Raw genomic sequence first — 288,358 nt, 5'->3', positions numbered from 1 at the left:
TGGGTGAGGGGGGGGGGGGGGGAGGATGGTGAAGTCTGAGACAGCTCCCTCCCTGCATTACTAGTGAGAGGCTGGCTTCACAGACAGGGGGGAGCTGCCTGTCCCTCACTCCTGACTTCCCCCATGTCCCAGCTAGTGAATGGTGTGTGGGTGAGGGGGGGGGGGGGTGGATGGTGAAGTCTGAGACAGCTCCCTCCCTGCATTACTAGTGAGAGGCTGGCTTCACAGACAGGGGGGAGCTGCCTGACCCTCACTCCTGACTTCCCCCATGTCCCAGCTAGTGAATGGTGTGTGGGTAAGGGGGGGGGGAGGATGGTGAAGTCTGAGACAGCTCCCTCCCTGCATTACTAGTGAGAGGCTGGCTTCACAGACAGGGGGGAGCTGCCTGACCCTCACTCCTCCGGGGTATTGTGATCTTCCTGCACACAGTGCCCTATCCCTGATACCAGGGGTGTTGTGATCTTCCTGCATGCAGTGCCCTATCCCTATTAATACCAGGAGTGTTGTGATCTTCCTGCATGCAGTGCCCTATCCCTATTAATACCAGGAGTGTTGTGATCTTCCTGCATGCAGTGCCCTATCCCTGATATCGGGATGTGTGCAAGAAGATCACAACACCCCCGGTATCAGGAATAGGGCACTGTGTGCAGGAAGATCACAACACCCCCAGTATCAGGAATAGGGCACTGTGTGCAGGAAGATCACAACACCCCTGGTATTAGGGATAGGGCACTGTGTGCAGGAAGATCACAACACTCCTGGTATTAATAGGGATAGGTCACTGTGTGCAGGAAGATCACAATACCCCTGGTATCAGGGTTAGGGCACAAGTTCTAGTCACATTGACTGATCACATTACTTGTTTTGTCAAGCTACCAACTGTTTCCATTTCCCATCCCCCATATACTGTCAGTAGGAAACTTGGTAACATGAATAAATAAGAGGGCAGCCAATAGGAATACATATTCATTCCTAAACTGACCTTAACTGACCTGAAAAGTGTCAAATTGTATCATTTTCAGTTAGTGCGCACTAACTCCCAGTTAGTGCGCACTAACTCCCGTTAGTGCGCACTAACTCGAGTTAGTGCGCACTAATCGGAAAAAACGATTTTTAACGATTTTTTAACTAAAAAATCGTGCCTAAGACGATTTTCTTGCCCTGCCACACGATTTCTATCGTTAAGACGATATGGAAAACGATTCACATCCCTAGTACAGGATATAATAACGTGGTTGGAATAGAGGAGGCAGAGGGTACAGGATATAATAACGTGGTTGGGATAGTTGGGGCAGAGGTAGAGGATATAAAAACATGGTTGGGTTATAGGAGGCAGAGTTAGAGAATATAATAATGTGGTTGGGATATAGGAGGCAGAGGTAGAGGATTTAATGATGTGGTTGGGATGGAGGAGGCAGAGGGTAGAGGATATAATAATGTGGTTGGCATAGAGGAGGCAGAGGGTACAGGATATAATAACGTGGATGGCATGGAGGAGGCAGAGAGTACAGGATATAATAACCTGGCTGGGATATAGGAGGCAGAGGGTACAGGATATAATAACGTGGTTGGGATGGAGGAGGCAGAGCGTACAGGATATACCGGTAATAACATGGTTGGGATAGAGGAGACAGAGGGTACAGGATATAATAACGTGGTTGGGATAGAGGAGGCAGGGGGTACAGGATATAATAACGTGGTTGGGACAGAGGAGGCAGAGGGTACAGGATATAATAACGTGGTTGGGATAGAGGAGGCAGAGGGTACAGGATATAATAAAGTCGTTGGGCAGAGGAGGCAGAGGGTACAGGATATAATAACATGGTTAGGATAGAGGAGGCAGAGGGTACAGGATATAATAATGTGGTTGGGATAGAGGAGGCAGAGGGTACAGGATATAATAATGTGGTTGTGATAGAGGAGACAGAGGGTACAGGATATAATAATGTGATTGGGATAGAGGAGGCAGAGGGTACAGGACATAATAACATGGTTAGGATAGAGGAGGCAGAGGGTACAGGATATAATAATGTGGTTGGGATAGAGGAGGCAGAGGGTACAGGATATAATAATGTGATTGGGATAGAGGAGGCAGAGGGTACAGGACATAATAACGTGGTTGGGATAGAGGAGACAGAGGGTACAGGATATAATAATGTGATTGGGATAGAGGAGGCAGAGGGTACAGGACATAATAACGTGGTTGGGATAGAGGAGACAGAGGGTACAGGATATAATAATGTGATTGGGATAGAGGAGGCAGAGGGTACAGGACATAATAATGTGGTTGGGATAGAGGAGGCAGAGAGTACAGGATATAATAACATGGTTGGGATAGTTGGGGCAGAGGGTACAGGATATAATAACGTGGATGGCATAGAGGAGGCAGAGGGTACAGGATATAATAATTTCGTTGGGTTAGAGGAGGCAGAGGGTAGAGGATATAATAATGCGCTTGTGATATTGGGAGCTCCAATTAATTATATTCCTGACTTGGTTAAATATATCTTTGTTGAAATTGTTTAAAATTATTATGATTTAGAATGATTTTCTTCTTTTTATTAAACAGCTGAAGTTTACAGAAATAAAAAACAGAGGACTGAAGGAGGAAGTAAGTATAAAATTATGTTTCTTCCACTCACTGTCCCTTAGGACAGTTTCAGTCAGTGCTGGGTTTTACATTTTTATATGTTTCTGTTTAATTTGGGCCCAGGAGGACTTTCAGCTCACTCCTGAACCAGTTTCTATCGGGCCCTGGTGCCATAAACCTTCCTTCTCCAAGAACAAGCAGGATAGTAGCCCTCACATATGGGTAACATCATCAGAAGGAGCCCGGCACTGTAAACTTTTGTGAAATTTTCTAGAAGCTTTGCCTGACACACTGAGCATGCCCAGCGTGCCACTAACCACACGTCCAAGTGGAGTCCCTCTTCAGTCTCTTCCTTTCCGTGAAGCTTTTGCCTCGTGATCGTGAAGCTCGCACTTGTTTATTACTTTTAACAGTTTTTCTATCACCTGCGTCGTGTAGGGTCCCTCGTGCTTCTCGCGTTTTTCCTCTCCCCTTCGATCTGGTAAGTGCCTCGGGTTTTTGTGGTCAATCACCAACTGTATTGCCCCCCCCCGGTGCTGCCGACCATCGACCGTGTGTCACGTTCTTTTTGCGATGGCATCGTCCAGCTTTCGCTGGTGCTCCCAGTGACCCTGCACTATGTCCATCCCGGACTCCCACAAAGTCTGTGTCCTCTGCCTGGTGGCATCCCACAGTGTCCGCGGTTGTGATCTTTGTGCCCAGATGACCCCCAAGTGCCGTCGGGTACGCTTGGACAAAATGGAAAAGTTGTTTCGCCCGAAGCATTCGGAACCATCGTCGGCATCGGGGATCTCCACCCGGCTAGGGAAGGAAGTCCCTTGGGGGTTGCCCCTGCTGCCGCTCCCCGATCCCGAGGTGGGATCGGGCGCGCACTTTGTCATCTCATTCTCGAGTTCTTCTCCTTCTCCCTTGGTTCCAGGCAGGGATTGAGGGGACCATTAGGAAAAATCGTGAAAGTTCAGTGATGACCACCCACTTTCCTAACGAGTGCCCAAGCACCTCGCCTGGGTGCGCGATGCAGTATTTAAATGGGAGGTCATACTGCCAAGAAGGCACTAGGAACAAACGTGCACCCCTAGCGCCTCCTTGGCAGCGGGCGCCCAAGAAAGGAGTCTGTCAGGTGGCTGTCAGCGGTTAGGAAAATGGATGCTCCTTAATTGAGCGTCCGTTTCCCTAACCTGACCGCCGGCACTTTTGATTTTTAATTTTTTTTTTTTTTAACTTTTAAACATTTTGATTCCTCCAATTTAATATCACCATGATGTTAAGTAGGAGGATGTACAGAAAAGCAGTATTTTCTGCTTTTCTGTACACGTTTTTAGGCTGCTCAGAAATTAATACCCGCTCTGGACAGGCGTTAATTTCTGAACGTAAAAATGTCTGGGTCAGGTGTACATTTTTTTAGATCTTGGGTGAATGTGCATCCAAAACGTGCATCCAAACGGTGGTTAAACATTTGCTCTGTTGAGGATAACTAAAACAAGCGTGCGGGCACCGATACACGCATATATGGGTGCGTAAGCGAACACATGCTGGAATTTTAAATTTTGCGTGCAATTGCGTATGATCGTCCAAATTTTAAAAGGTCCACACCTGTAAGTTTTGGGGGTTATGCACGTGGCAGGGCCTTGCGTCCACCATGCACTTTTTCCAAACGGTCTGGCCACGCGCGTAACTCGTGATACGCACCGAATTGCCGGGCCTCAAGAAAGGGGTGGGCCAGGGTGCAGGGTCTGAGAGGAGAGGGGGAGGGCGGGGAAGGGTGGGGAAGGCTGCCGGCGTGCCTAGTCTACTGCCGCTCTGAAGGAACTGTAAGGTAACGAAGAAAAAAAATCTTATAGCTAGGAAGGGGTTGGGGTCTTCCTTGGGACTTTGTTGTCCTTCACACGTGCAGTTAAGTACATTTTAAAACACGCATGCGTGAAGGACATTCCCAGTTTTCCAATTAGTTCACCAGTTTGCCCAAGTCATCTCGAGGTCATCCGGACCCCTCTGTTACTTCCCCCAGTTTACCCAGATCCCTCACCCAGTCAATTTATGCCTAAACATAGATTTATGAAGACTTACTCAGAAATAAAATTATGTGGCTGACAGCCGCGGTGACCGGTTCAAAAATACGGAGTTACACGTGTGACTGTTAGCCCCACCCTGGAACGCCCTCCCTACCCCCAACTATTGCCCCTCTCCCACTGCTTTTTTTTTTTTTGCTAGCATGCGCACATCTACACCAGTAATTTCTAGCTTTTAAAATATGTGTTGCTCACATGCGGCCCAGATACTTGCGTATACGGGCCTTTTCACAGGACCAACGCTTTTAAAACTCGCCCCACACAGTTTCTGAACAAGTAGTGTAAAAACAATAAAATTATAGTCCACCCTAGGGGAGGAGCCAAGATGGCTGACTGGACTGTTTGCTGGTGAGAGCAGTTCCTCTGCATTTTTTCCTGAGATCAGCGAACAAAGCATTGCTAACTATTCCCTCAATTAAGACGGCCAGACTAACTCAAGAAAGGGATAGGGCCCTATCCCTAGCAGGACCCCCAATATAGAACAATATGCCTTTAGAAATCAGATTGCAAAGAAACATCAAAACATTCAGAAAAAGTTTAAAAACATGACTATTTAAGCAAGCATACGACAAAGAGAATTGAGAGGAGAACCAAGGGAAATGTTGGTTGCAGTCAGTCAACCCCCTCCCACACACCTTTTTTCTTAATGCATGTGTTTCTCACTTCTGTATATTCTAAATTTTCTTTTATTTTGAAACAACAAAGAACCAGAGTTAAGTAGTACTTTTATCTTATAGCTGAGACAGAGAAAACTGGATATTACTTATATTACCCACCAAATAATATTTATTATGATACTATGTTACAGTAATTTGATGGCACCTGTTTAATTGTTAGAATTCTAGACACTTTATACAACATATAGTTATGTGCCTTATTGTGAACCGTTGTGATGGCACCCGCTTAATGCCGATATTGAAAAGTTTTAAAATAAATAAATAAAAATAAATAAATGCCGCATTCAGCGCGGATGTGCCGGGCTAGGGAGCGCGAAATACCCACTGTGCCCCAAGCCATTACAATTATTGGGTCGATGTCACTCACCTGACTCGGAGAGGATTGGAATCGGGTGGAGGAGGTCCGCAGCAAGGCCTTCGGGAGGAAGAGGAAACCGGGGCCTTGCAGGAACTATAAACATCGCTGTCCCCGATTATGCGTATAGCTCTGGAGAATCCAGCAGAAGCAAGGCTAGTAGAGCGACTCCAGGAGGAAAATTGAAGAGAACGAAGCGAGACTGCTGATTTGGAAGCAGCCATGCTGAAGTCCACACCGGGAGGAGATGGGATTCCGTCTTTTCTACCAGCCCTGCCCGGAGAGGCAACATGTGACGGAGAAGTTCCCCAAGCAGTGTGGAGCTGTTGGTTATGTTAAGACCTGAATGAATTACCTTGGAAGAAATTTGGGAGGCCATTCAGACTTTAAATAAAAGCTTACAGATGAAAATAAATCCTGTGCAAGAAGCCCAAAAAGTTGTGGACAGGCTGGAAAATTTAATAAGGTGAAAAGATTTGTGGATATTAAATTTCCCTAGAGAACCATTGATATCAGCTAAGGATACTATGAAGAAATATTTGCTTCAAGTTCTTAAGATTTCAGAACAGGTTCTTCCAATAATATCAAAGGTTAGAGATGAGCTTCGTTTTTTTCTACCGGGTCGTTTTTTGAGTCAGACGCTTCGGGGTAAAGTTCGTTTTTCCTCAGTTAGTTTTTTGGAAAAACGAACAAAAACTAAACGGGGAAAAACGAAACTGGCCCAAAAAACGACACGGGAAAACGAAGCTAAAAAAAACCCACCCCAAGCATTAAAATTCACTTTAATACATTAAATACAACCCCCACACCATCCTGATCCCTCCCCAAGACTTACTAACATCCCTGGTGGTCCAGCGGGGTCCCGCGAGGGATTTCTCTCTCCGTGCCGTCTGAGTTTCGGGCCTGCCTCGATCAAAATGGCACCAATAGCCTTTGCCCATACTATGTCACAGGGGCTACTGGTGCCATTGGTCAACCCCTGTCACATGGCCATCGGGCCATCTTGTGCTCCTACCATGTGACAGGGGCTGACCAAAGGCACCGGTAGCCCCTGTGACATAATATGGGCAAAGGCTATTGGCGCCATTTTGATTACTGGCAGCCGAGGCCAGAGTGCAGGACGTCGCTCCCGGATCCCTGCTGGACCACCAGGGACTTTTGGCAAGTCTTGGGGGACCCTCCTGTCCCCCACAAGACTTGCCAAAAGTCCCTGGTGGTCCAGCGGGGGTCTGGGAGCGATCTTGCCGTCGGCTGCCAGTAATCAAAATGGCGCCGATGGCCTTTGCCCATACTATGTTACAGGGGTTACCGGTGCCATTGGTCGACCCCTGTCACATGGTAGGAGCATAAGATGGTGCCGGCCGTCCACTGCTCCTACCATGTGACAGGGACTGACCAATGGCACCGGTAGCCCCTGTGACATATTATGGGAAAAGGCTATCGGCACCATTTTGATTACTGGCAGCCAACGGTCCGAGTGCAGGAGGTTGCTCCCGGACCCCCGCTGGACTTTTGGCAAGTGTTGTGGGGGTCATGAGGGTCCCCCAAGACTTGCCAAAAGTCCCTGGTGGTCCAGCGGGGGTCTGGGAGCGATCTCCTGCACTTGGACCATCGGCTGCCAGTAATCAAAATGGCGCTGATAGCCTTTGCCCATACTATGTCACAGGGGCTACCGGTGCCATTGGTCAGCCCCTGTCACATGGTAGGAGCACAAGATGGCACCGATGACCATGTGACAGGGGCTGACCAATGGCACCGGTAGCCCCTGTGACATAGTATGGGCAAAGGCTATCGGCGCCATTTTGATCAAGGCAGACCCGAAAGTCAGACAGCATGGAAGGAGAAATCCCTCGCGGGACCCCGCTGGACCACCAGGGATGTTAGTAAGTCTTGGGGATGGATCGGGATGGTGGGGGCGAGGTTGTATTACAGTGAATTTTAATGTTTGGGGTGGTTTTTTATTTAAAAAAATAAAATGTGCCCCTCCCCCCCGTACAAACCCGAAAAACTAATTTTCCTCATAGTTTGGGGAAAATCAGTTTTGGGGTTCAGGGCCCCCGACCCACAACAAATTACGCAATTTCGTTGAAATTGCCTAATTCGTGATAAACGAACCACACCTCTAATATTTTATACCACCATTTAAAAAGGGTCCCTTAAATTGACAGGGTTTTCAAGTGCTTACACCAGCCTCCCCACCGATGAATATATCTGGAATACTGGAGTCAACAAACGAGGAATCATTAGTGCCTTCCACAATGGTTGTTACATTCCTCATTGAATCTGACAAAGAATGGTTTATGAGACTATACTTTTGCCACCGACATGAATTGTTTATGGGCTTTAAAATAAGAATATTTCCAGATGTGTCAAGACTTACACAGATGAAGAGAAAAGAATTTTTTAAACTTAAAAGCAGAGTGCTAGAATTAGGAGCATTTTACTTAATAAAATGTCCTTCTAAGTGTATCCTGAAGTATCAGGGGAACACTTACATATTCTTCACTCCAGACCAAGTATTACATTTTCTGGCAAATAAAACATGTGAAGGTGTAAGCTCTGCATAATTGGTGAGAACTCCGTAAGAATGCTTGTTGTAATTTACGTAATTAAGAGACCTCTCTGTATAACTGTCTAGCTAGTCATTTTTTCTTTTGCTAATGAAAATTGTAATGAGGTTGGGAATACCTTCCCCCCTATAATGTGGACTAGGCAGGAGTTTAGGAGATTTAGATTTACGTGTTTAATTAAGGTAGGAATATTTTCTTATACTGTTATTGATAAAACTCTCCTTTTCTGTATATGCATTTGATTCTGAATGTATAATTGATAATTATAAAAAAAAAATAAAAAAAATTATAGTTCCACTCCATTCACAGAGCAGTAATCTGTGTAACCCTCTGATGATTAGAGATTAGCCTTGTAGGCCTGAGGGAAAAAATGTTTCACTTTCTTCCTGAATGATTTTAATGAAGTTAATAGTACGTAATTGTTCTGGAAAGCCGTTCCATAAATGGGAGATGGCTACCGAAAAGGCCCTGTTTCTGGTTATTTCAAGCCTTGCTAGTTTTAAAGCAGGGATTTCAGGAAAGTTTTTATTAGCTGAAGGCAGTTATCTGGCAGGTTCGTAAATGCAGAGGGTGAGCTGAACCAGATTGATTCATTATTTTCTAAGGTCTGTGATCTTAGATAATCCAGGCCTAAACTGGTCAGAATGAGTGACTGAAGAACAGAAGGGAAATCAGCTGCTTCTAACAGAGGTTTTAACCTTCTTAGCAGACACAATTTGAAGAATGAGGATTTTACTACTGAGACAATTTGAGGTTTTATGGCGAGATTTGTGTCAATTGCTCTGCCTACGTTTTTCACCTTTTGAATGATGGATACGTTGTGATTTTGAAATATAAAAAACTTCATTTTCTGTAGCCTTAGGCTCCAGTGAAATAGGGCTATTATGCTTTCTACACATATTCACTAAGTAAAAAATAATTTGTAATTAACTGTATAATTCTTGGATTGCAGATAGCTTGGGAAAGGCACAGAATGTCAGGTAAAAATCACTGATAAAATATAATTGTATTAGTGTTATTGCTCCCTGATTTCTTGCCAAGCATACTTCTTTGAAGTGACTAGGCTACATCAAGGAGGTCTAGTAGCCTGTCTGGCTTTCACTAAGGCCTTTGACCTTTGCCAGAGGATATGGTGACAGTAGTTAGCATAGTTAAGTTTAAAAAGGGATTAGACAAGTGCCTGGAGGAAAAGTCCATAAACCATTATTAACTCTGACTTCAAAAAGCTACTGTTTATCCCAACCCTCTCCTAGAAGCACATCTACCTGTTGAGTTTTCTGGATTGTCACTAGCAAGAAGCCTAAGATAGATTTGCATACCTTGTCTCTCCAATGGTATGCAAATCTATTTCATGCCTGTTCATTAGGAATATCCTGAAAACCAGATTAGTTAGGTATACTTCCAGGAAAGAGTTGGGAAGCACTAACTTAACCAATCAAAAATTATAAACTGAGTCAGAAGTTGGTTAAGACAGTTTCCCAACCCTCTCCTAGAGGCACTCCTAACTAATCTGGTTTTCAGGATATTCCTAATGAATGGGCAGGAAAATGATTTGTGTACATTGGAGACCCAGGGTATGCAAATCTATTTCAGGCATCTTCATAGTGACAATCTAGAAAAGTCAAATGGCTAGATGAGCGTCCAGGAGAGGGTTGGGATAAGTAGTAGCTTTTTGAGGTCTACAGAGCTAATAATTTATTTATTTATTTATTATTTTTATATACCGACATTTGATCTCAATTGAGATATCACACTGGTTTACATTCAGGTACTGGAGGTATTTCTCTATCCCCAGAGGGCTTACAATCTAAGTTTTTGTACCTGAGGCAATGGAGGGTAAAGTGACTTGCCCAAGGTCACAAGGAGCGACAGCAGGACTTGAACCCTGGACTCCTGGTTCATAGTCCACTGCTCTAACCATTAGGCTATTTCTCCTCCCCCTAATGGTTTATTGACTTTTCTCAAGGAACTTGTCTAAACCCTTTTTAAACTCAACTATGCTGACTGCTTTCACCACATCCTCTGGCAACAAATTCTACAATTTAATTGTGCTTGAGAGAAAAATATTTTATCTGATTTGTTTTAAATCTGCTACCTGTTAGATTCAAGGAGTGTCCCTTAGTTTTAGTACCATCTGAAAGAGTAAATAACTCTTCCCCATTTACCCTTTCCACTCCCTCAAGATTTTTAAGACCTCTGTCATTTGTCCTCAGCCGTCTCTTCTCCAAGCTGGATCCTAACCTGTTTAACCTTTGCTCATAGGGGAACTATTAAATTCCTTTTATCATTTTGATCACCTTTCTTTGTATCTTTTCTAGTTGACTGTATATTTTTGAGATAAGGTAATGGCACACAATATTCAAGGTGCAGTTACACCGTAGATCAATATAGAGACATTAGTTTCCATTTCTCCCCTAATAATATTTAACATTGTAGTTGCTTTTTTGGCTCCACTGCACACTAAGGGGGCGGATTTTAAAATCCGCATGTAACCCTTTAAAACCTCTCCTGCGCTCCGCATGTAACCCTTTAAAACCTCTCCTGCGCGCGCTGAGCCTATTTTGCATAGGCTTGGCGACGCGCGCAAGCCCCAGGACGCATGTATGCCCTGGAGCTTGAAAGAATGTGCGGGCTATGGTCAGGGAGGGGCGTGGAATGGGCATGGCCAGAGGCCTCGCCACTGCTACTGGGCCCGGGGATCGCGTGCCGGCACTTGGCCGGCGCGAGCAACCTATGCCTGCCCAGAGGCAGGCGTGAATAATAAAACAAAGGTGGGGGGGGCTTTAGATAAGACTGGGGGGCAGGTTAGATAGGGGAAGGGAGGGGAAGGTGGGGGACGCGGAAGGAAAATTCTCTCCGAGGCCGCTCCGATTTCGGAGCGGCCTCGGAGGGAACGGGGAAAGCCATCGGGGCTCCCCTAGGGCTCGGCGCGTGCAAGGTGCATAAGTGTGCACCCCCTTGCGTGCGCCGACCCCGGATTTTATAACATGCGTGAGGCTGCGCGCCGGGTTGCACACACAAATATACGCCTGTGCATAGGTTACAAAATCTGGCCCTGAGCTAAGGATTTCAAATTATTGTCCACAATGACTCCAAAATCCTTTTCATGGGTGGTGACGAACCCAGCATTGAGTACCTATACTTTGGATTATTCTTCCCTATATGCATCAGCTTGCACTTGCCCACATTAAATTACATCTGCCATTTAGACTCCCAGTTCCCCATCTCTCAATGTCCTCTTGCATTTCCTCACAACTGACTGAAGATCCAACAACCTTGAAGAATTTTGTGCCTTACCTCGCGCCCTTTTCCTGATCATTTATAAATGAATTAAAAAGCACTGGCCCCCGATAGAGATCCATGCAGCACTCCTTTATTTATCTTTCTCCGGTGAGAGAACTGTTATGAAAGTGGACCCTTGTTTCGAGGTAGTAGCTACCGTCGAAGGGCGAGGCCTCTTGGACTGTAGAGACTTGCTAGAATTCTTCACCCTGGAAGCACGCGACCCCCCCCAGGTGGAGCCCGTAGGGGTCCGGCCGCTGGGATTTAGGCGACTCCTCTGAAGACTGTAAGAGGTCTGGATGCAGGCGCCTCCTGCGGGTCGTGGGTTCCAGAAGGCTGGCGCCTCCAGCAGGTCATGACAGTCTGAGAATGGAGTCGAGGAAGAGTCCAAAGCCAGTCCAGAAATCAATATACCAGCGGGATCCGAATCCAGTCCAGGGGCGAAGCAGGAGAAGGGTCCAAAGCCGTACTGGGGTTGAGACAGGAGAAGGGTCCGAAGCCGTACCGGGATCAAGCCAGAGAGGAGTCCAGAGCCGTACCAGGATCAAGCCAGGAGAAGACACGTCCACCAGTCCAGAAATCAGCAGCCAAGAATCAATCCACAGAGCAGGAGAGAAGAGTGGGATGAAGAAGCAAGAACCAGGAGCCAGGAACACACTCAAGGCAGGAACCTTAATACCAAGGCAAGGACTGAATGCTCAGCCCTTGCCTTAAGTACAGGAAGCCGGAGGAGGAGCTTCAGGGGGCGGCCCTAAGAGGCAGAGGGGGAGGAGCAGGATCGCCGCGGACCCACACTGCCGACTCAGCGATGGCAGCGGCCACGGGAGAGAGAGAGGAAGGGCTGCCTGCCCCGGCAGGCATCTTCAAATCAACCCGGCGATCCGGGTGAGTTAATTTTGCTGTGCCTGGTCTTGCCTCAGTTGCGGCCTGCCGCGGCTGACGCTGCTAACAAGAACTAACCATGCAGTCCTTCTCTCTTCCTTATTTAGCCAGTTCTCAAGCCACAATAGAATATTTCCTCCTGTCCCATGACTTTTCCATTTACTCTCATGAGGGACTTTACCCAGTGCTTCTGAAATTGCAGACACACTTTGTCAGCTGCCTCATCCTTCTCCACATGCTTATTAACCCCTTCAAAAAACCTAACAGATTGTAAGGCAAGACTTCCCTTTGCTAAATCCCTGTTGGCTTTGCCCCATTAATCTGTGTCTATCCATATGGCCAGTAATTTTATTCAGGATAGCTTCAGAAAAATTTCTACAATTTTTCCCAGCACCAACATTAGGCTCATGAATCTGCAGTTTCCAGTATCACCTGGAGCCCGTTTTTAAATAGGAGTTAGTTGGCCAGCCTCTTAAGTTCTCTGTTACTGTAGCTGATTTGACAGCTTCTCCCACTAACTTAATTAGATAAATTTTCCAGTCATCACATTGCTAAATATTTGATTTGAAAATGTTTCCTTGCAGAAAGAACTCCTAAAAAAATGTAAGAAAACAACTCCTTAGTAACCCCACTAAATCTTTGGAAAATTGATCTCTAACTTAGGAGCCAAAATGTAGGGGCTCAGCTTGTTTTGAATATTGGTACCTAACTTTCCAGCCATAAAAAAGATAAATATTTTCCTTTTTTTTACAGTGTGCGAAGATCGTCTTCTGAGGTAAATAGACCTATTACATTGTTCAAGGTAATAATTATGTTAGGGACAGGGAGATCCATATTCAAACATTATTTAGACAGATAACATAATAAGTATCCATCTAAATGTCCATCCTGGGAATATTTAGCGCTTATCCAGTTAAATTCTAGCAGGAGCCCTAGAATTTAGAGCCAATAGTGAGGTGCACAAGCTCACCTGTGTCACCTAGGGATGTGCTGGGTCACATGAAACCCAGGACATGTTAATGATGTTTCCTGTGTCATTTGGATTTATAAATGAAATGATAGAAATAAACTAGGATCACAAAGTTTCCCCCGCATGTCTGTAAATTTCTTTTCATGTTGGTTTTATTTGGGGGGGGGGGGGGGGGGAGGACTTATGTGCATTATTGGCCTATAACACAAACTAAAATATTTTAGTGCCCACTTTATACAAATAGCAAGCACTAAGAATTGGCAGCCAACTCTGCCTCCCCAATTAAACCTGTCCCCCTCCCCCCAAACCTTTACAAAAGTATCTCCAGGGTCTTGCTCTCTATCCCCTGATCCCTTCAGGCTCCCTCGTATCGTACCTGTGCCTTGAAGTTCAAAAGGTTCAGGAGCCATTGAAGGCCTGCACCAGTTTGAAGTACAGCACTAGCAGGGCAGGAGGAACTGGGGTTCGCTTTTGCCCCTCTGGAACATGGGACTTGGGCAGCGGTGGCCAACTCCAGTCCACGAGAGCCACAGACAGGCCAGGATTTCAGGATATTCACATTGAATATGCATGAGATAGATTTGCATACTATGGAGGCAGTGCTTGCAAATCTATCTCATGCGTAGTAATTGTGGTTATCTTGAAAAACTGACCTGCTTGTGGCTCTAGAGGACTGGACTTGGCCACCCCTGGACTTGGGTGATATGTAGGGGTGGGCCAGAAGGTGAGCAGGATTAGGGGCAAGCCTGGCGGTGCTTTAATAAGAGCTTGGGGGGCAGGATTATTGGGTGGGGCTGGCAGCACATAGGGTAGAGTTGGGGCTGAGGGAGAAAAAGATGTGCATGGCGCTTTCAGTCTGAAAGCCTCAAGTGTACTTCTGATGCACGTATTTGCATCAGCTTCAGAGCAGGTGGAAATATCTATGGCCAAATGGGAGCACCGTTCCCGCTGCTGTCATTTGGAAATGGATTTGCAGGGATTGTGTCCCCATGGGAATGCAAATCTGCAGCCAGTCTGAAAATTGCCCTTGTACTTATGCCAATCTAATGCTCTGTTCAATGTTTTTTCCCCTAAGGAAAATAGAAGAAAAAGACCAAGAAATAGTTCAACTGAAGAGAAAGGTTGACTATTGCGTGAGTACACTAACAGTAAGATTTTCATGCTTATAGATGTACAAAGAGTTTAATCTTTTTTATTTTCATTTTCTAGGCAGGCAGGTTACATGGCCTCCCTAGACGCGAAATGTAAGTAATAATCTTTTTTTCAAAAAAAACATTTTCATTATTCAAGAGATGTAAAGGTGAATTTTAAATGCTTGGCATGATGCATGAATCGGGGATGCACAAAGAAGTCAGGCTTACGTGCCCCGACCCTATTTTAAAAATTGCCCAGATATGCGTGTAAAACCCGCTGCACGCACATGTGAAAAATTCCCAAAATGGGTTGTGGAGTGGGCGTGGTCTGGGCCGGGCATGGGCGTTTTGGGGCCTGGCCAAGAGACGTGCGCGCAAGTAATTAAGTGCCCCAGTGTGCGCCAACTTCCCCTGCCGCGTAACTTTTCTTCTGCTATGGAGGACGTATTAGTAATAAAACGAAAGGAGCGAGCCATTCCTGAGGGCTGTAAAGGATCTGGGTTAACTGGGGGAGTGTAGGCTATCAAACCAGAGGACTTTGGAGGACCTAGCATTTAACTGGGTGAACTGGTGGATGAACTGGTAAACTGGCAATGGTGTGGATGCATGTCCTTTTTAAAATTCCCCAACTTACATGCTAGAAGTGAGGTTTACGCAGCTAGACGCCTGCTCACTTAAAATGAGGGGCACATGTGCACACAGTCAGGCTGTTTATAACATGCACGCAAATTATAAAATCACGGCGTCCCTGGGTGACTGCAAAGAGGGGCTCTAGAGAGACAGTGTTGGAGCTGAAGATTCCTAAATCTCTCCAACACCAGAACCCCAAATTTCTCCTTTATTTCTTCAAACTCCAACATTTTCCCATCCAAGAATAACTGACCACAACATCATACGCCAAACCTCCTCTATCTGCAAAAATACAGTATTGCATCTATTCATTTATAAGATCCGTCATCACATCTAAAGGCATTAGCAGGGAATATAAAACATGACCTGTTAGTATCAATCTATATCTCTCCCAAAGCTTTATAGTCAAAATCTACACTGAACCTTTTAGGAATTATGGAATATAAGATTTTAAATACATTTTAAATAAATACAATTGTGAAGGGGTTTTTCAATTGTCGTGCCAGCTTAGTAAAACGAGGGTCCCATATGCTAGTATTTAATGATTCTATAGGCAGAGTCTCTTGTTGCAAGAACGCCTACTGCTTGAGAGGTCTCTGCAATATCCAATTACAAAGAGCACTGAGCTGGGCTGCTACATAGTACTGCCAAAAACTGGGTACTGCCAAGCCCCCCTGTGTCTTTTTAAGGAAAAGCACCTTCCTCGCAATACCAGGGGCCGTTTCCTCCTTTTTGCAATATTTGCATAAATTTGTTTGGAATCTCTATAGGTTGTACCTGAAAAAGGTAATTCCATTTTAGCAAAATGCTCATTTTTAGGGAGGCTAAACGTCCCAGCCATGAAAAGTTATAACGTGATCAAACCCCCTTCTCCCAAACTGTATTATTCATCAAGGACACGTAGTTTAACTGAAATAATTGCTGCCAATCAGCCCCTATCTTATACTCATCTGTGCACATTTAAAGGGAAATTTGTCTTGAATTTGTTGTATTTGAACCTAACCTAAGCTTAGATTAAGGACACCCAGCTTCCTCATATTAACTTTAAATCCTGAAACCCTACCAAATAATTCTAGTTCTTTAAGACTGGGAGTGAAAGGAAGGGCCTCATCAAAGTAAAAAGGATGCCAATGACATTTAAAATTTGTTGGGCATGTGCGCATGGCCAGGTTATTTTCTAACGTCGGCGCATATGCGCACGTATGATATAAAATGACAGCCTATCTTGACATACACCAGCACGCGCACTCATATATGTGCCCGAGTGCCAGTTTGAAAGTTATCGCCCCAGTGCACAGATTATGTTAATTTTCAAAGAGAAATTGTTTCTCATTGAGAATTAGTTAACAAAGGGCTTGATTTTCAAAGTGACTTACGGGCATAAAATCCTACTTTGGAGGGAATGTTCAAAGAGGTACACGGATGTTTTGTGCATAAAGATAGTCTAAAGGCTTTTGGCTACTTTCTAACCCCGGAGAGTAGCGTGCCCTTGAGTATTGTTCTTAAATTCAAATGGGATAAAAAGGGGTAGATTACGGGCATTCGAGGCTGAGGTTTAGAAGCAACACTCAGCTTGCTATTTTGTAAGCAATATATGTGCATACATTGCTGAACTTGTCTGTCTGCATTTACACCTGCTGAGAGACTTGCGTAATTGAAATCAGACTTGTCTTTTGTCTGTAGTCTTGGGATTGCAGCTTGGGGTGAACTGGTGGGGGTTGAGGATGAAGCTCTGGAGGGTCTAACTGAACTGGTAGAGGTATCGGTGAACTGGTGGTTCCAAGTACCCCAAAACGGAGTACACGCATACTTAAAAAATACCTGCCTTCGTGATTAATTCTGAGTTGTTGTACATAAAATGTTATAATTATGCAAAAATATATGTGCGTCCTTTTATAAAATGGTTAGAGAAAGTATGTGTGTTCCTGCATTACAAATATGTATGTGTACTTTTGAGCAAAAATATGGAGTATTTTATACACTGCACACAGTGTATAAAATACCAGCATAAATCTCCATGGACCCGCTTATTCCCACAAATGGTGTAACATGGGCAGTTTTAATGTTTAGGCTGTTTATAGTATAAGGGGCATTTTGAAAATCAATCAGGGGCCAGTGCCTGTTCCTCCAGTCAAACCTGCCCAGTTGCATTTCTATTGCACTTCAGGAAGCCTGTCTCTCTGGGCCCCTTAACAGCTAATTGGTTGGACATTGTACTGCTCCTGCCACGCCCTGCAGCCAATAGGCTGCAGGGCGTGGCAGGAGCAGTAACTGGGAGACAGAAGTGCAGTGCCTGTGCTTTCCTGCAGCCAACTGGTCAGACATTCTAGAGCCAGTCAATATGCTGTGGGGGAGGGGAAGAGGCAGTAGCTAGGAGGCATTTCTTCCTTGCCCTCCCCTGAAGCCCATTGGTCAGACATTCCACAGTTGGCCAATGGACTGCAAGAGGAGGTGGGAGCAGTAGTAAGTAGACAGAAGTACTTCCTTACTGCCGTCTCCCACAGCCCTGCAGCATGGAGTTCTCAGCCCCCAAATTACAGGAGTGCAGGAGAGAATATTGGGGGTGCTCAAGCACCCACATCATCCACAGAGCTGGCACCACTTAGAGCTTCCATTTTAAAACTGCATGTCTAATTTCCATGGGTATATGTGCACTTGATTCAAAGCAGCAACAAATGTATGCACTGAGGTTAGGAGCCCCTTACTTCTCCTAACCTCAGGGGTTCCCCTTGAAAATAAGCTTGCAGTTTTGTGGGCTCAACACACACGAGGTAAAGAACATGTGAGGATCTCAAATGAAATCCCTGGGTTTAACTGACTGCTCCTGCTCTAACCCCACCCATGGTGCTGCCCCTATTCCCCACATTGGAGAGGAGCAAACAATTTTCAATTGGGCTTTCTCCATGGACAAGCAGATGTTGTGTTTGAGGCATTTTGGTGGACCCTTGGTCATTGTGGCGATGACTCCTTCCCCAGGGAGGGGCCCCTTGGGGAACCAGAGCGATAGGCTGAACTCTGGAGTAAGTGGACACAGAGGAAAGAAGCTTTATTGTACAGAAACGGTGCTGTCTGAGGAGCGGACAGTGCTTATTGACTCTGAGTACCTCTGGAATGAGTCCCGACCTGACACAGGATGTTCAGGTGTCGTGTAGCTCTCAACCTGGCTGGGAGACATAGGTCCAGTAGTCGTCCGCAGAGCAGGGTAACCCGAGAACCCGGTCCCAGTAGTATGGTTGATGTAGATAGATCCGGTAGTGGTCCACAGGCTGAGTACACCGAGGATCTGGTGGGGTGAAGCAGATAGTCTGAAGAGCTGAGTTACTCACTGGAATGGTAGCTGTAGTCAAGGCTGTACTTCCTCTGTAGTAGATGAGCAAGTAGGCCCTCGAGGAGCGAGTACCTAGGGTTCCTTCCGGCAGGGTTCCTGGAGAAAAGAACAGACAAGACCCCCGAGGAGCAGGTGTCCTGGATAGTTAGAGCGAGACAAACCCTGGAGGGTGGATAGAAGCGGAAGGGCCCCCAAGGAGCGGGTACCCAGAGCTTCCAGGAATCAGTGAGATACCCCGGAGGGTAGGAGGAGGTGTTCCAAGTGGTCAGCTTAGAAGCGGTCAGAATTAGCTGGACTGTAATCCTTGCTAACTCGTAGCACTGTTGGTGAACGGAGGCTAAGTACCCAGAGGTAGTGACATCATGCGGTGGGGCCGCCCCCGAGGTTCCCGCCATGATGCATTCAAAGGAGCGGGTAGCGTGCCCGCGCGCACCCTAGGAGGCCTCAGGAAAATATATGGTGAATGCAATCGCCCATGCCTGTCCGGGGATGCCGGAGAGGTTGGCAAATAGCAGCGGAGGCAGCCATCTTTCCCAGAGGAGAGGAGAGAGGTAGAAAAGAGGTAAGGCAGAGAGGGCGCAGCCGTCTGCGACTGACGGATGCAACAGCAGCATGGTAGTCCTCACATATGGGTGACATTATCAGATGGGGCACAGCACAGAAAACTTGTGTCATAGTTTCCAGAACTTTGACTTGGCATTCTAAGCATATCCAGTATGCCCTACACCACACGTCCAAGTGGAGTCCCTCTTCAGGCTGTTTTTTTACACGGAGCTTTCGCATCATAGTGTGAGTGAACTTTTAAGTTTTTTCTTTAAAACTGTGGAAAACTCCTTTTCTCAGATTTCTTGGGGTCTTTTCTCTCATTCCATTGATGCTGGGTCCTTCTTGGTCCCTCCCATATCCTCCTTAGAAAGGTTCCTCAACATTTTGGATAAGTTTTCTTTTGTTTGGACCTTCCCTACGGTGGTGGTGTCTCAGCGCTGCCGCCATCATTGCTGTTTGCTTTCTTTTTTTGCTTCGAGTCACAGCCATTTCCGGTTTTTGTCGATGACCCCGGAGCCTGAGGGCCATATTTAGCACGGACCGCCATGATATATGTGTCCTCTGCATGGGGGCATTGCATGATGACCTGGGTTGTCGCAAGTGAGCCCAAATGACCCCCAAGGGACATTGTGCCCATATCGACAAGATGGAGATTCTCTTCAGGTTGGGAAGTCCAAATCATCGACTTTGGCATTGGCAGCATCGATAACGATGGACCTTGGAGTCGTTCTGATGGACACCATGCCATCGACATTGGCGGGACTGTCATTTCCACTGATGCTACCAGTGGATAAGGGTGCCATAAACTGACCACGCTCAGTCTCCTCTAGGTTGAGGAAGTCAGGTATTACACATGCCATCCGCGGCAGACCTGTGGCCTGGCCCCCTTACCTTTCTCAGACAAATCCAGTGCCTGGCTCCTCTTCCATGGTGGCATTAGGCCGCCAGCTCTGTCCTCGGGCCACCCCTGGTGCCTCAGCTTCAGCTACAGATTCCTGTGCTCCGCGTCGGGCCTCTCCACGTGACTTGCGGAGAGACGCCACCATCCAGCAACGTGCCCCTCCCTAGGCGCATGCGCACGCATCACTGACTCCTATGAAGGGCCCGCAGTGGGAACTTGGCTATGGCCCCAGATGATGACATCGTCGGAGCTCCGGTACTTAAGGCCGGGCTCCGCTTCCAATGATTGCTTTTGCAACAGTTCTCCACGCTGGTCGTGTACTCGTTGCCTCCTGGTGATTCTCCTATGTTCCTGGTTCCTGATCCTCGCTGATTCCTGTTCCTGGTCTCCTTTGTTCCTGCGTTCCTGATTCCTAACCTACTATTGGATTGCCTTCTCAGACAAGACCTCTGCATTGCCTGACTATGCCATTGACTCTCTCCAAACCCGGGCCACCGCATCGCCTGACTATGCCATTGACTCTCTCCAAGCCCGGATCTCTGCATCGCCTGACTATGCCATTGACTCTCTCCAAGCCCGACCTCTGCATCGCCTGACTACGCCATTGACTCTCTCCAAGCCCGGACGTCTGCATCACCTGACTATGCTACGGACTGTCTCCAAGCCTGGACCTCTGAATTGCCTGACTATGCCAACTGACTCTCTCCAAGCCCGGACCTCTGCATTATCTGACTACGCTACCATCTCACTCCTCATCCAGACATCAGCCTTGTCTTGTCACCGCTTTCTGATTGCCGCTGGCCCTGACTCCAGCTTGCTCTACAACACCTCTTCAGTCTTCATCCTGGACTTGGCCTATTCAGGCTTTGGCCTGTTCTTGCTCGGGCGCCCCCTGTCTGACTTTGGTTCTATTGGTGCCTGGGTCTCTGGGACCTTGCCTAGTCCAGTACAGACTCTTTCATTTCACTGTTGCTGCCTCTGGGCTGACCTCTCTGCCTTCCCATCAACGACGAAATATGGAGGCCCACCTAAGTCCATCTGGCCCCGGCACAAAAAAGGCTCAACCCACGGGGAACGAGGGCTGGTTTTGGTGAAGCGCCAGCTGATCTCCAGCCTTCAGCCCTCTCTGCCTGCTGACGGTGGGGACCCGTAGGATCCCTCCTACGGGTAGAGTCAATCCCACCTCGGCCCAAGGGTCCACCTCTAGTGCAACATCAGGTTCTTGATCTTCATCCTTGGCTCTGGAGAAAGAAAGACTGAGTACTGAGGGAAGCCAAGGAAGCTTCAACACTGGTCACGTTCAAAGCACAGTGCAGGGCATGGGGATGCTTCAGCTCATGCCGTGATACCCCCAAAATGACCCTGTGGCAAGCAGCACCCATCTTCCATCAATGCTGGAGGTCCATAATGGTCTCCACCGGTCCTGGTGCCAGTCGCTGTTCTACCTTGGGGATCCGAGGAAGATCTGGCCACCACTACTTTCTCCAGTCTGTGCTGGCTTCAGCAACTTTTGAGGAGGATCTGGAGCAGCGTGTCCAGCTGGCAGTGGAGAGGACACTGTAGGGTATTGGTCCTATGGCACCGACGGCACCAACACAGCTGCTGGCTGCTTTGGAGCTGCTGCTGGAGCGGGTCAATGTGCTCTTTGGTATGTTACCGGCCCGGCTGGTGCCTATTCCCAGGTGGTCATAGATGGCCGGCAGGGAACCGATGCTTCCCCTGACTGACCAGAGGCTTTTTAAAAGAGCTCAGCAGCAGATAAGTTTTAAGAATACATAATCAATCTTTCTTCTTTTTCCTTGTTCTCTCATTGTTAGGTTGGAAGGGTTGTTCTTGCTGGCAAGCTGTTGTTGTTAGTTTACAAGTTTGTGTTGTACTGTAAGCTGTAGATGTGGTTAATAAAGTTTTACCAAAAAAGAAAAAAAATATCTCTCTCTCTATATATATATTAAAAAGAAGCTTTTATTTAGATAATGTTCTTTCCTTCAGTCTTTTCTTTGGATTACTGTTTGAATTTAGAGTTTGCTGGCTGAGTAAAGAGACATTTGCTTTACATTTTTAAAATAAAAAAAACTGGTTCCATCTAGTTAATTGGGGGAGGGTATACAGCTACCTGTATTGGAGACAGGTTTTCTAAGCACATATTGTCCTGGAATCAAGACTCACCAGAGGCTTTTTAAAAGAGCTCATCAGCAGATAAGTGAGTTATTATTCTTATTTCTAAGTCTGTTATTGAACTGAGGAACTCAGAATGTTGGTTCTACTAGAAATTGGGGGTGCTTTTGAAAGTAATTTGAAACCAAAGCATCCACTGTTTAATTTCCTTCCCACCCCTAGGCTTGTTCTTCAAATATAGTCCACCTGGATAAAGAATTAGAAACAAGATAATTTAGAAATTTAGCAATTCCTGAGGTTCTTCGTCACATAAATTGAACAAAATAAGGACTATCCAATGTAAAAATTGTGGAGCCTTTATTTTGAGATAAACCATCTGGAAACTTAGGGCTTGCCCCATTTGTTCAGAACTCTCTTCCATGAAAGAGGAATTGGCTCACCTTAAAGCTGAATTAGCTGCAATAAAGAAAATATCTGAAACTAATAAGGAATCCACACCCACTCTACAGTATAATTCAGGAACTGTTTCACCATTACCAAGGAGAACTCAAAAACCCATGAAAAAGTGGTTTACAGTGGACACAGGTAGGACAAGACATGTGACCCATAGACATCCTTCACAAGTCTGAAGCCCATATGCCCCCCCCCCCCCCAACACACACACACACTTACAAGTAGTGTACAGCAACCCGGGGACAAATGGATTACTGTGGGCTCTGGTAGAGTAAGACCTACGATGAGGAGACATGCTCTCTGAAGCGACAAAATACCTTCTCTGTATGACATAATGAAAAAGCTAAAGTGTTGGAGATTGAAAAGGCATTTGTCAAGAAGGTAGATACCCAGTACATGAAAAATTCCAAAATACAAACAATAACCATCCAACCAAGCTCATTGTGCTAGGAGACTCAATCTGTTGTGATCAGGATTGTGAACCCTTGGACCGACGGAAGGTTAATATCCCTTAGGAGATGGCTCCTTAGGTTACCCCGTCGGGTGGTGAGGCAGAACAGAAGATGGAACTGCTGGCCGTGAAGAGAGTGAAGGGTCATGACGTCGGAGCAGAACCCACTGGATCTTCGCCACTGGAAGTCCGCGGTCCCCCTGGGAGGAGCCCGTAGGGACCCGGGCCGCTGGGACTTAGGTGGACCTTTGAGAGGTCAAGGAGGCGTGAGGTCGGTGCAAGGGCCAACTGGGTCTTCGCCACTGGAAGCCCGCGGTCCCCCCGGGAGGAGCCCGTAGCGACCCGGGCCACTGGGACAGGTGGGCCCTCGGAGTCGATGGTTCGGAAGAAGTCTGAGGTTGAGTATCAGAGGGTCGTCGCTTACCAGTCCGAGGTCACACGCCGAGGGATCACCACTTGCCAGTCCGAAGTCACACACCGAGGAATCACTGCTTGCCAGTTCGAAGTCACTCACCGAAGAATCGCCAAGAAGAAGCAGGAACCAGGAATCAGGAACTCCAGGAACCAGAAGACTCACCGAAGCAAGCAGACTCGTAACACTGAAGTTGCCAAGTTGAGGAATGGCTGTGGACAGTCTCCTTATATACTTCCCTGTGTCTGGCCCATCAGGCACAGGTGAAGTCAATTGAAGGATGAGGCCCCTTTAAATTCGCACCTATGGCGGCCATCTTGGAACCTGGATGCGGAGGAAAGCAGCCTGATGCCGCGAGAGAGAAGGAGGGACTCTTCCCCTGATGGCAGCCACCGCGGAGGCCCGCGCCGGTGTGAGGGCGAGATGGGCCTGACTCTCCCGGCTTCCTCGATGCTGCCCCGGCGGCTCTGCCGACATGGGTCAGGTAGGGGGTCGCGGCCGCGGAACACAACAGTACCCCAGTGGCGTAGCGAGGGGTGGGCGGCCGCCCCGGGCGCCGGGTCTAAGGGGGCGCCAAAACGCGTGAGGGACACGCTCTAGGAATCACAAAGCTCCTGTTACGCTCTCCGACCAACTTTTTCCATTCCCACGCGCACTGCCTCGTGGCAGCAGTTTACCATAGCTCATCGCGCACAACTGGAAGGAACCCCAATCGTTCCCGTCGCCGGCACGCGCAGACTGTAGCCGAGAAAAACTGGCCGCGAAGCCTCTCCAACCTCGCTCGCGCGTGTCCCCTATTGGCGGCAGTCTCTCATCTGTCTTCGCTGCTGCTGCCCTCTGATTGGCGGAGCCGGCCGGCAGTCAGAGGTGTTTCCCGGGAGACGGCGAGTGGACTTGCTTGGAGTAGACCGCGGCGGGCGGAAGCTCATTCGAGTTTGGTTTCTGTTTTGACTGAGGCGGTGGTGGCGCCTCCTTTCTTTTGGGAGCTTTCCCTGTTAGTCAAACGAGAGGAGTCCAGCAGTATTGTTGCAGAACTGCACTCCTCTTTGTAGCGGCCAAAAGGAAAGGGGGGTGGTACAGGAAGAAGGCGTGTGGCCGTGGAGGGCCCCTGCAGCACCGCGTACTGAGTGCAGGTCAAACACTGAATGTTGTGTGTTAGCCGCCGGCAGTGGGGAAATCAGTATAATCTGTGAACTGAGCTGGACTGGGATCTTGGAGACTTCCACGGTGATCACATGCGCCACTATCTTGTTTCTCTTATCTTTCAGAAGGTCTAATGGGGGCGGGGTGATGCTGCTATCTGACAGGCCAATGTAATAAGACTGCTGATTTTTCTGCGTGGATTTTTTTTGTGCGCATCCTGCAAAAACTTGTGGAAGTACGGGATGTAATAACAGCCATGTATGCTAATTATACACTGTATAAACTCCATGCACACTGAGCATATGTGCTGGGTCTAAGGGGGCGCCAAAACGCCTGGCTCTGCAGAAAAATAGCACCGATTTCAATGCAAATCATTGATGGAGGAAGGGGGCGCTGAAGAAGTCTCTTGCCCCGGGCGCCAAATTGTCTAGCTACGCCACTGCAGTACCCCCCCTTTAGGGCGCCTCCCCGGAGGCCTGGGTTTGGATGGATGGTCCCGATGGAACTGCGCAAGAAGGTCCCGATCTAGAATGTTAGCTAGCGGTTCCCATGTATTTTCTTTGGGGCCAAACCCCTCCCAGGTTAATAGGTACTCCCATCTCTTCCTATGTTTTCAGACGTCCAGTACGTCTCGGACCTGGTAGGTGAGGCTGTCGTCAGAGGCGATGGGTTGAGGTGCTGGAGGTGTGCTGGAAGGCTAGGACAGCACCAGGGGCTTCAGAAGAGAGGCATGGAAGGTGTTATGGATTTTAAGTGACGGTGGTAGTCGAAGCTGATAGGATACCGCACCAATCCGATGGAGGATGGGAAAAGGTCCAATGAACCGCGGGGCCAGTCGTGTGGAAGGTAATTTCTGCCAGATAAATTGTGTACTCAGCCAAACCTTCTGACCGGTTCTCAGCAATGGGAATGGTCTCGGTTTGCCATCTGACTGGCCTTGAGCAGCGCGTGCCGTGTGGAGGTCCAGAGACGATGTAGCTCATCTGCCGAGAGTTGGGCCACCGGAGACGTGGCAATAATGGGAACAGGCAGCGGCGGACGTGGTTGTTTCCCATAGACAAACTGCAAGGGTGAGGATCCGGTGACAGTGGAGGAGTGCGAGTTGAGGGCGAACTCAGCCCATGGAAGTAGTCTTGCTTATCATTTACATAGAGATGAAAGAACTGTTTGAGGGTTTGATTCGTCCTTTCTGCTGGGCCATTGGTTTGTGGGTGGTATGCCGATGTGTAATCCAGGGTGACGTCAAATTTCTGGCAGAGAGCCCTCCAGAATCTTGCGGTGAACTGGGGTCCTCGGTCTGAGAGGATGCTTTTAGGTAATCCATGTAGCCTGAAAATGTGCTGGACGAATAGCTGGGCCAACTGTGGTGCAGACGGCAACCCTGGGAGTGGTACGAAGTGTGCCATTTTGCTGAATCGATCAATAACTACCCAAATGACAGTGTTGCCACCGGATGAAGGCAGATCGACCACGATGTCCATCGAGAAGCTGGAGCAAGCCTGGGGATGAGCCTGGAATTCTCTTATGCCGGGCACACGAGTGGCAGGACTCTATATAAGATTGGACGTCCTTATTAACCTTGGGCCACCAATAGTAGCGGCGGAGGGTCTGCAAGATCCTCTGCTGTCCTGGATGGCCTGAGCAACGAGAGTCATGGGCCCACGCCAAAACTTGTTTCCGCAGGTGCATTGGTACCAAAGTCTTCCCAGGAGGGATAGTCGTGGTAGCGGATGGCAAGACTCGTGATGGCTCAATGATAAATTGAGGAGTTTCTGGGGTATCCGCAGTCTCGAAAACGTGGGACAAGGCGTTGGCCTTAAGGTTCTTGATAGCCGGCCTGTAACGTAGAATAAAATTAAATCGGGTGAAGAATAATGCCCATCATGCCTGTCAGGGGTTGAGTCAATGTGCCCGATGCAGATACTCAAGATTTATGTGGTCTGTGTAGACCGTGAACTGATGCTGAGCTCCCTCCAACCAAGGGCACCATTCCTCCAGGGCCATTTTGATGGCCAGGAGTTCTTTATCGCCAATGGCGTAGTTTCATTCCGCCGGGGAGAACTGCCGAGAGAGAAAGGTGCATGCGTGGGGCTTGGTTTGGTCCGAAGTCTGGCTCAGGACGGTTCCTACGCCTTCGGAGGATGCATCCACCTCAATGATAAATGGCCATTGTGGTTCAGGATGGTGAAGGCATGGCTGGCGAAGGAACGCTTCTTTGAGGCGGAGGAAGGTGGTTACCACTCCAGGAGGCCAGTTCTTGGGGTCAGCGCCTTTTCGAGTTAAGGCCGTCAGGGGTGCGACAATGGACGTGTAATGGGAGATAAATAAGTGGTAGTAATTGGCGAAACCCAAAAACCGTTGGAGTGGTTTCAGTCCAGATGGTTGCGGCCATTCCCGAATGGCTTTTAGTTTCTGGGAGTTCATGCGGAATCCTTCACTGGAGACGATATACCCCAAGAAAGGAAGAGACTCCCGCTCGAAGAGGCATTTTTCGAGCTTGGCATAAAGCTGGTTTTCTCTTAGTCGTTGAAGTACCTGGATGACGTGCTGACGGTGAGCAGCGAGGGAATCAGAGATGTCATCGAGGTACATGACCACACAATGATATAACAGGTCTTGAAAGATTTCATTCATGGTGTTCTGAAACACCGCCGGGGCATTGCAGAGCCCGAATGGCATCACTAGGTACTCGTAATGGCCGTCTCGGGTGTTGAAGGCCGTTTTCCATTCGTCTCCCTCCTTGATGCAGATCAGATTATACACCCCCCGGAGATCCAACTTGGTAAAGATTTTCACGCCTTGCAGACAATCGAAAAGCTCGGAGATTAGGGGCAACGGGTACCGGTCCTTGATGGTTATGGCATTCAGGCCCCGGTAATCAATGCAAGGGCGAAGGGTTTCATCCTTCTTCCCAACGAAGAAGAAACCGGCCCCCGCCGGGGATGTTGACTTGTGGATGAAGCCCCTCTCCAGATTTTCTTTGATGTAATGGGACATGAATTGAGTCTCCAAGGGTGAAAGAGCATAGGTGCGGCCCCGAGGAGGTTCTGTGCCAGGAAGGAGGTTAATGGCACAGTCGAATGGTCGGTGAGGCGGGAGTGTCTTGGCCTTCCACTTAGAAAAGATGTCCGAGTAAGCAACATAGGATGCCGGCAAGCCTTGGAGACTGGCAAGAGCAGTGGAGCATTGACCTGGAACTACCGGTTGGAGGCAATTGTCGTGACAATTCGGCCCCCATTGGGTTAACTGTAATGTTCTCCAGTCGAACTGGGGACAATGTTTTTGGAGCCAGGGAAGTCCCAGGATGACAGGGTGTATGGAGTGTTCCAGGATATGGAAGGACATCTGCTCGAGGTGAAGGAGCTCAACCCTCAGTTGGACGGGTTCTGTGAAGTGTTTCACTCGCCCCGGGAGGGGCTTGCCTTGGATAGACGAGATGACCAATGGAGCCTGGGCGTGGACCTGTGCAATTTTCAAGTGCTCCACTAGGCTCTTCATAATAAAGTTGCCCCCGGCCCCTGAGTCTACCAGGGCTAACGTATGGAACTCGCCATCCGCGGAGGTCAGTGCAACTGGTAGGGTTAGTGGAGGTGCAGGTGATGTTAGGCCCAGGAAGAGACCTCCTTCAGGTCCTAGGCCCGGGGGTTTCCCGGTCGCACCGGACATGCGGCTACTTGGTGGCCCGCCGCGCCGCAGTAGAAGCAAAGTCCTTCTCTAATTCGCCGTCAGTGCTCTTGCGTGGAGAGTTTGCCTTGGCCCAATTGCATGGGTTCTTCGGCAGGTGTCCGGGAGGCTCCCGATTCACCTTTGGGAGAAGGCGAGCGTCGAGGACGTCTCGAAGGATTTGAGGTTTTCGTGGTCATCTGGGCCTCTTGGCGGCGTTCCTGATGGCGCCTATCAATATGCCTGGCCAGGTCAATGAGGGCATTCAATGACCTAGGTAACTCCCAGCCCGTGAGCTCGTCCTTGATTCTGGGACTGAGTCCCTGTAGGAATATGGTTCATAGGCAGTCCGGGCCCCAGCCGAGTTCTGAAGAGAGGGTCCAGAATTCAATGGCAAACTTGGCAAGCGTCCTTGACCCCTGACGCAGTTGGAGAAGTTTGGGCCCGGTGGAAACCTCCTGAGTGGGATCACCGAAACTCATCTCGAAGAGCTCCCAGAACTCTCTCAAATTACTCAGGGCGGGGTCATCCCGTTCCCACAGGGGGGAAGCCCATTCTAGGGTCTTCCCTTCGAGGAGAGAGAGAATGAAGGTGGTCTTGGTAGTGTCATCAGGAAAGAGGGTTGACTGCAGGCGGAAGTGCATATTGCACTGGTTAATGAAACCCCTGCAGGCCCGAGGTTCTCCCGAAAAGCGTGGCGGTGTAGGCAGGCGGATTACTGAGCGGCCCCTGGAAGCCTTGGATGTGGATGGTAAAGTGGGGTTCATGGGCCCTAACGCCTCAAAGCGCTGATTGAGGCCCTCCACTGTGGAGACAAAGGCATCCAGGATTTTTTTGCTGGTCCATCATACATTGGGCCATTCCTGGGATGGCCTGATGGGCAGACACCTCCACCGGGTTCATGGACTTGGCAATCTGTTGTGATCAGGATTGTGAACCCTTGGATCGATGGAAGGTTAATATCCCTTAGGAGATGGCTCCTTAGGTTACCCCGTCAGGTGGCGAGGCAGAACAGAAGATGGAACTGCTGAACATGAAGAGAGCGAAGGGTCGTGATGTTGGAGCAAAACCCACTGGATCTTTGCCACTGGAAGCCCGCGGTCCCTTGGGAGGATCCCGTAGGGACCCAGGCCGCTGGGACTTAGGTGGACCTTTGAGAGGTCAAGGAGGCGTGAGGTCGGTGCAAGGGCCAACTGGGTCTTCGCCACTGGAAGCCCGCGGTCCTCCCGGGAGGAGCTCGTAGGGACCCGGGCTGCTGGGACTTAAGTGGGCCCTTGGAAACGATGGTCCAGAAGAAGTCTGAAGTCGAGTACCAGAGGGTCGCTTACCAGTCCAAGGTCACTCGCCGAGGAAACACCGCTTGCCAGTCTGAAGTCACACACTGAAGAATCACTGCTTGCCAGTCCGAAGTCACTCACCGAAGAATCACCGAGAAGAAGCAGGAACCAGGAATCGGGAACTCGAGGAACCAGAAGACTCACCGAAGCTAGGAGACTTGTAACACTGAAGTTGCCAAGTTAAGGAATGGCTGTGGTCAGTCTCCTTATATACTTCCCTGTGCCTGGCCCATCAGGCACAGCTGAAGTCAATTGAAGGACGAGGCCCCTTTAAATTCTGTAAGGAGGCGCAGCCTCGCGCCTATGGCGGCCATCTTGGATCCTGGACGCGGCGGAAAGTAGCCCGACGCCACGAGGGAGAAGCAGGGACACTTCCTCTGCTGGCAGCCACCGCGGAGGCCCAGTAGGGGGTCACTGCCGCGACCATCCGCGGCCGAAGAACACAACACAATCATCAGAGGCACCAGTTTGGGAATTCTTTTTGAGGGAAACACTAAAGACAAAAGCTTTTCAGGATCTTCGGCCAGAGGAAACGCTATTCAGATAGTCAATGCAATCAAAGAAGAAGGCAATGACTTTGAAGTTGATATTATCATCCATCTGGGAACCAATGAGCTTGTTAGAAACAGCATCCAAGTGGTAGAGAGAAACTACCAGTCTCTGGCGAAGCAGATTATTCACATGGCGAAGACTATTGCCTTTTCAGAAGTCTTACCTGTTCATGGAAAGGGGAAAGAGAGACTAAGCAATATACATAGATTCAATACATGGCTCAAAACCTGGTGCAAGGAACAAAGTTTTGGATATATTGGAGGCTGGGGCAGTTTATGGAATAGAAAAGGTCTCTAAGACCAAGATGGCGTTTGGAAGAGACACATTTTTCAGAAAGGACTCACTGAGAATACCACAGATCGATATCCTCTGAGGAAGAATGGTTTGTTTGAAACGTGGTCACATTGGGACTGTTAACAATATGGGACAGTAAGCGGGGTTGTTTACAACAACGTGAAAAATTGTGGAATAATAAGTTTTAGCCATTCAATTTAAATCACATTATATATTGCACTTTAAGAAAAACATGGAGGTGATTGGAGGCTGATGATTATGCAATAAACAGCTATAGTGCCAGGGGTGAAAAATAATGATATGAAACTTACAACCCCTTCCAAAAAATATTTCTCAAAACATTTTTTTCATTAAGGTGCTTTTAGAAACATTCAAAATAATTGATATAAACGATCCAGATTATCTGGTGGGGAACAGAAATTCTTATAAAGCATTTAGAATATATGTATAGTATATAAGCTGTGATGGGATATTTTTGTCCAGTTTGATTGATTTAAATTGAATATCACAGTTAGTGGGTGGAGTGATTAAGTTACATCTGTCTGTGGCAGGAAAAAGGATACTAAGAGATAAGTTCAAATCCTATGCCATAAGGCATTGAAACTAAACATCAGGGGTGGCAGGAGGAGAGTGGAGCGTCACCCCCGAACAACAAAAACAAATAGAAAAACAAAGGTGAAGGATGAAGGATGAAGGGGATAACAAAGGTCAGCTGAATAAGGCAAACACCAAGCCATCCTAAAAAAAAAGGGGATGGTTCATCCATTTTTACCTGAGTGGTAAGAACAGAAGAACTGGACAGAGAACTGATAAAGGACATACAAAGGTGGGAAGGACGGGAGATATGTTTATTGTTGGAGATTTTAATCTGCCGGACGTGGTCTGGAGAATCTCTTCTGCTGAATATAGAAGCAGAGAGATAGTGGAATCCCTGCAAGGGGCTCTATTCAAACAAATGGTAATGGAACCCACGAGGGAGGTAGTTATACTCGACTTAGTGCTCACTAATGAAGATAATGTCTCTAATGTCTGGGTGGGTGCCCACCTCAGCACCAGTGATCATCAAACGGTATGGTTGGATATCACAAATATGTTACGGAGAAGTCACACAGACCAGAGTTTTGCAGTTCAAAAATGCAGACTTTGCTGAAATGGGAAAATTCCTGGAGGTGGAACTTGAAAACTGGTAGAAAAGGGGAGAGATGGAACAACACTGAGCCAATCTAAAAGGAGCCATTACAAAAGCAACAAATCCAAATGTTAGAAAAGTAAACAAAAGTAAGAGAAATAAGAAACCAATCTGGTTCACAAGGGAGGTGGCTGATGTAATAAAAGCAAAAGAAGCAGCGTTTAAGAAATATAAAGGATCCCAAAAAATGGAACACAGGGAGGATTGGAAACAATTTAGTAGAACTAAGGATCACGATTTGAAACTCCAGGGAGGAAGAACCAATGTCAGAAAATATTTCTTCACGAAGAGGGTGATGGATGCCTGGAATGACCTGGATGAAGTGGTGAAGACTAAAACCGTGAAGGATTTCACAGGGATCACTAAAGGCTAGAGGATGGGAATGAATGAAAAAAGCATGGGGGAAGTGGGCCTGGGGGTTACCTGCACAAAGCGGCAGTTACTACCCTTAAAGAAACACGGGGGTAACCTGCACGGACCGGCAGTTACTACCGTTAACAGAATCATGGGGGTAACCTGCACAGAGCGGCAATTACGACTCTTAACAGACACATGGAACAACCTGCACGGCATGCATTTACTACCATGGGAAGCTTACTGGGCAGAGTGGATGGACCATTTGGTCTTTTTCTGTCATCATTACTATGTTATTATGTTACTGTGTTACTATGATGCAGTGGTCATTCCTGGTTCCTCCAAGGAGGATGCTCCACCTAAGACAGCAGAGACACCGTGGTCTGAAGCTTTCCAGGGGCCTGCACCAGGTTTGCTGGTGACTGCAACTCTGGACGAAGGCTGAACACCCAGGGCCCCATCCCCTGTAGATTACAATGAGGATGAGGATCCTTATGACCCCAGGGGGATGATACTAGGAGCTTTTTTCTGAGGGCTCGGAGGGTCTCCCCTCAGAACCGTCTCCTCCAGAAGAATGAAGGAGGTCCCTGCCGGAAGACTTATCCTTCCCAGGGTTTGTGCAGGTAATGACGGGAGCCATTCTCTTTCAGTTGATGATGGAGGAAGACGCTAGGCACAAGATTCTGGAGATCCTCCAGTTTGTGGAGCCTCCTAAGGAAATCATGGCAGTCCCATTGCATAATATTCTTAAGGAGCTGCTGTTGAGGATTTGGGATCACCCCTTCACAGTGCCTCCCATTAACAGGAAGGCGGATGAGGTCTACCTCATCCAGAACGCTACTGGATTCGATAAGCGTCAGTTCCCCCACCAATCAGTGGTTGACAAATTCACCCTCAAGAGAGCCAAGCATTCTCAAATCCATTCCTCGGTGCCCCAGGGGGAAGGACCATAGGGCATTAGGGAATTGTCACTGCTTATCACTGCACATTAGCAGCATGAGATCTATTTACTCTTTTAGTGTTTGCCAGGTACTTGTGACCTGGATTGGCCACAGTTGGAAACAGGCTTGATGGACCCTCAGTCTAACCCAGTATGGTAATTCTTATGTTCGTATGTACCTATTTTATAAGCATACACTTGTATATTTTAGATGTGTAAAAAAAATATAGCCTGCATGAGTACCCTGATTTATACGTGGTGGCAGATAGTTTATAAAGTATGTGCATGTATTGATTTGAAAATATTATATTTACTTGAGCGCATACTTGAAATCACCAGTTCGCTGATACATCTTCCAGATCACCCAGTCCATCTCCAGTTCACCTACACCCTCTAGCACTCCGATGCTTCTTCTGCTAGTCAATTAGCAGGTGTAAATTATTTGAGTGATAATTTATACACATAAACTCTTAGGAAATAGCAACTTCCACATGTAGTTCTAGATCCCTCCCTCAAACACCCTTAGACCGCCCCTTTTAGTCACAGTAAAATGTACATGCACAACTGAAAATATGCGCGCTCACCTGATGTCTATACAATAGAACATAAGTAATTACATGCTGCTTATGCAAGTAAATCCTATTTTTCTGTGTGGAATCCTTTTGAAAATATACTCAGCAGTGCATATGTGTGTAATTTTTCACATGCATTCTTTGCATAATGTGTGAGAAGGGCCATTTTTTGGATAGTGAAGCACTAGTATTCTTGGAAAAATTCCTTTTAAAAATAACTCCTTTGTGATTTTTAGTCCTTGTGTATGAGCCTTAGACTAGAGCTGATAGTTTATTGTTTGCATCAATAGAAAATATAGTTAGTTTATATGTGCTAACCCTGCTCTATTATTTTTTTACAGATAGCTACATGGAAGAATGGTAATGCATCAGATTTCAACTGATTGGGAAGGGTGGTGAGGTGTGAGGGAGAGGGAGAGGTCACCATAATATATGAGACCAGGGGTAGTTAGAAGTGAGGGAGGGGTCAGTGCCCAGAGTGAGATGAGAAGTGATGGGGATTAAGGGAGGGGTAATTTCTTTGGGTGAGAGGAGGGGTGGTGAGGTGTAAAGGAGGGGTTGTTGTCCTTGGTGAGAGGAGGGGTGGTCAAGGTGAAGGAGGGCTCACTGCCTGAGATTATAGGAATTGTGCTGGGTTGTGAGGGAGAGGTCGCTGCCTTAGGTGAGAGGGGTGATAGGGACTATAGGAAGCATCATTACTCTGGGTAAGAGGAGGGCTGGTGTGGTGTGAGGGAGTAGATGATGTCCTGGGTGAGAAGAGGGGTGATCTCTGAGGACAAACAAGACAGTAGTCCATAAACATGAATGACATCATCAGATGGAGCCTCAATGCGGAAAACTTATTTCAAAGTTTCTAGAACTTTGACTAGGGATACTGAGCATGCTCTATACCACGTGCCCACATGGGGCCCCCTTCAGTCTCTTCATTTCCGCAGAGCTGCAGTCTCGCGGTGTGATTGAGCTCAATTTGGCTGTTTTTTGCCTTGTGGAAAACCTTTTGCTTTTTGTGTTTTTTTGCAGTATTTTCCTTAATTCCTTCGTCGGGTCCCTCTCGGTGCCTTCTTGTATTGTCCCTAATCAGGGTTTTCAGCATTTCGGGTAAGTTTCCTTTTGCAGTGGATCCCCTCCATGGAGGCGGTGCCTCAGTGCCTGCTGGCCATTGACACCTGTCACCAACGCTTTTAACTTTGCTGCCATTTTGTTGCTCCCTGTCATGGCCACGTCTGATTTTCACCGATGCCCCCTGTGCCCAAGGACCATGTCTATCACTGATCATCATGAGGTATGTATCCTCTGCCTGGGGGCATCTCATGACATCTGGGGTTGCTGCTTATTTGCCCAGATGACCCCGAAGGGACGACAGCTTTTTGGGTCAAGGAGGTCAGAGCCATCAGCATTGGCGGCATTGGCATCGAAGGATCTTGGAGCCATACCAGTGGACACTATGCAATTGACATCAATGGGACCATCGGTTCTGTCAATGCCACCGGTGGACAAGGGTGCCAGAGACCGACCATTGTTGATCTCTTCAAAGCCGAAGACACCAGGTTCTTCGTGTACGACCTCGGTACCGGGAAAAGACCAGGCCGAGCATTGAGGATAGCCTAAAAAGCATCGGCACTGGTCCTCATCAATGCACAATGCTGGGCGCAGGAATGCACTGGTTTTTGCTGCGATGGCCCCAAGGTGACCCCACAGCAAGAAGAGCCCATCCTCTATCGATGCCAGGGTCCGCAATGATCTCCACTGGTCCTGGTGCCAGTCGCCATCCCCCTCATGGATCCGAAGATCTGGAGCGCCAAGTCCAGCTGGCGATAGAGCTGGAGTTGCAGGGCTTCGGTCCTGTGGCACCGATGGCACTGGATCCAGTGCCACCTGTCCTCATACTGCTTCTGGAGAAGCTCAATGTGCTCATTGGTGCATTAACAACCCAGCTGGGGTCGGTTCCTGGAACACCATCTGGGTGTTCCAGGAACCGGTGTATTGTTAGGGGGGGGCCTCAGTGCCCCCCCTAACAATACACCGGTTCCAGGTGTATTGTTAGGGGGGGCACTGAGGCCTCCCCCTAACAATACAGTGGTTATTGCAAGTTCTGAGGAGGAGGAAACTCCACCAAGGCCACGAGAGATACCAAGGTCTATAGCCCCCATGTCCAGTTCTAACAGTGCCTGCACCTCTGGACGAAGGCCGAGGAACTAGGGCCCCATCCCCTGTAGCAAACAGTGAGGATGGGTGTCCCTATGACCCCTGGTGAGATGATCTGATGGAATCTTCCTCCGAGCACTCTGATGATCTCCTATCAGACCCTTCTCCTCCAGGTGAATGAAGGAAGTCTCCGCCTGAGAACTTAATATTCGCAGGGTTTGTGAGTGTGATGGGAAAGGCCATCCCTTTTCAACTTTTGACAGAGGAAGATGCCAGGCACAAAATGTTTGAGTTCTTCCAGTTCATGAAGCCTCCTAAGGAGATTGTGGTATTTGCGGTACATGAGATCCTTAAGCATTTGCTGCTGAGGATATGGGAACACCCCCTCATTGTGCCTTCCGTTAGCAAGAAAGTGGACAGGGTCTACCTCATCCAGAAGGCTGCCACATTTAAAAGCATCAGCTGCCTCACTAGTCGATGGTTGTCGAATCCACTCTCAAGAGGTCCAAAAGCCTGTAGCTAGGGATTCACCCATGTGTGACGACTATCATCCTGCTTGTCCTCGGAGAAAGCAGAGCTCCTTACCTGTAACAGGTATTCTCCGAGGACAGCAGGATTTTGGTCCTCATGAAATCAGCCTGCCACCCTGCGGTGTTGGGTTTCTCCTGTTTTTTATTTTTAATCATAATTCTATGTTACAAGACGAAAGAGAAACCCCGCATGGGCGTGTGGGATAGGGCATGCTCAGTGTGCCTTGTCAAAGTTCTAGAAACTTTGACTTACGTTTTCCACATTGGGGCTCCTTCTGATGATGTCACTCATATGTCCTCTGAGAACACCTGTTACAGGTAAGCAACTCTGTTGTGTGGTATAAGTGGAGGCTGCTGTCCTGGGTGAGAAGATGGGTGGGGTGGTGTCAGGGGCTGCTGTCCAGGGTAAAAAGAGGTATTGAGGGATGGTGGGTGAGAGGAAGGGGGAATGAGAAATATCTGAGATGTAGTTTGGACTTTTTATGTATCAGATCTTACATCTAATGACTCCTTTCTTTTTCCTCTCTGCAGGATGAATGAAGCCATTAGCCTTCCTCCTCCCCTTCCCTCTTCTTCTTCCTCTCCCTCCTCTTCTGCTTCTCCTTCCCCCTCTATAACCTCTATTTATATCCGTCCCACCACCCCTCCCATCCCTGCTGTCTCTTCTTCCCCCGTCTGTTCACCCCTCCCCGCTCCTTCCCGCTCTGTTTCCCCTTCCCTTTCATTTTTTCCTAAGCCCTCCCCAGCCTCCTCCCGTGCTCCCTCCCGGGCCCCCTCCCCTGCTCCCTCCCGGGCCCCCTCCAAGGCCTCCTCTCCTGCTCCCTCCTCAGCCTCCTCCAGTCCTCCCTCCCGGGCCCCCTCCCCTGCCTCCTCCCATCCTCCCTCACGGGGCCTCCTCCCCTGCTCCCTCCCAGCCTCCTCCCGTCCTCCCTCACGGGCCTCCTCCCCTGCTCCCTCCCCAGCCTCCTCCCATCCTCCCTCACGGGCCTCCTCCCCTGCTCCCTCCCCAGCCTCCTCCCGTCCTCCCTCACGGGCCCCCTCCCCTGCCTCCTCCCATCCTCCCTCACGGGCCTCCTCCCCTGCTCCCTCCCCAGCCTCCTCCCATCCTCCCTCACGGGCCTATTCCCCTGCTCCCTCCTGGGCCCCCTCCCTTGCTCCCTCCTGGGCCCCCTCCCCTGCTCCCTCCCCCTCCTGTTCATCCGCTTCCAGTTTTATAGAGGAGCAGCAAAGGTAAGTGCATGAGTCTCTACTTCTGGGGAATTCTGAGCCAAAAACTAAAATATTCTCTGCAGGAAAGTTAAAATGTTGCAGGTTATATTTGTTAAAATAATATAATGAAGGTCACTGTCTGTGTCTATTACTTATTGGTTATTAGTCCAAGACCCAGAGTGGCTGATACTGAGCGTCACTTAGATGGATATCTAGGGACTTATCCGACTAAGTGGCAGGGTTTAAATATTTGCCCGGGTGCTGCTAAGAATTTACACCGGTGAGTGGGGGGCGGGAAGGAGGCGCAACGCGAGGAGCTGCTGATCTGGCTAATTCAGTGCCCTTTTTACTAAACATTTTTCCCGTAGCCAAAAACCAGAAGAAAACCTTTAGTGAATAAGCCCCTTAGCCTGATAAGTGCCGATAGTCAGACATCCACAGCTAAGTTAGCCCTGCTGTTCAGTAGGTCTAAAGGTAGCCAGAAAAGTTATCCAGCTAAATTAAAACTTTTCCAGGATTATTCAGTGATGTGGCCATGCTGCTTAATATCCCAGCTAAATTTATCCAGCTAACTTTCTCAGCCAGATGAGAACTGAATATTCAGCCTCTAATTTTTAATTTTATTGGCACAGAATTCCCAGAGATGCACTGTAATTGATATCCTCACCACACATCTCCCAACCCCTGCAACCAGCCTCTCCCACACCAGGCCTTCAAGCCTCTTTCTATCAAGCTCTCATTCGCTGTCTCCCATCCCCTGTCTCTACCAGTCTCTCTCTCGCTCTCTTCTCCCCTTGTATCTCCTGCATCATTAGGAGTCCTGGCTGCCACTGCTGTCCTGTTTCCATCCCGGCCCCATGTGGCCCTTTTGTGCCACTGCCTCTTCCTCTTATTGGTCACCATTTATGCTGCTTTCATCTCCTACTTGGCCAGATTAGCAGATGCCATGGCTACTTGCCCTTCTCTGTCTCCCACCAGCCCAGCTGCAGAATGGTAGCAAGTCAAATTCTGCAGGACAAGGGAGTCCTATGCCAGTTCTGTAATGAGCAGTGGCACTGAATTCCCCCTGGAGTAATATAGCACCTATTACCTAATCTGCAGGGCTGCTGTAGCTCTCACCCATGCCGCCCACATCCTTCATCCTATGTGTTGTCATATTTGGTTAATATTTCTTTAATACTACTTGTTTTCTTTTAGTTCCAGACCCAGAAGATGGAGAAGATGGTAAATAGCTTTCTATTTATTTATACTCCTAGCATAGTTCAGTGGATGCAAGTAGGGAAGAAGTGACACGTGTCAGATGTACTAAGGGTTCTTCTCATTTTGAGTCTGTGGGATAAATGCTTATAACTCTTTTTTCAGGGGTTTACTGTTTCCCCTAGGGCCTTAAAAATATTTATTCTCTGGGGCTGCATTCTCAGGCATATTTCCCCTCACTGCAGATCCCAGGGGGTGGATTCTTTCTATGGGGATGATGGCCCAGGTGATGGTATGCTTTCCCTTAAGGGTGTGTATCTCTCTGAATGTCTGTACTGCTGGGACAAACAGGCTGGACGCAAACTGGGTTCAAATAAAATTTGCTGATTCTCAAAAACTTCCATCAGTGTCCATGAGAGCCTCCACAAATTAAACTGTACAAGGAGAATATTTATACTGTGTTCCTTGATTCAGGGCTATTGTCCTTATCTCAGTTTCTGGAATGAAGCTTATCACGTTTCTCCTCAGTGAATAAACTCTCCCCCTTGTTAGGGAAATCCTATTAGGGGGAATTCCCTACATCCTGGAGAAATCCTACTTTTGTTGAAAGTTAGTCACCTCTATTGCCTCAGATACAAACTGATTGGGAGCCCTCTGGAACAGGGGAATCCCTGCAGTACCTGAATGTAATCCACTTTAAAGTGGCTGGCCAGTCATGAAAGGTGGAATAAAAATCAAAAATGAAAACATCAAGGGCTGGATTTTAAAACCCCTGCGCGCGTAAATCCGGCTGAATTTACGCGCACAGGACACTTGCGCGCAGGTGCACCTATTTTGCATAGGCCGCCGGTGCACGCACAGCCCTGGGATACGCGTAAGTCCCGGGGCTTCGTAAAAGGGGCGGGGAGGGGGCGTGTTCACGGGCGTGCCCGGGGTCAGGGGGCGGTTCGGGGGGGTCCGGGGGCATGACGCCGGCCCGGGGGTGTGGCCGAGGCTTCCGGACCAGCCTCCGGGTTGGGTGATGGCGCGCCAGCAGCCCACTGGTGCGCGCAGATTTACGCCTGCTTCCGACAGGCGTAAATCTGCCAACAAAGGTAGGGGAAGGTTTAGATAGGGCCGGGAGGGTGGGTTAGGTAGGGGAAGGGAGGGGAAGGGAGGGGAGGCGGAAGGAAAGTTCCCTCCGAGGCCGCTCCGATTTCGGAGCGGCCTCGGAGGGAACAGGCAGCGCGTGCCGGGCTCGGCGTGCGCAGGTTGCACAAATGTGCACCCCCTTGCGCGCACCGACCCCGGATTTTATGAGATACGCGCGGCTACGCGCGTGTCTCATAAAATCCAGCGTACTTTTGTTCGCGTCTGGTGCGCGAACAAAAGTACTCGCGCGCGCAATTTTATAAAATCTACCCCTAAGTAGACAGGCAATTTCATTTTGAAAAGTACCACAGATACAAGTGTATGCAGTCACCTGCTTTCTGTGTGGACAGAATTCTGCCTGAAAAATAAGCACAGATGTGAAAATGTAATCTCTGCACTTTCCCTTCCCTGACCTAAATGTGCCCCTGGGACTGCCTCCTGTCAGTGCTGTCGGGGAACAACACATGAGGATGCAGGATTTATGCCAATAAAATGCTTTTTAATAACCACAGTCGCCTTCCCTACCCCAACTAATCAACCAGCAAGATTCCCGTCCAGCTCCAGCGGGTTTTCTCTGCTCCTTTCCCTATGTATTCACCTAACAGGCTGCAGCTGAACTGAGGTCAGAGCTAAAGTAACCTTCACATGTGTCCTTTCCCTCGTAGGCTTCGCTTCCTTTTGTGCTGCAGCAGAAAAAAAATAATCAGGTAAAGCATTTTCAGCAGTGCAGCCAAGCAGGCCTGGGTTTTTTTTATATTTTATTTTTTGATAATGAGATACAGAACAAATAAATTGTGACTCTTAGCTTACATTGCAGAAACAGTTTAATCATGTCAATCAAATAAGATGACAGAAAGAAAAAATCTTGGCAACAGTTGGCAGCTTCACATAAACGGCTAATAAGATCTGAATTGCATTCAGAGACTTTGTTAAAATATATTAAAAATGAAATGATCCCACGAGGATTACAGATCAATTTAGAACCATCTATATATGCTGATAATGAGGAATTTTGGAACAGGTGGATTTTTATTTTAAATGTTCGCTTGACATTGTGCTCTTATTAGTAGAAACGACTAATAAACTGTCAGAGACAGTTCCTCGTGCGATGAAGCAAAATCCTTTTTGCAGCAGACAGAAACTTTGGAAGATTATGATAAGAAATTACATGAGCATAGTCAGATGATTGAAAAATTTAAGATGGATTTAAAACAAAATAAGATTGAAATACAAAAGGGACAAAAAGGATTATTGTTTGGGGTCCATTTACCCATGGCAGAGGCGCCTTAATAATAAACCTAAGAAAGTCGCATTCGCGGGATCAGCACAAGATTCTTCTTCAGGTTCAGATGATGATCATACTAATTCAGGAGGATATAATATTGCATCTGGAGTTATGAATCACGACAAGGTAGCACGAGAACACCTGGTAGATTTCAAGGACGTCGGTTTTTTCGCTATCCGTGACAAGTACAGTGGCCTGACATAGATCAAAACCGCAAACTCGATCACAAAGCCGGAATCCAACATAATAAATTTGCCACATTGGGATCTATCAGTAGATCAAGTAAATGTTTTACAAAAAGGGTTATCATTTGTACCATATTATCATCATGATCCATTCAAGTGTAGAAGAGATCTCTATAGATTTTTTAGGAAACTACAAGTGACTTTATATTTTTCACAAGTTACTACTATTTATGATGGATCTATTGTGCACCCGAAATCCAACTGGCTACCACCTGGTACTCTCGATCAAGACTTTCATTGATCTGATTTTGGAAGATTTAAAATCTCGAACATAGCAATATGAGACCGCAGTATAATTTAACCAAAAGTGAATTTGCAGCTTTGAAAGCGCTCAGAGATAATAATGACATTATTATTAAAAAGGCAGACAAAGGAGGAGCAACAGTAATTTAAGATAGAGATCAATATGTGGGTAAAGTTACGGCCCATCTTGCAGACCATAGGAGTTATAAGATTTTGACAGAGGATCCTGCTCCTGCGTTAAAAAGTTTGATTAATGATTTAGTTGAAGATGGAAGAATTCAAGGTTTTTTAACATCAAAAGAAGCTAGATTTTTGTTGGTTGAGTTTCCAATAACACCAACCATAAATATGGATCCTAAGACTTATAAAAATCTTCTTGATCCCCCAGGGAGACCAATTGTTACCACAACTGGTTCCCTGTTGGAACCTTTGTCTATGTTTGTGGATTATTTTTTACAACCTTATGTCGTACAAGCTAGGTCATATTTGAAAGACACCAAACTCATGCTCACTAAATTACAGACAATTTCACATATAGAACATGCTTTTTTTTAAAATAACAATGAACATTCAAGCTCTGTATACCAATATCCCTCAGCAAGCAGCCCTTGAGATTTTTGAAGATACTTTAAATAAGAGACCACGTCTGCAGCGAATACCTTCGGAATTTGTGAACCATTGTGATGGCACCCGCTTAACGACGGTATAGAAAAGATTTTAAATAAATAAATAAATAAAAATTTATCAACAGGTTTTCTATAATCAAATCCGGGGAATGGCCATGGGAGCTATCATGGCTCCAAGTGTGGCAAACCTATATGTATCAGCATTTGAAGAACTATGGTTATATGATTCTCCTCAGTTCCAATTTGTGTCCTTTTGGACTAGGTATATCAATGATGTATTTTTTCTTTGGCACACAGATGAAAAAAGTTTGCCACAGTTTCAGCATTGGATTAATTCCCTTGATCAACATCTTCAATTCACAATGGAATTTCATTTTGAAATTATTAATTTTTTGGACATTTCTATCAGAAAAGAGGGAGATGCCTTGGTGACAAGTATTTACAGGAAACCTACTGAAAAGAACACGTTATTACATTTTACAAGTTTTCAACCCTGTCATTTATGGAAGAACTTACCGGTAGGGCAATTTCTGTGACTTCATCGGTTGTGTAGAACCAAACAAGAATTTATTTTTCAATCAGATTTCCTGTATTGGAAATTATTAGATTGTGGGTACCCAATGAAATTTATTTAAAAAGCTTACAAAAGGGCTATGAATGCAGAGAGGCAATGGTTACTGTTAGATAAAGAGCAGGCACAATCATCAACTCCATTAGTATGTACATTGATGCATTCCATACAGGCTCCCATTATTGCTAAATTGATTCTACAATATTGGCCAATTTTAAAACTCCATGAAGGTTTCAAAGAATGACCCCTTATAGCATTTAGTCGTGGGATGAATGTAAAAGACTATGTAGTACTCTCATTTTTAAGACCTATTATAGAAAATGTGGGTACAGGAATAGCAGGGCATTGGACCTGTCAAAGGAAATGTGAGTTATGCATGCAGGCATTGATTGGTACTAGTTGGACCGATTTACAGGATAAAGTACAGACAGCTCGTCAATATACAGACTGTGGCTCTAGCAATGTGATTTATATTTTAGTCTGCCCTTGTAATTTGTTTTATGTGGACAGAACAAAAAGACCTATCCCCACGCGTTTAATTGAACATCGGAGTTGCCTGTCAATGGAAAAACTACAAACACCAATTGTCTCGCACTGTTTACAAGCACGACATACATTTCAGGAGTTAAAATGGAGGGTCATTGAATAAATCGTGCAAAATCCATGAGGAGGAAACCCAAAAACCATTTTAAATTATAAAGAAAAACTATGGCTATATAAATCGGGAATGGTACAACCAAAAGGTTTAAATGTAGCAGTAGAATGGTACACGCTCATTTAAGCTTAGAACAACTAGGCATTTAGGGGTTAAAATGGAGGGTTATTGAATAATTCATGTAAAATCTGCAAAGAGAATATCCATTTTATATTAGTAAGAACAACTATGATTCTATAATTGGGAAACGATATAACTAAAAGAATCAAACGTTGCAGCAGAAAAGTACATGTCTATTCAATTTAGTGAGTTGTTTTGATGGCTTTCAGAGGTCTCATAATTAATTGGTTTCCAGCTTTAATAATGCTGTACTTAAGTTTGACAAGAGGGGTATAAATAAACAGGAAGCCTTTGATAATGACCGGAAAAGGAAAGCGCCGCCGCCATGGAGAACGCTGAAATTTAAATGTCACAAGTAAGCATGAAATATTGTATCAAGGTACCCATTAAAAAATTGGTGGAGGTTTCAATACTCCTGTGAAATGTTGCCTGCATTTAAAAGATTCTAAAAAATTTTTTTTTCAAATGTTTACTATCAGACGCTGTTTGGAGCCCTTCTGAAAGGACATACAGTTCGAAACACGGTCCCGTTTCAGATAAGTGAAAAAGTTTTTAAAAAATAAGAAGGAAAATATAGTAGCACATTGGTGATTATTGTACACTTATGTGGATAAAAATTGACCGATGATTATATAGACGGTTGAGTCTAAAAGGTGAATAACTAAACGATGAAGCCGATTATGATGGTGATTTAAAAAACTATAGCGTTTTGATTGTGGATACATTGAAGGACTTTATGGTATTCTAAGTGTTATGGAGAGAGTCAATAGTGGACCCTTGGGCCGGCTGATTATAGACAAAGTCCAACAGTTGTTAATGAGCCGGGAGGCGGACCCTAGCTGGAGCGGACTGGTGAAGTCTTCGCCCTGGAAACCCGAGACCCCCCCCAGGAGAAGCCCGTAGGGGTCCGAGTCGCTGGGACTTAGGAGAATCGTGAAGAAGTCCGAGGGTCATGGCTGGCTGAAGACAAGGAGAATCGTGAAGAAGTCCGAGGGTCGTGGCTGGCTGAAGACAAGGTAAACCTGGAACTGGAGCTGGAGTCAAGACTCGTTCGGAACGAGCAGGAACCAGAGCTGGAAGCAAGGCACGGCTGGAACAAGCAGGAACCAGAGCTGGAAGCAACTAAGCACTGAAAGGAGCGACCTCGTTGCAAAGGCAAGGTAGGAGAGTCAGACGCCGGTTTAAATAGCCAGCCGGCGTCTGACGTCAGGAACGGGGCGGTTCAGCACTTCCGGGTGCTGGACCTTTAAGAGCCGTCTCCTCGCGCGTGCATTCCCAGGCAGGGGGAGGAGTCAGATTCGGCCTTTGGCGGCGTCTCCACGTGGAGGGAGCTGCTGCCACGCGGCCGTGCAGGCCCCAGGAGCAGCGGATCGCGGCGGGCCCGGGGGAGTCGGTGGAGAGGTAAGGACCCGGTCGCTAGCCTAGCGACCGGGACCGCAACAGTACCCCCCCCCCTTTACGCCTCCTTTTCAAAGGATTTGGCCTATCAGGATGGTCCAGATGGTACTGCTGCAGGAGAGTTTTGTCCAAGATATTGCGGGCAGACTCCCACGTATTGTCCTCGTTCCCACAACCCTCCCAGGCCAGCAAGTATTCCCAACGCCTGTTGGCGAATCGAGCATCAAGGACCTCTCGTACCTGAAATGTGGGATCTTCATCTGCGGTGGTGGAACCATCGTCGAGTGGCCTGGGGTGAAATCTGGAAAGAATCACTGGTTTTAAGAGGGAGACGTGGAAGACATCATGGATGCGTAGAGTGGTGGGAAGTCGTAGGCGATAAGAGACCAGACCTACCCTTTCTGCTACGCGGAAGGGACCACAGAACTTGGGTGACAGTTTCTTGGAAGGTTGCCTCAGATGAATGTTTTTTTGTACTAAGCCACACTCGATCGCCTGGGAGAAAAGAGAATGCAGGTCTCCGGTGTTGATCGTAGTAGCGCTTAGCAGTGCATGCGACTTTCTGAAGCCGGTGTTGAGTAGAGGTCCAAAGTTTACTCAGTTGATCAGCGGTTAACTGAGCGGCAGGTGAAGAGGTGGGTACAGGCAGGGGTAATGGTGGCTTAAGCTGTTTACCATACACGATTTGGAAGGGCGACTTTCCTGTTGCCGTATGTATTTGATTATTATAAGCAAATTCTGCCCAAGGAAGAAGCTCCACCCAATTATCTTGTCTGTGGTTGATAAACGCTCGTAGGAATAACTTTAACGAACGATTCATGCGTTCAGTTTGCCCATTACTTTGCGGGTGAAAAGCGGTAGAGAAACTCAACTGGATCTTAAATTTTCTGCATAAGGCCTTCCAATACCTGGCTGTGAACTGAGGACCCCTGTCGGACACAATGTCTTGGGGCAGACCATGAATACGAAACACATGGGGTGTGAACAGAGAAGCCAATTCAGTCGCGGAAGGTAATTTGGGCAGGGGCACGAAGTAGGCCATTTTAGAGAAGCGGTCCACCGTGACCCACACCACAGTCTTGCCTTGAGAAGGCGGAAGGTCTACCACAAAATCTGTGGCAATATGTGTCCAGGGTTCCGTGGGCACCGGTAACGGTTGTAGTAAACCTCTCTGAGGACCATTTAGTGGTTTTTGCAGGGCGCAGGTGGGGCATGAGTTAACGTAGAGCGAAACATCATGTCGAAGTCCGGGCCACCAATAGAAACAATTTATGAGATCCAATGTTCTCTGTCTACCGGCGTGCCCCCCGGTCAAAAAGTCGTGTCCCCAAGACAAAACTTTTCTCCGAAGCCTTATTGGAACTGGAGTTTTACTTGTGGAATCAATTGAGGTGGTAGTTAGTTGAACACATGCAGGGTCCAAGATGGGTTGCGGAGAGTCCTCCTCTTCCTCCAGCTGAGTGGTACGAGATAGGGCATCGGCTCGAACATTCTTCTCTGCAGGTCGATACTTGAGGACGAAATTGAAACGACTGAAGAAGAGTGACCATCTCGCTTGCCGTGGGTTCAGTCGCTGAGCTTGAGCTAAGTACAATAAATTTTTATGCAGTGTATACAGTCACCGGATGGTTAGCCCCCTCTAGCCATTGCCTCCACTCCTCGAAGGCCAACTTGATGGCTAAGAGTTCTTTGTCTCCGATGCCGTAATTACATTCGGCGGGCGAAAATTTCTTTGAAAAGTAGGAACATGGCATCAACTTGCCGGAAGCATCGTGTTGACTGAGGACAGCGCCGACAGCCAGGTTCGAGGCATCGACCTCCAAAGACGAAGGGATGTTGTGGATCCAGGTGACGTAAGCAAGATGCTACTAGAAATGCTTGTTTTAACTCTTCAAAGGCATCGGAGGCGGTAGTGGGCCAATCGTGAGCGTTGACTCCTTTGCGAGTAAGCGCCGTGAGAGGAGCTACCTTCTGGGAGTAATGAGGTATAAAATGCCTGTAAAAGTTGGCAAAACCAAGGAAACGCTGTAGGGCCTTCAGGCCAGACGGACGGGGCCAATTGATAATGGCTGCAACTTTTCCTGGATCCATCTGGAAACCGGATGAGGAAACAATGTATCCTAAGAACGGAAGCGACTCACATTCAAACTGGCATTTTTCAAATTTGGCGTATAAATGATTGTCTCTAAGGGCCTGTAGCACCCGTTTGACGTGTTGACGATGAGAAGAGAGATCTTGGGAATAAATCAAGACGTCGTCGAGGTATACTATGACAAAAGAATGAAGCATCTCCCGGAGTACCTCATTCATAAGATTCTGAAAGACAGCAGGTGCATTACATAAGCCGAAAGGCATTACCAAATACTCGTAATGTCCGTCACGAGTGTTGAATGCTGTCTTCTATTCTTCTCCCGGACGAATACGAACCAGGTTGTATGCCCCACGCAAATCCAGCTTTGTAAAGATCTTGGCCCCCTGAAGTCTATCGAGCAATTCCGGGATCAGCGGCAAGGGATAGCGATCCTTCTTCGTGATGGAGTTCAACCCTCGATAGTCTATGCATGGCCTGAGGGAGCCATCTTTTTTGGCTACGAAAAAGAAGCCTGCTCCTGCAGGGGAGTGTGAAGGGCGAATGAAGCCCTTAGCAAGATTTTCTGTAATGTAGTCCGACATTGCGCGGGTTTCTGGCAATGAAAGAGGGTAGACCCTACCCCGCGGAGGGGTGGAGCCTGGTAGTAGATCAATGGCACAGTCAAAGGGCCGATGGCACGGGAGGAGTTCTGCCTTTTGCTTAGAGAACACGTCAGAGAATTCTTGATAAGGCAGAGGAAGTTCCAGAGCTGAGTGAGCGAGTAGTACTTCGGGCCTTGGGAGGGGATCCAGACAGTTCCGGAAACAATAAGAGCTCCATTGAGCAATTTGGAGTGAGTCCCAATGGATCACAGGAGCGTGTTGCTGCAACCAGGGGAGTCCCAAGACCACAGGATGTACTGATTTCTCAAGTAGCAAAAAAGAGATTGTCTCAGTGTGGAGCGTGCCAGTTCGTAAGGTGAGAGGCATCGTGGTTTCAGAAATGCAGCCAGGTAAAGGGGTTCCCCGGATGGAGGTAACTCGTAACGGAAGTATCCGGCGCTTTGTAGATAATCTCAGTTGGCGTACCAGCTCTTCCAGGATAAAATTCCCACCGGCACCGGAATCAATAAATGCTAGAGTCTGGAAGGAGCCTCCGGGATACTCTAAGGTTATAGGAACCGTACATTGAGGAGCAGCATTAATACAGCCTAGGGGAATCTCCTCACTTCTCCCTAGACTTGACCATTTCCCGGTCTCGCTGGACATTGACCCAAGAAATGACCCTTGGTAACTCAATAAAGACAGAGCCCCTGGGTGCGACGTCGTCTCTTTTCTTCCTCGGTCAGAGGCGCCCGTCCAAGCTGCATGGGTTCTTCCGAGGAGTTACCGGTAGCCGATGGTGTCTTGTGAGGTGCAGTCAGAGATCGGGAGAAGGAGGGTGCCAGCGAAACTGGCCGACGAAGAACTCGGCCCTCCTTGGCTCGTTGTTGTAAACGTCGGTCAATCTTCCCTGCCAAATCTATTACCCCATTCAGGGTGAGAGGAACATCCCGAGCCATCAATTCGTCTTTGATACGCCCTGCGAGTCCTTCCAGGAAAATACCTCGCAAGCAGTCATCCTGCCAGCCGAGTTCCATAGCCAGAGAGTGGAATTCAATGGCGTACTCCGCCAGAGAACGGGGCCCTTGTCTTAGCTGCAGGATCTCAGTGGTAGCGGTAGTCGTACGAGCTGGTTCATCAAAAGTTTGTTTGAAATGAGTCACAAAATCCTGTAAATTGTGAAGCATGGCGTCTTGCTTCTCCCACATGGGTGAGGCCCAAAGCATGGCCTTCCCATCGAGCAGTGACAAAATATATGCCACCTTGACGGCATCAGAAGGGAACTGCCCTGGTAACAAGGTGAAGCGGATGAAGCATTGATTCAGAAATGCCCTGCATGATTTGGCATCCCCGGAGTAACGTGTGGGCGCCGGAAGTTGAGTCTGCACGGGAGTCGGAGGCCCAGGCGGAGGTGGGGGTTGTACCACCTGTGGAGGATTAGCGTCCAACCTGTTGGCTAGACGATCCACTGTAGCTGCCAAGACCTCCAGGCATTGCTGTTGCTGCTGGATTCTTTGGGCCATACCGGGAATGGCCTGCATGGGAGAGGAGTCCACCGAGTCCATGGCCTTTGCAAACTGTTATGGAGAGAGTCAATAGTGGACCCTTGGGCCGGCTGATTATAGACAAAGTCCAACAGTTGTTAATGAGCCGGGAGGCGGACCCTAGCTGGAGCGGACTGGTGAAGTCTTCGCCCTGGAAACCCGAGACCCCCCCCAGGAGAAGCCCGTAGGGGTCCGAGTCGCTGGGACTTAGGAGAATCGTGAAGAAGTCCGAGGGTCGTGGCTGGCTGAAGACAAGGAGAATCGTGAAGAAGTCCGAGGGTCGTGGCTGGCTGAAGACAAGGAGAATCGTGAAGAAGTCCGAGGGTCGTGGCTGGCTGAAGACAAGGTAAACCTGGAACCGGAGCTGGAGTCAAGACTCGTTCGGAACGAGCAGGAACCAGAGCTGGAAGCAAGGCATGGCTGGAACAAGCAGGAACCAGAGCTGGAAGCAAGGCACGGCTGGAACAAGCAGGAACCAGAGCTGGAAGCAACTAAGCACTCAAAGGAGCGACCTTGTTGCAAAGGCAAGGTAGGAGAGTCAGACGCCGGTTTAAATAGCCAGCCGGCGTCTGACGACAGGAACGGGGCGGTTCAGCACTTCCGGGTGCTGGACCTTTAAGAGCCATCTCCTCGCGCGCGTGCGTTCCCAGGCAGGGGGAGGAGTCAGATTCGGCCTTCGGCGGCGTCTCCAAGTGGAGGGAGCCACCGCCATGCGGCTGTGCAGGCCCCAGGAGCAGCGGATCGCGGCGGGCCCGGGGGAGTCGGTGGAGAGGTAAGGACCCGGTCGCTAGCCTAGCGACTGGGACCGCAACACTAAGGTAGTTCATTATTTGCACCTACAGTCCTAATACTTATAAAGTGTGGACAGCGTGGTTGTGAGAAGTGAGAAAGAAAAAGTCTACATCACATTATATTTTATATGGAGAAAAGAACACAGAATAGATGCCTCCACAGCCCACAGTAACAAATCACTCATACAGGCATTCATACACCAGACACACCAGACACACCAATACACAAGAGTACATCATTGCCAACAGTTGCAATAGCCTGTAGCTCTCATCCTTTCTTTAATTAATTGTAGCAACACAGTGTGGAAATTCACCCAGGCTGTAACATAATCCTTAGGTACATTTCATTGGGTAAATTTCATATCTCCAAATGCCCTGATTGCATCCATTCTGCCATCTGGGAAAACCAGAGCATTGAGGGAGGAGAGGAAGGTTGTCTCTAATACTTTAAAATACATCATTTTGCAAGGAAAAGCAAGTTTGCATACTGTAAACGGTGTTTCCGTAGATAGCAGGATGAATTAGCCATGCTGTCATGGGAACTGTCAGTCAGGCCCAGGAGGCAGAGCTTCCTAAGTGATGTCAGAGCTTTGTTCTGAGGCTGCGCGTGGTTTCCCGCGCTGATAACGACTCTCCTCAGTCTGTTTTTCCGCGCACGGAATCGCACGCGGAGCCTCAGACCTCCTCAGCAAAAACCCAAATACTGAAAGAAGAACCGAAGAAATGAAAGAAAAGGACGCCTCCCGGCCTTCCAGATTCAAGCCCTGCCTCTGCGGGAAGGTCATGTCCGTCACAGATGGACATGACCGCTGTTACCGTTGTCCGGGGCCAGACCACATGCTCGAGACGTGCTCCCACTGCGGTCGGATGTCGCCGAGGGCACACCGACAGAGGAAGGAGAAGATGGAGCGTCTCCGGGCCTCAAGGACCGAGTCCTATGCCCTGCTGTCGGAGGCCCACTCTTCCCCAGGGCCTAGTATGTCCGTGCCGGCCCCCCAGCATCGAGCGGCCTCCATGAAACCTCTGATTGGCAAAGCACCGCGCAGGAGGTAAGAGCCTGGCTGCCGGGAGTCGAGATCCCTCCCATGTAGAAAAGCAGCACTGGCTGGAGCCACATGTGTCGGAGCGGGTAGTAACACACGCCCGACAACCAATCCACTCACTGGAACCAAAAATGCACGTCCAATCGACGCAGCGCCGAGTGGACGAGATGCAGGCTACAAAACCTACAGCGCCGGAAGAGCCGACACCTCGACCAGGATCGGCCGAGTCGCCCCGGATGGCGTCGATGACGGCGCAGGTGCGTCAGACGACGCACCCTCTTCCGACGCTGTCATCATCCCGGCACGAAGACACGGCACAGATACGACGCAAGCAATCAACGCAGTTGCGACACGATGATGCGGTGCAGAGACAAAGCGAAATGGCGCCAAAGCGAACCGACGCACACCACGGCACCATCAATACACGTCGTACCGCCCTCGACGCCAACGTCGGACACCAGAAAGAAAACATCAAAAAATCGCCCATGTTCACCAGAAAATCCGGGACCGCGGAAGAAATCTCATTTTGTGCCACTGGCCACTGTATCAAAAAGGTCCAGGGATGCTCTCTTGACCTTAACGCCCTCGTCACCGGCCTCCTCATCCAGGTCCGACAGAGACAAGGCTTATATTAATCTGTCTTTGTTGTCCGGCTCCCCGGCCTCCACGGCCCCTGAGTTCTCAAGCCTATTGTTTTGTCTCACAGAAACTTCCCAAGTTTCCTCATCCAAAGCAGCTAACGTTCCTCCCAATCAGTCTCCAAAACAAAGATCTTTATGTTTGAAGTAATTTATTGTAAAGATAATTTTTATTACTTACAAGTGTTGCTTTCAAACGTCTATGCTTCTGGCAGAGATCCTTGTGGCTGGAGGAAGGCAGGGGAAGGGAGGTGAAGTTTCTTGGGACGCAGGGTAAGAGAACGAGGGGTTGAAGCTTAGTCTTTATGATTAAAACGGTAGGAGGAATGTAAAAAGCTGTTCGTGTAACAGAGGTTACAGGCACGTGAGTCTTCTACTGACCTAGCTGAGACTGACCCACCGTCTTGGAAAGTGAATACAGGAGAAATCTCCTCACGCTGAGGTAAGGGGCGAGATCCAATGGCAGCGAGCCCAGGACCCAAGTAACACAGGAGGGAACATGAAGAGCAGTCCCTTCAGCCAATAAGGCACCTGAAAGGACCCAGGTTAGGTTAAGAAGGCATACAGATCCTTTCCCAATGGGAGAAACAGAAGGGAGGGGGCTTCTGTTAAAGACAAACTCCCTTTAAAGGCAGGGCTCTTAGACTTTTGTCCTGGGTTTCAGAAAGTGTCACAAGTACTAGGAAGGAGGGGCTGTGGTAAACACAGGTGGGCTGCACTTTATACAGACACAAACATGTACCCTTTACTGGGGACAGAACACCTATCATTGGCGTCCAAACGCCACTCCAGGGGTGAAGTTCTACAAGAACCCCTAGCGAAAAAGTGCAAGTTGGAAGAAAGAATGCACACATGCGGACTGGGGAATCAACCAGATACAGACATAGTCCTGGCAGCCATGCCAATGACCAGACCACAGGTACCTACTAAACCACCGATGCCGGCAGCAATGAAGGATGCTTTCGTTAACCTTTCCCTGGCATTGTTGGGATTCTTTGAAGTGATGAAGTCCTCTTACCAGATGGGAACTTCATCGCCCAGTACAGACAAGGATTCTCCACAGGCCTTGTTGGACTCATCCCCGCAAAACATACTGTTGTGGAGCACTAGGAGTGCAGTCCCACTTACTAAGGGGTGTGTTCTTGGGCCACTACTCGACCCCAGAGAAACTCCGAAGAGGTGCTGCGGTAGGCGAGGCATGCCTGAGCATGGGTTGAACAGGAGCGAGGCTGGACTGAAGACTGGAGAGACTGACCCTCCTCCGGACTTGCACGCTTCGGAAGACCAACAATGCAATGATGGTCTTATGAACAGTCCTCTGACCGTTCCAAGCTCTTTCGGACCTGCCGCAGGGTACAGCAAGAAGCAGCAGGTCAGATGGAGGCCAGGGCAGCGAAGACCGGAACATGGAGATACAGACGAGACTTCAGGGACGAGGTGCTTGGAAGCACAGATGAGACTTCAGGGACGACATAGACTCAGGCACAGACGTAGACTTAGGCACAGATATAAACTCAGGAACAAGGTACTTGGCTTTCAGAAGACTCAGGAACAAGGTACAAGGCTTGCATCATGAAGCGCCCTACTCAGCCCGCCCGTGGGGCTGGTTGTGGACCACGACATGGCTTGCCGCGAGGTACCAAGCATACAAAAGACTCAGGAATAAGGTACTTGGCTTTCAGAAGACTCAGGAATAAGGTTCAAGGCTTGCATCATGAAGTGCCCTACTCAGCCCGCCCATGGGGCTGGTTGCGGACCATGACATGGCTTGCTGCGGGTACCAAGCAAACAGAAGACTCAGAAACAAGGTACTTGGCTTTCAGGAGATTCAAGAATGAGGTACAAGGCTTTCAGAAGATTCAGGAACGAGGTACAAGGCAGGCATCATGAAGCGCACTACTCAGACCACCCATGGGGCTGGTCACAGACCACAACATGGATTGCCAGGGTACCAGGCTTTCAGAAGACTCAGGAATGAGGTACTTGGCTTTCAGAAGATTCAGGAACGAGGAACAAGGCCGGCATCATGAAGCGCCCTACTCAGCCCGCCCGTGGGTTGGTCTCGGACCATAACATGGATTGCCAGGGGTTCAGGACAACTGGACAGGATCACGGACATCAGGATAGGAGAGACAACATCTGGACTGGAACACGGACTCTGGATCAGGAGACAGACCTTAGACTTGGAACACGGACAACAGGTGGACATCAGGACTGGAACAGCAGGCAGACATCTGGACAAGACGAGGAATTCCAACGAAGAACAGGAAACACAGGACCTTGAAGAAGTGCTGGAACAAGGACGACTCCTGGAGCGAAGGACAGCAGGATCCCAGGATAGACCAACTCCTTGCGAAGGCTGGAATGGACGCTGAGCCCTTTTGTAGGGCTGAAGAGGACAACACCCAGGGAGGGGTCAGCAGCGGGCCACACCTGGCTGGCCCTTGAAGAACAGGCAAGAGGCGCGCACGCGCCTTAGGAGAGCTGGAGAAGAGAGAAGCAGGATCCACTGGTAGAGTCCTCGGCCACGTGGAGGGCCCAGGAAGCAAGGCAGGCAGCGGAGCAGCCCTGCCATGGAGGTGAATGTAGGCAGGCTGCTGGAGCGGCTCCATGCCATGAAGACTGAAGCTGGAAGAGCTGCAGGAAGCAAGAATAGCTGCAGGCACCAGCAGGGACGGCCTCCCTGCCGGCCAAGGACCCGGGCTGAAGCAGGCACCGTCAGGGACGGCCTTCCTGCCGGCTGAAGACCCCAGCAACGGCTGCAGCATGTTGGAAAAAGGCAGGAGCGGCAGCAGAGGAGCCAGCCGCATGGAGAGCTCCCGGCGGTCCGACCCTGCCGCGCAGGACCAGGGGCAGCCGGGGAGGAGCCCAGCGATGGCGGCAGGCCCACCACGAAGGAGAAGTCATCAGCGGCCCGACTGGCCACGTAAGGTGCGGAGCGCGGGCAGGACCGCAACAGTACCCCCTCCTCAAAGCCCCCCCTCAAGCCTGTTGTCAACAGCTTGGGGAAAAGGCGGTATTCCATATACCATCAGGGGCAATCAAGGATCCAAGGACAAGGCTAGAATTTCTTGCAAGGAACTGTAGCGAGAAGAATACTTGAGCAGAAGACAAGACAGAAGAGGTCAAGGTCCAGGCAAGACGAACACAGAACATGGAATATTGAAGGCGCGGTTCAGGCAGGGTACAAGCTACAGAACTGAAGGATGGCATCTTGGTTCAAGGATCAAAGTGGCAGAGGCAAGGCTCCATCCAAGATTTGGCTTTGAACGGAAGTCCTTAATACTTCTTAAGGCTGAAGCTGTAGTGCAGGATAGAGTAACCAGGCGAAGACTAGACACTGGGTTGACGGTTCCAGGAACTTAGCACTTCAGTGACTCATGGTGGATGCATGGAGTCAAGGTAGCAGTTCGAGCAGTGGCAAGGAGTAGTCTTGGTATCATTAGAGGATGGAAGGCTCTCCCCAGTTGGTTCAAATTGGCTTTGAAGTATGGTGGGACACTCGATGTTGGATACCAACCAATAGTTCAAGGGTCAAAGCTTGGGAGTATTGGTGACCGGATGATGTGGCAGTCTCCAGATGATACGCAGTAGAGCAAGCATGACTTCCTTTTAGGAGTTGGTGCAAGATGGCAGGTGGACTGCTAGTCACTGTTAGCGGTCACAGATGGAAATATGCTTGGCAGAGCACGTAAGCTGAAGTTCTTTGGTTGGTAATTGGCTCCTTAGTGTAAACATACTGCCAAGGTTTCAGGCTAGTTGAACTGGTAATTCAAAGTCACTGGTGGTGAGACTGGAGGTTTAAGCAGAGCAGAGTATTGTAGGCACAAAAGTTTGTAATTCCCATCTTAGGAGTGGGCCCCAAGGCTGGGCAGAATCTTAGTGGTGCTTGGTTGGTTGACACTCCCACTAGAGTGGTCTTAGACCGATGGTAGAAGATGGACATCCTCTGGACTACTTGAGAACACGCTGGAAGTAGATGTTCTTTGAAGGGTGCATTTGGACAGTCACCTTTACTTGGATGGTGCAGCTTGCAGCAGATCCCAGAGAAGAGGTCACTGGTCAAGAGCTCGGGATGGTGAGCAAGGCAAGCATGAGATAACTGGAAGTACTGAAGAAACTGAGTGGGAAGAGCAAAGGAGTTTGCTGGTACAACTTGCAGAAGAGATGACTGATGCTCCAGGCCCCATTGGACAGGTGACAACAGATGGGGTGCAGGCGCCTCATGCAGGTCGTCTGGAGAGAAGTGCCACAGGCTGGCAAGTTGAAGACATCTCTTACAGGATGGTGAACTTGATGGATGAGATGTGCAGGATTCTAGCAGGATAAGCTCTACAGAGCAGGTGAGTCCTGAGAGTAGAACAAGAGTGCTCAGAGGAAAAAATAAAAAATTCTGGACAAGATGATCGGGCCGAACAGAAACCGGATGCTGCAGCTTAAAAGATGATGGTGAACATGGGTGCAGGCGCCTCCTGCAGGTCGTACAGCAAGTGTACCCAGGCCAAAGTCTCAAGAAGGCACTTGATGGAGACAGGTGCTACAGCCTCTAGCGGTGTGGGAAAACAAAAAGTTCAAGCAAGCTGGCGCCTCCAGCACGTTGGTAGTTCACAGCGAAAAAACTGGGATAGAAGTTTTTTCCTTAAAAAAAACAATTCTTGGCAAAGAAACTCCGGTACTTGGCATGAGCCCATCACAAGGACATGAATGCCGAACACATGGCCTTCGCAATCTGTTGTGGAGCGCTAGGAGAGTGGTCCCACAAACCAAGAGGTGTGTTCTTGGGCCACGGCTCAACCCCAGAGGAACTCCGAAGAGGTGCCGCGGTAGGCGAGGCATGCCTGAGCATGGGTTGAACAGGAGCGAGGCTGGACTGAAGACTGGAGATACTGACCCTCCTCCGGACCTGCACGCTTCGGAAGACCAACAACGCAATGATGATCTTATGAACAGTCCTCTGACCATTCCAAGCCCTTTCGGACCTGCCGCAGGGTACGGCAAGAAGCAGCAGGCCGGATGGAGGCCAGGGCAGCGAAGACCGGAACATGGAGATACAGACAAGACTTCAGGGACGAGGTGCTTGGAAGCACAGATGAGACTTCAGGGACGACATAGACTCAGGCACAGATGTAGACTTAGGCACAGACGTAAACTCAGGAACAAGGTACTTGGCTTTCAGAAGACTCAGGAACAAGGTACAAGGCTTGCATCATGAAGCGCCCTACTCAGCCCACCCGTGGGGCTGGTTGTGGACCACGACATGGCTTGCCGCGAGGTACCAAGCGTACAAAAGACTCAGGAACAAGGTACTTGGCTTTCAGAAGACTCAGGAACAAGGTACAAGGCTTGCATCATGAAGTGCCCTACTCAGCCTGCCCGTGGGGCTGGTCGCAAACCATGACATGGCTTGCCGCGGGGTACCAAGACTCAGGAACAAGGTACTTGGCTTTCAGGAGATTCAAGAATGAGGTATAAGGTTTTCGGAAGATTCAGGAACGAGGTACAAGGCCGGCATCATGAAGCGCCATACTCAGCCTGCCCGTGGGGCTGCTCACAGACCACAACATGGATTGCCAGGGTACCAGGCTTAAAGAAGACTCAGGAACAAGGTACTTGGCTTTCAGGAGATTCAAGAATGAGGTACAAGGCTTTCAGAAGATTCAGGAACGAGGTACAAGGCCGGCATCATGAAGCGCCATACTCAGCCTGCCCGTGGGGCTGCTCACAGACCACAACATGGATTGCCAGGGTACCAGGCTTAAAGAAGACTCAGGAACGAGGTACTTGGCTTTCAGAAGATTCAGGAACGAGGTACAAGGCCAGCATCATGAAGCGCCCTACTCAGCCCGCCCGTGGGGCTGGTCACAGACCACAACATGGATTGCCAGGGTACCAGGCTTTCAGAAGACTCAGGAACAAGGTACTTGGCTTTCAGGAGATTCAAGAATGAGGTACAAGGCTTTCAGAAGATTCAGGAACGAGGTACAAGGCCGGCATCATGAAGCGCCCTACTCAGCCTGCTCATGGGGCTGGTCTCGGACCACGACATGGATTGCCAGGGGTTCAGGACAAGTGGACAGGATCACGGACATCAGGATAGGAGAGACAACATCTAGAATGGAACACGGATACTGGATCAGGAGACAGACCTTAGACTTGGAACACGGACAACAGGTGGAAATCAGGACTGGAATAGCAGGCGGACATCTGGACAAGACGAGGAGCTCCAATGAAGAACTGGAAACACAGGACCTTGAAGAAGTGCTGAAAAAAGGACGACTCCTGGAGCGAAGGACAGCAGGATCCCAGGAGTGACCAACTCCTTGCAAAGGCAAAGCTGGAATGAATGCTGAGCCCTTTTGTAGGGCTGAAGAGGACAATGCCCAGGGAGGGGTCAGCAGGGGGCCACACCTGGCTGGCCCTTGAAGAACATGCGAGAGGCGTGCGCCCGTGCCTTAGGAGAGCTGGAGAAGAGAGAAGGAGTATACACTGGTGGCATCCTCAGCCATGTGGAGGGCCCAGGAAGCAAGTCAGGCAGCAGAGCAGCCCTGCCATGGAGGTGAAGGTAGGCAGGCTGCTGGAGCGGCTCCATGCCATGAAGACTGAAGCTGAAAGAGCTGCAGGAAGCAAGAATAGCTGCAGGCACCAGCAGGGACGGCCTCCCTGCCGGCCAAGGACCAGGGCTGAAGCAGGCACCAGCAGGGACGGCCTTCCTGCCGGATGAAGACCCCGGCATCAGCTGCAGCACGTTGGAGGAAGGCAGGAGCGGCAGCAGAGGAGCCGGCCGCATGCAGAGCTCCCGGCGGCCCGACCCTGCCACGCAGGACCAGGGGCAGCCGGGGAAGAGCCCAGCGACGGCAGCAGGCCCGCCTTGAAGGAGAAGTCGTCAGCGGCCCGACTTGCTGCGTAAGGTGAGGAGCCTGCCCGCACTCCTCGCGGGCAAGACCGCAACACATACATCCATCTCCACCGGATGTGCGACCGCCATCTCCACAGGCACTCTCTCCAGCCCCGACACCGGTATCGCAACCTCAAGGTTCCTATACCCCAGGGTCACCGGACTGGCAGCCCACATCACCGGATAGTTCAACCAGATATCCCTCAGAACCGGGGCCAACCCGGCGGAACTATACTCTCCTCCGGAAGACCTTACCTATCGAAATTTTTGGAAAAGATATGTTCGGTCTTCAACCTGAACATCCAGAAGGTGCCAGATCCGAGATTGGTGACTCTAGATCTCTTAAAGATTTTTGATCTACCAGCAGAGCCTACCTCTCTCCTTCCACATGGGATGTTGGACTCAGTACTGGAATGTTCCTGGGAGACCTCTTGTCAACTCCCACCAGTTTCGAGGAAGACCAACCTCAAGTATAAGGTACAAAAATCACCTTACTACTCAACACAACAACTACCCCATGCATTCTTGGTAGTTGAATTGGCGATGGCGAGAGCTCGGAAGTCTAGATTACACTCCACTACCCCTCGGGGCAGGGATCTGCGTTCACTAGATGAATTTGCAAAACGCACATTCCAGGCATCAATACTGTCCGCCTGCATTAACCATCACCAATTCTATATCATCCAATACCTCTACGAATGTGTCCAACAGATGAAAGACAGCTCAGATCCTGTCCATCCCAGTGGGGACACAAATCATGTTGAAGACCTGGAGGAAGGTATTCGCCATTTGTTGTGCACAGTCTATGAACGTTTTGAGACCTCCTCGCATGCCTCATTGCGGCCATTGTGGCACGGCGTATTGCGTGGCTGCGGGCAAGTTGCATTCGAGAAGATGTCCACAAAAACTTGGCTAATTTACTGTGCAAAGGAGACAATTAGTTTGGGACTCATTTCCAGGAAACGGTAGCCTAACTAAAGGAGCAGTCCATGGCAGTGCAATTGTTGGCTACTACACAATCCTACTCCACAACACGCAGATATCCCAGGATACCGTGCAGACAAACTTTCCAACGCCGCACGTATCAGCCATATGCCTCCTACTATCCCCCGCCTTATCAGCCAGTTGCCTGTCCACCGAATCAACAGAACCAGAACCGACGAGGACAACCCCGGGGCCAAACCCCACAAACGCAGCAACCCGCTGCCCCGGCCAAGACTAGTCCATCCTTTTGAGCATGGCCCCGCCACCACCGCAACGGGTACTAGCAGGAGGCATCACGAAACATATCCGGGAATGGGAAAAGATCACAACCGACCAATGGGTTCTAGACATTGTTCGACACGGGTACAGGAGTCACTTCCACTCTCCCCCTCCGCTTCCCCATACAGTATCGAAGGGTTCCAGACCACATCAAAACCGTCTAGCACAAGAGGTAGCAACATTATTACAACAGGCATCCCGCACCGTTCCTCCAACAGAAAATTGCACGGTATTCCAATCTCCCTATTTCCTAATCCCAAAGAAATCTGGGGACGTTCGTCCGATTCTGGACCTCAGAGAACTGAACAAGTTCATTGTCAAGGAATAGTTCAAAATGATATCTCTCAAATCTCTGCTACCCTTGATCCAACCCAGAGCCTGGATGTGCTCCATCGATCTCAAGGATGCATACACCCATATTCCTATGCATCCGTCCTCCTGGCGATACCTGTCTTTCCAAGTCCATGGCCAATCCTTCCAATATAAGGTCCTGCCCTTTGGCCTGTCCACAGCGCCCAGGGTGTTCACCAAATGCATGGCAGTGGTGGTGGTGTTCCTCCGCCAATGGGGGGTCATGATCTTTCCTTATCTCAGTGATTGGCTGTTAGTAGCCGCCAGCCCAGACACGCTTCGACAACATCTCCAAAACACAATTCAGTGCCTGGACAAGTTGGGATTATTCATCAACTATCAGCTTAGACTTGGAACACGGACAACAGATGGACATCAGGACTGAAACAGCAGGCGGACATCTGGACAAGACGAGGAGCTCCAATGAAGAACAGGAAACACAGGACCTTGAAGAAGTGCTGGAAAAAGGACGACTCCTGGAGCGAAGGACAGCAGGATCCCAGGAGTGACCAACTCCTTGCGAAGGCAAAGCTGGAATGGATGCTGAGCCCTTTTGTAGGGCTGAAGAGGACAATGCCCAGGGAGGGGTCAGCAGGGGGCCACACCTGGCTGGCCCTTGAAGAACAGGCGAGAGGCGTGCGCCCGCGCCTTAGGAGAGCTGGAGAAGTGAGAAGGAGGATCCACTGGTGGCGTCCTCGGCCCTGTGGAGGGCCCAGGAAGCAAGGCAGGCAGCAGAGCAGCCCTGCCATGGAGGTGAAGGTAGGCAGGCTGCTGGAGCGGCTCCATGCCATGAAGACTGAAGCTGGAAGAGCTGCAGGAAGCAAGAATAGCTGCAGGCACCAGCAGGGACGGCCTTCCTGCCAGATGAAGCCCCGGCATCAGCTGCAGCACGTTGGAGGAAGGCAGGAGCGGCAGCAGAGGAGCCGGCCGCATGGAGAGCTCCCGGCGGCCCGACCCTGCCGCGCAGGACCAGGGGCAGCCGGGGAAGAGCCCAGCGACGGCAGCAGGCCCGCCTCGAAGGAGAAGTCGTCAGCGGCCCGACTTTCTGCGTAAGGTGAGGAGCCTGCCCGCACTCCTTGCGGGCAGGACCGCAACACATACATCCATCTCCACCGGATGTGCGACCGCCATCTCCACAGGCACTCTCTCCAGCCCCAACACCGGCATCGCAACCTCAAGGTTCCTATACCCCAGGGTCACCGGACTGGCAGTCCACATCACCGGATAGTTCAACCGGATATCCCTCAGAACCGGGGGACGAACCGGCGGAACCATACTCTCCTCTGGAAGACCTTACCTATCTGAAATTTTTAGAAAAGATATGTTCGGTCTTCAACCTGAACATCCAGAAGGTGCCAGATCCGAGATCGGTGACTCTAGATCTCTTAAAGATTTCTGATCTACCAGCAGAGCCTACCTCTCTCCCTCCACATGGGATGTTGGACTCAGTACTGGAATGTTCCTGGGAGACCCCTTGTCAACTCCCACCAGTTTCGAGGAAGACCAACCTCACATATAAGGTACAAAAATCACCTTACTACTCAACCCAACAACTACCCCATGCATTCTTGGTAGTTGAATTGGCGATGGCGAGAGCTCGGAAGTTTAGATTACACTCTGCTACCCCTCAGGGCAGGGTTCTGCGTTCACTAGATGAATTTGTAAAACGCACATTCCAGGCATCAATACTGTCCACCCGCATTAACCATCACCAATTCTATATCATCCAATACCTCTACGAGTGTGTCCAACCGATGAAAGACAGCTCAGATCCTATCCATCCCATTGGGGACACAAATCATGTTCAAGACCTGGAGGAAGGTATTCGCCATTTGTTGTGCATGGACTACGGAAGTTTTGAGACCTCCACGCATGCCTCCATGGCAGCCATTGTGGCACGGCGTATTGCGTGGCTTCGGGCAAGTTGCATTCGAGAAGATGTCCACAAAAACTTGGCTAATTTACCGTGCAAAGGAGACAATTAGTTTGGGACTCATTTCCAGGAAACGGTAGCCTAACTAAAGGAGCAGTCCATGGCAGTGCAATTGTTGGCTACTCCACAATCCTACTCCACATCACGCAGATATCCCACGATACCGCGCAGACAAACTTTCCAACGCCGCACATATCAGCCATATGCCTCCTACTATCCCCCGCCTTATCAGCCAGTTGCCCGTCCACCGAATCAACAGAACCAGAACCGACGAGGACGACCCAGGGGCCAAACCCCACAAACGCAGCAACCCGCTGCCCCGGCCAAGACTAGTCCATCCTTTTGAGCATGGCCCCGCCACCACCGCAATGGGTACTAGCAGGAGGCATCACGAAACACATCCGGGAATGGGAAAAGATCACAACCGACCAATGGGTACTAGACATTGTTCGACACGGGTACAGGAGTCACTTCTACTCTCCCCCCCCCCCCGCTTCCCCATACAGTATCGAAGGATTCCAGACCACATCAAAACCGTCTAGCACAAGAGGTAGCGACATTATTACAACAGGCAACCCACACCGTTCCTCCAAAAGAAAATTGCACGGGATTCCAATCTCCCTATTTCCTAATCCCAAAGAAATCCAGGGACGTTCGTCTGATTCTGGACCTCAGAGAACTGAACAAGTTCATTGTCAAGGAATAGTTCAAAATGATATCTCTCAAATCTCTGCTACCCTTGATCCAACCCAGAGCCTGGATGTGCTCCATCGATCTCAAGGATGCATACACCCATATTCCTATGCATCCGTCCTCCTGGCGATACCTGTCTTTCCAAGTCCATGGCCAATCCTTCCAATACAAGGTCCTGCCCTTTGGCCTGTCCACAGCGCCCAGAGTGTTCACCAAATGCATGGCAGTGGTGGTGGTGTTCCTCCGCCAATGGGGGGTCATGATCTTTCCTTATCTCAACGATGGGCTGTTAGTAGCCGCCAGCCAGGACACGCTTCGACACCATCTCCAAAACACAATTCAGTGCCTGGACAAGTTGGGATTAATCATCAACTATCAGAAGTCCAACTTACATCCTACACAAACAATACAGTTCATAGGAGCTCAGTTGGACACAATCAAATACCGAGTTTTCCTGCCGGCTGACAGGAAACGAACAATGCGACTTCTTTTCTGCAGTCTAAGGTCGACTGTGTCGCCAACGGCACATCAAGTCTTGCGGGTTTTGGGACACATGGCCGCTTCGATCCACACAGTCTCCAACACGAGACCTCGCATGCGAGACCTCCAATGAGGTCTCAAACGACAGTGTAAACAACACTTGCAACTACTACACTGGACAGTGTCCTTGACAAAGACTATGATGACAGACTTGGATTGGTGGTTACGCAAACCAACACTCACCAAGGGAGCTCCTTTCACTCTCCTACCAGACAATGCAGTTCTAACCACAGATGCCTCGACCACCTCCAGATGCAAGGCCTCTAGTCACAACACAAACAATCTCTTCACATCAATCTCTTATAATTGAGGGCCATCCGGTACATTCTACGCACCTTCGTCTCTCACCTTCAAGGCCACAGGGTGATGGTCTACACAGACAATCAGGTGGCCATGTTTTGTATAAACAAACAAGGGGAATCAGGCTCTTGGACTCTATGCCGCGAAGCCCTAATCCTCCTACAATGGTCCTTCCACCACTCCATTCACGTACAAGCAACTTACTTGCCGGGAATCGCAAATACGCAAGCGGACCGGCTGAGCCGAATCTTTCATCCACACAAGTGGTCCCTCAACAACCAGATAGCCGAGTCCATCTTCCAGAGATGGGGTCATCCATCCATAGATCTCTTCGCCACAGAACACAACCGGAAAGTACATCGCTTCTGCTGTGTATGGCCGACTCTGCATAGGGTCGTCCAGGATGCTTTCCTCATTCCATGGACGGAGCCACTGAGGTATGCATTTTCCCCAGGTCCCCTCATCACAAAAACCTTACAAAAGTGCATGATGGACGAAGTGCAGCTGATCCTCGTGGCACCGGCGAGGCCATGACAGCCATGGTATACACACCTTCTACAACTGTCATCGGACGCACCGTTCAGACTCCCCAACCAAGAAAACCTGCTGTCCCAAGACCAAGGTTCTCTCCTCTACTCCTCTCTGCATCTCACAGCTTGGAAGTTGAATGGTGCCTTCTGTCAGAACAAGGCCTCTCCATCACAGTTCAAGAAGTCATCTTAGCAGCTCACAAGCCATCCACGAGAAAAAACTATTACTTCAAATGGTAGCACTACACCACATGGTGTGACACCAAAAAGGTGGACCTGTTTATCTGCACACCAGAAACCTTGCTAGACTACCTATACATTCTGTATAGGGCTGGTCTTGCTACAGCTTCCATCAGAGTCCACCTCAGTGCGATAGCAGCTTTTCACCGATTGCACAACGGCCAACCCATCTCCATCCATCCAATGGTCTCCTAAGTGATGTCAGAGCTTTGCTCTGAGGCTGCACTTGGTTTGCCGCGCTCATAATGACTCTCCTCAGTCTGTGATAAAGCAAACGTGGTCATAGAGTTGATATCGACTGTCAGGGAGGTGGGTGGGTCAGCATGGCTAATTCATCCTGCTATCTACGGAAACACCGTTTACGGTAAGCAAACTTGCTTTTTCCTGTCGATAGCAGGGCTGAATTAGCCATGCTGTCATGGGAGTCCTAAGCTCCCAGCACTCTGACGAGCAGGTCATAGGTATTGTTGAATACAGCGTGATGGTCATTCAGTGACAGTCGACCTCTTGGAGTCTGTGGACAATGACTGCAGCAGGGTTGTACCAAACCTTGCATCATCCGTTGACTGTTCGTCAAGACAGTAATGTGAAGTAAACATGGGAAGAGAGGCCCACTTGGCTGCTTTGCAAATGTCCACCGGTGAAATATGTCGTAGATGGGCGATGGAGGTAGCCACTGCTCGTGTTTGATGCGCCGTGGGTAGAGATGGCAATGTAGAGTTATGCTTCTGGTGGCAGTACTGTATACATTGGGTGATCCAGCTAGAGATGGTGCGTTTGGTTTACCGGAAACCTGGGGCATTCGTGTTAAACGAGACAAAGAGCTGTGATGCCCTGTTGGGCGAATGGGTTCTTTGTTATAGTATGCAGGTGCTCTTTTGCAGTCCAGGGTATGCAATAATCTCTCTCTGTGTGAGGTTTCGTATAAAAAATTGGTAATTCAATTGATTGGTTGAGGTGAAATTGGGAGACAACCTTCGGCAGGAAGGAGGGGTGAGTCCGTAAGAGCACATTATGGTGATAAAACTGAAGGTATGGGCTATAATGTACCAAGGCTTGCAATTCGCTAACACGTCGAGCTGATGTGATTGCGATAAGGAAGATCACCTTCCAGGTGAGGTATTTCAGATGTGCGGATTCTAGTGGTTCGAAGGGTGAGACCATCAGTTGTTCCAGAACTAAGTTTAGATTCCACAGAACTGGTGGTTTTGAGACCGGAGGGTGAAGATGTATGAGCCCTTTTACGAATCGAGAGACCATTGGATGGATGGAGATGGGTTGGCCGTTGTGCAATCGGTGAAAAGCTGCTATCGCACTGAGGTGGACTCTGATGGAAGCTGTAGCAAGACCAGCCCTATACAGAATGTATAGGTAGTCTAGCAAGGTGTCTGGCATGCAGATAAACAGGTCCACCTTTTTGGTGTCACACCATGTGATGTAGTCCTACCATTTGAAGTAATAGTTTTTTCTCGTGGATGGCTTGTGAGCTGCTAAGATGACTTCTTGAACTGTGATGGAGAGGCCTTGTTCTGACAGAAGGCACCATTCAACCTCCAAGCTGTGAGATGCAGAGAGGAGTAGAGGAGAGAACCTTGGTCTTGGGACAGCAGGTTTTCTTGGTTGGGGAGTCTGAACGGTGCTTCCGATGACAGTTGTAGAAGGTGTGCATACCATGGCTGTCGTGGCCTCGCCGGTGCCACGAGGATCAGCTGCACTTCGTGCATCATGCACTTTTGTAAGGTTTTTGTGATGAGGGGACCTGGGGAAAATGCATACCTCAGTGGCTCCGTCCATGGAATGAGGAAAGCATCCTGGACGACCCTATGCAGAGTCGGCCATACACAGCAGAAGCGATGTACTTTCCGGTTGTGTTCTGTGGCGAAGAGATCTATGGATGGATGACCCCATCTCTGGAAGATGGACTCGGCTATCTGGTTGTTGAGAGACCACTTGTGTGGATGAAAGATTCGGCTCAGCCGGTCCGCTTGCGTATTTGCGATTCCCGGCAAGTAAGTTGCTTGTACGTGAATGGAGTGGTGGAAGGACCATTGTAGGAGGATTAGGGCTTCGCGGCATAGAGTCCAAGAGCCTGATTCCCCTTGTTTGTTTATACAAAACATGGCCACCTGATTGTCTGTGTAGACCATCACCCTGTGGCCTTGAAGGTGAGAGACGAAGGTGCGTAGAATGTACCGGATGGCCCTCAATTATAAGAGATTGATGTGAAGAGATTGTTTGCGTTGTGACTAGAGGCCTTGCATCTGGAGGTGGTCGAGGCATCTGTGGTTAGAACTGCATTGTCTGGTAGGAGAGTGAAAGGAGCTCCCTTGGTGAGTGTTGGTTTGCGTAACCACCAATCCAAGTCTGTCATCATAGTCTTTGTCAAGGACACTGTCCAGTGTAGTAGTTGCAAGTGTTGTTTACACTGTCGTTTGAGACCTCATTGGAGGTCTCGCATGCGAGGTCTCGTGTTGGAGACTGTGTGGATCGAAGCGGCCATGTGTCCCAAAACCCGCAAGACTTGATGTGCCGTTGGCGACACAGTCGACCTTAGACTGCAGAAAAGAAGTCGCATTGTTCGTTTCCTGTCAGCCGGCAGGAAAACTCGGTATTTGATTGTGTCCAACTGAGCTCCTATGAACTGTATTGTTTGTGTAGGATGTAAGTTGGACTTCTGATAGTTGATGATTAATCCCAACTTGTCCAGGCACTGAATTGTGTTTTGGAGATGGTGTCGAAGCGTGTCCTGGCTGGCGGCTACTAACAGCCCATCGTTGAGATAAGGAAAGATCATGACCCCCCATTGGCGGAGGAACACCACCACCACTGCCATGCATTTGGTGAACACTCTGGGCGCTGTGGACAGGCCAAAGGGCAGGACCTTGTATTGGAAGGATTGGCCATGGACTTGGAAAGACAGGTATCGCCAGGAGGACGGATGCATAGGAATACGAGTGTATGCATCCTTGAGATCGATGGAGCACATCCAGGCTCTGGGTTGGATCAAGGGTAGCAGAGATTTGAGAGATATCATTTTGAACTATTCCTTGACAATGAACTTGTTCAGTTCTCTGAGGTCCAGAATCAGACGAACGTCCCTGGATTTCTTTGGGATTAGGAAATAGGGAGATTGGAATCCCGTGCAATTTTCTGTTGGAGGAACGGTGTGGGTTGCCTGTTGTAATAATGTCGCTACCTCTTGTGCTAGACGGTTTTGATGTGGTCTGGAATCCTTCGATACTGTATGGGGAAGCGGGGGGAGGGGGGGGGAGAGTGGAAGTGACTCCTGTACCCGTGTCAAACAATGTCTAGTACCCATTGGTCGGTTGTGATCTTTTCCCATTCCCGGATGTGTTTCGTGATGCCTCCTGCTAGTACCCATTGCGGTGGTGGCGGGGCCATGCTCAAAAGGATGGACTAGTCTTGGCCGGGGCAGCGGGTTGCTGCGTTTGTGGGGTTTGGCCCCGGGGTCGTCCTCGTCGGTTCTGGTTCTGTTGATTCGGTGGACGGGCAACTGGCTGATAAGGCGGGGGATAGTAGGAGGCATATGGCTGATATGTGCGGCGTTGGAAAGTTTGTCTGCGCGGTATCGTGGGATATCTGCGTGATGTGGAGTAGGATTGTGGAGTAGCCAACAATTGCACTGCCATGGACTGCTCCTTTAGTTAGGCTACCGTTTCCTGGAAATGAGTCCCAAACTAATTGTCTCCTTTGCACGGTAAATTAGCCAAGTTTTTGTGGACATCTTCTCGAATGCAACTTGCCCGAAGCCACGCAATACGCCGTGCCACAATGGCTGCCATGGAGGCATGCGTGGAGGTCTCAAAACTTTCGTAGTCCGTGCACAACAAATGGCGAATACCTTCCTCCAGGTCTTGAACATGATTTGTGTCCCCAATGGGATGGATAGGATCTGAGCTGTCTTTCATCGGTTGGACACACTCGTAGAGGTATTGGATGATATAGAATTGGTGTGGTTAATGCGGGTGGACAGTATTGATGCCTGGAATGTGCGTTTTGCAAATTCATCTAGTGAACGCAGAACTCTGCCCTGAGGGGTAGCAGAGTGTAATCTAGACTTCCGAGCTCTCGCCATTGCCAATTCAACTACCAAGAATGCATGGGGTAGTTGTTGGGTTGAGTAGTAAGGTGATTTTTGTACCTTATATGTGAGGTTGGTCTTCCTCGAAACTGGTGGGAGTTGACAAGGGGTCTCCCAGGAACATTCCAGTACTGAGTCCAACATCCCATGTGGAGGGAGAGAGGTATGCTCTGCTGGTAGATCAGAAATCTTTAAGAGATCTAGAGTCACCGATCTCGGATCTGGCACCTTCTGGATGTTCAGGTTGAAGACCGAACATATCTTTTCCAAAAATTTCAGATAGGTAAGGTCTTCCGGAGGAGAGTATGGTTCCGCCGGTTCGTCCCCCGGTTCTGAGGGATATCCGGTTGAACTATCCGGTGATGTGGGCTGCCAGTCCGGTGACCCTGGGGTATAGGAACCTTGAGGTTGCGATGCCGGTGTTGGGGCTGGAGAGAGTTCCTGTGGAGATGGCGGTCGCACATCCGGTGGAGATGGATGTATGTGTTGCGGTCCTGCCCGCGAGGAGTGTGGGCAGGCTCCTCACCTTACGCAGAAAGTCGGGCCGCTGACGACTTCTCCTTCGAGGCGGGCCTGCTGCCGTCGCTGGGCTCTTCCCCGGCTGCCCCTGGTCCTGCGCGGCAGGGTCGGGCCGCCGGGAGCTCTCCATGCGGCCGGCTCCTCTGCTGCCGCTCCTGCCTTCCTCCAACATGGCTAATTCATCCTGCTATCTACAGAATCACCGTTTACGGTAAGCAAACTTGCTTTTCCTTGCAAAATGATGTATTTTAAAGTAATAGAGACAACCTTCCTCTCCTCCCTCAATGCTCTGGTTTTCCCAGATGGCAGACTGGATGCAATCAGGGCATTTGGATATGAAATTTACCCAATGAAATGTACCTAAGGATTATGTTACAGCCTGGGTGAATTTCCACACTGTGTTGCTACAATTAATTAAAGAAAGGATGAGAGCTACAGGCTATTGCAACTGTTGGCAATGATGTACTCTTGTGTATTGGTGTGACTGGTGTGTATGGTGTATGAATGCCTGAATGAGTGATTTGTTATTGTGGGCTGTGGAGGCATCTATTCTGTGTTCTTTTCTCCATATAAAATATAATGTGATGTAGACTTTTTCTTTCTCACTTCTCACAACCATGCTGTCCACACTTTATAAGTATTAGGACTGTAGGTGCATATAATGAACTACCTTAGAATACCAAAAAGTCCTTCAATGTATCCACAATCAAAACGCTATAGTTTTTTAAATCACCATCATAATCGGCTTCATCGTTTAGTTATTCACCTTTTAGACTCAACCGTGTATATAATCATCGGTCAATTTTTATCCGCATAAGTGTACAATAATGTCATGTTTATGGTTGCAAACTGATACATAAAAAGACACCCTATTTCTTCGGACTGCTGGGACCTAGCTTATGTAATGTACCATCCAATGTGCAATAGAATCATTCAAGAAGGAGAGTTAACAACTTTCCAAAATGCCGCATTTAGCATATGAATTAATGATTTGAATGGCCATACCTTTGAAAATGTAGGTGGAAACTTTCAAAGGATTTACATGTGTAAATATAACTACTATTGTAGCAATTTTCAAAAGCCACTTACGTGGATAAAGTGCATTTACATGTGTAAAAATGATTTTTAAATGTGTAACTGTTTTTGAGAATCAGGCCCTTAGATCGCTGATAGGTTTTAGAGTCCCAGGGTACACTTGTGTGAAGAATTTCCTAAGTCATGGCTGAGATTGTCCTCCAGAATCTCCTTGCAGACCCACCAAGCATGATAAAATGCACCAATATCTCCGCACTTTCTCTAGCACGAGTCATAGGCATTTCAAGAGATTTTGCGTAGCCTATCAGGAGTGAGATACCAGTTATACAGTAACTTAGAATTCCCTGTATGTACCCGGATCAGTCCAGACTCCTGGGCTTTGCCTCCCATCCAGCAGGTGGAGATAGAGAAGTTTTAACGGACTATGCCTTACATCCTGAGGTGCCACCTAGAGTCTGTCAATATTTCTCTGTCTCCAGCAGATGGTGAAGGTGCAAACCTTTAGTCTGGTTTTAGTGATAGGTGTTAGCCTTCGGATTGATTCTCTCGGGGTTATTACTAAATAAATAAATAAAAACAAGAAAAAAATTGCTAATATGCAAATACCATTTAAGCCTCCCTGGGGGTTGCCAGGTCCTGGTGGGGCCATCCCCCCTGGTAGTAGAGGCTCAGGAGCAGAGGACTGAGAACACTGTGACTGCCCACAGCTGAGGGTGATAGCGGGGAGCCCATTTCACTCACCCTCAGGAGGAACACACACAGAGCCGAACAAAAGGAAAAAAAAATTATTACACCAGGGCAAGCAGGATGAGGATGGTAGTCCTCACATATGGGTGACATCAGCAGATGGAGCCCTAACATGGAAAACTTTCTGTCAAAGTTTCTAAAACTTTTGACTGGCACAGTGAGCCTACTGAGCATGCCCAGCATGCCATTATCCATTGAGTCACAGGGGTCTCCCTTCAGTCTCTTCTTTTCCGCACTAAAGTTTGCCTCGTGGTTAGGAGCTCTGTGTGATTCCTCACACAATTTTCCTCACGGAAAAAATATTAACAATTCCTCAGAAAAATATCCCCTCATAGGGGTCTCCCATTTAAATTCATTTTTCTCCATTTCGGTGAGTAAAATACTTAGTTTTGCGGTCGATACCATTCTCACCATCCCTCAACCTTTTGTCTTCATGGCAACGGAGTTCAGAAAGTGCCCTCGTACTATGTCGATAACTATCCCCCATGACGAGTGCATCTTATGCCTTGGCGCTACACACATCTCCTCTTGTCCTAAATGCGCTGAAATGAAACAGAAAGGTAAGCATCGATGTCTACACAATCTTCACCGGCAGGGGTATCCAAAAAAGTGATAATAAAGACCCACCGGGTACATGGAGGCAGTGGTGACTACCTGTCTCCGACACCATCAAAGTCATCGACAAAACCTCCCTCGGTGCTGGGGAAAGAGCAAGCCGAGCACCGTGAAAAACATCGACACCAGCACCGAAGGGAATCCAGATACCGAAGCAGCTTCGATGGCCATCGAGCCGCTCGCAAGAAAGACAAGTTTAGAGGAGACGATTATGCCCTATACACCTCATCCAAGGCTGCTGGGTACTGAGCCTCCACAGGGACCTGTGGAGGAGCCAGTTCTGCCGAGTCTGCCACCCCCTGTAGCTGCTCTGACCTCATCAGCTATACGGGAGGAACTGCATGGATTTATCCACCAGGAAGTCATTGATGCCCTCTGGGAACTACATTCACCGGTGCCGGCCCCCATACCAGCACCAATGACGGAACCATCGATGTTCGCACCATTACTTACCAAACTCGATTCATTGATTGGTGCCTTACCAACACAACCTGGGCCACCGATGACAATGAAACCGACACAGCCTCCGAAACACCCGATACCTATTTCCGGGTCATTGGATGAAGAAGGCACCAACTGTGATCCACAGTAACCAATGCCTCAACTGATGCCGGGACCATCAGGACTCTCAGGACTGAGACGTCCGCGTTTTTTCTTGGTGCCATCGGTGCCACAACCGTTACCATCGATGCCACTGAAGAATCAACCAAAACCATTGAAGGATCCATCAATGACTTTACATCCTTCAACGCCATTCTTAATTTCTGGTTCAAGTCCTCAACCACACACCTTTTCAGATACATGGGAAGATGTAGATACTGATTCTTCTACCGAAAATATTTTGTCAGAACCCTCTCCACCAGAGGAAAGGAGAAAGTCACCACCTGAAGACCTCTCCTTTTCAAATTTTATAAGGGAAATGTCAGAAACAATCCCTTTTCAACTAGTAACAGAGGAAGATACAAGCATAGGACATTGGAGGTACTCCAATTTGTTGATGCTCCAAAAGAAATAGTAGCTATCCCAGTTCACGAAGTACGGTAGACCTGCAACATCGACTTTGGGAACACCGCTGCACTGTTCCTCCAGATGCTACTTATTTGGTACAGCATATACCCGGTTTCCAAAAACCTCAACTCCCACATCAGTCTGTTGTGCTAGAGTCAGCACAAAAGACATCAAGGAGGCTTCATCCACATTCGTCAACACCTCCTGGCAAACAGCAAAAGTTTCTGGACAATTTAGGACACAAAATGTTTCAGGGCTCCATGCTATTGTCAAAAATTGCCTCATATCAGCTGTACATGATGCAATACCAAAAGAAGTTGTGGAAACAGGTTCAGGAAGTAGAAGAAACTCTTCCACAACAAGATCAGGCCACCCTCAATGCCATCATACATAAGGGCCTTGAGGCTGGGAAGCACCAGGTACGTGCGGCCTATGATTCATTCGAAACAGCCTCCAGAATGGCAGTAACGGGCATTAGTGCCAGGAGATGGGCATGGTTGAAAGCATCAGACCTCAGGCCTGAGGTCCAAGATAGACTGGCTGACTTACCTTGCACTGGTGAAAATTTATTTGGAGATAAAATGCAAGATGCGCAACTTAAAGATCACAATGAAATGCTGCATCAACTGTCCATAATCACTACAGAAGCCCCTTCTTTTGCCAGACGCTCATCTAGAAAAGACATTAAAAAGTCATTCTACCAACCACGCAGGTATTTCCCACCTGCTCCTTGTGGAAGAACAACTAGGCCACCTCAAAGAGGACATCCTAGGCAACCAAAAACATCCAGACTTCAGCCTCCCCCACAAACAGACCAAGCATCTGGATTTTGTAGAACTCCCAGAGAACAGCAGCCTCTCCAGAAATCCAAATCAAAATTTACCAGTAGGAGGCCGGGTTCATCTTTTTCTACTCAATTGGATAAACACCACCACAGATCAATGGGTACTTTCTTATAAAACGCAAGGTTACCGTCTAAAGTTTCTCACGGTACACGGAGCTTCCCCACCCAACTTACTGTGGGTACACAAAGATCACACAACTCTTCTAGAGTCAGAATTATCCACCCTCCTGAGAACCAGGGCCGTGGAACCTGTTCCCCGACATCAGCAGGGCAGAGGATTCTACTCCCAGGGAATCTACTCCCAGGGATGTCCAGCAGGAGGCTTCTGTCTCATGCAGGTAGCACAGGAGGCCACATATGCTTGGTCATCGGTTTTCATAGTAGGCCACCAATAAAAAAATTGGAGCATGGCTAGTGTACGGCATTGCCCGGAGTGGCAGGCCAGAGGGGAGTCATGTGCCCATCTTAATAATTCCTTCCTCATTCCTTGAGGCACCACCATTTTCCCAGCGGGGACTGCTTGAGTGGTCACCAACATCACTCTCTGGACTGATGATGTGGCAAGGTTCGTCGTGTACATCCTCAGGAAAAAGGAGTGCAAAAGGGCATCTGCCCTAATGTTCTTCTCTGCAGGATGGTATTTGAGGAGAAATTCAAATCGGTTGAAAAATAACGATCACCTAGCCTGTCGGTGATTAAGGCGTTGAGCATGTCATAGATATTCCAGGTTTTTATGATTGATACACATCATTATTTGGTGCTGCGCACCTTCCAACCAGGAACACCACTCCTCGAAGGTCAGTTTAATAGCTAACAATTCTTTATCTCCAATTCCATAATTCTTCTCGGCTGAAGAGAAACGCCGTGAGAAGAATGAACAGGGATGGAGGACATTGGTATCGCTGTATTGGCTCAGTACTGCTCCTATGCTGATATCGGAAGTGTCGACCTCTACAATGAATGGGCAACAAGGATCAGGGTGGAGAAGGCAAGATTTTTTTTGGAAGGCCTCTTTGAGAGTTTGAAAGGCTGCTATAGCCTCAGCAGACCATCGAGATGGATTGGACCCTTTTCTGGTCATGGCTGTGAGTGGTGCTGTTAAGGTGGAGTAATGTTTGATGAACGTACAGTAGTAGTTTGTGAAGCCAAGAAAACGGCATAAGGCTTTTAACCCCATAGGCTGAGGCCACTCTTGGATGCTTTTTAACTTTTGGGGAACCATCTGAAAACCATCTTTGGAAACAATGTACCCTAAAAAAGGTACAGATTCCTAATGAAAAGCGCACTTCTCAAGCTTCGCGTAGAGCTGCATAGAGAGAGGAATATCCAGTAAGGAAAGGTAGTCTTCGAAGTACCTTTACCACATCTCCCTGATGCATCTGAAGGTCGTGAGAAAATCAGGATGTCATCTAAACATACCAGCACGTACTGGTACAGTAAGCCTCACAGAATTTCGTTCATCATATTCTGAAACACCGCTGGTGCATTGCACAGGCCGAAGGGCATGACAAATTACTCAAAGTGACCCGTCACGAGTGTTAAAGGCTGTTTTCCACTCATCTCTGTGATGGATTCGGACCAGGTTGTAGGCCCCTTTTAAATCCATCTTGGTAAAGATTTTGGCCCCCTCGAGTCTGTCAAACAACTCAGTTATCAGCAGTAGAGAGTACTGATCCTTGATGGTAATTCCGTTGAGACCTCTGTAATCAATACAAGGGTGAATGGAACCATCCTTCTTTCCAACAAAAAAAAACCCATGCCTGCCGGGGATTTAGAAGATCTGATGAAGCCCTTTTGCAGGTTTTCTTGGATATAGGCCGACATGGCCTCAACCTCTGATAGCGAGAGGGGGTAAACCCTTCCCTTGGAAGGCTCCGATTTAGGCTTGAGATTTATCACACAATCAAAGGTTCTGTGTGGAGGTAGAACATCCGCTGCTTGCTTGGAGAAGACATCCTGAAAAGATGTGTATTGCAGAGGTAGACCAGGTAGCGATGGAGTAGTTGACATACATGGCAAAGGTGTAACTCTTGATAGACATCAGTCGTGGCAGACAGATCCCCATTGTGAAAGCTCCATAGTAGTCCAGTTGAACTGGGGCATGTGTTCTTGCAGCCAAGGCAGGCCGAGCACCACAGGGTGAATGGCTTTCTCAAGGACAAGGAAGGAGAAGGTCTCGGTGTGTGAGACTCCCGTGCGAAGGCATATGGGCTGCGTGATCAGAGAGATTTCTCCAGGTAATGATTCACCATGTATGGATGACAGCAGAAGTGGAGTGGCCTTAGGAGTAGTGGGAATTTGCAGGTGCTCTACTAGTCTTTTTAGAAATAAATTTCCTCCAGCACCTGAATCTACGAGTGTGAGTGTCTGAAACCCGAAACTCCCGGAGATAAGCGAGACAGGGAGAGATAATGGAGGAGAGGGTGTAGTCAGACCTAGGAAGAGTCCTCCAGTGGATCCTAGGTCTGAAAGTTTCCTGGACAGATAGGACAAGTCTTGACAGCGTGGTCAGATTGGCCGCAGTACATGCAGAGGCCCATGCATCTGTGAAAATGTCTCCCCTTAGAGGTTATATGACTGCGGCCTAACTGCATGTGTTCATCCTCTTCACTGGGTGAAGAAGGTTGGGTAGAAGTCAAATGCATGATTCTAGGGCGATTACCTCTCAAGGTGTGTTTCTTGGGGCTCTTGGTCTCCGGAGTCCGATCGCGTATCCGGCGATCAACTCTCCCAGCTAAATCAATGAGAGATTCCAGGGTATCTGGCAAGTCTCGAGCCGCTAGTTCACCTTTTATACGGGAGTTGAGACCCTCTAGGAATATAGCACTTAGTCATCCTAAGTCCTAGTGGAGTTCAGACAAAAGGGTTTTAAATTCAATAACATAGTCCGGTAAAGACTTGCTTATTTGTTGAAGCTTTAAAAGAGTTGACCCTGCAATGGTCTGATGAGCTGGGTCGAGCGGTTTTAAGCGGTGTACCGCAAGGATCGGTCCTGTTCAATATCTTTGTGAGCGACATTGCGGACAGGATAGAAGGTAAGGTTTGTCTTTTTGCAGATGACACTAAGATCTGCAACAGAGTGGACATGCCGGAAGGAGTGGAGAGAATGAGATGGGATTTAAGGAAGCTGGAAGAGTGGTCGAAGATATGGCAGCTGAGATTCAATGCCAAGAAGTGCAGAATCATGCATATGGGGAGTGGAAATCCGAATGAACTGTATTCAATGTGGGGAGAAAGGCTGATGTGCACGGAGCAGGAGAGAGACCTTGGGGTGATAGTGTATAATGATCTGAAGTCGGTGAAACAATGTGACAATGCGATAGCTAAAGCCAGAAGAATTCTGGGCTGCATAGAGAGAGAGATATTGAGTAAGAAAAGGGAAGTGATTATCCCCTTGTACAGGTCCTTGGTGAGGCCTCACCTGGAGTACTCTGTTCAGTTCTGGAGACCGTATCTCCAAAGAGACAGAGACAAGATGGAGGCGGTCCAGAGAAGGGCAACCAAAAAGGTGGAAGGTCTTCATCGAATGACTTATGAGGAGAGATTGAAGAATCTAAATATGTACACCCTGGAGGAAAGGAGGAGCAGAGGTGATATGATACAGACTTTCAGATACTTGAAAGGTTTTAATGATCCAAAGACAATGACAAACCTTTTCCATCGGAAAAAAATCAACAGAACCAGGGGTCACGATTTGAAGCTCCAGGGAGGAAGACTCAGAACCAATGTCAGGAAGTATTTCTTCACGGAGACGGTGGTGAATGCCTGGAATGCCCTTCCGGAGAAAGTGGTGAAGACCAGAACTGTGAAGAACTTCAAAGGGGCGTGGGATAAACACTGTGGATCCATAAAGTCTAGAGGACGTGAATGAAGAGTGGGTGGTCACGGGAATGACGGATACTACCTGGAGATAATACCCTTATTCAATAAACATACACACGGTTAATGCGACTCAAACAATGCTCTAAGCTGCAACGGCAAGAGGAAATGTGGAAAAAAGGATTTGCATTCACAAAAAAGCAAGGAGTAGCTTGCTGTTAAGGCAAACCAAATAAGCCTGATACTTCACTTTCAATGCATATCCAGCATAGCTCTCTGCTTCAACGGCAGGAGAAAGACTCATACTTCACACATATCCAGCATAGCTCTCTGCTTCAACGGCAGGGGAGAAAGTCTGATACTTCACGCATATCCAGCATAGCTCTCTGCTTCAACAGCAGGGGAGAAAGTCTGATACTTCACTTTCAATGCATATCCAGCTTAACTCTCTGCTTCAACGGCAGGACAGAATGAAGAAAAGTGGATCTATATACAGACAACAACCAACAAGGACTGAATTACATAGTCTGGGTAAACAAATAAGCTTGGGTGTAGCTTGCTTATTGCGGCGGTTACTACCCCTAACTAATTAAGCTAGATATTTCACTTAGATGCAGCTCCAACACTGCTCTCTACATTAATGGTGGGATTGGAAGAGAAATAGAACCAAAAGGTTACTAAGAGCCAAGAGTAACAGATAAGTATGAAAAAAAAAAGTGCGAAGCTTGCTGGGCAGACTGGATGGGCCGTTTGGTCTTCTTCTGCCGTCATTTCTATGTTTCTATGTCAAATACAGACTTGAATAGGTTTAGGAAACCAGGAAGGTCACTTAGAGCAGGGTCGTTGGGTTCCCAGAGAGGTGAAGCCCAGGCCAGGGTTCTTCCATCGAGTAGTGATAGGATGTAGGTAGTCTTGGAAACAGCATTGGGAAAATAGTTCGGTTGCAACGAGAAGTGCATACAGCACTGATTAATAAAGCCCCTATAACATCAAGGCATCACCAGAGAAGCATATAGGAGCCGGAAGTGGTACAATGGTACGAACAGCAACCACTTGTGGAGAGGGTTCTTCTCCGAAGCCGTTGGCATGTTCAGTCGGGCATTCAACTGGTTGAACCAAAAGGTTACAAAGAGTCAAGACTAACAGAAGTATGAAAAAAAATAAATAAATAAATAAAAAGTGCAAAGCTTACTGGGCAGACTGGATGGGCTGTTTGGTCTTCTTCTGCCGTCATTTCTATGTTTCTATGTTTCTATATGTGTTGTGGGACCGGGCCGTGCCCCGGTCCCTCCACCTACCTTGGGGCCAGCCCGGCCCGCACGAGTCCATCTCCGGCCTCACAGGTTTTGGTATCGACATCTGACTCTTGGCTTCTGACCTGGCTCCGTTCCATGACTTCGTCTTCGGCTTCTCTTCCTGGCTTGGTATTGACTTCTGACTTTCTGGCTTCCAACCCGGCTCCGTCCACAACTCCATCCTCTGCTTCGCCCCTAGCTTTGGTGTGGATCTCTGACTCCTGGCTCCCGACCCAGCTTAGCTCCTGGACTCCGACTTCGGCTTCTTCCTCTCCTCTCATGTCCGGAACTTGCTGGCCCAGAGGATTCTCCTAAGTCCCAGCAGCTCGGGCTCTCATGGGCTCCTCCCGGGGGAGCCGCGGGCTTCTGAGGGTGAAGACTCTTCATCTAACTGGGTCCAGTCCTCGTCCATCTCTTCAATCGCTGCCTGGGTCCTTGGTTGCATAGGACTCCACCTAAGTCCAAGAGGTCCGGGTTCCTACGGGCTCCTCCTGGGGGGACCTCAGACTTCCAGTGGTGAAGCATCCTCTGAGTCTCTTCCGAGTCGCCTCCCGGCTGGCACGCTAGATGTGGTCTTCCATAGCATACCATCTACTGTCGCAACCGGCCCAAGGATCCACGACCATAACAGTTTGCAAGGCCATGGACCCAGCGGACCTTGCCGGCCTGAAAGCCATTCTGGGTATTGCCCAGAGGCTGCAACAGCAGACCTGCCTCGACGCTCTGATGGCGACTGTACAGGGGTTAGTCGACCGTGTCGGCGGAGCCACGGCTGCCAGCTCCACTGTACCAGGAACCGGGGCCACTTCCGCAGCTACAGCCCCCATCCAGATGCCAGTACCTTCGCGGTATTCAGGGGACACAAAACTGTGCCGAGGGTTCCTGAACCAGTGCTACATTTGCTTCAACCTGCTTCTGCTTCAGTTTCCGACTGACCAGGTCAACAAGTTTCATTATTTCTCTGTTGGACGTGAGACATCTGGCATGGGCCTCCAACCTTTTGGAGCATCAAGATCCTCGCCTGGGCAACCTGGTGCACTTCGTCTCTGCCTTTAGGCGAGTCTTTGACGAAGCCTCCCGCAAGTCTACTGCTGCCTCAGAGTTACTCCAGTTACGCCAGGGGAACCGGCCTCTGGCAGAACATGCCATGGAGTTTGAGACTCTCGCCGCCAAACTAAACTGGGGGAGCGACAGCCTGCATGGCATTTTTCTGGAGAGTCTCTCCCCAAAGCTGCAAGATGAATTGGCAGCCTGAGACATCCCTGATGACCTAGACACTCTGATTGATCTCGCAGGCTGTGTGGACCACTGCATTCAGTGCCGGTTTCGAGAAAAGAAGCCAACTCATAGGCCGGGCCCTTTGGATCAGCTCCTTCCCGCAGCGGGAGTTCTCCGCCTGTTTCTTCAGGGGCACAAGACATCGAGCCCATGCAGGTGGGTCGGGGACACATCTCCCAAGAAGAAAGAAGGAGACGCCGGTCGCTGGGCCTATGCCTTACTGTGGTGGCAAGGGCCATTTCCTTGCCCGTTGTAATGAACGTCCGGGAAACGCTCAGACCTAGGGGCAGTCGGGGAGCTAACCCTAGGTCACACCGCTTCTAACTCCCCGTGCTTTGTGCCGGTGACCTTACTTCTCCCGGAGGAAGAGTTCGAGACGCAAGCCTTGATCGACTCTGGAGCGGGGGGTAACTTCATACTTCAAGATCTGGTTCAGCAACTCCAGATCGGAGTCCAACCTCAACGACCCCCTCTCCGCGTGTCCGCCATTCAGGGGAGAATCCTTCCTGGCGCCATCACCACCCGTACCAAGCCTCTCATTCTACGCACGGGCGTTCTGCATCAGGAGGAGGTCTCCTTCTTCATTTTAGAGAAGTCCATGCACCCGGTCATCCTGGGCCTACTTTGGCTTCGGAAGCACTCTCCCGTAATTGCGTGGGATTCCCTTCAAGTGGCATCCTGGGGACCTGCGTGCTTTGATTCCTGCCTAGCCATGGTTACTCGGCCACCGATTCCTCTCTTGACATCGACTCTGGGTCTGCCACCTCACTATCAGGATTATCTCGATGTGTTCTCCAAAGAAAAGGCTGAGATCCTCCCGGAGCACCGCCCCTTTGACTGCGCAATCAACCTGCTCCCAGGTACCACACCGCCACGAGGACGGGTCTACCCGTTGTCCCTCCCGGAGACTCAAGCCATGTCGGTATACATCTGGGAGAACCTGGATCGTGGGTTCATCCGACCATCTACTTCTCCAGCCGGGGCAGGTTTCTTCTTCGTAGCAAAGAAAGTCGGGTCCCTCCGACCCTGCATAGATTACTGTGGCTTGAACAGCATTACCCAGCGGGATCGGTATCCTCTGCCCTTGATCCCAGAACTCTTGGGGGCCAGGGTATTTACCAAGTTAGACCTTCGCGGAGCATATAACCTACTGAGAATTCGGCCGGGAGACGAGTGGAAGACCGCATTTAATACAAGGGACACTATGAATACCAGGTCATGCCCTTCGGTCTCTGCAATGCCCCAGCAGTGTTTCAGAACCTCATGAATGAGGTTCTACGAGAGATGTTACACACCTCAGTATTGTTTATCTAGATGACGTGCTCATTTACTCCAAGGATCTACAGACACACCGCCAGGATGTTCGTCTGGTGTTACAGAAATTACGTGATAATCGGCTTTACGCAAAGTTTGAGAAATGTTTATTCGAACAGGAATCATTACCCTTCCTGGGGTACATCGTGTCCTCTACGGGGTTCCATATGGACCCAGAGAAGTTCGCTGCCATCAAAGATTGGCCTCAGCCATTGGGGGTCAAGGCGCTGCAGAGGTTCCTCGGGTTCGCCAACTTCTACCGGTAGTTTATCCCACATTACTCCCAGATGGTGGCACCCTTGACAGCCCTTACCAAGAAGGGATCAGATGCAAAGAACTGATCAGTGGCAGCCATACAGGCCTTCCAGAAACTGAAGGAGGCATTTCTCCTGGACACATGCCTGCGGCACCCCGATCCCCAATGACAGTTCGTCGTGGAAGTAGACATCTCCGACATTGCTGTCGGGGCCTTTCTAAGTCAATTATCTCCAGGGGGGAAGCTCCTGCCCTGCTCCTACTTCTCACGGAAATTCTCGCCGGCAGAAAAGAACTATGGAATAGAGGATAAAGAATTACTAGCCATCAAATGGCATTCGAAGAGTGGCGCCAATGGTTGGAGGGGGCCCAACAGCCGGTGGTTGTATACACAGACCATAAAAACCTGGAGTACTTATGCCATGCCCAGCATCTTAATCCCCGGCAGGCTTGGTGGTCTCTCTTTTTCAGCCGCTTTGATTTTCTCCTCCGCTACCGGCCGGCCGATAAGAATGTTCGGGTGGACGCTCTCTCCCCTACAGCTGAAATGGAGGATATTCCAGATCCACCTCAGTACATTCTTGATCCAGCCAAGGTGCTCCTCACAGTCTCCAACATGGTCCCAATGGGGAGGACTGTGGTACCCCTCCGACTGCGGAAGAAGGTTCTTTCCTGGGCACACGATTCTCTAACGGCCGGCCATCCGGGAGTAACCAGGACCCAGGAATTACTCTTGGAGTATTACTGGTGGCCCCAGTTTAAGAGGGATGTTCGCCTCTACATTAACTCTTGCCCGACCTGCGCCCAACAGAAGACTCCCATCGGACGCCCCTGGGGTCTTTTTCAGCCTCTGCCGGCCCCCACGGAACCATGGACTCACTTATCTATGGACTTTATTGTACACCTGCCTGCTTCAGATGGGAAGACTGTGATTTGGGTTGTCATAGATAGATTCTCTAAGATGGCCCACTTTGTGCCTCTCCCCAAACTGCCCTCAGCGCCTGAACTGGCGAACTTGTTTACGCGACATATCTTTTGCCTTCATGGGCTCCCCCTACACATCGCCTCGGATAGAGGTTTTCGGTTTACGGTGAAGTATTGGCGAGCACTGTATGAGAAGTTCGGGGTCCAACTTGACTTCACCACCGCCTTCCATCCCCAAGCCAACGGTCAAGTAGAACGGGTAAACCGGACCTTGAAGACGTTTCTCCGTTCCTTCGTGGGAGACCTGCAAGATGACTGGGTGGCTCTGCTCCCGTGGGCAGTGTTCTCTTATAATCATCACAAGCACTCTTCCACCGGCAAGTCCCCCTTCTACACGGCAGACGCTTGTGGCCCCCTTTACCATTGCCAGTAGATGTGCCGTCTCCAACCGTACAAACCACCACCCGACTGTTACGCCAGATCTTGCAATCCACCCGGGAGAGACTCCAGTGCGCGGCGGTTATTATGAAGAAAGTGGCTGATCATTTGCGACGGCCAGCCCCAGTGTTCCTTCCCGGAGAGAAGGTGTGGATGAGTACTAAATGCCTCCGCTTATGGCTTCCTTCGATGCGGTTGGCTCCTAAGTACATTGGCCCTTTTGTGGTTAAGGACAGGATTGGGGCTGTCTCCTATCGCCTTCATCTTCCACACACACTCAGGATCCACAACGTCTTCCACGTTTCCTTATTGAAATCCTTGGTCCTCTCTTCTTATCACAAGCAGTCGCCCACACCCACCATGCCTGAGGCGCAGGAGGACGCCATCTATCAGGTTAAAGATGTGCTTGATGTACGGTTTCATCACAGGCGTTGGGAGTACCTTCTCTCTTGGGAGGGTTATGGTCCCGAAGAGAATTCCTGGGAGCCCGCCGTCAACATCCTGGACAAAGGCCTTCTCCGTCAGTTCCATCTGGATTACCCAGGAAAACCCAGGCCCCCAGGGAGGGGGCGTAGGAGGGGGTACTGTTGCGGGACTGGGCCGGGCCCCGGTCCCTCCACCTACCTTGGGGCTGTCCCAGCCAGCGCGAGTCCGTCTCTGGCCTCCCAGGCCTGTTCTGCAGCCTGCCACGGCATCCCCACTGCGAGGGAGACGTCGCCGACTCCCCGTCGCTGGCCCTGCCCCCTAGGCGCGCGAGCGTGCAGGGGCTCCAGTCTTAAAGGGGCCAGCACGGGAAACCAAGGACAGCTCCTAGGATGACGTCAGAAGCTGCAGGGTATATTACCCTGCAGCTGGGATGGGATCCTCGCCTTGCAGCGAGGTTCCTCAGGTTTTCCTGACTGCTAGTTGCTGTGACTCTTGGATTGCTTCTGTCTTTGACCCGGCTTGCTTCCTGAACTTGTCTCCTGCTTCCGCCCCTTGGTTTTGGTATCGACGTCTGACTCTTGGCTTCTGACCTGGCTCCGTTCCACGACTTCGTCTTCGGCTTCTGTTCCTGGCTTGGTATTGACTTCTGAACTTCTGGCTTCCAACCCGGCTCCGTCCACAACTCCATCCTCTGCTTCGCCCCTGGCTTTGGTGTAGATCTCTGACTCCTGGCTCCCGACCCAGATTAGCTCCTGGACTCCAACTTCTTCCTCTCCTCTCATATCTGGTACTTGCTGGCCCAGAGGATTCTCCTAAGTCCCAGCGGCTTGGGCTCTCACAGGCTCCTCCCTGGGGAGCCGCGAGTTTCCGAGGGAGAAGACTCTTCATCTACCTGGGTCCAGTCCTCGACCATCTCTTTAATCACTGCCTGGGTCCTTGGTCGCATAGGACTCCACTTAAGTCCAAGAGGTCCGGGTTCCTACGGGCTCCTTCTGGGGGGACCTCGGACTTCCAGTGGTGAAGCCTCCTCTGAGTCTCTTCCGAGCCACCTCCCGGCTGGGACACTTGCTGTGGTCTTCCATAGCATACCATCTACTGTCCCAACTGGCCCAAGGGTCCACGACTGTAACAATATGAAGGTGATGGCTAGTGTCTCCACAGATTTCAGTTGCTCAGTGATCTGCTGGGCCAAGCCACGAATGGCCTGTAAGGCTGAGAGCTGAGCCGGGTCCATGGAGTTAGGAATCTGTAGTGTTTTGGACATGGAGTCGTGGGCCCCTGGTCGCTGCAAGAGATAGTACCTGCCAAAGGGCAGAGACCTGTGGGGACTTGAAATGATAGGCTAGTTCTTAGCAGTATGGAACACAGCGGAATGCATGTCTTTATTATACAGCAATATAGTTGGTAACCCAAGTAATGGGCAGTGATCCTAGCCAGAAAAGGAGGGTCTTTGATGGTGTTGTCTCGTCTGTACACTGCAGCGTAGGAACTGCAGATATAGAGTCTCACCAGGTCTTGAAATGGAGATGGGTCCAGAAAGTCCGCAGAGCGGGGTAGGCCAAGAACCCAGACACAGATGATATGTCAGTGAGGGTAGATCCAGTAGTGGTTCGCGATGAGAGGTAGGCCGGGAATCTACTTCAGAAGAGATGAGAAAAGGCAGAGACAGATCAAGAGCAGTAGTACTCACTCTGAAGCTGGAAACAGCTGTAGGGAGGAACCCGCAAGAAGTGAGGGTTCAGGACGGAGCAAGGCCCCCAAGGAGTGGGTACCTAGGCATCCTTGCAGGAAGCTGGTAACCCTGAAGGGTAGGTAGGAGCGAGGCAAGGCCCCTGAGGAGCGGGTACCTTAAGAGTCCTTGTTGGAGGTTGTTAACCCTGAAGGGTAGGTAGGAGCGAGGCAAGGCCCCCGAGGAGCGGGTACCTTAGTCATTCCGGAGCGAGGGTACACAGAGCGAAGCCATCTGGTAGCAGGCAGAGATCAGCAGGAAGGATTCCTTGCTAACTCATAGCTAGTATAGCGAAGGCAGTTTAAATATCCGGAGTTCGTGACATCATGCGGAGGAGACGCCCCCGAGGTTCCCACCATGATGCACGTAAAGGAAGGGGTTGTGCACGTGCGCATGCACTAGGTGATCCCAGGAGGAAAATGGCGAACGCAATCACCCATGCTGGTCTGGGGACGCCGGAGCGGTCGGCGTGTGGAAGCGGAGGCAGCCATCTTACTTAATGGAACTGAACCAGGCAAGAGAAAGGTGAGCAATGGAAGGCACAGCCATCTGCGACCGACAGGCGCAACAGTAATGCACTTTTTGAGCCATTGAAGCAAGCTACCCTGAAGGATCTTACATTGAAGCTCGTTTTCCTCATGGCTATCTCCTCTGCAAGGCGGGTTTCAGAACTGCAGGCCTTATCTTGCAGGGAGCCCTTCTTACGTATTTCAGAAGCCGGGGTTCCCTTGCAGACGGTTCCCTCCTTTCTCCCGAAGGTGGTGTCCTCTTTCCATTTGGATCAGTTGGTGGAGCTCCCTTCCTTTGCAGACTTAGATTCTTCTAATGCAGAGTCTAGGGATCTAAAGAAGTTGGACATGAAACGGGTGTTGTTGCATTATTTGGAGGTCACGAACATTTTCCATCACTCATACCATCTATTCGTCTTGTGGAATGGTCTCAGGAGAGGTCAGAAAGCTCCAATGGCCACTATTGCACACTGGCTGAAGGAAGCTATTGTTTCTGCATACCTTGTTCAGGGCCGTGCGATCCCGGTGGATCTTAGAGTTCATTCTACTCGATTGCAAGCAGCTTCATGGATGGAATGTCAACAGGTGTTGCCACAGGAAATTTATAGGGCAGCTACGTGGAAATCTATGCATAATTTTGCCAGACATTATCGCCTTGATGCCCAGGCACCATAGCCCGGTTCCTTCAGGGCTAGTGTACTCTGAGCAGGAATCTCTCAGTCCCACCCTGGTTAGGGAAGCTTTGGTACATCCCAGGAGTCTGGACTGATCTGGGTATGTACAGGGAAAGGAAAATTGGTTCTTACCTGCTAATTTTCATTCCTGTAGTGCCACGGATCAGTCCAGAGTCCCTCCCATGGGAAAATGGAGAGTCAGTTCGTCTGGCAGTTTCTTTCATATTCTGAACATCTATCAGCTGTTTTTTATACTATATGCCCTCCTTTACAGGTCAAGAATATGGGCGTAGTTTCGTTAATTCTGTTACTTGTTTTTCATTCCCTCTGCTCTTAGGCTGGGGAGTTTGATTATGGAAAAGTTTGGTTAAAGTGAAAGTTCTGGTTTAACCTTTTTGCTTGGGTACAGTTTAATACTGGCAGACTCTAGGTGGCACCTCATGGTATAAGGCGGAGTCTATTAAAACATCTCTGTCTCCATCTGCTGGAGGGGAGACAAAACCCAGGAGCCTGAACTGATCCGTGGTACTACAGGAATGAAAATTAGCAGGTAAGAACCAATTTTCCTTTGGCTTCTACAATAGTCATGGACATTGAACTCTTAGCTACAGACAAAATACCTTCATCAATAATTCCCCTACATCTTTTCTGATTTTTGTACATGCTTAAGTTTATCAATTTGTAAAGAATAAAGCATTGCATATATTTTAGATAGCAACCCTTTTTTAGGACTTCTTAAAACAGAGCCTCATAAGGAGAAAAAGTATGACCTGATTTAAAGACAGTGCTGGAGTTGAGGATACCTAAATCTCTCCAACTCCAGATAGTCCAAAAAGCAACATTTTGTGTAAAAACAAAATGCCCTAATTCACCCCAACCCTTCCCATTTATTAAAATATTAAGCCTTCCCAAACAGATAATCGCCTGCTTTTCAGTTGTTACATGCTTAAAATTCCAATGGCCACTGCTGTGTTTTACTGACCGTTTGTTATTCCTGTCATGCCTTACTTTTTTCCACCTCAAATGTTTGTTGGTACAGCCAAGTTTTAAATTTTTTTTTTGAACTGTGCCACATTTGTTTCCAATCTTAATTCAGTTGGAAGATTGTTCCATATTTTGGGCCCAGCTAATGACAATGCTCTTTCTCTTTCAGATATTTTTTTTTTTTTGGATACCAAAGATTGAATTGAAGGCCATCCTTTATTGGCAGATCTCAAGTTTCTCTGCGGCGTATGTAAAATGTTTAGCGCTTTATATTAAATTTTCTGTTCTATCGGCAACCAGTGCAGTTCCATCAAGACAGGAGTGATATGTTCTTTTCTACCTGTTCCAGTTAGTATCCTTGCGGCTGAATTTTGTAGTATTTGCAGTGGGCGTAGAGTGGAGTAGGGCAGGCAATATTGCATTGCAATAATCCGTGGAAGAAAATATTAGTGCCTGTAACACGGTTCTAAAGTCTTTTATATCTAATAATGGCTTTGGTCTCCTAAGTATAAGTAGTTTATGATAGCCCTCTTTTGTTTTATTTGCAATATGTCTTTTGAAACTTAGTTCAGGGTCTAAAAGGACCCCGAGATCTCTAATCTTTGAGCATTGCCCTCTACGACATACAGGGTAAAATCAAAGTCTCTAAACTCGGATCTTTAGCTCCCCTGTAATAGAATTGTCAGCAGAATACAATTCCTGATACAACTGTACAAACCTAACTCTGATCCAGTCATTTTCATATTAAAAAACCCACCCCTTTGATCTTTTATTTTTAAATTTTGATTTTGTGCCTACTGGGGTGTTTTATTTGCCAAGCTAGCAACTTATTAGCCTTATTTCCCCATTCAAAATGTTCCTGATGCCTTCTATCATATATATATTGAATCTCTTCATATAAAACAGTAGATAATCCCCATCTAAGTTCATCTAATTCTCTGAGAATTTGGGGATTGCCATCTCTTATGTTGCAGCTCCAATTGTTTAATCATCTCTTTTAATTCTAATTTTTTCTTCTGTCTCTTTTTCTTGTAGATTGCAGCTTTGAAGATAATGATTTCCCAAGGCAATCCTGTATATATTTTGATTATCATCTGTATATATCCCTGTATATAATTGTACATATGTGAATTATTCAATTAAGTTTTATTTAATCTTGAAAACTGCTATCCTGACTCTTTTTGTAATACTAAAAAGGCATTCAATATGGGGGTGTGATCAGGCCACGTAACAGAACCAATATTAATCATCTTACATGCTGCATAACAACACTGACTCATTATTAACTTGTCAATTCTAGAGATTAGAATATAATGTAAAATCACATAAGGTAGGATTTTGCTATCTTCATGCATCCAAAAGTCCCAAAGATAACAAGAGAAGTTTTAATTTAGTTCTATGGCATTTTAATGAACCTGAACTGACAAGGGAGTCAATAGTAAGATTAAAACCACTTAGGATCACATAACCCTCTATCATACCACTCAAGTGCTCTCATAACTCAATGAAAAAAGATCCTTGTCCCATATTCAGAGAATATATATTTGTGTGACTACTGTATTGCCTAACTTTATTTTCATTGCCAAGTAGAGATGTGAATCGGAACCGGAATCGGTTCGGATTCCGGTTCAGATTCACATGTGGGTTTTTTCCCATCGGGCCCCATCGCGTTTTGTTTATCAGCTGCCCAGCCGATAAACAAAAAACCCACCCCGACCCTTTAAAAGTAACCCCTTAGCTTCCCCCACCCTCCCGACTCCCCCAAAACCTTTTTACAGGTACCTGGTGGTCCAGTGGGGGTCCTGGGAGCGATCTCCCACTCCAAGCCGTCCTCCGGCTACCGGGCCATCCTTTGCCCTTACCTTGTGACAGGGTATCCGTGCCATTGGCCGGATCCTGTCACATGGTAGGAGCACTGGATGGCCGGCGCCATCTTGTGCTCCTACCATGTGACAGGGGCTGACCAATGGCACCGGTAGCCCCTGTGACATAGTAAGGGCAAGGCTATCGGCGCCATTTTGGTTCCTGGCACCCGACGGCACGAGTGCAGGAGATCGCTCCCGGACCCCCGCTGGACCCCCAGGGACTTTTGGCCAGCTTGGGGGGCCTCCTGACCCCCGCAAGACTTGCCAAAAGTCCAGCGGGGGTCCGGGAGCGACCTCCTGCACTCGGGCCGTATTGCCAGTATTCAAAATGGGGGGGCAAAGGCTAGCGCCGGCACCATTTTGAATACTGGTAATACAGCCCGAGTGCAGGAGGTTGCTCCCGGACCCCCGATGGACTTTTGGCAAGTCTTGTGGGGGTCAGGAGGCCCCCCCAAGCTGGCCAAAAGTCCCTGGGGGTCCAGCAAGGGTCCGGGAGCGATCTCCTGCACTCATGCCGTCGGGTGCCAGGAACCAAAATGGCGCCGATGGCCTTGCCCTTACTATGTCACAGGGGCTACTGGTGCCATTGGTCAGCCCCTGTCACATGGTAGGCACACAAGATGGCGCCGGCCATCCAGTGCTCCTACCATGTGCAGGATCCGGCCAATGGCACGGATACCCTGTCACAAAGTAACGGCAAAGGACAGCCCGGTAGCCGGAGGACGGCCCGGAGCGGGAGATCGCTCTCAGGACCCCCACTGGATCACCAGGTACCTGTAAAAAGGTTTTGGGGGGGTCGGGAGGATGGGGGAAGCTAAGGGGTTACTTTTAAAGGGTCGGGGTGGGTTTAGGGGTTATTTTTGTGTGCCGATTTTCCCACCCTCCCCCAAAAAGATAAGGGAAGCCCCACGATCAATATCGTGGGGTTTTCCTATTGTTTTGGGAGAGCCCCCGATTTCTGACGATTTTGAAAATATCGACGATATTTTCAATCGTCCGAAGTCCGATTCACATCCCTATTGCCAAGTATCTACTTGCTTTATTCCTTTTACATTCAGTGTCTCAAAGTATATGCTATTTGAAAACATAATCCCCGTCCCATCATGTTTTTGATGAATTTAATTAGACGCAAGAAAGATATTGGGAAATATTTGATTCTCAATAACTACTCAACCTTTTTCTTCAAATGGGTTTTCTGTAGGGAAAAAAAGGATTCAAAAGAAGAGTGAGCTTCTCCAATTAACAGCTGCCTCTTCCTTGAAGAATATAAGCCTTTCAAGTTTAAAGAAAAAATTGTAACATCTGCCATTCAATATCCAAAATTTAATATTTATACCTTTATACCAGCCTCTCTCCCACTGAAACGCAAATTTCCCTTCCCAATCTTCCCCTTTCCCTAGTTCCCCCTCCCTTCCCATCCATTGCCCCATTCCCTTCCCAAGGAAATGATCCATATTCAGGAACATCTGTCTGCAACCTGTGATGCACACTACCCCTAGAGAAATATACGCATCCATAAAGTAGCCCCCCAGCAGCTTGAGACTTATCAAAACTATTATCAATCTTATGCACACAATTTAAGAAGTGACAATTAAACATAGATAACATATTGGGTCCACAATTGTAACCAGACTCGGCAACATAACCAGAAAAAGATTGTTGAGGATATATTACCACTTCTACTACCACTTAACATTTTGATAATTCTACACGAAACGCAGCACTGTACAAGCATACAAAAAGACAGCCCGTCCTCAATAGAGCTTACAGTCTAATAAGACAAACATATAGGACAAGAGAATTAATAAAATAAATAATAACTTAAATAAAGAAATAAAGAAAATATATAAATAAATTGACAAATACATAAATTAAAAATTCGATTTGATGAATTAATTAATTAATTGAAGAAAATGTGTCCAACACATGCAAAAGTCTATTGACTATTCTGACAATATACAGCACACATCTGACGAAATTAAGAGATTACTTGTTTTCTGTAGTGGGCTCAAAGCTATGGAATTCTCTGCCTGAGAAGTTACATATTTTACCTGACAGAAGGAGAATTAAATGCAAGCTAAAAACATGGCTATTCAAAAACACGTATGAATTAACCTAATACACCTGAAAATAAAGGATCACAAATACAAAAGATATAATCAAAACATGAAAATAAAGCCAACGAGAGAAGATATTAATAGAAGTGTGCATTGTTTAGTTTTTTCGGTTCAGGCTTCGTTTTGAGTCCCCGTGGGAAATTTTGTTTTTCCCGCGGTTTGATTTTTTTTTTTTTGTGGGACCCAATTCTTGTGTTAGTGCACGTTTTTTGGTTCCCCCCAACCATGTTGAATTAGACAATTTAATTGAAATTGTCTAATTCGTGAAAAACGAATGCACATCTCTAGTTATTAATATGTAATAGAAAATTAACAAGATATTAATACATATATAGGAACACTACCTCTGTAACCAATCATTGTTTGTTGAGACATAACTATGAATGTCACTTTGTAAACCGTTGTGATCTATATATGGAATGTCGATATATAAAATTTCTAAAAATAAATAAATAAATAAAGTGGAGTATTTCATAAAGCAAGAATGAAAAGAAAGTTAGGATTCAGACAGGCATAAGATTTAAAAGTGATTTGAAAAATGTGGGTTTTTAGATGGGATTTAAACACAGCAAGAGAGTAAGCATGTTGCACCAGTCCAGGGTGGATTTCTTCATGGTATATTAGGTCAGATTAGCTTGAATCTTTTAGTACATGCAGAACACCATTGTGGTGTCTTTCATGGATTTTTAATACATATTTGTGCTTGAAAGGTTTATCACATTGCAAACATTTATAAGGATCCTACCCAATGTAGTTTCTTTCATGGTTTTTAATTGAGATTTATAGTTGAAGCTTTTCTCACAATCAGAACACTGAAAATGTTTCTCTCTGGTAAGGATTATTTCATAAAGTTTTATTTTAGATTTACACCTGAAGATATTCTTACATTCTGAATATTGAAATGGTTTCACATTTCTTGAATTTAGTTTAGATTTATAGTTGGATCATTTATCACACTAAGAACTGAGAAACTTTTTATCTGCTGTATGGGCCTTTTTCATGATTTTCTAGTGCCTAGTTCTGTTGGAAAGATTTATCACATAGGAGATGTTTAAATGGTTTCTCCCCAGGGTGAATTCTTTCATGGCATTTTAGTTCAGATTTATACTTGAATGTTTTAGCTCATACAGAACACTGTAAAGGTTTATCTCTGGTGTGGATTCTTTCATGGATTTTTAATTTAGATTTACAGCTGTAGTTTTTCTCACATTCACAATATTTAAATTATTTCTCTCTAGGATGAATTCTTTTAAGGCGGTGTAGTTCAGATTTACACTTGAAGCTTTTAGCATAAGCATAACACTGAAATAACTTCATTCCAGGGCGGATTTTTTAAATGGATTTTTAATTCAGTTACACTTGAAGCTTTATTCAAATACAGAGCAATTAAATGGTTTCTCTACAATGTGGATTGTTTCATGGATTTTTAGTACATATTTGCAGTGGAAAGATTCAACACATTCAGAATATTGAAAAGGTTTCTCTACAGTAAGGATTAATGTATGGGCTTCTAGTTCAGATTTGTGACAGAAACATTTATCACATTTTGCACATTTCAATTTTTTCTTTTATTTCTGGAATTTTTGATGAATTGTAAGTCATGATCTATATGAAAATCATTTTACACAGTCAGTACATTTAAGCGTCATGACTCATCTGTGAATTTTTTTTATACCCTGTCAGGTGTCACATCTCAATAATTCTTTTCTCACAGTCAGTACATGGAAATGGTCCTCCATTTGAGTAATTTTTCATACTGAGCACATTATAATGGTTTCTTTTGCATGTGACCATTCCTGTGTGCTATGTGTTTTGTTTCCTTACAGGTAATTTTCTCTCCTTCTATGATATTGTTGAATACATGGGTGATATGAGCTCTCTGTGAACTTGTTCCCACATTTAGTCTTTTCCTGCTACTCAGCAGAATGTGAGTTTGTGGCAAAGTCTTCCCAGGTGTCTGCACTTTTAAATGCTTCTCTCTTTCATCAAGTCTCTAAGTTTGTATAAGATCTGGAGAGAGGTTGAATTTTCTCCCTTGTTCAGGAAATGCATTTAGTCTTTTTCCTTTCACCCTGGCTGATGTTACTCTATTGATATTATGCCCATACTATGAAACTCCAGCCATAGCTTGATAAATTATGCCTATGGAAACTGCTAGCTATCTGGTCCATTTTGCATGCTCGGGTCTCAAGCAGGGAGATCACCATCCAAATTGCTTCTCAGTCTTTCCCCAGCCTCCAGCCCACCCACCCCCAGCTCAGTCCCAACACCTTTTATGCACCAGCAGGGTAAGAACATCCCAGCAGGTTATATAGAAGTAGACCTAAAACCTAAACAATCCATAACTTGAGCTAATATGTCCTGGTTGAGAGTAGCAAGAGGACAGACAGTAGCAGATAATACGAGTCCAAACACAGAAATTAGCAGTTCCCTCAATACCCAACACTTCCAACAGACATAGGAGACCCAAACCTTCTCAAATTTGGACATTGTGTGAGTACGAATGGACGCTACTATCTGGGATCTCCATTTTAAAGCAATTTCACCACTTGCCATTAGAAATATTTGATGAAGTAATAATTGCTCAATACTATCACCCTCTGAAAAAGGAAAGTTCAATAAAACAGATTTCACACACGGTGTCAAATGCAGCCCTGTTAATTTTTCCACAAAAAACATAAATATCCTGCCAAAAAGTCAAAGTAGATGGGCAGTTCCACAAAATATGATAGAGAGACCCAGACCCCCCACATAGCCCCCAACAACTAGAACCAGTCTGGGGATACATGCGGTGTAGTCTCTCCTGGGTCAGACACCACGTGTACAATAATTTATAAGAATTTTCCAAAATACCCACCACAATGGAACTCCTAGCTGTGCAAAGAAAAAACATATCCCAATCGTCCTTGTCAATAGGAGCTATGTCCCTTTCCCAGGCCAGAATGTGAGACTGCTTTTCTGCCAATTCTTTGTTTAGCAAGCTATATGGTTTGGAGATGGCTCGTTTTAGTTTGTTGGCCATTAAACAGTATCCCTTCAAAAGAGTTCGACCCTGAACAAGATCACATTTAGCTAGTGGAGAATGTTAAAAATGGCATAAAATTTAAGAAGGTTTCCCATGGTAAGATACAATTACTCTCCCAAACCTGCTCAAGAGAGAGAACACCTCTAGCTACCCAGTTCCTGTAGTGAGAATCTTCCAAACCTGGGATAAAATCAAGATTATTGTAAACAGAGGTACTATAGATATAATTCCTTTGAACTACAAGGGTCCCTCTCCATTGCGACCAAACCCGCAAGGTGTTAGATGTACTGATAGGCATCATCCTTCTGGGTCTGCATGTCCTACCAGGCTGCCAGATCATTGCAGATAAGGGCATCTCTCCCACCATGCTCTGTTCAATGGTTACCCACTGCTTCTGATCACGCCGCCTATGCCAGTCAACCATTGCTCATAATTAAGCAGACACATAGTACCACCTAAACCACCCCTAAGTTTAGGTTGAAAGAGTACCTTCTTGAACACCCGGAGGGGCCGCCATTTCCAAATGAAGGAAAACAGACATTTCTGCCATTGTTTCAAAAATTTGGTGGAAATCAGATTTGGCAAGTTTTAGAATAAATAAAGAAAATGAGGAAGTACATTCATTTTTATAGTTGCCAACCTTCTGAACCATGAAAGTCCAAATCTCTCACAATGCTCCTCATCTCTGAAGATGTTATTCACCAGGGGGACATAATTAAATGCTAATAGTGTTGTCCACATTCTGGCACAAATAAATTCTTAAGTATTTAAGATGCTGGGGAGCCCATTTGAAAGGAAAAGTCCTTCATAGGGCTGAGAGAGCATTCAAAGGGACCAAGATGTTCAAAATTTCAGATTTCTCAAAACTGATTTTAAATCTAGAGACTCTGCTAAAACTATGGATTTCAAACATAACTTCCCTAAGGGACTCCTGTGGTTTAGATAAACTAACATAATATTTTGGGGAACAGGGAGAACTTGTATATCCCCTCTCCAATCCTTAACCCTTGTATAGCTTCATTACCCCTAATCCTTGTCACTAACGACACTAAGAATAAGACAAACAATAGGGGCGATGGGGACACCCTTGCTGAGTATCCACCGTTTACTTTCACAGAGGCTTGCGTACTATCATACAGTTTTTGAATCCAAACCATAAAATGATGGCCAGAGTGCATTTTTTTCCAAGACCTTAAATAAAAAATCCTAATGCACCATATCAAATGCTTTCTCAGCATCGATGGATAGCAGGATGGTTGGAATATCAACCCTAGAAGAGAACCACAATATATCAATAATTTTGTGAACATTGTTTGTGGCCATGCGATGAAGAATAAAGCCTGCTTGCTCTGTATGAATCAGACTACAAATAAATGCATTCATCCAATTCATGAGGATTTTGGTCATTATTTTTAGGTCTGCATTCAAAAGAGAAATTGGTCTGTATGATCCACAAAGTGAAAGGTCCCTCCGAGGTTTGGCTAGAACAGTAATCCCTGCTACATTGGTGCTGACAGGAAGAGAAAACCCCACTATGGAGAGCGTTAAACATGTTGGTCAAAGGTACCACAATATAGGGTGCAAAGATTTTATAACATTTAGGAGCAAAGCGATCGAGGCCACTGGGTTTAATAACTTTTAGGTCCCTGACGACCTGCAAGACTTCTGCCATTTGAATCTCACTATTTAATCTAAGTTAATGCTCTGAGGATAGACTGGGAAATTTTATTCCCCGTAGAAAGTCATCAATCTCATCCACCTGAATGCTAGAATCACAACTATACAATTCGCTGTAGAATTGAGCGAACCTGTACCTAATATCTATGGGCGAGGTTAATAATTGATCCCGAGTCCTTTACCTTTGTAATTTGATTCATACATTCCCAGGACTTCAACTTGCAGGTTAGCACTTTCCCAGCTTTGTCACCCCATTCAAAATGTATCTGACTCGTCAAATTTAGCTGGTGTTTAATTGGATTTACGTCCAGGGCATGCAGTTCCTCTTTAAATGATTGGAATTGAATATAAACTGAATTCGCTGGATTTTGTTTTTGTAAATGCTCAAGACAGAAATTTTAGAAAGCAACAAATTCCTCAATCGGGCTTTCTCTTTATTCTGGAAAGACGCCTGAGAAATTAAACGCCCCCTCAAAACAGCTTTGAGACAATCCCAGAGAACAACAGGGGACATAACACCCACATTACTGAATAAAAGATATTCCTTTATCATGCCTTGTAAAGAAAGGCAAAATGGTTCATCAGATAATAAGGACTCGTTAAGTCTCCAAAACTGACCCTCCCCATCTAAATTTGTAAATGAAAGGATCAACTAGACTGGGGCATGGTCAGACCATGTTAGGGCCCAAATATCCGTAGCAGTTACATGAGACGACAATAGCTTGTCCATCCATAGATGGTCGATACGGGAGTAAACATTATGAGCTTTGGAGAAAAAGGTATAATTCCTTAATTTAGGATTACGGTGTCTCCCAATGACCACCATATGCCATCTGTTCATTATGAGGCAGATTTTAAAGGCCCTACGTGCGGTGGGCCTATTTTCAAACAGCCCGGCAGCGCGCGTAAAGCCCCGGGACGCATGTAAGTCCCGGGGCATGGCGGGGCATGCCCGGAGCCACCAGGCACAGCGGCCATTTACCGTTGTGCCAGGGATCGCGTAACTTGTAGTTAATTTTTTTTAGGGGTGTTTAGCTTAGGGCTGGGGGGGTGGGAGAGTTTGAGGAAGGGAAGGTGGTGTGGGGGATAGGGAAGTTCCCTCCGTGGCCGCTCCGATTTTGGAGCGGCCTGGGTGGGAACGGAGGAAGGCAGCGCAGCTCGGCACACGCAAGGTGCACAATTGTGCACCCCCTTGCATGCGCTGACCATGGACTTTATAACAGGCGTGCGCCTGCAAGCACAAGTTATAAAATCGGGCATACATTTGTGCGCACCGGATAGCACGCACAATTGTAGGCTTCGTGCACTTCTTTTAAAATCTACCCCTGTCTGTTTAAATTTGTACCTGTGACCCTTTGGTGTTTGACTTTAGACATATTAAAATCATCGCCAATAATCAGTTTACCTTCAAACCATTTAGCCAGAGTGAAAGCTAAATTCTCAGAAAAGGGGGCTTGGTCAATATTGGGTGCATACATATTAATCAGAGCTATGCTTTCTCCCCCCCACACACACACTTCAATGCTAAGGAGAACATTCCTTCCTAAAGGGTCACTATAACTCTTCTTAATTTGACAGACCAACTGTGCAGAGAAGAAAATTCCCTCTCCCATGCATTTATGACCTTGAGAAGCAGCCAAAAATATCTCTGCAGATAGGAGGAGGAGTCCATAAGATACTCATGCCACTTCTTCAGTTGTGTCTCTTGAATAAAGGCTATAGAAACTCTCTGATCCACCAAGGCTGCATACAATAATTTCCTCTTCCTATAATTTAAAATATTTTCCTTGAATGTGAAAGGTCTAATCGTAGCCATCATGCTAACACCAAGGTAGTAACAGTGTGGACACATAACAGATCCCCTCCCACTGCCGGCAAAAGGAATGAGATCATATATAGAAGCTGCCCCCACCATTATCCTCCCTGGGCCGAGGCAAAATGCTCACCAGAACTGGGACTGCCTTACCACTATACCCTGAAAGTACTATCAGTAATGAAACCCCAATCCCAAACTCCCCTCTCCCCCTGCACCACCCCCTCCCTCCTTGAAAAGGACCGCTCATACTCTGAGCAGACGTGAAAGAAGGGGAAAACCGTTAGGCCCTGAGACAACCCCTCCCCCCTCTCAGAAGCCATATCAAAATAGAAACCTGAATGAAAATGCAGCAATGCAGCGCTCTTATACACAATGCATCAGATTAGATGAGCTCGAAAAGCCCTAAATAAAGGACTGAACTAGCACCAACACAAAGAACAAAGAAAGGAACAGTAATAAAGTCAAGACAGTGAGTCCTGTTTAGATGTGAGCCTTCCTAATTGCCAGTGAATTGCCACCTGCTGCCAAGAAGGTGATCTTCCTGGCAGGCTATTTTTGCGGACGTCAACATGTTAGAGGTAGGGATCGCAAAGCCCACTTCTGCCAGAATGGCCTCTGCTTCTCCCGCCATTTTAACTTTGTGAGTAGACCCTTGCACTGTAAATGCCAGTCTTAAGGGATAAAGCAATCAATACCGGCAGTTCTCTTTGCGCAACAGCGAGGTTGCATTTCTCATCTCGAAGCGCTTAAACAATGTGACGAAAGGGAAGTCCGCAAAAACAGAGACTTGGTGCAAGTTCCAGGACCAAAATTTATTTTTCTTTCCAATATTAAAAACTTGATCCTTCACCGCAATAGAATGGAAAGAAACAATTATATCTTGCAGGCGGTCACCAACTCGCTAGCCCAAGGCATGGAGAGCCCGTACTATGGAAATATCAGAAAGATGAGGAGAGGCCAAAGCCTCTTCTGAGTCTTGCAGAAAGACACAAAATTGTACAATCATGGCCTTGCAGTCGGTATTTTCCAGGCGTTATGCAATACCCCAAAATTGAAGGTTACATTGCCGGGACTGGTTTTCAATGTCCTCAAGTTTTTCAGCGAGAGCTGCATTTTCATCTCTCAATGTTGAGTATTTCTTTTACAAATCTTCAAGCTGAAGAGCATGGGCATCCATGTTCATGCCGTGCTTATCTGTGCAATGTCCAATACCCAACAAATCTTCTCTCAGTTCAGACATCATGGCGATCATCTATGATTTATTATTTTTTATCTTAGCGGAGATCGCAAAACCATTCGCGAAATTCAGCAAGAATAGGTAACTCGGGTTCTGCATGCGAATGCAGTGATGTTGCTGATTTCAATTCTGTCGTTAATTTGGCCTCACTTGTAGGCCCCAAGTCTCCATTGCCGCTGCAAAAAACTTCCCTGGCCTTCAAGAAAGAAAACTGTTTTAAATCCACAGCTTTCTTCTTGGCAGTCATGCCTGCTCTCTTAGTGTCACTCCAAGCTAGGTGGCGGTGCAAAAGCTCCACTGAGTGCTGCAATATAGCTTCAAAAAGGCTCTCTGGAGACTGGAGAACTGTCTCAGGTGGCCTTTTAGGTTGGTGACATCATCAAACCCCCCCAGCCATGAGCTTTCTTAGCTCAGTTACCAGCTCCCAACTCCTCTTAAAGAAACAGTAGGAGCCATTTGAACCAGTACATAAACACACATTAAAACAGTTTAAACACTGCTACATTTTAATAGAGATGTGCTTTGTTTAAAGTTTTCAGGTTGGGCTTCAGTTTGGGCGCTCCGCGAAAAATTTCGTTTTCCTACGGTTTGGGGGGTTTTTCGGCATTTTTCGCTGAACTGCGTTAGTACGCACTAATGGGCCTTACTGTACACTAACAAGAAGTTAGTACGCACTATATCCCCATTAGTGCGCAGTACACTGGACAAGACAGTGTGCACTACCTAGATGTTAATGCGCATTAAGGCCCGTTAGTGTGCACGAACAGGTTAGTTAATGCTCCCTAATAGAACTTACAGCACACTACTTATCTAGTGTTGTGCTGTAACTAAGGTTAGTGCACACTAACAAAAAGTGCTACTTAAAAATTAAAACGTATCAATTCATGAGGAGTTCGTTAGCTAGAGGTATGGTTCTGCATTCCCATTGGTTCTCTCCACCTTGCAGACAGCCAATGGGAATGTAGAGCCATAACTAACTGCCCATCCGGAGGTAGCGCGCACTAATCCTTAGTTAGTGCGTACTAGGTAAGACTTAGTGCGCACTAATCAGAGCATGCTCTGTGGTATCCCCAGGGACATTTTGCTTCTTTGATGTGCACAGTAATGTTTTGCTTCTTTGAGACAGTGCACACGCCACACAGACAGGCAGGAGGCAGTGCAGCACTGTTCCTTTTCCAAGAGAAGAGTGAATAATAACCACCAGAGCATAACCATTGTAAGTATATAAGGTTTTGTTTTAGTTTTTCTATATATAGAGTTAACTGTGACCACAGTTAAAAAAAAATTTCACTAAATTTCATTTTTTTTTCTCTAAAGTTGCATAAAATATAAAAATAATATTAAATGAAGTACTTTATTTCATTTTAACTTAAGTAAGTTACATTAGGGTCCATCAAGCCCAGCATCCTGTTTCCAACAGAGGCCAAAACCAGGCCACAAGAACCTGGCAAGTACCCAAACACTAAGAAGAATCCATGCTACTGATGCAATAGCAGTGACTATTCCCCAAGTATAATTGATTAATAGCCATTAATGGCTTCTCCTCCAAGAACTTATCCAAACCTTTTTTGAACCTAGCTACACTAACTGCACTAACCACATCCTCTGGCAAAAAGTACTTCATTTTATTTTATGCTAGTTTAGTGAAAAAAAAAAGTTTAAAACAGAGACTGACAACCTGGCCACAGTTTTCTTACCAGTTTTGTCAGCTGTCCTTCAGATATAGGGAACTGCCTGGCCCGTCACACTCTCCCCTCCCCCATATACCAGCCAGTGAATGGTGTGTGGGGGGGGGGGGAGGATTATGACAGGTGAGACAGCTGTCTGCATTTAAGAGTGAGTTTCTGAACAGACAGCTGTCCATCAGAGACAGGGGAACTGCCTGGCCCGTCACCCCCTCCCCTCCTCCATATACCAGCCAGTGAATGGTGTGTGTGTGGGGAGCAGAGGATTGTGAAGGTTGAGACAGCTCTCTGCATTAAGGTGTGAGCTTCTGAACAGACAGCTGTCCTTCAGAGACAGGGGAACTGCCTGGCCCGTCACCCCCTCCCCTCCACCATATACCAGCCAGTGAATGGTGTGTGGGTGTGGGGGGAGTGTTGTGACAGGTGAGTCAGCTCTCTGCATTAAGGTGTGAGCTTCTGAACAGACAGCTGTCCTAAAGCACATACTTTTATTTATCTTTTTATTTTCTCATGGTAGGATGGAACGTGACAGAGAGTCGCCCCCACCATCTTCCTCCAAGGTGGCAGCTGCAAAGATGAGAAGAAGGTCCAGGAAGCCCTGCTTTACCGAGGCCGATGTGGACCTCCTGGCCCGGCTCATCCTCCTGGATGGGGGGAGCCTTTACACCCCCCAGGCTGCCGGCCGAACCTGGAAATGGATTCTGCAGCATGGGCCTCTCTCCAGAAGGTTTTGCTGGTAAGCCTCTAACCCTCCTGAAATTGAAGATCTAAAAAAAAAAAAGGTGAGAGATAAGAATGTTGTGTATATTATTAATTATTATTTATATTTTGTATTTGAAAATTGAATAGAGTAGTAGTAGTAGCATAGACTGCGTTATATATAGTTATAAGTACAGTAATAATTTAAAATTTTTAGAAGAACAAAAGTAGTAGTAGTACTCACCCTATACTAGTATTAATTCTAATTATACTACAAAAGAAACAAAGTTATCTGAGGTATTAATATTTATATTTATGATTTTCAAATGTGGTATTTGGAATTTTGAATGCCACATTGAAAGATAACTGTATAAAATAGTATTTTATTATTACTAACTTTTCTCTGTTGCATAAAAAATAACCTAATAGATCAAGGCAAAACTTGGGCATGTTGTAATTAATCAATGTTATTCTTTTTACTTTATCCCTCTAATTCTCAGGTCATCACCTGCAACTTCACGAGGGTAGGGGGCTTGAGGAGATCCGCAGGACTCTCTCCTGTCCCTTGCCTGGTAGGTTGTTTTCAGAATTCTACACAAGTACACAAATATTCTTTCAATAAATGTGTTACTGCTGCTGTACTAAATTTTAATTGTAATGAAATGTAATTGTAATGGAATTTAATTTGTGTTTAATTATGTTTATTTATTATAACAGTGAATGAATGCTTGTGGCTGATCTCATTCCTGTTTTTAAAATTTTAACTCTTGTTCTCTAAATTTTGATATGTCTTGTACAGAACCACACACCTGCAGGGATGAGGCGGGGCTTCCTGGGCCTAGCAGGAGCTGCCACCAGAGGAGGACAGAGGCACCAGCAGCTAGTGGACCAGGTAATATATCTGGGCCAGTAGTATATCTGTCTGAGGCTGCAAAATAAAATCATTTTTTGAAATCAGTCAGTTACAGTGGCTGGGATAGATGTATGTATGTAATTGTATATATTATAATGACACCGAGTGACTACGTGTTGTGTTTGAGGCATGTTTATGGACCCTTGGTCGTTGTGGTGATGACTCCTCCCATGGGGAGGGGCCCTATGGGGAACCACAGCAATAGGCTGAACTCTGAAGTAAGCAGACACAGAGGAAAGAAGCTTTATTGTACAATAACGGTGCTGTCCGAGGAGCGGACAGCGCTTGTTGACTCTGAGTACCTCTGGAATGAGTCCCGACCTGACACAGGATATTCAGGTGTCATGTAGCTCTCACTCTGGCTGGGAGACCTAGGTCCGGTAGTGGTCTGCAGAGTGGGGTAACACGAGAACCCGGTCCCAGTAGTATGGCTGATGTAGAAAGATCCGGTAGTGGTCCGCAAGCAGAGTATGCCGAGGATCTGGTGGGGTGAAGCAGATAGAGAGTCTCAAGAGCTGAGGTACTCACTGGAATAGTAGCTGTAGTCAAGACTGTACTTCCTCTGTAGTAGATGAGCAAAGTAGAGGACCCGAGGTCCGTGGTGCAGGATACCCGAAGAGATAGGAGCAAGTAGGTCCTCGAGGAGCGAGTACCTAGGGTTCCTTCTGGCAGGGTTCCTGGAGAAAAGAACAGACAAGGCCCCCGAGGAGCGGATGTCCTGGATAGTTAGAGCGAGGCAAACCCAGGAGGATGGATAGAAGCGGAAGGGCCCCTGTGAAGCGGGGACCCAGACCTTCCAGGAATCAGCAAGATATCCCGGAGGGTAGGAGGAGGTGTTCCAAGCGGGCAGCTTAGAAGCGGTCAGAATTAGCTGGACCATAATCCTTGCTAACTTGTAGCACTGTTGGTGAATGGACATTAAGTACCCGTAGATAGTGATGTCATGCGGTGGGGCCGCCCACGAGGTTCCCGCCATGACGAATTCTGCCCACTGTAGTAGTTCTTCCCAGTCACTTTGTCTTATATTCACATAAGATCGCAGGAACTGTTTAAGCGTTCTGTTCATCCTTTCAGTTTGCCAATTAGACTGTGGGTGATAAGTAGAGGTTAAGTCCAAGGAGATGTCAAATTTTTGACAAAGAGCTCTCCAGAATTTTGCGGTGATTGCACAGCTCTGTTGGACAAGATGTGTTTAGGCATCCCATGGAGGCGGAAAATATGCTTGACAAAAAGATTCGCTAGTTCAGCAGCCGATGGTAGGCCTTGCAAAGCCACAAAGTGTGCAATTTTAGAGAAGCGATCAACAGTGACCCAAATTGTATTATTTCCATTGGAGAGTGGTAGGTCTATCCCAAAATCGGTCGCTATATGTGTCCAGGGCTTATCTGGAACCGGCAGAGGTTGTAAGAGGCCCCAGGGACGGACAGCAGGAGGTTTTTGTTTTGCACAAGTAGCGCAGGAAGCCACATAGGCTTGCACATCCTCTTTCATTGTTGGCCACCAATAATATCATTGGAGCATGGCAAGTTTCCGGTTCTGTCCAGGCTGGCTGGCCAAGCGGGAAACGTGTGCCCATTTCAACAGCTTCTATCTTAGGCTTTGGGCCACAACCATCCTCCCAGGAGGTATAGCATGAGTGGCTGCAAGAACCACCCTCTCAGGATTGATGATGTGACGGGGTTCATCAGGCACGTCCTCAGGGGAGAAGGATCGTGAAAGCGCGTCAGCTCGGTCGTTTTTGTCTCCCGGATGATATTTGAGTAGAAAATCAAATCTGTTAAAAAAACAGTGACCATCTAACCTGTTGGTGATTGAACCACTGTGCATGTCGGAGATACTCCAAGTTTTTGTGATCGGTGTATACTAGAATTTGATGTTGAGCACCCTCCAGCCAGGGACGCTACTCCTCACAGGCCAGTTTTATAGAGAGAAGTTCTTTGTCTCCGGTTCCATAATTTTTTTCAGCAGGAGAGAATCGCCTTGAGAAGAAGGAACAAGGATGGAGCACATTGGAGTTGCTGAACTGACTTAAGACAGCTCCCACGCCGATGTCTGAAGCGTTGACCTCGACGATGAATGGGTGATGCGGAACTGGATGGCAGAGACAAGGCTTTTTTTATAAGGCTTCTTTAAGAGTCTGAAAAGTCACCACTGCCTCAGGAGACCAGTTGGCGGAATTAGCCCCCTTCTTGGTCATGGCCATGAGTGGAACCGTCAAGGAGGAGTAGTTCTTATTGAAAGAACGGTAGTAGTTTGTGAAGCCCAGGAAGTGCCATAATGCCTTCAGGCCTGTGGGTTGAGGACAGTCTCAGATGCTCTCTAATTTTTGGGGGTCCACCTGGAAGCCTTTCTTGGAAACGATGTAACCTAGGAATGATACAGATTCCTTATGAATTCACACTTTTCAAGTTGCTCATACAGATGATTCTCACGTAACTGTTTCAGTACCCTCTTTACGTCCTCCTGGTGTGTTTGCAGATCTTGAGAGAAGATCAGGATGTCGTCAAGATAAACCACTACACATTGATACAGAAGGTCATGCAGGATGTCATTCATCATATTTTGAAATACTGCTTGTGCAATGCTCAATCCGAAGGGCATGATGAGATACTCAAGTGTCCATCGCGGTGTTAAAGGCTGATTTCCACTCGTCTCCGGACCAGATATGCACCAGGTTGTAAGCCCCCTTGAGATCCAATTTAGAGAATATCTTGGCTCCCTGAAGCCTGTCAAATAATTCCAGTATTAGAGGTAAGGGATAGCGGTCTTTGATAGTAATCTCATTCAGACTTCTGTAATCGATACAAGGGCGAAGGGTACCATCTTTTTTCCCCAACGAAGAAAGATCCTGCGCCAGCCGGGGATTTTGAAGGTCTGATGAATCCATTTTGGAGGTTCTCTTGTATATAGGCTGACATAGCCTTAGTATCTGCTGCCGAAAGAGGGTAGACTCTTCACTTGGGAGGCTCCGAATTTGGCTTCAGGTTAATAGCAGTGAGGTGGTAGTACATCTGCTCCCTGTTTCAAGAACACGTCCAGAACTGAGGCATATTGAGGAGGTAGGCCAGGTAAAGATGATATAGTAGGCATACAGGATACTGGAGAGACTTCTGAAAGGCATCTGCCATGACAGCCAGGTCTCCATCGTGATAGTTCCAGCATTGCCCAGTTGAACTGAGGCATATGGTCCTGCAGCCAGGGCAGTCCGAGAACCACAGGGTGCATGGTCTTCTCCAATACGAGGAAAGAGATGGTCTCCAAATGTAGAGCTCTGGTGAGTAGGCCTGTGGCCTGCGTAGTCAGCAAAAACTCTCCAGGAAGTGGTTCTCCATGTATAGATGCTAGTAGCAATGGTGTGGCCATGGGCATAGGAATTAGCAGATGTTCCACCAAGCATTTTAAAATAAAATTTCCTCCTGCCCCGGAGTCCACGAGGGCAAGGGTTTGGAATTCAAGACTACCACAGATAAGTGAGACTGGAAGAGATAGTGGAGGAGTGGGTGTAGTTAGACCTAGGAAGAATCCTCCTGTGGATCCTAGGTCTGCATGTCCCGGACAGATGGGACAAGTCTGGACAGCACATGCATAACCCCATGCATAACCCCATGCATTTGTGAAAATGTTTCTCCTTTGAAGTTAAATGGCTACGGCCTAGTTGCATAGGCTCGTCCTCTTCAGTATGTCTAGATGGTGGGTTAGGAGCTGTATGCATGAGTTTAGGACGGTTACCTCCTGGGACATGCTTCCGGGGACTCTTAGCCTCCTGAGTCCGGTCTCGAATGCAGCGGTCAATTCTCCCAACCAATTCCATGAGAGACTCTAGGGTATCAGGCAAATCATGAGCCACCAATTCATCCTTCAATCGGGAGTTGAGACCTTCCATGAAAATAGCACGTAGACAGCCTAAGTCCAAATGTAGGTCGGATGCTAAAGTCTTGAATTCAATCACATAGTCTGGTAAAGGCTTGTTACCATGCTGGAGATGTAGCAGGGTAGATCCCGCAATGGTTTGACGAGCTGGGTCATCAAATACAGACTTGAAGAGCTACAAGAAGCCGGTCAAGTCATTCAATACTGGGTCACCGTGTTCCCATAGCGGTGAAGCCCAGGCCAGGGCTCTTCCATCAAGTAATGATAGGATATAGGTGGTCTTGGTGGTAGCTTTGGGGAAGTAGTTAGGTTGCAAAGAGAAATGTATACTACATTTTTTAATAAAACCTCTGCACATCCATGCTTCCCCAATGAAGCGTTTAGGAGTAGATAGAGGTACAGTAATCTTGACAGTCACTACTGGAGGTATCAGTTCTTTAACTGGAACTGTCAGGGTATTCAGCTGTGCATGTAACTGATTGAAGGCGGCAGCCAGATTTTTCAAAGACTTTTGTTGCTCGATGATCTGTTGGGCCAGAGCAAGAATGGCCTGTAGGGCTGTGAGCTGAGCCGAGTCCATGGAGTTAGCAATCTGTTGTGTTTAGGGCATGTTTGTGGACCCTTGGTCGTTGTGGCAATGATTCCTCCCATGGAGAGGGGCCCCGTGGTGAACCACAGTGATAGACTGAACTCTGGAGTAAGCGGACACAGAGGAAAGAAGCTTTATTGTACAGCAACAGTACTGTCCAAGGAGCGGACAGTGCTTGTTGACTCTGAATACCTCTGGAATGAGTCATGACCTGACACAGGATATTCAGGTGTCGTTTATCTCTCTCCCTGGCTGGGAGATGTAGGTACGGTAGTGGTCCGCAGAGCGGGGTAACCCGAGAACCTGGTCCCAGTAGTATGACTGATGTAGATAGATCCGGTAGTAGTCCACAAGCGGAGTACGCCAAGGATCTGGTGGGGTGAAGCAGATAGAGAGTCTGAAGAGCTGAGGTACTCACTGGAATGGTATCTGTAGTCAAGGCTGCAGTTCCTCTGTAGTAGATGAGCAAAGTAGAGGACCCGAGGTCCATGGTGCTGGATACCCGAAGAGATAGAAGCAAGTAGGTCCTCGAGCAGCGAGTACCTAGGGTTCCTTCCGGCAGGTTTCCTGGAGAAAAGAACAGACAAGATCCCCGAGGAGCAGGTGTCCTGGATAGTTAGAGCGAGGCAAACCCCGGAGGGTGGATAGAAGCAGAAGGGCTCCCGAGGAGCGGGTACCCAGAGCTTCCAGGAATCAGCGAGATCAGCTTAGAAGCAGTCAGAATTAGCTGGATCGTAATCCTTGCTAACTCATAGCACTGTTGGTGAATGGAGGCTAAGTACCGGGAGGTAGTGATGTCATGCGGTGGGGCCGCCCCCAAGGTTTCTGCCTTGACACATTCAAAGGAGCAGGTGGCGTGCACACCCTAGGAGGCCTCAGGAAAAAATATGGCGAACGCAATCACCCATGCCGGTCCGGGGACACCGGAGAGGTTGGCAAATAACAGCGGAGGCAGCCATCTTAACCAGAGGAGAGGACAGAGCTAGAAAAGAGGTAAGGCAGAGATGGTGCAGCCGTCTGCGACTGATGGATGCAACACTTTGAGAGTAAACTAAGGAATGGAAGGAGAAAGAAGAGAATTTTAGTGTACCATCATATTTTGTCTAACTTGAGAGTGATTCCTTTATTTTTCCTTCCAATCCTTCAAATTATGTACTATCTCTAAACTATCTAGAGTGATATCCCTCCGATCTCCCTCTCCCCTGTTATGGACTCCTCATTTTCCTAAAACCCTCTAAGTTAGTAAATTAAGGGGTAGATTTTATAAACTTGCGTGCATATTTGCTTATTTATTTGCCATATATGTATTGTTCTATGTCTCATGTTGAATTTTTTTTTTTACGTTTCTTTACAGGGTAAGAAGAGGAAGTGGCGGCGGCAGCAGGAGAAACAGCAACAGTAGCCCGGCCCAGCACCAGCACCAGTTCTCCCGTACTTCCTCCAGGATCTCCTCCTAGCTGTGCATGCCCTGCACAGTTTGCCAAGCTGGAGGAGATCCTGCAGGAAGTGCAGCAGTTCAGGGTGAAATATGATGCCGACTTCATGATATTGCAGCAGAATGTGGAGAGGAGGTTGTCAGCCCTGGAGGAGGCCTCTCAGGAGCAGAGGGCAATGGCATCTTGTGAGGAGGAGATGCCAGAGCAGGATCCTCCCAGGTCGCCACCCTCTTCTCCACATGACCTTGCTGCAACATCATGAAGAGAAGGCATCATATTTCACCCTGACCGGGGCGACTCCACTCATCTTTTTTTTAATTTATATAATAATATATATTTTTTTATTTTGTGATAATTGTTTAAAAGAAGGATATCATAAACTCCTAATCCTAAGGTGGATAAAACCCTTTCTAAATTCAAGATTTCAGAACAGTTTTACAACTAATAATTTTCTCAACCATTGACTACTGTAATTCCCTCATGATTGGTCTTCCATATATTAACATCAAGCCTCTACAGATTCTTCAGAATTCAGCAGCCAGAATTTTAACTGAAAAAAAGAAAAGAATGATCACATCACCCCAATATTAACTTCACTACATTGGCTACATTTATTAGGAATTAAATCCCGAATTGAATATAAGATTTTGACCATTATACACAAATTAATACATTCCGATCACCATAAACTGACAAACTTGAAAATCTCTCCACAGAATAACAAAAGGAATCTTCGATCAAATAACCCTTCTCATCTAATAATTCCTCCAATCAGAGATGCTCATCTAGCAACAAAAAATAGAGCTTTCTCCATTGCCTGTCCTAAAAAATGGAACTCCCTACCACCTTATTTGAGAACTCAAACTAATATCAAAACGTTCAAGAAGGATCTTAAGACTTTCCTTTTTCACAAAGTCTACAATAATGATTTAATTCAACAATCTAACTTCAATCAACACTACCAACCAGACCCATGCAAGAGAGATACTGAAGTAGCATCTGGCATCAACCATTGTAACAGTAATATGAACTTATAATTAACAACGCTAGAAGTCCATCCCAAAGATGAATACATACCAAGACCATTACCATCCTCCTTTTCCCTTTATTTCCTTGTCCTCTTTCACCACCAGCCTCACCTCCTTCCCTTCATTTCTCCCACTGTTAATTTATGCAAATATGTTTTAATTTTATATTCTCTGTTTGATTTTTATAAACCGGTATATAAAACTGAACAAATAAATAAATAGATAAATAAATAAAATGTCTGAATAAAATGTTTTTGTTCAAAAAAATGTGTTTATTTTTGTAATTTTAGAAATATTAGTGGACTGAGAATTCTTCTAATGTGACAAACTATCCAGTGTGTTTGATTACGTTCATAGATATTTTTCTGTATTTATTTATTACTATACTAATAAAAAAAGTTATTTAACTTATTAGTAATAATTATTCCTAAATTAAATAGTATGGTACTAAATTACAGAGAACAGACATGTACATATTATAATCCAACAAATTTCAGTGTTTTTACTAGTATGGCACTCAGTCATACACTTTCATAAAACATTCAGTCTGGTTGAATTAGCACAAGTTGTATATTTGTGAGCAGTAGCGCCAAAGTCATGGCTTCAACCATGGCTACTGACCATTCACACATCTTTCAACCTGGCCAATGCAATATTGTGTGCACTGCACTGCACTCAGGTACTGCAATGAGTATAACTTTGATGCCAAAAATTGCTGCATGACCAAGGCAGTCATTTGAAGCGACAAATGTAATCCTTCTGATACTAAAGCAGGAGTAAGAAAGCAGAATCATGAAAAAAAAAGCCTTCAGAAATGTACAACTGCTGGGTGCTCAGTTTTTCTTTTTTTATTTTTATTTCTGAAGGTCTTTGGTTTGTTTTGCATGATTTTGCTTTCTTAGTCCTGGTACTTAGTAGTTACTAGTTAGTACTTTACTAGTTGTATTGCAATGAACAACAATACTGGGACTGGCAGAATTACAGTAAGTATTACAAGCATTAATGCATTCTCTGCTTTAAATGGGCTCCAAGGATACATGGCAATTTTTGGCATCGAAGAGTTTCTGCACACACATTAACCCACACTCCAGGGTGTGTATATTTTTATTTTAATCAATGTATTGTTACAGTAGTGGGATATAACAGGCATAGCTAGCCTTTAGTAGCCAGCAACCTCTCTGCGCACCTTAAGTGCACTTTATTGCATTGGCCTGAAAATCTTTCATACTTCATTCACACAATTATTTTGTTTTGTAAATCAGACTGAGACTCATGCCTCGGAGGTGGACACTGGGGGAAAGGAGGCAGAGGAACCCAATGGGGAACTGCCTGCCTCAGAGGTGGACGCTGGGAGAAAGGAGGCAGAGGAGCGCAGCGGGGACCTGCCTGCCTCGCAGGAGGACACAGGGGGAAAGGAGGCAGAGGAACCCAGCAGGGACCTGCCTGCCTTGGAGATGGATGCAGGGGGAAAAGAGGCAGAGGAAGCCAGTGGGGACCTGCCTGCCTCGGAGGTGGACGCTGAGGCAGAGGAACCCAGCAGGGACCTGCCTGCCTCAGAGGTGGACACTGGGGGAAAGGAAGCAGAGGCCTGGGAGTGAGTGAGAAGCCTGTGTGTGCATGTTGTGCCTGTGGAAGACAGAGCCTGGGAGTGAGAAGCCTGTGTGTGCGTTTTGTGTCTGTGGGAGAGAGAGCCTGGGAGTGAGAAGCCTGTGTGTGCGTTTTGTGTCTGTGGGAGAGAGAGCCTGGGAGTGAGAAGCCTGTGTGTGCGTGTTGCGCCTATGGGAGAGAGAGCCTGGGAGTGAGAAGCCTGTGTGTGCGTGTTGTGCCAATGGGAGAGAGAGCCTGGGAGTGAGAAGCTTGTGTGTGCGTGTTGTCTCTGTGGACGAGAGAGCCTGGGAGTGAGAAGCCTGTGTACACATCGTGTCTGTGGGAGAGAGAGCTGGCAGGCTGTAGTGCGCCCCAACGGTTGGTGTCGGGGATGCAGCAGGAAAGAAAGAGCGTTCATGTGTTGTGACTCACGGACTGGCTTCTTCTGGGGGCCACAAGAGGCAGCAGCGGCAGTGTGGTGGTAGCGGTAGTGCCGGGTGCCCAGCGGGCGGTGCGGGGAGCATAGCTGCATAGAGGAAAGCCTCTCTTCCAGCCCTCGATCTTGCATCTCAGGCCTGGACAGGAGGCAGGAACTAGCAGCGCTCACTGCTGGCAGGCTGTAGTGCACCCCAACGGGTGGTGTCGGGGACACAGCAGGACAAAGCTTCATGAAGAAGCCAGTCCAGGAATCACAAGATATGAATGCTCCATCCTGCTGCGTCTCCAACCGACCTTGCATCCCGGGCCTAGTCAAGAGGCTCAGTCCTCATCCCAGTCACAAGGAACATCCGGATATACAAGCAGTGGAAAGTTCATTTTGATGAAAACCAATTGCTCTACATGCGGCTGCACGTGCATGTTATAAAATCGGGCGTATATTTTAAAATCTGCCCCTTTTTGCGCAGTTTAGTTTTCTAGACATACCGCACATTAAGTCCTGTTAGTACGTGGTAATGGCTGAAGCATTGCGCACTAAAGGACATTACTGCGCATAATGCACTTATGAAATAATGGGCACTAATCGGTGTTACTGCGCACAAAGAGATATGCAGTGCGCAGTAACTCTGTTAGTGCTCATTAACACGAAATACGAATTTTGTTGAAAATTCGGCAAAATACACTTAGTTTTTCGGGGCTGCCGAACAATAACGAATTAGACAATATCGTTGACATTGTCTAATTCATGAAAAACAAATGCACATCCCTACATTTTAACCCCTGATTACACTTACATACTTCCCCCAGACAAGGGCTGCACAAAAGCCTTTCCAGATGCTGTGGCCCCAGTCAGAGTATCAGAAACCACTGCATCTCATAGTTTAGGAAGCCTTTGCTGCTCCAGTCACAGAAATGTTTCAAGGTCAAAGAGCCTACACCAGAACCATCACAGAGTTCCTTCCCTCAGAAGCCAGAAGCAAGCAGATAGGATAGATTTGATGTGGTTCAGAAGACAGTGCATGGAATTAGGTAACAGTTTTGATTCCACCTGCTATGATCTCTATGCCACATTCTATGCCTTGGGGTTTTGATGCCAGTGTGCTGTATACTTGTCACTGGTAGCCTTGGGATGTTCATAGTGTTTTTGCTACTGGTTCACCCTTCTTACTATGCCTGGAGGTGTTCATCCTACTGTTGCTGCTGCTTTGCCCTTCTCACTTGGTTTTGGTCTGTCCCTACCACTGAATTGTTGTTGCTGCCTTTTTGTCTTTAGGTGCCTTGTGGTAGTTCATGCCATTATTGTTGGTGCTTTTTGCATTACTTTAAATGCCTTGTAGTGTTCATGCCACTCTTGGTGGTGACCTTTACTCCTCTGAAGATTACCTGGAGTGTTCATGACTCTCTTTGGCCTATGTTGGCCCCTACACAGAGCACTGGGATGTAGATGCCACTCTTCTTGCTGCATTGCTCTGCAGCTATAGTTTGTGATTTTCAACATATCAGAAATTGAATTCTGCTATAATATAGAACTCAGTATCGCAGACAAGACCCTCATACTGAGATGCCATCGTGCACTGCCACAAGTGCTATATATTGAATAATGTTAGAAACCTTTGTTTTCAGATGGATTTTATTTTTCCTGAAAATGTCAATGTTATAACAAAAAAACATCAGTGGCAAAATGACTTCCCTGTACATACCTGGATCAGTCCAGACCCTGGGTTATGTCACCAATCCAGCAGAGGGAGGCAGAGAAACATTCTACTGACTCTGACGTATACCCTGGGGTGCCACCTGAAGTCCGTCAGAATTTCTCTGTCTACCAGCAGAGGTGGACGTGCTAACCCTGCAGTCTGTGGTACTTTTTTTCTTCTTAGGTTGTTTAGGAATTATTTTCAGTAAGGTTGCTAGGTCTTTTGTTTACATGAGACTATTACTTTAAGATTTAAAAAAAAAAAAAAAAAGAAAGAAAGTAAGTTCAGCGGTCTAGCTCTCGTTAGCAGCCACCTGCCTCCCAGGAGGTCAGGAGGTCCTGAAGGGACTATCCCTCCTGGTTCTAAGGTCGCCAGAGTTGGGGAGCCGGAGTTGGGGAGCCCTGACCAGCAAACATTCCTGGTCAGGGTGATACTGGGAGGCCCGGCTCACTCACCCTATTTGGAGCAGCTCCCAGGGTCCGCAGCATTTTGTCAGGTAAAAAAAATAAATAAATAAAATATACTATTTATTTTCTGCTTTCTGCCAGCAGCTTTTTTTGTGGTTTATTTCACTCATTCAGTGTTCGGCGGCGCAGTAGGTTTTACTTTTCGTGTCAGGGTTTATTTAATTCTTTTCTTTTTCTTCGTGCCGTTTTTTTCAATTTTTCTCTTGATGCCGTGTGGCATGGCCTGCCGTGCTTGTGGAGATGCATGTGTGCGGCTCTCAAGGGAGAGTTTCTGCTCTGCTTGCCTCCCCGATGGGGAAGGTCCGTCTATTTTGACCGCGAAGTATGTCAGTCGGCCAGCTCGCGCGGCCCCGAAGCCTCAGCACGCTGCTCCCCTACTCCGGACCCGTTTCGCTACAGTGCACGTACAGAAGCTTTACTAAGTACCATGCTAGCGGCGACACAGCAGGCCATGCAGGGAGTATCGGATCCGCCTCCCTTGTCACTGCAGTCGGCAGTTCCTGGTGGGGACAAGCCGCGCGAAGATGCGACAGACTTAGACAAGGAGAGCCTCCAGGAGGCCTCAAATTCCTCTTCCTCCTTTTCAGGGGATTTTATCAGGTTTCTTCATAAGACCTAAAAGTCCACGAAGGATTGAAGACAGTACAGAGAGAGCTCATCTGTGCTCCAAAGCGTCCTCTTCCCTCAGAGCTGCCTCATTCCACTATTTCTACTTCGGATGACTCCGAACAGGAGGCTTTGGTTATCCGGGACAAGTCCCTGCCGGATGTGGATCTTGGAGGGGATCCTAGTCAGGGCAATAGTTCTGCCCCTCACATAGCGGACGGGGATGATCCCAAAGTGGTTCGACTTTTTAGGAGGGAGGAACCTAGTCCTTTGATTCCGGCAATTTTACTGGAATTGGGTCTTGATGCTCCGAAGGATTCTCGGATGAGTGATATCGATCCAGTGTTGCTGGGCCTTAGGGGTCCGATGACGTCTTTTCCTTTCCATCTTTCACTGACCTCTTGTACCGGGAGTGGGACACTCCTGAATTAGGTCTTAAGGTAGGACGGGCCATGGACAAGCTAAATCCATTACCGGAGGAGGCCTTGAAGGTTTTGAAGCTTCCCAAGGTAGATGCCGCAGTGTCAGCGGTCACTAAAAGGACAACTATCCCAGTGACGGGAGCTATGGCCCTTAAAGATCTACATGATCGTAAACTTGAGCTACAGCTCAAATGAAATTTTGAGGTTTCTGCACTAGGTGTACGGGCGGCTATCTGTAGTAGCTTGGCTTTGCGAGCAGGGCTGCGTTGGGTACAGTTGTTGCAAAACAATTCTTCCCTCTCCTACGAGGAGGTAGCACAAGCTGGTCGATTGGAGGCTACTATTGCCTACAGCGCAGATGCTTTATATGATCTTCTCAGGACTTCGGCTCGCTCTATGTTGTCATCAGTGTCGACTCGCAGGCTCCTCTGGTTGAGGAATTGGTCGGCGGACGCATCCTCAAATGCTCAGTTGGGAGCTTTGCCCTTTAAGGGAAAATTGCTCTTTGGGAAGGACTTGGAAGATATGATACTGTTCTTAGGAGAGAATAAGATTCAAAAATTACCGGAGGATCGTCCTAGAGCTCGAAGTTCCTTCTCATCCTGCTCTTGTTTTCGGTCTGGTCGAAGATTCCGTTCTTCTCGTCCATCGGCTCCACCTGCAAAGCAGTCTTTGGGTAGGCAACAGAATTGGCCTCAGTCCTTTCGTGGCTGCCATTTCGGAAGACCAGGAAATTCCCAAGCTGCAGGTGGAGCAAAATCTGCCCAATGAGATAGGGCCGGTCCATTTCCCAGTTCCGGTTATAGGAGGCAGGCTGTCTCTGTTTTATGGAGAATGGACCAGATGGACGTCAGATCAGTGGGTTCTCATGGTGATAAGTCAAGGTTACGCTTTAGATTTTGTTGGCGGCTTCGCAACCGGTTTCTGGTTTCACCATGTTTTTACCTGGAAAAACGTCGGGCAGTAAAGGACTCTCTGCAGCATTTGAGCAATCTCGGAGCTATCATTCCAGTTCCTCGACCAGAACAACGGAGAGGTCATTACTCAATTTACTTCATCATTCCAAAAATGGAGGGAGCTTTTCATCCCATTCTTGACCTCAAAAGAGTCAACCGTTGTCTATGGATTCCCAAGTTTTGAATGGAAACTCTCAGGTCAGTCATAGCCTCGGTACACAAGGGAGAGTTTCTAGCATCTCTGGACCTCACCGAGGCTTATCTTCACATTGGCATTTGCTCCGATCATCAGACGTTTCTCAGATTTTGCATTCTAGGACAGCATTATAAATTCAGAGCTCTCCCGTTCGGGTTAGCCACAGCTCCCAGAACATTTACCAAGGTAATGGTTGTGGTGGCAGCACAACTAAGGAAGGAGGGTCTTTTGGTCCATCTGTACCTGGACGACTGGTTAAATTGGGCAAAGTCAGAATCTCTTTGTCGCTCAACAGTCAGCAGAGTCATCGACCTCTTGCAATCCCTAGGCTGGATGATCAACGAGGACAAGAGTCACCTAGTTCCTTCGCAGTCGCTGGAATTTCTGGGCGCACTATTCGATACTCTTCACGGGAGAGCGTTCTTTCAAGAACATCGCCTTCTCAAGCTGCAAGCGCAAATCCGAGACTTATTGTCCATTCCTATACCATGTGTACGGGATTATTTGAGAGTCCTCGGTTCAATGACATCCACTCTGGAGTTGGTTCCCTGGGCCTTTGCGCATATGAGGCCACTACAGTCTGCATTGCTTTCCCGCTGGAATCTGGTTTCGGAACAATACTGCCTTCCCTTTCCCCTTACAGAGAAGGCTCGATCCAGTCTGGATTAGTGGTTACAGATAGTCAATCTATGGCAGGGAGTTCCTCTAGAAATTCCGGAGTGGACTGTTGTCACCACGGACGCCAGTCTGTCAGGCTCGGGAGTGGTATGTCAGAAAACATCTGTTCAGGGACAGTGGTCCAGCAAAGAAGCACGGTGGTCGATCAATCAGTTAGAGACCAGAGCGGTACGTTTGGCGTTGCAGGCTCCTCAACCTCTCCTTTGCGGGAAGTCGGTGCGGATTCTCTCCGACAATGTGTACCACGGTAGCGTACATCAACCACCAGGGAGGAACTCGAAGCCATCTGGTGGTGCGGGAAGCCCAACAGCTCATCACCTGGGCGGAACAACATCTGCTCAGCATAGCAGCTTCTCACATCGTCGGAGTAGACAATATCTAAGCCAACTTCCTCAGTTGTCATCATCTCGACCCGGGGAAGTGGGAACTGTGCGAAGAAGCCTTTCAGATGATAGGCAACAGGTGGTCCAGACCGGCAATGGATCTCATGGCAACATTCCAGAATTCCAAAGCCCTTCGGTTCTTCAGCCGCAGGAGGGAAAGAGGAGCGGAAGGAGTAGACGCTCTAGTCATTCTTTGGCCACAAGATGTTCTTCTTTATGTGTTTCCACCCTGGCCTCTGATCAGCAAGGTCCTGCATCGGACAGAGATTCAACAAGTTGACATTGTTTTAGTGGCTCCAGAGTGGCCACGCCATCCGTGGTTCGCGGATTTGATCAGTCTGGCGCGGGATGATCCCCTACAATTTCGGGACCTTCCGTGCCTCTTGTCTCAGGGTCCCGTTTGTTTGGAAGAGGTCGAACGCTTCTGCTAGGGGCATGGCTTTTGAGAGGCGGCGGTTAAAGAACAAAGGTTATTCCGATGTTGTGGTGGCTACTTTGTTGCATTCTTGTAAGCCTTCTACATCATTGGCGTATGTGAGAGTGTGGAGAGTTTTTGAAACTTGGTGTGTGGAGCACCAATTAGATCCGGTGCAGGCTTCCATATCGGATATTTTGTCTTTTTTACAAGCTGGCTTAGTGAAAGGTTTGTCCTGCAGTTCCTTACGAGTCCAAGTTGCAGCTCTTGGATGCTTTCGGGGTAAGGTACGTGGATTATCTTTGGCAGCGCATCAGGATGTGGCGAGTTTTCTCCGAGGCACAAAGCATCTACATCCTCCGTTCCGGAACCCTTGTCCTGCATGGAGTATGAATTTGGTTCTCAGGGCTCTCTGTACGGCACCTTTTGAACCCCTCAAACATACGACTTTGAAAGATCTTAGGTTGAAGGTGGTTTTTCTTGTGGCCATTTCCTCAGCTCGTAGAATTTCGGAGTTACAGGCCTTGTCCTGCAGAGAGCACTTTCTTAGAATTTCCGATACGGGAGTTTCTTTACATACTGTGTTTTTTTTTTTTACCCAAAGTTGTTTCTTCTTTTCATTTAAATCAGTCGGTAGAGCTTCCAGATTTTCCGTGTTTAGATCGTACGGAACCTTCCTCTAAGGATCTCAAGAAACTGGATGTGCGACGTGTGCTGTTGCGTTATCTTGAAGTTACCAACAGTTTTCGAATGTCAGATCATTTGTTTGTTCTGTGGAATGGTCCTCGTAAGGGTCATAAAGTTTCCAGGGCTACGATTGCTCGCTGGTTAAAGGAGACCATACGGTCAGCTTATCTTCTGGCTCACCGAGATCTTCAGGAAGGTTTGAGGGCTCATTCCACTAGGTCGCAAGCTACGTCATGGGCGGAATGTCAACAGATTTCTCCTCAGGAGATTTGTAAGGCAGCGACTTGGAAGTCGCTGCACACTTTTGCTCGTCATTACCATTTAAATGTCCAGCTCCGAGTTCGGCAGCCTTCGGAGAGAGTGTTCTCTGAGTGGGACTCTCTGGGTCCCACCCCAAGTAAAACAGCTCTGGTACATCCCAGGGTCTGGACTGATCCAGGTATGTACAGGGAAAGGAAAATTGGTTCTTACTTGCTAATTTTCGTTCCTGTAGTACCATGGATCAGTCCAGAGGCCCGCCCTTTATGTCTGTGTATAGCAATTATTTTTTCGGAGAGTCCACTCGTTCACTGTTTTGGTGTATAAACCGCATTTCATGCTTTCTACTTTTTCAATGTTTGCTTGTCTATTTCCATGGTTCCGTGGGACTCTGCTTCCACTTAGGATTTGTGAGTAGGAAGTATGTTATAGAGTTTAGTTAGCCAGTTAGTTTTATTGGTTAGATTTCTGCTTTGATATTGTTCCGTACTGATGGACTGCAGGTGGCACCCCAGGGTATACGTCAGAGTCAGTAGAATCTTTCTCTGCCTCCCTCTGCTGGATTGGTGACATAACCCAGGGTCTGGACTGAATCATGGTACTACAGAAATGAAAATTAGCAGGTTAAGAACCAATTTTCCTTTTTCCTCTAATTTGTCACCTCTGTGTTTTAACAAACTAATTTTTCTACAGCTGTTTTTTGTTATAACATTGAAATTCCCAGCAAAAATGTAAAAAAACTGAAAAGAAACGTCCCTACATACTGTGTATAATAACCAATCTTAAAAATATCTGTGAAAATTATTATGATTGATTTCTTTATGTGTTAAAAAGTTCCCTAAAAATTTGTGTTACTTATCTTTTCCTAGAAACAGGATTATCAACACCATCCGCTAGAAAGGACGTGAAAACCTGACACTCGCTCAGTGTTTCTAAACTCCACTGTTCATTAGAGCGCCACTGTTCATTGAGCTTCAATGCTGCTCATAATAGCTCATCCTATAGAAACGGAAAACATCATCATTTTATAAATGTTGAGAGAAACTGAAAATTAACCAAACACAATACAGAATTCAAAAAATATATGCAGATACATATATACAAAATATCTGCAGACGACATACAGTTTTTCAGCCTTACTCACACTAAAAGGCAAGATACAACAGAACCTCAGAAGATTTGCCTCGCAACCATAAGCCAATGGCTATACCTCAACCAGCTGATTCTGAACATGTTGAATTTGGACTTTCTTTTGATTCAGAGAACACCTTCCAAAATCTATCTATTACCCAACTACAACTAAGTACATAACTGTACAATTAATAAAATTCATGATAAAATTTGCAAGTTGAAAATGAGAACAAACCATTATGTAGCTGACTACTGTATAGGATAGAACAGTGGTCCCCAAACCTGTCCTGGAGGGCCACCAGCCAGTCGGGTTTTTGGGATATCCACAATGAATATGCATGAGAGAAAATTTGCATGCACTCCATAACATGCAAATTTTCTCTCATGCATATTCATTGTGGATATCCCAAAAACTCGACTGCTGGTGGCCCTCCAGGAGAGGTTTGGGGACTACTGGGATAGAATAAAATTCAATAAAAAGCTTATCTGAATAAGGCGGTCTTTAACCAACTCCTCAATGTCTTAGGACAACTTTCTAATCAATATCTTGGGTCAATGTGTTCCACAATCGGGGTGCCGTTACTGAAAATGCTTGCTCCCTTGTAATACACAAACGAGCATGTTTGACAGATGGCACTTCCAAAAGGCCACAATTCTTAGATCGTAGGAGCCAATTTGGTTTATAAATTGTCAGTAGTGTCTTCATCCAAGGACAAGCATTCATTGACAACAATTTGTGCACACTTGTTAAGATCGTTCTCTCATACTGCAACACAAGCTCAGTCTCGTGGCTGCATTCTGCAATAATTGTAAGGTTTTGATTACTGTCTTGGGTTGGCCCAAATATATGGAATTGCAGTAGTCCACAGTAGGGAGTACAAATGTTTAGATTACTATACGAAAATATCCGGATCCAATAATTATTTCAAATTTTAATAAAGTAAAGTAAAAGTAAAATGTTTGTATTTTGATTTATTATTATTTTTGTGTATTGTAACCCACTTAGCATGACTGGCGTGTTATAAGCAGGAAATAAATGTAATAATTAAATAAATAAAACATTTAAGGTAAGGATGTATGGGTTTGTTTTCCTAGATGGTCAACGTCCCCCTGATGAAGCTGAACTCAGAGAAACAAGGGCCTCTTGTCGGGATTCATACCGTGTGATAAATGAAGCACTGTCTTTCCATATTGATGAAACAAAGCATATAGTGAAGAACACCATGAAGAGATCTTTAAGGGTTCAAGTATTTGGATATATAGAAGCTACATGTATTTGGCGTAGTCATTTACATATATAATGTGGTAATTAAGATTAACAGTTTAAGCACTTAGAGAAGGCACAGGGGTCTTTAGAGTTGTAAGTGGCTTTATATAACCACAGGAAGCATAAATACATGTCTTCAGTTGTATTTTGAATATCTTTTTTACTTCTAAGTCATACATTAGGTATTCTGGTTTGTTCTTTTACTATGCTTCAATTTGTGATTTTAAATGAGTGAATGTGTGAGTGTATGAGTGCATTTTATGACACACTTGTTTGGTAATTAAAATATTTTTGTGATAATAAAAATTTGCTCTCTCTTTCAATATATGTATTGTTTACAGTTGTGTTGAGGGAGTGGTAAAATTCACCCATTCAGAGTACCTTAAATGGTATCTGAGTCATATCAGCTTGTAACTGTGACAATATTACAAACACTGAGATAAAATAATTCATTTTATCATTTGTATATACATTCGATATGATTAATAAATAGACTTATTTTTAAAAAACATTTAAGAACTCAGTTGTAATAAACCATGGTTCAAATAAGTATATACCACTCTATTTCTTTCTTGAGACCTTGCGGTAAAACACTCCCAAGTGTGTAGATCCAAAACGGTTCCCATTTAATAGGGAAGCTAAGGAAAGGTGGAATGCAGTCAATTGTAAACTACTTCAACAGATGAAACCCAAGCCCCTTCCATATATAACGCTCTACCACTGGAACTTGCCTTCTGCTAGTGTTCAAACAGCTTTTATGCTTTGTCCATTGCAGCTTGCATGGTCTATCCTATGTAAATCATGGGGCAATCACACTGAATCACATATATAGCATATAGGGAAGAATTGTACAATCTGATATCTTGTAGCTGGATGCACCCATTCTATTCCTGATTTAGTAACATCATAGAAATTGCACATCCCATAGGGAAAATGACCTGCAGATTTGAAATCCTCTTGAGTTTAAATCACAACCTTGTCTTTGATGTTATATCCTCTCATAAAAGAGAAGAATGATGCGTCCTCTTCATCCAGTCCTACCAGACCAAGCCAGACAAGTGTAACCAAACAAGAAGGCTGAAACAAGCAAAGTTACATAAAACAAGGGCATTGAACTTGGGGGCTAAAGTAGCCAGGAAGAAAGGTAGAGTGGAATTAGCAACAAATAAATAATATAAAACAGGTTATGAGATTAGTAATTATCTCATTCCTTGGGCTGAGTCTGCAGATATAAAAGGTTAAGTTGTGCTGCTCTGTGGCTGAAGACCACAGCAGCAGAAGCCTGACCACTTTTTCTTCCAGAGTTCACAGTCAGAGTGAGCCTGAGTAAGTAGCCAAGGAAAGTTATTTTTTCCCTTTGCTGGGGGTTGCGATCTCTGCAGGGAGCATGATGATGACACTAGCAGTGCATGGGATATCGCTGTGATCTGCTCTGCAGGCAATTTAGAGAAGATTCCAGCTGGGGGAGGTATGAGGTACTGGCTTGGATGCATCAAGGCCTGGGGAGACTTCCAGAACACAGAATTTGTATCTGTGATGGAGGACCCTGTGACTGATGACACTTTTCCTGCCGGTGCCCTGGTGTCAGCGGCCATTTTAAAACCACAGAGCAGCCCTGCAAAACTTGTTTGGGGGCCTGTTGTGAGTTGCTAGGTCTTTGTTGCAGTGGCTTGGTCAGTAGAGGTTCTCCTGAAGGAGTTGCAGTCACAATCACAACTCCAGTCTGACATATTGCTGCTGCTTCTTTGTTGGCCAGTTCCTGCATGGCAGACAAGGGCACGGCTACCATTTTTAGCTCATGGAAGTCTGTGGGAGAGCTAAGGCCACCTCCTCACAGGGCAGGTTTTTTTTTCTTTAAATTCCTCTGAAGTTAAAGAAAAAAATGCTGCAAGCAGGAGGATTGACTTTTACCACTTGTCTCACAAGGCTCGAGGAGCAGTGCAGTGGTGTGGAGCAGGGTATCCAGAGGGGCCTACAGTTGTGGTCACACCTCAGAGTCGGCTGTTTTTTTCTTTTAATGGGGCAGGCGGCCGTGTTGCTGGAGCAAGACACTGGGGGTAGTTTAAGGCCTCCCTTTCTTCACTGCTGCTGCTCATGGTCAGGCAGGAATACTTTGTATTTTATTTAACCTTCTCTCCTATGTCCTGGCAAATGCCTTCACTTTCCCTGGGCCTCTGTTTTTTATATGTTAGCAGCAGTTTTACTTAGAGACAATGTTCTCATGTCACACAGGCTACTCCTCTGGAGACCAGAAAGATGTTTTCATTTTCTAAGGGACAGGATTCTGCCTAGGGTGTCTCCAGTGAAGCTTTCTTGGGCCCTCTCCGACAGGGCTCAAACCATGGAGTTTTCTCCCTGGAGCATCTCCAGCATTCCCAGCTTCTGTGGAGCCTTCCAGTGGCCTCTCCAGTGAGGCACTACCCACAGAGTGTTGTCAGCACTCCCAGCTACAATGTCAGCAGAGGAGCCGGGCGTGGCTAATTTAGCAGATGTGAGTTATGATTCTGTCTGCTCCTCTGCCAGGGAGTAGCATCCACTACAGCTGTTCAGAGACTCCTCTGAATGTGCAGCTGGTCAGCAGATTCTCTCTTCAAGACTAACTTGACTAAGTTGCGCTTTAATGGTCACTATTGCCCAGTGGTTCCAGCACTGTTACTTCTTGCACCAAATCCTGCGACTGTAAGAACGAGGTCTAAAATATTTTTCCCTCTTGTTGGTTCTTGTACCAGCTGCTCCATAAGCAATTGTAGCACCCCATCAAGTATTATACTGCCAAGGGAGAGGGGCTGCATAAGAATAACCCCCGCCTGCACCCATGGGTATGAGTATCAGAGTGGGAGGTTGTGGGTTACGTTAGCGCCTCTGGGATAGATAATCGAAATGACCCAAACCTCTCTTTTATGGGTCCCTGTTGTTCCCATCCCACCCCAGGGAACAGGGTACAATGCAGAAAATCACTACTCTACTGTAAACATTCAATTCTTTTACTATTAACAGGTAAGTAGGACGATGCATACAGAAATGATAAAGCAAAAGAAGGGAAAATAATTATTACTAGCAGGAGCCAATAAGCATAACAGTCATGAAATGGCCCAATATTACTTGCTATTAAATCTACAACCTGCAAAGTCAGCCATGACAAGGATCAACTTGAATTTTCCATAGCAGTCTGTTGATTTGCCTGCTTAGACTGCACTCTGGAAAACTTTTGTTTACCCACAACTCTAAGGGTAATTCTCACACCAGTGTATCAGAATGTGTTCTACTGATCCTCTCATAGTCCCCAGTCCAAGAAGTGGATACCCCCCTAAAGCATAATCAATGAAGGCTGTATGAGTTGAAACGTAGTGGCACTCTCTGGGGAAGCTCCAGTCTTAGAGAGGCTCCAAAGAAGGAGAAACACAGAGGTTCCCTGCCCTGATGCAGGGAGTGAAAATTCAGGGCAGGTCTCTACTCAGTTAGTAGCTAAAAGCAGTGTTTATCTGGCAGCTCACTGATGCAACAGTCTGATGTCAATATTGCAAGGCAGGTACAAAGAACGAAAGCATAACCCGTTGTACTGCTGCTGCTGAACAATTTAGTGGGGAGGACGTAAACTCCCAGCATCCTGTAGTTGCAGCTCCTGGACTCTCCTTCTGCTGTGTACTCTGTCTCCTGGTAGCTGTAGTCAAAGTGGGGAGGGGAGGGATCCTCTCCCAAGCACAGCTCTGTGATCTCTCTCTCCAACACTGATATCTCTCCTCTATGTTATCTAGGTCCCTTAAGGTCTAGCTCAGCTTGGTAGCGAGGCTCCTTACCCCAACACTCCCAGCACTCATTCCTCCTGCCTTAGGCTTTGGTTTTTTTCTCTTTTCTGATTGGTCTGAAGTTCTCATCCTCTCTCGGGTAATGAGCTGGCTCCCCATTGGCTCATGATAGTAACTGAACTTCCTGTGCCTGCTGTAATCAGATACCCGCTGGTTTTCTCAACAGCACAAGTCTCTGGCTGGATTTAAAGTGAAACAGTTGTCACCAGTCCCGTTGTTTTTTTCTCTGGTTTACACCATACATCCTTGTGCCAGGTAAGGTCAGGAGGGCAGGGACCCAAATCAGGCAGTCCGGCCACACAGTCATTTGTGTCATCCAGGAAACTTTACTTCTCTAGAATGTGCTGATGTAACATTCACCCGGTCAATACTGGGCTAATTAAAATCACCCATTATTACTGGGCTGCTGATTTTGTTAGCTTCCCTAATTTCTTTTAGTATTTCATTGTTATTTCACACTGGCCAGGTGGATGGTAAAACACCCCCCACTTCTATTTTATTCCCTTTTTTACCTGGAATTTCTATCCATAAAGATTCAACATTGCAATTTGTTTCCTGCAGAACTTTTATCCTGTTTTAACTCAATGCCCTCTTTAACATATAGCACTACCCCTCCACCAATTTGATCCATCCTATCATTTCAATATAATTTGTACCCTGGTATCACAGTGTCCCATTGGTTATCCTCCTTCCAGCAGGGCTGTGAGATGCCAATTATATCTACCTCTTCATCCCGTGCTATAATCCAAGGTCATCCCCCTCAATCAGGGTGTCCCACAAGGTTCTTCTCTTTCCTCAACCCTTTTCAATATTTACATCCTACCCCTCTGTCACCTCCTATCTAGTCTAAATCTCCCTCATTATGTTTATGCTGACGACGTTCAGTTGCTCATACCAATCACTGATTCACTACCGAAAGCCAAGGACATCTGGAATGACACTCTCCTATCTATAAACACTCTCCTATCTTCCATCCATTTAGCACTAAACACCACTAAAACTGAAATCATGTTCATCTCACCCCAAAATCATCCTAACACCCCCCCCCCCCCCCCCTTTCTCATACTCATACCCCATTTTCCCAACAAGACCGAGATCTGGGAGTCATCCTTGATGGTCATTTCACTCTGAAGAAATTCATCAGTAATATACTAAAAGACGGCTTCTTTAAACTGCACACCCTAAAAAAACTGAAACCCTTACTACATCCTCCTGACTTCCGTACGGTACTACAAACCACCATTTTCGCCAAAACTGACTACTGTAATTCTCTCCTTCTCGGCTTACCGAACAACTCCATCCATCCTATACAAATCTTGCAAAACACAACAGCCCGGATCTTGACCAACTCACTCAGAAATGAACATATCAGACCCGTATTAAAAGAATTACACTGGCTCCCAATTGCATCCCGCATCCAATATAAGGCTCTCTTTCTCATTCACAAGGCCTTATACAATCCTGAAATGAACTGGTTTAATGATTCCTTCCGCCTCCACCAATCCAACAAGCCTACCAGACACCAACATCTCGTCACCATGCCTACCCCCTCTCCCAAACTCTACAAACTAACTTCTACTAGAGCCCGTGCGCTTTCAATCGCCGGGCCGACTCTCTAGAACACAATGCCAGTCGAGCTACGGCAAGAAGAATGTCTAAAAACCTTCAAATGGAAGCTTAAGACCTGGCTTTTCACTAAAGCATACACCTAAGCCCTCCATGCTCTATCCAATGCTCCACCCTCCTCTCCTTTCCCCCCCCCCCATCTCATATCAAATACTGCTCAATATATCTTGTAATCTGCTCATAATGTATATATTTGTATATATTGTTCTTAACGTTCAGTTCTATATTCAAATCTCCCCTTATAATCCCCTTATAATTCCCGGCTCATAATGTATATATTTGTATATATTGTTCATAACGTTCAATTCTATACTCAAATCTCCCCTTATATTTCCCCTTCCCTCAATTACTCTCTTGTTGCCGTGTTATAACTGAATTCTGTTCGATGTAAAAACGCTACCCCAGGTGTCTGTTCGTGTTACACTGTGAACCGATGTGATATCTTTGATGAATGTCGGTATATAAAAACTCTAAATAAATACTCTATAACTCTCCCATCTTATTTTTTAGACTTCCAGTATTTGTATACAGACATTTCAAAGTATGTTTTTTGTTTGTATTAAGAACCTGCTCATCAGTGGATGGGGTAATTTGGAATCTTTCTGCACTTTACTTAAAGACACCTGGTCCACTTTGGCATTTATTGCAATTTGTCTACTGGGATGCCCTATTTTCCCTATTCTCTTAGTAAACTTCAAAGATACATCATTCAGAACCATATGATTGTAAGCTACTTTTGTCTTTCCCCCATCAACTAGTTAAAAATCTGCTTTATCTCCTTTTTAAATGTTAGTACCAGCAGCAAGGATCCACTCAATTCCTAACAAACCTAAAACCCTCTCTCCAGCACCATCATCTCATCCATGCATTGAGACGCTTGAGCTCTGCCAGAATCTGGGGTCCTGAACGTGGAATGGGGAGCATTTCTGAGAATGCTACTCTGAAGGTTCAGGATTTCAGTTTTCTACCTTAAACCCTAAATTTGGTTTACAGGACCTCCCTCCTGCACTTTCCTATGTCATTGGTACTGTGCTGATCCCAGCATTTCGACAGGTTGAAATGAAATCATAATGGTCCCCAGCACAGCTGATGCTTTAGTAAAATGGTTCTCCTCAGCAGGGTTCTTCAGTGTAGTGAGGTAAACTCCAAACAGAGACCATGCTTTAGCACAGTGGTTCTCAACCGGTGTGTCGCGACACACCAGTGTGTCGCCAAGAACACGCAGGTGTGTCGCCACACTTCCCGATCCCCCGCTGACCCAGCTGCTCCCCGGTTCTCCTCCGCCCGGGCTTAAAATGCTGTCAGCCCGAGCAGAATGCGGAAGAACAGGTGGAGTCAGCAGCATCGGCATGGTCTCTTCTCCCCCCCCCCCCCCCCCCCCCCCACGGCCGGGAAGAGGAAGTAGTGAGCAGCGGGTGCGTGCACGGGAAGAAGAGACCATGCTAGTGTGGTCAGCGTCGGCCCGAAGAACAGAAGAGAGATGCGGCCTCAAGAATGAGCAGCGCGACGCGCAGAAAAATGAAGAAGAACGTCAACCCCCCCGCGGCCGATGGGACTTCTTGCTCCGCCAGGGCTGAAAATGAAGGAGGATAGGGTTGGGAGGAGGCTGCTGCTGCTGCTAGTTCCGGGGAGGGAGGGAGGGAGAGCGAGTGAATGAGCAAGCAAGCAAGCAAGCATGTGTGTTTGGGATCCTGTGTGTGTATGTGTGTGAGTGAGATAGCATTTATGTGAATGATTGAGAGCCTGTATATGTGAAAGAGAGTATGTCTGTGATTGAGAGCCTGCCTGTGAGAGAGAGAGCATGAATTCAAGTTTACGACTGGGAACCTGTATGTGTAAGTTTGTGATTGAAAACCTGTTTGTGTGAAAGAGTCTGTGTGTATCATTGAGATCCTTTGTGTGTGACAGAGATCATGTGTATGTATGATTAAGAGCCTGTGTGTATAAGTAAGAGAGAGAGCATGTGTGTCTGTGTCTGATTGAAAGCTGGTTTAGGTGAGGGTGCATCTGAGTATTTGATTGACAGCCTGTGTGTAAATGAGAGAAAGAGAGAGCATGTGTGTCTGTGTGTGATTGAAAGCTGGTTTAGGTGAGGGAACATCTGAGTATGTGATTGAGAGCCTGTGTGAAAGTGAGAGAATGAGAGACCATGTGTGTCTGTGTGTGACTGAGAACTGGTTTAGGTGAGGGAGCATGTGAGTATGTGATTGAGAGCCTGTGTGTAAATGAGAGCAAGAGAGAAAGCATGTTTGTAAGCATGTGAATGAGAGTCTATGTGTGAGAGAAAAAGACAACATGTATGTGTGTGATTGAAAGCCTGTGTGTGTAAGCGTGAAAAGATAGACAGCATGTGTGTAAATGTGTAATTAAGAGCCTATATAAGTGAGAGAAAAGCATGTGTATATGTGAGTGACTGAGAGCATGTGTGTATAGGTGTGTAATTGAGAGTCAGTGTGAGAGAGCGCGCTGGTGTATGACTGAGAGAGAGGAGAAAGTTCCAAGCAAACCACCCTGCTAATTCAGAACAATCTCAGGAGACCTGGATATCAAACGTTCCCAGGTATGCAGAGGAAAACAATTTTTGTATCCTTATTTTACATTATTTGATCTTTGTGTCTGCTATTTTGAAATATTATTAATTATTGGATATTCCACTCAGCTGTTTTGAAATAATCTGTTCTTTTTTTTAGTATGGTTTTACTGCTACTGATTTTATATTTCTTGATTTGTTTTATAAGGATGGGTGATGTTTCCTTTTTTCCTTTGTTGCACTGCATACAGAGACTCTGGCTTGTTACAGTTTCCAATTCAGTTTTTTCTGCATGCTTCTAGTTATGCGTTTTGATCTCTTTATTCTTTGTTAGGCGAGGGTCAGCACATGTGACTGAGGTGAGGTATTCTGCTGGCGTGTAGTTTCTGTGTAGGGCTCTTTAGCAGCCTGACTTGGTCTGTTTTCCTAATAGGAGATGTATTTATTGGTGTCTTAAGGCCTGGTGTAATATTTTCAGTGTTGCCTTTTCTTAGGTAAGGTGGTTACTGTTTAAGTGCTGGAAATTGGTGCTGTTTTGGTGTGGGATGTTTACTATTTATGCAGTTTCTGTTCAGACAGAATACGTATCTTTTCCTTGTCATTTTATACAATAAAAATAATTACCGGACCTTTACTTTTTATTTCCACCTTGAATTGTGTCACACATGTGAGCGTGGCCTGTCAGGTGTGTCACGATGGGAAAAAGGTTGAGAACCACTGCTTTAGCAGATGGTTTATCCTTGCAGGAAGCTCAAAGTCAGGGAGTAAAGCACTTCCATCTACTTCCTGGAAGGACTTATCAAATAGGTCCAGCCTTCTTGGTACCGATTAATTTGCAGTTTGCAGAGAGAACTGCATATTTGTCAGTCTCCTCATTGGTGTATGTCTTTTGGTGCCACCCTTTTTGTGGCCTTTTATAGCATAATCTCTACCTGTCCTTCACTGATACAGTCTCTTGCTTCTGCCATAGAGCAGTACTGAGAAGAGAGGATCATCTTGCTGGTGTTGAGAGGAATCAGTAAATTCTGCTTGGGAATTCTTTTAAAAGGTTTGGGGAGAAGTATACTATTGGAGTATATTATTTAGTGTATTTGTGTTTTAAGAATGGCCGAGTGGGCTAAGGCACAAGACTCAAGTCTTCCTGATTCCCTGTGCTGGGTGTTCTGGTCTCCTGATGGAGGTGTGGGTTCCAATCCCACTTCTGATTTCTTATCCTTTAGTTTGAACCCACAATCCAGTGGGAGCACTGGGAGGAGAAATCACCTTGCTGGTGGCTAAAAGGAATCAGTAAGTTTTTGCTTGGGAGATTTTCTTTTTTAAAAGTATTGAGGCGAGGCTAACAATTTGGGAATATTATTTAGTGTGTTTGTGCTTTTAATAGTCAATAAGGCAGCAAATAAACAGAAGTTAGACTGTATTTTTAAATAGTCAGTAAGGCAGCTAATAAGCAGTAGTTAGTGTGTTTATTTTTAATAGTCTGTAAGGCAGCTAATAAGCAGAAGTTAGAGTATTTGTATATTAAAAACAAAACAAAAAGTAGCCAGAAGCTATAAATAAGCTATGAGCAGTATATACCTAAGTAAAAAAGTTGAAAAGTTCAGTTGAGTTACTCACCTTGGAAAGGTGTTGAGGTAGTGTGATTTGTTTTGATTAGGTACTGACATTTGTTAATCAAGTGAGCAGTGAGTCACTCTGGCTGAAAAACTGAAGTTAGACTGTTTGTATTTCCCAACCCACCCACCCCTAGCTCATCCTTTAATTTATCTTTTTTTTTTACAAAAAAAAACAACTTATTGAGAGTTTGATCATTCCCTTGTAGGCCACTACCTGACATATAGTGAATTCACTAATACGTTTAAAGGATGTTAATTAGACACATTCCTACTCCCATAGCAACCTAAAACTTAAGTAGGAACTGAACAAATTTGAGATGAAGGCAGCAGTCCAGCAGCAAGAGAGGGGCTTCCCAATCTTTTGCATCGAGTGTCACATGTATGATTTTTTACCCGCCGGTGAGAAGTTGTACATGTGCATGCGATGCAACGAGCTCCAGGCTCTCAGAGAGCGAGTCCTATCTCTGGAGGCTAGAGTGGTAGACCTGGAGGAGCTGAGGCAGACAGAGAGGTATATAGATGACACCTTCAGGGACTTAGTAGCTAATTCCCAACTTCAGACTGGCAGGCCTGGTGCTGCCTTGGAGGAAGAAGGTTTTATGATTGGAGAGCATCAACCTGGTGCAGCAGGAAAGGATCCTGCAGCAAGGACCTGCTCTCCAGATGGTGCATTGTCCTTTCGCCCTGAAGATGTCTCCCCAAGGGATACTGCCCAGGAGGGAAGGGTTAGGTTGACCGTCATAGTTGGAGGTTTGAGTATTAGGAATGTAGACAGCCGGGTGGCTGGCGGGCATGACGATCGCCTGGTAACATGCCTACCTGGGGCGAAGGTGGAGAACCTCACGCGTCACCTAGATAGGATTTTAGACAGTGCTGGGGAGCAGCCGGCTGTCATGGTACATGTGGGCACCAACGACATAGGAAAATGTGGGAGGGAAGTTCTGGAAGCCAAATTTAGGTTCTTAGGTAGAAAGCTTAAATCCAGAACCTCAAGGTTAGCATTCTCTGAAATGTTCCCTGTTCCACACGCAGGTACCCAGACACAGGCAGAGCTCCAGAGTCTCAATGCATGGATAAGACGATGGTGCAAGGAAGAGGGATTCAGTTTGTAAGGAACTGGGGAACCTTTTGGGGAAGGGGGAGTCTCTTCCGAAGGGATGGGCTCCACCTTAACCAGGGTGGATCCAGACTGCTGGCGCTAACCTTTAAAAAGGAGATAGAGCAGCTTTTATATTAGAACAAAAGGGAACGCCAACAGGCGCTCAGTAGCGCATGGTTCCGAGGGAAGTATCTTCAAAGGATACTCTTGATGTATTAGACTTAGGGCATCCCAACAGTGAGGTTCCAATAATAAGAAAAGTAGTCCAAGTGCCTGTAACTAAAAACTCACCTGAGCTAAAAAAAAAATTCTAACTTATCCCTATCAATTAAAAAGCAGAATGAAAATACAAACAAAGAACAAACTTTGAAATGTTTGTATGCTAATGCCAGTAGTCTAAGAAGTAAGATCGGAGAATTAGACTCTATAGCAGTGATTGATGACATAGACTTAATTAACATCTTAGAGACATGGTGGCAGGAAGACAACCAATGGGACAGTGCTATACCGGGGTACAAATTATATTGCAATGACAGAGAGGAGCACCCGAGAGGCGGTGTAGCGCTTTATGTCCGGGATGGCATAGAGTCCAACAGGATAAACATCCTGCATGAGACTAAATGCACAATCGAATATTTGTGAGTAGTAATCCCTTGTGTGTTGGGGAAGACTATAGTAATAGGAGTATAGTACCGTCCACCTGGTCAAGATGGTGAGACTGACAGTGAAATGCTAAGAGAAATTAGGGAAGCTAACCATATTGGTAGTGCCGTAATAATGGGAGATTTCAATTACCCCAATATTAACTGGGTAAATGTAACATCAGGACATGCTGGAGAGATAAAGTTCCTGGATGGAATAATTGACAGTTTTATGGAGCAATTGGTTCAGGAACTGAAAAGAGAGGGAGCAATTTTAGATCTAATTCTCAGTGGAGGCAATAGTGATCATAACATGATCAAATTTGAATTAATGACTGGAAGGGGAACAGTAAGCAAATCCATGGCTCTCATGCTAAACCTTCAGAAGGGAATCTTTGATAAAATGAGAAAAATATTTAGAAAAAAACTGAAAGGAGCAGCGACAAAGGTAAAAAGTATTTTAGCCAAAAGTTCTTCATTAAAAAATTGGAAGAAGGATCCAACAGAAGGAAATAGGATAATGCATAAGCGTTGGCATGTTAAATGTAAGATATTGATAAGACAGGCTAAGAGAAAATTTGAAAAGAAGCTGGCCGTAAAGGCAAAAACTCACAGTAAAAACTTTTAAAAATATATCCGAAGCAGAAAGCCTTTGAGGGAGTCAGTTGGACCGTTAGATGATTGAGGGGTTAAAGGGGCACTTAGAGAAGATAAGGCCATCGCAGAAAGATTAAATGATTTCTTTCCTTTGATGTTTACTGAAGAGGATGTTGGGGAGCTACCCATACCGGAGAAGGTTTTCATGGGTAATGATTCAGAGGGACTGAACCAAATCATGGTGAACCGAGAAGATGTGGTAGGCCTGATTGACAAAATGAAAAGGAGTAAATCACCTAGACCAGATTGTATATACCCCAGGGTTCTGAAGGAACTAAAAAATGAAATTGCAGACCTATTAGTAAACATTTGTAACCTATCATTAAAATCATCCATTGGACCTAAAGACTGGAGGGTGGCTAATGTAACCCCAATATTTAAAAAGGGCTCCAGGGGTGATCCAGGAAACTACAGGCCAGTTAGCCTGACCTCAGTGCCAAGAAAAATAGTGGAAAGTGTTCTAAATATCAAAATCACAGAACATATAAAAAGACATGGTTTAATGGAGCAAAGTCAGCATAGCTTTACTGAAGGCAAGTCTTGCCTCACAAATCTGCTTCACTTTTTTGAAGGGGTTAATACATATGAAAAAGTTGAACCGGTAGATGTAGTGTATTTGGATTTTCAGAAGGCATTTGACAAAGTCCATTAATGGCTATTAATCAATTATACTTAGGGAATAGCTACTGCTATTAATTGCATAAGTAGCATGGGTTCTTCTTAGTGTTTGTGTAATTGCCAGGTTCTTGTGGCCTGGTTATGGGCTCTGTTGGAAACAGGATGCTGGGCTTGATGGACCCTTGGTCTGACCCAGCATGGCAATTTCTTATGTTCTTATGTTCTCATGAGAGGCTTCTAGGAAAAGTAAAAACTCATGGGATAAGTGACGATGTCCTTTCGTGGTTTACAAACTGGCTAAAAGACAGGAAACAGAGAGTAGGATTAAATGGACAATTTTCTCAGTGGAAGGGAGTGGGCAGTGGTGTGCCTTAGGGATCTGAATTGGGACACACACTTTTCAATATATTTCTAAATGATCTGGAAAGAAATACGACGAGTGAGGTAATCAAATTTGCAGATGATACAAAATTGTTCAGAGTAGTTAAATCACAAGCAGATTGTGATAAATTGCAGGAAGCCCTTGTGAGACTGGAAAATTGGGCATCGAAATGGCAGATAATATTTAATGTGGATAAGTGCATGTTGATGCATGTAGGGAAAAATAACCCATGCTATAGTTACACAATGTTAGGTTCCATATTAGGAGCTACCACCTAAGAAAGAGATCTAAGTATCTTAGTGGATATCACATTGAAATTATCAGTTCAGTGTGCTGCGGCAGTCAAAAAAGCAAACAGAATGTTGGGAATTATTAGAAAGGGAATGGTGAATAAAATGGAAAATGTCATAATGCCTCTGTATTGCTCCATGGTGAGACCTCATCTTGAATACTGTGTACAATTCTGGTTACTGCATCTCAAAAAAGATATAGTTGCGATGGAGAAGGTACAGAGAAGGGTGACCAAAATGATAAAGAGAATGGAACAGCTCCCTTGTGAGGAAAAACTAAAGAGGTTAGGACTTTTCAGCTTGGAGAAGAGATGACTGAGGGGGGATATGATAGAGGTGTTTAAATTCATGAGAGTTCAGAATGTGAATCGGTTATTTACTCTTTCAGATAATAGAAAGACTAGGGGGAACTCCATGAAGTTAGCATGTGGCACATTTAAAATTATTTGGAGAAAATTATTTTTCACTGAATGCACAATTAAACTCTGGAATTTGTTGCCAGAGGATATGATTAGTGCAGTTAGTGTAGCTGTGTTTAAGAAAGGATTGGATAAGTTCTTGGAGGAGAAGTCCATTACCTGCTATTAATTAAGTTGACTTGGAAAATAGCCATTGCTATTACTAGCAACAGTAACATGGAATAGACTTAGTTTTTTGGAACTTGCCAGGTTCTTATCGCCTGGATTGGCTACTGTTGGAAACAGGATGCTGGGCTTGATGGACCCTTGGGCTGACCCAGTATGGAATGTTCTTATGTTCTTAAATAGTCAGTAATTCAGCTACTAAATAGAAGTTAGTGTGTTTATGTTTTAAATAGTCATTAAGGCAGCTAATAATCAGAAGTTAGTGTGTTTTTGTTTCCCAACCCTCTACCACCCACCCCTAGCTCATCCTTTAATTTATAGGCAGGTGCCACCTTCTCACTAAAAAAAAAAGAAAAAATCAGTCTTTTAACTGCACTTCACAAATTCCCCACACCTTATTGAAAGTTTGATAATTCCCCTTGTAGGCCACTACCAGATATATAGTGAATACACTAATACATTTAAAGGACCCTAATTGGACACATTCTTACTAATAGCATAGCAACCTAAAACTTAACTAGGAACTTAACAAATTTGAGATGACGGCAGCAGTCCAGCAGCAAGAGGAGGCCTCCCAGTCTTTTGCATCAATTGTCACATGTATGATATTTTACCCGCCAGTGAGAAGTTATACGTGTCCATCTGATGCAAAGAGCTCCTATCTCTCAGAGAATGAGTCCAATCTCTGGAGGCTAGAGTGGCAGACATGGAGGAGCTGAGGCAGACAGAGAGGTATATAGGTGAGACCTTCAGGGACATAGTAGCCAAGTCCCAACTTCAGACTGGTAGCCCTGGTACTGCCGTGGAGGAAGAAGGTCTCATGAACGGAGACCATCAACCTGATGCAGCAGGAAAGGATCCTGTAGCAAGGACCTGCTCTCCAGGTGGTGCATTCTCCACTCGCACTGAGGATGTATCTCCCAGGGCTACTGCCCAGGAGGGAAGGGTTAGGTCGGCCATCATAGTTGGTGATCTGATTATTAGGAATGTAGACATCTGGGTAGCTGGTGGGCCTGAGGATCACCTGGCAACAGGACTACCTGGTGCAAAGGTGGCAGAACTCACGCATTATCTAGATAGGATTTTAGACAGTGCTGTGGAAGAGCCGGCTGTCATGGTACATGTGGTCACCAGTAACAGGAAAATATGGGAGGGAGGTTCTGGAAGCCAAATTTAGGCTCTTAGGTAGAAAGCTGAAATCCAGAACCTCCAGTGTAGCATTTTCTGAAATGCTCCGTGTTCCATGTGCAAGTCCCCAGGGGCAGGCAGAGCTCTGGAAGCTCAATGCGTTGATGAGACGATGGTACAAGGAAGAACGATTCAGTTTTGTAAGCAATTGAGGAACCTTTTAGGGAAGGGGGAGTCTTTTCCGAAGGGATGGGCACCACCTTAACCATGGTGGAACCTGGCTGCAGAGATAGGGCAACATTTAAATTAGAACAAATGGGAAAGTTGACGGTCGCTCTGCAGCACATGGTTCAGAGGGATGTATCTTCAAAGGATAGTAATAATGCATTTGAATTAGGGCAACCTAACAGTGAGGTTCCAATAATAATAATTATAGTCCAGTGCCTATAATTAAAAACTTATCTAAGCTAAAAGATTCCAATTTATCCCTCTCAATTAAAAAGCAGAATGAAAATACAAACAAAAAACACACTATGATGACATAGACTTAATTGGCATCTCAGAGACATGGTGGAAGGAGGATAACCAATGAGAAAGTGCTATTCCGGGGTACAAATTATATTGCAAAGACATAGAGGAGTATCTGGGAGGCGGGGTGGCACTTCATGTCCGGGATGGCATAGAGTCCAACATGATAAAGATCCTGCATGAGACTAAATGCACAATTGAATCTATATTGGTAGAAATCCCTTGTGGGTTGGGGAAGAGAATAATGATAGGGGTTTAGTACCGTCCACCTGGCCAAAATGGTGAGGCGGACAGTGAAATGCTAAGAGAAATTAGGGAAGCTAACCAAATTGGTAGTGCAGTAATAATGGGAGATTTCAATTACCCCAATATTAAATGGGTAAATGTAACATCAGGACATGCTGGAGAGATAAAGTTCCTGGATGGAATAAATGTATGGAGCAATTGGTTCAGGAACTGACGAGAGAAGGAGCAATTTTAGATCTAATTCTCAGTGGATTTGGTGAGAGAGGTAACAGTGGTGGGGCAGCTTGGCAATAGTGATTATAATATGATCAAATTTGAATTAATGACTGGAAGGGGGACAGTAAGTAAATGCAGGGCTCTAACAGAAAACTTTCAAAAGGGAAACTTTGATAAAATGAGAAAAGTAATTTAAAAAATCTGAAAGGTGCAGCTACAAAGGTTAAAAGTATGCAACAAACACACTTAGAAGCATAGCCCAGATGTATTCCACGCATTAGGAGAGGTGGAAAGAAGGCAAAACGACTGCTGGGATGGTTAAAAGGTGAGGTGAAAGAGGCTATTTTAGCCAAAAGATCTTCCTTCAAAAATTGCAATAAGGATCCATCTGAAGAAAATAGGAAAAAACATAAGCATTGGCAAGTTAAATGTAAAACAATGATAAGACAGGCGAAGAGAGAATTTGAAAAGAAGTTGGCCATAGAGACAAAATCTCATAATAAAAACCTTTACAAATATATCCAAAGCAGGAAGCCTGCGAGGGAGTCAGCTGGACCATTAGATGATCGAGGGGTTAAAGGGGCACTTAAGGAAGATAAGGCCATTGCAGAAAGACTAAATTAATTCTTTGCTTCAGTGCTTATGGATGAGGATGCTGGAGAGATACCCGTTCTGGTGACAGTTTTCAAAGGTGACGATTCAGTTGAACTGAACAATATCATTGTGACCCTGGAAGATGTAGTAGGTCAGATTGAAAAACTAAAGAGTAATAAATCACTGAACCAGATGGTATAAACCCCAGGGTTCTGAAAGAAATAAAAAAATAAAATTTCAGACCCATTACAAGTAATTTGTAACCTATCATTAAAACTATCCATTGTGCCTAAAGACTGGAAGGGGCCAATGTAACCCCAATATTTAAAAAGGGCTCCAGATGTAATCTGGAAAACTATAGACCAGTGAGACTGACGTCAGTGCTGGGAAAAATCGTGGAAACTATTATAAAGAATAAAGTCACAGAACATATAGATAGACATTATTTAATGGGACCCAGCCAGCATGAATTACGCAAGGGAAGTCTTGTCTCACAAATCTGCTACATTTATTTGAATAAATATGTGGATAAAGGTGAGCCAGTAGATTCGGTGTATTTGGATTTTCATAAGGTGTTGACAAAGTCCCTCATGAAAGGCTTCTAAGAAAACTAAAAAGTCAAGAGATAGGAAGCAATGTCCTTTTGTGAATTGCAAACTGATTACAGAAAGAAAATAGAGTAGAATTAAATGGTTTGTTTTGACAGTGGAAAAAGGTAAACAGTAGAGTGTCTCAGGGATCTTTATTTGGATAGGTGCATTTTAATATATTTATAAATGATCTGGAAAGGTGATCATATCTGCAGATGACACAAAATTATTCAGAGTAGTTAAATTACAAGCAGATTGTGATAAATTGCAGGAGGACCTTGCAAGACTGGAAGATTGGGCATCAAAATAGAAGATGAAATTTAACATGGAGAAGTGCAAAGTGATGCATATAGGGAAAAATAACCCATGCTGTAGTTACATGATGTTAGTTTCCATTTTATGAGTTACCACCCAGGAAAAAGATCTAAGCATCATAATGAATAATACATAGAAATTGTCGGCGAGTGTGCTGTGGCAGTCAAAAAAGCAAACAGAATGTTAGAATTATTAGGAAGGGAATTGCAAATAAAGCTATGGATGTCTTAATGCCTCTGCATCGCTCCATGGTGAGACCGCACCTTGAATACTGTGCAATTATGGTCGCCGCATCTCAAAAAAGATATAGTTGCATGGAGAAAATACAAAGAAGGGCAAGTAAATGATTTTTGATTATATTAAACTAAATAAATTTGAGATCTTATTGACCGCCAAGCAAACTCACTCCTCTATCAGGCACACTATGGTGTACCACAAAATTCTGCCCAAAACATATTCAGAATTTTTAATAGCAAACCAGCTATACCATAACAGCACCAACACCCAAGACTCACACAGCAACAACGTCACTGTAGAGCCTGCGGCTCCAATTACCAAAAACCCTTTACCCATCAGGCTCTTCTCCCCACACAGCTGGCTGACCCAAGCACTCAGGCTCTCACTAGATTTCTCTGTTTGCCACACATCTAACATGTCTTGTCATCCATACGCTTCTCCTTCTCAGCTGCTTAGTTTTCAACTCAATCTCTTTTTTCCCTTTTATGAATGAGATCAGCACTTACCACACGTTGGAGGACTCCACTTTTGTAGACACCCTGAGATTCAGTGTACATTGGGTGAGGGGGCACCCATAAACTTTCTCTCTTCCGTTCTCCCATACTCTTACAAACATACATGCTATCTCCCCCCCCCCCCCCCCCAGAAGTGACCCCAGCACTCACCCCTCTGTCCCCATGCCATACTCCACCACGCTCCCCTTCCCTACCATAGGCACACAAGGACTGCACAAGGAAACTTACCCTTCTTCAGTCCTCCTGCTCCAGCTCCTCCCCTCCAGGCAGCCTGCAGGAAGGAAGGGATGGGTAAGGCAGAGGCTGGAGCAGATATACAAAAGAAAATAGCTATTCTTCTCCCTAATCCAGAGACAGGATGGGAAGGGGAGATATTGGAGTGAACTTAGAGAAACAGACCAAAGAAGAGCTACTCTGCTCCCTAATCTAGCCCCCTCCCTTCCTGCTGTTTTCCCCATCTGGGCTACAGAAGCAGGTCACCTTTCTGGCAGTGGCACCTATGGGCCAGGCTAGCTAAGGCTGTGGTGTTGGTACAGCTCAACACACCATGACATCACAATAAATCTCATACTTCTATAACAGAGGATGTTTCAGGAAGAACCACAATAATACAGAATAAATATCTTTATTTGAGTTTACAGCTGCTGAAGAGCGCTGCCAGTTCATTTTCATTGGTGTTTTCACAGCATGTTTTGAGATCGCTGCTGAGTTGCCATAGCTACGACAGAATCTCTAGCATCACTGAATGGCAGAGCCCAGAGGGAGCAAGCAGTGGTGATGTCAAAATATATTTTGACATCACAATACATTGTGACATCACCGCTGACCTGTCATAACTGTGTGTTTTCCCGTCGATAGCAGGGCTGAATTAGCCATGCTGTCATGGGATCTGTCCATCAGGTCCGGGAGGCGGAGCTTGATAAAGCAGAGGTTAAGACTTTTGTCCCTCTGCGGCTGCGCGTGGGTTCCCGCGCAGGAAGTACAGATTCTCCTCAGTCTGTTCTTTCCGCGCGCGGGAACGCACGCGGAGCTTCTCTTCTCTTAAAAAAAAAAAAAAAAAATGTCTAAATCCGGATTTAAGCGATGTTGCTGTGGCAGGGTAATGTCTATGACAGACGGTCACGACCGTTGTTACCGCTGCCTCGGCGTTCAACACGATGTTAAAAACTGCGAATTCTGCACTCGGATGTCCCCTAGAGCGCAACGACAGCGGGCCTATCGACTCCAAGAACTGGTCAGTACTTCGGACCCCTCCGAAGCGCACTCTTCCCCGGGACCGGCGAAGAAAGGCCCGCACCCTCAAAAGCGACCTACTTCCTGCGGCGACTTCCGTAAAAAAGGTCAGGGCTCTGACTCTTTCGATCGGGACAGTTTGTCTATGCGAGCGCCGCAGCCTCCAAAACATACTGAGGCGGCCGTTCATCCTTCAAAACGGCTCCATGTTGACTCCAGACACGGCGCAGAGAGACTCTCTCGCCCAAGCAAAAAGTCGGCGCACATACATCCGCGCCGTCCTATGGCGCATGACCTCGCAGCGCCGCCCTCCACGGTGCGGGACAAGACTAAACATGTCTCCACCCACACGGCCCCAGGCCGAACATCGGCGCAGATGGCGCCGCGACCTTCAACCAAACATACGGCGCCACTGGTTGAACTGCCGCATACGGCGCCGCAATCCGCTTCGGCGCAGTCGGCGCCGCACACATCGGCGCAGTCAACGGCGCTCACATCAGCGCAGTCGGCGCCACGCACATCGGCGCCACTTACATCGGCGCACTCGACGCCACAGAAAACGGGTTCGGCGCCGGGATCGGCGCTGGTATCCGTGGAAAACGATCCAGAGGCAATCGACACTCGTCCGAAGCCACGATCTAAACATCATCTACCTGCGGTGTCCACTTCGACTATAAATAAACATTCCAGTTCAAAGGAACGTCCTCAGGATCCTTCCTCATCGGTGATTCACCAGACGGAGGACATGCCCCTTAAAATACAGGTTTCAGAACATTCTCAACGCAAGCGTGAATGGTACTCTCTATCGGGGAAGTCTACCCGGGAGGACACAGGACAAGGTATTTCTTTGCTTCGGTGTTTACTGAAGAGGATGTTGGGGAGGTACCCGTAATGGAGAAGGTTTTCATGGGTAATGATTCAGATGGACTGAATCAAATCACGGTGAATCTAGAAGATGTGGTAGGCCTGATTGACAAACTGAAGAGCAGTAAATCACCTGGACTGGATGGTATACACCCCAGAGTTCTGAAGGAACTAAAAAATGAAATTTCAGACCTATTAGTAAAAATTTGTAACTTATCATTAAAATCATCCATTGTACCTGAAGACTGGAGGATAGCAAATGTAACCCCAATATTTAAAAAGGGCTCCAGGGGCGATCCGGGAAACTACAGACCGGTTAGCCTGACTTCAGTGCCAGGAAAAATAGTGGAAAGTGTTCTAAACATCAAAATCACAGAACATTTAGAAAGACATGGTTTAATGGAACAAAGTCAGCATGGCTTTACCCAGGGCAAGTCTTGCCTCACAAATCTGCTTCACTTTTTTGAAGGAGTTAATAAACATGTGGATAAAGGTGAACCGGTAGATATAGTATACTTGGATTTTCAGAAGGAGTTTGACAAAGTTCCTCATGAGAGGCTTCTAGGAAAAGTAAAAAGTCATGGGATAGGTGGCGATGTCCTTTCGTGGATTGCAAACTGGCTAAAAGACAGGAAACAGAGAGTAGGATTGAATGGGCAATTTTCTCAGTGGAAGGGAGTGGACAGTGGAGTGCCTCAGGGATCTGTATTGGGACCCTTACTGTTCAATATATTTATAAATGATCTGGAAAGAAATACGACGAGTGAGATAATCAAATTTGCAGATGACACAAAATTGTTCAGAGTAGTTAAATCACAAGCAGATTGTGATAAATTGCAGGAAGACCTTGTGAGACTGGAAAATTGGGCATCCAAATGGCAGATGAAATTTAATGTGGATAAGTGCAAGGTGATGCATATAGGGAAAAATAACCCATGCTATAATTACACAATGTTGGGTTCCATATTAGGTGCTACAACCCAAGAAAGAGATCTAGGTGTCATAGTGGATAACACATTGAAATCGTCGGTGCAGTGTGCTGCGGCAGTCAAAAAAGCAAACAGAATGTTGGGAATTATTAGAAAAGGAATGATGAATAATACGGAAAATGTCATAATGCCTCTGTATCGCTCCATGGTGAGACCGCACCTTGAATACTGTGTACAATTCTGGTCGCCGCATCTCAAAAAAGATATAATTGCGATGGAGAAGGTACAGAGAAGGGCTACCAAAATGATAAGGGGAATGGAACAACTCCCCTATGAGGAAAGACTAAAGAGGTTAGGACTTTTTAGCTTGGAGAAGAGACAACTGAGGGGGGATATGATAGAGGTGTTTAAAATCATGAGAGGTCTAGAATGGGTAGATGTGAATCGGTTATTTACTCTTTCGGATAGTAGAAGACTAGGGGGCACTCCATGAAGTTAGCATGGGGCACATTTAAAACTAATCGGAGAAAGTTCTTTTTTACTCAACGCACAATTAAACTCTGGAATTTGTTGCCAGAGAATGTGGTTCGTGCAGTTAGTATAGCTGTGTTTAAAAAAGGATTGGATAAGTTCTTGGAGGAAAAGTCCATTTTAAGTTCACTTAGAGAATAGCCACTGCCATTAGCAATGGTAACATGGAATAGACTTAGTTTTTGGGTACTTGCCAGGTTCTTATGGCCTGGATTGGCCACTGTTGGAAACAGGATGCTGGGCTTGATGGACCCGTGGTCTGACCCAGTATGGCATTTTCTTATGTTCTTATGTTCTTAACTGGATCAAATGCTCAGAGCTTTTGACAAGACTGCAGCATATGGACCCTTGCCCAAGCAAGTTTGCTAATTTTTCATGGAGCTGGGAAACCCTAAATTATCTGGGTGTTCATCTCTCCACAGAGGAGACTGTGGCCTCAGTTAACTGGCTGCAGCTGGAGAAGCAATCCCGACCACACTCACCTGAGGCTGTGGTCGGGATTGCTGTGGTTGGTGTCATAACTTGGGAGACTCTTAGTGGAAAATCAGCTGGTGTCTAACATGCTCTGGTATTAGCTGGCTACCCTGAGCTCTCATGTAGACTTTCTTGCTCATATCCAGAGAAAGCTACTGGGCTGGGAGGAAACACTGGGTTTCTGCTGGTGTCTTGTCCCTTACTTTGGATGAAGGCAGACAGGGTCTTGAATGCCTGACAAGTCAGGTACACATCTTCTGCAAAGATTTATGTATGCAGACCCTTCTCCTCTGTGGTGCCCCCTAGCCATTTTTTTTCTTTCACCAGGTGAGTTGCAGTATGGTTGTTAGCTCTGTACTCAAGTGAGAGGGTATGCTTGTGACTTCTTGACGCTGCCATCTTTCTATCGAGAGCATTTTTTAAGTCTTGGTGAGTGATCTCCATGTTAAGGATTCCAGCTGTCTTCTTGGAGAACTACTGGGAAGACCCTTTTCTCCACAACCTGCTCTGGGCATGAGGAGGCTGGAGTCCCCTGGGGTATGTAGTTGATTGGGCTTGGCTGGAACCACAAATGTCTGTCATCCCAGTTTGGGTGACCAATACACATGGGTGCTGTCAGTCAAATTGGCATGGCAGAGGGGAGCGAGACATCTCCTACCATCCACCATAGTTCTACATCAACTAGGCTAGGGCACCCAAGTGCGGGTCCACTCTTTGGGGAGGGGCAGTCTGCACACCGGAGATTCCTGCTAGATTTCCATTCCCCCTTCTCCAGATCTGAGAATAGGTCCTGTTATCAGAGACCCCTCCTCTCTGTTCAACTGCCTCACCAAGGCACCTCAGCAGGCTTCAGGATATATGTGCAGCAAATTTTGAGGCCATGCCAAAGAGAGCTATTCCCTCCTCTTTTTGTATACTGTTCATTACATCACCCTCTTCTCCTGGAGGCGCATCATCGGAAGAGAGCAGGGTCCCGGATGGAAGGCTTTTTACAGAACACATATCTCTAAGCACAACAGTTAATTAAGCTAGCATGTAGCGCATGGGGTCATTTGGATGGGACACACACTAAAAGTGATCTCATGCTCTCCACCACTATGTCCTCACTTCAAGCCCATGAGTCAGTTACCCACGTTTATTGATTTTGCCCTGCATTCCAGAGATACTTATGTTAGATGTACTTCTCCCCTCACCTTTTAATTTACTAGTGCACCATACCAAGGCCTCAGCAGCACACAACCAAGTCTGCTTCGTCAACTATCTCCTGGCCAAAGCTAAAGTCATCATCAGTAGGTTCAGGTCTTTGGTGCGTTGACGTTTGTGGGCGGAGCACTTACATGTGATTTTCACCAATGTACTGAAAAGTTTATGGTCAACTGGGCTGTACCCAGTGTGCTCTGCTCACCCCCCGCCCTCCTAGGTTCACCCTGCTGTTATACATTTAGGTTTTTTCATTTAGGATTTTAATTGGGACAGTTGGTGGGCATGACTGTGAGACATTCCACCCTAGTTCCATGAGTTTGGAGTCACACCTTGAGGAAATGAGAGTCAACCTGACCCCCCTCCTACACTTTCCAGGTTTAACCCCCCCACCTCTCCGGAGTGTTTTCATAGTGACCTTCCCGCTGCTGTGGCAGTGGCAGCAAAGGAATAGTACTGGGGTTTCAGGTGGTTTCAGAGGAGTCACAAATTGAAATTGCCCAGAGGGGGAAAGGATAGAAAAGGCATTCTCCTTCTTATTTGGTCTCCCAATATTAGGAATAGGGGTCCAGAACCCACCCAGCAAATCTCCTAGGGGAAGAGAGAGAAGGCAGAACCCAAAAGAAAAACAACTGGAATGTAAGCAGATAAATTGTTTACAAATTCTGAGCTATGACTCACATTTATTATCACAAGTTTAAACAGTGAGAAACAAGTAATGAAAATATTATAAATGTCCTGTAAGTCAATAGTTAACACAACTTGGTTTTCTTTCAATTCCTAGTTAACAAATATTTTAAATGAAGAGAACCATAAAAATATCAGATAAGTATGGTTTGAGTATTAACTACTATACTTTCTATATCAAGAATTTAGTAATTAATGCTACTATGAAGAGCATAAGAACATAAGAAATTGCCATGTTGGGTCAGACCAAGGGTCCATCAAGCCCAGCATCCTGTTTCCAACAGAGGCCAAACTAGGCCACAAGAACCTGGCAAGTACCCAAACACCAAGAAGATCCCATTCTACTGATGCCAGTAATAGCAGAGGCGATTCCCTATGTCAACTTGAGTAATAGCAGTTAATGGACTTCTCCTCCAAGAACTTATCCAAACCTTTTTTGAACCCAGCTATACTAACGCACTAACCACATCCTCTGGCAGCAAATTCCAGTGCTTAATTGTACGTTGAGTGAAAAATAATTTTTTCTGATTAGTCTTAAATTTGCTACTTGCTATCTTCATGGAGTGCCCCCTAGTCCTTCTATTATCCAAAAGTGTAAATAACCAATTCACATCTACTCGTTCAAGCCCTCTCATGATTTTAAAGACCTCTATCATATCCCCCCTTCAGCCATCTCTTCTCCAAGCTGAACAGCCCTAACCTCTTCAGCCTTTCCTCATAGGGGAGCTGCTCCCTCCCCTTTATTTATTTATTTATTTATTTATTTATTTACTATTTTTCTATACCGGCTTTCAAGACAGGGGTCACATCAAACCGGTTTACATTTAACAGGATTTGCATTATACAGAGAACTCGAGCAACTATAACTGGTGCAGGAATTGCAGTTACAATAAAACAGGGAAGTACACAACTGGGAGCAGAGGAAGAAGAAGAAAAGAGAGATTAATTGACAGCAAATTATTTACAACGATTATTTACAGAGATGCAAAATTAATTCCAATGTGGAAGAAATGAAGTCGTGAATGAGGTTGATGACAGAGTGTTGGTGTTTAAACCCATTTATAACAATGTGTTTGTGATGACGGCAGCAGGGATCAGTCTGTGTCTGGATTGGCTTTTTTAAAAAGCCAGGTTTTTAGCCTTTTCCTGAAAGTTGGTAGGCACGGTTCCTGACGCAGTTCAGCTGGGATGGAGTTCCATAAAAGTGGTCCTGCTGTTGATAGCGCTCTGTCTTTGAGGGATTTGTGTTGAAAGGTTTTTGCGTGTGGAACATGTAGTGATTCTTTATAACACTCCCTAATGGGTCTGACGGAGGTGTGTTTTTTGAAAGGAATTTGTAAATTTAGCGGGACGTGTTGATGGATGACTTTGTAAATGGTGGTGATGGACTTGTACATAATTCTGTAGTGAATAGGTAGCCAATGAAGGGCTTTCAGGATTGGGGTGATGTGGTCGAATCTCTTGGAGTTAGTCAGAATTCTGGCAGCTGTATTCTGTACCATCTGTAGAGGTTTGGTATGGGAAGCAGGGAGACCTAGTAGAATAGAATTACAATAATCTAACTTGGAAAAGATTATTGCTTGTAAAATTGTTCTGAAGTCCTGGGAGTGGAAGAGTGGCCTAATTCTTTTAAGGATATGTAACTTGTGAAAGCAATCCTTGGTCGTTTGGTTGATGAATGGTTTTAGGTTGAGACGGTTGTTGATGATAACTTCTAGGTCTCTTACGTGAGAGGTTTGCAGGTTGGCTGGTGGGTTTGAGGAGATCTTATTGTTTTCCGGGGCTATAATGAGAAATTCAGTTTTTGAAGCATTGAGAATCAAGTTCAGACTGTTGAGGTGTTTGATCTCAATTAGGCAGCTGTCCCAGAATTCTAATGTTTTTGTAATGGATTCTTTTACAGGGATTACGATATTCTGAACATCGTCTGAGAATAGGAAGTGTTTCAGGTTTAGTTTTATTAGGAGTTGGCAGAGTGGGAGCAGGTAAACATTAAAAAGGGTGGGTGAAAGGGAAGAGCCCTGTGGAACCCCTAGCGAGGATGGATGGTAGTGAGATTCTTTGGTATGAATTTTGACCTTGTATCCTCTGTTCTCCAGAAAGGTTTTAAACCAGGTCAGTGCTGTGCCTGTAACTCCGATGTTTGCCAGCTGGTTTAGTAGGATGTGATGGTTGACCGTATCGAATGCCGCCAAAAAGTCAAGAAGGATTAGAAGGTAAGAGTGACCTTTATCGATGCCGGCTAGGAGGAAGTCTGTAAGAGAGAGTAGTAGCGTTTCCGTGCTTAATGCTTTGCGAAATCCAAATTGATTAGGGGATAGAATTTGGTGATCCTCAATGTAATTAGATAATTGTGGGTTTACTAGTTTTTCCATGGCTTTTGCTATAAACGGGAGGTTGGAAATGGGACGGAAATTGTTGGGATCACTGGTGTTTAGGTTTGGTTTTTTAAGGAGTGGTTTGATTGATGCCGTTTTAAGGTCATCTGGGTAGATACCCTGGGATAGGGAACAATTTATAAGGTCGGCTAGAGTTTATCATTTTGGTTGCCCATCTCTGTACCTTTTCCATCACAACTATATCTTTTTTGAGATGCATCAACCAGGATTTTACACAGTATTCAAGGTGCGGTCTCACCATGGAGTGATACAGAGGCAATATGACATTTTTTGTTTTATTAACCTTTCCCTTACTAATAATTCCTAACAATCTGTTTGCTTTTTTGACTGCTGCAGCACAATGAGCTGACAATTTCAAAGTATTATCCACTATGATGCCTAGATCTTTTTCCTAATAAGAACCTAAAATCGTGTAACTACAGCAAGGGATATTTTTCCATATATGCAACACCTTGCACTTGTCCACATTAAATTTCATCTGCCATTTGGATGCCCAATCTTCCAGTCTTGCATGGTCCTCCTGTAATGTATCACAATCCGCTTGTGATTTAACTACTCTGAATAATTTTGTATCATCCACAACCTCACTTGTATTCCTTTCCAGATCATTTATAAATATATTGAAAAGCACCAGTCCAAGTACAGATCCCTGAGGCACTCCACTGTTTACCCTTTTCCACTGAGAATATTGACCATTTAATCCTATTGTTTCCTGTCTTTTAACCAGTTGTAATCCACGAAAGGACATTGCCTCCTGTCCCATGACTTTTTACCTTCATCCACATGTTTATTAACCCCTTCAAAAAAATGAAGCAGATTTGTTAGGCAAGACTTCCCTTGGGTAAATCCATGTTGACTGTGTTCCATTAATCCATGTCTTTCTATATGCTCTACAATTTTGATCTTTAGAATAGTTTCCACTATTTTTCCCAGCACTGAACTCAGACTAACTAGTCTATAGATTCCCGGATCACCCCGGAGCCCTTTTTAAAAATTGGGGTTACATTGGCCACCTCCAGTCTTCAGGTACAATGGATGATTTTAATGATAGGTTACAAATTTTAACTAATAGATCAGAAATTTCATTTTTGAGTTCCTTCAGTACCTAGGATGCATACCATCTGGTCCAGGTGATTTGCTACTTTTTAGTTTGGCAATCTGGCCTACTACATCTTCCCAGGTTCACAGTGATTTGGTTCAGTTCTTCTGACCCATCACTCTTAAAAACCATCTCCAGAACTGGTATCTCCCCAACATCCTCATTAGTAAACACGGAAGCAAAGTATTCATTTAGTCTTTCTGCAATGGCTTTATCTTCCCTAAGAGCCCCTTTAACCCCTCAGTGATCTAATGGTCCAACTGACTCCCTAACAGGTTTCTTGCTTCGGATATATTTTAAAAAGTTGTTATTATGAGTTTTTGCCTCTACGCTCAACTTCATTTTCAAATTCTCTCTTTGCCTGTCTTATCAATGTTTTACACTTAATTTGACAATGCTTACGCTTTATCCTATTTTTTTCAGATGGATCCTTCCTCCAATTTTTGAAGGATTTTTTTTTGGCTAAAATAGCCTCTTTCACCTTACCTTTTAACCATGCCGGTAATCGTTTTGCCTTCCTTCCACCTTTCTTAATGCATGAAATACATCTGGACTGCGCGTCTAGGATTGTATTATTAAACAATGTCCATGCCTGTTGAACACTTTTAACCTTTGCAGCTGTACCTTTCAGTTTTTTTCTATTTTCCTCATTTTATCAAAGTTTCCCTTTTGAAAATCTAGTGTTAGAGCTTTAGATTTACTTATTGTCCCCCTTCCAGTTATTAGTTTAAATTTGATCATGTTATGATCACAATTGCCAAGTGGCCCCACCACTGTTACCTCTCTCACCAAATCCTGCGTTCCACTAAAAATAAAATCTAAAATAGCTCCCTCTCTCATTAGTTCCTGAACCAATTGCTCCATGAAGCAGTCATTTATTACATCCAGCAAGTTCTGATTTTACATTTACCCAGTCAATATTGGGGTAATTGAAATCTCCATTACTACACTGCCAAATTGGTTAGCTTCCCTGATTTCTCTTAGCATTTCATCATCTATCTGACCATTTTGTCCAGGTGGACGGTATTATACTCCTATCACTATACTCTTACCCAACACACATGGATTTCTACCCATATAGATTCTACTGAGCATTTAGTCTCTTGTATGATCTTTATCCTGTTTGACTCTCTACCCTCCCGAACATAAAGTGCCACACCCACCAAGCTGATCCTCCCTATCATCGCGATATAATTTGTACCCTGACATAGCACTGAACCATTGGTTATCCTCCTTCTACCAGGTCTCTGTGATGCCAATTATGTCACTCTCATCATTTACTGCTATATACTCTAACTCTCCCATCTTACTTCTTAGACTTCTAGCATTGGCATACAGACATTTCAAAATCTGTTTTTTTGTTTGTATTAACAACCTGCTTTTTAGTTGTTAGGGATAATTTGGAAATCTTTAGCTCAGGTGATTTTTTACATATAGGCACATGGACTATGTTTACTTTTATTGGAACCTCTCAGTTGGGGTGCCCTAACTCTCCTGTTTCATTAGTATCCTTCAAGGATACATTCCTCTGAACCATGCACTGCTGAGTGACTATCGGCTTTCCCCCTTGTCCTAGTTTAAAAACTGCTCTATCTCCTTTTAAAAGTTGGTGCCAGCAGCTTGGTTCTACTCTGGTTAAGGTGGAACCCATCCTTTTGGAAAAGTCTCCCCCTTCCCCAAAAGTTTCCCCAGGTCCTTACAAAACTGAATCCCTCTTCCCTGCACCATTGTCTCATCCACACATTAAAACTCTGGAGCTCTGCCTGTCTCTGGGGACCTGCACGTGGAACAGGAAGCATTTCAGAGAATGCCACCCTGGAAGTTCTGGATTTCAGCTTTCTATCCAAAATCTTTGTGTCCCAATTCTGTCTTGCAGGTGCAGCAGGACAAAATCAACCTTCCAATTGCAGGTAAATGGATAACAAGTGTTTCACTTTCAGATAATAGAAGGACTAGGGGGCATTCCATGAAGTTAGCAAGTAGCACATTTAAGACTAATCAGAGAAAATTCTTTTTCACTCAATGCACAATTAAGCTCTGGAATTTGTTGCCAGATGTGATTAGTGCAGTTAGTGTAGCTGAGTTCAAAAAAGGTTTGGATAGGTTCCTGGAGGAGAAGTCCATTAACTGCTATTAATCAAGTTTACTTAGAGAATAGCCACTGCTATTAATTGTGTCAGTAGCATGGGATCTTCTTGGTGTTTGGATAATTGCCAGGTTCTCGTGGCCTGGTTTGGCCTCTTTTGGAAACAGGATGCTGGGCTTGATGGACCCTTGGTCTGACCCAGCATGGCAATTTCTTTTGTTCTTATGTTGTGTTGTTTCCTTGCTGTGTTGTTTGACTCTGTATATTTATTTAACCCTTATTTTCTTTCTCTGTCTCTTTCCAGTGAACTCTGCAGTCCCTGTGATTTTGAGGCTTTTGTACTGCATGTCCTTCACTTATGTCTCTGGCACAATTATTTGTGACAGCTGCTGCAGTGATTCTGTACTCTCTTTATGATGTGGGAAAAAACAGTTTCAGTCTAGCTAGACTTTGTGACAAATATACACTTAGTTGATTTTATTTAGGATGAATCTTCATACTCTCTGCCGCTGATAGGGTGCATGGCTTGCTATAGCGCTGCTGATGAGTGTGGCTTGAGTGCCAGATGTCGCTCTTTGACTGTGATCCTCATGCTGTATTGGGTACTTTGTTTCTGGAGCAGTCAAAAACCTATCTATACTTTTTAAATAATAAAATAGGGTGTTCTTCCACTACACTAACCGCATTTATCTTCCAAAGTATACTAGGAGTGCTCCCTCAGTGTTTATTAGTGGCAACTAACAGGAACTGGGCTAGCTGATTGTGGAAAACAAAAGTAAATTAAATATCCTTTTTCTAACTAGCACAGAGGAATTAAATTCAGATGCTCGCTCATGTATGGTGAGGATTATTTTCACACTTTCTTTCACTCTCCTCTCATACCGCACTGAGTACAGGTTCAGGTGCTCATCAACAAGTAGTCACAGCCAGTGGCTGTATATTTACATATGTAATCTGAGAAGATGCCACCAAGTAGTTTCATATTGGGGATGTTATAACTATTAAAGCACTATTATCTGTACTTCTGTGTACTCTGCCTATATTTTCAACCTGGTGCACAGTGATGGAGCCTTTTTCCACCTAAGATAAATAACAAAATGGTTCCTCTCACTTTAGAAGCAGCTCTGCTGTTTGTCACGCCTTTCTTTTCTTTTAGCTTTCTCAGTGGGTTCTAAGATTTGCTATAAGCAAGCTTACAGTTTCATGTATCCAGTCTGTCTCTCACTGCAGCACACCACTACAGTAAAGTAGACCTTCTCCAGTGACAGACTCTGGTTCTCCTAGATCAATTGGAGAGATCATACCTCTTTAGAAGATATGTGTATTTTCCTATATTATGAGAGCTATAGCCCTCTCCTTGTTAGAGAAAGCCAAGATCACTTATTATTATATATTTCTTCAAAGCAAGCATATACAAAGCAAGCAAACAGTGGCACATACAGCCATATGTAGGTATAGTGATTGTAAAATCACTCACTTTATCCACACTACATTTGCCAAATTTCCAGTCAACTCTTATAATGCTTTCAATGGCTGATGAAAATTCACCACAATACAGCCAGGATCATTTAATATTAACAACTAAACTGCCTACTCTGAACTTTACCTGGAATTTACCTTATTTTTAAAGCAAATATCACACTAACACAGTCACACATGCTTCAAACAACCATACTGGAGATGTGTGCCTTCCTCTCTGTGCTCCACTGTTGTGTATTTCTGGGACTTCAGAGCAGTCTCTGAAGAGAACTAGCAGGTACCGTCTGCTCTCTCACTTAGTCAAACCCAGACTGACTGAAATCTCTAACCGACACACCCAGGAAGATCAGTGCTCCTGACCTCAGCAAAAAAATAGATCTAAGAGGCATTTAGGACCAGGTTTAATATACTTTTCATCTATGGACAAACCCCTTCTTTGTATGAAGTTGTAGAAAATAAAATGTGGGAATTTTGAGACATAACTTGAGGCTGAGATGGAATCTGAATGTCTTTATCAGTGAGAAACTTATATGTATCAGTCCACTAGCCCCTTCACATAATTTTCCCTCCAACACTGGCTCACAAAATGGTGTCACCAGCTCATTTGCATAGACACTTTCCTCAGGATTCCAGTGAAAAATGAAGTTTGATTTGTTTTCACTGAGAACATTTGTTTGGAATCCAAATCTTTCTCTTCCCAATAATTTGGAAGAGATATTGAAGTGATTCACAGCATTTTCCAGGTTTCAGATTCACTCTTTACCATAAAAACTACTTCCTATAATACCATAATATATTTAAAAATTTCCACTCACACTTTGCTGGCATTTTAGTCCCAGACTTTTCACTCTTTTATACTGTTTTGGGTCCCCTTTCTCCATTTCTGCTCATCTCCAGAGCATAGCCTCTGAAACCTCACAAAACCCCTCCAAAAGAACAGGATGTATTTAGTTAGGCATCTCTGATGTGGCCAATATGGATCTGCAAGTCCACTTTGGGCATTCTGGTGTATTTTTTACACATTCTGAGACCCCAGACCACCTTTAGCCGCTGGGAGAAGCCCCTCCAACTTGTCCATATGCATAATTTGTCTCAATTTTAACTTTAAAAAGAGCTCTGGGACCCCACCAAAATTGATTTTAAGGTGGGAGGTCAGGCAGGCTTTCCCTCTAGAATCTGCTTTTTTTTTTTAAAAATGTTCGTTGCTCAGATCCATTTTTTATAAACTTTTAAAAGTTCTTCTGATCTCTGTAAAACCAGGAAGTACCTCCTCCAGGTCACGTCCAGGTTGATGATTTGCATGTCAATTCTCCTGCAACTTTATTGCACATACACTGCAGTCATCAGATTCTCAAGAGCATAGGGAGGGAAGCAGGAGCTCTTACAGCTGCCTGCACATTTTCCCCATGCAGTAGCACACTCAGTGGGAGAATTGTGGGGAAAAAAAATATGCCACATCCCAGCAATGTTTTCTTAGAGCCCAGATTTCAGATCAGTTAAAAAAAAAAAAAACCCTCTACCCCCTTATTTCTATATTTTAACCTCTGGTTACACAGGGATACAACTTCCCCTTCCTCTTTCCCTTTGTTATAAGTTTTTGTTTTGGACCTTTTTGTTTATTTATACTGAAGACCAAGTTACCACTTAACCTCGTACTACCACCATAAAGGACTGCAAAGTGTCCATTGACAACATTGCGTATACAGTTTTAATGTTCGGACATGATTCCCTTTTCCTGCGTGGCACCCCCATGGAATGTGAGGCCACAGCACTATCTGATCCACACTCTTTTTGCTGAGGCAAGCCACCTTTGGAGACTCTGCCCCAGCGTCCACTGTTAAAATATATCTGGTCTGTGTGGGCCACAGAGGCTGCTTCACTAGCAGTAGAAGCAGCAGGCTGCCCGGAGTTTTCAAGTGTTGGTCTGGAGACTCAGAAATTCTGTTAGACTTCCAGTCTCCAGGTCAAATCCGGAGAGTTCCCAAGTACGCCCAGTATATGTTAGAGGAGCAGAGGCAGGCACATAGCACCTGTGAGCTAGGGCTCACTAAATGTTGCTATTACAGATGGTAAATACAATATAGAAGTAGAATTATATTCCTTTATTATATTAAAGATGTTTAGAGATTTCTAGCTGTAGCAGGCCGAGTTGCTATAGCCTAACCAGCCCCCCCTTCTCTTCCCCCCCCTTCCCCCTCCTTGCTGAGAAACACAGCCTAGCCTGCACAGCAAATTACTTTGTGCCAAGGCCGGCACAAGGAAAGGAATGTGTAAGGATGAATCTCCCCCCACATTCCTCCTAACTGATTTTTAACAAAAAGATTCTCCTAGCTAAACTAAACTAACCAGAGAAATAAGACTTTCTCATAGCATTGAAAAATAACAAGAAAAATAGCCATTTAGGAACAGCACGTAAGCAGATATGAAAAAGACACAGAAACAATAGGTTAACTCTGAAAGTTGAAACCTGGCATTAGAATACGTTGGTAAAGCAAAATAAGAGAAACAGAACGTTTTAAGATGCATGAGAAAATGCCTGAGAAAAGAGGTAACGCTGAAATGAAGGCTGAGTATCCAGAGATGGGGAGGAGTAGAAAGATAAGCGAATGTACAATAGTAAGTTGTTTTTGCTTTGTGGGCGTGCCTGCTTATGCCACCCGACCTTGCAAGTTCGTAAAATAAAGAACAAAAATTGTTTCACCAATTCTTTGTGTTCACTATATCATTTTCTAAAGCGGTGCAGTACCGCTTCTAACAGCACCCCACTTATGCTGGTTCCTGTTTCATTTTTATTTTCCAAGTGCTGGCTACACCATTACTTTATGTCCAGATTTGTGGCCTGATAATTACAAATGCGACAAAGGCTTTCCTGAGTCCCTATCGCCTATGCAAATCCTTAATTCAATTTAAATTTTTCTTTTCTTTATTTTCCTGCCATAGTGACACCATGCCCAAATATTTTCCAGGTCTGTGATGTCATGCTGGCATCACCCCTGGGCCTGGCCGCATTATCTATACAGCAGCAAGGGCTTCCCTAAGGCTCAGCCTGCATTCTCCAATCTGTCCAGAGCCAGTGCAAATTCACCCTGCATGTCCCTGGCTGACCCAGTCCACTTGCTGCAGAGGAGGCAGTGATTGCCTTCCCTCCTAATGGTTGCTGGTTTCCCTGGATTGGGAAGCAATATATAGCCCTCCTGATTTGATCTCCTCCCTGTCACAGGCCCTATAGGCCCCAGGCCTTGGCTAAAACAAAATAAAAACAGGGGGGCCCTGAGAGGCAGCCCTACTACTCTTGTCATAATTTTCAATTGGAGCAATAACAGCTTTGGATGTGCAGCACTAAAAGTTTCATTTTGGTTTTTTTGTTGTTGTTTTGGGAGTTTATTTTTGTTAATGTTCAATTGGTTTAATTTTTTTTCAGTTCGGTTTGTTTGCCAAACAGAAAAAAATTATAAAATAAACTCCACACCCAAAAAATAAAACCCTTCCCCAAAAATGGGTTTCCCAGGTCTTGGGGTTGAGGTCTGATCAGAGGCCTAAGACAGGTTCTTGGGCCTGACCCGAGACCTGGTCCTGTCACTGAGGCCTAGGCTTAGACCTATACCTGGCACTGAAGCCTGGTCTGGAGACTGAGGTCCAGCACCAAGGCCTGTCCAGGCAGCCTAGGGCCAGGCCTCTCGATGTCATCTTTCTTCTTCAGTATTCAAAAAATGACACAATCCACTTGAAGGCCACACTGCAATGATGGGACTGTGGTGCCTTCCTCTTGAGCGGACATCACCATACTGATGTATAGCCTTGGTGATAAGACTAGGCCTCAGTGTAGGCCCTAGCACCAGGCCTCAGTGTGGGCCCTAGCACCAGGCCTCAGCGTGGGCCCTAGCACCAGGCCTCAGCCATGGTAATGGGACCAGAACTTAGGCCAGGCCTCGATATTGGGGCTCAGTCTTAGTGCTGGGATTATGCCTTGGGCCAGGCCCCAGTACCAGGCCTAGGCCTTCGTGTTGAAAGCAGGTCTGAGCAAAGCCTTGGCAAGGTGATCAGGCCTTAAACCAGGCCCTGATGCCAGGAGCAGGCTTTGGCTCTGGGTCCTGGCCTTGTGCAAGGCACACACTTCACTCTCGTTTTCCCTTTTAGCTCACAGCTGCTGACTTTAATCAATAAGTGATGTATTGAAGCTTGTTCATTTAATTTTACTTTTTTTTTCTCTAACCATTCTGGGAGATCTCTTCATTTGTTAAGACAGATGCAAAGAAAAGGGAGATTAAAAAAAATAAACAGAACTGGTATCATTCATGAAATGAACTTGAACTGCAGACCTGCTTTTATTAAAAGCAAGTTTGCTTACCGTATATGGTGTTTTCGTGGATAACAGGGTGAATTAGCCATGTTGTCTGGGAACGTTCCTCCGGTCATCTAGGTTGTGGAGCTGCTCAAAACACACAGAGCTCTGCTCTGTGTGCCTGCCTGTGTGTCTTCCCCTCTGGTTCCCAGCCTGCCTCAGTCTGTTATCCAAGCTTGTGCAATATTGATTGAGACTGTCCGGGGAGGTGGATGGGTTAGCATGGCTAATTCACCCTGCTATCCATGGAAAACACCATTTATGGTAAGCAAACTTGCTTTTTTCCCATGGATAAGCAGGTTGAATTAGCCATGTTGTCTGGGGAATCCCAAGCTGAACAGTTGAGCGCCCTACTGGATCTCTGGTGCCATGCGCAGTCCCTTCTGGTAGGCCGAGGGGCATCTCAGTTAAGACTGTGGTTGTGGGCAGTCTCTTTGGTTGTTCCTGCCGTGAGTATAGTCCTCCCCACCACTGCATATGAGGCTGTCTGCTGATTAAGGCAGTAGCACAAGGTAAAAGTGTGCAGGGACGCCTATGTGTCGGCCTTACATATGTCCTGAATTGGTACATCATGCAGATGGGCGATGGATGCTGCCATCGCTCTTACTTGATGGGCTCTTGGCAATGTAGCTAGAGTCTCTGATTTTCTGTTATAGCAGAACAGGATGCATTATGAGATCCATGATGAGAGGGTCCTTTTTGATACCGGGAGCCCAGGGGCATTTGGATTAAAGGAGACGAAGAGTTGAGAGGCTCTTGACTCTGAGTGGGTACGGTGCTTGTAGTAGGCCAAAGCACACTTGCAATCCAAGGTGTGCAGCCGTCTCTCGGCATCCGACTTGTGCGGCTTCAGAAAGAAGATCAGCAAGTCAGTGGTCTGGTTGAGGTGGAAGGCTGAAACCACTTTTGGGAGGAAGGAGGGATGTGTACGTATTGTCACTTTATCATAGTGGAACCATAGGTACGGTGAGTAATGCACTAGGGTCTGCAGTTCGCTTACCCTCCTGGCCGAGGTGAGGGCAACTAGGAACAGGACCTTCCAGGAAAGATACCTCAGATGGCAACTGTCCATGGGCTCAAAGGGTGGGAGCATCAGTTGTTCCAGAACCAGGTTAAGGTCCCATGGAACCGGAGGTTTTTGGACCGGCGGGTGCAGATGCAGTATGCCCTTCATGAACTTTGAGACTAATGGGTGGCAGGACACTACGGTGCCCCCATGAGGAAGATGATACATGCAATTGTGCAAACATTGACCTCTCCAACGCAGACTCTGCCATGACCTCTTGGCATAATATCACCAACTCCGTAGCTAATAAAATATGTCCCATGTCATTGAAAGAAATTAACCCTGCCCGACAAAATAAAAAACCTTGGTTCTCACTAGAACTTAAAAACCTCAAACAAGAGCTACGCCACAAAGAACAACGATGGCGCAAGGACCCCACCCCTGCTTCACATTCAGCCTACAAAGCCTCCATGAACCACTACAGGAACACCATACTACGCACTAAAAAAGATTTCTACGCCTATAAAATCCGCAACTTTCTCTACGACGCAAAGGCCTTGTTTTCATATGTCTCAGTACTTACAAAACCCACTCCCCCAACCATCCCTGACGATGAAGCTCAAAATAAATCCATCGAACTAGCAACATTCTTCGAGAAGAAAATCTCGAACTTACTGGCCCCTTTGATCTCCTTGAATAATCAACCCCCGCCCCTTTACAACCCTCCCCCCAATTACTTACAATCCTACTCTCAACTCCTTCAAACTCACTTCATCCCTAGAAATCGAATCCATCCTCAAGAACATGAAGCCTTCCTCTCACCCATCCGACCACATACCGACTAAACTCCTACTTACCATCCCCAACACCATCTCCAAACCTCTGGTGGATATTATAAACTGCTCCCTTTCCCAAGGATCTATCCCTGACCTCCTGAAACTCGCCATGCTCAAATCTCTACTAAAGAAACCCAACTTGGATCCAGCTAACCCTGCTAACTTTTGCCCCATTGCCAATCTTCCTTTCATCACTAAGCTAATGGAAAAATTGGTTAACAACCAACTTTCAGAATACCTAGACGCTCACAAGATTCTCTACCCTCCCAGTTCGGATTCCGTAAATTACTAAACATGAAATCCCTCCTGATTTCCCTCACAGACAACATCTTAATGGGCCTAGACAAAGGTCAATCCTACCTACTGGCTTTACTCGATATCTCAGCAGCTTTTGACACCGTGAATCATCCCATCCTCATCAACCGACTTGCAGACATCGGCATCTCCAGTACTGCCCTCAGTTGGTTTAAATCCTTCCTCAGCAACAGAAAATACAAGGTTAGAATGAACAATAAGGAATATGTTCATCGCATGGAGTACCTCAGGGATCATCCCTCTCACCAACGCTGTTTAACATATATCTGCTACCCCTCTGCCAGCTCCTCTCAAGTCTAAACTTAACTCATTTCATTTACGCCGATGACGTACAGATCTTGATACCCATAACAGATCCCATCTCCAAAACCCTCAATTTCTGGAACAGCTGCCTCCATTCCATCAACCTACTTCTCTCCAGCCTTAACCTAGTCCTCAATACTTCTAAAATGGAACTCCTCTTCATCTCTCCCAATGACAGTGACCCCCTCTCTAGCAATCTCAACATTCCATCAGTGACCCAAGTGAGAGATCTTGGTGCCATACTAGACACTCGAATGAATTTTAAAAATTTCATAAATAACACCACAAAAGAATGCTTCCATAAGCTACATGTTCTAAAATGGCTCAGACCCCTCCTTCACTTTCACGACTACCGCACAGTCCTCCAAGCCATCCTGTTCTCAAAAATTGACTACAGTAACTCATTACTCCTAGGCCTTCCCGCTTCCACTACTAAACCTTTACAAATGCTCCAGAACTCCACCGCAAGGATCCTCACCAATGCCAGATGAAGAGACCACATCACACCCATCCTAAAAAATCTACATTGGCTCCCCATCAACTTCAGAATCTTGTATAAATCTCTGACCATCATACATAAAACCATCCACTATAATTACACACTCCAGCTCAAAATCCTGTTGAACCTTCACTCCTCCACGAGACCGATCAGAACTGCCTATAAATGATCCCTTCATACACCCCACGCCAAATCCACACTTCACCCCTCCACATGGAAACGTGCATTCTTCACAGCCGGACCCGCTCAATGGAATTCACTCCCACCAGAGCTTCGCCAGGAACAATGTCTATTCACCTTTAGAAAGAAACTGAAGACTTGGCTATTCGAACAAGCCTACCCATAATCGGTCAAGCCTCAAATAACACCAAGCCACTAATACTGACCCTTAATGCAGTCATCTATTGAGATCCTCAAGATTTGTTTGTTGTTGTTTCCATTTCCATGTCCCGTATTCTCGATAAGTTACTTGATGTCTATCATTTTTAACGCTAAATTTATTTCCATTTAAGTTATTCTCACTCTTATTCTAGCCCTATGTTAAAATAAGTTTACATTTCCGATTTGTTCCGAGTTCTTCGCCCCATGTTATATGTAACTTTTTCTCCGTATGTTTATCTGGTTTTCCCTTGTTTGATGTAAACCGGTACGATAAGACATTGTCTTGAATATCGGTATAGTAAAAAATTAGTAAGTAAGTAAATAAATAATTGTCCTCTGACTGATGCAGTTGCTAATCCTGCTTGGTATAGAGAGTGAAGGTACTCCAATAGCTGTTCTGGCGGGCAGGAGAAGGGATTCACATTGTGCTCTTTTCACCAGTTTGAGTATCTGGCCCATTTGGCCTGATAGCTTTTCCTTGTGGGCAACTTCCTGGAGCACACCAATACCTCCTGGATTAGTGGTGGTAGATTCAAATACAACAGTACTGTCCTTTCAACCTCCACGCCGTGAGGTGAAGCGGTGGGCGCGTGGGATGGATGAGGGATTCTCCCTTCCTGTGATAGTAAATTCTCAGCCTGCCCCAGGGGCAGTGGTTTTCTGATGGAGGGCCGCACCAGGTACACGTGTACCACAGCTGCTGGGCCCATGCCAGCGCTATGAGGATGAGGATGGCTCTGTCCATGATGCACTTTTGCAGAACTCTCGCTATCAGACGGATGGGCGAAAAAGCATACAGCAGTCCTTGCTTCCACGAGATGAGGAAGTCGTCCTGCTCTATGTGATGCTTGCTGAACAAAAACGCTCGCACTTTCCTGTTGCTTTCTGTTACAAAAAGGACTATGGTTGGTCCACCTCATTCTTGGAAGATTCAGTCGGCTACCCCCTCGTCGAGCTCCCTCTCGTGGGGCCAGAACATCCTGTTCAACTTGTCCACTCTGGCGTTCCCAACGCCTGGGAGATAGGTTGCCTGGAGAGAGATCCTGTCTGTCTCCACCCATGCCCAGACGGTTACCGCTTCTTGGCAAAGTTTCTGAGAACCGGACCCTCCTTGTTTGTTTATGTAAAACATCTCTATCTGATTGTTGATATGGACCACAATTGATTTCCCTCGTAGCATGTCGCTGAATGTGCACATAGTGAAACGCACCACTTGCAGCTCCAGCAGACTGATCCACTGCACCCTCTCTTGCTGGGATCATTGCTCCTGGGTCTACCTCTGGCCTATGTAGGCTCCCCAGCTCCGTAGGGAGGCATCCGTGGTTAAGAAGACTTGGTGCTGAGGCTGCCGGAAGGCTCAGTCAGTGCTCTGGACTGCAGCCACCACTGAAGATCCTTTCTCATGCTTGCATTGACTAGCACTCGTCGTGACAAGGGATGCAGATATTGTATCCACTGTGCTTTCAGACTCCACTGTAGTCTGCCCATATGCAAGCGTGCATTCAGCACCACCTGAATTGCCGCTGCCACGTGGCCTAAGAGGATCAACTCTCGCTTGGCCAGCGCATGTCTGGTCACTAGCAGTTGCGCTGCCAGGGCCCTTATAGTGTGTGCCCTGGACTCTAGTAAGTAAGCCCTGCCAACTCTCGAATTGATAACTGCTCCAATGAACTGCAGATCCTGAGTTGGCTGCAAGTACGACTTCTCGTAGTTGATCAGTAGGACCAAGTCCCCCATGCAGTCGGTAGTGGTCTGCAGGCTGCGCTGCAGGGCAGACTGGCTCGGGGCTACTACAACCAGCTATCGAGGTAGGGAAACAGCTGTACTCCCTGCCTCCTGAGGTGGGCAGCCACCACTGCCAAGCATATGGTGAAAACCCTGAGGGAGGATGATAGTCCAAAGGGGAGCACCTTGCATTGGAAATGATGTTCCCTGACTTGGAAGCAGAGGTACTGCCAACAGGCACGGTGGATAGGAACATGCGCATACGCATCTTTCAGATCTAGTGCACTAATCTAGCGCTCTCAACCCCCAAAAAATTGAACTGCTCATCATTTCTAACAAACATCCTTCTCCACCTATTCCACTCACTCACTCCTCCACTTCTTTCCCTTCACACACCCGCAACCTGGGTGTTCTCATTGATAACCAACTAACTTTTAAATCCTTTATTAACTCTATCATAAAAGACTGCTATTTCAAGCTACAAACGATTAAAAAGCTCAAACCTTTACTTCACCTCTCTGATTTTCGTACAGTTCTTCAGTCTATTATTTTTTTCTAACATAGACTACTGTAACGCCCTCCTCCTTGGTCTCCCTTCAACGTATACTAAACCTTTACAACTCTTACAAAACGCCACTGCACGTACTCTCTCATGCTCCAAAAAAAGAGACCACATCACACCAACACTCATTGAACTTCACTGGCTTCCAATACAATCACGAATACTGTACAAAGCACTTTCCCTCATCCATAAAAGCCTTACAAATGAAAACCTCCACTGGATCAACCCTCCTCTCCTTCCTCGCTCGACAACAAGACCCACTCACCCTGCCCTACAAGGAAATCTCTGCACACCCTCAATCAAACACATCAAACTTATCTCTACTCTGAACAGGGCCTTTTCCCTTGCTGGCCCTACTCTATGGAATTCCCTACCTCCTGATTTACGCACAGAGACCTCTACTCCTAAATTTAAAAAAAAATTAAAAACATGGTTGTTCCTTCAGGCCTATCCTGCACTATCTTCCCTCTCCACTAAAAATACTTAACTGCTGGCTATTCAATTATATGTATTCTCGCAAATGCCTCTCCCTCCCTCCAACTTTATGCTTCCTCACCCTCCCTTTTTCCTTTCAGTCACCTCAGGAGCCATATATGCTCGATTACCTTTCCCACCCTATTGTGCTTGTTATTACCCCTTGTGTTTCTCCTAGATCCTCTCCACATAATTTCTGATGTAACCAGCATCTTACAATTTCCACTCCTAAACCTTACGTAAGCAGCATTTCAGCTCAGTCATTCTATGTTAGGCTCATTGCAAATGACCACTAGCCCTGAATTGGAATATCCATCACTCTATGTACATTGTAATATAGTCTCTTGTATTTTGTAACATAGTTATCTTACTTTTCCTTTTATCTGCCTAAGATACCCAGTTTATCTGCCTAAGATACCCAGTTGTCACAGTCCCCCCTTCTCAACTTCTTGATGTTCTATATTGTTTCTTTCTCTTATGCAATTAATTGTTCTATGTAAGGGCCATGCCCAAAAGTTCTGCCTTGTCTGTAAACCAATACGATGTGCAAACGGCTATCGGTATAGAAGAAACTCTAAATAAATAAATAAATAATCCAGTTGCTGGGCTGTAAGAAAGGGAGGATGGTCTTGAGGGTGGTCATCTTGAATTTTTCTCTGCAGATGAACTTGTTTAGCGCCCTCAGGTCCAGGATGGGATAGAAGCTCCCCGATATCTTGGGGATAAGGAAGTAAGGGGAGTAGAATCCTTGCTGCCTCTGGGTGGCCAGGACATAGCGGATGCAGTTCTGTTGAAGCAGTCTGGCCACCTCCTCCTCCAGGGCCCTCTCGTTGCGCATCCCAATTACTCTCGGTCGTAGGGGCCGTGGAAGTGTTGGTGTATTGCTGAAATTCAAAGTGTATCCTTCCTTGACAATTCGGAGCACCCAGCAGTCGGTAGTAATCCTCTCTGAAGCATGGTAGAAATGGGATATTCTGCCCCCTACTGCTAGCGGCTGGGGTAAGTGGGGCATAATTAAAACCCTGACTGCTTCTTCTGATTGTTTTGGTCCGCGGGTCCCCACAGAGGGTGCGTGCTGCACTGTAGATTCTGGTTCGGTGGCTACTGCGGCTGTGCTCCCCTTGGGGGCTGGTACACAGGCTGATGAAAGGTGGGGTATGTGTGCGACCTCCCGGAGGTATGGTAGTATCTCCTTGACATCTCTCTATCTCTCGGGGATGTCAGGGACTGGATTGTCATGCTTTGCTCTTTCAGTTGCACCACTGTCTCTTTCAGCTTGTCTCCGAATAGATTGTCCGGGAAGCAGGGAAGATCAGTGAGCTTTTCATGGACATCTTCCCGGATTGAGCTCGCTCATAACCAAGCAAGCTGCTTTGCCGCAATGGCTCCTGTGGTGATCCTGGCTGAGGTATTATTAGGAAGGGAATGGTTAATAAAACGAAAAATGTCAAAATGCCTCTATATCGCTCCATGGTGAGACCGCACCTTGAATACTGTGTACAATTCTGGTCGCCGCATCTCAAAAAAGATATAATTGCGATGGAGAAGGTACAGAGAAGGGCTACCAAAATGATAAGGGGAATGGAACAGCTCCCCTATGAGGAAAGACTAAAGAGGTTAGGACTTTTCAGCTTGGAGAAGAGACGGCTGAGGGGGGATATGATAGAGGTATTTAAAATCACGAGAGGTCTAGAACGGGTAGATGTGAATTGGTTATTTACTCTTTCAGATAATAGAAAGACTAGGGGGCACTCCATGAAGTTAGCATGTGGCACATTTAAAACTAATCGGAGAAAGTTCTTTTTTACTCAACGCACAATTAAACTCTGGAATTTGTTGCCAGAGGATGTGGTTAGTGCAGTTAGTATAGCTGTGTTTAAGAAAGGATTGGATAAGTTCTTGGAGGAGAAGTCCATTACCTGCTATTAATTAAGTTGACTTAGAAAATAGCCATTGCTATTACTAGCAACGGTAACATGGAATAGACTTAGTTTTTGGGTACTTGCCAGGTTCTTATAGCCTGGATTGGCCACTGTTGGAAACAGGATGCTGGGCTTGATGGACCCTTGGTCTGACACAGTATGGCATGTTCTTATGTTCTTATGACCAGAGGAACGTCTCCAGACAACATGGCTAATTCAACCTGCTTATCTATGGGGGAAAAACGTATTCAGACTTACTGTAGCAGCATATTATGTTGTTTTGCTAAGTGCTATACAAATATTAATATTTACTATAAGCATATTTGGCATAAGAAACTGTCCCACAATGCTGAATAACTTAATCTAGACAAAAAAATGCCAATATTTCAATTCTGCCCAGAACCTCTATTATTGCTAAATTCTTGTTACATGATTTTATTTTCCCATTTCTAATTTTTGGTCTTCTTCCCTTCATGCTACAGTTTTATGGACATTGTGTTTTGGTGCTGTAGTGTTGCACTACATCTTCTGTAACAGTTTCATCCTCTCCAATATCCTTCATGATCTTCTTGCCCACAAGGTCATAGATTTCATCAGGGGGGAATCCTTTTGGTTCTGCCACTTTTACTGCCAGCATGTTGAGAGTTAGCACAGTGCCTGCAGGGATCTTCACTTTTGCCACCACCGACTTGCCCAGCTATAGAAAACAGAGCATAAAGCATATGATTTGTTAGCATATGAGATGGGGGTCTATGCAATAAACTTTAGCAGGCACCTCAAGGCCCTCATCTGCTAAAAACAATAACAAATCAAAATCTAATATATGTGTATGTACATATGTGTATATAAAACCTGAGGAATAAGACCCAGATGCAGTTCAAAGTCTCAGGAAATAACCTATATGCAAAGCCTTTGATTCTAATTGTTTTTTACAGTACCTTTGATTTTAGCCTTTACTATTTTCTATCATTTCCTATACATGGGTCTAAGGCCTTTTAACCCCAATCATATCAAGAGATTCTATATATATGCTAAATGACTTGTAAATACCAAAACACTGAGGTGACGTGTGCTCAGGGCTCAGGAATGTTAAAGATACCAGAGAAACTGCGAAAAGTAATACCAAATAAGGGCAAAGGGGAAATGGGCATGACAGAGATAAGAATGGTATAAAGTTTAGGTTAGAACAAAGAAACATTGGACTGGCATCTTTTCTTTGCTACTTTACAGGCAGCTGGTGGAGATCTGATTCCAGTACCTCAGAAAATGACTATGTAGAGTTTTTAAAATTACTTTTCTGAGTTTCTTTTCCTTTACTCCTCTCGATAATAACATTCTTTAATTGTAAGAAGACTGCCAAAGATGTTATTTAAGAAAAACCGGATTAACAAACCTCACAAACTGTGCTATTTTATTTGTGAGGTTTTATATACATATATATACATACACATTTATTTGATTTGAATTTGTATTTATATTTTCAAGCCCTTGAATAAGAGTGTGCTTTTTACACCCTGGGTTTTAACTTGAATAAACTTTGTTTTCACTGGTTCTGTTCAGCCTCCTGAAATGGGTATTTCGCAACTGCGAAAAATTTTTAGAATTGCATTTTGTGCTGGGAAGAGAGAGAAAGAGAGAACCTCTGGCCTTTTGTACTATGCTATCTCGCCCTAGCATGATGGTACCTTCTTATACAGTCCATCAAGCTAGGGTGAGAACATAGTAGAAATGGCATCTTTGTGAGACTTTTTTCACTCCAAATGATGTCAAATCTTCACCAAGGTGTACTGTGCTGTTCGTACATCTCACTCTACATCAGAAACTAGGGATGTGCATCATTTTTATGATGAATTAAAATATCGTATGATATTTCATAATTCATCATGTATCGAGGGTCCCTGAAAATGATAGGTAAACCTCACGAAATTTCATGTGGTTTTCTTATTGTTTTTTTGGGGGGGAAGGGCACACAGGAAAAATAAAATCCCCAAACCCACCCCAACCCTTCATATCTAATTATTTACAATCCCCCACCCTCCCGACCACCCCCCCCCCCCCCAAAACTTGCCTAAGTCCATGGTGGTCCAGTGGGGGTCCCGGGAGCGATCTCCCATTCTCAGGCCATCGGCTGCCAGTAAACAAAATGGCGCCAGTGGCCCTTTGCCTTTACCATGTGACAGGGGCTATCGGTGCCAATGGCTGGCCCCTGTCACATGGTAGGAGCAATGGATGGCATGCTAAACCGAAAACGATTCTATATGAAAAAAAAAATGCTGATCCGTGGGAATACGAACTTTTCCCGCGGCTACACGTAACCGAAAGCGGAAACGATCAGGCACCCGAATGCACATCTCTATCAGAAACAGGCTCCTAAACACTAAACCATCACCAGCACCTCACCTCAAGCTATTAGATGGCACCTCCTATTGAGATATAAATACTTGATTAATAGGAGGGCCTTATAGATAGTCTATATGTCTCTCTCTCTCTCATGCAAAAACAGGAATTATAGCAGGGTGTGATAAGTTTACCACATGATGTGATAATTCTAAAATTCCCCTAAAAACACCCCTTTATGTTATCAATGCATTAGTAACACATTTTGATGAATCTAGTGGTTAGTGAGGGCAAGCTAAATAGTGTGAGCATGCTTCTGAGAAGGCTTAGCTAATTGCAAAAAGGGGGCCTGCAAACTGAAGACCATGGGCAGGAAAGGACCCACAAGCCCTCAGGGATGAACACATTTGATTATACTTCCCTTTGCCAAGACAAAACCCAGCTAACACACATTTTACACAAGTTCTTCCACACAAAAACATATTCGTACCACAAACAGGTCTTCTCAAATAAAGCTGTCACACATCTCAGAGAGACTTTCAGCATTGCTCCACACCTCAAAATGCACAAGGCAGAGAGGTTTCATACTGGCGAGGAAATGGACAGGCTCCAATGACAGGACAGCCAAGTCTCCGGCATTGAACTGGAGACTCTCGCTTTAGCAGGCCATCTCTTGCATGCCCATTGAGGCAGTCTAAACTCCCACCCAGAGCCCACCCACATTTCCTCCTCTTTCTGCACATGCCTTTGCAGCTTTGCTTATAAGTGCCTGAGACCGGGGGGGGGGGCCCAATCCACATTGCTTATATTATGTTTCTAAGTCATATTGTTTATTACATGCAGAGCTATTCGCTGAAGAATTTGTTGACCTATTTTTCTGCTAAGTACACACACTACAGGAAAAATTACCTTGTCTTTACAGGAAATTTCACAGGGCAGGAGCCGTTTGATTGAAGATCCCCTAGCTTTCTCCACTGTGCGGATTGATCTCACTAGTTCAGCCAACTCATTTGGTTCCAGAGAAGCCTCATGATCACTTCCTTTCCAGGTTTTATTCAAAGTAACATGACGCTCCAAGACCTTTGCACCCATAGCTACAGCAGCTATTGAAACAGAGATTCCAGTTTCATGACCAGAGTATCCAATCGGAATATCAGGAAATGCAGACTGATATGCCTTCAAAAAAATACATACCAAGTAAGATAGTAACATATACCTATGTGGGCTTGATAGACATCATTGAAAAACATTTCTATTGGATTTTTTTTAGGGTAAAATTAAAATGACATTTCACCTAAAAAAATATCACTTTTGCAAAATATTTGGCATACTTCAAATTAGATTGATTGCCCTATTTCAAATCCTTTTGTGAGCTAGGATAGGAAGAGGGAGTAGAGAAGGGGTGCACCATTTTGGAGCAGCTCCTCCACTGAGGTTGCTGGAATGGCTAGCCCCTGCAGCATGGCAAGGTGTGGCTTGTTGAATTAGAGAGCGGATATAGGTAGGAGTGTTTACTTCAGTTAGAGTTTGTTCCCCTGCTTTTGGTGCTAGGCCTCAAGGCCAGAATGCCTTCAGGAGTAGGAAGGGGACCAGTATCTTCTGAGTGCTGCTTCCATAAGTTTGGTTGCTGATTTTTTTACTTATTCATTTGAGGTTTCCTTCCTGTGAAAGCCCTGGTACCTTGGTTGGAGGATTTGGGGGAATGTAATATCTAAGTTAGATTAGAGGAAGGGAAGATTTTACTTCTCTACACCCCACAAACTGTGGGTTGGATCAGGGGTGACTCACTGCAGGAAGATTTCACATTTTCCCATTTTTGTGAAGACTTTAACCTTGAATTATTGGCGAGGAAGTTTGCTGCCATCCTTCCTACCCTGAAGAGGGGACCTTGTAGAGAGATGCTGTGTTCCCTGTTATCTGGACCTTTCCTAATAAAGATCTTGTTTTGTCATCTGAAGAGGGGACTGCGAGTAAAACGTTTTTGATACATATGAGGACCCCCATCTAGAGTCCGCACCCTGGTAGAGAGGTACCTTTGGGAGATTGTGCAAAGGAGGAGACATTTTTTATTTGCCAGTATTTTACAGGGGGATTTTTTTTTCCACCCATCTAGGATACCCTTGTCCACCAGGGAAGCTTTACTTGTCCAGTGCCTGGTAAGTGAGAGTTTTCCCTGGCCCAGATACTGAGAGACTCTTGCACAGATAGAAAAAAGAGTGGAGACCTATGATTTTTATCTGTTGTACCAAAAATGGATATAAACTGTGCCACTTTGCCATTTAAGAACTTTTTGCAGTAAAGAATTATTTTGGACCCTCAACTGAGCCTCCAGAGTATTATGTTGGTGCTCATATCCCTTAATAGTGAAAGTGGACAGATATGCTCACATCCCCTGATACTTTGCACCTTGGTAGATTGATCCCCTCCACTGCAAAAGAACCTGGTCCCAGGATCCTACAGACTGTACGAGAGGGAGAGAGAACTGGAAAGTAGCCCTGAGAACCCCCCCCACACACACACACACCTTGAACCCCTGTACTCTAAGTCAACCACCAAGCAAGGGTTACACATCTATAAAGGACATACTTATGAGATAGATTGACCACAACCCTTCTCATGCTCCTATCACTCAATGTTCCCAGCCCAGATAGGTTCTGAACTGCTGCATCCTTCCTTAATTGAAAAAAAATCCAGAGGCAAATAGCTGTTTAGGGCATGTTTCATTAAGACATTTTCCCATAGACACATGCAACCCTCCTTCTGGGCACTTCTTAGAACAGGGGACAGTACTCAATACCAAACTGAGGCCTGACTCAATCTCTCAGTCTTAGTGGGGTGGAGGATTATATTCAGCGCCCAATTAATTAGATTTAACTTCTAAACTCCAATGAAGAGTCTTCATACAGTGTTCTAAAACAAAATGATTTACTGCAAAACATCTTCAATACAAACAATCTAGCACATGGTGTATTTTCTCATTGCATCCATAAGATACAATTTCACAAATAAGGTTTCTGATCCGTATCTGCTACTTTCCTGGGTTGTCCTCACTTCCCTGCTGGAACTTAGGTCATCTTTCGACTGGTGACACCCTATTGTGTCTTTAGTTCCAATACCTGATCATTGTTGCACTCTACTTTCTCCTCAGATGAGAACCAGAGGGGTACCTCGCTCTCTTATCTCCCTTCCAGATCCTGGCAACAGATTGGTACCTTTGGGATTTCAGCTGGGCTAGCTGACAATCCATTCCTTTACCTTCTTCAGAACACACCATAAAAAGTCACTTCTATCAGCTTGGGCTCCCAGGTATGCCCCCATAGGGGACGTCAGGTATCTGCTGCCAAATGCTGCTAGGATACAGGACACAGGCTTCTTCTCTCTCCGGCTACTAGAACCAGCTGCCACTATTCACATCTTCTCCAGGAAAGCAGGAGAAAGCAGGATGATCACAGCGGTGAGAAAATTTCCCACTACTGCCACATCCTCTGTCAATGGCCTGACAGAGAAAGAGGGGAGGAGAGCTGCACTAAAAAAGTGAATAGAATGACTGCGAGGAAGAAAGAAAGAAATGGGACTGGGGTTGACAGAATGAGAGGAAAGACAGAGGGGAGAAAAAAATGAAACAGGAATGAAGGAAGAAATGGATACAGAATCCATGATTGACTTGGTTAAGGGAAGTAAGAGTAAATGGCAGCCTATCAGGGGAGAGAGAAACCTCAGAGAATTTGCAAACAAAGGAGGAGATTTACTATGCCATGGTATTTTACCTTGGCAGGGGAAAAATGTCACAGACCATAGAAAAACCCCATGGGGGTGTTCCTGCTGTGTTTTTCCTCAGCATAGTAAAATAGCGCAGCATCTTCCTGCAGTATTTTTTCTTGTGAAAAAAAATCCATGGGAAAAGAACACCATGGGAAAAGGGGGGGGAAAAATCACGAGATGGTGGCCCGTTTTGCCTAGAGCTGCCATCTTGTTAAAGGGCCATGACGGTCCTAATGACCCAGACCCAATGTTTAAAATTTCTCCCCAAGAATATGGCTAGTTCCTCACTGCCTGTAGAGGTTACTCAACAAGGATGCAAAAATAGAATTGTCTGTGGTGAAGTGATGCCCTGCTACCCTTCCCAATCCCCTTTCCCTTTCAAAAAGAGTAACCCCTCCGATTCAAATCATTCCAAAAGCGCCTCCTCCCAACACCCTAACTCACCTTGGTGCACCCCATCTCAGCCATACCTGGTGATCCAGGTTATCCCTGGTAGCCTAGCAGGGCCCCTGGTAGTTTAGTAGGGCCTGGAGTGCCCCATAGGCTCCTGGCCAGCTGATGCCATTTTCCAAAATGTTACCATCCAGTCTTTATCCCTATCATGTATTAAGTTTTTAGGAAAATATTTTTGCTATATTAACGTTGGAGAATTTCATTTTAGAGATCTATATAAAAATGGGGGCTACTGAGTAAATTCATAACTTACAATTTTTAATTACCATATATAATTGCTAGTGCTGCTTAATATTGTTATTGTTTATTATTATTTGCTTGAATTTATTTTGCATATTTTTTGTTCTCAAGATCAAAATCGTAGAGCATATAGAAAGACATGGTTTAATGGAACACAGTCAACATGGATTTACCCAAGGGAAGTCTTGCCTAACAAACCTGCTTCATTTTTTTGAAGGGGTTAATAAACGTGGATAAAGGTGAACCGGTAGATGTAGTGTATTTGGATTTTCAGAAGGCGTTTGACAAAGTCCCTCATGAGAGGCTTCTATGAAAACTAAAAAGTCATGGGATAGGAGGCGATGTCCTTTCGTGGATTACAAACTGGTTAAAAGACAGGAAACAGAGAGTAGGATTAAATGGTCAATTTTCTCAGTGGAAAAGGGTAAACAGTGGAGTGCCCCAGGCATCTGTACTTGGACTGGTGCTTTTCAATATATATATAAATGATCTGGAAAGGAATACGACGAGTGAGGTTATCAAATTTGCTGATGATACAAAATTATTCAGAATAATTAAATCACAAGCAGACTGTGATACATTGCAGGAGGACCTTGCAAGACTGGAAGATTGGGCATCCAAATGGCAGATGAAATTTAATGTGGACAAGTGCATATAGGGAAAAATAACCCTTGCTGTAGTTACATGATGTTAGGTTCCATATTAGGAGCTACCACCCAGGAAAAAGATCTAGGCATCATAGTGGATAATACTTTAAAACCGTCAGCTCAGTGTGCTGCAGCAATCAAAAAAGCAAACAGAATGTTAGGAATTATTAAGAAGGGAATGGTTAATAAAACGAAAAATGGCAAAATGCCTCTATATCGCTCCATGGTGAGACCACACCTTGAATACTGTGTACAATTCTGGTTGCCGCATCTCAAAAAAGATATAGTTGCGATGGAGAAGGTACAGAGAAGAGCAACCAAAATGATAAAGGGGATGGAACAGCTCCCCTATGAGGAAAGGCTGAAGAGGTTAGGGCTGTTCAGCTTGGAGAAGAGACGGCTGAGGGGGGATATGATAGAGGTCTTTAAGATCATGAGAGGTCTTGAATGAGTAAATGTGACTCGGTTATTTACACTTTCGAATAATAGAAGGACTAGGGGGCATTCCATGAAGTTAGCATGTGGCACATTTAAAACTAATCGGAGAAAGTTCTTTTTCACTCAGTACACAATTAAACTCTGGAATTTGTTGCCAGAGGATGTGGTTAGTGCAGTTAGAATAGCTGTGTTTAAAAAAGGATTGGATAAGTTCTTGGACGAGAAGTCCATTACCTGCTATTAATTAAGTTGACTTATATAATAACTACCTCTATTATTAGCAACGGTAACATGGGATAGACTTAGTTTTTGGGTACTTGCCAGGTTCTTATGGCCTGGATTGGCCACTGTTGGAAACAGGATGCTGGGCTTGATGGACCCTTGGTCTGACCCAGTATGGCATATTCTTATGTTCTTATGTTCTTAATAACCCATGCTATAGTTACACAATGTTAGGTTCATTAATAGGTGCTACAACCCAAGAAAGAGATCTAGGCGTCATAGTGGATAACACATTGAAATCATCGGTTCAGTGTGCTGCGGCAGTCAAAAAAGCAAACAGAATGTTAGGAATTATTAGGAAGGGAATGGTGAATAAATAAAACAGAAAATGTCATAATGCCTCTGTATCGCTCCATGGTGAGACCGCACCTTGAATACGGAATAGACTTAGTTTTGGACACTTGCCAGGTTCTTATGGCCTGGATTGGCCACTGTTGGAATCAGGATGCTGGGCTTGCTGGATCCTTGGTCTGACCCAATATGGCAATTTCTTATGTTCTTATGTTGTCTGATAACTGAAATATGCAGAGAAGAAGTAGCAGTAGGAAAAGTTTATATGGAACCAATTTCTTTTTCCAATTGGAATTATAGCAATATGATACAGCAGCGACAAGAGCAGTTGCTGCAACTTGCTGGATTACTCCAAGGCTGGCTGCATGTGAAGACCTGCTCCACAACCAAGCCCACAGTCTGTCCCTTTGGTATTGGCCTCACCTGCGCCAGCACCTATGCCAGCCTCTATTCTCCATATGATGCCCTGTGTGGGTATTATGGAAATCCCAAGACCTGCTGTCAGTTTATTGACCAGTGCTTCACGCATTTTGAGTTTCAAGCAACAAGCTTTCCATCTGACTAGTCCAATGTAACATTTATGCGATCCTTGCTTGCTGGTCTGGCCCTAGCCTGGGCATCTCCTCTTTGGGAGTGAAATGAACCCCTCATGGGGAACTTGGAAGAGTTTCTCAAGCAGTTCCACCGAATCTTTGATAAGCCTGGATGCTCTTCCTCTGAGGTCACAGAATTTCTTCATCTAAAGCAGGGAACCGTCGGCAGCTATGTCATCCAGTTTAGAACATTGGCCACCGAACTCAGATGAAATGAGGAGAGCTTAGTGGCCATCTTTTGGCAAGGCCTGACTGACCACATGGGAAAAGAGTTACCAACAAGCGTGGATGACCTCATCACTCGCGGTGTTGAGACTGATATCTGCATCCAAGAGTGAGAGAGAGAACGAGACTCCAATTGTCAACACTTGCAAATGGCTCCCCAACTCCAGTGCTTACCAATGCCTCCTGACAAGGAACTTGCAACCACTTCTACTGCTGAGGAAGCCATGCAGCTCTGGAGAGCTAGGCTGACAACTGAAGAGAAACAGAGGCTCCAATGTCTCAATTGTGCCTGTATTGTACCAACCAAGGGCACTACACCATACAGTGTCCCAAGAAGTTGGGACTCATGAATCTAGGTTTGGTCAGAGAGGCCACCCTTGGTCACTCTCCCTCCTCTCTACAATTGCTAGGTCCACTCCGCCTCAGCTCTGACACATGAGAATGTATCACGGAAGCTTTCTTGGATTCTAGATCTGCAGGCAGTTTCATTGAAGAAGCTTGGGGCGTCAGTATAACCTGCCTGTAGTTCCATTTATATCTCCTGTGAGGATATCATCTATATATGGGAAATCTCTCCCAGATCATATGGCAATGGCCCCTCTGTCCTTTCAAATAGGAGCATCACATCAGGAGAAGATTATATTTTTTTGTCCTTCCCAGGCAGTAAACCCAATTATTTTGGGCTTACCCTGGTGTATGATGCATAACACTGTCATAACACTCAGATGGCAACAGGAATACCTCCTCACAGCTGTGCCACCACTGAACATGGCTTGGACACCCATCCCAGTGCCTCAAGGATGCCCACCCGAAGGCATCGCCTTCACTACCATTATCTGTAAAAGCCATGTTGAGACCATACCGCCTCATAGGTCATAGAATTGCACCACTAACTTCTTATTGGGAAGGTCTTGGGAAGGTCGTGTATGAATTTCCAGGGCATTACCGCCATCACTTGTAAGAACTGGCATTCCCAGACAGTTTGCTCTGGGAAAAGCCCAGTCCAGATAGTACACTCCAGCAGGAGCCTGGTCTAGCCAGTAATATCAGAGGAATCCTTGTCCAGCTATTTGGGAAGAGCTCAGCCCAGCCTTGCTGCTCCGGGAGAAGCCCAGCCCAGCTGGGTTTAAATGTTTTAGAATCTTAGAAAGTGAACAAGTAGTGGATTTTACTTAATTATGATGTGGCTTCTCAAGAAAACACCAAATATGAAGAACAAGCCAAACCTAAGGGGCTGGGGAAGAGGCTTAAGAAGGGGAGTACTGTATTGCTCCTCACCTTTGATCTGAACCAACTCTGGCATAGCCTCCAGCAACATGCTGCTCCATGGACTCTGGCTAAACCTTCTGTAGCTCTAGACTTCAAATATCGGTCCTCCAGCCTCCTTGTTTCTGTACCTGCCTTGCTTGTCTCCTTCCTTGCCTGTTGTCTTCCTTGCTTTGCCTTGCCTCTGGTTCTTGTCTTGCCTCCCCATGGCTTGTCCTGCCTAACCCTGTTGGATCCTGCCTTGCCTTGGACCACTGTGCCTTGTCTTGTTGTGTCCATCTGTCTCTGCCTGAGTCCTGGTTCTGAATGCTGCCTCAGATACCAACTTCTCCTTTGGACTTCCAGACCGTGACCTAAACCCAGATATTGATTGCTTGCTGCCAACCCTGACCTCTTCCCGTGTCTTGAATTTGTCTAACCACTTCTTGCTGGACTCCCGCCTAAGGCCTGCCAGCCCCTGGAATCCAAAGGCTCAACTTGTGGTTAATAAGGCTGATATAGGTAAAACCCCAACTCCAGTCCTAGCAAGAGCGAGTCCACCAGTTATTGGTGTGGGTCTAGTAGGTATGCTTGCTAGGCTGCGTTAACCACACCATAGCACAAGGGCTCACATCCATGGCAACACAATTTAGATGTAGACCACCTCCAAGATGAGGGTCCAATATTTTTGTCCCATATGATGAAGTGAAGTTTCATCACTGTGTCACACAACAAAGAACTTAGAAAGGTCTCTGAATGTCAGAAGCTAGGAACAGTTTGGGAATGTAGTAATTCATGCCGGTCTGAAAGGGTTGAAAATCAATATAACCCAAAGGTGCAGCTGAAAAACAGAATACTTCAAATTGTGAAAATTTCAGCTGAAAAAGAACTCATAAATGGATCTATCTAGCAACCGTCATAAAGTAGCCTCAAAGGATGTGTGGCTTATTGACGGTCTGAAAGGGTTAACAGCAATTGACGGTCTGAAAGGGTTAACAGCAATTATAAGTGAAAAATCACTGAAATTACAATTCAGAGATGGAATCCAGGCTAAATTATACTGAAAGGCCAAAAATCTTAAGCAAAGTGTAAACGATGCATGTTACTTGTTGAATGGTACTAAAATGTCTCTGGTCACTGTGACATATTCTTCTTAATTCCTAAAAATGTTCCAAGCTCAGGATTTTTTTGTTCATGTATGTTCCATAAACATAGTTGCTAAGGTTTGAGTGTACAGTATTTGCCATTTTATTGTAGATGGATATATCATTGAGACACGAGATAGAAGAATAAGCTGTTATTATCTTAACTCATGGGCATGAGGGTGTGTGTGGCCCACCTAAGACCAGCCGGCCCCACGCACCCAAAGGCTCAACCCACGGGGAACAGGGCTGGTATTGGTAAAGCCCTTGCCCTTGCTTCAGTCAGCCTCAGCTTCCGACGGTGGGGATCTGTGCGGGTTCGCCCCCGCAGGTAGCACCAACTCCCCCTTGGGCAAGGGGTCCACACTCTCCTCTGGCTACATAACAGATTGCCAAGTCCATGGACCCGGCAGAGGCTTCGGCACTCCAAGCCATTCCAGGCATTGCTCAAAAGATCCGGGAGCATCAGAAGGTCCTGGATTCTCTTGCCTCAGCGGTTGATAATCCGAATCAACGGTTGGAATCCGCCGGTCCCATGAATCCCATCAACACGGAGAAGAAGAACAAGAAACCTTGGTACACTACTGACCTCAGAAATATGAAACGTGAGATTCGTAAAATGGAAAAAAATGGATCAAAAACCAAGACTCAACTCAGCAGCAAAAATACAGATCACTACTCCACAAGTACCGTAAATCAACCGACGAAGCTAAGAAAAACTTTTACTCAACAAAAATTCATCAATACCAGTTTAATCCACGTGCCCTCTTCCAATACGTTTCTAATCTAATCTCCCCCACAACTAACATCTACACTGAATATGAAGGCGAAAATAAATGTGAGAAATTAGCCTCCTATTTCCAGGACAAGATATCAAATATCATGGTTCGTTTTACACATCCACATCAGCCAACAACCCCGGCACTTACAAACTCCCAAAATGATTCACCCACAATCTCAAACTTTAAAACGTCTACTGCTTCGGATATTGAAGCAATACTAAAATTGGGCATCCAAATGGCAGATGACATTTAATGTGGATAAGTGCAAGGTGATGCATATAGGGAAAAATAACCCATGCTATAATTACACAATGTTGGGTTCCATATTAGGTGCTACAACCCAAGAAAGAGATCTAGGTGTCATAGTGGATAACACATTGAAATCGTCAGTGCAGTGTGCTGCGGCAGTCAAAAAAGCAAACAGAATGTTGGGAATTATTAGAAAAGGAATGATGAATAAAACGGAAAATGTCATAATGCCTCTGTATCGCTCCATGGTGAGACCGCACCTTGAATACTGTGTACAATTTTGGTCGCCGCATCTCAAAAAAGATATAATTGCGATGGAGAAGGTACAGAGAAGGGCTACCAAAATGATAAGGGGAATGGAACAACTCCCCTATGAGGAAAGACTAAAGAGGTTAGGACTTTTTAGCTTGGAGAAGAGACGACTGAGGGGGGATATGATAGAGGTGTTTAAAATCATGAGAGGTCTAGAACGGGTAGATGTGAATCGGTTATTTACTCTTTCGGATAGTAGAAAGACTAGGGGGCACTCCATGAAGTTAGCATGGGGCACATTTAAAACTAATCGGAGAAAGTTCTTTTTTACTCAACGCACAATTAAACTCTGGAATTTGTTGCCAGAGAATGTGGTTCATGCAGTTAGTATAGCTGTGTTTAAAAAAGGATTGGATAAGTTCTTGGAGAAGAAGTCCATTAGCTGCTATTAAGTTCACTTAGAGAATAGCCACTGCCATTAGCAATGGTTACATGGAATAGACTTAGTTTTTGGGTACTTGCCAGGTTCTTATGGCCTGGATTGGCCACTGTTGGAAACAGGATGCTGGGCTTGATGGACCCTTGGTCTGACCCAGTATGGCATTTTCTTATGTTCTTATGTTCTTAATCCCTCTGTCAGAAATTCGATATGACCCTGGACTTTACATCTGCCTACCATCCATAAACCAACGGCCAAACGGAAAGAACCAACCGAATCCTCAAGCAGTTTTTGCGGGCTTACGTGAATATCCCACAGGACAATTGGGTGGATCTACTACCTTGGGCTGAGTTCGCCCTCAACTCCCACCCATCTGCCGCCACCGGCTCTTTGCCCTTTCAGCTAGTATACGGCAAGCAACCCCTCCCACCGCTACCCGTCCCTGTGACCATTCCCTTCACCGGCCATCCAGCTGTCTGCCGAGGAAGTACACCGACTCTGGATGGTCACCCAGCAAACCCTGCACAAAGCCAGCGAAGCGGCCAAAACGTTTGCGGACCTACATCGAAGACCAATCCATCTCTCCGACCCGGCCAGAAGATCTAGTTGAGTATGTGGTTTATCCGCCTGAAACTACCATCGATGCGTCTCGCTCCCCGCTTCATCGGTCCCTTCTCGATACTACACTGCATAGGCTCCGTGTCCTATCAACTTCAACTTTCGTCCTCACTCCAGATCCACAACACCTTCCATGTGTCGCTCTTAAAACTGGTGGTGTTGACATGGCCAGCTTGGATTCCACCTGAGCTGCAACCTCTTTCCTCTGAAGATGACTCCACCTATCAAGTCCGGGAGGTTCTGGATGTCAGGAAACGCAAGACGAAGTGGGAGTATCTTCTGGTTTGGGAAGGTTTCAGAACTGAGGAAAATTCTTGGGAACCAATCGCCAAAATCCTGGACAAAGGTCTCCTCACTCAGTTCCACCGGACCCATCCATCCAAACCAAAACCCCCGTCGAGGCACCCTAAATGGGTGGGTACGGCTCCCCCTACCTCCTTCGGCGTTTGAAGTTCGGGCGGCCTCCGCAGCAGGGAGATCTACCCCTGGCCATCTCTTCGCGGCACTAGGCTGCAGGACGAGGCCTCCGACAATCCTCTCTGGGAAGGGCCCTCCTTAGGCGCATGGCCACGCCTACAGCATTCTTTTAAAGGGCCAGCTGCACCAAAATTAGTCCAGCCCTCCAGATGACATCTAAAGCATGGGACTACTTAAGGGAACTTCCTCCTCCAGTTCCTTCACTTGGCAACGAGTCTGCTCACCTTAGGTGAGGTCTTCTGTGCTTCTTGGTGCTCTGAGTCCTGTTCCTGCCTTCCGAGTCCTGTTTCTGCTTCCAAGCCTTGTTCCTGGTCCTGCTCCTTCCCTTGGTTTCACGGACGGATCTTGTGGCTTCTGACTTGGATTGGATATCGGTGACTCTCTGGCTTCTGACTTGGATTGGCTATCGGCGATTCTCTAGCTTCTGACTCTGGACTGGCTATCGGCAACTCTCTGGCTTCTGACCTCGGCTATCACATCATCTTCACAAGTGCCCACCTAAGACCAGCCGGCCCCACGCACCCAAAAGCTCAACCTGCAGGGAATGGGGCTGGTATTGGTGAAGCCGGCCCTTGCTTTAGTCAGCCTTGCCTCCCGACGGTGGGGACCTGTGGGGGTTCGCCCCCGCAGGTAGTACCAACTCCCCCTCAGGCAAGAGGTCCACACTCTCCTCTGGCTACATAACACATACATGCTGTACCTAGATGTCACAAACATGAAAAATGTGCAAACTTTAATTATCAGAGGAAACAGCAGGTGCAATGTGCAGTTTTTGCTCCAGAGCTAAACTGATATCAAGATTTAATAAATAAACTCATTCTAGTCAGTCATTCTTAGACTGCTGAGACCGACCACCTATTGCTAAACTAAAAGCTGCATTTACATTATGAGTATCAGTGCTGAATAGGAAGGGTAGAAGAATGAGGAAGTGCATATGTGAATGCATAAGCACCAAGGGTAGAGCACTGATCTGATCCAGAATCTTTTCAAATCAACAAGTCTTGCATTCTTCACAAGCATCCAAAAACTCAGCTCCATGATTTCAAAGTGATGTAAGGGAACATAACTCTTGAAAGCAAATAAAAAATGCATTATGTTAATTCAATGAATAGGTACCACCTAACTTGTTTGTTGAATCTTATTTCTAAATTGAAGTGGAGGAAGCTGTAGAGGGAAGTAAAGAGAAGAAAGGGATATAAAATGATGTATTTCTTGATCTCACCGCATGCCTGATTTACTGACCTTTATCACATGGAGGTTGACATCCTCTTGTGGAAGAGGATAGGCACTGGTGCACTGGAGAATACAGAAGTTTGGATTAGCAGCTTTAATCATCTGATAAACCCGACACATGGTGTCCATTGACTGCATGCCACTAGAAATCACCATTGGGCGCCCTAAGATAAAGCATACAAGATGCTAGAATAAAAATTTTTAATCTCAAGCTTCACAATTTTTATTAAAATACTTCATCTCATAGATCATGAAATTCAATTACAAAACTTCTCTAATATGTTTTGGCTGTTTCCATTGAGACAAAAAAGTCTTTCCAATTCTTATAAATCATTAAATATTTGTAAATGTAAATTTAATGTTAAGCTTTTTAAGTATAGATGAGCTTGAAGGTGTTTAATATCTCCATTTGGGCATACATTTGCTCCACTTGAATTAGAGATGGGCACAAACCTCAAGGCTTTACTTTTTATTTCTAAAGAAGCAATATTTTTCAGCTACTGTTTTCCCAAGCCACAATGTTGTGCTTATGCATCATAGATGAACACATCTCAGAAATTAATTCTGAACCAATATTCAGGATTGGGACAATTTATAGTAATTGGTTTTCCTGCACTGCTTTGTGGGAGAATAAAGACTACAGTGATAAAATGCTTATCGAGTCCATAAACTACTATTAATAGGGAACAGCCACTACTTGTTGCCGGCATTAGTAGCATTGAATCTATTTAATGTTTGGGTACTTGCCAGTTACTTGTGACTTGGATTGGCCACTGTTGGAGATAGGATACTGGGCTTGATGGACCCTTGGCCTAACCCAGTTTGGCATTTCTTATATATTGTCAAAAAGGGAAAACTCAAGCAGAGGGGAAGGTGACACTGTGTTGTGGCCGCCGCCGACCGCAATCCTCCGCAGCCAGTTCCGCGTCCCATCTGCCGCCACAGGACTCACTCAGCGCGGGCTTCTCCCCAATGGCTCCAGGACTTGCCTTTATGGCAGGGAGCCTCCGCCACTGTGCCTGATGCCGCTGCCACCGTCCTCCCTGCTGGGCTCTCTAGGCGCACGTGTGCGTGCCTTCCCCCAGCTTAAAGGACCAGCGCCTGGGAGGCTGATGGTATCCCCGTATGATGACGTGGGCTAAGGACCATATTTAAGTCCAACCTTACCACTCATTTCCTGCCTCAGCAATAGGTCCCACTCTGCTCAGAGCTGCTGGATGCTCCTGCTCTGTGTTTTCCTGATCTGGCTCCTGATACTGCTCCATGAGTTCCTGCTCCTGCTCCATGTGTTCCTGATCCTGCTTCATGTTCCTGATCCTGCTTTGTGTGTTCCTGCTCCTGCTCCATGTGCTCCTGTCCCTGTTCTGACTCCTCATCCCCTCAGCTTCCTCTTCTGGTTTTGACTCAGCTCGTCCCTGGATTCTGCGTTGTCTGCCGCCTGCCCGACCACTTGCCTGCTCAACGTCGCTTCTGTTTGCCGCCTGCCCTGACCTCTGGTACGTCCAACCTCACTTCCACCTTCTGCTTTCAGGATCGTCTTCATCCGGAGACACGCTCCTACGTCCTGCCGGCCCTGGCACCCAAGGGTTCAACCTGTGGGGAATGAGAGCTGGTATAGGTGAAGGGTCTCTACCACTTGTGTCCACCGCCCAACGACAAGAACCTATAGGATCCCTTCTTCTATAGGTGGCACCAACCTCGTCTCGGCCCAGGGGACCACCACTCTGCATAACGGTTTGCTGAGGCCATGGATCCAGTGAACCTTCCTGGATTACAAGCCATTCCGGGCCTAGCTCAAAAAATACAGCAGCAATGCTTGGAGATGTTGGCCAGTACCGTGGAACGCTTAGCAGCCTGATTGGATGCCTCAACTTCCATGGCCTCTGCTGGTTCAGCTTCCCCGGTTCCACTTGCGCCATCGCCCACAACCACAACTCTCTGTTTTCTGGCTCCACCTCGCTAAGCCGGGGATCCAAAGCAGTGTAGAGGCTTCCTCAATCAATGCTTTATGCATTTCTCCCTCCAGCCAGCTCAGTTTCCCAGTGAAGTGGTCAAGACCATGTTTATCCTCTCCCTGCTGGCTGGGAAGGCCTTGGCTTGGGCATCCCTCCTGTGGGAATGAGGAGACCCCTTGCTGCAGGACTTACAACGCTTCATACAAGTCTTCAAGCAGGTATTTGATGACCCAGATCACCTTACCACTGCAGGCTCTGACTTACTTCACCTTCGCCAGGGCTTGAGGACCTTAGCAGAATATGCTATTGAATTCCGCACCTTCGCAACCGAACTGGGCTGGCGGGAGGACAGCCTCTGAAGCAATTTTCTGGAGGGCCTCTCCCCGAGAATCAAGGATGAGTTGGCAGCACGGGAGCTCCCCGAAGGTTTGGATGCCTTGATCGACCTCGCAGGCAGGATTGATCACCGCCTGCAACAACGGCTTTGGGTACCTCGCCGACCAGTAGCCCTTGCACCTTCCTTCTGACGTCCCTTGACCCCTAGCCCTCCGATGGAGACTGATCCCTTTTGACCCGAAGAACCCATACAATTGGGATGAGTCAGGCTTACGCCCGAGGAGATACAGCAGAGACGCACGTTAGGCCTTTGCCTTTACTGTGCCAGGAAGGGCCACCTATTGGCGCAATGCCCAGAGAGGAAGGGAAACTACCCAGCCTAGGAGTCAGTGGGGAGAATACTCTAGGCTGTGCCGCCTCAGCTCCCCAATGCACAGTTCCTGTATCCATTATCCTGCCCCACCACATCTTCACCACATTGGTATTCATAGACTCCAGCACCAGAGGAAATTTCATCCTAAAAGATCTGGTCACGCAGCTAGCACTGCCTACATCACCTTGGATCCCTCCTCTTGTCATCTCCTCCATCCACGGGGATCTGCTGTTGTGCCGGATCACTCACATCACTACACCATTGTGCCTACAGACCAGCATCTTGCATCAGGAGCTCATCAGCTTCCATGTTATAGAAAGGTCTGTGTACCCTATCGTGTTGGGGCTGCTGTGGCTCCAACTACATTCCCCCACTATCAATTGGGGAACGTTGCAGATCACCTCGTGGGGGTCCCATTGCCAATCCACCTGTATCCTCCCAGTCCAACAGCCAGCGATCCCCCTGGCAACCGCCTCCTTGGGCCTCCTGCCCCAGTATGCTGACTTCAAGGATATCTTGTTGAAGAAAAGAGCGGAGACCCTTCTGGAGCACCGACCATTTGACTGCGCTATCAACCTCTTACCAGGCACCACGCCTTCCCGGGGCTGGGTATGCCCGCTGTCTCTCCTGGAAACCAAGGCCATGTCACATTATAGGGAGTTAAAGTCTTTACTAAGTTCGACCTGTAGGGGGGCATACAACCTGGTTCGAATCCGACCCGGGGATGAGTGGAAGACCGCGTTTAACACCAGAGATGACCATTATGAATATCTGGTCATGCCCTTTGGCCTCTGCAATGCCTCTGCAGTGTTCCAACACATGATGAACAAGGTCTTCCGGGATTTATTGCATACAAGCGTGGTCGTGTACCTCAACAATGTTCTTATCTAGTCCAAGGATCTTCCCACTCATCGGCAGGACGTCAGGTGAGTACTCCAACGACTACTAAAACATAAATTATACACCAAACTTGAGAAATGCCTTTTTGAGAGCGAATCACTCCCCTTCCTGGGGCATATTATCTCCTATTTAGGATTCCACTTGGACCCGGAGAAGGTTTCATGCATTCAAAAGTGGCCCAACCATCTGGTCTATGGGCCCTGCAACACTTCCTGGGATTTGCGAACTTTTAAAGACACTTCATTCCACACTACTCTTGTCTGGTTGTTCCTCTTACTGCCCTCACTAAGAAAGCGGCCAATCCCAAGAAATGGCCCCCTGAAGTGGTAACAGCATTTAATGATCTTATGCAGGCCTTTCTACAAGACACTTTCCTGCGCCATCCAGATCCATCACGGCCATTTATCCTGGAGGTAGACACCTCTGCTATAGCAGTAGGGGTGGTACTGAGCCAATATTCTGACAAAGGAACCCTACGGCACCTGTTCCTTCTTCTCCCGGAGGTTCTTCCCGGCTGAGGGGAACTATGGCATTGGGGACAAAGACCTACTGGCAATCAAGCTGGTGTTTCAGGAGTGGCGACAATGGTTGGAGGGTGCCCAGCATACCATTACAAAGTACACCGATCACCAAATACCTTCATTACGCTCAACATCTAAACGCTCACCAGGCCCACTGGTCTTTATTTTTCAGCCACTTCGATTTCATCCTTCGCTACCACCCTGCTTCCAAGAACGCCAAAGAGGATGCACTTTCTTGGGCCTTTTGAAAAAACCATAGTCCCTTTGTGGCAACGCCAGAAAGTTCTGGAATGGGCCCAAGATTCACATATTGCAGGTCACCCAGGAAGAGCTAGGACTTTAGAATTACTGCAACGATACTACTGGTGGCCACAGGTAGAAAAGGATGTGAAGGTCTATGTGGACTCATGCCCGGTCTGTGCCCAGCAAAAGCCAATGACCGGACGACCTTGGGGGCTCTAAAAGCCGCTGCTGGCCCCCAAGGAACCTTGGACCAACCTGTCCACTGATTTTGTGGTGGAGCTCCTTCTCTCAAGCGGCTGTCATGTCATTTGGGTCATTGTTAACCGCTTTTCGAAAATGGCCCACTTCACTGCTCTTCTCAGCCTCCCTTCAGGCCCCGAACTAGCCAACCTCTTCACCAATCACATATTCTGGCTGCAAAGTCTTCTCCAACATATGACCTTGGATCGAGGAATGCAATTCACTGCTCATTATGCCGTAAGGTTAACATTCAGCTGAATTTCACTACTGCATACCACCCTCAGGCAAATAGCCAAGTGGAGCAAACTAATCGCATCGTAAAAACATTCCTCCGTTCCTTTGTTAATAATCGTCTGGATGACTGGGCCTCCCTCCTCCCCTGGGCCGAGTTTTCACATAATTCTCATCTCATCTCAGCCACAGGGTCCTTGCCCTTGTTCATAGTGTATGGGGAAAAAACCCCACTCCTCCACTACTGATACCACTTGCAGTGCCTTCCACCACAGCTCAGCTAACCGCCCAGGCCCTCCAGGAGCTTTGGGTACGAACCCAGGAAATAATCCAGGAAGCAGCTCGCAAGGCAAAAGAAATGATAGACAGACACTGACGGGAAGCGATCCTATTCAACTCGGGAGACAGAGGGTGGCTCAGCACCCACCACATCAGACTCAGGGTGCTGTCCATGAGATTAGCTGCCCACTATATCAGGTCTTTCACAATCATGAGGCACATCGAACCCGTTACCTACCAGCTGCGACTACCTTTATCATTGAAGATTCATAACAGCTTTCATGTCTCCTTGCTTAAGCCTCTGGTCCTGTCATAGCTTCGCCGGAAGCCCCCAAAAACTATTGTCTGACGAAGATCAGATCTATCAGGTAAAGGAAATCCTAGATGTCAGATGACATCACAAGAAATGGGAATACTTGATTTCCTGGCAGGACTTTGGCCCCGAGGAGAACACCTGGGAACCTGCTTCCAATATTCTAGATAAGTATCTGCTCAAACATTGCCACAGTGTGCATTCCAGGAAACCCAAGTCTTCTAGAAGGGGATGTAGAGGAGGGATACTGTTACCGCCGCTGACCACAAACCTCCGCGGCCAGTTCCCTGTCCCATCTGCCGCCACGGGACTCACTCAGTGCGGGCTTCTCCTCCCCGACAGCTCCGGGACTTGCCTTTGCGGCAGGGAGCCGCCGCTACTGCGTCCAATGCTGCCACACCGTTCTCTCTGCTGGGCCCACTAGGCATGCACGCGCCTTCCCCCATCTTAAAGGGCTAGCGCTTGGGAGGCTGCCAACATCCCCTTCTGATGACGTGGGCTAAGGACCCTATTTAAGGCCAATCCTACTGCTCCTTCCCTGCCTCAGCAACAGGTCCCACTCTGCTCAGAGCTGCTGGTTGCTCTGGCTCCATGTGTTTCCGATCCTGCTCCATGTGTTCCTGCTTTATGTGCTCCTGTCCCTGTTCCAGCTCCTCGTCCCCTCGGCTTACTCTTCTGGTTCTTGACTTGGCTAGGCCCTGGATTCTGCGTTGTCTGCTGCCTGCCCTAATCACTTGCCTGTTCACCATCTCTTCTGCTAGCCACCTGCCCTGACCTCTGGCCCATTCCTGGATTCTCCTGCTTGCTGTTGGCCCCAACCTCTGGTACATCCAACCTCGCTTCCACCTTCTGCCTTCAGGATCATCTTCATCCGGAGACCCGCTACTAAGTCCTGCCGGCCCCAACTCCCAAGGGCTCAACCTGCAGGGAACGAGGGCTGGTATAGGTGGTCTGGTTGGGTCTCTATCACCTGCGCCTGCCTCCCAATGATGAGGACCTCTAGGATCCCCTCTTCTACAGGTGGCACCAACCTCGTCTCAGCACAGGGGTCCACTACTCCATGTAACACACTGTACCACAAGGTGACAGCTAGATCCAGATTATTACAGTCACTAGAACCTATGCCTGACTCAAATTTCCCTCAAGCTGAAGAACTGGTATGCAATCCTAGAAGTGGAAGGGAAGAAACTATCCCAGGATGAAGAGGATGAGGAGGAATCATAACTTGCACATCCCAAAGCTACAGGCTCAACAACCACTGCACCTAGGAGGCAGAGGATAGTGGTGGTTGGTGACTCACTTCTGAGGGGTATGGTTAAATCGATCTGCTGACCAGATATGTTCCGGGAGGTGTGCTGTCTGCTGGGTGCCAAAACACAAGATATTATGGTGAGATTGCCAAAATCTCAAGCCTACTGCCTACTATCTGATGTTGCTCATCCATGTTGGCATGAATGATATTGTATCAAAAGTGACTTCAGGGCTTTGGGACATAGGATAAATGAGATAGGTACACAGGTGGTATTCTTCACAGTCAAGGATAAACGCCCAGGCAAGGAAACTGACATTCTGCAGATGAATGAATGGCTGTACAGATGGTGTTGATGAGAGTGCTTTGGCTTCCTGGACCATGGGATAATATTTCAAGGATTGCTGAGAAGAGATGGAAGAAGTGACACAGTGTATTATGGAGCAGACTAGCAAAACTGATGAGGAGGGCTCTAAACTAGGATCACTGGGGATGGATGAACAAAGTCCTCAGGTAAGTAAACATTAAATAGTACACTTGAATAGATATTGGGGAAAAGGCTATGTCTGGAAAGTTATATACACTAATCCCTATAGTATGGGAAATAAAGTTTTGTATCAAGAGGCAATGAAGGAAGAGGCTGATAGGATATAGTGTCCATCACAGAGATATAGTGTATGGAAAAACAGGCCTGGGATGCAGTTTTACCGGGCTACAGAAAGGGAGAAGTAGTGGCACTATAAACAAGAATATTAACGCAACAGAACTGTTGTGATCCTGCCCACGACAGAGCGGGCAGTACCTCCTCAAACGTGACAGTCCGATGCCGTCCTCCGCGGCCTGGAGGCCATGGCCATCTCCTGCTCTGCGCGGCAGGACTGAGCCACCCAATGTTCCTCCTCGTAGCTGGAGCCGCTGCTGGGGTCCTTGAATGGCAGGGAAGCCATCTCTGCCGCTGCCTGCCTCTTCTTCTGTCTTTGTGGCAGGGAGCTGCTTCTCCTCGGGCCTCCGACATGGTAGGGATGCCACTGATGTGTCTGCTCTCTCCCAGTTCACCATAGGCGCAGGCACATGTCTTTCTCCTGCTCTTAAAGGGCAGCGGTGGGAAAATCCCCACGGCCCTTATCGATGATGTCATCAACCAGTTCCTGGATCAGCCCTATAAAAGGGCCTTGCTGCAGTTCCTCAGTGCCTTCGGATCCAGTCTTCACAGCGTCTGTGGTTTTCTGTGGATCCAGGTCTTCCTGTGCCTTGATGGATCTTTGTTCCATGTTCTTCATGTTCCTGAACTTCTTCTCCTTGATGTTTCTAATCTCATCCCTCGTTGGAGCTCCCTCATCGCCTGTCTTCTCTTCCTGATGTTCTGTGTCCAGATGTCCCGTGTCCTGCAGTGCCATGTTCCTTGTTCCTGCTGTCCGATGTTCCTGTTTTGACTTCATCCGTCTCATCTTCAGCTCTTTGTCCAGTTCCCAGGTCCCTTGTCTGTTCACCTCTCTTGGCATGCCATGTCGTGGTCCATGACCAGCCCCGAGGAGGCTGTGTAAGGTGCTTCGTGGTACAAGGCCTTCTTCTCGCCTGCAGCACAAGCCTCTGGGAGACTTCTGTTTTTAATGCCTTGCTTCTGAGTATCCTGAGTCTTGAATCTTGTCCCGGTCTACGGAGTTCCCTTGTACCTGCTTCTGTCCATGCTTAAGACTCTGCTAGAACCTGCTCCGCTTCTGCGTGGTCTGCGACCAGCCACAGGCGGCTCTGTAGGGCACACCCCGATGCAGGCCTCTACTGAATCTTTAAAAAAACACACCAGAAACCGGTCCAATATTGCGGCAGCAACCAAGAAAAAAAGAACCGGTAAACACCACGGATTCTTAATTCTTTATTTAGTATCTGGATAGCCCGACTCTGGCCGAGTTTCGCTCAAAAGAGCTGCATCAGGAGCTAATAAAAACACATGTAAAACATGTATAAACATATAAATACATTTAAAAACATTTAAGACATTTATTTTTAATATATTTAATATCTTCACAGGTTTTCAATTTTCATATCATTTTTATTTTTTGGGATGTCATATACAATCATCTGTATTCCCCATAGGTTTTTGTGGTGCCGATTCAAGTTATCAGTCTCTTTCTTTCTCAACCATCAGCCTCTTTTTGATTTTTGGCGCCAAAAACGCCATTTAAATAGCAAGGAAGAAGTCGTGCGATTCGTTTCCTGTTTACTTGTCGCTACGGCGGTCACTGTTCTGCATGAGTCGGCTGCTCTCGGAGACTCGCTTTGATTTGTGCTACGGCGTTCATTATGCTGGTTGCTCGTTGTATTTATCTATTCAAAAGTGGTTTGAGCACGGGTAAGTTCCTCATACATTGAATTTTAAGATTTTTATGTGCTGTCATCTCTTAGTTTTATGTTCTGCTTGTCGCCCTGAGCATCTATTTGTCAAGGTTATGAGTGTAGTTCTATATCGTTTGTGTGCTGTTTTCTGCCACCATTGCGTGCAATTTTAGGTTTGTTTTTTGCTAGCATTTATTTTACAGTCCCTTATACACTGTATCTTAAGATTTTTATATGCTGTCACCATCTAGCTTTTTGGTATGCTTGCTGCCTTTAGCACTTATTTGCTTAATGTTATGAGTGCAGTTTGTTTAATGTAATGAGTACAGTTTGTCTAATTTTATGAGTGCAGTTTGTTACCATTTACTTAATTAGTCCCTCATGTTGTTTGTGTGCTGTCACCGGCCAGGATTACAATTGCATGCATGTTTTGCTTTTTTATTAACATTTATTTAACTAAGATTTTAATAGTTGATGGGAGAGACCTACATTTGTGTAATACAGTAGAGCATATTTTCAATATAATCAGTTTTTGGAGATGATTTAGGATGTTATATCACTTATTCTAACCTTAAGTTAGTTTTTTGTTTTTCGTTGGCTTTTACCCGATTTATATTTTAGAAAATCTGGCTGTGCGGTTCCGTTCGCCCCGGCATATTTGAATGTCATGTTTGTTGTTTAAGTGATGGTAAGTGAGCATTCTGCCACTTACGTATTTTTTAGATAATTTAAATAAATAGTCATCGTTGGCAAGGCATAAGTGAGCCATAATCACACTAGTGGACTTTTATTAAAAATACATATTCATTATTCTGTTTAATTTTGATTTTTAGTGCACACAGTGAAGTCCATCCCTTGGATGCGGTATCTGGGCATCCAATGCCATAGGTATTCACATTTTTTTTATACTCTTGGGTTATTTTGACTGTTTAATCACATTTTTTATAGATTGAATTCATATAAGTAATTTATTGTTTAATTTTTTTCTGTGTTTTTAAGCATATGGCTACATTACAGTATGTCTTTATTATTTTTTAATTTAGTATTTATTATTTCAGTTCTTGGTATATATGGCTTCAAATGTCTTAAATGTTTTTAAATGTTTTTATATGTATTTATATGTTTATACATGTTTTACATGTGTTTTTATTAGCCCCTGATGCAGCTCTTTTGAGCGAAACTTGGCCAGAGTCGGGCTAGCCAGATAATAAATAAAGAATTAAGAATCCGTGGTGTTTACCGGTTCTTTTTTTCTTGGTTGCTGCCGCTCTACTGAATCTTTGTCATGTTCCAGTCTCAAGTTCCATTACCTCATCTGGAGTCTGCTTTGCTTACAGCGTGGTCCGCAACCAGCCATGGGTGGCTGTGTAGGGTGTGCTGCGATGCAGTTCTCACCCAGTACATTCGCCTGATTCCTGAATCCTTGACTGAAACTTCCAAGCAACCTGAATCCTTGTCTGAGTCTCCCAAGTATCCAAGTCTACGTCTGAGTCTCCCGAGTATCCAAGTCTATGTCTGAATCCTCCGAGAATCCTGAGTCTTCATTTGAGTCTTCATGTTCCTGCCCTCAGCCTCTGTCTGGCCTCACGCACTCGTCGTTCCCAAGCGGCGGGTACAGAAGCACTATCGAGTGGGCGGAGGGCTACTCTCAAAACCAGCATTGCATTTCCGGGTCTCATTGGTGCGTGTAGGTCCCGTGAAGGTCTGAGCCTGCCTAGTTCCTGTTCCGGATAATCCTCTCCTTGTCTTCAGTCCAGCCTTGCTCCTGCTCCTCCCATGCTCGAACCAGCTCACCTCTCATGGTGTGTCTTGGGGCTCCTCCCTGAGTCATGCCGTGACCCAAGGGCTCACATCCTACCTTAGATGGGACCGTGCCTCCGCGCTCTTAACAGGACCCGAGGGCTCGCTTTGTAACAAGAACTGCTGGTAAGGTGAGGCACTGTGGATTAATTTGGAAAGAGGGGATGGAACACCTAATTTATTGATGTCATATACAGACATCCATTACAGACAGAAGAAATGGGTAGAAATTTTATGGTGGATATTGTCAAAATTGCTATGAAAGGGGAAGGTGCTAATGCTAGGGGATTTCAATCTGCCGGATGTTGATTGGGACATCTTGGCTACAGTGTCTTCTAGAAGCAGGGGGATTCTGGATATTCTGCAGGGAGAACTGGTCCTTCAACTGGTAATGGAACCCTTATGGGATGGGGTGATACTGGACCTAGAGCTTACCACTGGGGTAGTATTTTTGATGTTGTAGTAGACATCACGAGATCATGCACTTTCTCAGTTGCTGGCCCCCAAAACTCAAGACACCTTGACATTGCGAAAGAGTTTAAAAAGAATCTAAAAACATTTCTTTTTAAATTTATTTATGTATTTATTTATTTAACATTTTTATATACCGCAATTCATGTAGCAAAGTTACATATCATTTCGGTTTACATTAAAACAATAATAAGCATATAAGAATGCAATTACATTACAACAAGGGAGTGAACTAGAATAAGAGGGGAAAAAGTCTGATGGATGTTAGTGAGGAAACTAGTAGTTGTTTGGCTTTAATCAAATGCTTGTTCGAATAGCCAGGTTTTTAGTCTCTTTTTGAAAGTGTTTGGGCATTGTTCTTGTCTTAGTTCTGGTGGTATGGAGTTCCACTCTTTTGGGCCTTCTGTAGATAAAACTCTTTTGTTTAGAGAGGATTTGATAGGTGGAGCGAAGAGAGAGTTTCTATATGCTGTTCTTACCGGTCTGGATGGTATGTGCAGTTGAAAAGGTATATTGAGGTCCAGAGGAATGAGGTTGTGTATGGATTTGTGTATGATAGTTAACACTTTGTAGGTGATTCTATATTTAAATGTGCTTTTAACACTGAAGACACTACTTAACCGTTCTTTACATCCAATTTGACTTGTTTTCCCTCCAAGCATTCCCCCTTTCCCTTTAATTTATTTCCCCGTTTTCTTTATGTTGTGTATTGCTCTTGTTTATTTTATTATTACTGATTTATTTTATTCTGTTTTATGTATGTGATATTTTACTATGTAAGTTTTATTGTAAACTGTTTTGATTACATTTTTGTACAAAAAATGGTATATAAATCATTTTAAATAAATAAATCTGAGATCCAGTGATCATCAGATAGTGTGGCTCAATATTAAAGAATAGGAATAAAGATGCATTCCAAGGTGAAGGTCCTAGGTTTCAGGAAAACTAAATTTGTTAATATGGAGGAGTACCTCAAGAATCATTAGCTGGATGGGAATATCTAGGGGAATAGAAGAGCAGTGGGCAAAAGTAGAAACATAGAAACATAGAAATCATGGCAAAAAAAGACTAATCGGCGCATCCAGCCTGCCCAGCAAGCTCCCACATTTACTTTCCCATACTTATCTGTTTCACCAACCACCAAGTTCAGGGCCCTTGTTGGTAACTGTTTGATTCAAATTTCCGGCCATCCCCTGCCATTGATGCAGAGAGTAATGTTGGAGTTGCATCTAAGGTGAGCATAAGGCTTAATGGTTAAGGGTAGTAACCGCCGCATCAAGCAAGTTACCCCGATGCTTGTTTATCCAGACTGCACAGATCAATGCCTTGTTGGATGTTGTCTGAATGTAAACCCTCTTTTTCACATTTATCCCTGCTGTTTAAGCAGAGAGCAATGCTGTATATGCATTCAAAGTGATGTATCAGGCTTAATTGGTTTAGGGTAGTAGCTGCTGTAATAAGCAAGCTACCCCCACGCTTATTTGTTTGCCCAGATTGTGAAGTTCAGTCCTTGTTGGTTGTTGTCTGAATGCAATTCCTCTTTTCCCACATTTCCCCCTGCCTTTGAAGCAGAGAGCAACGCTGTATATACATTCAAAGTGATGTATCAGGCTTAACTGGTTTAGGGTAGTAACCGCCGTAATAAGCTACCCCCATGCTTATTTGTTTACCTAGATTGTGAAGTTCAGTCCTTGTTGGTTGTTAAGTAAAATTAAATATTGTAAGACAACTAACCTTTTTGTTTGGAAAATAAATAAATGCTTAATATCAGAAAGACAGAAGTCATGATTCTGCAGCATTCTGAAAGGCTAATGGTGCCCCCTTCATTTGTTTTTCAGAAGTGCATTATCTCTATAGTATCTCAGGTGAAGAGCCTTAAGGTAACTCTTGACTCTAACTTAATAGGGTACTTAGCATTCCTCAATTTTGCTATTTGGAATTGTATTTATTATTAGAGGATCTTCGGGGGGGGGGGGTGTTTGGTGAATGTAGATAATTCTAATTTATGGATGCCTGCTCAAATTGGAGCAAATGTGCCTGCTGGCTATTTCAAACTTTGGTGGGACCACTGAAATCATTATTGAATAGACACAACTTTAATAGTGCAAGCTCTGTTATTTCTGACTTGGATTACTGACTGTAACGTTTTGCTGACTATAACTCATTTGTGAGCATTACAGGCATTGCAGAACGCTATTGCTCGCCTAATTTCTGGATCAGGGAAGCACAGGCACATTTCTCCCACGTTGAAGGGTCTGCATTGACTCGCGATTAGTGAGAGGATTCAATATAAGACCACAATGCTGATCCACAGTTTGTTGAAAATTGACTCTCCCATGGGCCAATCCAATGCTGCGTGTCTATAATCCTCTGAGATTACTTGATATTCCCTCCTTGCAACATGTCCATCTTGTTTTGACACACACGAGCAGACATTTTCAGTCACTGGTCCAGCTTTGTGGAAAACTCTGCCTGTGGAGCTTTGTGTGCTCAAATATTCCAAAACTTTTAAAAAGTTACTAAAGTCCTATCTCCTCATGCAGGCATTTAGAAATTAAATTATAGGCAATGTCTTGTCAAATGTTTGCTGTAGTACATTGGTGATAGTGTATATTTTGTATGAAGCATTTTAGTCTTTTGACTTTTTTTTTTTTTATTATGTGTGTGCTATTGTAAGCTGTTGAGCGCCCTGGGCTGGCGGCATATAAATTCTCTGAAATAAATACATTATTAAAGAGGAAAAAGAGGCTGCTATGGCTTTCTAAAGATTTAGCTGAAAGGATGGGGAATGAAGGTAGTGTTCATAAATTACAAGAGACTGCAGGAAGAGGAAGACAGGTGGCAATATCTGGCAAATCTAAGAGAAGATAGAAAAGCAGTCAGGAATGCAAAGTTGGAAATGGAAAAAAATAGCAAATACAGTAAAATAGGAAGACATGACTATTTTAAATTTGATTTTTGATTTATATTCTGTTATTTTGTAACTACGTGCATGTTAATGAGCTGCTTTGCATGCCTAAGCTTTGCAAAGTCATGCAAAGCAGATCACTAATACCTAATTTTATGTAAATAAAGAAGATTGCCTCAAAAAACGCAAGCTATCTTATGACAGAGATATTTAAATATCGCAAAGATTTCTATGCACAGGTGGTGAGCCTTTTTCAATGGAAAGGAAGCTCTAGAGCAAGGTGTCAAGGGATGAGGGTGAAAGGAGGTAAGCTCAGAAACAATCTTAGGAAATATTTCTTTACAGAGAGGGTGGTGGATGCATGGAACAGTTGAGGTGGAGGAGTCAAAAAGGGGATCTGAATGCAGGAAAGCATGGGATAAATGCAGGGAATCTCTGAGGGAGTGATGGGAATTGTAAGGGCTAGAGAAATTAGACAGATGGGCAGACTACCTAGATGGACCATATGGTCTTTGTCTGCTGCCATATTTCTATGTTTCTATTTTCTGGAAAAGTTAGCAACAACTCAGGAATTCTAATTAACTTTCCCCCGGAGCATTGGGACGCTAATGTGCACCCCAATGCCTTCCCCAAGTGTACAAAATGCCACTGGAGGTCTTATGAAACAGGGAGGGCGTCAGCACCAGCAGGAATGAAGAGTTGAGATTAAGCAGCTGGCAGTATGTGATGAAGGAAGGTTAAAGCGGGGAGGGGGACAAGCTCATACTTTAGCTGTCAATCTTACTCAGCCATCAAGGAATGCCAGCAGTTAATTAAGAGTCAACATGTGAAACCGGAAATAGTGGAAAGCAGGCTATCCAGTTAGGAAGAGCCAAACTGCAGATATAATCATTTGGTGCCTAATGCAAGAAAACATTTGCTGTTCTAGTTTACAGATTTTTAAGCCTCGCCCGGGAAGGGGGGGGGGGGGGGGGGGAGGCTAAGAAGTTACTGCTGAAGAACAAGTTAGAAAAATGGTTAAAATAAATGAAAACAAAAAGAAAGAAATAAACAAAAAAATACATAGACAAGATGGGCCGCATGTTTTAAAGGTTTTTTCCATGTTAAGCCTACAGGAGAAAATTGCTTTCTGCATAGATCCAGCCAGGCAGACCGGGTATGCCAATGATTACATCAGTGTTGGCACTTTAGCAGGTGGTTACAGGTCAAAATTATTTGGTAGGAATATAATACAAAGCAAGGGAGCCTAGGAATAGCCTAGTGGTTAGAGCAGTGGACTAGGAACCAGGAGACCAAGGTTCGAGTCCCACTGTTGCTCCTTGTGACCTTGGGCAAGTCACTTTACCCTACATTGCCTCAGGTACAAAAACTTAGATTGTAAGCCCTCTGGGGATAGAGAAATACCTACAGTACCTGAATGTAAACCGGTGTGATATCTCAATTGAGATGAATGTCGGTATATAAAAATAATAAATAAATAAATAAATATTTAATTAGCCACACCCTCCCAAAAGACCTGCTGGAATTAGTAAGCACGATAAGGAGTGCAACTAAATGGTGGTACTTAGGTGAATAAGAGAGGTGTTTGAACAATAGCTGAAAGAAAAGCAGGGTGATAGAAAGTGGTTACATAAATATAAATGCAGATTATACAGGCAAACTCATTTGAAAATAAAGAGAAAATAAAATGAAAACAGAAAGAAAGAAAGGTTCAGGGGTGCTGGGTTGAAGTGAATATGTAGATAGAGCAGGTGTAGGCAGGCAGTGACACAAAGGAGCTAAGAAAGGTCACAACCAGGAAAGGCAGATGCTCATCCTTCACCTAAAAGTCGCTGGTAAAATCAGGACAGGCTTTTCAAAGGGAATAAAAAGGACCATCACTTCCTGATTAGACCAAACATTCAAGAGTGAGACAAAGGTTTGGTTGGACTTTCCATCCAGCTTTAATGAAAGGACAAAGTGGAGGGATATTCAGGTATTCAGCACTGAATTGCAGCCAAGGAGATAAATCTTACGTGTTTATGTAATATTCCAGTTAGCATGGGAAAAACATGGGCATAAACCTGCACATACGTCCATGCTAATGCCATGCAAAGCAGGCGATTAACTATTCAAGGGCAATGCAGAGAGCTACGCTGGCATTAGTGCAGGTTTTTTTAAGCTGGTATTTTAGTGCCTGGGTCAGGACAGGAGTTAAGTTTAAGTGCCTTTCTGAAGATTGAAAAATTAGGCAGCAGAAGCCAGAAGAGAGGTTGGAGAGGGAACAGGCACATGTCAGAAATACTCAATGCTTTTGTAGCCCCTTCCAAATCTCTGCTACATTTCCCCCGCTTAACGGCATCCGCCATTATCGCTTCCACATGGTCGGTGATGGATCATGAAGGGGTTACAAATTGCTCTACCCAACATCAGTCCCAGTCCTGAACCACTAACCCACTACTGTCTTATGAAAGGGGAAGGCTTTTAAATGAGAATCAATCACGGGGCGCCACATTAATGCAGGTTTATGTGCGGTTTATTACATAGGGACTTTAGCACGTGGCTATTTTTTTGGCGGATTTTCTGCACGTATGCATGCAGTACCCTTACTACATCCTATGAAGATGCCTGCTTTTGCCAGGCATGCTTTAAAAAATATGCATTGAAAAATAAAGCCTCTTTCACCACAATTCTTATTATATCGGCCCCCTAGATTGCAATCCCTCTGGGAACAGGGAAATACCTACAGTACCTGAACGTAATCTGCTTTGAAGTACCTGAAAAGTAGAATATAAATAAATATTTTCAATGGCCTTATTTCAGTTCCCGATGCCAGAGATTGACAGACAAGGTGCTGTTGCGCGCCCCGTCCGCACCCGGCCCGCACACGGGCCTGTTCACCTCGCTAGCTCCTCTGCAGGTCACAGGTCGGCCTCCCCAGTAGCAGCTGTGAGCTCCTCCAGGCCTCTGCATCCTGCGGTAGCGGTCGCCGGGCCTTCCACTGTGCACCAGGCCTCAAGCCGGAGTTTGGAGTCCCCAATGGCGTTTTCCACGCCCCTACATGCGTGCGCGTGGACCGCCCGGCCTCTTGTAGGGCTAGGGGTGGGTCCTAGCTCCGCGGCGCGCCCTGATTGAACGTACAATACAGTGGCGTAGCCAGAATTGATTTTTTGGGTGGGCACAAAGTTAACATGGGTGGGCACAAGGCATGCAGGTCTACTAGTTGTTTTCTTACTGATAAATAATGCCATATACTGCACCCTAGAATGGCTTTCTAAGTAGTTTGCAACAGCCATTATGTGTCATGTATGAAACTTTAAAATAATTTACTTCAATTATTTCAAGTATAGAAAACAATCAAATCCAATCATATAATAAAACAAAAATTAATGTATTCTTTCATGAACCATCTTTGCAGAAACCCAGAAATCTTCATAAATACAGTAAAATATAATTAATCATCAGAACAGGTGCAGCACAGAGCTAGGGCAATTCACATTACAAGTAACATGAAAAAAAAAATTCAAATTCTGGTGTAATCTCAGCAAAAAATAACCCTCCACTGCTATTTTGTGAAGTAACAAACTCTTGCAAAGAAAGAGGCATCTGGAACCTTGCCAAACAATCACAGCACTGACTCTCAGGATTCAAACAGCAACCTTATGAAAAAGCAGCAATGCAAATACTACACCAGGCCCTAGAACATTAATACATCACCTACGGGAATAACAGAACAGGCTGGACTACTACTACAGAGAAACTATATGCTAGAAATACTCATTTCTGTCACAAACAGGCAAAACTGAGACCGACCCTTACCTAATATAGAAATAAGAGACTATAAATTAGAAACAGAAACATGTAGATAAAGCCAAAATAGAAAGCCTGAGAAACTAAAATGTCTGAACAGTGGAATACTTAAGAAAGAGCAAAATACAAAAATATAAGAATGCACATTCCAAAGATGACATATTTAAATTGCTAACATCTCTCTCTCTCTCTCTCTCTCTCTATATATATATATATTTTTTTTTTTACCTTTGTTGTCTGATCTTTGTATTTTTCTAATCAGTTGGTCCTGGTCTCTCTTTCCCATTTTTTCCCTTGTCGCTCATTTCCTAATTCTTCTTCAGTGTCTTTTCTACTACTGTCTTCTTCCCTTCCACACACACACACATATATACATAAATGCTTTCTCTCACAGTCTCCCTCACACACTCAGGCTCTCACTCTCATATGCTCTCCCCCCCCCCCCCCAAGCTCACATTCTCTGCAGACACACATACAAGCTCTCACTTTCTCACCCCTCCCCAGGCTTATATTCTTATGCACACACAGACGCACATCCAGGCACCCATTCTCATCCACACACACACACAAACCCATTCTCCCATTCTCACCCACACATACACACATTTAAGGTCCCATTCTCACCCACACATACACACTTTCAAGCACCCATTCTTACCCACATATTCAAGCTTCCATTCTCACCTACACACACAAACCCAGGCTCCCATTCTCACCCATATATATACACATTCAAGCTTCCATCCTCACCCACATATTCAAGCTTCCATTCTCACCCACATATTCAAGCTTCCATTCTCACCCACACACACAAACCCAGGCTCCCATTCTCACCCATATATACACACATTCAAGCTTCCATCCTCACCCATATATACACACATTCAAGCTTCCAACCTCACCCACATATTCAAGCTTCCAACCTCACCCACATATTCAAGCTTCCATTATCACCCACACACATTCAAGACTCCATTCTCACTCCCATACACACCCAGGGTCCGATTTTCACCCACACACACACACAAGGCTCCCATTCTCATCCTCACATACACATTCAAGCCTGTGCACAGTTTCCGCTTCCTCCCCCCAGAGCAGGAAGATCAGCTGGCCTCTCCTGCTGCCACTAGCCTCCTGCTATCTTCGGGCCGTATGGCCGACCGATCTTCCTGCTGGGGGGGGGGGGGGCGGGGAGGAGAGCGGAAGCGCCGCGCACAGGTTCCGCTTCCTCTCCCCGGAGCAGGAAGATCAGCTGGCCTCTCCTGCTGCCACTGGCCTCCTGCTATCTTCAAGCCATACGGCCGACCGATCTTCCTGCTGGGGGGGGGGGGGGGGGAGCGGAAGCTGTGCGCGGCGCTTCCGCTCTTCTCCCCCCAACAGGAAGATCAGTCGGCCATATGGCTTGAAGATAGCAGAAGGCCAGTGGCAGCAGGAGAGGCCAGCTGATCTTCCTGCTCTGGGGGGAGGAAGCGGAACCTGTGCGTGGTGCTTCCGCTCCCCCCCTCCCCCCGCAAACAGGAAGATCGGTCGGCCATATGGTTGTAGGACCGCTTCCCCACGTGCGCCGTGATGGCGCGCCAAGCATGGGTTCTCCTCTTCACTGTCACGGGGATGGGATCCCGCGACAGCCTTGCAGTTCTGGTGTCAGTTGGGTGGGCCTGGGTCTAAATTGGGTGGGCAGCTGCCCACCCAGGCCCACCCGTGGCTACGCCACTGGTACAATATAAGGAAGTCCCTGCCTGCACTTCCTTGCCTTGGCAATCAGGTCGGCACTGTAAGTGTACTAGTTTCCCTCCGCGTTCACAGTCTTGTTGCAGTCTTGCTCCAGTCTTGCTTCAGCCTTGTTCCAGCATCCTACTGTTCCAGCATCCTATTGTTCCAGCGTTCTACTGTTCCAGCCTTGTCCAGCATCCTTCTTTCCCAGTGTCCTTTTGTTCCAGCATCTGTCTGTCCTGTCTCCCCAGGTAGAATCCTCGGACTGTCTCTCTGGTACTGACCTTGGCTTGCTCCTTGACCATTCTGTTCGCTGCCTGGATCCTGACCTCTGCCTGCCTTGTGACCTCGTCTGACCTCTGGAACATGACCCCTGCTTTGTTGACTACTCCTTGGACTGATCCTCGGATTCTGACCCCGTCTGCCATTGACCACGTCTCCTGATTCTGGCTTTGTCCCTTGCCTTGTCATCGCCTCCGCTGTACTGGCGTTCCTTGCTCCTCCTGACCAACAGCCTAGAGTCCGACCACGCTCCCTTGCTGTTTGTGGGCACGCCTCTGTACTACCTCTCCAGGAGACCCTGCGAGGCCCACCTAAGTCCAAGCGGCCCGGGTCCCTATGGGCTCCACCCGGGGGGACCACGGGCTTCCAGTGGTGAAGCTCATCGTAGCCTCTGTCTCCTCCTGTGCCCTACCAGGTTTGGCCGCCACAGTCCAAGAACATCGCAGGGCTTTGAAATCGTTAGCCTCTTCGGTGGAAGAGCTTCATTCCCAGCTGCGAGATACAGCTCTGGCCAATCCCGTGGGCCTGTTGGCCTCTATGCTACCCAAAGCATCATTGGTGCTCCCTGCACCTCCTCGATACAATGGGGACCCATGCTCCTGTCGTAGTTTCCTCAATCAGTGCTTCGTGCAATTTGCACTGCAACCCTCCTTGTTCCTGAAGGAAACCACTAAAGTGACTTTCATCCTTTCCCGCCTGGAAGGGAAGGGTCTTGTATGGGCCTCTTCATTATGGGAATGCTCTGATCCCATGCTTTCCAAGCCATCCGAGTTGGTTGCTCTCTTGAAGCAGACCTTCGGAGACCCAGGCCACCAAGCTGTAGCCAGCCAGAATCTACTCCACCTCTGTCAAGGGTCACGGACCCTATCTGAGTATACGGTGGAGTTCAGAACCCTGGATACTGATCTCAGGTGGCAAGAAGATTGTCTGCAAGCCATCTTCCCAAATGGACTCTCCAGCACTCTCAAAGATGAACTCTCCATCCATGAGACTCCCACATCTCTAGAGGACCTGATTTCCCTCACTGGGAAGATCGACCATCGTCTCTGGCAAAGGCGCCCAGAAGCAAAGGCTTCCAGCTCTCCTAAACCACGTACCATGCGTGTCCAGAGTCCTCCAGCCAAGACTCCATCACCACCACCTCCTCCCGTGGTAGAACCTATGGAGGTGAACCGTGGGCGATTGTCTCCGACCGAACGTCTCTGTCGGAGGAAGGAGGGTCTTTGCCTTTACTGTGGTGCTTCCAGACATCTTTGGCAGTCCTGTCCGGTCTGTCCGGAAAACTGCAATGCCTGAGCCCGGCAGGGGTCCCAAGCTTAGGCTCTACTGACACCGGCCCCCAACTCTTGCTTCCAGTCTCTCTGGGCATCGAGGCCCATTCCTTCACCACCACTGCTCATCGATACAGGAGCAAGTGGCAGCTTCATCATGGATGACATTGTCAAACTTCTGAACATTCCTCTCCAGCCATTAGATGTGAACCTCCGCATCACTTCCATTCAAGGAAAACCACTTCCTGGGCTCATCATCCATTGAACAGTGGCTTTCGGTCTTACCGTGGGCACTCTCCATGAGGAGGAGAAGTCCTTCTATGTGTTAAAACATTCTACACATCCAGTCATCCTGGGGCTGCCCTGGCTCCAGGTCCACAAACTCCAGTTCGATTGGCATTCCCTGCAGTTGGTGCAATGTGGTTCCAAATGCCAGAAGACATGTCTACATCAAGTATCTCCAGCAGTCTCTGTCTTGAAGTCTACCACCCTATCTGGTTTGCCTACCCAGTATATTGAGTTTGAAGACGTCTTCTTGAAGCAGAAGGCAGATACCTTGCCTCTGATATGCAAGTTCAATTGCTCCATAGAACTTATGCCGGGCATGAAGCCTCCCAAGGGCAGAACTTATCCTTTGTCTCATCCAGAAACCCTAGCCATGTCTGAGTATATCAAAAAGGGTTAATTCGTCCCTCTGATTCTACTGCTAGAGTGGGCTTTTCTTCGTCAAGAAAAGGGATGGCAGTTTACGCCCTTGTATTTTTATTTTTATTTATTTATTTATTTGAGTTTTTCTATACCGGCATTCACGGAGATTCGTATCATGTCGGTTTACATAAAACAGGGGTGATCAATACATTATAAACGTGCATAAATATAACATGAGTATACATTTTATACATTTACAAATTATAACAAGTTATAAAAGTGCGCAGAAAAATCAGTTACAATAAAACAAGGATGGTTCTAACTGGGAGAAGAAGATGATAGAAATTTAACAAGAATAAGAATGTGCAGTGTTTGGTATGTCAGTATCAGTTTAGTGGGAGATAGTCCGTCATTCTGTATTTGGTGGAAGAGCATCAGTCAGAGTCCGGAAAGGCTTTCTTGAACAGCCATGTCTTAAGTCTCTTTCTGAAGGTTGGAAGACATGGTTCCTGTCTTAATTCTAAGGGGATTGAGTTCCAAAGTGGAGGGCCTGCTGTAGAGAAGGCCCTGTCTCTCAGGGTTATATGTTGGGTGGTATTGGCGTGTGGTACCTGTAGAAGTTCTCTGTACACTTCTCTAGTGGGTCTGTTGGAGGAGTATTTTTTGAGTGCTATTTGTAGATGGTAGGGATTTATGGATTATCCTGTAGTGGATTGGCAGCCAGTGAAGGTCTTTAAGGACTGGCGTGATGTGATCTCTTCTTTTCTTGTTAGTTAGGATTCTTGCTGCCGTGTTTTGAATCATTTGGAGAGGTTTGGTATAGGATGATGGGAGGCCTAGTAGTATAGCGTTGCAATAATCTATTTTCGCAAAGATGACTACAGAGGGCAAATCTATTTTCGCAAAGATGACTACAGAGAGAAAATCTATTTTCGCAAAGTATTGACTACAGAGGGCTCAATACCGGTACCCCCTGCCCCTTATCAGTGAGCTGTTTGACCACATTCACGGGGCATGGATCTTCACCAAATTGGATCTGAGGGGTACGTACAATCTGGTACGCATCCAACCTGAAGATATCTGGAAAACCGCATTCAGCATGAGGGATGGTCACTATGAATATACCGTGATGCCCTTTGGGCTATGCAATGCCCCAGCGGTCTTTCAACGTCTTATGAACGAAATCCTCTGAGGTGCTTCCTGGTCCCTACCAGGGAGCCGTTCTCCACGACTCCAGGACAAGGGTCCACCTCCAAGCGCAACAGGTGCCTACATTGGCTTGAGGAATTGGGGTCCCAGGGGCACAAGCCCTACCGAGAACATCTTTGGCTGAAGGCCCATGGTGGGGAAAAATACCAAGGATGCTGTCAAGCTTCTGGAAGAATGTTATGACTTCATTTAACAGAAAGAAAATAGCTTCTTTACTAAACTGTGTGGAAATAAATGCATCATCATTTATTTATGACTCACCTTTCCAGTTTGAGAGTTCAAGGCATGTTACAGATAATGCAATCAGTACAGCACCCGAGAAAATATGGGATAACATGCTTGTGAGAGTGCAACCCTAGTGGTACCCTATGAGTCTGTGCAGGACCAGGCTAGATGCCTAGTCCCCTTAAATCCCCTAAAGGGAGAATGCTCCATGGGCAGTATCCGGCAGGACAGAAGGAGCTCAGAGGGCATGGCCGGCTTGAGGGGAATAAGAGCTGGGACCCAGTTGGGGATAGACAAAGCCTTGTAACATCTCCAGGAGAAGGCAGCTCCTGCAATATTGCCGACCTAACCCAAGGTATTGTAAGAAACACAAAGATACTGTAAGAGGTACACAGTCTGGTGTATACCTTGTTTAGTGTTGTAAATAAAGTGTCATTGCATGAAGAAGGCTGGAGTCGGCGTATTTCCTGACTCCAGGAAGTGACGTTTTGCTCAGCCATCCTCACAATTCTGTATAACAATCTGGCCGATGCAATACAGAGCACTCAGCCGAGCACACTGGTTAACCCGTGATTGAATGCGAGTTTTAGATTTGTGTCCATAACCCCTTATGCTATAAGGGGATTAGCACGTCCAAAACGCGCATCCAACCCCTGCGAAGCTAATAGCGCTCATCACATGCAAATTCATGTTGATGAGGCTATTAGTTATTCTCCTCTGATGCAAAACAAAAAAAATATGCTCCCAAAACACACATTTTTACCTTCAGAAATTAACACCTGTTCGGAGCAGTCATTAATTTTTGAGCAGCCCAAAAAATTGTACAGAAAAGCAGAAACTAATGCCTTTCTTACTTCCTCTGACTTAATATCATGGTGATATTAAGTGGGAGGAACAAAACTGAAGAGAACCTTTAAAAAATATATATTCTTTTAAAAGTGTGCCGGCTGTCAGGTTAGGAAAAGGGATGCTCAATTAACAAGTTAATACAGTTGTAAGACAGAGGATGCAATGATTATGTAATAGGTATAAGAGGATATTGTGAATATCTGGCTATCTTAGGGAAGTAAACAACTAGATAATTCAGTATAGCAGGGCATCAAAAGTCTAGGGATTATTACAAATTATTACTGGGTTTAAGTCCACATGTCTTTAGTTTAACAAAGACCAGGCATAAAGTGATGCAGTTTATGGTCATATATAGTGCGGTGACTCTGTTGTCAATTAATGTCCATCACTGATTCAAAACAATCTCCTGAAGGATAGAGATCTGGGGCCTGTCTGATGTGGGATGGCATGGAGTTCCACAATGTAGGGATACTTGTGAAGGTCTTCTCACTGGTGCTGGGGAATTGCATAATTTTGGGTGAAGGTACCAACAAATGAATCTGTGTTTGCGAATGCAAGACATGGGCAAGTGCATAGGAAGTAGGAGACCTTCCTGCAAGCCGATACAGTACAGTGCGCTCCAGTGGAGCGCACTATTACCCCGCGTTTGGAGACGCATTTTCGACTCACTAGCTCTACCCCTTATTCAGTAAGGGGTAATGGCGTGTCGAAAACGCGTGTCCAACCCCCCCCCCCCCCAAACTAATAGTGCCTGCAACATGCAAATGCATGTTGATGGCCCTATTAGTTATTCCCGCAAGATTCAGTAAGTAAAATGTGCAGCCAAGCCGCACATTTTACTTTCAGAAATTAGCGCCTACCCAAAGGTAGGCGTTAATTTCTGCCGGCGCCGGGGAAGTGTACAGAAAAGCAGTAAAAACTGCTTTTCTGTACACCCTCCGACTTAATATCATGTGATATTAAGTCGGAGGCCCCAAAAGTTTAAAAAAGTTTAAAAAAAAAAATGTAAAATGGGCCCGCGGCTCACGGGTTGAAAACCGGACGCTCAATTTTGCCGGCGTACGGTTTCCAAACCGAAGCCGGCAAAATTGAGCGTCTGCTGTCAAACTCGCTGACAGCTGCCGCTTCCGTCAAAAAAGAGGCACTAGGGATGCGCTAGTGTCCCTAGTGCCTCTTTTTACCACGGGCCCTAATTTGCATGTTTGTCCCCCCTGAATCGCACGCACAGGAGCGTGGCCTGTGTGCGTGCCGGGAGAGCGGGCGCTTGCCCGCTCTCCCGCGACCTTTACTGTATTGGCCTGTAAGATAGGCTAGTTCCATGTCTTTGTGTGAACTATAAACCAGCGTTAAAAGTTTAAATTAAGTTTAGCAGAAATGAGCTTCTTTGCTAAACTTTGGGGAAATAAATATATTCCAAAGTAAGCGAATATAGGAGGGCTAGTATAAACAGGAAACCCTTAAGATCCATGACAGAAAGACCGTTATGCCCATGGCTTTTTTAGCAGTGATACAAGCATTACTGTCGGGCGTATGCTAAAGTCATATTGGGAAGATTCATTTTCTTTAAAGTTTACAGTCTGAGGTTAAATTATGAAGGGGACAGTTGCAGGGGGAGCAAATATATTTGATTGTCTAGAAAGGGAATGCAGTGGAATAAGCTTATACTCACAATTGTACTGCAAGCTTGAAAGCTGCCAAGGCCACTGCTGTGGCAATAAAATGTTGATTAGCAGGGTCATGGACCAGTTGTGCCTATCTTTAGCAAAGATGAATATGTTACACAGATCAGAGTAGGGGTAATCTGGGGAAGGCCACAATAAGGGACCATGCTATGTAAAATATGAATACTCAGATCATGGTTGGGTGATCTGGGAAGGCTATAAAAGGTTTCCATGCTAACTTAAAGCGGTTTACTCAGACCATAGTACGATGTAAGCTGGACAAGGCTATTGTGATTGGACCCCCAAATTGAGTCCATGTGCCTGAGTAAGGACTGGAGGAGACTTTGGGTGGGGGAGCTCTAATGTTGACTCTGGGAAATTTTGGAAGGATAAAATGTTATACTTGCAATACCAGCACATGGCCACCAGAGGGCAAGGTAACTGGTAACTGAATAGGTTGGATATGAGAATGTTCTGGATGTTTGTAGCTTATGGTTCCTTTAAGAGGGTGATAAGAGTATCCTCTAGGGAGTGCTTCAAGAGGGTATATATATTTTCTTGATTCTGAGGATACCTCAGAAGAGGAAGAGAATGAAGAGGAGCTGCCAAGGGACCCCTCCAGTGTAGAATGGCCCTGCAGGGATTTTCTCACTTAAAAGGAGAGACCTGAGGTTGAAGAATGACCCTAAGGATTGTCCCTCCCCTGGGAATTCAGTCTTGGGTTTCCCACAGGAGAAGAGACCAGAAGGGGTTCACCATTTCCTAGCAGGAAAGAAGAGGAAGGAGAGGAAGAAGATGCTCATAAGAGAGAGCAAGTCAAGGATGCTGGGGAATTTCCGGAACACTGCCAGGGAACAGAAGTACCTGACCAGCGAAAATAAATTACTCTGGCCCATATGTGAGAGCTGGCTGTATTCTGGTAGCAAAGGTGAATATATATGAAGGGGTGCAAAATATCCTACTGAAGGTGGGGCGAGATATAGTTCACCATGTAGCTGTGGAATCTAGTGGTAAGGTGAGTTATCTGTTTCTGAGTAAGCTTGGAGGAGGATTGAGGAAAAGTGATGGGAAGGAATTGGGAAACTTCTCTAACATTTATTACAACCTATTGCTAATTGTTTGGAGTTGGCAATATATTATCTTAGCTGTGAAGCCTGTGATTAATTCACCCTCTTTTAAATCTTGGTAAATAGTTGCTTTACTGGTATCACAGAAACAAAAGTTTAAAATGTTTGGGAAAAATTCCTGGTATGCAGTTTGATTTGAGAGTGGTTGCTAGCTTGACTGCTAGCAAACACTAGCTAAAAGAGAGAGGTATTGGGGTTCACAGAGAGGAGTCCTGGGTGAGTCAAGCTCAAGGGAAAAGAACATCCTGTCTTCCTCTATCCCGAGTCCACCACATCTCTTTGACCCAGCACTGGAGAACCCTGAAACCCGCGAGTCTGACACTTACTCCCTAAATGATGTCAGAGCATTTTATGTGCCCATTAAAGAGTTACACTATGAAAAGGGACCGGCTTTATCAAAAGATGTTTATTCAGATCACAGCAGGGAAGGCTGCACACAGTACAGGGTGGCCACTGTCACATGCCTGGGCTAGCAGCATTCAGAGTGGAATATTAAGGTGGAATATTAAGGTCTTACTAATGTTACAATAAAAGGCTTAGTCTTATTAAGTTAATCCCATCAGGGATTTGGATTAGTCAAATCACACACAAATAACAGGATTATATGGAGAGAGGTGAGAAGAGTAAAGAGTTTGTATAAAATCAGAAAAAGGCTTAACATGGAAGTAGGCATATTGCTTAAAGCATTGAGGGTCGCACAAAATTACCTTGAAGTGCAAAGGCCAGGCCAGACAGCATTCACCTTTCAGAGTTTAGCAGGCACACACATATTTTACCACTGCAAATGGCCATAGAAACACTGACAGAGACAGCTATTCCATTAGTGGGGGAGCCAGGACCAAGTAAGCAGTTTCTGGCCCTTCACTGGCACAAAAAGGAGAGGCACTTATTCAGGCTCTTAAGTGCCATTGGATAGGGGGGCACCTGGACTGGTAGTGGCCATATTTATCAAAATAATGCATTACTCAGTCCATGGCAGAGGTGTCTGGGAAGGCTGCAAAAGAGTAGCCATGTTAAAATGAGGCAGAGGCATACAGCATGGTGCGGCAGTTGCCACATGTCCTTAGCAAGTAGAACAGATGCAATGAAACAGAAATTACAATGTACTGATTGCTAAAATGGATTAGCTGTAATATGTTATATGTATGAGCTAGCAGAATAATTTGTATTGGAGCATTTCACTCTATGGGGTAGATTTTAAAAGGTGCGCGCAGGCGTACATGTACGGCCTGTGAAGGAACTTCCCTTCCCCCTCGCCTGACCTTCCCACCCCTTCCCCTAACCTTTCCCCCTTCCCCCAGCCCTACTCTAACTCCCCACTGACCTTTGTCTTACCTTTTGCGCCTGCCTCTGGGCAGGTGCAAGTTGCGTGCGCCAGCAGCCTGCCGGCATGCGGTCCTCCGACACAGCGGCAATGGCCGCTCTGTAAGAGGCCTCTGGCCCTGCCCCCCTCCCCCGCCCCCGGACCGCCCCTTTAGTAAAGCCCCGGGACTTACACGTGTCCCAGGGCTTTACGCGTGTCGCTGGCCTTTTTAAAATAGGCCCGGCGCGCGTAACCCCCCTACTCGAGTAAATCCTCTGGATTTACGTGCCTAGGGCTTTTAAAATTCGGCCCTATATGTGTTAATTCTGTCCGAAAATTATGAATGTTATTTTGTAAACGGTTGTGATCCTGATATGATAAAATGTCTAAATAAATAAATAAATAGCAGCCACCTCGCTAGTTAGTTTTAGTTGCTCTGTATTATGCCTTTCTTGAGCCAGGGAGGGTGGTGGGAGTGGTAAAACTGTTATGTGTTAAGTGCTGTAACAAGTAAAGGCGATTCAGTAACAAGTGCATGGGTACATGTTATTCAAAGCACAAAGGTGTAGGGGCAAACGGGGCAGGGGGAAGATGCGAAGAAATAAAAGATTTAGGGGCCAATGCAATAAAGTCGCATAGAAAGCGGGCGCTGAACAGTCAGCACCCGCTCTCTTAACGTGCGCAAGGCACCCCAAAGGGGGGGCACCATGCAATATTAAAATTAGGGGGTCGCGTAAGCAAGGATGCGCTAGGGTCGCGACCCTAGTGCATCCTTGCTAACGCGTACCCAAACAGTTTTCGTGACCGCTGTATGGCAGTAAGGGAAACCGATGCCGATGCCGATAAACACCTCAAGGAGTTCAGTAGCCCTGAAGCTCGGGAAGGTTTTTGTACAGGTCCAGCAACTCTTCGTTTGAGAAAGCGCTGCACTGATGCACGTCCTTTCCTTTCAGTTTTCGTGGCTGTGCGCTGGTAACGAAAACCGATGCCATTAAACTTGGTGTCGGTTTTTGTGATGGAGCAGATCGTCAATTTTTTTTTTTTATTTCTTTTCTATGTATTCTTTTTTCAATGCGATTGTCTGTTAATGCCTGCTCCTGGCAGGCGTTAATAGATGACAGTTAAATGTGCGTCAGAGACGCACATTTTTCTTTTTGCATCGGGAGTGAATGCCTAATAGCCTCATTCACATGCATTTGCATGTGAAGAGCGGTATTACATTCATTCCGAGTTTGATGCGGGTTGAATAGACGCTAATCCCCTTATTGCATTAGTGGATTGAGTAACGCCTATTCTACCCCTTGTCCAACTGCACGTTAAGAGTGCGCTCGGCTCAGCGCACCATATTGCATCGGCCCCTTAACATGCCTCAGTTAAGTGAGTAACAGCTTTTGAGATTTGTGGACTGTCTAAGATGCTTTTCTGCTCTCTGTACTTTGGACTGTTTGCTTATTTTCTTTCTACCTTTGCTTGAAGTTGATTATTTGGACATTAAATACATTCTTTTTTCTTTTTTCGAATGCAAACTTTTCGAGTGGACTGTTTTTGCTTAGTGATTCCCTGGGCTTCACAGATGACTCCTACTCCCCATAGCACTGATCCGTGCTTTTACCAGACACTGTACTTAGCAGTCTGCGAAGGTGACTCGCAATGAAGGGGGAAGTGGGTACAGAGAGGGAACATGGAAGGTGGGTGGGAGGGATCGTTTTATGAGGATCAGGAGAGGGGAGGGAAAACCAAACCTAGGATCTGGGGCAAGGAGGGGGGAGAGAGGATCCAAGATGGGGAGAGAGAGAGAGAGAAATAAGACCTTTGTCTATGACCTGCAGAACAACTTTGAAGAAACTGAAGAAGAGGCAAAGAAAATAAGTCATGAAATGGAAATTTCATATTCAGGTGGAAAAGGTTACTGCACGCTAAGTGGCAGAGACAAGTTCATGGTGGAAATATACTACAGATGGAATTGAAGACATGCTCCTGTGCTTACATAGAAGTTGCAAATTTATTTGGGTTCTGAAATTAGGGTCAACAAAGTTGTAGGTGATACTTTTATTATTGGATTAACTTAATGCATCCAAGACTAACTCCCTTAACAACCTCACAATCAGAGTACTTGGAGTGGAGGAATATCCTAGTGGTACTGTAGCAGGCTGTGATCCAGGAAACCCAGCATTCAAATCCCACTTCTCCCACTGATGTTGCTTATAACCTTGGCTAAGTCACTTTACCCTCCATTACCTCATGTACAAACTGAGATTGTAAACGTTCTGGGGACAGGGAAATACCTACAGCACTGAATGTAATCCGCTCTGAAGTGCTTGAAAGGTAGAATATAAATAAATAGAGAATTTCAGAAGAACACAAAACATTTGAAACTAGGACTTAATAAGGACATTTTCTTTCTCACCTACTGTCAGATAGAGGCCCTTTGAACTGTTGGTTTCGCTATCACAGTCACCTCTATCAAAACCTCTTCCCCCCTCTCTCATTTCTCTTTACTGGAAATGTAATGATATATTATTATCAATATTATTATTATGTTACCTGATTGTTAAAAAAATTACATGGATTACCAATTTCTCAATGGATAAGATTTGAGGTATTGTCTTGTTTTCAAAATCGTTAATGGGGCGGACCAGAATATTTATCGAGTTTGATTAAATCTTATGTCCCCTCTCATGGATTACATTCTGTGGAAAGGCAGCTGTTAACTATTCCTTCAATCAAGCAGGCCCACTCACGAGAGACTCATAGTTGAGTTTTTTTCAGTTGTAGGGTCCATAATGCGGAATGCTTTTCATAGTGAACTCCAAGTGATGATAGATTATGTACAGTTTCATAAGAAACTGAAAGCTTTATTGTTTTCCGAAAAGTGCTCTAATCATTATTGCCATGTCATGGAAGAGACAATAATGATAGTGAATTTAGACTGTTTTTAAATGGTCCCTGGCTCCGGGGGAAACTTCATTTTGCAGGACCTGGTCAACCAGCTGCAAATACCCACTGTAGAGGACTCCTCCACTTCTAATATCCTCAGTTTATCAGGATCCACTCCCGGGACAAGTTACCTAGACCACTGTGCATCTAACCTTACGCACCACACTCTTGCACTCTGAGAATATCAGCTTCCATGTTATCCTCAGAACCGTTAACCTCACCATACTAGGCCTGCCATGGCTCCAACAATATCAGCCTCACTTTGATTGGTCCACTTGGAGCTCACCCTCTGGGGGCGTGGATGTACAGACTCTTGCTTGGTATCCTTAGGACCTCCTCATCCGGTGACTGTGGCTTCCTTACTTCCAGGACTCAATATGCGGATTATAAAGATGTTTTTTCTAAGAAGAGTGTCGAGATCCTGCAACATCATCGCACATCTGACTAAGTTATTGAGCTCAGTCCTGGAGCAATGTCCCTGTGGGGCTGGGTTTAACCACTATCTCTGCCCGAAACCCAGGCTATATTGACCTTCATTCAAGAAAATGTGGCCCCTGGATTCATCTAGCACTCCTCTTCCCCGGCAGAAACTGGTTTTTTTTTTCGCCAAGAAGGAAGACTACTGTGGCCTGAATGCTATTACTAAGAATAGTGGATACACCATGCCTTTAATAATCAAGCTCTTTGATCACCTACAAGGCACAAAGATATTCATGAAACTAGATCTCTGGGGGTGCATACAACCTCATTCACATCAAGGCTGGAGATGAATAGAAGACTGCTTTCAATACCTGCAATGAGCCCTGTGAGTATTTGGTGGTGCCCTTTGGCCTTTGCAATGCTCCTGTGGTCCTTCAGAAAATGGTCAATGAGATTTTTCATATCCTTCTATATACCTGCATGGCCATATACCTGTATGACATACTGATTTTGTTTCCCATACCTTGGGCTCCCATTGTAGAGATGTCTGAGGCGTTCTTCAGCACCTTAGAGAAAATAACCTCTATGCCAAACTGGAGAAATGTCTCTTCAAGCAAGAGGAACTCCCTTTTCTTTGGTATTTGGTCTCATAAAACAGATTTCAGATGGACCTAGCCAAGGTAAAAGCCATCTTGGAGTGGCCTTGCCTGGTGGGGCTCCAAGCCTTACAAAGGCTTCTAGGGTTTGCTAACTATTATTGTCAGTTTATCCCTAGTTACTAATCCTTGGCAGCCCCTTTACTACCCTTATCCACAAGGGTGACAACACAATGGATTGGCCGCCAGAGGCTACTGAGGCTTTTCAAAAACTAAAGGTTGCCTTTGCTTAGGGACCTTGCTTACACCACCTGGATCTCATACAGTCCTTCATTCTGGAGGTAGATGCCTCTACCCTCAGGGTAGGGTCTGTCCTCAGCCAACACAGCTCTGAAGGTGTGCTTCATCCATGTTCCTTCTTCTCCAAGAAATTTGCTTTGGCTGAGTGCAATTATAGTATTGGAGATTGGGAGCTCTTGGCAGTTAAGATTGTCCTAGAGAAATGGCACCATCTTCTTAAGGGTGTCAACATCGCATCACTATATATGCGGACCACAAGAATTTTGAACATCTACATCAAGCTCAGCAGCTCAACTCTAGACAGGCCTGCTGGTCCTTGTTTTTTGCCCAATTTGATTTTGAGTTGTGATTATGCCCTGTGCTCAAGAATCAGTGAGCAGATACCCTGCCCCATTCTTTTCAGACCAAGGATGTCCTGGAACCTCCAAAGCATATCATCAATCCCACTAAGATGCTCTTGGCCACAACCGTCCCCCTAGGGAAGACAGTAGTACCTTCTATATTGTGTGAGAAAGTGTTAAAAGGTGCACTTGACTTCTGTGTAGCAGGATACCCTGGATGGGCACAAACTCTTGAACTGCTTCAACGGCACTACTGGTGGCCTCAAATGAAGCAGAATGTTAAAGCCTATGTCAACTTGCATCCCATCTGCTCCCAGCAAAAATGTCTTGCATGGCTGACCCTGGGAGTTGTTACAACCATTGCCAGCCCCCAAGTAACCCTGGACATACTTGTCCACGCACTTTATTGTGGACCTCTCTATCTTTAATGGCGCCACCGTAATATGGGTGGTAATTGACTATTTCTCCAAGAAAGCAAACTTTGTCCCATTGCCCGGTCTTCCGTCCGCCCCAGAATTGGCATACCTTTTACCCTTCATATCTTCTGTTTACATGGCTTTCCGAAACACATCCTATTAGCTAGAAGAGTTCAGGTCACCACTTGGTACTGGTGCTTCCTCTGCAAGAAGTTTGGTATCATGATTGACTACATGACGGCCTCTCACTCGCAGGGCAACGGGCAAACGGAGTGCACTAATCAAACTCTTAAAACATTCCTCCGCTCTTATGTCAATGAGCGCCAGGACGACTGGGCCACCCTTCTGCTTTGGGTTAAATTCTCTCACATTAACGCAGTCATTGGTTCTTCCCCTTTCCAACTTGTTTATGGGAAGCAGCCCCTGCTTCCATTGCCAGTACCTGTAACAGTTCCTTCGCCCACAGCACAACTCTCTGCACAAGAACTACATGACTTGTGGGAACAAACCAATCACTTAACTGAAAAGGTCACTACACAAGCCAAGAACACTGCAGATGCCCAAAGGAGGCCAGCCCTCCAGTTCAAGATAGCTTGAGGCTCTCTCGCAGCGCAGCACTTGCCTGGTGCTGAGCTGCTTGTCTGGGGCTGCCACGGCAATACTAGAAGGCCCCTCCACCCCAGGGAGGTAACTTGAGCAGAGTCCCGGTGCAGCATGGCTCGAGAACCGCTCACCACATGGTGAGCACCGGCTCCCATGAGGCATAAATTAGAAGCGGCGAGCTCCACCAAAAGCGCCGAGAGAAACGAGAGGGGAAATCTCAACAAGTAGAAAAAACTTGCCGCTCTTAGCATGATCTCTCGTGCGGGCAGGACCCCCCCCCCCCCCCACACACACACACACACACCTTTGCATAGCCTCTCCTGCTCCGCTCCCTGCAATGAGTCAAGAGGAGCCTGGTAACTAGACTTTCGGGTTTTTTGGGGGGTTTTTAAACTAACTCGAAGACCGGCAGGGAAAGAAGGTAAAAGATACATCCCTGAGACTTGGCAGAGGCTACAGGCTGAAAAGGGGGAAGGAGCTGGTCCCTCAGCTATTACCCCCAGCGAATGAAGAAGCAAATCAGTGGGGCTTCCAACCCCTGCTCGTTCCTTGCCTACAACCAGGGGGGACAGTTCCACCAGGACCTCACAAACTCCAGGGAGACTTCTTTTCCTGTCTCTTTTTTTCTTTTGTCAGGCTTGGGTTCAGAACCGCAGATTTTGCACCACCTCCATCTGCTGGAGACAGAGGACTACTGAAGAGTAGCAGGTGGCACACGAGGTTATAAAGCAGTAGCTGTGAAACTTTCTCTGTCTCCATCTGCTGAAAGGGAGGCAAACTCCAGGAGTCTGGACTGATCTGGGTATATACAGAGAACAATTTATTTGCCACTGTTTAGCTTCCTGACACTGATCTCAATTTCAGAATCCTGTTTTCACAGTCTTTCTGAGCTTCCTGAGCAGCTATCATCTACCATGGTCTCCATTTCTACCTCTAAATGGGTAGCTTGAGCCTGAAGTGACAAAAGTGCCTTTTCATGCAGGGACTTGATAAATGTTTATCCTTTCTTAATTTTTTTTTTAAATAAAAGGACAATTCAGATATGACACCGCATATCTAACCCAGGTAAAGATAGACTTACCACCGAGGGTCAAGGTGATGCAGGATCAGTCAGATGACTCTTATCTGAACCCTGCTGTTTCAAATGACTAACTACTTTGTTCAGGTTAGACATAAGTGGTAAACATGATGTTTGGGAAATAAATATCTTACATTTGCTCTCTCTGAAACTCAGAAAGCCATAGAAATACACTGTGAATCATTTGAAACAAGAGATGTTAGGAATGTAATAGCATTGTTACTCGTTCAGCACTTCTTCATGGATATCCTTTTCTCTATATAATATTTAAATCCTTCACAACCTGAAACATGGTATTAGATGTAATAGGAATAGTGCTAGATGCCATAAACTCTACAATCACCACAGTCTTCACAGAAACTTGACAATGGTGAACCCATAAGGTCTATTGAAGCTGATTATCCTCTGTACCTAGCACTTATGATTCCAACCCCTCAGGTCATTTTATTCCACAGGTCATTGTGCAAAATTTTCTATCAGCTTTTCAGCATTAGACTTCCAGTATTAGCAGACAGGGCAGATAGGGATGTCCCTTACTCCTGAGTTGACTTGTTGAGCAGTTAGTATTTTAATTGCATGGGCTTGGATACTCATAATAAAAGCACATCTGATTCTGGATAACTTGCTGCACGCAGTCTTAGGGCTACCTTATTTTAAAATCAACCTCTAACACATTTTTCAGCTAATCACGACAGAGCTTGATAAATTGACTTCTATTCAAAAGCAAAGGATGTCAGCAGCTTTTCACTTTAACAGCAAGGAATTGGCACAGCCTATGTGTACAGCCAGCAACTGCCCTCAAAAACCAAGATCCCCCGTAAGCAGACAGGCCTTAATTTATAAACAGATTGTGACCCACTTCGCATTATAAAGCACCCAAATCTATTAAAAGAAAGTCCTTTACTGCACATGATAAAATCAAATCACCCAATTAGCTTCTATTAAATATATATATCATGGTAGAGTTGACATAGCAGTATACATAAGAGAGGACTAGTCTTCTGGTTAGAGCAGCTGTCAGCAAACTCGGGAAGCAAGAGCTCAAATCCTGCTTCTCCTACTGTCATTACTTATGAGTTTGGATAAATCACTTCTCTCTTCACTGCCATAGGGTACAAATTTAGGAGGAGATTTACTAAGCCTTGGTATATTCTCCAAAGGGAAAATACCATGGGATTCAATAGCATGAGGTACCAAGTAACACAGGTTAGTTAGTCCCATAATAAGAACATAAGAAAATGCCATACTGGGTCAGACCAAGGGTCCATCAAGCTCAGCATCCTGTTTCCAACAGTGGCCAATCCAGGCCATAAGAACCTGGCAAGTATCCAAAAACTAAGTCTATTCCATGTAACCATTGCTAATGGCAGTGGCTATTCTCTAAGTGGTAGATTTTTAAAAAATGCGCGTTCACGTACTTTTGTTGGCGCACCAGTCGCAAACAAAAGTACGCTGGATTTTATAAGATACGCGCGTAGCCGCGCGTATCTTATAAAATCCTGGATCGGCGCGCGCAAGGCTGCCGATTTTGGGCAGCCGGCACGCGCCGAGCCGCGCAGCCTGCCTCCGTTCCCTCCGAGGCCGCTCCAAAATCAGAGCGGCCTCGGAGGGAACTCTCATTCGCCCTCCCCTCACCTTCCCCTCCCTTCCTCTACCTAACCCACCCCCCCCCCCGGCCCTATCTAAACCCCCCCCCTACCTTTGTCCACGGATTTACGCCTCCCGGAGGGAGACGTAAATCCACACGCGGCAGCAGGCCGCTGGCGTGCCGAGATGCAACCCGGGGTCGGTTCCGGAGGGCGGAGACACGCCCCCGGGCCCGCCCCCGAAACGCCGCATCCTGCCCCCAAAACGCCGCGTCGATCGGCCCCGCCCCCGACAAAAAACCCTGGGACTTACGCGAGTCCCGGGGCTCTGCGCACGCCAGCAGGCCTATGGAAAATAGGCGCGCCGGCGCGCAAGGCCCTGCTCGCGTAAATCCGGGCGGATTTACGCGAGCAGGGCTTTTAAAATCCGCCCCTAAGTGAACTTAATAGCAGGTAATGGACTTCTCCTCCAAGAACCTATCCAATCCTTTTTTAAACACAGCTATACTAACTGCACTAACCACATCCTCTGGCAACAAATTCCAGAGTTTAATTGTGGGTTGAGGAAAAAAGAACTTTCTCCGATTAGTTTTAAATGTGGCCCATGCTAACTTCATGGAGTGCCCCCTAGTCTTTCTACTATCTGAAAGAGTAAATAACCGATTCACATCTACCCATTCTAGACCTCTCATGATTTTAAACATCTCTATCATATCTCCCCTCAGTCGTCTCTTCTCCAAGCTGAAAAGTCCTAACCTCTTTAGTCTTTCCTCATAGGGGAGTTGTTCCATTCCCCTTATCATTTTGGTAGCCCTTCTCTGTACCTTCTCCATCGCAATTATATCTTTTTTTAGATGCGGCGACCAGAATTATACACAGTATTCAAGGTGCGGTCTCACCATGGAGCGATACAGAGGCATTATGACATTTTCCGTTTTATTCACCATTCCCTTTCTAATAATTCCCAACATTCTGTTTGCTTTTTTGACTGCCGCAGCACACTGAACCGACAATTTCAATGTGTTATCCACTATGACACCTAGATCTCTTTCTTGAGTTGTAGCACCTAATAAGGAACCCAACATTGTGTAATTATAGTATGGGTTATTTTTCCCTATATGCATCACCTTGCACTTATCCACATTAAATTTCACCTGCCATTTGGATGCCCAATTTTCCAGTCTCACAAGGTCTTCCTGCAATTTATCACAATCTGCTTGTGATTTAACTACTCTGAACAATTTTGTGTCATCTGCAAATTTGATTATCTCACTCGTCATATTTCTTTCCAGATCATTTATAAATATATTGAAAAGTAAGGGTCCCAATACAGATCCCTGAGGCACTCCACAGTCCACTCCCTTCCACTGACAAAATTGTTCATTTAAGCCTACTCTCTGTTTCCTGTCTTTTAGCCAGTTTGCAATCCATGAAAGGACATCGCCATCTATCCCATGACTTTTTACTTTTCCTAGAAGCCTCTCATGAGGAACTTTGTCAAACGCCTTCTGAAAATCCAAGTATACTATATCTACCGGTTCATCTTTATCCACATGTTTATTAACTCCTTCAAAAAAGTGAAGCAGATTTGTGAGGCAAGACTTGCCCTGGGTAAAGCCATGCTGAGTTTGTTCCATTAAACCATGTCTTTCTATATGTTCTGTGATTTTGATGTTTAGAACACTTTCCACTATTTTTCCTGGCACTGAAGTCAGGCTAACCGGTCTGTAGTTTCCCAGATCGCCCCTGGAGCCCTTTCTAAATATTGGGGTTACATTTGCTATCCTCCAGTCTTCAGGTAAAATGGATGATTTTAATGATAAGTTACAAATTTTTACTAATAGATCTGAAATTTCATTTTTTAGTTCCTTCAGAACTCTGGGGTGTATACCATCTGCTCCAGGTGATTTACTACTCTTCAGTTTGTCAATCAGGCCTACCACATCTTCTAGGTTCACCGTGATTTGATTCAGTCCATCTGAATCATTACCCATGAAAACCTTCTCCATTACGGGTACCTCCCCAACATCCTCTTCAGTAAACACCAAAGCAAAGAAATCATTTAATCTTTCCACGATGGCCTTATCTTCTCTAAGTGCCCCTTTAACCCCTCGATCATCTAACGGTCCTTCCCTGTACGTACCAGGATCAGTCCAGACTGCTGGGTTATGCCTCCCGTCCAGCAGATGGAGTCAGAGAGAAACTGAAAAGGCACCACTGATATACCCTGGTGCGCCCCCTGCGATCCTTCAGAATATCTCTGACTCCAGCAGATGAGAGAGCATAACCTTGCGGTCCTGATCTCCTGTAAATTGAATTGTAAAGGGGTTTCCCTATCAGGTTTGATTAGTATATAGGAGAAATCCTGTGACTGGATCAAGGTAATATTTTGTACCTAATGAGGTACTGCTAATTTGGTACTGCTAATAGGAGCCGTAGCAGGCAAGGCAGGGCACTGCCCTACAGCCTTTTCCCGGGGTTTCTTTCAGGCCTACCCAGTGAGAGGAGGGGAGAATTAATCGGTGGGCCGGTCACTCTCCCTCTCCGACTCCTGAGAAGTTTAATTCCTCGGAGAAAAAGTTTAGCCGGGTGCACTACACCCCCTACCGGCTCCACAAATAAATTGTTTGTGAGGTAGTTTTCTTAGCTGCCGGTGGCAGCGCTCTTAATAAAAAAAAAACAAAACGAGGTAATTTGGTCCCAGCCTGCTTTACTCACTGTGGTCTCCGGAAGGGGTGGCTTGTCACCCAGCCCTTGTTTGCGCCGTTTTTCACGCCGTTTTTCGCGCCGTTTTTGGATTTTCTTAAAAAAAAAAAAATGCCCCGAGGAACTGTTTGTGCGGCGTGTGGGGATCACGGCCGCCGGCTCTCCCGCGAGGGCCTTTGCTCCCGGTGTCTTCCCGGGGGTGAGGGCTCCTCGCGGGGGCCAGCCGCGGCCGGGGGCTCCCCTTCCCCTTGGCCTGGTGCACGGGCAGCGTCGGGCAGATCTCGGCAGTCCTCGCTGCCGATTCCGGGGGCGGCGGCCATTTTGGAAAATTCGGCGGCCATTTTAAATGAGCTCGATGGCGACGCGATTTCCTCCGAAGAAGGGGAGGACCTCCCCCCTCTGTCCCCGCCGGACCTTAGCCCCCGTGGGCCAGATTTGCCACCTGGGGGAGCAAAAGGAGGTTCCTTGAAAAGACCTCATCCCTTTACCTCACAATTTGTTCTTTTGCTCCATAAGGCGTATATGGAAGCCGAAACGGAATGGGATCAGGGTAATCCTGGCCCAGCTAAACAGGGAAGAGTTTCTACAGGTCTCTTTGGCTTGGGGGATCCAGCTCCGGCTCCTCCTAAACCTCCGCAGCAGGCTTCTCCGGCTCCCCCTCCAAAACCACAGCCTGCAGCTCCGGTTCCCCTTTCACAGGCTCCGTCCCCTCCGGATCCTGATACGGACGTGGGGGGTACGGACCCTGTTGACCCGGTTGAGGGAGATGATCCTCAGATTCTCCGGTTATTTCATAAGGAGGAATTGGATCCTTTGATTACTCATGTCCTTAGGGAACTAAAGATTCCAATACCTCAGATAGACTCAAATGCCCAGCCAGGGGATTTTGAATTGGATGGGCTCCGCACTCCCGCGCATGCTTTTCCTTTTCACAATAAACTGTTTCAGCTTGTGTCCCGGGAATGGGATAATCCGGAGGCAACTCTTAGAGTCAGCTGGGCTATGGATAAGCTTTACCCTCTCCCTACTGAATCCTTGGAGCTCCTTAGGGTGCCAAGGGTGGATTCGGCGGTCACTGCCATGGCAAAACATACCACCATTCCCGTAACAGGGGGTACGGCCCTTAGGGATCTTCAAGATCGGAAGTTGGAGACGTTGCTTAAACGCATCTTTGAGGTGTCAGCCTTGGGAGTACGGGCGGCAGTTTGCAGTTGCATGGTACAAAGGGCTACCCTTCGCTGGGTACAACAGATGTTGACATCTCAGGATCTGCCTCCGGATGAAGCAGAGCAGGCAAACCGCATAGAATCTGCGGTGGCTTACGCCGCAGATGCCTTCTATGACCTCCTCCGCACTTCGGCCCGGTCTATGTCTTCGGCAGTGTCGGCTCGGAGGTTACTCTGGCTGCGTCACTGGGCAGCAGATTCTTCCTCCAAGGCCCAACTCGGTTCCTTTCCCTTTCAGGGAAAACTGTTATTTGGCACCGAGTTAGAAGACCTTATCCGGTCTTTGGGGGAGAATAAGGTGTTCAAGTTACCAGAGGAGAGGCCTAGATTTTTTCGCCCTTCGGGTACTTTTCGCGGACGATTTCGCGGGCAGCGACGTTTTCGATCGGGGAGGGGCTCCTCCTTTGCTACAAGGCAGCCATCTACGCGCTCCCAGTCATGGATTCCTTCATTTCGTGGTAGAAGGCCGGCACGCGCAGGGGCGTCTCATACCTTCACCACCTCTAAAGCGGCTCAATGAAGGGACGCCGGTCCATTCCTCCGTCCCGGAGGTCGGAGGATGACTCTCTTACTTTCGGGAGGAATGGGCCACAATTACCACGGACCAATGGGTCCTCGACATTATCTCTCACGGATACGCCTTAGATTTTGCAAAACCCCTGCGCGATTTGTTTCTAATCTCTCCCAGCGGTTCTCTGGTAAAGCAACAACGAATTGCTCAGACCCTGGAGCGGTTACAGGAGCTGGGAGCAATAGTGCCAGTGCCGCCCGCCGAACAGCGCACAGGCCGTTATTCCATCTATTTCATCGTTCCCAAAAAGGAGGGCACGTTCCGGCCGATTCTGGATCTCAAGCGGGTCAACAGGGCTTTGCGCATACCGCGGTTTCGGATGGAGACCCTGCGCTCGGTCATCGCCGCGGTACACAAAGGCGAGTATTTGGCTTCCTTAGATCTCACGGAGGCTTACTTGCACATAGGAATCCAAGAGTTCCATCAAAGATTTCTGCGCTTTATGGTCCTGGGATCTCATTTCCAGTTCTGCGCTCTTCCGTTCGGTCTGGCGACAGCTCCGAGAGTGTTCACCAAGGTAATGGTGGTCGTGGCGGCGAGTCTTCGGAGAGACGGAGTGTTGGTACACCCTTATTTGGACGACTGGCTCATTCGGGCGAAATCGCGCCATCTCTGCGAAGACGCAATTCAGGCGGTTCTCCATCGGCTCCACTCCTTGGGGTGGGTAGTCAATTACCCCAAGAGCCATCTGATTCCCTCCCAGAATTTGGAACTTCTGGGCGCCTTGTTCGATACCGAAGTGGGGAAGGTTTTCCTGCCACTGGCAAGGATGGAGCGGCTGATGGCGCACGTTCGCCGTCTCCTCGCCCTTTCCTTGCCAGTGGTATGGGATTACTTACAGGTCCTTGGATATATGGCGTCCACTCTGGATTTGGTTCCGTGGTCTTTTGCGCATATGCGGCCGCTACAGAGGGCCCTTCTGTCTCGTTGGGACCCCAAATCGGAAGAGTTTCAGATACCTTTGCCACTCTTACCCCCAGCACGGACCAGTCTGCAGTGGTGGTTGGATCCGGTCCACTTGCTCCAAGGTACCGATTTGGAGCCACCCCAATGGATTATTGTCACGACCGATGCCAGTCTGACGGGCTGGGGAGCAGTCTGTCAGTCTCAGTCCGCTCAGGGACGTTGGACGCCTTCTCAAACCAAGTGGTCTATCAATTGTTTGGAAACAAGGGCGGTTCGCCTAGCGCTACAACATTTTCTGCCTTTGATTCGGGACAGAGCAGTTCGGGTTTTGTCCGACAACGCAACCACGGTAGCGTATATAAATCGGCAAGGCGGTACACGGAGTCTACCGGTGGCAACCGAAGCCAGCCAATTGATGGTGTGGGCAGAGCAGCACCTGTCTCGGATTGCGGCGTCTCACATCGCAGGAGTCGACAACGTTCAAGCAGACTATCTCAGCCGGCAACGACTAGATCCGGGAGAGTGGGAACTATCTCCCGAGGCACTCAGACTCATCTGCCGCCGGTGGGGAACTCCACGGTTGGACCTCATGGCAACTCGTTTGAATGCCAAGGCAGCTCGCTTCTTCAGTCGCAGAAGGGAACATGGGTCGGAGGGCGTGGACGCGCTAGTTCTTCCCTGGCCCACGCACGTTCTTCTGTATGTGTTTCCACCGTGGCCGTTGGTGGGGAAAATATTGCGGCGAATAGAATCCCACACGGGACCCGTCGTTCTCGTAGCCCCGGAGTGGCCAAGGAGGCCGTGGTTCGCCGACCTCATCAATCTAGCGGTGGACGGCCCCTTGCGTCTCGGGCATCTGCCTCGGCTCTTTCGGCAGGGTCCAGTATTTTTCGACCAGGCCGATCGCTTTTGTCTAGCGGCTTGGCTTATGAGAGGCGGCAATTGAGAAAGAAAGGATATCCGGAGTCGGTCATTACTACTCTTCTGCAGGCTCGTAAACCCTCTACCTCGGTTGCTTATGTCAGGGTATGAAGAGTTTTTGACTCCTGGTGTCAGGGTCTGGAGGTGCCGTCGCGGAAGGCTACGGTGTCTCATATTCTGACTTTTTTGCAAGAGGGTCTAAAGAAGGGTTTATCTTATAATTCTCTGCGTGGGCAGGTGGCAGCCTTAGGCTGTTACCGCGGTAAACTTGACGGAATTTCCATTGCCATGCATCCGGACGTTGCATGATTTTTAAAAGGAGTTAAGCATTTGCGACCCCCGGTACGACCTATCTGTCCTTCTTGGAGTTTAAATTTGGTTCTCCGGGGTCTTTGTACTTCTCCGTTTGAACCCCTACGAAGGGCTACTCTCAAGGATCTCACTCTCAAAACTGTTTTTCTCGTCGCTATTTGTTCGGCTCGCCGAATCTCGGAACTTCAGGCGTTGTCTTGTAGGGAACCTTTTCTCCGTATTTCTAATTCGGGGGTTTCTCTACGTACCGTTCCCTCGTTTTTGCCTAAGGTAGTTTCCGCCTTTCACGTCAACCAGACGGTGGACCTACCGGCCTTTGCGGTTGACGGAGCTGAGGCGTCGCGGCAAACGGAACTTCGCAAGTTGGATGTTCGAAGGACGCTCTTGCGGTACCTGGACGTTACCAACCCTTTTCGGTTGTCTGATCATCTGTTTGTCTTGTGGGGTGGTCCAAAGAAAGGGAATAAACCTTCGAAAGCTACGATAGCACGCTGGTTGAAAGAGGCGATTGTTTCTACTTACATTTCCCAAGGTCGCGCCGTTCCGGAGGGTCTTAAGGCTCATTCTCTGCGCTCCCAGGCGGCATCTTGGGCAGAAAGTGGTTTTATTTCCTCACAGGAAATTTGCCGAGCGGCTACTTGGAAGACGTTGCACACCTTTGCAAGACATTACCGTTTGGATGTGCGCGCTCCGACGGTGGACTCCTTTGGCAGTGGTGTGCTTCGTGCGGGACTGTCAGGGTCCCACCCCGTTTAGGGCAGCTTGGGTACTTCCCAGCAGTCTGGACTGATCCTGGTACGTACAGGGAAAGGAAAATTAGGACTTACCTGATAATTTTCATTCCTGTAGTACCAAGGATCAGTCCAGACGCCCGCCCATATCAGTGAAGAGTATAAAGTCCCGCAACTGTTGTTCTTTTTTCGGGTTCCGTTTTTACGGGTACTTGTTCTTTTTTGTATGGTTGACTGCATGGTTTCCTCGTTTTCCACATGTTCATACTTTTCATCTTTATCTTGATCTAGTCACAGAGTTTGCCATAGTTTTCTAATTTTCATACTGCTTTGTTATGGATTATACTGAAGGATCGCAGGGGGGCGCACCAGGGTATATCAGTGGTGCCTTTTCAGTTTTCTCTCTGACTCCATCTGCTGGACGGGAGGCATAACCCAGCAGTCTGGACTGATCCTTGGTACTACAGGAATGAAAATTATCAGGTAAGTCCTAATTTTCCTATCTGACTCCCTCACAGGCTTTCTGCTTTGGATATATTTTTAAAAGTTTTTACTGTGAGTTTTTGCCTCTACAGCCAACTTCTTTTCAAATTCTCTCTTAGCCTGTCTTATCAATGTCTTACATTTAACTTGCCAACGTTTATGCTTTATCCTATTTTCTTCTGTTGGATCCTTCTTCCAATTTTTGAATGAAGATCTTTTGGCTAAAATAGCTTCTTTCACCTCCCCTTATAACCATGCCGGTAATCGTTTTGCCTTCTTTCCACCTTTCTTAATGTGTGGAATACATCTGGACTGTGCTTCTAGAATGCTATTTTTTAACAATGACCACGCCTCTTGGACATTTTTTACTTTTGTAGCTGCTCCTTTCAGTTTTTTTCTAACAATTTTTCTCATTTTATTAGTTTCCCTTTTGAAAGTTTAGCACGAGAGCCTTGGATTTGCACACTGTTCCTCTTCCAGTCATTAAATCAAATTTGATCATATTATGATCACTATTGCCAAGCAGCCCCCACCACCGTTACCTCTCTCACCAAGTCCTGTGCTCCACTGAGAATTAGATCTAAAATTGCTCCCTCTCTCGTCGGTTCCTGAACCAATTGCTCCATAAAGCTATCATTTATTCCATCCAGGAACGTTATCTCTCTAGTGTGACCCGATGATACATTTACCCAGTCAATATTGGGGTAATTGAAGTTTCCCATTATTACTGCACTACCAGTTTTGGTTAGCTTCCCTAATTTCTCTTAGCATTTCACTGTCCGTCTCACCATCTTGAGCAGGTGGACGGTAGTATACCCCTATCACTATAGTCTTCCCCGACACACAAGGGATTTCTGCCCATAAAGATTCAATTTTGTATTTAGTCTCATGCAGGATGTTATCCTTTTGGACTCTATGCCATCCCGGACATAAAGCGCCACACCTCCTCCCGAGTGCTCCTCTCTGTCATTGCGATATAATTTTGTACCCCGGTATAGCACTGTCCCATTAGTTATCCTCTTTCCACCATGTCTCTGAGATGCCAATTAAGTCTATGTCATCATTCACTGCTATACATTCTAATTCTCCCATCTTACTTCTTAGACTTCTGGCATTAGCATACAAACATTTCAAAGTTTGTTTTTTGTTTGTATTTTCATTCTGGTTTTTAATTGATAGGGATAAGTTAGAATTTTTTAGCTCAGGTGAGTTTTTAGTTACAGGCACTTGGACTACTTTTCTAATTATTGGAACCTCACTGTCAGGATGCCCTAATTCTAATGCATCATTAGTATCCTTTAAAGATACCTCTCTCCGAACCATGTGCTGCTGAGCTTACTGCTGGGAAAATGCCACAAGGAAAAATAGCGCAACAGCAGCCCCACATCCCAGGGCCGCTCTCTTTTAGTTCATATTGTTTTATTAAATATCAGAAAGAATCATGACCTGGGGTGCAGATTCCTTATGCAACCCCAAGTAACTGCATATAGTAACAAACAGACAATTGTTTAAAATGTTTCTTATCCCCTCCCCCTCACCCCCCAAAAAGGTCCTTATGCATATGCAGTGCTGTGCCCACAGTCATTCAAAAACTATTCACATAGGCCTGTAGGTCAGTCATTTAAAACCAAACTCCTGGAGCGATGTGGCAATGCTTGAAAGTAGGAGTCCCACGTGACATCATATTGTCCATCTGCATCATACGATGTAAATGACTACGCCAAACCCCAAAGGTGGGAGCGACTTTCCCTTTCAAAAACAAAAGAATCACTTTTTTTCCCCATGGTGCACTCTTTCTTTAAGAACAAATGAGGCCCGAAGCCCCGAATCAGCAGTGGGGGAAAGCAGTCAAATAACAAAACCTTCTGAGAAAGGGAGACTTGAACATCTAAAAGATCACCAACATAGCCCACAACTCGTCTCCAGAATTTCTTAACAAAGGGGCATTCCCAAAAAGAATGGGGTAAAGTGCCAGTTGATGTACCACAACGCTCACACAGGGCTGAGGATGTGAGCTTAGAATGATATGCAACTTGGGGGGACACAAAGGCTCTCTGAAGGAATTTGTACTGCATTTCCCTATAGTACATATTAACAGAGGTTGCTGAGTTATGCTATAAACAGGCATAAAGAACAGATACGATAATCATAAATGCCCCATCATTGTTCCATCTCTCATTTAAGGTGGAACAAGTGTCTATCTTAACAAGCTTGTGTAAACTCTTGTAGTAAATGGACAAGGATATGGGATGTGACTTTTCAAACAGAAAAAGGGCATCTAAAAAGTGAAAGACTGCGGGCTGCCTGGAAGTCACTGGTAGGGTATGGACATAGTGTTGTATTTGTAAATATGCAAAGAGATGTACATCACTCAACCCATATAAGCTTTTCAAACCTGGGAAAGTGAAGATTCTACCCTCATCATCCAACAAATGGCCTAGTTGTGTAATTCCCCGAGACCCCCAAGTGCGAAAGCTAGCAGATTGAGAGCCAGGGGTGAACTCAAGGTTGCCTAGAATAGGGAGCAAATAAGAGCAAACCTTTGGCAATCCCATCCGCTTTGTTAAGTACATCCAAGCCTTCCTTATAAGTGAGATCAGTATATTTATTAACTATTTTTTTTTTTTATATACCGACATTCAATCCGAGATATCACATCGGTTGACAGAAAACAATTAGATCAAATAAGGCATAGGCATCTTATTTCTTACAGAATAACTTATATTGTGCGATAAAGAAAGTGGGAGTCGGGCAGAAGGTGCCTGCAGGACATATCACAGGTCTAGGGGGGCCACCATTGTCTTTTCAGCCAAAATATTAACAAAGTGAGAGTCCCCCAAAAGCCATTCACGAACAATATGTAGGTTGGCCACTAAGTTGTAATTGGCAAGATCAGGAACTCCCAAACCTCCCAACCCCCATCTTGTTTTCAACCAAACTAGGGGGATGCATGATTTTTTGCCTCACCCTATAAAAAGGCATAAGGCTCTATCAAGACGTAACAGGTCTTGATGTTTGACATGAAGCGGCAAGTTCTGCAAAACATGAAGCCATGTGGGAAGAACGACCATTTTAAATAGGTTAATTCGGCCCCCTAGGGAAAGCAGCAAATTCTGCCATGCTTGCAACTTGTCCTGGTTAAGCTTTAACAGACCCGGTATATTGAGACCATAGATTGTAGTGAGATCAGTAGAAAGACAGACACCAAGATATCGGATAGAGTCTCCAGTCCACTGCAAGGGAAAGGATTCCCCTCATCGCTCTTTAAGGGCCTCTGGGAAGGCCAATGCCTCTGATTTATCCTGATTCAGGCGCAATCCAGAAAAGACTCCAAATGAATTAAAAAGTGATAACAAAGAATTCAGCGACTGTTTGGGGTCCATAAAAAAGACTAATATATCATCAGCAAAGGCTACATATTTAAATAACTCGAATTGCTTCCCAGAGTCCAACTGTATTCCCCCGACCTCCTCAGTCATCTGGATAGACAATAACAGTGGTTCGAGATTCAAGAGAAAGAGAAGAGGGGAGAGAGGGCAACCTAGTCGAATACCTCTAGTGACACGAAAAATGTCCAAGTGAGAACCATTTATCAAAATAGAGGCCCTCAGGTCCTGATAGAGTAGTCGGATTCCATTGTAATAAAACCCTCACATCTCCATACACTGTAAAATGTGGAACAAATACCCCCATTCTACTCTATCAAATGCTTTTTCAGCATCAAAACTAACTACTAAGTAGGGGTCTTCCATTTGACTAGAGTGCCATAGCAGTTATCACCATCCTCATGTTGGTAAAACAAATCCTACTTTGCCCACTCCTATAAGGGATGGTAAGATGTCTGCCAGGCGCTCTGTCAAAATTTTGGCCAATAAATTTTGGTCAAAATTCAACAAGGTTGATAAGAGGCAGGAAGGAGAGGACCACTCTCTTTTAAAGGGGCCATGCAGCTCCCAGACTCCCTTCCCCAGGCCAGAGTGCTCAAATCTCTGAGGCCTAGCAAGATTCCTTCTCTTTCTGCACCCTGAAAAACATAAAAATAAATTTTGCCTTCTGTTGGTCCCAGCCCCAACCCCAGTCCCAAACACTGCCCTCATTGTGTCAAAAAAGTGAGTCCCCAATCCCTGGATCTTCTTTTCCCCAACCTCCCCTCTGACCCCAACCACCTTTTGACCACTTACTTAAAATCTCTGATGGTCCAGCAGTGTCAGGCATGATCCCTAGATCTCCCAGTCTGGTGAAGGAATGCTGGCCTCAGATGCCCCTTTGTCCATCACTCAATGGGGCAAAAGAATGCCTGAGGCTAGCATTACTGCTGCTTAGTAAATGAGTCACTCCCCTTATAGATTGTAATCCCTCTGGAACAGGGAAATACCCAGTGGCATAGCCACAGATGGGCTCAGGGTCCTGTGCCTGCTCAGTTTTGAAGCTGCAGCTCTACGACTTGTCAGAGATACCTGATGCTCGGCAACAGACAAATGAAATTGTGGCAAAGTGAATAGTGTTGTCATGTCATGCAAGAGTTCGCTGATCCTTTACTACAAAGAAAGTATCCCGTTCTCCACAATCATATCCAGGAACTTTTGAGTTGTGGTCACCCTGAGATTCAGTGCTGATTAGCGGGGGGGGGGGGGGTGTGATGCATGCCAGCTTTCTTCCTCTGTCCCTGCCCCTGTCACATGCATACACTGGTGGGAAAGGGGAGGGGGGAGAGAAAGAGAATGGGGAGGGAAAGGGGAAGAAGAAAGAGGATGGAGAGAAAAGGGTGTGAAAAAGAGAGGGGATATGGAGGGAATGGAGAGAGAGGATGGGGGAAAGAGAGGGAGAGATGAACAAGGATGGGGTGGGGGAAAACAAGAGGTCCAAGATTTGGAGGTATGAGAGATTGGATGATGAGGCCACATGAGAGGAAAAGCAGTAAGTGGGAGGGAGAACTGAGAGACTAAAAGGGGGAAAACTACAGGAGGGATCACATGGGATAGAGGGGAGAAGAGAATCTGGGAAGAAGAGAGAAAAGAATATTAGAAGGGTGGAGGAAGGCAAAAAAAGGCACTTTTAGGAGGTAAAAAGACCGGCTATAGTGACAGATGGTATGGGAGGAGAAGAAAAGCAGAAGAAAATGGGAAAAGAAAGCAATGAGAAGTTAAAAAAAATGAAGGTGAAAACTGAAATGGATTAAAGAATGTAAGAGAAGCAAAAAAGAATAAAAGTAATTATCCAGATACACCAAAAAGGTTGGAAAGCATATTGTAATAATGTAAAATAGTTTTACATATTGAATGATGTTAATTTTATGCTAATTCAGGTAACTCTGCCACAGAATTTCAAAATTGTTACAAAAGAATTTCTGAATGTAGCCCTGAGCTTTCACAGGAAACTACTCACCTTTCCTTGCTGTCTTTTCTAAGAATGGAAAATTGTTAGCATCTGCAGAGGCAACTTTAATAAATGGAACATCCAGTTCATGTAGGAAGTCTACAGATGCCTGTAAAAAAAACAAATAAGGTTAAAAAAGGACATCTTTAAACAGAAAGGCCTCAGGGACCCAAGAGTCCAGGCGTTGGGTGATACACTGGTGTTGGTGGCTGTTTGGAGTATTGTGGTGCCTTGTGCTTGGAAATGGGTGGGAAAGAAGAATACCAGGTATAAACTGAAAAGGAGGATCTTGCATGCTCAGCAACACAGGAGGATGGAGTGTAATGGAAGATGACGACACAAACTGTCAAGGATCGGGAATAATATTCCACAGGTGTTCATGCTGTATCCATGGCAATGAGGATAAGAATAATGGGCAGACTGGAAGGGTCAGTTGGTCCTTTTCTACCATCTTCCCAATTACAATTTACTCTGAATTTAGAGAAGTCTACACACCAGCTCTTAAATCCTAAAGGTCAATTAAAGGATTGCTTTTCTATGCACATTTTTGGTTGCAATTGTATATATTAAATTGTGGAGGCAATATGTTCTGACCTAACCACACATCCTTCCCTTCCCTTCTCACTGCTTAATAAACACAACGATCTCTTTAGTAACCTAGTAACATAGTAAATGATGACAGATAAAGACCCAAATGGTCCATCCAGTCTGCCCAGCAAGTTTTTTTTAGGGTAATAACTGCCGCTACATGTAGGTTACCCCCAAGCTTTCTGTTAATGATAGTAACTGCCTTTCTGTGCAGGTTACTCACAAACAGAAATATAAACTTTAGGTGTAACAGAGGTTACCTCGTTTCTTCAATTTCCATTCTTTAGCCAGCAGGGATTCGCTGTGTTTGTTCCTTCGGCCTTTTGAATTCCATTACCATTCTTGTCATCACCACATCTTCCGGGAGGCCATTTCAGGTGTCCACCACCCTTTCCATGAAGAAATATTTCCTGACATCATTCCTATCACCTTGAAGTTTCATATTGTGATCTCTAATTCTACAACTTCCTTTCCAGCAGAAAAGATTTTACTTTTGTGCACCATTAATTCCTTTCAGGTGTTTCAAAGTCTGTATCGTAGCCCTCTGTCTCTCCTCTCCTCCAGGATATACATAGTTAAATATGATTTTTACTTATTCCTCACATAATAAAATAAAACTTCTCTCTAAGTATAAATGACTATATCTTAAATCTGAGTGACAATAATCTACAAAATGTTAGACAAATCTTTCATTGTGATTTGAAGTTATGTAGGCAATTTTTCACATTTTCCACAGATAAATGTGTTTATCCTTGGAAAAACACCTGAAAATTGTTCTCCTCTCCTCCCATATGCAGGGGAAAATGTGTGCGCTGTTCACAGCATGCATGCATCTCCCCATTGGTAAAAAAAAAGGGCAGCCCCAGAAGTAGGGTTAGGGTACAGTGCCTAAAGAATGCAAGGGTATTTCATTTTTTGTGTGGTTTACTCCATGCACTTTAAACTTGCAAAGTACCTAGGGTAAAGAATCCCCATAGCACTGGCTGTGGCCAGCTGCTAGATCTTCAAAGAGAAACTCTGCATGATATTTCCCTTTGAAAACTGTCTGGCAGGCCCATGGGCACAAAGTATTCTATTATATGCAGATGATTTATTTTTGGCTATAGAAGATTTGAAATACTTTTCTCAAAAGAAATTCTAACTTTGGAGCAGCATCAGCTTATAAAGTGAACGGATCAGGTCAGAATTCTTATTATTAATTAAGAAGTGGGAGAGAAGTGGTTTTCGGAGCTTGAGTATGGCCGAAATAATTAGGAATTATTTTCTCCAGGGGGCTTCAGAGTATGCAAGAGGTTAATATTGATCAATCAGTCTTAAAGACTGGGGATAATTTTGAAAAGTGGATGAATCTTCCATTATTGTTACAAGGTATGATCAATATGATTATGATAGTACCGCAGGTATTCATTTAGTTTCTCTATTTCCTTGGCCTCTCTGAGCATCCCTTTTACCTCTCAGTCATCTGGTAGCCAAACTGACTTTCTCATAGACTTTTTACTTCAAATATACTTGAAAAAGTTCTATTATTAGTTTTTGCCACACTGGTAAGCTTCATCTAAAATTCTATCTTTGCCTGTCTTACTACTGTTTTATATCTAACTTACCAGTGCTTATGCTCCATCCTATTGTCATTATTTGAATCTGCTTTCTGCTTTTAAATAATGCCCTTTTAACTTTAACTACTTCATTTACTTCACCATTAAACTGTGCTGGCAGTTATTTGGTCTTATTTTGACCTTTTTAATGCATGAAAATCATTTTATCTGGGCTTCCAAAATGAATTTTGAAACCATGTCTACACCTCATGCAAACTTTTAATTTTTTCAACACTTCTTTTACTGGGTTTTTTTCTAATTTCTTCATTCTATTATAGTCTCCCTTTTTAAAATTAGATGCCAGAGCAATAGTTTACTTAATATCCTCCCTCCAGTGATTATGTCAAATTTGATTGCATTATGATCGCTATTGCTTAGCAACCTAAACACAGTAATCCCTTGCACTAGGTCGTGCGTTCCACTGGAAAGTAAATCTAAAGTAGCTGCCCCTCTCATTGTTTCTAGGACTAACTGTTCCATGAAGCATTCATTTATGTCATCTAGAAACTTAACCTCTCTAGCACTGACTCAGTCAATACTGGGATAATTGAAGTCTCCCATTATTACTGGGTTGCCAAGATACTTCACAAAGAATTATCAGACAAACTGAATGAGTTGTTTTTCTTTGTATTTAATAAGGAGGATGTTGGGGACAATCCCACACCGAAAACTTCCTTTGATAGTGATGATTCTGAGGAACTAAAGCAAATCAGTGTGAAACTGGAAGATGTAATTGATCAAACTGACAAACTCAAGGTTAACAAATTTACCGGGATCAGATGGTATTCACCCCAGAGGTCTGAAAGAACTCAAACATGAATTTGCAAATCTGTTGCTGGTAATCTGTAACCTATCATTTAAAACAGCAACAGAAATCTGATAACTGGAGGGTGGCTGGCCAATGTAACACCGATTTTTAAAAGGGACTCTAGAGTGATCTGGGAAACTATTAGACTGACACTGGTGCTGGAAAAAACAGTAGAAGCTAATCTTACAAAAAAAATATCACTGTCCATATAGATAGCAATGGTTTAATGGGGAAGAGTTAACATGGTTGTAGAAAAGGGAAGTCTTGCCTTACTACTCTATTAGATTTTTTTTTTAAGTGTAAATATACATGTGGATACAGGTAAACCAAATAATATAGTGTACTTGGATTTTTAGAAGGCATTTAACTTAGGGTGCTCATATGTCCTCCTTTCTCCTTTCTCTGCTCCTCTCCAAGCGCCTGGTACCCCTGCCCTCCTGCCTGGTCAAAAAAAAAGAAAAATCATACTTAAGAGCAGACAGACTAGCAGTGTTTGAGAAGGGCCAGGAGTCAGCAGGGCTTTGTGGGACCCTGTAACCAATGGGAAAGCAATCCTGACCTGAAGATGAAAGTGAGCTTAATTTCAAGAATGGAGAATGAATCAGAAAACGTCTGAACCTAGGACTGTTACAGAGGGGGAGGAGTAGTCATTATCCTTAAGACAATTTACAAGGTGCGGATAGAGTTGCCAACTTTTCCATAGACCAGGACAGGACACTTGAGGACCAGGGGTGGGGTGGGGGGAATGGTACCCCCTCATTTGCATAAATTTTAAATCCTGCCAGTGATCTACCTAAACAGTGTATCTATGTAACTGCAGAACCACTGGGAGCTGAGGGCTGTGCTGTGCACCATCTCCTCTCCCTATGCTGTCCAATCACAGCCTGGGAAAGGAGGCAGGGATACAGCTCCGACCTGCCTTTCTCTTCCTTTAACTAAGAGGCTATGGGAAAAAGGAGGATCCACCTGCAAAACCGGACATTTAGTGTCTGGTCAGTACTTCTGATTGGACACTGTACAGAATACTTGAAAACCTGGCTGTCCAGTCCAAAACTGGACAATTGGCAAACCTAGCTGTGAATGTCTGCTGGGGGCGATGGTGGAAGCACTTGCTGATTGAGTACATAAGCAACAGCACAACAGATGAAGAGTGTGTGTCAGAGAGGGAAATAGACCTGATGGGTAAAGAATGAAACAAGGGGAAAGGGGATCTGCTGTTAGGCAGGAGGAAAGGAGAGACAGGTGGAAGAGTGAGGCATGCTTCTGGGGAGCAGGGACCTATGCCTGCTGCTAGCCAGGGAGATGGATCTGCTGCAGACATGGGGAGAGGTAGAGGGTTGTGGGACCTGATACTGGGCAGGGGAGAGAAAGAGTGGTTTGGAAGGGGGAAAAGAGAGAAGGGAAATATAAAGGGAAAGACAGAAAGGAGCAGGATACCTCTAGAGATATTAAGAAGTTTGTGAGGGTAGGGAGCTAGAGCAAGAGATGGAGCAAAAAACACACATACATGGTAAGCTCTTTCAGGCGGGGAATTATCATACCTGAATTCTACATATGCTGGCCACTCGTGAAACACCTGACTCGCTGGATGAACTAGTGGCTTTGGCTACTAGGATCGACCACCGGCTTCGTGATAAGGTAAAAGAACTCTGGCCTAATAGAGGACCAGGTCAGAAGGAGGCTAGTGCTAAACCTGCACCTCGGATGGTTCCAGTAATTCCTGCTGCCAGTGGAGATGAACCGATGCAACTTGGTCACAGTCATTTGACTTCCAAAGAGAGAAGACTTCAGAAGAGGCATGGTCTGTGTATGTACTGTGTACAGGCTGGTCACGATGTCCCAACATGCCCAATTCATCTGGGAAACGGACGGGCCTAAGTCCTGTAGGAGGACTGTTCTTAGGCCTTTCGACACCCTCTCCTCCGCTCTCTCCCCCAGTCTCCTTGATCTGCGGACTGTCTGAGTTTCAAACTCTTGCTCTGGTGGATTCAGGGGCAGGAGGCAACTTTATTCTTCAACGCCTAGTGGAACATTTGAGGATCCCCCTCGTCACTTTGAAGGTTCCACTTCTCATATCTTCCATCCATGGGAAGCCCTTACTGGGTGATGTGACTTGCCAAACTGCACCGGAGCTCTCCATACTGAGTCAATTTCCTTCTTTGTGTTAGAGAAGGCCATGCACCCTATCGTCCTGGGGTTACCCTGGTTGCAGTCGCACCAACCCCAATTTGACTGGGCATCCTTGGAACTCTCCCACTGGGGCCCAGGTTGTCATGGAAAGTGCATTAAGGAGATTGCTCCTGTCATCTGCATGCCTACAACTCCAGTGATGCCGGGACTGCCGCCCCAATACGCATATTTTAATGATGTGTTTACCAAAGAAGCTGCTGACTTTCTTCCTCTGCATAGGTTCCTATGACTGTGCCATAAGACTGAAACCCTCCTAAAGGACATGTCTATCCACTCTCAGTGATTGAGAACAAGGCAATGTCCGAATACATCGAGGAGAATTTACAGAAGGGGTTTATTAGACCATCGAAGTCTCCAGCCGGCGCAGGCTTCTTCTTTGTAGGGAAGAAGGACGGTACCTTACGTCCTTGTATCGCTTACTGAGGTCTTAACGAGATCACAATTAAAGACTGCTACCCCCTGCCTTTAATCTCAGAGCTGTTTGACTGGCTTCAGGGGGCCAAATATTCTCAAAACTTGACCTGAAGGGGGCCTACAACTTAGTTCGCATTCGCAGTGGCGACAAATGGAAAACAGCCTTCAACACTTGAGATGGCCATTTTGAGTACTTAGTAATGCCCTTCGGCCTGTGCAATGCACCCTTTATATTTAAGAACATGATGAACGACATCTTGCGGGACCTGCTGTACAAGAGTGTCGTGGTATATCTTGATGATATCCTGATATTTTCTCAGGATTTGCCTACTCATCTAGAGGATGTCAAGCAAGTACTACGCCGACTCCGTGAACACAGGCTCTATGCCAAACTATCCAAGTGCGAATTTCATAAAGACTCCGTGCCTTTTCTTGGCTATATTGTGTCTAAAGATGGCTTCCAGATGGACCCTCAAAAGCTGGATAGTATCAAAAATTGGTCCCAACCTACCAGCCTGAAGCCCTTGAGACAATTTTTGGGGTTTACCAACTATTATAGAAGCTTTATAAAGAACTACTCTTCTTTAACAGTACCCTTGACTGCAATGACCCGAAAGGGTTCCAACGCTTCAAAATAGTCTGTGGAGGCCATTTACGCTTTTGAGAAATTAAAGACTGCCTTTTCCATGGAACCATGCTTGCGGCATCCTGACCCCAACACCCATTTATTGGTGAAGTTGACGCTTCAGATCTCGGCGTGGGGGCTGTATTGAACCAAACTGGAGACTCTAAATCCTTACGTCCATGCTCTTTCTTCTCACGACGTTTCTCCCTGGCAGAGAAGAACTATGGGATCAGAGATAAAGAGCTCTTGGCTATTAAGCTAGCATTTGAGGAATGGCGGCCTTGGCTCGAAGGCGCTCAACATCAAATAACTGTATTCAAGGACCATAAAAATCTAGAGTATCTCTGCCATGCACAACGTCTTAACTACAGACAAGCTAGATGGTCCTTATTCTTCAATTGTTTTGACTTTGTGCTTAAATATTGCCCCGGAGACAGAAATACCAGAGCTGATGCCTTGTCACGCTCCTTATTTTCGGAGGATGTACCTGAAGAACCTCAGCACATAATTGACCTGAAGAAAGTCATCTTGGCAACTACACATTCTGTGCCACGATGGTAAGACCATCGTGCCTAAACATCTCAGGAAGAAAGTGCTCTTTTGGGCACACGATTCCAAGCTGGCTGGCCATCCTGGTCAACGCTGCACCCTCCTTAAGATCCGGAGGTTCTATTGGTGGCCTATCCTACGTGGCATCTTGTACCAACTGTGCCAAACACAAACCTGCTTCTGGCCAACCGTGGGGATTGCTGCAGCCACTGCCAATTCCGGAACAGCCCTGGTCACACATTGCTACTGACTTTGTAGTCGATTTACCCCTTTCTGGAGGAATGAATACCATCTGGGTAACAGTTGATCACTTCAGCAAGATGGCCCATTTTGTGGCGCTGCCTGGCTTACCTTCAGCCTTGGAGCTTGCGAAGCTCTTCATATCGCACATTTTTCGCCTTCACAGCCTACCAAGACATATTGTTTCAGACCGAGGATCTCAATTCATGGCAAGATTCTGGAGGGCCTTGTGCAAGTTATTCGACATCTCTCTGGACTGCACTTCAGCCTATCATCCACAATGAAATGGCCAAACAGAATGGATGAATAGAACCTTAAAACAGTTCATTCGAGCCTATGTGTGTTGCCGTCAGAATAACTGGGCTGAACTGTTACCTTGGGATGAATTTGCCATCAATTCTCATCCAGCAACATCAACTAGATCAACACCTTTTGAAGTGGTATATAGATGCTCGCCAACACCGCCACTTCCACTGAAGCTCTCAGTGACATCCCCAGCAGCTCAATCTACTGCTGATGCAATTCATAACCTGTGGACTCAGACGAAAGACATGCTAGTTAAAGCGAGTGACCATGCTAAGAAGTTTTGTGACGCTCACCATTCTCAAGCACCTGTCTTCAAACCCGGTGACAAAGTCTGGTTATCTACCAAACATCTCAGACTGAAGTTACCCTCCACTCATTTTGCTCCTTGCTACATTTCCAATCCTCCGACGTCTTGGCAACATCACTTACAGTCTGAAGCTACCACCCGGACTAAACATCCCCAGCGCTTTTCACATTTCACTCTTGAAACCTCTCATACTCAGTGAATTCTCTTCCAAGACTCAGGAACCACCTGCCATCAATGCAGAAGATGACCTAGAATTTAAGGTCGAAGAGATTCTTGATGTCCGAAGACAAGGCAAAACACTTGAATACCTTCTTTCTTGGGAAGGTTTCGGCCCCGAAGAAAATTCTTGGGAGCCTCAGGCTAACATCCTTGATAAAGAGATGCTCTATCAATTTCATCTCGCGCATCCTTTGAAGCCTAAACCTGGTACCCACAGAGGAGACCGCCCTTTGAAGGGGAGTACTGTTGCAACTGTCGCTGCCCAACGTCTCCACTCCGCCCTCCTTACCTCTTTGGTGACTCCTCCTGTGGTTGATGGACGTCTGGCTGCCATCCTCTCCGGCATCCACAGTCCGGCTTGGGCGCTTCATCCCGCCATGTTGTTCAGCTACCATAGGGCTCGCGCACCGCATGGCCCTGCTTATTTCTTCTTTGACGTGAACCTCAGAGGCATCCCCCTCTGATGACATCACGTATCCCGGATACAAAAGCCTACTCTGTTTGCTAGCTAATCGAGTTAGTAAGGTGAAGGGACTCATTACAGATGGGATTCGCTCTCCATACCTAGCTACTCTGCCTCTCCTTAATTGGACTTACTCTATCGGGGTACCCGCTCCTCGGGGGCCTCTCTCTTTTCTTTCAGGTCACTGTCTGGAACTGGTACTCGCTCCTCGAGGGCCCATGTTCCCGGACTCGCTGCCTGAGCTCACTTCTGCTTGGAAGAAACCGCTGCCTACACCATCAGTGAGTTACCATCTATATTCTCTCAGAGCTGTTCCCTGGAACCAGGTACTCGCTCCTCGATGGCCTGCCTCTATTCCAGCTTCTGTGTTACCTTCCGGGAGAGACCACTGTGTGAATAATCAACCAACGAGGCTCCATACCAGAATCCTGTGTATGCTCCACTGTACTCACTATCTCAGTTTCTCTCCACTACAGCACATCTATTGAGGGATCGCTGTTTCAGTGTCATGAGGGACTACAAGCCCAGCCGGGCTTCATCTTTACTCACTACTGCCACCTCTGGTGGCTTCTCAACTCTGTTTAATAAAAGATAATTCTGTGTTGTGTGTCCTAAAGCTGAGCCTGACCTGTGGCCCCTCACAGGTCTTCCCCCCCCCGTGGGCATGGTCATCTGTCACAGTGTCCAAGGGTCCACCCAAAACATTACAAACAATAACAGAAACCTCCTCCACGTCGCTACACTTTGTAGGCTTGTGCTCTACTGTAGAGGCCAACCCATTCCAGGTAGCCCTTTCCTGTGCAAAGGAAAGGGACCTCTCCCTGGGTTTAGCCAGCCTATCTCTTAACACCCGCCAACCCATGTTGATCCACTGTTCACATGGAAACCTCCTCCACCTCGGCCTTCAAAATTCTCGTTTGTATATCTGTTATGTCCACCAGATTTTAAAAGACCAGCGAGAGCTCATTAGATGCCAACGGAACCACCCCACTCTAGGGGCGAACCCATTCTATGGAGCCCTTTCCTGCACAAAAGAAAGGGAACTCTCCCTGGTGCCAGCCTGTCTTGCCCCTATCAAAACCACAGGGACATGATTACCTCAGCTCTGCCAGTCTGACTTGCCCCTATCAAAACCACAGGGACCAGACTACCTCCCCTCTGCCAGCCTGTCTTGCCCCTATCAACTTTCTGCCACTCTGCCTTGCTGCCATACACCAGATGACTCACTCTACTCCTTGTGGTGTTCTTGCCACTATCATGGTTCCTCAGTGAGTTGGTGATAGTCTTTCTGCCGCTTTGTCCCTTTATCGGCGCCTTGTGGTTTTTTTCTGACACTCTTTCTGCTTGCTATGTTCCCTCTTCATTGTGCTTAGGATGTTGATGCCACTTGTCTTGCCACTTTGCCTGTCATGCTGCCTTCGAGGGTTCATGCAACTGTTATTGGTGCTCTCTTTTGAAGCTGTGGTGTGTTTTTGACACTCTCGCTTCTGCTTTGCAACTCTGTTAAAGCACTCTTGCCACTCCTGGTACCCCTTTGCCCCTTTCCATTGCCTGAGGCTATTCATGCCACTTTGGTGCCACTTTGCCACAGTATAAGTACCTTGGAGCTCTTTTCTCATTCTGATGATTGTTCCCCAGAAGTTTCATCAGAATTGATAAGAAAACCCCAATTCTGCAGCCAAAAATAGGCTGCAAATACTTCCCCCATTGACTTTAATGGGAAGCGAAAAATGAATAAAACTAATAAACAAATTGGTTTTCCCCACTATGAAACTAATGAAATGCATTTGGGTCCTGGTGAAACGAAAAACGAATCGAAACAAATTTTTCCCTTCTGCACATCCCTATGCTGCATAAGTTTACTTCTGCTATGGAGGAAATGTTTGTTTAGCCACATCTGAGGGATTTTAAGGGTCTGAGCTAACTGGTGGGGAGTGAAGGCTATTAAACTAGGGGGATTTGGAAGACCTAGCTCTTAACTGGGTAAACTGGTGAAACTGGCAATGGCGTCAGCACGCACCTCTTTTAAAATCTCCCGATTTATGTGGTAGAAGCAGGATTTGTGCACCCACTCAAAATTAGGTGCACATGTGCACATGGCCAGACTATTAAAAAACATGCACACATATGCATGCACAAGTTATAAATGGTCACGTCCCTGGGCGCGTACCGAAATACGTACCAATGTGTGCCTGTGCGCCAGTTTGAAAGTTACCGTCTAAATGAGGAAGTCTGGATTTTTGCAAAATAGTCTAAGGGAAGCAACAGCCATAGAAAAGTAGGTCTCAAGGGGGAACTCTGCTGAAGGAATGGCATCTAAACGACATGTGATTCTTAGGGAGAGTTACAAGAGAGGGCTTCCCAAACTTTTTAGTCAATATGACCCCATTTTAGCACTTGAAAATTCACATGATCCCAGAGAACAACCAAAACAAATTAACAGGGGTATAGTCCCCGTCCAAAATCACTCCTTTCCAACCATCCCCCTACTCTCCAACTGATCTCCTCACTAACCTCCACTCTCTCCAGTTAATCCTCTCTTATCCTTCTCCCCTCCATTAGACACCTCTTACATCCCCCAGCTCCTCATACCTCCCCCCTGCCCATTCCCTATCATCACCTCAAGTGCTTTATGCTCCCCACAGCTGATCTTTTCTCACTCCCAAGCCCTTTTTATAACCCCCAACTGATCCTCTGTCATCAACGCCCTCTCACCCCAACCCCCATTCCCTCCTCACTCTCATCTCCCATTCTCTCAGTCTCTCACCTCCCAGCTTCACATCTTCCCCTTCTAACTCTTCCTTCACATCCCCTAGCTGATCTCCTCTCACCCTCTGCTTCTCTCTTGTATCATCCATTTGATTTTCAGTTATCCTCCCACTCACCATCCACAGCCAATCCCTTCCCACATGATCCAACCCTCAGTCATCTCCTGCATCTGATCCCTCCCATCAAATATCCCCTCCTGCATCTGATCCCTCCCATCAATATCCCCTCTTCCAAAGCTCCCCCTAGCCAGGGTCCTGAGCCAAAGAAGGATGACAACTGGTGAGAAGATTAGGCAGGCTGATGACAGGAGCATCATTTTTCTCAGGTAGGTTAAATGGTGGAGGAGAGAGGGGCAGTAGCAATCTCCACAACCTATGCATACTCAGCCCTCCTCTACCCTAATGGCTGGTCCCAAAAGCCTGACAGTGATAATCAAGCAGCAGCTGCATAATGAAAGTCAGCATGAAGCCTCTGTGCCTGTGCAAACTCACAGGCCCTGTAATGGCCTTGATCCCTCCTTGTGCAGGGCTTCCTGTTACCATACAAACTCATATGAGGGCAGTGCTGCTGCAGGGCCTATGAGTGTGTGTAAGCTCAAAGGCCCCTTGCTGATGTCTACATTAATGGAGCTACTGCTGGTGCCTGAACAGCGCTCCTGAGGCACCCATAATCCCAACTGAAGATTTTTTTAAACCTATTTAGGGTTTCGACCCATGGTTTGGGAAGTCCTGGTTTAGAGAAACTGGAATTAACATGGGAAAGGCATTTGGAAAAATCTATAGGAAAAGAAAATTATGCTAAAAGAATTGATGGATTGGATGGCTTATTTGCAATTGTTCTGAAGGGATACGTTATTTAGAATTGAATCCTGAGCCAGGGCATCCTGACAGGTAACAGAGGTGCTGGGTTTGTGGTTTTAATGAGTGAAAAATGGTGTTGAGGGTCCATTCTGGTGAATTATTCCAGAGCCCCGTTCTTTAGTCATTTCTGAATGGAAGTGGGAGGTCAGCTTAGTCACTGACTCTTGTAAACTGAAGGATTTATTTATATGTATTTACTTATTTATAAGGTTTTATACACCAACATTCGTAAGAAACATTCACGCTGGTTTACAATTAACTATTAAAGCTGGAAAATTACAATGAACAGGGTGGGGGGAAAGGGGAGAAGGCTAGAAAGAGAAGGAGGGAGAGGCAGAGGGAGGATAGAGAACTAGCGAAGGAAAATTGAAAGGAACAATTATATGGAGAGGGGTGGAGCATAACCTTATTATGAGACTACAATAACATCATAGGAAATGTACATATAAAACAAGAGTAACAGTATACAATCTTACAGAGTAAAAATGCTGAGTTCTGAAAGGAGGGAGGGGGCGGGGGGCTGTACAGTGGGATGCGGGAAAGGCAAAAGGGAATTAATAGCAGGCATAAAGGTATAAAAGTTGGGTGTTAGGTTAGGTTTGGTTTGAATCGGGGTAGGCCTGTTTGAAAAGCCATGTCTTGATTCCTTTTTTGAAGTTATGTAAGGAAGGCTCTAGGCGGAGATTGGAAGGTAGGGAGTTCCTGAGGGATGGGCCAGCAATGGAGGAAGCTCTATGTCTGGTGAGGGCATGGTGAGTGGTTTTGAGTGATGGGGAAAGAAGGGTACCTGTCAGGGTGGTTCTGGAAGGGTGGTTGGGTGTGCGGAAACGTGGCATTTCCTCGAGCCAGGAGTGGTTGTGTTTATACAGCGTGTTGTGTAGGATGGTGAGAGTTTTGTATTGAATATGGAAAGGAATGGGCAGCCAGTACAGGTCCTTTAGAATGGGGGTGATGTGGTCCCTTTTACGTGTATTAGTTATGATCCTGGCCATGGCGTTCTGCAGGATTTGTAGGGGTTTGATGATGGAAAAGGGAAGGCCCAGGAGTAGGGAGTTGCAGTAGTCTAGTTTAGATAGAATGGTCGTCTGAAGTACTAAATGGAAATCCTGAGCGTGTAGGAGGGGTTTGAGCTTTTTAAGGATGTTGAGTTTAAAGAAACCCCCTTTTAGAAGAGTATTGATGTGGGGTTTGAAATTTAAATGTTGGTCTAGTGAGACACCTAAGTCTCTAACGGAGTGCAGGGGGGCGTGGGTAAGAGAAGTGTTGAGAGAAGTGGATTGAGATATAAGGTCAGGTTGATTTGAGATTATGAGGATTTCTGTTTTTGATGCATTTAGCGCGAGATGGAGGTTGGATAGTAAGGAGTTGATAGATGCAAGACAAGATTCCCAGAATTGCAGGGATTCGTTGAGGAATTTTTGAATGGGGATGAGAATTTGCACGTCATCTGCATATAGGAAAAACTGTAGGCCTAGGTCAGAGAGGAGGCGGCAGAGTGGCAAAAGATAAATATTGAATAGGGTGGAGGATAGTGAGGATCCTTGGGGGACACCTTGAGTAAGGGGAATATGTGAGGATTCACAGTTATCAATTTTTACTATGTACTCTCTGTGGTTGAGATAGGAGGCAAACCATAACAGGGCTGTGTCAGAGATACCTATCTTTGCTAAGCGGGAAATTAGAATTTCGTGGTTGACAGTATCAAAGGCTGCCGAGATGTCTAAGAGGGCGAGTAGATACGATTTATTATAGTCCATGCCTTTGAGGATGGTGTCAGTGATAGCTAGTAGGAAATTTTCGGTGTTATGAGCTTTACGGAATCCAAATTGTGATGGGTGTAGGATACTATGGTCTTCTAGAAAGTCAGTAAGTTTTGTGTTAACTATCTTTTCCAATATTTCGGATATGAAGGGCAGGTTGGAGATTGGTCGGTAATTTGCTGGGTCAGTGGGGTCAAGAGTGGATTTTTTAAGGAGGGGTTTGACGACAGCAAGTTTGAGGGGGTCTGGGACTTTTCCGAATGTGAGTGAGCAGTTAATTAAGTTGGTTAGCGGTTTGGCGATGGCAGCAGGGATAGTCAGAAATGCTTTCGTAGGTATAGTGTCAGAGATGTGTGTAGCTAGTTTAATCTTTTTTAAAATGGATTCAATCTCCTTGGTAGTCGTAAGGTCGAAGGACCCGAGGGTGACCTTGTTGTCATTAGTGAGTGGGGTATGGGGGTAAGCTTGGTGGGGAAGCGTAGTAGGATATTGGCAATTTTGTTTTTGAAATACAAAGCTAATTCTTCGCATTTACCACTGGCATTTTCTTCAGTGTTAGTGTGGTGAGTGGAGTTTGTAAGCTCTGCGACATACGAGAATAGGGCATTACCATTGAATTGATAGTCATGAATTCTGGAAGAGTAGAAGTCTCGTTTAGATTGGTGGGTGATTTGTCTGTAAGCGTGCAAAGTATTTTTGTAAGCTGCTTTGTGAGTAAGGGATGGTTGTTTACGCCATGTACGTTCTTTGGATCTAAGGTCTTTTTTTACCCTTTTTAGTTCAGCAGTGTACCATGGTTTTCTTACAGTTTGCGTGAGGGGTATCTCTTTGTGAAACATGGGGCAGTTTTCATTGGCTACAATGGATGTAAGATTGTTCCATGAGAGTAGCACAGATTCTGGGTTAGTGAGGTCGAGGTTCTTAACTACTTTGTCAAATGCTAAAGTAAGGTCCTCTGATGAGCATGGTTTACGGAAAGAGATTGTCTTAGAATGCGTATGAGATGCTGGAGGGGGGATGTTTGTGGTGAGGAGGACATTAATGAGGGAGTGGTCGGACCATGGGACTGGGGTAGCTACAGGTGTGTTAGACGACGTTATGTGGGAGTTAATGAAGATGAGGTCAAAGGTGTGACCCGCTTTGTATGTTGACGCAGAGATGAGTTGTCTATAGCCCAAGGCCTGGAGGGTGTCAAGTAAGATCTCGCAGGCAGGTGTGGCAGGGCGGACATCCACATGGAGATTAAAATCTCCTAGTATAACTGCAGAGGGGTCAGATTTGATGTTATCAGAAATGTATTCAATGATGGGGGAGGGGTCATATTTGAGTAGGCCTGGGGGGGGGGCATAGATGAGGCAGACCTGTAGGGTATTAGATTTAAACAGCCCTACTTCAAGTCTGGATGGGGTGTGGGTTGTTTGGAGTTTTAAATGGAGGTGTTTTTTTGCAGCCAGAAGTAGTCTTTCACCTCTTTTTTTCGGTCTTGGGATGGAGAAAATATTGTAGGTCTGCAGAGGGAGCTGGTTAATGAATACCTGGTCTGTGTTCTTTAGCCAGGACTCAGTGATGGCACAAATGTCGGGATTGGAGTCCGTGAGCAGGTCATGGAGGATGGGGGCTTTTTTTTTAGGATGGATTGTGCATTGAATAGGGAGATGGCAAGCGTAGTTAGGCGCAGAAATTGAGTGAGGGGTGAAATCAAAATGGGCACTAGAGATTTGCACTGGTTGGAGGGGTGTGGGTGTACTGGGAGAGTCTTTCGCATGGTGGGACGGTGTAAACAGGAAATACTAAAGAGGAACATTTCAGTTGAAAGGAGGCTGATAAAGGACTGTAGAGGGGGAGGGGGAGAGAGGATATAACTGCTATGTTGGCAACGCTAGAAAGGGGGGCACTGAGAGGGGAAACCATTTGAGAGAAGCTTCTTCGTCGGGAATTGGGCTCCGACAGTGGGAACTGTGGACGGCACTCTCAGTATGTCGGTGTGCAGGCTCTTCTTGTTGTAATAAAGCCGGAATTGCCAGTTGTGAGCAAAGAGGCAGGCAGGCAGGACCCCGGAGGGTCAGCTCGGTATGCGTTTAGGCCGAGAGAGGGGCAAGGGCAGAAGGTCAAGCCTGAGCACCGAAGTAGATTGCTAGTTCTGAGGCAGGAGGTTTGTTCAGCGAAAGGACGCACGAAGGGGCGCACTAAGGGGCAGGCCCCTTAGGTTGCGCTCCATCATGTGTGCGACGCCCGGCGTGTGGCGCCACTGGAGAGAGCCCTGATTTAAAGGGCTTTTAGGCCTGTCTCCCAGGCGCTGACATCTGCGTTGCTCCCACCTGCTGATTGGTGGATCTGGGAGCTCAGGGAGGGTTTGTGAGCAGCACAGGGCGTCTGCAGCAGCGTGGTCCTTTTTCTTTTGGTGGCAGCGGCGACCCAGATATAAAAGCAAGGTGAAGCATACCTGGGGCAAGAATCCTACAGCAAGGCTATAAGTACAGGGACCCTCATAAGCTAAAGGGGGGTTATGAATAACTAAATAGACATAGGGGGTCATTTTCAAAGGAGTTACTGCAGAATCTTTAATTCAGGGGGCAGAGTTTATGGAGAGAGAGAGAGAGAGAGAGAGAGAGAGAGAGAGAGAGAGAGAGAGAGAGAGAGAGAGAGAGAGAGACTTGCTATAGTGTCTGTTCCCTAGATAGGTATTTGTATCCCTATGAGAGGCCCACCTAGTAACTCGAGGTGGGGATTAGGTATTAGTGTAGGGGGTTGGGGGCCACTTTCACATTCAACATGAGACGTACGAACAGAACAGTGGTCTCTTGTGAAGATTTGATGGCCTTCGGAGTGAGGAAACTCACTCCAAGATGAGATTTGGGCAATGTTCTCTCCACCTAGCTGGAGGCTGTCCGGAAACATCGTGATATATATTTGCGCTAAGAGTGTGTTGCATATCGCAATTTGTGATACAAATGCTTATTAGCATAAGGTAACACCCCTTTTTGGTATTGTGTGCGATATTGGAAAATGAGGCCCATAAAGACTTACATCATCCCAGGCAGAAGCTGTAAAGAAAATTCCTATCTCCTTGGCGTATCTCTGCAACTCCTTGTACTGACTGTGGCTGAACTCCAGGTGGCGCTTGTGCTCTCCATATGTCTTTCCCCAGGAGTGTTTGGATGTGTATGGTCTCTCCAATGCTTTTTTGTTGAATCGATGCTCCAGTTCACTCTTCTGGAACTTGGCACAGTCAGCTCCACACTCCTGAAAACAAAAAAATTTCCATCTACACAAACATCTAACCATGACAATTCATGTCCATAGTTCATAAATACAATGCAGAGAGGGTCTGTTAGTCACGTCTCTGCATAGATTTGCAGATCCACATGGGTAAATTATCCACATACATTGCGAACAATGCTGATACTTTTAGCCTTTGAAAATTTGCTTTATATCGATAGAGGCAATCTACCCCCATAAGTGCTTGCATTACGTGAGTAGATGGCAATTACAGCTTTGAAAATTTACCTCACATTTTTTCTATAGTGTATTGAACATCAGATGTCTATTTCATTTGTTATGAAGCAAGCAGTAATAAATTAACTCATGAGAACTAAAAGGAACAAATCTATTTTAATATAAATGTATTTGGTGAACTTTGAAACTTTGAATTATATATTGTAGGAATACTTTCTAACAATCATTAAATGTAATAACTGAGATGTGGCACTGCATTACTCTTGTTAGTTCTGTCTCTCATACTAGGGATGTGAATCGTTTTTCAACGATTAAAATTATCGTCCGATAATGTTTATATCGTCTTAAATCGTTATAGAACACGATACAGTAGAAATTCTAACGATTTATCGTTAAAAATCGTTAAATCGTGTTAGTGCGCACTAACTCGAGTTAGTGCGCACTAACTCGATTTAGTGCGCACTAACTGAAAATGATACAAATAAACACTTTCCAGGTCACTGAAGGTCAGTTAGGAATGAATATGTGTTCCTATTGGCTGGCTGCCCTCTTATCTATTGATGTTACCAAGGTTACCACTGAGGTGATGGTTGGGGGGATGGGAAATGGAACTGGAAACTAACGAACACCAACAGAAAATGAAACAAAGTGTTCACACTTCCCAGGTCAGTAAAGGTCACTTAGGAATGAATATGTATGTATGTATTCCTATTGGCTGGCTGTGCTCTTATCTATTGATGTTACCAAGGCTAATACTGAGGTAATGGTTGGGGGGATGTGAAATGGAAACAGTTGGAAGCTTGACAAAAAAAGTAATGTAATGATCAGCACTCACGTGACTAGAACTTGTTTGTTTATTATTTTTGTTAGCAGGCACCTGAAATGCTAGTGCATGTTGAATTTGCCAATCACTGTGCATTTTAGAAAGGTGGTCCTGGCTGGAACTGTACACAGTTCAAATATATGTAATTGATTGTTAGTAAGTGTATTTTTTAAGTAGCCACACTGGCACAAGTATGTTTACTTTTCCTCCTACTTAACTCACTAGCTCAGCTTTGTAAGAAGGGCTTCTCTGCTTGTGTGTTGTTTTTGTTTGGTGTGAGGAGAGCAGAAACATCAGATCTTTATTCAATCTACTACAGTCATCTCTTACAGTGCCCTATCCCTATTAATACCAGGAGTGTTGTGATCTTCCTGCACACAGTGCCCTAACCCTGATACCAGTCTGAGACAGCTCCCTCCCTGCATTACTAGTGAGAGGCTGGCTTCACAGACAGGGGGGAGCTGCCTGACCCTCACTCCTGACTTCCCCCATGTCCCAGCTAGTGAATGGTGTGTGGGTGAGGGGGGGGGGGAGGATGGTGAAGTCTGAGACAGCTCCCTCCCTGCATTACTAGTGAGAGGCTGGCTTCACAGACAGGGGGGAGCTGCCTGACCCTCACTCCTGACTTCCCCCATGTCCCAGCTAGTGAATGGTGTGTGGGTGAGGGGGGGGGGAGGATGGTGAAGTCTGAGACAGCTCCCTCCCTGCATTACTAGTGAGAGGCTGGCTTCACAGACAGGGGGGAGCTGCCTGACCCTCACTCCTGACTTCCCCCATGTCCCAGCTAGTGAATGGTGTGTGGGTGAGGGGGGGTGAGGATGGTGAAGTCTGAGACAGCTCCCTCCCTGCATTACTAGTGAGAGGCTGGCTTCACAGACAGGGGGGAGCTGCCTGACCCTCACTCCTCCGGGGTATTGTGACCTTCCTGCACACAGTGCCCTATCCCTGATACCAGGGGTGTTGTGATCTTCCTGCATGCAGTGCCCCTGCCCTATCCCTATTAATACCAGGAGTGTTGTGATCTTCCTGCATGCAGTGCCCTATCCCTATTAATACCAAGAGTGTTGTGATCTTCCTGCATGCAGTGCCCTATCCCTGATATCGGGATGTGTGCAAGAAGATCACAACACCCCCGGTATCAGGAATAGGGCACTGTGTGCAGGAAGATCACAACACCCCCAGTATCAGGAATAGGGCACTGTGTGCAGGAAGATCACAACACCCCCAGTATCAGGAATAGGGCACTGTGTGCAGGAAGATCACAACACCCCTGGTATTAGGGATAGGGCACTGTGTGCAGGAAGATCACAACACTCCTGGTATTAATAGGGATAGGGCACTGTGTGCAGGAAGATCACAATACCCCTGGTATCAGGGTTAGGGCACAAGTTCTAGTCACATTGACTGATCACATTACTTGTTTTGTCAAGCTACCAACTGTTTCCATTTCCCATCCCCCATATACTGTCAGTAGGAAACTTGGTAACATGAATAAATAAGAGGGCAGCCAATAGGAATACATATTCATTCCTAAACTGACCTTAACTGACCTGAAAAGTGTCAAATTGTATCATTTTCAGTTAGTGCGCACTAACTCCCAGTTAGTGCGCACTAATCGGAAAAAACGATTTTTAACGATTTTTTAACTAAAAAATCGTGCCTAAGACGATTTTCTTGCCCTGCCACACGATTTCTATCGTTAAGACGATATGGAAAACGATTCACATCCCTATCTCATACTATATAGTATTGGCATTTTATGGAGAGGTAGGAGAAGACTGCCTGTCATAGAGCTTTTGCTTCTCTCCCTCTTCCTTCCAGTTTCCCTTAAGTAAACCATCCACACATGGACTATCTGAAGGTTGAAGCAAGCAAGGAAAGCCAAAGAAAAGGAAAATAAAAAAAACAGCTATGGAGGTTTCTCACTGCAGTGAGAAGCTCCTCCCACAGTCAGTGACCATATAAAATGTGCCTTCTTGGTAATAGTGCACTTTTACAGAAATAGACTTAGGTGACAAATAAGGCATGACATTTCTGGGGAATTAATTCTTTCATTTTATTAGCTGCTGGGAGATAAATGCATAATTATTGCAAATGCAACCAAAAATACTTTCAACTAAAGTCTATATAGCACAAAACCTGAATTCATTTTCTGGAAACAGGAGTCTCTGAGCTAAAGGAAATATTCTGAATCTTTTCTGAAAAGCTTGGCTCCCAGTAAAGAAGAATTGAGTAGCTTACTGTGGGCTGTGGCTGCAGCTACACTGTGAGTATTTCTCTAATATAATTCATGCCAAAATTGTGGTTTCCTGTATATTTTAGCAAGTAGAAAGATAACGAGATCTTAGTAATGCCAAAAGTTAGATCTTGAAATTTTTTTAGCTGTATAAAAGTATTATATCCACCCATCTCCTATGTTGATTATATTCAACTGATTGTATTATAGCTCGACCAAAAGCATAAATGATGTTGAATTTTTATGCACCATTTTATGTTTGAAATTGTACTTTGCTCAGCATGATTTATAAGTGAAAATAAATGTTTTAAATAACTAAATAAAATATTTCTTTTCTACTTTCTAAAATAGACATTTTGCATCTGAGATAATTATGCAGCTGCTGATACACAGAATTTACTAATATTACAAATATTTACAGGAATTTTTCTCAGTCCAAACTCATCATCCTGAATGATTTTTCTTGATGCTTGGAAAACTCTGCCTGGCTTGGGTGCAAGCAGTATAGATTTTAGCTGAGCATTTTGCTAGAAAGCTCACTGTTTTTCATTTTTATTTATTTATAACATTTTTATAATATATCAAGAAATAAATCTTATGTGAAATCAACAATGAAATACAATAATATGCAAACAATAAATAAGGAAAAACTGAATCATTATGCACACCTGTCCAGTAAGAAGACATCGTATCTGGATGATGCAACTCAGTATCTGAAGGTTAAGCTTGTTACTTAAAACACTAGTTGTTATATGATGCTGGTTTATTTTCTTTTAATATTCTGAAGAATCATATTAGTTTAAATGTATAATAATCAAATGTGCCTAAGTATATTTGATTGAGATAGAAATAATGAGAATGAGAATTTGGTGCTGTTACAGATTTATATCTGTAAAATATCCATTCAAAAAATCAGCTCTGTGCAGGAGATCAGTGTCAGAAAAAGAGTCTGAGTTGGGCTGCTAAAGCTCTCAGTTCAGATAAATTGTGTTATCTGTATTTTATTTCTCTGTATTTGTACTGTAAAGTGAAATGTACATTCTGTGAAGCTCTGTAGTTCAGAATTTCTCATGTATTCTCTTCAGTCATTGACTTATGAATGATTAGTGAGGCTTTTTCCAAATGCAAATAAAACAAATATGAAATTGACTGAATAGCGTATTTATCTGACATTCACATTAAGAAAGCCTTGCAAAAAGAGCAGCATAGACAGATAAGTCTAAGTATTCTGAATCTTTTTGAAGGCTGTCACCACAACCTCTGGTGTTTTACCAGTCAGCCAGGATCCTTATTTGTGCCTTTGTGCCTGTGCCATGGTTGTATGACTGTGCCTCTTTTATCAAAACCTTTCCATATTATATCTGAGATACAAATAAATACCTCTTTGGGTGTCTCTGGCTTAGGCATTGTGCGTGTCTGTAAAACTGATCACAGAGGGCATAAAGAAATACCGATCTAATTGTTTGTTTTTCACAAAGACCTCCAACTTATTTATTAGAGATGTGAATCGTTTTCCATATCGTCTTAACGATAGAAATCGTGTGGCAGGAGAAGAAAATCGTGTTTGGCACGATTATTTCGTTGAAAAATCGTTAAAATTCGTTTTTTCCGATTAGTGCGCACTAACTCGAGTTAGTGCGCACTAACTCCCCGTTAGTGCGCACTAACTTGAGTTAGTGTGCACTAACTCAAAATGATACAAATAGACACTTTCCAGGTCACTGAAGGTCAGTTAGGAATGAATATGTGTTCCTATTGGCTGGCAGCCCTCTTATCTATTGATGTTACCAAGGTTACCACTGAGGTGATGGTTGGGGGGATGGGAAATGGAACTGGAAACTCATGAACACCAACAGAAAATGAAACAAAGTGTTCACACTTCCCAGGTCAGTAAAGGTCACTTAGGAATGAATATGTATTCCTATTGGCTGGCTGTGCTCTTATCTATTGATGTTACCAAGGTTACCACTGAGGTAATGGTTGGGGGGATGTGAAATGGAAACAGTTGGAAGCTTGACATGTGATGATCAGCACTCACGTGACTAGAACTTCTTTGTTTATTATTTTTGTTAGCAGACACCTGAAATGCTAGTGCATGTTGAATTTGCCAATCACTGTGCATTTTAGAAAGGTGGTCCTGGCTGGAACTGTACACAGTTCAAATATATGTAATTGATTGTTCGTAAGTGTATTTTTTAAGTAGCCACACTGGCACCAGTATGTTTACTTTTCCTCCTACTTAACTCACTAGCTCAGCTTTGTAAGAAGGGCTTCTCTGCTTGTGTGAGGGTCAGGCAGCTCCCCCCTGTCTGTGAAGCCAGCCTCTCACTAGTAATGCAGGGAGGGAGCTGTCTCAGACTTCACCATCCTCCCCCCCCCCCCTCACCCACACACCATTCACTAGCTGGGACATGGGGGAAGTCAGGAGTGAGGGTCAGGCAGCTCCCCCCTGTCTGTGAAGCCAGCCTCTCACTAGTAATGCAGGGAGGGAGCTGTCTCAGACTTCACCATCCTCCCCCCCCCCCCCTCACCCACACACCATTCACTAGCTGGGACATGGGGGAAGTCAGGAGTGAGGGTCAGGCAGCTCCCCCCTGTCTGTGAAGCTAGCCTCTCACTAGTAATGCAGGGAGGGAGCTGTCTCAGACTTCACCATCCTCCCCCCCCCCCCGCACCCACACACCATTCACTAGCTGGGACATGGGGGAAGTCAGGAGTGAGGGTCAGGCAGCTCCCCCCTGTCTGTGAAGCCAGCCTCTCACTAGTAATGCAGGGAGGGAGCTGTCTCAGACTGGTATCAGGGTTAGGGCACTGTGTGCAGGAAGATCACAACACTCCTGGTATTAATAGGGATAGGGTAGGGATGTGCAGAGCAAAATTTTATGTTCATATTTTTTATGTCCGAAAGGGGGTCCCACTTGCGGCCAATATGGACATAAAAAAAATCCAATGAGTTGGGTATATGTACATATGTGCAAAAAAAAATTTTAAACCCCCTCACCCTCCTTAATCCCCCCCCAGACTTACCACAACTCCCTGGTGATCAAGCGAGGAGTGAGGACGTCATTTCTGCAATCCTTGGCGAGAAGCATGTGACGTCGGTGGCACGTCGAGTGACGCGGCGTCACGTGATTCCCGGCGAGTTCGCGCCGGACAGCTCGTTCGGCCCAAAAAGAACTTTTGGCCAGCTTGGGGGGGCCTCCTGACCCCTCCATCACCAGGGAGTTGTGGTAAGTCGGGGGGGGGGGGATTAAGGAGGGTGAGGGGGTTTATATTTTTATTTTGGCTCAACAATCGCGATTTCCCACATATCGAACATATCTATGTTCGATATGTGGGAAATCCGATCGTTTATGTCGAATCAATTTTTTAAGTAAAAAAAAAAAAAGAGTTGCGTTTCACTAATGCGGTCAATCCGAATGCACACCCCTAGGATAGGGCACTGTAAGAGATGACTGTAGTAGATTGAATAAAGATCTGATGTTTCTGCTCTCCTCACACCAAACAAAAACAACACACAAGCAGAGAAGCCCTTCTTACAAAGCTGAGCTAGTGAGTTAAGTAGGAGGAAAAGTAAACATACTGGTGCCAGTGTGGCTACTTAAAAAATACACTTACCAACAATCAATTACATATATTTGAACTGTGTACAGTTCCAGCCAGGACCACCTTTCTAAAATGCACAGTGATTGGCAAATTCAACATGCACTAGCATTTCAGGTGCCTGCTAACAAAAATAATAAACAAACAAGTTCTAGTCACGTGAGTGCTGATCATTACATTACTTTTTTTGTCAAGCTTCCAACTGTTTCCATTTCACATCCCCCCAACCATTACCTCAGTGTTAGCCTTGGTAACATCAATAGATAAGAGCACAGCCAGCCAATAGGAATACATACATACATATTCATTCCTAAGTGACCTTTACTGACCTGGGAAGTGTGAACACTTTGTTTCATTTTCTGTTGGTGTTCGTTAGTTTCCAGTTCCATTTCCCATCCCCCCAACCATCACCTCAGTGGTAACCTTGGTAACATCAATAGATAAGAGGGCAGCCAGCCAATAGGAACACATATTCATTCCTAACTGACCTTCAGTGACCTGGAAAGTGTTTATTTGTATCATTTTCAGTTAGTGCGCACTAAATCGAGTTAGTGCGCACTAACGGGGAGTTAGTGCGCACTAACTCGATTTAGTGCGCACTAACACGATTTAACGATTTTTAACGATAAATCGTTAGAATTTCTATTGTATCGTGTTCTATAACGATTTAAGACGATATTAACATTATCGGACGATAATTTTAATCGTTGAAAAACGATTCACATCCCTATTATTTATAAGCCTAACCAACTCACTTATGTCAGATTTCCAATTCTTTCTTTCTGCATACATTTATCAAGACTTTCTCTTCCAGATTTTTTATAGAGACATTTTTTTCTGGTTTTCCAAAATGTGAACCCTTCTCATTTCAATTAGTGTTTCCAGGAGCCCCCTTTCCTCCTGATGCCACCCCTCTTCTCCTCCTGGTCTTCCCCAAAATGTGTTACACTCTGGCTGTCCCCAGGGCACTGCAGGGACCACATTTCTTGTGTCCTAGCCATGGAAAGATTACCATTAGTGCTGAACCTGAAAGGGGGAAATGGTTATTACACCCCAGATTAAACTGTTTCAAGAACAAGGTGTGCAGCAAAATTTGCAGAATCACACGAATCTCACAGGGGACCCCATGGAGCTGGCTAGATCCCCTCTCTGGGAGTGGAAGTAGATTTTATTCAGGCCTGACGTGCAATCCCATAATCATCTCCCACACCTCCTAACCCCCTCCTTTTTGGAACTTTAAGGATTTAATACCCTTTTCCATTGAATTTTTTTTACCATCGGCATATTAGGAATTTGATCTAATCTACCTTCATGATTTTCAGGAGAGGTGCAGCAGAAACAGGCCAATACTGTAAGGTCGTGCAGAAAACGTGATGAATGCTATTACTTTCGGGGGGGGTTGGATGTGCATTAAACAGTGCACTCAGCTGAGCTTTACAGTATCACCCTGAAACATTATTATTATTAGGGATGTGAATCGTTTTAGGACGATTAAAATTATCGTCCGATAATTTTAATATCGTCTTAAACCGTTATGGAACACAATACAATACAGATTCTAACGATTTATCGTTATAAATCGTTAGAATCGTGAGCCGGCACACTAAAACCCCCTAAAACCCACCCCCGACCCTTTAAATTAAATCCCCCACCCTCCCGAACCCCCCCCCCAAATAACTTAAATAACCTGCGGGTCCAGCGGCGGTCCGGAACGGCAGCGGTCCGGAATGGGCTCCTGCTCCTGCATCTTGTCGTCTTCGGCCGGCGCCATTTTCCAAAATGGCGCCGAAAAATGGCGGCGGCCATAGACGAAAAAGATTGGACGGCAGGAGGTCCTTCCGGACCCCCGCTGGACTTTTGGCAAGTCTCGTGGGGGTCAGGAGGCCCCCCACAAGCTGGCCAAAAGTTCCTGGAGGTCCAGCGGGGGTCAGGGAGCGATTTCCCGCCGCGAATCGTTTTCGTACGGAAAATGGCGCCGGCAGGAGATCGACTGCAGGAGGTCGTTCAGCGAGGCGCCGGAACCCTCGCTGAACGACCTCCTGCAGTCGATCTCCTGCCGGCGCCATTTTCCGTACGAAAACGATTTGCGGCGGGAAAATCGCTCCCTGACCCCCGCTGGACCTCCAGGAACTTTTGGCCAGCTTGTGGGGGGCCTCCTGACCCCCACGAGACTTGCCAAAAGTCCAGCGGGGGTCCGGAAGGACCTCCTGCCGTCCAATCTTTTTCGTCTATGGGCGCCGCCATTTTTCGGCGCCATTTTGGAAAATGGCGCCGGCCGAAGACGACAAGATGCAGGAGCAGGAGCCCGTTCCGGACCGCTGCCGTTCCGGACCGCCGCTGGACCCGCAGGTTATTTAAGTTATTTGGGGGTGGGGGATTTAATTTAAAGGGTCGGGGGTGGGTTTTAGGGGGTTTTAATGTGCCGGTTTTTCGATTTTTTCGATTTTTCGATTTTTTAACGATTTTCACGATTTTTCACGATATTTTACCCCCCCAAACGGCAACAATACGATTCCCTCCCCCTCCCAGCCGAAATCGATCGTTAAGACGATCGAGGACACGATTCACATCCCTAATTATTATTATTATTTGCAGTGCAGGCATATGCAGAGCTTGTACAGAGATACCTAAGCTCCTTAATGCTTACAATCTTGTCAAGACCAACAGAAAAGGCACATAGGAAAAAAAAAACAGATAAGAGGGCCATGATTAGGAAGAATTAAACCTGGTGGGCTATTGGTAGGAATAACTGAGGAAAGGATAGCTTTGAGTGTAGCTGCAAAGAATTCTGTCCTCTCTACTCAGAATGCAGAATGGCCACTGAAATACAGATACGTATAACTTCTGGGAGCTACGTGGTGCCTGGTTTAATAGTTTTCTGAGTTTTGGGTGGTTCCTAAACTTATTTTTAATTTTTAAACATTTTCTCTGACCTTTGACAGTAAAGGAAGTTTGTGTGCTGTGCTTGCGTTGGAATCTAAGGGACTTTTAAAGAGCTGATTCAATCTAGCTAAGGTTCCTCTCTCCAGACTCTTCACACAGTCACGCCATCCAGTTTTTCTTTTATAAACTGTTTGTGGATCAGAATCCTGTTTTGTTTGTTTGCTTGTTTGTTTTTTTGCAGCTTTACCCAATTAGATTAATTTGTCCCTGTATTAAAGTGAACCCCAGCTAATCATTCTGTTTCCTCAGTGGAATTCTTTTTTAAGTTGCAGGGAACTACATTAAGCTGTTTGGAAATGCTGATGAGTCTGGGTGTGAACATCCTGTATCTCAACCGTTTTGGCTAGGACCTGAAGTCCCAGCCCCATAATAAACTGGATATAAGAGTAAACAATGTCAGTGTGATCTGAGATGTCTAAGAAACAAAACCAACATTTGGGAATAAGGACTGGAGGATATGAGTGGCAAAAAAATGACAAAATTGCTATGCAACTTTAACTGACATGGAGGAATCAGAAATGTATGGAGGACTAAATTATGCATGGTTTTTTTATAATGTGTATTTTTTTTTTTACTGTAACCAGGTCTGCTGCTAGGGTAATTGGTGTCCCAGATGGATGGTTGAGGGTCAGGGAGGAAGAGGTTGCAGCTGGATGGGGGGCATGGAGGTGGTGGAAGGATTCCCCTTCCATTGGTGCCACTGCAAGGAAGGGGCAGTGCAGGAGCTTCTGTTTAGAGCTGTGGCATGGCACCCCAGGTAATTGCCCATCTTGCTGAGCTCTTCAGATGGCTCTGTCTGTATATGTTTCGTAGTTTTTTATTTTAGCCCATTGCAAGCACTAATCTGGAAAGGCAGGTTATATATTTTAGAATAAAATGCTACCCATTTCATATCCGGCCACCGTAATTTACGCTTATCATGACCTTTGAAATCACTTCTGGATCAGCATGAATTTCACTCAGAGATGCAGGCCATGATACTTCCATTCTGAATTACTGTAATGTTTATTGGTTTACCTGCATTCATACTGCATAGTCTCCACATATAGCAGAACTCGGCTGCGTGTTTTATTATCTAGGCTCAACAGGAGAGCTCTTATCAACCCTGTCTTGATGGGTTTGCACTGGCTGCCAGTTAGCAGGTGGGTTCAATTCCCGATAATCTTGCTTACACACACAATGTTTGGTTCTGATGCCTTGCCTTGGATGAACTTGATGCTTTCTGTCTACAACCCTGGAAGAGTTTTGTGGTCATCACAAAGAAGGCTGTTAGATGTCCCTTTGGTTCACTCGGCTGGGCTACCTGAGATGCTAGATAGAGCCTTCTCAGAAGCAGGGTCAGTTTTCTGTAATTTGCCTGTAGTAGTCTGCATGACTCCATGCACAAAAGTACTTTAAAAATTGCAGAAGGCATATTTATTTCAGATGGCCTTTTGTTGATACTGCTAATATGTGTTGCCCATATTATAGTCCTTTGACATGATTTGTGATTGCTGTCTGTACTGTTTATATTGTTATATAGTTGTAATATATATAGCATATAAATGCCTTGAAATAAATAAATAAAATAAAATATGTTAATTACATTATAATACCTTTGCTATTACTTGCAGGTCACAATCTGCTATTCCATTTTTGGGTTTTTTTTTTTGGGAGGTGGGGTCTAGTTTTGGTTGCCAAATGGATTTCAGAAGAACTGTGTGTCATCATCAGCTACTTCGGTCATCTTCCTTTTTCAGATTTTATAATTTTCTTTTACTGCTTTGGTTTCTAGGTAGACTTTAAGCATTTTTACAGTTACCTTCCAGCAACAGCTGCTCCCTGCAGATTACATCTGTACCAGGGTCGCTCTATCAGATAGCACATTGTACATAGTAACTTGTCACAAACTAGGCTAGCATATTAGATTTATTAAAAGGTACAGTCATAGCAGAATTAATGATGTCTTATAATCCTTTACCTCTATGAAGTGTTAGAATCTTTTAAAAGAAAATTATAAATTCTTTCACTTAACCTGATCATTCAAGTGGTCAAGAATCATCTTGCGTTGCACAGGGGAGATCATTAAGCAACTGCTGCAAGGGGCTTTATTGCCAGATAATTAATTGCTTGTGCTAGAAGTTGAATGTCCTGAGCCAAAAGTGAAGCCATCTAATTTAATGGGTAGGCTATTTTTTTTTCTTGTTGCTAGAATTTCTATAGATTTTGGAAAAGAAAAATACGAAAACTTTAAAATGATTTATAGTTTTGTTTTTTTGATCCAACAGATTTTTACAGCCTATCAGTACCTACTTAATTGTCAACTGATTGGATGGTGAAAATATTATATTGTCTTAGAGTCTTGGTCATTAGTGAGGATATTATAAGAATGTTATCCCTCATTTAAATATAAATCTTGTGTATGGGCAAAAATATTATAATCAATAGTTGCAATCTAAAACTCCGTCCATTAGTCAGATATAACCAGTCAGGCATAGTTTTCTTGACTAATTATTGATTTTAAAGAAATGATCCACAATTACAAAAAAAAAAGAAACCCTGCCTTATTGGTAATATCTTACTATTTGTTTTAAAGGTATGAATGTTATTGGTATTTTACGGTCACCTATGCAAAAGGAAGACACTGTCTCTCTGAGAAGCACACTCACTCTATGGGTGACTCTTCCTACAAAGATTTCATTTTTGGCTAAGATTAATTCACTCGGGTAAATAAGTTCCTTATAGCTGTATTTATTTAGTTTAAAAACTTTTCTATACCGTCGCTAAGTTATATACCATCGCAACGGTTTACAAATAGGCACATAGACTAAGGTAAATAAACGTAGGTAATCGTACATTCTAACAGGTGCCAATAAAGTTCAGTTACAATTTCATAAATAAAATCATTATTTGAGAATTGTTGGTCAAGTCCAGGTATATTATTGAGTTACTATCGCTTTGAAATATTACTTCTTAAATGTAGGCTGAGTAAATTCATTCTCATCTGCATTATCCTGCCCTTTCATTCTCTACCCTCCAGACTCTTTAGTGAAGGCTTTTTTAAAGAGCCATGTTTTTAGATTTTTCTTAAAAGTTTTGAGATTATTCTGTAATCTGAGTTCGGGTGGCATCATGTTCCATAGTATGGGCCCAGCCAATGATAAAGCCCTTTCTCTCACTTGGGTTAATTTTGCTGACTTCACTGAAGGGATTGTTAGTAGTGCTTTACTGAATTAAAGCTGGCCCCCTCCCCCTCAATTAATTCCACCTACTGTTTTACAGTTGAAAGAGTAGTTTAAAAGCCCATTTTGTAACCCTAATCTGCTCTCATTATCAGTTATTCATGGTAAATGGAATGAGCCCTTAGAATTTGCCTGTTTTATAAGTAAACTGGGGCAGATTTTTCTATGTAATTAAAATCCTCCATTGAATAACACCTATAACCACCTACTTTATATCTTATCAGTCAAAGCTTTGCCCCCTTAATTGCAAGCCTCTTAATTGTTTTTTGTTGTGGGACCTGTCTGTTTGTCTGTCTTGTGTAGAATGTAAATTCCAAGGAGAAGGGACTGTCCCTTATGTGTCTCTGTACAGTGCTGTGTAATCTGATATGTGCTGCAGAAATCATGGTAATAATAATTGTAATAATGAGCTGTTTTAGATTGCAGCTAGAAGATTACAATATTTCTGAGACAGTAACATATATAGGAGAACTAAATGTCCCAGAATCTCTTCCTCTGGCTAGTAGTCCTACGCCCTTTCTGATTTCTCTCTCATGCACACACACAGTTTGCCTCCCCCTCCCTTCCCATCTTTTTTGCTCCCATACCTTCACCATACGGATCATGCTCTTGGCCGTTTCCAGGTCCCCCTGGTGGTTCTGGCCGATCTCAGCGATGATGAAGCAGGGATGATCCCCACCAATCTTCCTCCCCGGGCACAGCTCAAATTCCAGAGGCATGACTTAATTCTGGAGTTTATTTATAATTTGGCACTTTTAAACCTTGTGCCTGCCTACTAAACTTATTAAATTTATAATAATTAAAATATCAAAGTTTGAAATGGGCAGCCCTTTCTCAAAGGTCTGTCTCGGATGCTGGCCCCGGAGAGCAAGGAAAGTAATACATTCTTTGTGTCCTATTTGTATCTTGAAATCATCCTGTTGTCCCTCCCCCTCGCTTTCTCTCTAGGAGGTGTCGGTCATACCAATCTTCCTCCCTTTTTTCCTAAGGTGGATACAACTAAATGTTTCAGAACGCCTCCTTGTTTCTTTCCTTCTCTTCTGTAGTTTCAGGGGAAATAATTCACCACTGACTCTTCTTCTCGGTGTAAGCTTTGTAGTTTCTTGTATCAACATTAGTACTACTGTAGCTTTCAGCTTTCCTCATCCAAGTTCCCGGGAAACAGCCTTGTGCACTTGTGAATTTGCTATCTTTACTTTAATACAGTGCACCCAATGTGTATCCATTTTATTTTTTAACAAACCTTAAAATGATCCAGGTTCACAATTCTCAAATTAGACTTTGCAAAGTGTTTGTTACAGTTGCCAAGCCTTATCATATTATACCCTCTTTATACCTTTTTATAAAGTGACACATTCATAACTATGGTACTTCTTATCACATTATACCCTCTTTATACCTTTTTATAAAATGACACATTCATAACTATGGTACTTCTTAGGAGGGTTTTTGCTTCTTTTGGTTTTTCTGTTTCGTTATTTTTTGTCCCTATTTTATTTATTTTCAGTGCACACTCATTTCCATTTAGTGGGCACTATTTGGATTTAGTACGCACTAAAGTGAAATAGTGTGCACCACCAAGAAGTACAGAAGCATGGATTTGAGGTGCATATATCCAAAGGAGTTGTACGTGATGGGGGGGGGGGGGGGGACTGATGTGCACGCACCTGGGGAGCAGCCTTGGGGTGATAGTGTCTAACAATCTGAAGCAATGTGACAGGGTGGGAGCTAAGTCCAGGGAGATTCTGGGCTGCTTAGAGAGAGGGGTATCCAGCTGGAGAAAGAAGGTGCCGAGGCCGCTTTGGTGAGGCCGCTCCTGGAGTACTTGCCCCTGTTTAAAAAAGGATAGAGACAGGGTGGAAATGGTGCAGAGAAAGGTGTGTGGGTTCCACACCGGAAGACTTAGGAGACTGAAAGTCCTAAATATGTATACCCTGGTGGAGAGGAGAGAGAGGGGAGATATGATTCAGACTTTTAAGGTATTAATAATGAGCAGGAAAAGCAAGTCTGCTTACAGTAAATGGTGTTTTCCATAGATGGCAAATAAATTAGCCATGCTGTCTGGGTACGTCCTCCGTACCACTAGGTGGCAGAGCACTCTAAGATCACCAAAGTCTTTTAGTGAGGTGTTCCTTCTTGTATCTTTTTATAATAGGCTAGCGCTCTTTTACAGTCCAATGAATGTAGTCGTCGTTCATTGTCATTTGTCTGAGGTTTTGGGTGGAAAGTTGGGAGGATGATGGTCTGGCTTATGTGAAAAGCTGAGACCACTTTGGGTAGGATGTTAGGATGCATATGTAGCGTAACCTTGTCATGGTAAAACTCAAGGTAAGGTGGGTAGTGCAATAAGGCTTTTAGTTCTCTGATGCACCTTGCATAGGTGAGGATGACTAAGAAGAGGACTTTCCAGGAAAGGTACCTAGGATAAGAAGTGCCTAATGGCTCAAAAGGTGGTAGCATGAGTTGTTCCAATACTAAGTTGACATCCCACGGTAGGGGTGTGCATTCTTTTTCGACATATTGGCAATCCATAACGTATATGTCCCTATTCGTTGTATTTGTGGGGAAGCGAAACATATTGCGACTCCCCACGAATATAATGTATCATCCGTTCCATACGTTTGGCGGCGCGTGCTTTTTTTCACCGCCATTTGCAATCGGAGGACGCCATTTGAGTGTATCCAGAGCCAAAAACCGGCCCTTTCCTGTGAGTCATCAGTGACCTCACAGCCCTGGCAGAGTGGGTCGGACAGGTTGGCATGGATACCGGATTGCAACGTATCAGTGATAACATTTTTTGAAATGCACTGAATGCAGCCAATTCAGTGCTCAGTGATGCTTTTCCTGATGACACAACACTATATAGACTTAAGCACGTGGCGTGCCAAGCACTTTCTTTGCAGGGGTGGTCTGGAGAGGTGGTCTCTGCGGAAGATGGCTGCACTCAGAGCTAGTCTGAGTTCATAAATCTGTATTGAATTGCTAGCTAGGCTAGTTACTTTAGAGAAAAAGATATTTATTATTTATTTGGCTGTAGTGTCAGCTAGCCCTGTTTGTTTTTTAAGCAGTTTATTTAGGTGATGTAAGACGGTCTCTCTGTGCCAGGGAGAGAAGCTGCTAGCAGTGCCATTTTGTTTAATTCACCCTCTAGGCTAGGCAAGGCACTGTGACAGTGGGCACTGGGTAGTTTAGCAGACTCAAATTTATTATTGGGACAGTCTGTGCAGTGGAATCCCCAGTCTGCCTCTTTTGTAGTTACAAGCAAGCTGTGTGTGTGTACACCACACACATTACATTGGTGCATAGCAAGGCATTGTGTCAGTGGGCAGCCAGTAGGCACTAGTCAGTGACATTAAATCCATAATGTTAGGGAAAGCTAGATGTGGTCGAGTGATTGGGACTTGTAGAGGAGGCACTTCAAAAGGTACTAGTGCCAGTCCCCCATTAAAGTTAAAAAGGGACCTGTTCGTCCAGGCCTTATGTCCCTAAGTGGGCTTGACCTCTGTCCTCGATTGCTGGGCCTGTCCATCCAGGCGTTATGTCCCTATAAGGGTTTGACCTCAATTGCTGTGCCTGTTCGTCCAGGCCTTATGTCCCTAGGTGGGCTTGACCTCTGTCCTCAATGGCTGTGCCTGTCCATCCAGGCCTTATGTCCCTACAAGGGTTTGACCTCGATTGCTGTGCCTGTTCATCCAGGCCTTGTGTCCCTAGGTGGGCTTGACCTCTGTCCTCGATTGCTGTGCTGTCTGTCCAGGCCTTAAATCCCTACAAGGGTTTGACCTCGAATGCTGTGCCTGTTCGTCCAGACCTTATGTCCCGACAAGGGTTTGACCTCGATTGCTGTGCCTGTTCGTCCAGGCCTTTGTCCCTAAAAGGGTTTGACCTCGATTGCTGTGCCTGTCCGTCCAGGCCTTATGTCCCTAGGTGGGCTTGACCTCTGTCCTCGATTGCTGTGCCTGTCCGTCCAAGCCTTATGTCCCTACAAGGGTTTGACCTCAATTGCTGTGCCTGTTCGTCCAGGCCTTATGTCCCTATGTGGGCTTGACCTCTGTCCTCGATTGTTGTGCCTATCCATCCAGGCCTTATGTCCCTACATGGGCTTGACCTCTGTCCTTGATTGCTGTGCCTGTCCGTCCAGGACTTATGTCCCTACAAGGGTTTGACCTTGATTGCTGTGCCTGTTCGTCTAGGCGTTATGTCCCTACAAGGGTTTGACCTCAATTGCTGTGCCTGTTCGTCCAGGCCTTATGTCTGTAGGTGGGCTTGACCTCTGTCCTCGATTGGTGTGCTTGTCCGTCCAGGCCTTATGTCCAGTCCTAACAGTTGAACCCTCGTTACAAAGGGAAGCTTCAGTCTCTCGCAATTCAAACTAGTAATCTTTCACAGCATGGATCCTTAAATAAAACAAACTGTTTTCTTTAGTTTCAGGGCAGAGAAGAGAACTTCCTCCGTCTTGCTTATGAAGTCGTGATCTGTTTGCAAATGCTTAAATTCTAACAATTTGTACCATTATAAACTCTAGGGGCCAACCCATTACAAGGAAGCCCTTTCCTGATCAAAGAAAGGGAACGCTCCCCGGTGTTGCAGCCTATCTCTTAGCACCGTTTGATCCATGTTGAACCGCTGTTCACATGGCACCCTGCTCCAGGTTGCCACGCTTTGAAGGCTTGTGCTCCACTCTAGGGGCCAACCCATTCCAAGGAAGCCCTTTCCTGCTCAAAGAAAGGGAACTCACCCTGGTGTTGCACCCTATCTCTTAGCACCTTTTGACCCATGTTCAGAACGAGAAAAGATCTCCAATGTACTTAGACTGTGGCAAACACAGTGAGACCATGCTCACAGTGAGACCCTGCTCCACGTCACCATGCTTTGAAGGCTCGTGCTCCACTCTAGGGGCCAACCCATTTCAAGGAAGCCCTTTCCTGCTCAAGGAAAGGGAACACTCCCCGGTGTTGCAGCCTATCTCTTAGTACATGTTGACCCATGTTGAACCGCTGTTTACAGTGAGACCTTCTCCAGGTCACCATGCTTTGAAGGCTCGTGCTCCACTCTAGGGGCCAACCCATTCCGGGGAGCCCTTTCCGGCTCAAAGGAAAGGGAACTCTCCCTGGGTATAGCCAGCCTATATCTACCCTCTGACCCATGTTGAACCACTGTTTACATGGAAATATCCTCTGTCTTGGCCTTGAAATTTCTCGTTTGTATATCTGCTAACTCCACCAGATTTTAAAAGACCAGCGAGAGCTCAGTAGACACCAACGGAAACACCCCACTCTAGAGGCAAACCCATTCTAGGGAGCCCTTTCCTGCACAAAGGAAAGGGAACTCTCCCCGGGTGTAGCCAGCTTGTATCTACCCTCTGCCTCTGTGCCTTGCTGCCATACACCAGATAACTCTCTCAACTCCTTGTGGTGTTCTTGCCACTATCATGGTTGCTCAGTGTGTTGGTGCTAGTCTTTCTGCTTGCTATGTTCCCCCATCATTGTGCTGTAGGATGTTGATGCCACTTGTCTTGCCGCTTTGCCTGTCGTGCTGCCTTTGAGTGATCTCTTTTGGGTTCATGCATCTCTTATCAGTGGTGTGTTCTTGACACTCTCACTGCTGCTTTGCACCTCTATTGAAACACTCTTCTTGCCACTCCTGGTACCCCTTTGCCCCTTTAAAGTACCTTAGGCTATTCATGCCACTTTGGTGCTACTTTGCCACAGTCTAAGTACCTTGGAGCCCTTTTCTTGTTCTGATGATTGCTCCTCAGAAGTTTCTTCAAAATTGATAATAAAACTCCAATTCTGCAGCCAAAAATAGGCTGCAATTAATTCCACCATTGACTTTAATGGGAACTGGAAAACAAATGCACGTATCAACGTATTGGGGTTGCCATTGAACGAATGCAACGTATTTGCCCGCAGATGAATATGAATATCGAATCGGATGAATCTGTACCCTCTGCACATCCCTATCCCACGGTACCGACGGTTTCTTTGTCTGGGGACGTAAATGTAAGTCTCCTTTCATAAACCTGGAGACAAGGGTATGACAAGATATAGGTTCTCCGTTGAGAGGAACGTGATTGCTGGTTTTGAGGCATAGTGTGGACTCTTAGTCATAGTGGAGATGACTCCTCCCATGGGATGGGGCCCCATGGGGAATCACTACAATTGTTACGATTCCGGTCACCAGGATAATAACCGGGCACTTACCGCTTCCTCCCGCGCCACAGAACGCCCGATCTGCGCCACAGAACGCCCAATTCGCTGCCCTCCAGGCCGCATGGCAGCGGCGTCCCCACGAGGGAGACGCCGCCGAAGACTCCGCCCCTCGTCGGGGGAACGCGCGCGCGCAGGGCCCCGCATTTTCAATGTCAGCACCCGGATGTGCTGACACGCCCCCGATGACGTCAGACGCCGGGGTGGGGGATTTAAACCGGGGACCGGGGCTTTTCAAATTGCCTTGCAACGAGGTTCCTTCTATGAAGTACTAGTTGCCTTCTGACTTCCCGGTTCCTGATTTCTGCTGCCTGTCTTGGATTCTGCCTGCCTGACCCTGACTTCTGTTTTGCCTGCTGCCTGCCTCGACTTCTGGTTCGTGACCCTGACTTCTGTTTTGCCTGCCGCCTGCCTTGACTTCTGGTTCGTGACCCTGACTTCTGTTTTGCCTGCTGCCTGCCCTGACCCCTGATTGCGATCCTGTCTTCTGCTTGTCCGCCGCCTGCCTTGATCTCCGGTCCGTACTCTGTTCCTGGGTTTCTTCAGTTCTTCGCCTAAGTCCCAGCAGTCCGGGTCCCTACGGGCTCCTCCTGGGGGGACCTCGGACTTCCAGGGTGAAGACTCCTAAGTCCTAGCAACCTGGGCCTCCACAGCTTCTCTGGAGGGGTCACGGGTTTCCAGGTGAAGCATCTTCTACCCAGTGTGAGTCTGCCTCCCGACCGTCCCCTCCGGGTCGGTTGGCCTAAGGATCCACTTCCGGATTTGGACAATCATAACAGTTTGCAAGGCCATGGATCCGGCAGATCTCGCTGGTCTCCAGGCCATTTCAGGGCTCACTCAGCAACTGGTACAGCAACAACAGGTGTTGGATTCCTTAGTAGCCACGGTGGAACGGATGGCTACCCGAATGGACGCCGAGCCTCCTGCACCCGTTCCGGTGCCCGCACCTGCTCCGGTTGTCATGCTCCAGACGCCCACGCAGCTACCTGCCCCGACACGTTATGCAGGGGACGCCAAGGGGTGTCGCGGCTTCCTAAACCAGTGTTTTGTGCGGTTTGCTTTGCTTCCTAACCAATTCCCTACAGATTCCGTCAAGGTCGCATACATTTTTTCCTTGCTGGATGGCAAAGCCCAGAACTGGGCATCGCCCATGTGGGAGAAGAGCGATACCACTCTCACTAATCTGGATCTCTTCGTGGCTAATTTTCGAGCAGCCTTTGATGAACCCGCTCGTCAGACTTCCACAACTTCTGAACTATTACAAATCCAGCAGGGTGCCCGTACTCTGGCCGAGTACGCCTTGGAATTTCGCACGCTCGCTATTGAGGTGGGCTGGCGTGATGATGCTTTACGAGGGATCTTCCTCGAAGGCCTGGCGGGTCGCATAAAAGATGTCCTGGCCGCCAGGGACCTGCCTGAGGACCTAGACACGCTGATTGAACTCGCGGGACGCATTGATCAGCGTCTGCAGCAAAGAGCCAAGGAGGTGCGCCTTCCACGGCGTATGTCATCACTGAGCCCTGCTCCTTCGAGGCCGTTCACATCGGCGCCTCGGTCCACAGGAGTTTCCGCTGAACCCTCATCTGAGGAACCTATGCAGTTAGGTAGAACTTCCCTATCCGAAGAGGAGCGCCACCGCCGCCGGACATTGGGATTGTGTCTGTATTACGGCGGAAAGGGACACTTCCTCGCTCAATGTAAGGAACGGCCGGGAAACGCCCACGCCTAGGAGTGAGTGAGGAGTGTCTCCTGGACTGTTTCAATGCTGCTCCTCAATGTACAGTACCGGTAACCCTGAAGGTCACGGGAGGTTCGTTTGCAACACGGGCCTTGATTGACTCTGGGGCTGGGGTAATTTTATCACCCAGGCACTCGTGCAGCAACTTCAATTAACCACGCAACCCCGTGAACCCCCACTGCGTGTTACCTCCATTCATGGAACTCCCTTGCCTGGTAGCATTTCTCTTGCCACCACTCCGATTACACTCCAGACGGGACTATTACATGAAGTGGCCTCAACCGGTGGGCCTAAAAGCGTTACAACGCTTCCTTGGCTTCGCCAACTTTTACAGGCACTTTATCCCAGGTTATTCATGACTTGTAGCACCGCTGACCGCCCTTACTAAGAAGGGAGCTGATACGCAACACTGGACCCCTGAAGCTTGTAAAGCATTTCAAGATTTAAAAGACGCCTTTTTGTTGGAAACTTGTCTACGCCATCCTGATCCGCTACGCCCTTTCGTGGTTGAGGTGGATGCTTCTAGTGTGGCGGTAGGAGCAGTTCTGTCTCAGTACTCCAGCTCTGGGAATTTGTTACCATGCTCCTATTTCTCCAAAAAATTCACGCCAGCCGAGAGCAACTATGGGATCGGCGATAAGGAGCTCCTAGCCATCAAATTGGCGTTCGAAGAATGGAGGCAATGGCTGGAGGGAGCTCAACATCCGGTCACGGTGTATACGGACCATAAGAACTTGGAGTTCCTTGCACAAGCCCAGCGCCTTAATCCCAGGCAAGCTCGCTGGTCACTATTTTTTAGTCGGTTTGATTTCATTCTCAAGTATCGGCCTGCATCGAAGAATATACGAGCCGACGCACTTTCCCGGAATACCATTTTTGAAGAAAAGGATGACCCTCCGCAGTACATCATCAATCCAGCTAAGGTCTTCCTCGCCAGCACCAATATCTCCACTCCTGGAAGAGTGATAGTACCTAGACGAGACTGGAGTGGGCCCATGACTCCCTCATGGGAGGCCACGCCGGTCGAGAAAGGACTTTGTCTCTGTTAAATCGATACTATTGGTGGCCTCGAGTGCGACAGGACGTATACGAGTATGTAGCATCTTGCCCAGTCTGTGTCAGACAGAAACCTGTCGTAGGTCAACCTTGGGGCCTTATTCAGCCTCTGCCTATTCCCACGGAACCTTGGACCCACATAGCCATGGATTTCGTGGTGGATTTGCCTCCATCAGAGGATAATACTGTGATTTGGGTTACCGTGGACCGGTTCTCTAAAATGGTCCACCTAGTACCCCTGCCCAAACTTCCATCTGCTCCAGAATTGGCGCGCCTATTCATACAACATATTTTCAGAGCTCATGGTCTCCCACAGAGCATAGTATCTGACCGTGGGTCTCAATTCACAGCTCGCTACTGGCGTGCCATATGTAAGAAATTTGGAATTCAGTTGAATCTGTCCACCGCGTTTCATCCTCAAAGTAATGGACAGACCGAACGGATGAATCGGTCCCTCAAACTCTTTCTTCGCAGTTACATCTCTGAGAAGAGGGACAATTGGGTCTCCCTGCTACCATGGGCGGAATTTGCGTACAATAATCATCAGCATTCCGTCACAGGTCAGTCTCCATTCCGGACCGTCTTTGGACGTCATCTCAGACCTCCGGTACCACTTCCTGTGGATGTTCCTTCTCCTGTAGTCCAATCATTGGCCACTCAGCTTCTTCAACTCTAGAAGACTCTTCAGCAGCGACTCTCCATAGCCGCTCAAAGGACACGGAAAGTGGTGAATCGTCATCGACGGCCCGCTCCAGAATTGTTGCCCGGTATGAAGGTGTGGCTAAGCACCAAGAACCTTCAATTCCCGGGTCACTCTCGCAAATTGCGCCCTAAATTCTGTGGTCCTTTTCCTGTGGCTAAACGAATAGGCTTGGTATCCTATAAACTGCGCCTCCCATCATCGTTGCGTATCCACAATGTGTTTCACGTATCCCTTTTAAAACCGGTGGTGTACTCCCGTTTTCATCGTCTTACTCCAGATGATATCACAACCTCTTCTCCGGAGGAACCTGTTTACCAAGTACATGAAGTACGAGATGTGCGTTTTCACAATCGCCGATGGGAGTACTTACTTGCATGGGAGGGCTGTGGTCCCGAAGAGGACTCCTGGGAACCTGCACGGAATATCTTGGACAAATCTCTGCTGACTCAGTTTCACTTGGATAATCCTGGGAGGCCCGGTCCTCTTCGGAGGGGGCGTAAAAGGGGGGGGTACTGTTACGATTCCGGTCACCAGGATAATAACCGGGCACTTACCGCTTCCTCCCGCGCCACAGAACGCCCGATCCGCGCCACAGAACGCCCGATTCGCGGCCCTCCAGGCCGCATGGCAGCAGCGTCCCCATGAGGGAGACGCCGCCGAAGACTCCGCCCCTCGTCGGGGGAACGCGCGCGCGCAGGGCCCCGCGTTTTCAATGTCAGCACCCGGATGTGCTGACACTCCCCCGATGATGTCAGACGCCGGGGTGGGGGATTTAAACCGGGGACCGGGGCTTTTCAAATTGCCTTGCAACGAGGTTCCTTCTACGAAGTACTAGTTGCCTTCTGACTTCCCAGTTCCTGATTTCTGCTGCCTGTCTTGGATTCTGCCTGCCTGACCCTGACTTCTGTTTTGCCTGCCTCGACTTCTGGTTCGTGACCCTGACTTCTGTTTTGCCTGCCGCCTGCCTTGACTTCTGGTTCGTGACCCTGACTTCTGTTTTGCCTGCTGCCTGCCCTGACCCCTGATTGTGATCCTGTCTTCTGCTTGTCCGCCGCCTGCCTTGAACTCCGGTCCGTACTCTGTTCCTGGGTTTCTTCAGTTCTTCGCCTAAGTCCCAGCGGTCCGGGTCCCTACGGGCTCCTCCTGGGGGGACCTCGGACTTCCAGGGTGAAGACTCCTAAGTCCTAGTGACCCGGGCCTCCACAGCTTCTCTGGAGGGGTCACGGGTTTCCAGGTGAAGCATCTTCTACCCAGTGTGAGTCTGCCTCCCGACCGTCCCCTCCGGGTCGGTCGGCCTAAGGATCCACTTCCGGATTTGGACAATCATAACAACAATAGACTAGACTCAGAAAGCAGATACTGGAGATGGAAAGCTTTATTGTACTGCTGTAGATAGATGGTAAAAGGCAGGAGAAGGTGGCACTGAAGTCCAGCAAAGTGCCAATATGCTCAGACAGCTTCAGATGGAGAACGTCACCCAGAAGTACAAGGTTGATAGTGTTCCGCAGAGCAGGATAAGCCGAACCTAGTGGGTGGAAATGGAGAACTGGATCATAGAGGTACTCACTGAAGAGTAGTGCTGGAATCCTCCTGGTAGATGGTGAAGGTTATGCAGGATGCACTGAGCTGGATAGGCCTTTGAGGAGCGAGTACCTGGTAGCACAGAAGATCCTGAAAAAGAATAGAGAGAACTCTGAGGAGCAGTTGTCTAATTAGTAGTAGAAAACCCTGAAGAGAAGTTGGAAGCGAGAGCACCCCGAGGAGCGGGTGCCAGAGCTTCTTAGGAGCAAGATACCCCGGAGGGTAGCGAGGAGTCTAAGCGTACAGCTTAGAAGCGGTCAGAGTAGCTAAATCGAAGTCCTTGCTAACTCGTTCGTTAGGAGTGAAACGGAGGCTTAAATACCCGGAGGTATTGACATCATGCGGTGTGGACACTCCCGAAGTTCCCGGCATTTCGTGTTGATAAGCGTAGGCAGCGTGCGCATGCGCGTGCCCTAGGAGGCCACAGAAAGGAGTATGGTGGACGAGGATGCCCATGCTGAGTTGGAGACGCCGAGGGTTTCAGCACTCGGCACCAGAGGCAGCCATCTTACCCATGGAGGAGGAGAAAGGCAAAAAAGAGGTGAGGCAGAGCAGTCGCAGCCGTCTGCGACCGCCAGACGCAACATTGTTAAGCAGCTATGGCACTGAGGTGTACCCGAAGCGAGGGCAGTGGCAAGGCCCTCCCTGTAGAGCGGGTGGAGGTAATTCAGGATGCGCTCTGGAGGACAGGTGAGCAGATCTGTATCTTCGTTCAAACATCAGGAAGCTTAACATGACCATTTGTTTTCAGTCTCATTGATGGTTTTCTGTAGGAGACTAGAATATCCTGAAGTTGAAAAGAAATGTTTAGGCTTTGGAATATGAGACTTTCAATCTTCATGCAGTGAGATTCAGCGATGAGTGAAGTGGATGAAGCATTGAACGTCCATCTTGGGTAAGTAGGTTAGGGCTGTCACCTAGAGGAATTGGTTTGTGTGTCGACAACTGAATTAGGTAGCTGTACCACTGTTATGGAGTCTCAATTTAGTGGACCCTTGGGCTGACCTGCAAGAGACTGGGAAAGGTATTCAATGTCTCTGGTACACCGCAGCCAGGAGGCAGATGTTCAGGCAAGACATAGAGGTGCTCTTCACCCTGGAAGCTGGTGCTCCCCCGGGAGGAGCCCGTGGGAGCCCAGCCACTGGGACTTAGGTGAGGTTTCACCCTTGGAAGCCGAAGCCCCCCCGGGAGGAGCCTGTAGGAGTCCAGCCGCTGGGACTTAGGCGAGTTGATGATCTTGAGACTGGAGCGGGCAGGCTGTTGAGCAGGACAGAGAACTGGAACCAGACTAGAACAGTAGACGAGAACTGTAGCAAGATTCGGATACTGGAACCAGGCAGGAATTGTAGCAAGATTCGGGTACTGGAACCAGGCAGGAACTGTAGCAAGACTAGGGTACTGGAACCAGGCAGGAACTGTAGCAAGACTCAGGTACTGGAACCAGGCAGAAACTGTAGCAAGACTCGGGTACTGGAACCAGGCAGGAACTGTAGCAAGACTCGGGTACTGGAACCAGGAAGGAACTGTAGCAGGCAAGCAGGAAACAAGCAGGTACTGTAGCAGGCAAGCAGGAACGGAGCGAGTTCCAAAGGCAGCTCACTCCAGGGCACGGAGCAACAGGAAACCAGTTGGTAAGCCCGTTGCAAGGCAAAGACTGAGTATACACGGCCGGCTTATCAAGGCCGCGGCGTCTGACGTCAGGAACTGGGCAGAGTCACCGCTGGTGGGAAACAGCCTAGAAAAGTGCCCAAGTGGCGCGCACACGCGCCTAGAGGCAGGGCATCCATGGGAGGCTTCCCGGCGGCACAGCCCTCGCGTGGACGCCGCCAAACAGGCCACAAACTAAGCCAACAGAAGCGGGAACAGGTCCAGGAACACGGAGGTAAGGGTCTGGTTGCTGCGCTCGCGGCCAGAACCGTAACAGTACCTCCCCTCTTACGCCCCCTCTTAGCAGGTCCAGGTTTACTTGGGTGATCCAGATGGAACTGCCATATTAAGTCCTTGTCGAGGATGTTACGGGCAGGTTCCCACGAATTATCCTCAGGTCCACAACCCTCCCAAGCAAGCAAATACTCCCAGCGTCGTTGATGGAACCGGACATCTAAGATCTCACGTACTTGATACGTAATATCGTCCGGTACTGAAGGATCCGATGGTTCAAGAGCCCGGGAGTGGTATCTACACAAAACAAGAGGCTTCAGCAATGACACGTGGAACACGTCATGAATGCGCATGGAGGAGGGTAGGCGTAGTCGGTACGAGACTGCTCCCACTCGTTCGGCGACTCGGAAAGGCCCACAGAATCTCGGGGCTAGTCTTCATAAGAAAACATAAGAACATAAGAAAATGCCATACTGGGTCAGACCAAGGGCAAGTTTCATGGCTAGCAACTCTTTATCGCCAATACAGTAGTTGCTTTCTGCCGGCGAGAATTTCTTCGAGAAATATGAACAGGGTAGCAATTGTCCATAATTGGAGTACTGGCTCAGCCCGGCCCCCACGGGCACATTGGAGGCATCGACTTCCACCACAAAGGGCCGGCTAGGGTCAGGATGACGAAGGCAGGTGTCCAACAAGAATGCTTCCTTGAGGACCTCGAAGGCATGGCAAGCGGAAACAGGCCAATCCACCGCGCTGGCTCCCTTTTGGATGAGGGCAGTCAATGGGTCCACAATACGGGAGTACTTGGGAATAAAGTGACGGTAGAAATTGGAAAAGCCGAGGAAGCGTTGCAACGCTTTGAGACCCCTCGGCCGAGGCCAATTCTTAATTGCCGCCACTTTCTCAGGATCCATTTGGAAGCCTGTTGCAGAGATTATGTAGCCCAGGAACGGCAGGAACGTCTTCTCAAAGCTACATTTTTCAAGTTTTCCCTACAGACTATGCTCCCTAAGTATTTGGAGCACTTGACGGACATGCTGACAGTGTGAAGGGAGGTCCTAGGAGTAGACTAGCACATCATCGAGGTAGACAATTACGCAGGTGTTCAGAAGGTCCCGTAACACCTCATTTATAAGGTGCTGGAACACCGCCGGAGCATTACGTAAGCCAAAAGGCATCACAAGATATTCGTAATGCCCGTCTCTGGTATTAAAAGCGGTTTTCCACTCGTCTCCGGGACGAATTCCGACTAAGTTGTAAGCACCTCGTAGATCCAACTTTGTAAAAATCTTCACTCCCTGGAGCCTATCGAGGAGCTCCGGGATTAGTGGGAGCGGGTAACGATCCTGCTTGGTAATAGAATTTAGGCCTCGATAGTCTATACACGGTCTCAGCGAGCCGTCCTTCTTGCTGACAAAGAAGACGCCTGCCCCTGCAGGCGACTTGGATGGGCGGATAAACCCCTTGGCCAGATTCTCTGAAATATACTCAGACATGGCCCGGGTTTCAGGTAATGACAAGGGGTATCCCTTCCTCGGGGGGTATAGGTCCAGGTAGCAGGTCTATAGCGCAGTCATACGGGCGATGCTGCGGAAGAATCTCCGCCTTGGGCTTGGAATAAACATCCGTGAAGTCCTCATAAGGTGCCGGAGGACCTAGGGCAGTGTGCATAAATGGAAGTCCGGGAGCCTTAGGCACCTTCATACAGTTGGCTAGACAGAAAGGGCGCCACCTGACAATCTGTAGAGTATCCCACTGAATCGTGGGCGAGTGCTTCTGTAACCACGGCAACCCTAGCACCACAGGGTGGACAGCCTTATCCAGCACTAGGAAGGCTATCTCCTCCGAGTGGATCGCCCCGGTGCGGACAGTAATGGGTGCCGTGGACATCACGATAGGTCCTAGAAGGAGCGTCCCCTGGATAGAGGTAATTTGTAACGGGACCTCCCGTCTATGCGTAGGAATTCGCAACTGGGAGACTAAATCCTGTAGGATGAAATTACCCCGGCTTCAGAATCCAGGAACGCCATCGTCTCGATGGGTCCTCCAGGATATTCCAGGGTAACAGGCATGGTACATTGAGGAGCTGTAGCACAGCCTAGGAAGAGCTCCTCCTGACCTCCTAGGCTTTGGCGTTTTCCGCACGCTCCTGGCAGCATGCCAAGAAATGGCCCTTCTGGCTACAATACAAGCACAATTTCAACGAACGGCGACGTAGCCTCGCTTCAGCAGAGAGTGGGGCTGTCCCAGCTGCATGGGTTCGCAGGTGGGAGCGTCTGGACGAGAAGTCTTAGGAGAAGACGCAGATCTCGCCGACACAGAAGCAGGACTGTGACGGGAGGAGTGCTGCTCCTTGGCCCGTTGTTGTAGGCGGCGGTCAATGCGGGCAGCCATCTCCACATCAAGGCGTTGAGGTCCTCCGACAGATCTCGGGCAGCCATCTCATCCTTTATGCGTCCGGATAGACCTTCCAAGAAATTTTTATTTATTTATTTTATTTAAAAAATTTTATATACCGCAAACAATAAGACATTTACATGTCCGTCTAGGCGGTTTACATATATACATACATAAGTTAAAATAGTCAGGCACAACAGATTTACCTACGAAGGTTAAGATAGACACACATAGCTAATTTGAGCATAATAAAGATCTAGCAGTATATCGTATTGTTGTACTTAAGTTATATTGTACGCATCACTGAATATGTCTTTAGCATTTTCTTAAATTCTTTACGGTTTGATATAAGTCGAAGGTTTTTGGGAAGAGAGTTCCATAAGATTGGACCAGCAACTGAAAAGGTTCTTTTGCGGATTAGAACCAAGCTGACTGTTTTGACTGTTGGAACTTCTAGCAAACATTTGTTCATGGATCGAAGCTGTCTTGGGGGTTTGTATATACGTAACATGGAGCAAAGCCATACCGAGTCAACATTGTAGAGCAAATTGTGGATAGTGGACAAAATTTATATCTGATACGGTGAGTTATAGGACGCCAGTGTAATTGTTGTAGGATGGGTGTTATATGATCTTTACGAGATAAGTTATATATTGTTCTTGCGGTAGTGTTTTGAATGAGTTGTAAGGGATATATTGATGATAGTGGCAGTCCCAAATATAATGGGGCGGATTTTAAAAGGAGCGCGAATAGCCTACTTTTGTTTGCGCTCCAGGCGCAAACAAAAGTACGCTGGATTTTAGTAGATACGCGCGGAGCCGCGCGTATCTGCTAAAAACCTGGATCGGCGCGCGCAAGGCTATGGATTTTGTATAGCCGGCGCGCGCCGAGCCGCGCAGCCTACCCCCGTTTCCTCCCCTCACCTTCCCCTCCCTTCCCCTACCTAACCCACCCGCCCGGCCCTGTCTAAACCCCCCCCTTACCTTTGTCGGGGGATTTACGCCTCCCAGAGGGAGGCATAAATCCCCGCGCGCCAGCGGGCCTCCTGCGCGCCGGGCCGCGACCTGGGGGCGGGTACGGAGGGCGCGGCCACGCCCCCGGACCGCCCCGGGCTGTAGCCACGCCCCCGTACCCGCCCCCAAAACGCTGCCGACACGCCCCCAAAACGTCGCGACGACCAGGCACGCCCCCGACACGCCCCCCTCGGAGAACCCCGGGACTTACGCGAGTCCCGGGGCTCTGCGCGCGCCGGGAGGCCTATGTAAAATAGGCTTCCCGGCGCGCAGGGCCCTGCTCGCGTAAATCCGCCCGGTTTTGGGCGGATTTACGCGAGCAGGGCTCTGAAAATCCGCCCCAATGTGTTGCAATAATCTAAGTTTGTTAGAATTAGAGCTTGCACAATTGTCCTGAAGTCAGATAAAGTTAAAAGAGGTTTGAGTTTTTTGAGCATGTGTAGTTTAAAAAAGCATTTTTTAACTGTCTCAGATATTTGCTTTGAGAGAGATAACTTTGAGTCGATGAAAATTCCTAGATTCTTTGCATAGGGTTTAATGGGTATTTGCTGTTTGTCAAGATGGCCTTAAGACTACCATCCTGCCAACCTACTTCTTGGGCTAAAGTCCGGAATTCCATAGCATAATCTGCCAAGGAGCGAGCCCCCTGACGGAGCTGTAGCAGTTCAGATGTAGCCGTAGCTACTCGGGCTGGCTCATCAAAAGCCTGTCGGAAGTTCGAGATGAACTGTTGTAAGTCCATTAGCGAGGGATCATTGTCTTCCCAAAGGGGAGAGGCCCATATTAAGGCTTTCCCGTCAAGCAGGGACAGGATATAAGCTACTTTCACCGCATCCAAGGGGAACTGCCAAGGCAACAGGGAGAACCGTATGAAACATTGGTTCAGAAAGCTGTGGCAGGTCCTTAAATCTCCAGGGTAGCGAGAGGATGCTGGTAGCTGAGTCACAGAAGAGCTGTGTCCCTCGGGGACCATGCCAGCAGGAGGCAGACTCCAGGTGAGAGGACAGCCGTTCCACCGTAGCTGCCAGGGTATCGATGCAGCTCTGGTGCTGTAGCATCTGCTGGGCCATCCCAGGCAGGTCCGAGGGAGCAGGCGCATCTGCCGAGTCCATTGCCTTGCAATCTGTTATGGAGTCTCAATTTAGTGGACCCTTGGGCCGACCTGCAAGAGACTGGGAAAGGTATTCAATGTCTCTGGTACACCGCAGGCCGGGAGGCAGATGGTCAGGCAGGACGTAGAGGTGCTCTTCACCCTGGAAGCTGGTGCTCCCCCGGGAGGAGCCCATGGCAGCCCAGCCGCTGGGACTTAGGTGAGGTTTCACCCTTGGAAGCCGAAGCCCCCCCGGGAGGAGCCCGTAGGAGCCTGGCCGCTGGGACTTAGGCGAGTTGATGATCTTGAGACTGGAGCGGGCAGGCTGATGAGCAGGACAGAGAACTGGAACCAGACTTGAACAGTAAGCGGGAACTGTAGCAAGATTCGGATAATGGAACCAGGCAGGAACTGTAGCAAGACTCGGGTACTGGAATCAGGCAGGAACTGTGGCAAGACTCGGGTACTGGAACCAGGCAGGAACTGTAGCAAGACTCGGATACTGGAACCAGGCAGGAACTGTAGCAAGACTCAGGTACTGGAACCAGGCAGGAACTGTAGCAAGACTCGGGTACTGGAACCAGGCAGGAACTGTAACAGGCAAGCAGGAACCAAGCAGGTACTGTAGCAGGCAAGCAGGAACGGAGCGAGTTCCAAAGGCAGCTCACTCCGGGGCACGGAGCAACAGGGAACCGATTGGTAAGCCCATTGCAAGGCAAAGACTGAGTATCCACGGCCGGCTTATCAAGGCCACGGCATCTGATGTCAGGAACTGGGGTGGAATCACCACTGGCGGGAAACGGCCTAGAAAAGCACCTAGAGGCAGGGCATCATTGGGAGGCTTCCCGGCGGCGCAGCCCTCGCGGGGACGCCGCCGAACAGGCCACGAACTAGGCCAACAGAAGCGGGAACAGGTCCAGGAACACGGAGGTAAGGGTCTGGTTGTGGTACTCGCGGCCAGAACCGTAACAATCACGGTTGTCGTGGCCTTGCTGGGGCAATGAGGATCAAGTCTGCGTTGTCTTTGATGCACCTCTGGACTGTGCAAGAGAGGAGTGGCATTGGAGGAAATGCATTAAGCAGACCTTGCAACCAATCGATGAGGAATGCATCCTGTGTGAGCCGGTGGGGGCTGGGGTATACTGAGCAAAACATCTTGACCATTCTGTTGTGTTGTGTTGTGTTGCGAAGAGGTCGATCCGGGGAAGACCCCAAGTGGAGAAAATTTGATTGGCTACATCCTGATGTAGTTCCCACTCATGAGGGTGAAAACTTCTGCTCAGTTTTTCTGCTCTGGAGCTGTTGATTCCCGGTAAGTACGTGGCTTGCAGGGAGATTCCTTTGCTTTAAGCCCATTCCAGGATCTCAACCACTTCTTTGCAAAGGCTCCATGAACCTGACCCTCCTTCTTTGTTTATGTAAAACATCACCACTTGGTTGTCTGTGTGAATCATGATAACTTGGTCCCAGAGGGTGCATTTGAAAGTTCGAAGGGCATTGCGGATAGCCCGAAGTTCCAGGAGGTTTATGTGTTGAATCCATTTTTGTTTGGACCATAAACCCTGAGTCTGTAGGTTGGTGAGATGAGCTCCCCAACCTGTGGGAGAGGCATCTGTGGTGAGTATTATTTGATGTCGAGGGGATCACAGGGGTGAGCCCATCATCAGTGCTGGTGGAGTTATCCACCACTGGAGGTCTGTTTTCATGTTGGTTGCTAAAGTCACTGGAGCGGATAGTGGGCTTAGGAACTGAGTCCATTGATTCTTTAGACCCGCATTGTAAGCAGTGGATATATAAAAGCGAATGTGGGACAACAAAGGTGGATGCTGCCATATGTCCTAGTATGGTTAGGATCTGACGGGCTGGAGCTATTGTCGTGTGTAACAGGCAATGGGTTAGTGTAATTAGAGCCAGAGCTCGAGGTTGTGGCAGGAAAGCTTTGTCCCAAATGGTGTCGATGTGCGCTCCTATGAATTGCAAGGTTTGAGTAGGTTGCAAGCTGGATTTTTTGTAGTTTATCAGGAGGCCTAGATTGTCTAGGCAGGTTATTGTGCAAATTAAATTGTCTCACAGAAGAATAGGATTGGCGGCTACTAGTAGCCAGTCGTCTAGGTAAAGAAATATCTGAAGCCCCCTGTCAATGGAAGTGTGCCACTACTATTGCTAGATATTTTGTGAAGACCCTGGGGGCAAAGGAGAGGCCAAATGGGAGTACTTTATACTGAAAGTGTTTCTCTTCTGCTTGAAAACAGAGGTAATGCCAGGATTTGGGATGCATTGGTAGGTGAACACATCCAGTCCTTGGGTCAGAGGAAAGGAAGAATGGATATGAGAGAAGTCATTTTGAATTTTTCTCTCCGTGTTTGTTGAGGGAGCATAGGTCCACAATTGGTCAAAGCCCTCCAGATTTCTTGGGAATGAATAAAACCCCTTTTGATACTGGGGTAGAGTTAACTCTCGTATGCACTGTTATTGAAGTAGTTGGACGATCTCTTCAAGAAGAGGTCTCCGATGTGCACCATGATGCTTCATGGAAACTTGATGTGGGAGAGTTGGGAGGGATGCAAAGTTGAGGGAATAACCTTCCTTTATTATGGTCAGGACCCAAAGGTTGGATGTTATTTTGTTTCATTCTGAGAGAAATAGGGACAGCCATCCCCCTACTGTTGCTGTTGGTTGCGGTGGCAAGGTTAGTCCTAAAACTCTCCTGGTTTTTAGGGGGATGAGGATCTGTGGTTTGGTGTGGTTGGCGGGGTGCATGAGGGCGTTGGTGTGGACCCTGCTGCTGATAAGGCTGCTGGTGACTGGGCTGATATGGTGGAGGCTGGTAAGAAGTATAAGGCCGATATGTGCACCTAGGGTAAGTAGGTTTTCTGTAAGAGGCAAATTGGCGCCGAGATGATGAGCCTTCGTATGGTGAGGTCAAAAATAGTATGCCACTTTTTGCTCTTTCAGTTTTGCTACTGTTTCAGTGAGCCTGTCACCAAACAGGTTGTCTGGGCGACAGGGAAGATTGGCATGGTTGAGGGCAAGTGCCATAAGGGAAGGTGTGCACGACAAGCTAGCTAGTCTTCTTGCCGCTATGGCATTAGCCATTAGGGGTGTGCATTCGGATTGACCGCATTAGTAAAACGCAACTCATATTTTTTTTTTACTTAAAAAATTGATTCGACATAAACGATCGGATTTCCCACATATCAAACATAGATATGTTCGATATGTGGGAAATCGCGATTGTTGAGCCAAAATAAAAATATAAACCCCCTCACCCTCCTTAATCCCCCCCCCCCGACTTACCACAACTCCCTGGTGATGGAGCGAGGAGTTGAGGACGTCATTTCTGCAATCCTTGGCGAGAAGCATGTGACGTCGGCGGCACGTCGAGTGACGCGGCGTCACGTGATTCCCGGCTCGTTCGCGCCGGACGGCTCGTTCGGCCCAAAAAGAACTTTTGGCCAGCTTGGGGGGGTCAGGAGGCCCCCCCAAGCTGGCCAAAAGTTCTTTTTGGGCCGAACGAGCCGTCCGGCGCGAACGAGCCGGGAATCACGTGACGCCGCGTCACTCGACGTGCCGCCGACGTCACATGCTTCTCGCCAAGGATTGCAGAAATGGCGTCCTCACTCCTCGCTCCATCACCAGGGAGTTGTGGTAAGTCGGGGGGGGGGGGATTAAGGAGGGTGAGGGGGTTTAATTTTTTTTTTTGCACATATGTACATATACCCAACTCATTGGATTTTTTTTATGTCCATATTGGCCGCAAGTGGGACCCCCTTTCGGACATAAAAAATATGAACATAAAATTTTGCTCTGCACATCCCTATTAGCCATGGTCTTTGCTGATGTTTCGAATCCCTCGTAGATGGAACGTAAGAGATGTCATAACATTCTCGAGGGGGGCTAGCTTCCGTAGAACCACCTGACATAGAATTGGTGGTTTGAAATTTTGCATTCAACATCTCTGATTGGAATGCCTTCCTTGCAAAATCATCAAGACATTTGTTATCGCGTCCTGGGGGGTGTTTGAATGCAGCCTCAATTTCTTTGCCTTTTGCATTGCTGATTTGATAACTACCGACATATGTGGGAGCTGGATGGTCGCATAAAAAGGCGAGTCTTCCTTGAAGTTGGCATAGTGGAGAAAGGAGATTCCCATGCTTTTTCCATCACGGAATCCAATACTGAGTGGGATGGAAGTGCTGTGGGTTCAGCTGGGCTGTCAAATATTTTAAGGGTCCCAAGCATTTCCTGCCTAGCGTCTGGTATCTTCCTGGTCTCCACATCAAGCCATTGGCCCACTTTTTCTAAAAATTGTGAATAAGTGAGGTCCTCCAGAGGATATACTGGTTCTGGTAGAATTTCTTGAAGGTCAGATGGGTAACCCATTGATGAACTGGGTGAAGAAGAAGAATTAATGGAATCTCCCACTGGAGGTGAGGGCCTCCTAGGCTGATCCTTTGGCGCAGGACACGGAATAGGGGAACCTTCGGGTGATAAAGGTGTCTCAGATGGCTTGTCAAGTGGTGGCTGGTGTTGCTGCTCCACCGATGTGAGGAATTGAGACAAAATTTTAGAAATTTGGGATATGGCTTTAGAGGCCAAACCCAATGCAGGGGGTGGCCTTGGCTGCGGCTGAATTCCTGATGGAGGTAGTGCTGCGAGGAGTATGTCACTGTCTGGTCCTCTTGGATGTCCAATGTCCATCGGTGGGCGGGTAACCTTTCTGTAAAGGGGATCTTGTAATCCAGAACCCCTGCAGCGGTGTGAGGCTGTGGATAGTCCCGAACAAACTTCTGAAGAGGCTGAGGAGCTTCTGGAGAGCTTTGGAGGAGATGAACTATTGTCCAAGTCGACTACCAGTAGTGGGGAAGGATCCCTTGGTCTCTTATGCCCAGTTGAATGTTTTTTGGGCTGTTTTGCTGAAGGCTGCATCGGCAGCGTCAGTGGGAGAGGCTCTGCATCAGTTTGCATAGAAGGAGGCCTCGAAGGAGTCGGTGGTGCGCAGAAGGCACTTGATTGTAACGTGATGTCTTCTGAGCGTCGATGTGTCAGAGCGTCGATGCTCGCTAGTTGCGTCGATGCCTCGAGGATGTGTCGGAGCATCGGTGTTTCTTAGACATGTCGGTACTTCGATGCGTCGAAGCCATCGACGCAAAATATCGCCTCAGAGTTGGTGGTACATCTCCCGCGCCATGCGTCGATGGCGACCACGCTTGCTTCGGCGCCAGGTGTTTTGGACCTAAGGGGTCCGCTGAAGTGGCCCTTCGATGAGATGGGGCTTTTGGCTTCCTATGTGGTCCCAGTAATGACCTGGCTGAGGCCTCAGAGGAGGCATAAGAGCCTGATGGTTCTCCTCTGAGCTGAGCTAGTCGGGCAGCTCTCTGGCGCTGTGCCTATGGGGACATGCATCCTCAGTCCCTACAATTTGCTTGGTCATGATTGGGACAGAGGCAGATATAGCAGACTTGATGGCCATCAGTGACAGACATTATCTTACCACAGAAACAAAACGTAAAGTTCGGTGGACGAGGCATTTTAAGTTATGGAAGCTTTCTCTGTGATATTTTGCTAGTTTTAGTCACTTCCTATCACTGTTTCTTCACAGAATAATTTATTTAACTCTTTTCTATACCGACATTCATGAAACAGATCATATCATATCGGTTCACATGGAACAGGGGATTTATAACATTAATATAGAAGCAGAATCAAAGTTACAATAAAACAAGGCGTGTGAACTTGGAAACTGAAATAGCCAGAGGCAGAGGTTTAACGTAGTAAACTTAAGAACATAAGAACATAAGAAAATGCCATACTGGGTCAGACCAAGGGTCCATCAAGCCCAGCATCCTGTTTCCAACAGTGGCCAATCCAGGCCATAAGAACCTGGCAAGTACCCAAAAACTAAGTCTATTCCATGTAACCATTGCTAAAGGCAGTGGCTATTCTCTAAGGGGTAGATTTTCAAATACCGCGAATAGGCGTACTTTTGCTGGCGCATCAGGCGCAAGCAAAAGTACGCGGGATTTTAGTAGATACGCGCGTATCCGCTAAAATCCGGGATCGGCGCGCGCAAGGCTATGGATTCTGTATAGCCGGCGTGCGCCGAGCCGCGCAGCCTACCCCCGTTCCCTCCGAGGCCGCTCCGAAATCGGAGCGGCCTCGGAGGGAACTTTCTTTTGCCCTCCCCTCACCTTCCCCTCCCTTCCCCTCCCTTCCCCTACCTAACCCACCCCGCCCGGCCCTGTCTAAACCCCATCCTTACCTTTGTCGGGGGATTTACGCCTCCCAGAGGGAGGCGTAAATCCCCGCGCGCCGCCGGGCCGCTAGCGCGCCGGGACGCAACCTGGGGGCGGGTACGGAGGGTGCGGCCACGCCCCCGGACTGCCCCGGGCCGTAACCACGCCCCCGGGCCCGCCCCAAAACACTGCCAACACGCCCCGAAAACGGCGCGGCGCTCGGCCCCGCCCCCGACACGCCCCCCTCCGAAAACCCCCGGACTTACGCGAGTCCCGGGGCTCTGTGCGCGCCGGTAGGCCTATGTAAAATAGGCTCACCGGCGCGCAGGGCCCTGCTCGCCTATATCCGCCCAGATTTGGGCGGATTTAGGCGAGCAGGGCTCTTAAAATCCGCCCCAAAGTGAACTTAATAGCAGGTAATGGATTTCTCCTCCAAGAACTTATCCAATCCTTTTTTAAACACATCTATACTAACTGTACTAACCACATCCTCTGGCAACAAATTCCAGAGTTTAATTGTGCGTTGAGTAAAAAAAAAAAAAAATTGTGCGTTGAGTAAAAAAAACATTAATATAGAAGCAGAATCAAAGTTACAATAAAACAAGGCGTGTGAACTTGGAAACTGAAATAGCCAGAGGCAGAGGTTTAACGTAGTAAACTTAAGAACATAAGAACATAAGAAAATGCCATACTGGGTCAGACCAAGGGTCCATCAAGCCCAGCATCCTGTTTCCAACAGTGGCCAATCCAGGCCATAAGAACCTGGCAAGTACCCAAAAACTAAGTCTATTCCATGTAACCATTGCTAAAGGCAATGGCTATTCTCTAAGGGGCGGATTTTAAAAGGAGCGCGAATAGGCCTACTTTTGTTTGCGCTCAGGCGCAAACAAAAGTACACTGGATTTTAGTAGATACGCGCGGAGCCGCGCGTATCTACTAAAAAACCTGGATCGGCGAGCGGCCTCGGAGGGAATCCTCTAACACCCTCCCTTCACCTTCCCCTCCCTTCCTCTACCTAACCCACCCGCCCGGCCCTGTCTATACCCCCCCCTTACCTTTGTTGGGGGATTTACGCCTCCCAGAGGGAGGCGTAAATCCCCGCGCGCCAGCGGGCCTCCTGCGTGCCGGGCCGCGACCTGGGGGTGGGTACGGAGGGCGCGGCCACGCCCCCGGACCGCCCCGGGCCGTAGCCATGCCCCCGTACCCGCCCCCAAAACGCTGCCGACACGCCCCGAAAACGCCGCGCCGACCGGGACCGCCCCCCTGACACGCCCCCGACACGCCCCCCTCGGAGAACCCCGGGACTTACGCGAGTCCCGGGGCTCTGCGCGCGCCGGTAGGCCTATGTAAAATAGGCTTACCGGCGCGCAGGGCCCTGCTCGCCTAAATCCGCCCGGTTTTGGGCGGATTTAGGCGAGCAGGGCTCTGAAAATCCGCCCCTAAGTGAACTTAATAGCAGGTAATGGATTTCTCCTCCAAGAACTTATCCAATCCTTTTTTAAACACAGCTATTCTAACTGCACTAACCACATCCTCTGGCAACAAATTCCAGAGTTTAATTGTGCGTTGATATAATATTTTCCTCACAGGAGATGTGAGCTCTGCATGCAGTTATTCACAAGGGAAAAAACGGACTGAAGAGCCTCAGAGAAACGCAAGAAGATACAAGAAGGAACACCTCACTAAAAGACTTTGGTGATCTTAGAGAGCTCCGCCACCTAGTGGCATGGAGGACGTATCCAGACAGCATGGCTAATTCATGCTGCTTATCTATGGGAAAATCAAACCTCTTCTGCTGGAATGAAAGCTGTACAACTAGGGGTCATGATAAGAATCTCTAAAGGTGTAGACTCAGGACCAATGTCAGGAAATATTTCTTCATGGAAAGGGTGGTGGATGCCCTCCCGCAAGAGGTGGTGAAGACAAGAACAGTAATGGAATTGAAAAGGGCAAGGGATAAACACAGAGGACCCTAGAGCAAGAAATAAAGAAAAGGGGCACCCCAGGTAATGAGGGTAATCAGCAGGGAGCGTCACTTACTATCCTAAGGAAAAATAAACAACATGCTGGGCAGACTGGATGGATTACTTGGGTCTTTCTCTGCCTTCAGTTACTACATTACTGTGCTACTATGTTATTTCAGTTTAGTGTGCACTAAAAAAATAACATGTGCTAATTGAAATGAAGTAAAAAGATGAATGTACATCTCTATTTCTGGCCTGGATACTTTTATTTATTGATTAATTTTACAGCCTTGCTAAAATACGCTATGAAAATGAATGTTGACAATGAGCAAACACCACAAAAGCAACCTGGATGCAAAGTTTTCCCTCTCGCTGAAAACCTGGCTGAAAGTTATAGAGGGAGAGAATAATGCAAACCTGGCCAAGGGTGTGAGCAGCACCACCAGCACTTAGCTGCCTCTTCTTCTGCCCTTCGTCCTCCCCTGCTTCACTGCTGCTGCTAGGCTGAGAACACCTGGAGCCTGCTGGGTACACAGACATAGAAATTAGGGATGTGAATCGTTTTTTGACTATTTAAAATATCGTCCGATATATTTTAGATTGTCAAAAATCGTTAGAGGCGATATTTAATAGGAATTCCCCCGATTTATCGTCAAAAATCGTAAATCGGGGGAAGGGGGAGGGGAAGGGGGAGGGCGGGAAAACCGGCACACTAAAACACACTAAAACATCCCTAAAACCCACCCCGACCCTTTAAAATAAATCCCCCACCCTCCCGAACCCCCCCAAAATGTCTTAAATTACCTGGGGTCCAGTGGGGGGGTCCCGTTGTGATCTTCCACTCTCGGGCCACAAGTACGTTGATAGAAAATGGCGCCGGCGCCATTTTGGTTCCCTTCCCTCGACGTCACGAGAGTAGGAGATCGCTCCCGGACCCCCGCTGGACCCCCAGGGACTTCTGGCCAGTTTGGGGGGGCCTCCTGACCCCACAAGACTTGCCAAAAGTCCAGCGGGGGTCCGGGAACGACCTCCTGCACTCGAATCGTGTTGCTGTACGGCCGGCGCCATTTTGCAGTTCGGCAATATGGCCATATGGCCATATTGCCATACGGCCGGCGCCATTTTTCATTACGGCAACACGATTCGAGTGCAGGAGGTCGTTCCCGGACCCCCGCTGGACTTTTGGCAAGTCTTGTGGGGGTCAGGAGGCCCCCCCAAGCTGGCCAAAAGTCCCTGGGGGTCCAGCGGGGGTCCGGGAGCGATCTCCTATGCTCGTTACGTCGGGGGCAGGGAAGCAAAATGGCGCCGGGGCTACCTTTGCCCTGTCATATGACAGGGCAAAGGTAGCACTGGCGCCATTTTCTATCAACGCACTCGTGGCCCGAGAGTGGAAGATCACAACGGGACCCCCCCCACTGGACTCCAGGTAATTTAAGACATTTTGGGGGGGTTCGGGAGGGTGGGGGATTTATTTTAAAGGGTCGGGGTGGGTTTTAGGGATGTTTTAGTGTGCCGGTTTTCCCGCCCTCCCCCGATTTACGATTTACACGATATTTTAAAAAACAAAACCGCGACGATCCGATTCCTTCCCCCCCCAGCCGAAATCGATCGTTAAGACGATCGATCACACGATACACATCTCTAATAGAAATATAGATCCAATGATACTAGACACTTATAAAATATCAATATATGTGAAAAGTCTAGCACAAATATGGCTAAGGATTGTATGGTGACATCTAGGGAAACCTCATATAGTGCCTTAAATAGGCTATTTTGATGCCTATATGGCTACTGACAATCTGACCCCACTGCTGTAGATGTCAGACTAGGTTGTAATCATTGGTTACTCCAGAAGGTATGATGCTTTACTGGCTTATAAAGCTATCATGTGAGTCAGGATAAAGATGCTGGTATCCAGAAATATGTTTTACCAGATTATTATGTTGTGCTCACTGTTTTGGCGCCAAGATTATGATTAAAAATCTTCATGCTGTGAGTGTCAGTCCCGACACTGCAATGTTTCGAATTTGAATTCTTCATCAGGGAATCACTTATAAGCATGGAACATGCACATGAATCTTGGCTGGTATGAAAACTCAGGTAGTTGTGGTCAATGCGCTCCCATGGTTAAGTCTCTTAGCGCGGTATATGTCCGGCTGGTTTGACATTGACCAGTGATTACAACCTAGTCTGACATCCACAGCAGTGGGGTCAGATTGTCAGTAGCCATATAGGCATCAAAATAGCCTATTTAAGGCACTATATGAGGTTTCCCTAGATGTCACCATATAATCCTTAGCCATATTTGTGTACACAGACATAGCAGAGACCCACAGCCAAAGAAAGGAGGGAAGGACTGTGCCTACAGAACTCTTATCAATCATGTAAATAACCGCTCCCTAGTAACCTGTTCCACAACATATCACACGCATGATTATATACACCTCTGTCCCCTCTCAGTCTCCCTGCTGCTGGGAATGTAAAGGGATTGTTCATTTCTAGGGATCGCAGCTCTCAGTTACTGCTGACCGCTCATTTTACTATTGCTGTTTACTGGAAGACAGCACCCCCCACTATAGAATAGTGAGGAAAGCAAGCCATGCAAATACTGTAGCTCATATTGAGAAAATGCACTTCTGTCTGGAAGGAGAAAGGCAAAAGTATGATTTAGTGTGCGACAGCTTCCTTTTTTAGTATTTTACAAATTAACTGATCTCACGGGATCAACATTATTGCCCCTAATCTTCAATATGTCTGTACTTTTCTGTAAGCTGTATGTCTTTCAATGACTTGCACCCTTAGCTATAAGTCAGATGTAATATTAAGATTATATCTAGATATACTTGATTGATATATCTCCTATGTAATTGTTTGCCTGATGAGGTAGCTTACTGTGGACTGAATGTTCAAAGGGCTTTTGTGCACTGCAATGCCTTGTATGTACGTACATTATGTACACGCCTACAAGCAATTAAAAAAACCCGCAGAGGATGTGCAAAACTCATGGTTGCGCAGAAAATTAAGCAAGGACAAAGTAGCCATGATTGGGGCATTTCAGTGCATGGGGTTAGATGTTTGCACATTCTTTGCTGTTTTATAACAAATGTACGTGCGAACATCATCAAGAATAAGTGAACACTTTTACCCCTGCTATTTAATGCATCAAATTCAAACTTTCATTGTCTTTTTAGACCTGGTGTTTGGTGTGCTGGCTTCTGGTGGTGAATGGAGAGGAAAGCTTGCTGGACACAGAGGGAGAGAGTCTGGGGTGCTAAAAGGGAAACTGTTGTCCTTGCCGATAAGTTTGTTTGGTGTGTCATATTTAATCAATCAATTAAATGATCGATAACTTTATTAATTAATTTAAAATATCTATACCCCGCACGATCCAAGGTTTGCGGCGTGAACAGTGAGAAAGTCAGTTTGGGCAAGAGCAGTCTCCATTCTACCAGCAGCGGAAGAAATCCTTCCTGCAGCTCCTCCTCAAGTGCTGGCCCCACAGTAATTCAGCAATCGCAGTGCTGCTAGCACATCATGTATTATCATTTTGCGATACATGAGATGAGAATTTTCTTCTCCCCAATGAAGAAGATTCAGGCTGGCGGCAGCAGCAGCTGAGGAATGACCCATGGACCCTGCCTGCCTGGTCTGCATAT

General features: G+C 46.3%; 1 protein-coding gene across 1 annotated transcript; it reads right to left on the bottom strand.

Moving 5' to 3' along the window:
* Positions 1-163,656: 163,656 nt before the first annotated feature.
* Positions 163,657-259,724, bottom strand: LOC115092784 (sialic acid synthase-like). The gene is made up of 6 exons (XM_029604101.1): positions 259,422-259,724; positions 245,580-245,795; positions 228,869-228,968; positions 179,130-179,284; positions 166,662-166,928; positions 163,657-164,112 (listed from the first exon to the last, which is right to left on the bottom strand). The coding sequence occupies exons 1-6, from the start codon at positions 259,551-259,553 to the stop codon at positions 163,900-163,902; spliced, it is 1,083 nt and encodes a 360-aa protein (XP_029459961.1). The 5' UTR covers positions 259,554-259,724; the 3' UTR covers positions 163,657-163,899.
* Positions 259,725-288,358: the final 28,634 nt, after the last annotated feature.

Source organism: Rhinatrema bivittatum, chromosome 1 (assembly GCF_901001135.1).
Source record: "Rhinatrema bivittatum chromosome 1, aRhiBiv1.1, whole genome shotgun sequence".
NCBI classification, from domain to species: Eukaryota; Metazoa; Chordata; class Amphibia; order Gymnophiona; family Rhinatrematidae; genus Rhinatrema; species Rhinatrema bivittatum.
This window is presented reverse-complemented; position numbering and strand designations above follow the sequence as displayed.

Excerpts from the sequence above, each read along its gene's own strand:
- LOC115092784 (XM_029604101.1), bottom strand. The coding sequence starts at position 259,553 with ATGCCTCTGGAATTTGAGCTGTGCCCGGGGAGGAAGATTGGTGGGGAT. Across the intron at positions 228,969-245,579 it reads CAGCTTCTGCCTGGGATGAT|GCATCTGTAGACTTCCTACA; the intron begins GTAAGTCTTTAT and ends TTTTTTTTACAG. Across the intron at positions 179,285-228,868 it reads AGAAAAGACAGCAAGGAAAG|GGCGCCCAATGGTGATTTCT; the intron begins GTGAGTAGTTTC and ends GCTTTATCTTAG.